This window comes from Peromyscus leucopus, chromosome 9 (assembly GCF_004664715.2).
Source record: "Peromyscus leucopus breed LL Stock chromosome 9, UCI_PerLeu_2.1, whole genome shotgun sequence".
NCBI lineage: Eukaryota > Metazoa > Chordata > Mammalia > Rodentia > Cricetidae > Peromyscus > Peromyscus leucopus.
The window spans coordinates 60186234-60461427 of NC_051070.1; the positions used below are offsets into that span (position 1 = coordinate 60186234).

The 275194-nt window shown below is 43.3% G+C and overlaps 2 protein-coding genes and 1 long non-coding RNA gene across 4 annotated transcripts; 2 read left to right on the forward strand and 1 right to left on the reverse strand.

Annotated features, from left to right (window-relative positions):
* The first annotated feature begins 19513 nt into the window (after window positions 1–19513).
* LOC114703340 (beta-defensin 109-like) lies at window positions 19514–26032 on the forward strand. The gene is made up of 2 exons (XM_028884125.2): window positions 19514–19647; window positions 25699–26032. Exons 1-2 carry the CDS (start codon window positions 19590–19592, stop codon window positions 25902–25904), a joined length of 264 nt encoding a protein of 87 aa, XP_028739958.1. The 5' UTR covers window positions 19514–19589; the 3' UTR covers window positions 25905–26032.
* A 28375-nt stretch (window positions 26033–54407) lies between these two features.
* On the reverse strand, window positions 54408–198752 carry Wdfy2 (WD repeat and FYVE domain containing 2). 2 transcript variants are annotated; one of them, XM_028884167.2, is made up of 12 exons: window positions 198387–198752; window positions 140005–140072; window positions 121369–121442; window positions 96599–96653; window positions 88858–89008; window positions 81469–81581; window positions 71851–71977; window positions 63752–63857; window positions 60501–60602; window positions 59275–59405; window positions 57306–57414; window positions 54408–56243 (listed from the first exon to the last, which is right to left on the reverse strand). In XM_028884167.2, exons 1-12 carry the CDS (start codon window positions 198521–198523, stop codon window positions 56214–56216), a joined length of 1203 nt encoding a protein of 400 aa, XP_028740000.1. In that variant the 5' UTR covers window positions 198524–198752; the 3' UTR covers window positions 54408–56213. The 2 variants fall into 2 exon arrangements, with proteins under 2 accessions (XP_028740000.1, XP_037064365.1); XM_037208470.1 differs by lacking the exon at window positions 140005–140072 and having other exon boundaries at window positions 198387–198406.
* A 5612-nt stretch (window positions 198753–204364) lies between these two features.
* LOC119088577 lies at window positions 204365–206221 on the forward strand. The gene is made up of 4 exons (XR_005092248.1): window positions 204365–204438; window positions 204906–204982; window positions 205551–205766; window positions 206011–206221. It is a non-coding gene; the product is annotated as an uncharacterized LOC119088577 (long non-coding RNA).
* Window positions 206222–275194: the final 68973 nt, after the last annotated feature.

Here is a 275194-nt window from a genome sequence, read left to right on the forward strand (position 1 = left end):
TAAGCTTCTACTAGTGAGTGAGAACACACTATTTGCATTTCTGGGCTTGGTTGATTTTACTTCATACATTTTCCGATTCTACCCATGTTGTCGCAGATGAAAACAATGTTCAGACACCTTTCAAAAGCTTCATGAGAGAAGAGCTCACTAGAGAGTTGCCAGTTCGGGGGAAGTGTCTATGTCCCAGAGAGAACAGGGTAGAATGGAATAATGTGGTGTTGGTCTTCCTGTGGTTGGCGTCACAGAACACTGTATTTAATCTCCAGCTCTACCCACATTCCTGACAATGGTAGGATTTTGTCCCTTTTAAATGATGGGGTGCTATTTTATTGCATTCATGATACGGATATCACATTTTCTTTATCCCTCCAAAGACAGGGAGTTAGGTGTGTTCTGTTTCTTTGCTGATGTGACTCTTGTTGCAGTAAACACCGGAGTGCAGACAGATGGCTCCTGAAAATAGTGTTGCAGTTCTGTCCAGCTGTGCCAGCTGTGCCAGCTGTGCCAGCTGGATCCCGTGGCTCTGCTTGTAACTCTGAGCAGCCTCCACTCTGCTCCCTTTCCTGGTTCTATCCCCATTGGCATTGTGTGAGTCATTCTCCCTCACGATCTCATTGGCTTTTGTGATTTTTTTCTTTTTGATGATAGCCATCCCAACTGGGGTGATGGGACACCCTATTATGCACACAACTTGCGTTTCCTGGGCACTCACAATTTTTTTATATACTTTTTGAACACACTATTTGTGTGTTCTCTTTTGAGAAAGGTCTATTCAAATAACTTTCCCTTTTAAAAAACATCAGGTTTTCTCACTGTGTATTGAGTTCCTGGGATATTCTGGATATGACTTCCTCGTCAGATAAATGGAGTGCAAACATTTTCTCCCCGTGAGCAGTTTGTCCCTTGATTCTGCTGGTTGTTTTCTTTGAAGCAAAGATGCTTTAGAGTTTGAGATTATTCCATTTGCATAGTTTCACGTTGTTGCCTTTGCTTTTGGGGTGTAATTAAAAAAAATAATAAACCCACGCTGTCTACCCAACTTGTTAAATTCTCCACCATTCTCTTCTAGCAGTTTATCGTTTCCAAGTTAACACTTAGGTTGCTGGTCCATTTTCAGTGAGGGATGGAGGCCCCTTGCATCCTTGTGGGGATGTGCCATCGCTCGCTGGCACCACTCTGTGAAAGGTGACATGTATTCCCTTTACGAGAGGGTGACCCCGAAAGCTTGCATGGGAGGGTGTGCATTTTTCCTATGGGAGAAGGGAGTCGACTCAGAAACAGGGTGAAGGAGGACTGAGATGCTGGACAAAGGCAGTGGCTATGATACCCGTTTTCCTACTCCACAGGGGACATTGGAGACCAGGAGCTCACCTAGACCAGGTAGGAGGATGGAATACACTGGAAACCCAACCACAGTAGAAGATGGGGTAGAACACAAACTTTAATATTTTATGTCTTTTTATCTTATTTGTATGGGTGTTTTGCCTGCATGTCTATCTGTGTACCACATGCATTCAGTGTCCACACAGGCTAGAAGATAGCATCAGATCCTCTGGAACTAGAATTACAGACAGTTGTGAGCTGCCATATGGGTGCTGGGAACTGAACCCGGGTCTTCTGGAAGAGCAGCCAGTGTTCTTAACCACTGAGCCGTCTCTCCCCGAGAAGGCTGCTTTTTAAAGTTTATGTTCTGGGACTGGAGAGATGGCTCAATGGTTAAGACCACTGGCTGCTCTTTCAGAGGACCCAGGTTCAATTCCTAGCACCCACATGACAGTTTGCAACTGTCTGTAACTCCGGTTCCAAGGAATCCAACACCTTCTTTGGCCATACCTGCACCTGTAACACTTGTGGTACATAGACATACATAGAGCCCAAACACCCATACACATAAAATAATAATTAAAAAACACAGCCTTCTCTTTGCTATTTTTCTTTATTATTTATTGAGGGATGAACAAGAATTTATAATAAAATACAGAAGAGGAAAAAGAGAGGAAGGGGTGGCAAGGGCAAACAGACTATGAAGGATCCAAGTGAAAGACTTCAGCTCTTGGTTATAGCATTCTCACCTCTGGGTTGATGCCCCATGGACAGGCAGCAAGGTCCTTTATTTAAACACATCCCAATGTACACTTCTGTTTCAATGCAGTGTGATTGGCAGACCCCATTTGGATGTTAACCGATTTCCCTGAACTTGCCCCTGACTATGTCCAGAGAGGGTTATTGTAACTATTTACTTGACTTGATGAATTTTTACTTAGTACACAGATTGGGAGGGGGGGTCACATCTGGAAATAACTTTGTACATATGTTCATTGTTACTTGATTTTTTACACCAATACTTAAAAACCTGATTGTAATGATATTGCTCTGCCCATGACCTTGGTCTATAGGGCCAGAAGGAGGCAGTGCTTCTTGCCATTGTACATGACCTCTTAAAAGGAAAGGGAGAGAGATCATGAGTCCCTTCTCACTGCTGCCTGCTTCCTGATGTGGATTCGCTCCCAGTCAGATCAAAGGACAACTTCAGCTGTCTACTCCATTCTATATTGTGAGTGTATTTCCTCACTCTAATAAATTTCCCTAATATTCCTTAAACAGACTCCAGTAGATTTATCACATTACATGGCACCCAACATGGGGCATGAACCAACGATCCTGAGATTTAGAGTCTCATGCTCTACCAGCTGAAAGAAGGGACCACATGACCCCTCTCTCCTCTCCAAAAAAAGAGGAGAGAGACAGAGAGAAGAGAGATGGCTCAGTGGTTAAAAGCGCTGACTGATGTTCTAGAGGACCTGGGTTCAATTCCCTGGCCATCCAGTGTCCAATTACATCAGGAAGCAGGAACCAGGAAGGGAAACCTTGTGAACCCTCTCTTGTTGCCAGCCACAGGAATATATCACAAGAACTGGTTATGGCAAAGTCACTACCTAGAGGGATCAAGTAATTCCTCCAGAGGAAGCCAAATTCCAAGGAGCTTTTGGTGTTATTTGGCTTGTTATATATCAGCTGTATTCTTTTATGAAAGTCATATGTGCCTTCATAGTTTTCTCAATTGACTTTTCCCTAAGAAAGGCTAACAATGTGGACTGATCACTCTCTGGACACACACATTCAAGGTATTTGGAGAACAGCCTCAGGAAAGGCTTCCTCTGGAATCAGATATCTCCCTTAGCCACTTTCAAGGACTAGCAATAATAACAGTCCACATGTAAGTCTCCTGATTCAAGGTAAATTCCACAAGGAGACACCACCTAGGTCAGCTTTACACAATTTAGCTCAGACCCTCCTTTCTTACAGCCTTACTAACTTTAGAGACCTCTAACTCATTACCTAACCACTTCTAGGAATATTTGGATAACCTTCTGAGCTAATAGCTATGCTCAGCCCGAAACCCAGTTCAAGCCTCCCTGTAATTATCATCATTGGCAGCATCCGACCAGGTCCATCCCCAGATGGAGGAAAGTACCTTATCAGAGATACCTCTGTACTCTCTAAGAACAGACTTAAAGATCCAGGCTGTTTGAGAAGGCCTGGTGGATGTGCCAATTAAACTTAACCTCCTCCTTTTCCAAATCTTACCTCTACTTCCAGATCTCCCTTTGACTATCACCAGAGGCATCTAGCTGTACATAGGTTGCCTAGCAACCAAGCACACTTTCTCCCACCCTAGAGAAAAACAGCATATAGCTTGGACAGATAGGAGCCACAGGAAAAAAGAAGGCAATTTTTTTTTTCTCCCATTGACCTAGCAACTTATAGATTCTTAACATTTTCTACCAATCACATTTAAGACTATTAGTTGAGCACATAAGATCCCTCTTTTTAGATATTACCCGAATTTAGGCTTTAGTTAATTCATTTCCCCATTGGTCACTTCCCCTTGGGGTTGCAAATGATAATTAATGGTTATTGCCTCTCTATGTGATTCTTATCACCCCTCCATTTGATCCTGGAACCTCGCTTTGCACTGCCAAGGGATTACTCCTTGTAAGTGCATATATACCGGGACTTCCAGGACACAGGGAGACGGAGAAAAGAGAATGGAAGAACTAGATGGGTAAGAACTTGAGGGACAAACTGAGATGAGGAAGAACTAGACTGAAGGGCTAGAAGAGAGTACTAGAGGAACAAGATGGAAGATGAGGAAGAGCCAGATGGGGAAGAACAAGATGAGAAAGAACAAGATGAGAGAGAAGGAGATGGGAGAGGAGCTGATATGGAAAAGACCTAGATGGATGAGAACCTAGAAGGGGCAGAACTAGATGAAGGAATTAAGATAGAACCTGGAGGGGACAAAAGATAAATATAAAGAGAAATTGGGCAAGAAATGAGCTAAAAATGAGAGCAGAGTATAAGCTTGTAGAGAGAGAACTGACAGAGTAATAAAATGTATGGACTAAGGAATTTTGTGTACATAGATTCATTTCTTTTCTTCAAAGATTAATTATCAGCTGGTTGTAGATTCTTCCTGGACCCTGGAAGGGGGCTCTCGAGAGCCTGGATCCCCTTAGTCCCAAATACTCTCTCTTCTCTTTTTAAGAGGTCACGTACAACAGCAAGAAGCACCGCCTCCTTCGGGCCTTATTGCCCAAGGTCATGTGCGGAGCAAATGCCACTACACCTAATGTCACAAAACATTTGGAAATTTTTTCTTGAGAAATCTGGCAACATTGGGCATATCTGAGTTAACAGAAGGCTGAGGCTGAGTAGTGTTCTCTACTTCATGACTTCTAGGCACGCACACAGTACTTTATTCTTTCTCTTTCCTATCTTCTAACAAAAATGGCAAGAAAGAGACAGGTTTTTAATACCATTTCTTCACTGCTGATTCTTCTAGAAGGTTTTTAGATAACTCTCTAGATATTATATGCTATCTATCCATCATCTATCTATGTACCTGTGTATGTATTAGCATGCATGCATGTATGTATGTATGTATCTATCTATCTATCTATCTATCTCCCATATTTACATATTTATCTTTCAGAAGTAGAACTAAAATATTGACCTAAAAGAAAATATACCTCAAGGTCATTGCTAGAGAGATGATGTTCTCCTGGGGAAAGAGAACCATATGTCTACACAGCTCATGGACACATACATTCTCACTGTTATCTGTCACACCTTGGTATCGCATCATTCATTCTTTGCTCTCAGATTCTAGTTGTGGTCACATCTCTGCTTTAGAAACCATTGCATTAAGAGTGAATCATTCAATTTCTGAAAAAGATAGCCAGATTCACTTGTTTGAAACACTGAATAGTATTTGTTGTATGGCCTAAGATCTGACTGTCCCAGACGTTGGTCACATGCACTCATATGCTTTCAGAAGTGGCTTTATTCTGAGCAACAAAACCTGTGTTTTCTTTGACAATTTCTTAAGCTATTTATTAAGAGTTAAAGAAGCTGGGGCTGAAGAGATAGCTCAGCGGTTAAGAGCACTGGCTGTTCTTCCAGAGGTCCTGAGTTCAATTCCCAGCAACCACAGGTGGCTCACAACCATCTGTAATGAGATCTAGTGCCCTCTTCTGGCCTGAAGGGACACATGCAGGCAGAACACTGTATATGTAATAAATAAATAAATCTTTAATAAATAAATAAATCTTTAAAAAAAAGAGTTAAAGAAGCATCAAAGCATTTTTTTGGGAATTCTGGAATACAAAGGTCAATGCTTTGTTTTTCTTCATTCTGTATCAGTAAACATCTTATTTATTTTTATTCCTTGAGAATTTTATACATATATATAATGTGTTTTCATCAAACACACCCTCATTTCTTCCCTTCAGCTGACCAACACTAATTCTTGAATCCCTTCAAATCAGCGTGGGCTATTAAATTGAAGTGAGCTGACATTCAAATGCATTAAATTGCCTTTGTGGTTCATACAGAAAATACTTAATGGATGAGAAGATAAAACATGCAGGCAATAGGCCATTTTTATTTAGAATGTAAATTGGGAAATAATTTTAAGGGTATAGCTTTGTCTTGTTTTAAGCCAATGGGCCTTTTAAGTGTTGAGTGCTAGGCAGAAGCCAAATGAAATCTGAATTGATTGATTCTTGGGCTTTGCATCTTTTCATTAGCTAATTACTGCAAATACAGGTTCCCTTTCTATTAGGCTGTCCCATAGTAACAACAAGGTTCACCCTAGCTTAGAAGACTGGGGAGGATGAGCACTGTACTGAATCACTGAGCATCTCTCCATCTCAGTATCTCTTGCTTCCTACCATGGCTGTGCCCTCCTCTGACGTCACTCTCTGGTGATGAATTGCTCAAGGGCAGAAATCTCAGAACACTCTGTGCACCCAAGAGCCAGGCTCGAATCTTGGCACACACAGGGAATTCAGGAAATGACTGTGGAACAATGGCTTGAGTTGCTGATATTTCCACTCTATAGCAAATAGGTGAAGGAATTTGCTGTCACCCTAGTTCACATGCTTTATGCTGCTTTGTACAGCTGAAGATATCAAACATTAAGTCCGCATGTGACAAGTCATGTGGACTCCTAAGAATTGAAGTGACATTAGGGGCTTTTGTAAAATGAACTTCTTGGCTACTAAACCTTGTCCATTTCACAGTGTGGACTCCTGTCCTTTCTATCTACTTGGAATGTGAACAGAATCTAGGCTCAGAACAGAGCCACGGATCCTCCTGGCAAAGCACTGGTGGAGAAGGAAATGGGACCGAGGGAAAGGATTAGATCGTCTAGGGACCCAGTGTTGGAGGTATGAGGACAGAGTTGCAACTTATGTCCTCAGCCTTTTCTGTTTCCCACCTGCTTTCTCTCTTCCTCTCTCCTAACCAAAGCTGCAGTTGGACTGCAGATATCTATCTAAGGACCATGGGAGAAGACCCACCTTCCTATGACTTCTTAAACATTGTTTCTCATTCTATTTTGGTGACAAGAAATGGCCTTCCCTCTGTTCGTTTTGTGACATCACACGTCCTGTATTTTGTTTGAATGGCAATGAGAGGGTGAGTAAGGGGGGTGGTGAGGACTTGGTTCAGTCACCAGAGTACTTGCCTAGCGTGCAGGAGGGTTTGAGGGGAAGCACCACAGGCATGTGGCAGTGCATGCCTGGAATTCCAGCACTTGGGAGGTGGACGCGGAAGGATCAGCAACTCAAGGTCAGCCCTGATTATGTAGCCAGTCCAAGGGCTGCAAGAAACCGTGTCATATTCCTAAAAGCAAACCAGACCAAAATGATAAACACACACACACACACACACACACACACACACACACACACACACACACACACAGAGAGAGAGAGAGAGAGAGAGAGAGGGAGAGAGAGAGAGAACAGGTTTTCCAAATTTCAAGGTTTTTTTGGAGACAGAGTCTTGTGTAGCAACCAAAGTTGAGTGGTGTATGACTTTCTGTGAATCAGAGGTCATGGTATGATTTTGCTCTTTGTGTGCCTGCTTTCCAGCGGGGGGGGGGGGGGGGGGGGCAGTGCATAGTAAATATCTACAGTGCTAAACTGGTTTTTGATCCCCGTTTTCTTCCCACTTTCATCTCTGTCTTTTCCACTTTGTATTTCCTGAATCGGAATTGTGCTCTAAGGCATCCCTCCCTCCCCCAGGATGGAGCACGGTGAACTAGCTAGCTGTAAGCAGTCTTTAAGTGCACATACTTAGCAAAGAAACTCGATTTATCAAGATAATCATACCTCCATGACATTTCTGCTGGACACTTTTAGCAGTGACTCTTTGCACATATAAAGCACGCAGCCGAAGTAAGCGAGATGAAAGACCACTTTCTGACTCTACCCCATCCATCCCTGAATGTCCGGCAGGCACCAGAGAAGAAGAGACTGGATTACTTCTGCTGTAAAGGAATGTGTTGCTTAGGCTCTCTTGCTCTACATCTTTAGGAAGGAGATTTTTCTAATTTGTTTTCATTGGCAGGTTAAAGCCAGGAGCCTGTACCCATGACTCCAAGCAAAGTGCTGCTTCTTATGGTTCATGCTGAACGCCAGACACACTCTCTGATTTCCTTATCTCAGTTCTACTTTAACAGGGTAGGTGTTGAAAAGGAAAGGAAAACCAGGGCTGGACTGAAGCCTTCAGGTGTAGCGGTCAAGGCCGAGGAAGCAGGCTTTTGCTGGGATGGATTAGGGATTTTGTAGGCCACAGGAATCTCTCAAGGTCACAACTCCCACAATCCCTTCTGCTGGGCCCTACAGAGCAGTAACTTTTCCGAAGAGAAAAGAGAGCTCTGAAGATAAAGATTTACTAGAATTGTCCCAATTTTTTAACTTATCCTGATCCAGAAACTGCTAGTAACTTTGTCCAATTAAATTCACACTTATAACGGAGTAAAGAGCGTTGCAAGCCCTTGAAACAGCCTTGATGTCATTTTCCCTAACCCACAGTTGTAGAGAAAAACGCATGAGTCAGCTGACTGCAGGCCTCTCCACCAATGGGTCTTCTGGATTTCTTGTGAGAATGCCTTTTGGACCTCGGGTGAGCATTATTTTCCCTGCAGAGTTTATTTTGTTACCTGGTAGAACCTGAGTCGTGAAGAGAGAAGGAAAGCAGAGTGATCTTCATGGTGGAAGAAGAAAGCCGGGCCTCGCTTCCGGGAGGCAGTGAAGACCTCTACCTGTGGCTTGATGGCCTCGCTTCCGGGAGGCAGTGAAGACCATCGGCGGGATGCCTTTGTCTGGACCATGAGTGTCCCTCTGTACCTCATTAGGGCTGTTTATGGATGGCAGCGTTCTGTAGAGTGATCTCTAAGGGAAGACTGGAGTCCTTGTTTTGTGGGTCCCTAGACTCATCAAGGATGTGGTTGCATGCACAGTTTTGATCAGAAAACCTTGCTAAATAGGAACATGGTCTCCAAATATTTTGGCTACAAATGAAAGTTTGTGATCACACAACCATCTATACTAAGTTACAGTGAGTTAGGCTCTGCTAGGTGTCTTCTGGCTCACTAAGTGACTAGATATTTCACTAGTGACTATTTCCCAGAATAATTGGGCTTACTAATAATTAATCACCCACTGAATTCTTGGTTTGAATTTCCATAGTGTTTTGGTTATTGAGGACAGCTTACCGTATTGCATGGATATTTGTTTCCAACGCTATGCTGTGAACCTTTTGCTTTGAGGGAGATGTTGAATGATATGGTCATTTAGTCTCAAGGTTTTTTATCATCGGTGGAACAACACCAGGTAGTAAAATGCTGCTGTGGGGGGCGGGGAGGGGGATAGCAAGAGGCCTGGATTTGAGTTCTAAGCCTCTGGATTAGCTAATGTCTTGAGATATGGGTTAGGCAGGAAAAATGCCTTCTTTAAATGCCAACACCACCTCCATAGCTCCTGAGGTCTTGATTCTGCATCAGGTGATTCCTAGTCACAGCTGTGCACAAAATTAGTTGAGAGGGTTCTTTTAAAAGACACTTAACCCCATTCCAAGAAGCTTTATCATTTTAGAAATTGATCAGGAATTCCGGAGGCCAGTGAGATGGCTCAGTACAGACATGCTGGGGGAGTCCTCTGTTCTGTTGAGGGATGTAGCATTGCATATGCAGACACTCAGTTATTTTATTTTTTAACTATTTGTAACCTGTAAAATCTGCCTAAGCAGAAAAAAGTACATGTTGAATCTGAAACCCGGAAAGACACCCCCACACAGTGCAATAATCCCAGGACAGGATGTGTGGGGTCTTTATATCTGAATAATGAAATGTCCCTGATTCATTATTATGTGGTCAAGCAGAGGGTGAAAAGATCCATGGGACTGCCTTTACCGACAGGATGTTCTCCAGTCTGAATGGAATTAAATAGGAAAGAAAGAGGGGGAGGAGATGAAGGAGTGCAGCAAATGTCTGAAAACCAAAACAGCATGTTTCTAAATAATAGACGAAGGAAACAAAGGAGAAACGTACACTGGGAATTAGTATTTTGAATGTAAATGAAATCAAAGCATATAGCCTTACAGAACCTTGAGTCAGTGTGAAGAGGGGTGTGTATAGCCTCAGGTGCCTATTGAGTCAGTGTGAAGAGGGGTGTGTATAGCCCCAGGTGCCTATTGAGTCAGTGTGAAGAGGGGTGTGTATAGCCTCAGGTGCCTATTGAGTCAGTGTGAAGAGGGGTGTGTATAGCCCCAGATGCCTATTGAGTCGGTGTGAAGAGGGGTGTGTATAACCCCCAGGTGCCTATTGAGTCAGTGTGAAGAGGGGTGTGTATAGCCCCAGGTGCCTATTGAGTCAGTGTGAAGAGGGGTGTGTATAGCCTCAGGTGCCTATTGAGTCAGTGTGAAGAGGGGTGTGTATAGCCCCGGGTGCCTATTGAGTCAGTGTGAAGAGGGGTGTGTATAGCCCCGGGTGCCTATTGAGTCAGTGTGAAGAGGGGTGTGTACAGTCCCAAATACTTGTGTTACACAACAAGGAAGCACAGGCTAAGCTGTCCTCAAGAATACTGAGGAAAACAGTAAGCCATGTTCAGAGCAAGGGAAACAGAGAAGGAAACGATGAAGAAAAGAATGAGAGTCGACGGAATACGAAGCAGAAAGGATGAAGCCAAAAGTTGATTCTTTCAAAAGTCCAACAACGGATAAAACTAAATACACTGACAAGAAACCTAAAGAGGAGACTCAAATTACTAAAATCTGGAATAAAATGGAGCACAGGGCTACAGACTTTGAGAAATGAGAATTCTGAGGGAATGCTAAGGACAACAGTGGCCCATATAGAAGCAAATGGACACATCCCTATGATGCAAATGAATAGAAAAACATAGGTAGACCTACAAAAGTAGAGTAAATAATAGTACGAGCAGTGTTTTTGAAGCACCTGTGGAGCTTATGAAGACATTTTAATATGTATTTTTAAAGCCCAGGATGAAGCGAAAGCACAGTGTTCAGGAAGAGCATCTGGGAGCATTCCGAACATTAGACCTACAACCTCTTTAGAGATGCGTGGCCCTTCTCACAACATGGAAAAGAAGCTGTTGTGTTCTCACGGGCAGGAAGCTCAGGTGTCTGGGCTCCTGCTCTTTGTTGACCCCCAGCCACAGCCTGCCTACACTGATGACCTTCAGTCTCCATCAGCTGCTTGAGGTTTGGGCTAACTGTCGAGTCTCTAGTTTTTCCGGATGTGAGCACTGAACACAATGTTCCCAAATCTTATCCTAAAACACACAGACTATCTTTTATTAAGGCCCCAGAAAAAGAAAGATACTCCTCTCAGTGGGAACATTCCAGAATTCCTCTAGTAACCCAGGGCAAAGCCACACTTCTCTTTGGGTAAAGCTTATTCTTTCAGAAGATTTTGTTGTTTTGTTTCTAAAGTACATTTTAGCTGTACAGAATAATGGTGAGAAATCCATGCAAAAACATACTTTGTTCATATTCACTGCCCCCACTTTCTCTCTCACCACTCCAGCTCTCTTTCTTTTTCATAACAGGACTTTTGGTATCTCCAAGTCTTATCTATTTATTTAATTTAATTTATTTGTGCTTTAAATGACTTTATTATTATTATTATTATTAGTGTGTGTGTGTGTGTGTGTGTGTGTGTGTGTGTGTGTGTGTGCATGTGGGTGCCAGAGGATGTCAGATCACCTGAAGTTGGAGTTACAGGCGGTTATGAACCATTTGATAAAAGTTCTGGGAACTAAGCTGGGGTTCTTTGCAAGAGTGGTAAGTATTCCTAAGGTGGAGCCACCTCTCCACTTCTAACTTAGCCTTTAGAAGCCATGTGAAAGAATACATGGGATCATTATCTTCCTGAGCTTGGCTTGGCTCCTCCAACACGAGCATCTCAAGTTCCATCATTTGCCTTTAAATGACATGACTTCATTCTTCTTTATGGCTGGTAGTACACCATTGTATCTCTAAATTACATTTTCTTTATACATTCATCCACTGAGAGACATTGTACTAGTTACTTCTCTTTGCTTCGATGTTACACCATAAGCAGAAGTGACTTATCTATAGACAGAAGAGAGCTGGAGACACAAAAATACATCACTGCAGGGAGGCATAGCAGCAAGCCTCATGGCAGGAGCAAGAATCTGAGTGCTCACATCTTCAATTGCAAGCACTGGGAGCAGGGAGAGTGAACTGGAAGCGGCCCAAGGCTTTAAAACTCTCAAAGTTCGCTCCCCAGTGGAATACTTATTCAAGTAGGGCTATACTTCCTACCCTCTCCCCAATCAGCACCACCAACTAGGGACAAAGTATTCCAGCACCTAGGCCAAAGGGGAACTTTCTCATTCAAACCATCACAGACACCTAGGCTGGTTCCTTGGCCAGTATGAGGAGTGTATGATAGACAGACGCATTCAGGCATCAACAGCATATGCCGATGTTGATTCCTCTTGGCACATATTCAGGGATGCTACAGCTGGGTCATGTGGCAATTCTATTTTTGGCTTTTTGAGGACCCTCTCTGCTGGCATCCATGACAACCACACTAATTTCAGTTCCCAGCACTAGTCTAGGAACACTCATCCCTGCCCCACCCCTGAACCCCCTCAAGCACTGCTTTGCTGTTGTGGTTGTTTTGCTGTTGGCGACGTCGTGACTGGGTTAAAAAGAACATCAATGTAGTTTCAATTTGTATTTTCCTGATGCCTAAAGATGTTGAATGTTTCCTCATGGAATGATTGGGCATAGACAACTATTTGGAGACATGTCTGCTCAGTACTTGGGTCCATTTTTAGTGGTTGGATTGTTTCTCCTTCTGGTGTTACCTTCTGGCATTCTTTATATACTCTGATTATTAATCTTCTGATGGATGAATTGCTGGTGAGGATTATTGCCCATCCTGCATATTGTTTCTTTTTTTTAATTGAAAATAAGTTTTAAACTATTATTTTTTTTGGCAGAAGTTGGTTCTTTTCTTCCACCATGTGGGTCTTGGGGGTTAAACTCAGGTTGCCAGGCTTGGTGACAAGCACCTTTACTTTCTGAGATATCTCGACAGCCTCAAGGCTTTCTCTTGATCCCGGGAAATGGATTCCTTTGCTATGCAGAAGGTTTTGAATTTGATGCAAGTCCATTTGTCAATTCCTGTTATTTCCTTACTGGTGTCCTGTTTAGAAGTATGCCTTTTCCTGGACCAATATCACGAGTATTTATCCACACTTTGTTTTAGAAATGTCATGTGTGACATTGAGGTCTTTGAGCCACTTACGAGTTGACTTTGTACAGGAGAGGCAAGCATCTTGTTTTGCTCTTCAGTATGTTCAGAACCTGTCTTCCCAGGTAGCTGTGTGTGACCTTGTTTATGGGCCTTCTATTTTAATATCCGTTTCATTTGTCTATATGTCTTCTTTGTTCAGTGTTTTGTAATTTTCTTTGCATTGATCGCTCATCTCCCTGGTTAGGTTTACTCATAAGTCCTTTTTTTTGGGCAGGAGGGTTAGAGTTGTGGCCCTTATTGTTAATGTGATTGATAGTCATCTCGATTCTTTCCCAGAAGATTCATGTGCAGTAAAAAAGCTATTGATTTTGTTATCCTGCTATTTTCTAAATTATTATTTCTATTATGCTGATTTACTTATTTATCTAGTGTAAGTGTCTGTGTGCACATGTAGGTTCCAGGGTGTGGTGGTATTGTGTATTCTAATAAATTTATCTGGGGTCAGAGAACAGACAGTCACTAGATACAAAGGCTAGAAAATGGTGGCACTCACACCTTTAATCCTAGCATTCCAGAGATAGAAATCCCTCTGGATCTCTGAGTTCAAGGCCACATTGGAAATAGCCAAGCATGGTGACACGCCTTTAATCCCAGAAAGCCAGCCTTTAATCCCAGGGAGTGGTGGTAGAAAGCAGGAAGATATATAAGGCGTGAGGGCAAGAAACTAGAAGCATTTTTGGCCTGGTTAAGATTTTGGCTGGTTAAGCATTCAGGCTTTTGAGCAGTAATTCAGCTGAGACCCATTCTGGATGAGGACTCAGAGGCCTCCAGTGTGAGGAGACAAGACCAGCTGAGGATCCGGCGAGGTGAGATAGCTGTGTCCTGTTCTGTCTCTCTGATCTACCAGCATGGACCCCAATAACTCGCCTCAGGTTTGATTTTATTAATAAGAACTTTTAAGATTCCTGCTACACCAGGGTGCCACAGTGATGTGTGAAGGTCAGCAGACAACTTACAGCAAGTAGTCTGTTTTCTCTTTCCGCCACCTGTGACCCAGGGATTCAAGTCGCGTTATCAGGCTTGGCAGCAGGCACCTTTATTTGCTGAACCATTTCATTGGCTCCTCTTTTTTTTCCTTTTATTTTATTTTACAATACCATTCAGTTCTACATATCAGCCACGGGTTCCCCTGTTCTCCCCCCTCCCACTCCCTCCCCTTACCCCCAGCCTACCCCTCATTCCCACCTCCTCCAGGGCAAAGCCTCCCCCAGGACTGCGATCAACCTGGTAGACTCAGTCCAGGCAGGTCCAGTCCCCTCCTCCCAGACTGAGCCAAGCATTTCATTGGCTCTTTTCCTAAGATCTTGAGGGAAACAATAGGTTATTAATTTGATATCTCTCTGTCTTATAAATTCAAACACTGACATCTATAAGCCTTCATCTTAGGAATGTTTTCACTGTATCTCTCAGGTTTGTGGTATATTGCATTTCCATTTTCCTTTGATCCTGGGAACTTCTCATTTCTCTCTTTTTTCTCCAGTGACACTGTTCAAGGAGATTTGTAATTGTAATTCTCTTGCGTTAAAAGATTCTGTAAGTTTCTCTTGCTCTTTATTTTTAGTTTAATTCAGTTATGACTCAATAAAGTGCAAAAAATTATGGCTTTTATTGGGGGGTATTTATTTAGATCTGATTCATGGTTGAAGACATGATCTGTTTTGGAAAAAAAAGTTCCATGAGCTGATGACTAACTGGGACTATTGGAGGGGTATTTTGTGGATGTCTGTGAAGTCCTTTTAATAGTGTGTTTAACCTCAGGGTTTCCTTGCTATATTCTTTTTTTGTTTGGTTATCCATCTGTTAATGAAAGAGGAGCATTAAAATCACTCACTAGTAGGAAGAGAAAACTGTGGTTGGTATGTAAAATAAAGTTTAAAAATGTAATAGTAAAAGAACGCAAAAAAAAAAAAATCACTCCACTAGTATTGTATTGAGCCTATTTCTTGATTTATGCCCAGTATTATATTTTTATAAAGTTGTGTAGTCTGACATCAGTTGCATATATGATGTTGTAGATGTACACACACACACACACACACACACACACACACCTTCTTGGCCTATTCTTCTATCTACCAATATGTAATGACTGTCTTTGTCTCTTCGGACTGATCTTTTGCCTTCATGCCTGCTGTATTAGTTATGAATATGCTTCCTTCTGCTTACTTTCTGCCTTCTGTTTACCTGGATACAATTTTCTATTCTTTCCATATTCAGTCTGAGAATATCTTGATCAGTCAGGTGAGTTTCTTACAAGCAGCAAGTTGTTGAGATTTATTTATTTAGAAAAATCAAATCAATCATTTTATAATTTTTAATTAGAGAATTAAAACCATTTATAATCAAAGTTATTATTAAAAGATATTTACTAGGTTCTGCTGTTTTTAAGTCTTTCTTCTTTTTTTTTAGTTATGTCTAGCAGAAATCTTAAAAGGTCTTATTAATAAAAACAAACCCAGGAGCTAGATATTGGGATGAATGCTGAAAGACCAGAGAAACAGAACAAGCCACATCCAACCTCACCTCGCCAATTCCTCAGCTGATCTTGTTTCCTCAAACTGAAAGCTTCTGAGTCCTCACCTGAATGGATCTCAACTGAACTGCTGTTCAAAAGCCTAAAAGATTAAAAAGCCTCTAGTTTCTGGTCTTCACACTTTATATACCTTTCTGCTTCTTGCCATCACTTTCTGGGATTAAAGGCATGTGTCTTTCCCAAGCAAAGACATGTGATCTCAAGTGCTGGTATGAAAGGTGTGTGCCTCTCAGCCATTGCCAGCAGTCTTTTGTGGAGGTATCTTTGTGGATTTCTGTGGGCCTCTTTAGCACTTTGTTTCTTCCTTTTCTCATGTGGTCTTCATTTACCATGGTCTCCTATTCCTTGTTCTCCCTCTCTGTTCTTGATCCAGGTGGGATCTCCCGCCCTCTTTCCCTCGACCCTCACCCTTTATTGCTCCCACTCATGTCCAGGTTGTTCATATAGATCTCAGCTATTTCTCTGTCATTGGGTGATTCCCGTGTCTTTCTTGGGGTCCTGTTTTCCAGGTAGCCTCACTGGTGATGTGAGTAGCAGTCCAGTCATCCTTGTTCCACATCTAGTATCCTCCTATGAGTGAGTACATACCATATTTGTCTTTCTGAGTCTGGGTTACCTCACTCAGGATGATTTTTTCTAGATCCATCCATTTGCCTGCAAATCTCATGATGTCATTGCTTTTCTCTGCTGAGTAGTATTCCACTGTGTATATGTGCCACAATTTATTTATTCATTCTTCAGTTGAAGTGCATCTAAGTTGTTTCCAGGTTTTGGCTATTACAAACAATGCTAATATAAACATAGCTGAGCAAGTGCTCTTGTGGTATGATTGAGAATTTCTTGGGTATATGCCCAAGAGTGGTATAGCTGGATCTTGGGGGAGATTGATTCCCAATTTTCTAAGAAAGTGCCATATTGATTTCCAAGGTGGTTGTACAAGCTTGCATTCCCACCAGCAGTGGAAGAGAGTTCCCCTAGTTCCACATCCTCTCCAGCATAAAGTGTCTTCAGTGTTTTTGATCTTAGCCATTCTGACAGGTGTAAGGTGGTATCTCAGAGTTGTTTTGGGGATGGCCAAACACCCTAATAGTTGTGCCATAAACCCCATCCAAGGACTGAGGAATCTGGATGCAGACATCCACGGCTAGGCCCCGGGGTGGGGGGAGCGCTGGGAGTCTAATTAGTGAGAAAGAGGAGGGTTTATATGAGCAAGAATTGTTGAAACCAAGGTTGGATAAAGCACAGGGACAAATAGCCAAACGAATGGAAACACATGAACTATGAACCAAAGGCTGAGGGGCCCCCAACTGGATCATGCCCTCTGAATAGTTGAGACAGTTGATTGGCTTGATCTGTTTGGGAGGCATCTAGGCAGTGGTACCAGGTCCTGGGCTCATTGCATGAGTTAGCTGTTTGAAACCTGGGACTTATGCAGGGATGCTTGGTTCAATCTGGGAGGAGGGAACTGGACCTGCCTGGACTGAGTCTATCAGGTCGATCTCAGTCTTAGGGGGAGGCCTTGCTCTGGAGGAGATGGGAATGGGGGTGGGCTGGGGGGAAGGGGAGGCGGGCAGGAAGGGGGAGAACAAGGGAATCTGTGGCTGTTATGTAGAACTGAATAGTAGTATAAAATAAAATAAAATAATAATAATAATAAAAGAAAGAAAGAAAAAAAAGGTGTGTGCCACCACACCTGGCTCTGTTCCTAGTGTGGCCTTGAACTCACAGAGATCTACAGGGATCTCTGCCTCCCATGTGATAGGATTAAAGGTGTGTGCCACCATTTTCTGCCCTCTATGTCTATCTAGTGTCTGTTCTGTTCTTTGACCCCAGATAAGTTTATTAGGGTATACAATATATTGGGGAACACATTATCACCACATTCTTACAAGCAACAAGTTGTTGAGATTTATTAATTTAAAAAATCAAATCAATCATTTTACATATTTTAATTAGAGAATTAAGACCATTTATATTCAAAGTTATTATTAAAAGATATGTACTAGGTTCTGCTATTTTTAAGTCTTTCTTCTTCTTCTTCTTCTTCTTCTTCTTCTTCTTCTTCTTCTTCTTCTTCTTCTTCTTCTTCTTCTTCTTCTTCTTCTTCTTTAGTATGTTCATTTCTTTTTCCTTCATTCATCTTGGAGGTTTGGCGTTTTACTCAGTCATTTGTGGCTTCTTCCCAATTCTCATTTGCTTGACTAGTCTTCTAGTGATACTCTCTCTTGAACTCATGGTGGTGTTCATCTTACTTTTCTTTTGGGTCTAGATTTCTCCCAGTATTTTATGCGATGCTAGTCTAGTGCTTAAGAATGTCTTCGTTTGTGTGTCTTTTGGAAAGTCTTTACTTCTCCTTCAGTTTTGAAGGCTGTAGTATTTTAGCTTGGCTGTCATCTTCTAGCAGAGCTTGAAGCACATCATTTCACATCCTCTGGAGTTTTAAAGCTTCCGGTGAGAAACTGGGTTTTGTTTATGATCAGTTTGTCTTTATCTGTGACTTGGATTTTCTTCTTCAAACCTTTAAATTTCTCCTTTGTCTTGAATTTTTGTTATTTTAATTATAATGTGTCCTGGAGTGGTTCTTTTTTAGTCATGTCTCACTGGACTCTAAATGCTTCCTGATTTAGATCAGGATGTATATTAGAAAATACCTTGTTAGCTTTTTAAATTTTGAACAGTTATAAAAAGTTGCTATTTATTATAGTTCATGTGCAGGTTTTGTATGGGTATAAAACTTCCTATTTAGGTAGATTCCAAGGATTAACATGGTAAAAATAAATTTTGCTAATCACTTTTACTTAATGGCAAAGTTGTACTGGTGTCCTATAATGAGTGAAAATTCCTCTTTCTTCACACCATTTCTGATAGGGCTAGTGTTACAGGTTTGGGGCATTTGGTGTGTAATGGGATTCTTCTTTAATAACCCAATTGCAATAAAGTATGATGCTGAGTGAGTTTTCTTTCCCTTTTCTTTTTGCAGATTTACCTACTGCCCATCTCTGGCAAGACTCCTCTTCATTCTTTTGATCTGATTTTGTGTCGCCTGCTTTCTTACCAGTTTGTAGACATTGTTTGTATAGTTTGGATACCAGAATTGTATTAGGTATTTTATAAAGGCTTTCTTCCCAGTATCCTTTCTCCTCACATCTTCCTAAGAATGTCTTTTACATAAGAAAAGTTGTTAATTTTAATGAAGTCTTAGATGTCAATTTTATCTTTTATAAGTCATGCTTTTGAGATTTTATCTTTTAAAAAGTCAGCATTAAATTGTAGGTCACCTAGATACTTTCCAACATTATTTTCCAGGCACCACACCACTCTGTGTTTTATGTTGCAAAATGCCATTTATCTTAACTTAATTTTTGTGACAGTTATAAGGTATGTATTAGATACATAGTTCTAAACGTGGGTTTCAGGTTTTGCTGTAGCACTATTTGTTGAGAAATGTATTTTTTTCCCACTGAGTTACCTTTGGTTTCTGTCAAAAAAAAGCAACCATTTTTTTCTAAGTCTAATTCTGGGACTTTCATCTTCTTCTATTGATGCATTGATGTACTATTTTGTGATACATCTGGATTATTGTGAATTTATATTACAGAAAGTATTGAAGTTAGGTATTGTCTGTTTTTTGACTTTGTTCTTTCCCTCAGTGACTACATTGGCTATCTTGGGTCTACTGTTTTCTCACTCATCAAGTTATTGCCACATTTATGTCCTTTTGTGTGCCTGGAGATTTGGTGTGGGAGAATGAGTTATTCTCTTTTGGTTAGGCTCTGCTAGTCAAGAACAAACCACAGACCTAGGGCCATCATAAAAGCTCTGCATCTGCCATACTCCAAGACCTCAGACTCCACCAGATCGCTACATCATCACATTACAGACCTTTCAGCCATGAGATTCCATCTGCTCCTCCACACTCTCCTCTTCCTTTTGGCCCTCTTACCTCCAGGTAAGTTGATGGCTAATTATAGAGGGGAAGGTCTTCAGTTTAAAAGTCTCTCTGGTAGGTCAGAAATTAATTAATTTCACAGGTTCAGAAAACAATATCAACAGCTCCACTAAGATTATGTCAGAGTAAACTAGACATCCATTGCCATTAACCCAAATGCCAAATGCGATCACATTGTACTATATCCTTTCTTTGTGTCTCCAGGTTCCTTACAAGGCATGGGGAGTTCTCTGTAGATGCCTAAATCTTCTAGGACACTGGCAGGAACATCCATGATGACATCTACTCTGTCAGAAGAGAAGGATGGAATCTCATCAGGGAGACGGTCACAAAGACCTAGAAATTTGATGGAGGTGGGGGGTTGGGGAGTGGGGGAGACAAACCTACCAAGTGATTATTTCCAAACAAGTGAAAAGTCTGAGAGTCCCTGTTGGCCAATAGGAAGTTATCGAGGGAGCTTATTGGCTTTGTAAAATGGGTCAAAATATAAACCAACAACTCCCTAAGTAATACGCTTTGTGAAAGTTGTTATCCATGAAAAATGCTTTGCAAAATAGACCATGGGATGAGAAGGGGACAACTACAGACTAATAATAAGCAAAGACACAACGTTGCAATGGCTTAGTGTGGAATGGGTTCATGTGCAATAATTGAAAACGTAAGGATGGATGTAAAGAATGGCAAACAACTTCAAAAATTTAGTAGGCTGAACATGCATTAGAGGGATGTTAGAAGAGATATCACGATAAATCCAAAGAATAAATCAGAAAGGAGCTAACAAATACAAGAAAGGAACCAAAAGATCAACAAGACAGAAAAGGTGTTTATTGAAAGAATAGCATACTTCATAGTAATCTGGTAATATGGATCGAGAAAAGATTAGAACATACTTAAAATAGCTATTTCACAATAAGTGTTTCCAACACTCAAAGAAAAGCTGGAAGATTTATTATAAATGTGTGTAATATATCCACCTCCTCTTGTGAATTTGGGGATCTTTCTGCTGCAGTTCATTATATCAGTGATTTTACATTAATCATATTCCTACTGGTTTATCACCATTAAGATACAAATACTTGAATGTTTATCTGGTCTTAAAAACAAAACTGTCTTTGCTTTTCCTGTTCCATTTTGTGGAAAAACGCCTTAAAATCATGATCTGTACTCTTGCTCTTGAAATCATCTCCTTTCATTCTCTTAAATCTATCCCCATCAAACATTCCCCCTAAGCCTCCCACTCTGCTATTGAAATTGCTTTTGTCTTTACCCACTCATTTAAAAAAAAAAAAAAAAGCTTCCTCTTCCTCCCCACAGAAGGCATTAATAATCACCTTGCTGTTGGCCCAACCGGCCATTTATCATTGTTAACAGACTTTTCCAAAGTCAGCCCCTTCCCTCTTTATAATATTCAACCGAATATTCCAGAAGGGAAGCTTCACTTGATTCTCAGTCTACCTCATGAATGGCTCCTCCTCAGTTTCTGTCGCTGCTTCCTCATCTTTTCCGGTGATTCTTCCTGGAGGGGAGCCCCAGGGCTCAGTGCCTGGTCCTCTCCTCTAGTCCACAGCCATTCACTTGTTAAAGGACTTAGCTAGTCTCCCTTGGACTTTTCTTTAGAACTTGGAATGAACTTTAGTCTTGGAATGAACGATCCAATGGCACTCTCTATTTAGATGTTTGATTTCAAAATTAATATGTCTAAAATAGAACTCATATTTTTTTTCATATTCCTCTATGAGTGGTTTCTGCCACTGGAGTGCTGTGGCCACCATGCCAGGGGGGGCCTCTTGGATCTCCACTTATCATCAGGGATTCTCTGTTGCTGTACCTCAAAGGGACTCTGTTGGAGTTCCTGTCTCTCAGGCTATTTCGGGTACCAGGTGCCTCATACCCACAGTGTGTCCTGTCTTCTGCTCTCATCAAATCTTACCAGTCTGTCTATGTGCCTGTTTGTAACTAAAGAGAGAGGAACTTTTTCTCTCAGCCCCCATGTTCCCTTTACAGGGGTGGAGGTTGTGATCTGTGACTCCAAGTAAGGTCTTAATAGTCTCCCATTAAGACCTCAAATTGGAATAGCCCCTGCACGCCCACCACATGGAGTTGCCCTATGTATCTTATAAACAGTGGTTCTCAACCTTCCTAATGCTGCAACCCTTTAATACAGTTCTTCATGTTGTAGTGACTCCCCCCAGCCACAAAATTAGTTTTGTAGCAAGGTGGTTGTAGCACATGTCTTTAATCCCAGCACTTGGGAGGCAGAGGCAGGCAGATCTCTGTGAGTTTGAGGCCAGCCTGGTCTACAGAGCCAGTTCCAGGACAGTCAAGGCTGTTACATAGAGAAACCCTGTATTGGAAAAAAAAAAAAAAAGCCAAACAAAAACAAAACAACAACAAAAAACACATCGCCCTCTACCTTCAGATGTTCGTTTGAAATCTAGGACTCTCTTCTCATTCCTGCCAACGGGAGCTGCTTCTTTCTCCTGCCAATCAACCACACATGAAAACATCTGCCAGTCTCTTCCCTTTAGCTGGACAAACCTCAGTTAGTTTCCACTAAGTCCTCAGCTCCTGCAGTGAGCTCTAAACCCCAGGATCTATTTTAAAAGCACTGTCCAACTTGTGCTCTTTCTTAGGAAGAGAACAATTGCTTTTGTAACTTTTTATATCCCAAACTGAGTAGCATTTATTTCTGCTCTTTCTGGATCTACAAATGTTGGAGAACACTTGTTAATATAATCAATTTAGTGGTATTAACACAGAATTTGAACTCAGCTCTGAAAACGGTCTACATTACATTGTTTCCTCCATGATCATTCTTTAGTGTTTTCTTTCTTGCATATGACTTGGTAAAGCATTTCAATTTTATTAAAAGATGTATTTATTTTTATTTTATATGTCTGAGGGTTTGCCTGAATTTGTCGGAACACCACATGCATGCAGTACCCATGGAGGCCAGAGGAGGACATTGAATCCTCTGGAACTGGAGTTACAGATGGCTATGAGCTACCATGTGGGTGCTGGGAACCTAATCCAGGTCTTTGGGAGGAGCAGTCAATGCTTTTAATGTTGACCTACCTTTTTAGGCCCCTACTTAATTTTTTTCTTGGAAGGTGGAACTCCTGAGAACCCAATTCTACAACAATAGATAGATACTTTTTTGACATTTCTTTTACGAGCACACTTATATTTACCTTCATTTTTGCTGGGCCCGTGTTATAAATTATGTCTCAGAGTATTTGCTACCTTATATTTCTTTTTTCATGTTTATAATTAATTGGCATTTATAGAGTATCTCCTAAAGTTCTGCCTTGATTGACTGGGGTTGTGTTTCTACATGACTTCTTATTGAAACCCCCTGGAAATGTTGACCCTCTTATGCTTTCCTTTTGTGATTTGCCATAGTTATATCAGTCTCTGGTTTCAGTGCTGCTGTCTGGGTAAATAATTTAAATATGTCTCTTTTTTCACAAATTCTCCTGTCACCATTATATAATCTGTCATTAACATTTTGTTTGCTTTTTCAACATTTTCTGTCTATAGTTTATATTCTTCATGCTTGCCTATTCTTTCTCTCATCTATAGTATTTTCATGTTTTTTCTATGCCACCCCTGACACACGACAGGCACAGAAAACTGGTAGTCTATGACTAAGATACACTTAACCTCTGAAGTAGATGGTTCAGGACAAAACATGGAGAGAAAAAGCAACTCCTGCTTCCTTCCAAGTCGAACAAAACATGAAGAAAGACCAGAATTTCAGCTTGGAGCAGTGATTCCATGAAGATGGAGAGCAGGAGATACTGGCTTCCATCCCACTCTCACACACGTGATACTTATAACAATTGTTTAACCAAAGTATCCTGTGAGGGCCCCAGGGCCATTTAAGGATGCCCAGGAGCACAGTGGAGAAAAAAGGAAAGGAAAATCTTATTATTCACACAGAACGGGTTTCTGTGAGATTGGCACCCAAAGACTGCAAGAGATGGCCATGAGCGAAAATGAAAAGCAGACATCACCATTATTAGCGACACTCGTGGTCCTCAAGCAGCCTGCTCTGCAAAGGACACTGGTATCTTCTGCCATTGGGGTAACCGGTAACCAATTCTCCCAGGGATATGGAAACAGAGAGATGATGCTCACCTTAGCCACCTCTACAAAGAAGTAGGCACCATTGTTTCACTCCAAGACTGGAGCTACCAACTCTCCTACCAGGATCATGTCTTTGATCATCAGTGTTGCAAACATTCCAACTGGGCCCAATACCAGAACCCAGCTCTTTTTCTTATTACCTATACTCACTCACTCCTCAAATACTGAGCCATTCATATATTGAGCTTCTTCACAAGCAGAGTTCATGAACTAACAGCTCTCTGCACATGCCTGTGTGTAGTCAGAAGTTTTCCTGTGCCCCGCCTGGTCCTGCAGCCACTCAGACCCAAGTAAACACACAGAGGCTTATATTAATTATGAACTGGATGGCCTATGGCTCAAGCTTCTTGCTAGCTAGCTCTTATATCTTAAATTAACCCATTTCTATTAATCTATGTTTTGCAACATGTTCCATGGCCTTACTGATCTGTTGGCATGTTGTTCCTTGGGTGGCAGTCTGGCATCTCTCTCCTCTCTTTTCTTCTTCCTGTCTATCTGCCTATATTTCCTGTCTGCCTCTAAGCTACCTTGCCATAGGCCAATATAGCTTTATTAATCAACCAATCAGAGCAACACATATTCACATCATACAGAAAGACATCCCACAGCACCTCTGCACCAGTTACTAAATCAGTCACCATAGTGAACTCACTCATGCACCAGATTTTAAAGCCACTGTGGTGAGTGTCAAATGTACACCAGTGGTCAAAGTCTACCTGAAATGTAAAATTTATAGTCACTGCTATAAGGAGTTAACTTTCTCCCAGTGTATATCGGTACCACAGACACCAGCTCCAACACACAGACAGCCCCACCCAATGGAAACAGTGATTCCACAATATGGACTAATAATATACAACCTCATGCTGTATAGCATTATATGTATATATCAATTAAAAATAATAAAATAGGAATATTAGCTTAGCATAGACTAGCACCACAACTGACTACCTTACACTGTTTTCCTATGAAACCTCGATTCTGCCCTCTCAAAAGGGAGAGAGGGAAAGAAGGCAAGAAAAAGTGAGAACAGTAAACGTTGAGACAACTGCCATAAGTGTCATGAAGGGAGATCAAGATCAGGTCAGGCAACCACACATTAGAGGTGTGAATCTTCACCCTTACCGTGGTCCACAAGCCTGGTACAAGCTTAATCCTGTGTTTAATCTCACCTGACTTATTCTGATCTGCTCCATCCATCCAAGTCTTAGTCTGGGTCTTAGACAGTTCTCGCTGTCCTGTGTGTTCTTTGTACTTTGACTGGGATAATTGCTTATTGTTTTCATGACCTCAGAAAGTGGTCTATGTCCATCTTACCAATTCTATCCCCCAGGCTATATCTGATTCATTACTGTATTATTTTGTCTGAAACATTTGCCACGTTTTGAATTACCTCATTACTCCATGGTTTGTTTGTTTGTTTTTGTTTTTTGTATGGTTAGATTTCCCAATCAATTGTAACCACTGTATAAATAAGGGACTCTTTATGTCATTTGTACTGTTCTATTATTATAAAGAAAAGTGTTTGGTGAGTGAATAGCAAGAATGTGTTGACATTTTATATAAAGGAGTAAAGCCATGAAGACATCAGTATACTTAGGGCATCTATTTTGTCTCTGTCCTCATTTCAGTCTGATATTTAACAAAGTAACGTCTGAAGCTTTATCTAGACTTTCCACATATTTGTAAGGAAATCAAGGAGAAAGCTGTGGATAAGTGAGCTGTTAGGAGAAGGGAGAGAGGGTCAATGTGGAGGAGCTGCAAAGGGGATCTTTGATCTGGCTTCCTTTCCTCACAGAAAGAGGTACTCAGCCCAGAATTATGATGTCCTCCCATGCAAGGTCATTGATGCTTTGGCATTTACACACTGGGCTAACTGCTTCCCTGGTTTCTTCTCTGCAGTTAGAAGTGGCTTTGGTGCTTCCGAGAGACACTGTCTCTATCTGGAGGGCATTTGCAGACGAGACGTTTGCAAAGTCATAGAAGATGAAATCGGTGCTTGCCGAAGAAAATGGAAATGCTGCAGGATGTGGTGGGTTCTCGTACCAATCCCGACACCAGTTATCTTTTCAGACTACCAAGAACCCCTCAAGAGCAAGATCAAATAAAGCCATGGTGAACACCACGCAGAGAGGCTTGTGCCCCCAAAGCAATAGAATCTTCACACTGAATGCTTCCAGCTCTTTAACCAGATTCTAGTCAGCTTGCCAATAAAACTAAATATAGGTTTCAAATATGCTCGGATATCCTTTCTTTATGACATTTCCAAATTTAAGCAAAATATTTAAATATGAGAACCTCCCTTTGAGCTGGAGAAATGGTTACTCTCCTGGAGAACCTGTGTTCAGTTTCCTAGCACCCACAGGTTGGCTCATAACCATCTCTAACTCCAGTTCCAGGGGATCCAACACTCTCTTCTGACTTCACAGGTACCAGACATACACAAGTTACACATACATAAATACATGCAGGCTAAATACAAATAACCATAAAATAAAACTAAGAACAATTTTTAAAATCCTATTTCCAGGCTGGGCAGTTGTGGCACACGTCTTTAATCCCAGCACTCAGGAGGCAGAGGCAGGCAGATCTCTGTGAATTTGAGGCCAGCCTGATCTACAGAGGGAGATCCAGGATACCTGGGACTATGCTGAAAAACCTTATCTGGAAAAACCAATACTTTTTTTTTAAATTAAAAATGTTTTTCCAACTATAATCGAAACTCAATAGATTAACAACTGGCAACAATGAAGATAGAAGTCATCGTTAAATCTGCACAAATGGAACAAATAAATTAAAAAACAGGACATGGAGGGTTTCCAGATCATATCAGAGTGGAGAGAAGAGATCACTAGGGAGAGGGGAGAGGACTGGCGTAAGGCCAGGAGAAAATGATTTGGCATAATACATGAAGACGTCAAGTGTATGAAATGAATCAGAAACATGGGAAAGTAGAAAGGAAAACGGAGAGGATGGAGAGAGGAGAAGGAAGGAGAGAGAGGGAGAGAGACAGAGACAGAGACAGAGAGAGACATAGAGAGACAGAGACAGAGAGAGAGAGAGAGGCTGAAAATGAATGGAAGAGGCTAAAAAAACCTTCCAGCTTCATTAATCAATAGAAATAGAAATTTTAAATTAATCAATAGAAAAATAAAATTTTTATTGATTAATTTAAATTTTTTAACCCATTTTTTGTTTTAAATTTAAAAATTTTAAATTTTTACTTTTTAAATCCTTCAAAAGTAGAAGTTCAAAGCTAACAGTTTGACGTTTTGCTCCTCTGAACACACGGCGTGGTCATTTACAGATTATGTACGCCTTACACTTACCCAGACAAACAATATTCCCACCCAAGAACTAACACTTTACTGTAAATCTGGTAAAGTGCTGTAGGCACAGGCTGTCGGTGCCCCTTCCTGATACAGCCTCCTCCCTCTGACTGTGTCTCTCCACAGGTCTCATTTACCTTAGCTGAATGTAGCAATACCTCCCCTCTGGCTCAGGCCTCAACGCAGAAGTGGATTTGTAAAGGATTGTCTCCGACTATTAATTCATTGATTGATTGATTGATTGATTGATTTTTATGTGTGGGGGTTATTGTCTGTGTGTATGTCCATGCATCATGTGTGTCCAGTGCCTGCAGAGGTCAGAAGAGGTAGTTGATCCCCTGGAACTGGAGTTACAGAAAGTTGTGAGGGGCAGTGTGGGTGCTGAGAATCAGATCTGGGTCCTTTTTCTTTTACATTTATGTTATGTGTTTTTAACATCACGTATCTTGATCCCATTCATTCCTTGTCCCTTCGCATCTGCTCTCTGCCACTGCACATCAATCCCCCCCCCCCAATAAAAAAAATTCAAGTGAAAAAAGGGAAGAGAATAAAATGAGAAAATTTTTAAAAGGGAAGGAATTAAAACTTTCGTTATGGAAGCTGCAGTGTGACCCAACAAGTCACTCCATATACCCCTTTGACCACACATCTCTACCTGCAAGCGTTCATTGCAAAGAGTCATTGGTCTGGTTCGAGGCCCCCTGGTCAACATTACGTGTTCGATGCTGGGACCACACTAGGACTCTTCCTGGACATCCAGCTGCCGCCCTGTGTTGTGGAGATCCTGTAACTTCGGGTCTGCGAGTCATAACCCTGGGCCTGGGCATCTGTAGGGTTGGTCTGCCAGATGGGAAATGGGGACAGTTTTCCCATGGTCACAGTTTCAGGACTGGCTCACCTGCACCTGCGCTAACTGTGTTGGCTCTCTCGTGTGGTCAGTACGCTTAATCTCAGAGCTGTCTCTCTAGCTGCCGCCTCACGGCCAGCATCTTCAAACACCCTTCCTCTTTCCTCTCCTACACCTACACTTTTCCCCACTTCTGCTTCATAGCATCAGAGTGCCTGTGCCCTGCTATTCCAAGACAGACATTCTTTAAAGTAAAACTCGAATCCTCTTGTTTTTCTTCACATTATTTCTAACAGGTAAACTTTTCACTCATTGTAATTCATGTCTCAGAAATATACCTATCTAAAGAAAACCATGGGAAAACATCTATGAGGCCAGGATCAGTTTGCATTCACTGCAAAATCTAAGACTGGCAGTGTCAAGTAGTGGAATTTATTTGGTCAAAAGAATTGCATTTCAAGTACAATGAATCAAAAAAATCCCTATAATGTGTTCCACACAGCAAATTCAAGAGAAAATTTTTACAGGAAATATTTATCAAACCTGGATTTGGCAAATGCATCACTGGCTGAATCGAAATCCTCAATCAAAAGCTCGTGGGCAGTAAATCTACCCTGCTCAAAGCCGATGAACTCCAGCAGAGGGCGCTGCAGACTGCTCCCAAGAATCCTGGAGCTTTCTAGGGTTTAACTTTTATCAAGACCCTGAATAGTTTCTTCTACATTCAAATCTGTCATTCTTGGGGCTCAGCGGGGAGCAGGCAAGTCCACAGCAGACGAATGGAGACCACCTGAAGGGTGAGACAGTCTGTCCTGCCTGATGGGCGAATCCATTCCTGATCCAAGGGTCTCCCCTCTGTTTCTCTGGGTGTCAGCTAGAGGAATGAGAGCTAGTGAACAGCCAGGCCCCCTGCCCTTGTTCTTAGTCTCCCTCCCTTACCCCACCCTCCAGCCCGCAGCAGACAGGAGCCTGGAGGAATGGCAACAAGGGTAATTCTCCTTGTCAGGACCGCTCTTCCCCCGGTGCCCTCTGTGTCTGCACTGGTGAATCTGCGTTGGCTGGCAGAGCGGTTTCAGTGCGATTCAGCACAGGCTTCGAGCTGCTGTGTTCCTGGAGGGCTTTCCAGCGGTCCGGGGAGATTTCTTCGGTTGCTGTATTCTCCCGGTGTCCCTGTGGCTCTGCAGTTTCCATGTGAGAGCCTCCGTTGATCTTTCTCTGCTGGGTTTTCTCAACCTGATATTCAGGGGCCAAGAGCCTTATTTACTCTGCCTACCGGCGCAGTGACACTGTCCTTTTTGAGATCAGTCTGCTGGATGTCGAAGAGCACACAGGCAGCCTCCCTCAGGACAGAAGTCACATCACACCTTGCCACCTTAGAATCATCCGTCTTATACCACCGGCCATTGCCAGCTTTGACAAAACGGAAGTAACGTCCTCTGAGACAAGTCACACCGACATGGACCATCACAGCGTAGAGGGTATACACCAATGGTCTTCTATTCGGTTCTGACATGAATGGCTGCAGGTCAAGGTACTCAAGGTACCCCACTCCCCCGACACTTTGTCACCCGTGAAGTCTAAGAAGCCTTTCAACATCAACAGGAGGCACGTTGCACAGACAGGGTCTTGGAAGCGACATCATTTTCCTGACAACTGTCTCAAAGACAGGCATTTTCTGCACACAGCTCTTCAGCCTGCGCTAAAGTCTCCAAGGCTTCGTTCACACTCGGAGCCGTTTTGATATCCAAGCGGAGATTTAGGAAGGAGTCGAAGGTGCTTGAAGGCAGAGAAGACCTCTGGGATCTGAGATCTCTAGGAGCCTCCAAATGTTTCGCGGACCAGTGTGCTGCCCTTAGAGGCCCGGTCCCCAGTGCTTGCTCCCTCGAGGCAGGAGGTGCGCATGGCATTCAAGCTGAATATCAGAAACACCCGAGCATCCTTCTTGTGAAGGAAGGCAGGCAACTTGAGTGAGTGCCGGATGACATCCCTGGAGTGGAGGAGACTCTGGTCACACGAGTGTCCATACCACACACCATGCAGCCTCCCTGATGTCAGTAGATCTGAGAGTGCTCCTGGGACTGCAAGTAGTTAGCAAGAGATGCTATGTGTCCTATAATATCAAACTTTCAGCCAAGATCTAATTCTTCTTGTAAAAATAAATGAACACATCCATCTCAGTATATAAATTTGCTTTGTCATTAATAAATGGTAATATATTATATATGTATGTACATAAAGAATTGCTTTTAAATAAATTTCTTTTTTAAAATGTTCTGGTTGGGTTTTGTCAACTTCACACAATCTAGAATCATTGTGGAAGAAGAATGTCAATTGAGAGATCGAGGCCATCGCATTTCCTGTGCGGTTTGTTAAATATTGATTGATATGGGAGGGCCAAGGCCACTGAGGGCCATGTCATAGTGTACTGGGAAGATGATCCTGTGTGGCATTAAAATGGTGAGCAAGTCCAGGCTAGCCAGCCAGCAAACAGTGTTCCTCCACGGCCTCTGCTTCAGTTTCTATGCCCAGGTTCCTCTTTATGAGAGTCTGTAACCTGTGAGCGGGGATGATAGACTCTTTCCTCCCTGGCAAAGTTGCTTTTAGTCATGATCTTTATCACAACCACAGAAAGTTATACTAGGACAGAAATTGGTACCAGAGAGTAAATTAATGCCATGGCAGACCTGACCAAGTTGTCATGGGAGGATCGTGAAGGATTTTAGAACTCTGCGCTTGAAAAGCTGCTATGTGTTCAGAGCTTAATGAGCTCTTGTGGGAATTTGTAAGATTAAAGCTGGGAGCAGAGCAGACGATGGAGGCCTGGCTGTGAAGTTTCAGAGGGAGATTCGAGAGGCCCTTAAAGACTCTACTGGGGCCTCTCATGTGATATTTTGAATTAAGGATCTGTCTTCTGGTCACTGAGGCTGAAGAGTCAGCTGTGATTAAGAGCCCAGCATCATAAGAGTGAAATCTTCTGGGAGTTAATTCCTCACAGTCGGCATGCAGAAGTCATGGTCCAAAGTGGGCCAAGGTTGTCTCTGGCTGGCATCTGAAATTAGTAACATGTGAGAGTTCCCCAGGTGGTACTGATTTTGAAGGCATGAAGGGGTCATGGAGATCAGCTAAGGCTTGGCACTGTGAGAGGCCATTAGTGAAAGTGCAGCCTCAGTTGGAAGCCCAGGATTGCAGGGAACATAGAGAAAAATTGAGACTTAGTGCCACCTGGCCGGGTCAGAGTCCCTGAAGAGAGCGCAGGAGAAGTTACTGGTTAAGGCCGCAGGGAAAACCCCAGCATTTTGGAGATGCCAGTACCATTGAAGAGCCACAAAGAACAGCGGCAGCTGTGGTATGGGGATGCCCTAAGCCTATGCGATGAGTTATATGTGCTGTGGATGGGAGAGCCAGAGAGGTGGAGCTGTCCAAGACCTCTGGCTCCCAGAGGACGATGCATGGATTCCGGAAGTGGGCCATTGAGCTACAGTAATTAGTATTGTAGGAGTTCTGTTTTGCTTTGCTTTGATTGTAGCTGTGCCTTGGTTCTTCCATCTTGGCATAAGAAGTGTGTAATTTATTTCTTATTTCATAGGAGCCCACAGTTAAGAGACTTTGAATTTTTAGAGACATTTTGGATTCTTTAAAGAGACTGGATTTTTAAAGCATTTCAATTTTTAAAGACAGTGGTGACTCTTCAAAGTTGGATTTTTAAAAAAAAATTTTTATTAAAAGATTTTCTATTCATTTTATGTATCAACCACAGATTTCCTTGTCCTCCCTTCTCCTACCTCCCAGCCTTCCCCCCTAAGGCATCCCCCATTCCCACCCCCTCCAAGGCAAGGTCTCCCCTGGGGAGTCAGCAGAGCCTGGTACATTCAGTGGGGGCAGGTCCAAGACCCTCCTCCCTGCACCCAAGGCTGTGCAAAGTGTCTCATCATAGGCACTAGGCTCCAAAAAGCTGGCTCATGCACTAGGGACAGGTCCCGGCTCCACTGGGGGCCTCCTAAACAGTTCAAGCTAAACAACTGTCTCACTTATCCAGAGGGCCTAGTCCAGTACCATGGGGGCTCCTCAGCTATTTGGTCCACAGTTCATGTGTTTCCGCTAGTTTGGCTAGTTGTCTCTGTACTTTTTCCAGTCATGGTCTCGATATCTCTTGCTCATAGAATCCCTCCTCTCTCTCATTGATTGAACTCCTGGAGCTCTGCCTGGGACCCAGCCGTGAATCTCTGCATTTGCTTCCATCAGTCACTAGATGAGAGTTCTATCATGACAGTTAGGGTGTTCGGCCATCTGATCACCAGAGAAGGTCAGCTCAGGCACCCTCTTGACCATTGCCAGTAGTCTATGGTGGAGTCATCATTGTGGATTCTGGGGACCTTCCCAGCACTCTGCTTCTTCCTATTCCCATGGTGTCTTCATTTATCATGGTATCTCTTTCCTTGTTCTCCCACTCTGTTCCTGATCCAGCTAGAACCTCCTGCTCCCCTAAGCTCTCCCCACCCCACCCCGACCCTTGTCCTCCCTGGAATGGTTTTACATTGTGGATATTGGCATTAACATGAAACCCTGAGGATAGACAAGAGAGGAAAGGTTGATGTGATGGTGATGGACTGGGTATGTTAAGTTGACAAGGGGGTTGTCCTGGTTGGTTTTTAACACAAGGAAACGTCAGCTGGGGAAATAAACCTCAATAGAGAGAATGCCTTCACCAGACTGATGACATTGTGATCAGGACTGATGGGGGAGGACCCAGTTCACACTGGGAAGTGCCACCCCTGGGAAGGTGGTACTGAGTGGTATGGGGAGGCAGGCTGAGCAAGCCATGGGGAGCAAGCCAGTTGGCAGCACACCTCCACGGTCTCTGCTTCAGCTCTTGCCTTGAGATCCTGCCTTGACTTCCCTCCATGATGGACTACTAGCTGTAAAGTGAGACAGACCTTTTCATCCCCAAGTCACATTTGTTTATGGTATTTAACAGAGCAACAGAAAGCAAACTAGGCCAAAAATGAATACTTATTTTTGTGTGTGGCACATGCACAGATGTGTACATGTTCATGCATGTGCACATGTATATGCAGGTAGACATGCACATGGAGGTTGATATGTACATGTTCATGCATGTGCACATGTATATGCAGGTAGACATGCACATGGAGGTTGATATTAGGTGTCTACCTTATAAAATACATTTCTTTATGACTTATTATCAATACATGTGTGACTTGCATACCTACTTTTTTATACCTCTGAAGCCATGTACAGATTTCTAATGTGAAAAGGGTCATGAGTGGGCAAGTTTAAGAAGCCATGCCCTAGGTGACGGCTTCTCTTCATGAGGCCTGCAGAGATCAGATTCCCCCAGCCCTATCCCGTTCTCTCCTCTGCCTCTTCTCCCACACTATCATGTGTCCTGGGGCCTCTGCCCAGCCCAGATTTCTTCTCTGAACTTCAAGTCTAGATCTCAAATACCCCAAACTCAGCATGGCCAACACTGGCCTTCGTCACCCCTCTGAGACCTGCTCCTTAACTCGCCCCGTGGTGGGAGCTGGCCTGACCCTTGTGTGCACTGCTCACTCATCCCTGATAGTCCCCGTCCTGGCCTCACCCACTCCATCCGCAGTGCCTTCCAGACACCTCTGAAACTTGCCTTCAATCTTCAGCTCCGATGCTGCCACTCTGGTCTCAAGACCTTGGCCGCTGTGTGCTCTTGGAGGACTCTCTTCCCACTGACTCTCACCAAAGGCTTCTTTAACAAAGCTGGCAGAGGGACCTCAGATGAACACATCTGCGTGACTGCTTCAGTTGGCCTCCGCTTGTGTCATGCAAGTTGATAGTGTTTGCTGGCACTGACCCTGGAACTTCCGGTTTGCTCACTAACCGGCACTCTCTGGGTGAACCCCCCCCCCCCCCGCCCCACACTCCTTCCTCTTTCTGGCCTTCCATCTGCTTATCCTTGCCTCTCTCCTATGACTTGGCCGAACCGTCCCTTCACGGTTGCACGAGCCACCCTGCCCCACCCCACGTCTTCCTAGCAGCCTGCACTATTTCAGCTTGGCCATGCCTCCCGTGGAGGTGGGGGTTGTCTGCTGCTGCCTGGTGCGCACTGGGCAGCAAGGAGCCCTTTTGCTGGCCCTTGAGAAGTATTTGTGAAATGAATGGAACTGGATAAGGGAGTGTTGGAGCTGAGGGTAAGATGGAAGGACCCCAATTCTTCCTTGACCACGCCAACCCTATGGCCAGAACCCCAGTGACAAGCTGGTATCTCTGGATAGACTTTCTAGGGAGGCTCCACCCCACTGGCTTTGAAATCCCCTGAGTATAATTTGTAAGGTTAGCACGTGGGTGCCCGGGCTCACCAGATGGTGTCAGCCTGTGCAGCAGCCTCTGTCTGTCTTTCAACACCAGGATCTGCCCAGGAACAGAACAACAGTGTTCCCTGGTACACAGTACAAGGGGCAGAGAATTCAACCCATTGGCCAATAACCAAATTGATCTTTAAAAGTTAAGCTAAATTTTTAAATTTTTACTTAAACAATTTTAATTTTAATACACATGCGCGCGCACACACACAGGAGAGAGAGAGAGAGAGAGAGAGAGAGAGAGAGAGAGAGAGAGACAGAAAATACAAGTACATGCATGGAGATCAGAGGACAATGTTTTGGAGTTTGTCCTCTTCTTCTCTTGTGAGATATGGGGATCAAACTCAGGTCCTCAGGCTTAGGAAGCCTCTTCACGTGCTGAGCCATCTTGCCAGCCCCAATTTTAGTTTTAAGTCAAGATGGCTTTAACGGTTTTATTTTTTGGTTTTTTTAAATTGGTTTATTTTATTGGTGTTTTGCTTGCATGTATATCTATGTGAGTGTGGGATCTCCTGGAACTAGAGTTACAGACAGTTGTGAGCCACCCTATGGGTGCCGGGAATTGAACACGGGTCCTCTGAAAGAGCAGCTAGTGCTTTTAACTGCTGAGTCATCTCTCCAGCCCTAAAGGTTTGTTTTTTTTTAAATCAAAAATTTCAAACCAATTTATTTATTTGTTTATTAGTTAATTTATTTGTGTGTGCCTGTTGTGTGGAAGGCCAGAGGACAACTTTTGGGAGTCATTCACTCCTTCCACTTTGTGGGCCCCAGGGATGAAACTCAGGTCCCTAGGCAAGTGTTTTTATCCCCGGAGTCATCTCACTGTCTTTTTAAATGCATGCTCTTCATTTTTCTATACTGGGAATTGAACTCAAGGTTTTGTGAGAGTTAGAAAGGTGATTTCTACCCCTGAGCTACATCCCAGGTTCCTGTAGGTCCCATTTCCCATCTTAAGGGAAATGTCAGTCAGTTTTCCTATGCTATATTTAAGAACTGTCAGGTCTTAATTATGGTTGCTATTGCTGTGATGAAACACCATGACCAAAGCAGGTTGAGGAGGAAAGGATTTATTTGACTTACACTTCCACATCACTGTTCATCATCAAACAAAGTCAGGACAGGAACTCAAGCAGGGCAGGAACCTGGAGGCAGGAGCTGATGCAGAGGCCATGGAGGAGTGCTGCTTACTGGCTTCTTCAGCCTGCTTTCTTATAGAACCCAGGACCACCAGCCCAGGGATGGCACCACCCACAATGAGCTAGGCCCTCCCCCATCAATCACTAATTAAGAAAACATCCTACAGCAGGATCTTACAGAGGAGGCATTTTCTCAGTTGAGGTTCCTTCCTTTCAGATGACTCTAGCTTGTGTCAAGTTGACACAAAATTAGCCAGTACCAAGTGCAATTTGTACTTCTCATCAGACAGTTGCCTTTAATGCTGTTACAGTTGATCACATCTGAGACATTGCATAGTTTAAGCATCTTTAGGATCTTCTATTTTAGTGATACTTTAAGAACATGGCATCTCTCTGTTACCATTCCCAGAGCATGGTTTTATATCCTTTCTTAATTAGTTTATTGAGAGAGATTTGCTCCAAGTCATGTACCCATGTAATAAAAATCCTTGCTGTTGTATTTAGAAGACTGTGTCCAACATAAATTCCACTCCCAAATCTCCTCATAATGAGCCTCCATTGAGATAATGAGTTTCTTGGGAGGACTTGTATACATTATAAATACTGATGAGTATTTTTATAATATACACAATGCTGATGAACTATTTTCCCTGTTACTAGGAGCGAGAGGAATCTTGGGCAGATTTTCCAATAGCCAACAGTACCTTCCCCACCCCAGGCCTGCCTCCCCTGGGAGTCTAAGCCCTCATCATTGCTCCATCCCCCACCCCATCAAATTCTTGACTGTCCCCAATATTGGATAAAAGTCTTAGTGGAAAGAAGCTCCTGGATTGGATCATGCTGACCTATGATGACTGAAACCACTCATTATTATGCTGGCCCACGTCTTTCCAGAGAAATGTTCTTTTTTTTTTCTCTTGAGACAGGGTTTCTCTGTGTAATAGTCTTGGATGTCCTGGAACTTGCTTTGTAGACCTGACTGGCTTTGAACTCACAGAGATCCACCTGCACCTCTGCCTCCTGAGTGCTGGATTAAAGCCATGTGCCACCACACCAGGCTCCCCAGTGAAAGATTCTTATTTTGAAAGTTAGTTGACTATCCCAGGAAGACCTCTGGATTTCCTATAACTTGTGAGTGTCCTAGAGATTGTTTATGAAGAACAGAAACCTACTCAAGGATGCTATCAGCATGAGGTAAGCAGGTAGCCTTGGAGGATACAGAGGCAGAGCTGGGCCAGGCCAGCAGAGAAGGGCTGTCACTGGGGTCAACTCTGCCCGTGACTGCTGTCCATTGACTCTTATCAGCTGCTCAACTTTCCTTCCATGCACAGGGCCAAATGCAGCTGTTGGTGTGCCCATCCAACGGTCTCATTTCTACCCTTAGGGGAGGGTTTCATTGGCACAGTTCAGATCAGGTGGCATCCTGGGCTCACTCCATTCTGCCTGTGGTGGACAAGGCTACATGGGACAGACACAGTCCCTGGTCCAGAGTAAAGACTCAGGTGTGTGTCTGTTGCTATAAAATGGATCTGGGGAGAAGATTGGGAATGTCTTCAGAAATGGGGCTGAAGAGTTCCCTTGCTTAACTAATCAGGGAACTCAGCATGTTGAAGGACCCTGGGGAAAGGAGAGCGGACACTGACTCCTATGTCAATGGCTGGCCCGTGGGTGCACCTCACGAACTGGGCAGGGAGCAGTTGGCACCATGCTTTCTCTCTAAGGGAATAAAATCCCTTCTCACAGCATCGGCTCGGACTCATCTGGTGACTGACTCAAGAAAAAGGAGACTTCCCGTCTGTTGTCCACTCTGTGGGAACTTGGATAAGTGATAGAACCTCTTTGAGATGCTATATGAGGACTGTTAGGTGGACACACATGTCCGTGGTATGTATTATAATCTTCTGTTGTGCTGCCATTTGCTGGTGTGCAAAGTCTCTGAGGACACACGGGAAGAACCTCCGAAGGTGGAGGCTCTGAAGTCACGTGAAGTAGCCGGAAGCTGCTCCCTGTCTTCAGGGCGGTCCTGCTGCAGACAATGGGAGCCACCTAAATCTGCCTTTCGGTAGGCAAAGGCAGAGAGAATCATGCCATCTCAGGCTGCCATGCAGTTTCATGACAGCGCCCACCCTGGGTTCCTTCCCTGGCACCAAAATCACAACACTAATAATTCAAAAGAGAAGCATGCCACCATGGCTCTAAAGGGTGGGAAGGGCCCTTGTGGACTTTGGATTAAATTTTTTTAATTCAAAAAGTATTTTTGAAGATGGGATTTCCCTATGTGTCCCAGGCTGTCCTGGAACCCACAGCACACGGGCTTCCGCTTCCTGAGTACTGAGATTATGAGCCAATAACGGCTGGTCTGCATTTTGGGGAAAGAGGGACTTTAAAAGCTCCAGAAGGCCTGTTGCCAGCAGCAACGCCGTTTCTAGATCGCCCTCGTGGAATGTCCTTCGGGAAGAACAACCCAACCAATCCTCCTTCCGGCCTCTGTAAGCATCTGAACTAAGACAGGCATGTTTCCACAGAGGAGGCAGCGAACAACTTGGGAACACCCACCCCCAAGAAGGGAGGGGAGGGACTGTGAACTCAAACTAGCTTTGCCTGCTCTCATAAATAGGGGTGCCCAGCAGGGCGAGCCAGCCTTTCCACAGGCTTCATTTCCTTTCTTTTAAGGTGTCCTTCATGGCGTTCCCTCACAGCAGGCAGAAAAGGCAGCGCAAGTCCCTTCTTATTCTCCCACACGTAGCCACAGAGGAAGCAACCAGTAGCAAACACGAAAATGCTTGCAAAGCAGCCATCAGAGACCAAGGCTGAAAACCCCTAAGTATGAAGAAGGCAGGTGCCTCCCAAACTCACCTGGACCTAGGCAGGTAAGCACTGGGTCTCGACCCCTTTGGGGGTTGAACGACCCTTTCACAGGGGCCACCTAAGATCATCGGAAAACACAGACATTAACATTACAGTTCATAACAGTAGCAAATTACAGTTATGGGGTAGTCACGAAAATAATGTTATGGTTAGGGGTCCCCACGACATGAGAAACTGTATTAAAGGGTTGCAGCATTTGGAAGGTTGAGAACCACCGGTTTAGGTGGAGGGCATACCTCCAATGACAGATGAGAAAACAGCAATGCAAGGACAACTGACTGGCCCAGTGAATTCTCCAGGCATTGTAGGACATGTAGCATGTCTTCATTTCAGCAACCATGTGGTATTCTGGCTGGCTATGAGTTCTCCTCCATAAGTAACTTAGGCCAAAGTGCTTGCTGTGTGAGGGGCTGAAGGTGTAGCTTGGTAGCGGGGCACTTGCCTAGCATGCATTCAGCCCCGGCTTCAATCCACAGCACTGGAAAAAAGAAAAAAAAGCAGCGTCAGTTGCCTATAGTGACTCTGTTTCCAGGTCCCAGAGCCAGGTCTCAAATCAGGCCCTGCCCCACCTCCAGCACTGAGCTGGGTACAGATGTGGTAACAGGAGGCACATGAAGCTGTGGCGGGGGAGGGGTTTGATGAAGACATCCCATTCAGGTCTGGGAACTCCAAAGTCTCTCACTCTCTGCACATTGTCCATTTGTAGGTCTCTGAGTTAGCTGCCATCTTCTACAGCAAGAAGAAGCTCCTCTGATGAGGGCTGGAAGATGCACTGACCTGTGCAGAATGGCATTAGCTCATTTATCACTGTGTTCCTCTAGCAGAAGAAGAGTATTAGGTTTTCTCCTAGGGTCATGACTTACCTAGTCTCAGGGATTGGGGCCACATTAGCAGTGTCAGATGTGAGTTCTACCTCAAGGAGTGAGCCTACTCAGAAAGTGGATGGAGATTCCATAACGTCTGCGCCGCGATTGCACAAGTATATCTTGTAGGCAGGTGGCTGTTGTGGGTCAGAGTTGGTAGTTGGGTGATGTTGATTACCTTTCTCCTGTAGTAACGTGTAGAGAAATTTACAGCATCCCCACTAGTCAGTGGGGATGAAGCCGCTGGTGGGGCACCCGCTTGACTTTGACATGTTCAATGACGTTAAGTATGTGTTGTCTTCCACAGAAGGATCCTGCCACTAACTGCCACCAGATTGTGGAGAGTAACCAATAACCTTGGCAATGGCCTATGGTGTTTGTGGGTGTGAATATATATGATACAGTGATAGGATGAATATGAACATATATTTATATTCATTGTATATTCAATGAATATTCATATTCATATAAGATGTTGAATTCCTGTTCATAGAATATATATTCAATTAACATTCATACTCATAGAATGTTACATTCATATTCATATTCAATATTTGATGAATATGAATAAATATTAATTTTATCAGTACATTCATTCATCAGTTCTGTTCCTCTAGAGAGTCCTGACTACTGCAGGAAGCATCTATTCAAGACCTTTAGTGGTGTTTTCCTCCCCACATCCCTCCTTTAACCTGCCCCATCCTTCTCCTCTATTAATCCTCCTATTCTAGTTCCCCTTTATCTTTTATAACACTATCCTCTATTTCCCTTCCCTTGGAAGATCCTCCACCCCCTCCAACCCCTTACTAGGTACCTAACCTCTGTGGTTAATTGGATAAGCTTAAAAGGAAGCATCCATATATAAGAGAAACCACACACTATTTGTCTTTTGAGTATGGGTTACTTCACTCGTGATGATTCTGTTTTTACATAATATCATCATGTAAACATACACCATGTTCATTATCCATTCATCAGTTGATACACATCTAGATTGTTTCAAATTCCTATGATGAATACAGCAGCAACCAACACGGATAAGCAAGTGTGTCTGTAGTAAGCTGTAGAGTCCTTGGAGCGTATGCCCAGGAGTGGTAGAGCTGGATCTGGTGGGAGATTGACTCTCAGCTTTCTGAGGACCCTCCATAGCAGCTGTGCGAGTTTGCACGCGCACCAGCAATGAATAATTGTTCTTACCCTGCGTCCTCGCCAGCATGACCTGGCTATCATTTGTTTTATTGATCCTGGCCATTCTGACTGGGATAAAATAAAGTCTCAAAGTAGTTTTAATTTGCCTTTCTCGGATGGCTAAGGATGTTGAACATTTTTTAAAAAGGGTTTCTCAGCCATTTGTATTTAATCTTTGGAGAACTCTATTTTTAGTTGCGTATCCCCCTTTTTTTGGTTTTTGGAGACAGGGTTTCTCCATGTAGTTTTGGCTCCTGTCCTGGATCTCATTCTGTAGACCAGGCTGGCCTCAAAATCATAGAGATCCCCCTGGCTCTGCCTCCCGAGTGCTGGGATTAAAGGCGTGTGCCACCACCGCTCAGCGTGTATCCCATTTTTAATTGGCTTATTTGTTTTCTTAATGTTCAGGTTTTTAATTTTTTTTAGTTCCTTATATATTCTAAATAATAATTCTCTATCAGACATATAACTGGCAGCGTTTGTCCCGTTCCATTTGTCCATTTCAATGACGGTTTCCTTTGCTATACAGTATTTCAGCTTTATGAGGTCTCATTTATTAATTGTTGGTTTTAATGTGTTCATTTCATTCATTCTGCTGTATTTTAATTGTTGTTTATTTCCATTTCATTGATTTTGACCCTAGATTTTATTATTTTGGGTATTATTTCTTCTTGTTTTTCTAGAATTTCCAGGTATGCCATTAAGTTATCAATATGAGATCTCTCCAATTTTTTTTTTTTTATGTAGTGCTATGAACTTGCCTCTTAGGCTGGCCTTCACAATGTCCCATCAGTTTGAAAATGTTGTTTTTTCATTTTAATTCAACTCTAAAAAAGTTTTAAATTTCCTTCTTGATTCCTGACCGAATTTTCATCCAGTGGGGAGTTGCTCGGCTTCCGTGGGTTTGTCCACTCTGCTGTTTCTACTGCTGATGTCCAGCTTTTCTCAAGGGTGGTCAGAGAGGACACCGGCATTATTTCAACTTTCTTCTCTGAGGCTTGTTTGTGTCCTAACGTGTGCTCAGCTTTGGGTGTTTGTGTGGAATGTCCTGCAGTTGTCTGTTAGGTTCCTTTGATTCATGACATTAACTCCAGCACTTCTTTGTTTAGGTTTTGTCTGTGTGCTGGTGAGAATGATGTGCTGATATCACCGACAGCACTGTGGTAGGGTCAACATGGGATTTTAGCTGTAGTAGTGTTTCTTTTATGAACACGGGTGCTCTCATGTTCGGTACATAAAGGTTAAGAATTGTAATGTCCTCTTGGTGGATTTTTCCTTTGATGAGTATGTAGTATCCTTCTCTGTCTCTTCTGATTACTTTTGGTTTGAAGTTTTTTTTAGTCAGATATTGAAATAGCTATGCCTGCCCGCTTTGTGGGTCCAGTTGCTTGGAATATCTTTTCCCATTTTTTTCCCCTGATGCGATGTCTGACCTTGATGGTGAAGTTTATTTCTTAGAGAGCAAAAAGATGGGTCCTGTTTTATAATCTAACCTGTTAGTTTGTGTCTCTTTATTGAGAAATGGAGAGCATTTGATTCTGATATTTTATTTTGTGGTACTCTTTTGATGTACTGTTCTGGGATTGTTTATCCCTTGTGTTCTCTTGGATGCAGTTAACCTTTTCTGCAGACTGAAACTTTTCTTCTACTGCCTTCTGAAGAGCTGAATTGAGGGACAGAAATTGTGCAGTTTGTTTTTATTGTGGGATGTTTTTATCTGTCGATTGTGACTCATGGCTTTGCGAGGTATAGTAGTCGGGGCTGGCATTTTTGCTCTCTCAGAGATGTAGAACATATATCCAGGCCCTTCTGACTTTCAGACTCCGTTGAAAAGTCAGGGTTTTTTTTTTTTTTTTTTTTTAATGGGCCTGCCTTCATATGCTATTGGCCTTTTACCCTTGCAGGTCTTCTAATCCTTTCTCTGTTCTGTAACTTTAGTGTTTTGATTATTTTGTGCTGTGGGGATATTTTTCTGGTTCTGTCTAGTTGGTGTCATGCATGCTTCTGTATCTTGGTAGACACAGCCTTCTTCAGATTGAGGAAATTTTCTTCTGTAATTTTGTTTAAAAATATTTGCAGTACAGCTGATTGTGGTGACTCACACCAGTAGGATTTGTTGAAGGAAGCAGAGGCAGGAGGATCAGGAGTTCGAGGCCAGCTTGGGCTACATATTTTTAAAAGATTGCTGTGCCTCTGACCTTGGTTTCTTCTATACCTATTATTTGTAGGTTTGGTCTTTTCATAATGTCCCAGATTTCCTGGATGTTTTGTGCCCGGAATGTTTTAGATTTAGCATTGTCTTTAACGGAGCTAGCTATCCATCCACTTCTACCTTTTCTTTGAGACCTGACATTCTCTCTTCCGTGCCTTTCAATCTGTTGGTGAGACGTACTTCTGTGGCCTTTGTTCGACACACTGAACTTTTCATTTCTAGTTACATTTAAGTTTGGCTTTTCTTTAGGGATTCTAGTTCTTTGTTAAGTTCTACTTTCACACCTTAAATTGTTTTCATTATTTCTTTCAACTCTTTGTTTTTATGGTCTCTGTTAAAGCATTTATTCATATCCTCTTTGAGGTCCTTGAACATACTCATAATTGATACTTTGAAATCCTTATCTCATGCTTCAGCTAAATTGCTTTTTCTCAGGACCTATCACAATGTGGTTGCTACCTTCTGGAAGAAGCATCTTGTCTTGGCTTTTCATGTATGTTTTGCCCTGGGATCTAGGCATCTGGAGTTATGATATTTGAAGTTATGATGTTTTTGGCATAGATATCTGTTGTCTTCTTTGTTGGGTAGGTGTTCTGTTCCTTGGTTGCTGTTAACCACTCTGGGTCCTATCCTAGTGTGGCCGTGGGGTCCCTGATAGGGAGTGTTTCTGTGGGTGACCAGTTGTCACAAAGGACTGGAGTTGGGATAGAAGGAAAGCCTGGAAGGGGTGACAGGAAAGAACTAGGGGGACCCTGGGTCTGGATCAAGAGGCAGAGTCCCTAGGGAAAGGAGGAGAGCTGGACATAGGGGCTTCTGTGGGCAGGCTACAGCAGGACCGAGAGAATGAGTGGAGGGGCCAGAATGGAGGTCAAGAAGGGCAGTAATGGTTGCCTCCCAGAGTCCAGCCTAGAGTGGCCACTGGTGTCCCTTGCAGAGAGTGTGACCACTGGAGTCCCTTGTAGAGAGTGTGGCCACCGGAGTCCCTTGTAGAGAGTGTGACCACTGGAGTCCCTTGTAGAGAGTGTGACCACTGGAGTCCCTTGTAGAGAGTGTGGCTACTGGTGTCCCTTGTAGGGAGTGTGGCCACTGGAGTCCTTTGTAGAGAGTGGTTCTGCAGGTCAGTCAGTATCACAAGTGAATGAAGATGGGCTAGATGGGCTGAGAGCTACAGTGAGAAAGAACTTGGGGGACCCTATGTTCACTAAAACTGAACACTTAGACAAACCTTGATTGGATATATGTTTTTTTATTATTTAAGCCAGTCTTTGTAACCACTACCAAATGTAGATTGATTTAAGTAGAAGTTTGGTGTTGCTGAATTGGACTTCAACCTCAGAGATTCTACTGTGTATTAATTAAATATAATAGCTACCTCTGATTTCTTATATTACAGACTAAGAACTTTCTAACTTGCTCATGTGGACAGAGGCATTTACAGGAATAATGTTTTGTCAGTGCCTTCTAAGGTCCACTATGTCCCAGGGCTCTGTGGGGCTTCTCTCAAGAATGTCCAATAACTGTGACAAGGCACTTGTTCCCTTGTTCAGGGGCCATGGAAACCTTACCTGGCAGACTCTAGCCTGTGTCTAGTCTATAAAGAGGAGGAGCATCACAGAAAAAATTTTCTTCCATGTTTCCAAGTGAAGCCACAATTAAGCAAGGTCCTTAATTTATCCTCACACAGATGAAACAGCCAATAAGAGGGTAGAGGGAACAGGGATTCTTTCCAAGCCCAAGTGACCCTTGAGGACCAGATGCTCAGTTGGCTTTGACAGTAAAAAAAACAAACAAAAAAATAATAATTCTGGCTACCTGCATGGTCTGAAATACCTACCAGGAAAATATAACCAAAGACTACAGTGATTAGTAGTTTTTTTTTTTTTTTTTTTTTTTTTTTTTTTTTTTTTTTTTTTTTTTTAACAGTTCAGGGGAATCATACTTACATATGAGGTGCAGTTTAGAAACCTGTTTCTCTCTAGTGATTTTCTTCTTGGTAAGGGAACTGTTTCCCAGACCTTGGCTCCATGCAATGCTGCAGGGCTTACTTGTAGCCAAGAGAGACAAGCCCACCATCGATTTAGCCTAAATATCAAATGATGGTTAAATGTCTTCTCTTTTTCTAGCAGCCATCTGGAAGGGACCTCACACTGTAGTTCCAGCCACTCTGACAGTTACCACAATGCTTGAAACAAGATACAGGGTTTGTCACTCTAGAGTCTAGTTTTTGGGACCAAGAGCAACAAAGAGAAACTCACAGAAGCCCTGTAGCCCATCAAGAGATTTTAATGGGCTTTTATTTGGACATTTATGTGGTGATATTGTGTTCCCCAAAATATTGTGCACCCTAATAAACTTATGTGGGGTCAGAGAACAGAACAGCTGCTAGATATAGAGGCCAGAAAATAGTGGCACTCACACCTTTAATCCCAGAAAGTGAGCCTTTAATCCCAGGGAGTGAGGCAGAAAGCAGAAAGATACATAAGGCGTGAGGACCAGAAACTAGAAGCTTTTAGCTGGTTAAGCTTTTAGGCTTCTAGCAGCAGTTCAGCTGAGAGCCATTGGGATGAGGACACAGAAGCTTCCACTCTAAGTTGTGGCTGGTTCTGCTTCTCTCATCTTCCAGTATTCACCCCAATAACTGGCCTCAGGCTTGATTTTATTAATAAGACCTGTTAAGATTGCTGCTACACATTTCTTTCTTTCTTTTTCTTTCTTTCTTTCTTTCTTTCTTTCTTTCTTTCTTTCTTTCTTTCTTTCTTTCTTTCTTTCTTTCTTTCTTTCTTTTCTTTCTTTCTTTATTTATTTATTATGTTTATTTTATGTATATGAGTGCTTTGTTTTCATCCATACCAGAGGAGGGCACCAGATCTCATTACAGGTGGTTGTGAGCTACCAACCATGTGGTTGCTAGGAATTGAACTCAGGACCTCTGGAAGAGGAGTCAGTGCTCTTAACCTCTGAGCCACTTTTCTAGCTCCTATTTGGACATTTAAATAATGTACTCTGGAGGCTGGAGAGATGACTCCATGGTTAAGGGTACATACAGGCTGCTTCTCCAGAGGCTCTGGGTTTAATTCCCAGGACCCACATGACAGATCATAACTGTCCACAACTCCTAGGTGAAGGGATGTACTTCAGTGCTTCGAGGCTGGAATAAAAGGCTATATTCATTCTTAAGATGCCTCTGAGTCTTCTTTCCATGGAGTCTCTTGAACCCACACACAGTTACACCCACACACACACACACACACACTCCGTTCTCCTCTGGGTGACATCTAGGATTCACAGCTTGCCTGCCCCAGGCCTCTCCTTTAAGTTCTAATAAATTGTCCAGAATGTAAACCAGACCTTACTCCTGTCACGCTAAGCTGTCCCACATTTGCTCACTGACTCTACCCTCTCCTATCAGGCAGATTATGTCTCAACTTCAGATCTGAAAGGCTGTATTTCTTTAGTTTCCTGGAGGACACGCCGTGCACTAACAATCACACCTCAGGCCCAGAGTTAAGCTTCTTTGTAGAGCATGGTCAGTCAGCCGGGGCAGGACAACAGCCTGACTATAGCTGAGGTTTCATGAAGGAGGTGGGGAGTGTCTGATGATGTTTGTCACTGACATCTCCAGGCACTGGGGTGGGGTGGGGGGAGGCTGTTTATTCTACTCAACAGCAGAAGCAAATTTCCATATTAGCTGCCTGCCTGTTCCATGCCAGCCTGTCCTGGGGCCACTTTTCCTCAGTACCCTCTGGCTGAGTGACACTTAGGGATGCTGTAGCCTTTCATGGCTGAGCCACTTAGGTTTCATTTTAAAACACCTGCACAGCCACAGGCTTGAATCTCCCTGGGATCACCTAAAACCAGCGGAACCAGGACTGATGAGCTGTTTCCTCCCCATGGAGTAGGGGCCTGGATCCGGAAGGGAGAACCTCACCCTCAAAAGCAGAGCTTTGCTCTCAAGTCTGCCTCGTGCACAGCCAAGAGCAGGCACATGGGGTGTCCCTGTGTCCTGGTGAGCATGGTTATTTTTAGGGTAGATTGCATACGGCCTGAGATGATGGCGGGCACGTCCAAATCATCTGGGTCACCTCAACACCACCCAGGACTTGGGAAATTATGAGTGCACAGGGGAAATGAGAGCCCTGGAATTATCTGGAAGCATCTGGAAGGCTGGTGAAGCAGAAGTGAAGGACAGCATAGCTCTCTTCTGGATCTGCCACCAGCTATGACGTCATATAACTGTGACCCCAGGCAGCTCGTGGGGGCTCTCTGCACCTCCCCAAAGTGGGAAACGGAAACCATCGGCAGGCATGTGACTATACCATACATCCAGACACTTTGTCATCACACTGTTGGCAAATGAGGGAACTGAGGCACAAGAGGCCATGCCCTCCGAGATGCTCTTGCTGCAGCTCTGGAGAGCCAGGCTCTCTCCAACACACTACAGGTGCCTTGTCCGTCAATGTGTGTTAGCAGATTTAGCGCCTGTATAGACAGACACTCCAGGATTCACCCCAAGGGATGGAGACATGGAAAATAATGCTGTTCATCACAGTACTGGTAAATGGAGATGGGATTATTAATCACAGAGCACCAGCACAGAAGACATCTGTTTGCCCCCACTCTGCTTCCACTGATAAATGTGCATGGCAAAACAAAGCTGTCTGTACCATCCCATCAAATGAAGACACCTGAGGCCATTTTACTTTTTGAGGTGGGGGTCCATAGGTAGCCAGGCTGGCCACAGATCTATGAGCCTTCTGCTGCAGACTTCTCTGAGTGCTGGGGTTAATATAGGTGAGAGGTGCCAGGCCCAGGCAGGTATCACATTCTAAACAGTACGCACAGGTCCTAGGATCTCCTTTCTGCTCCAACCACATTCCTCTAGGAGAAGGTATGTATTGGTGCTGGCTGCATCCCAGGGACACGGTGTTGTGGCTTTTCCTGGGGAGGGACATCCGTTCACCTCAGATGGGGCACCAGCAGCCCAAAGAAATGAGTCTATGGAATTATTCACGGGGGCGTGGGTGACTCAAACACAGAGACATGACCCAAAGCCCACCCTAGCCTGGGTGAAGACACAAGACAGAGAAACTGTCATGGAGCTCCTGCATGCCTTGCAAGCAGCTCAGCTGGCAGGCAGGAATCTTCTCTCTCCAGCGCTTCCTGCTGCCTTTATAACCTTGGGGCCAGGTCTTGTGACTCTGGGGACTTACATGACTTTCTCCTCCTTTCAGGAAGGGTGTCAATTGGGAGAAAATGGTTCCACAACTAGCTTAGGGGGTTGCCAGTCTAGGATATTGACAGCTTCCTGTCATATGCACAAGAAAGACATTCTTGGCTGTCTGGGAGACTAGGTGTGGAGCTCTGTCCTCTGGGTATGAAATGAAATTGATCAGGTGTGATTACTTCCATGACTCTCCTAAGATGGTTCCATTAACATCACCTTATGGGGGAGGAAGGGGTTCTGAGCTTCCCCCAGCCTCCATGATACATGAGTCAACAGTTACTGGGGTGGGGGGGTGTCTCTGTGGTATAACTGCCAGTAAGTTCTCACGCTCCTGTAAGTAATACCCACAAACTCACTGGTTCACTGGGTTTGGAGGGCTCCTTTCTCTGGTGGGCCATTACCCTCTTTATATGGGGTGAACAGAAGTGGATTTTCTAGAGAAAGTCACATGATGCTGAAACTAAGTGGAGGGATTGGGACTCTGAGTTTCTCAATTCTTCTTTCTTTGTGTAAAATACTTGGTTCCTCCTCAGCCGGACCCTGCTTCCTCAACTGCAAGTTTACCACCCTGAAAATGCCAACGGTAACTCGTGTCTACACATTCTGTATCTATGAAGGCCACTGTTGGATCTGACATCTGAGTCATTGGGCATGTGGCCATGTGTTGTCCCCATGTGAGAGGAAGCACAGATCACTGCTGGTGCCTGTCTGGCCAGGGGTCCTAGAGGACCGAGTGGACCCCAGTAGTGGTCACCTGTGGTCTGAGAAGCCCAGTAGAAAGTTTCAGATTTCTTTTTAAAAGCTCAATACAGCTTACGTTTTCCATAACAAATGTTCTTCTTTTATCTGTAATGTAGAAAATGAGGCCTGTCTTGGATTAGATGAACTTTCTCTAAAATCCTAAAATCCTGAGAACTCTATGCCCCCCCCCCCCCCCCCGCCGGCTTCTCTTCTGCTCCTTGGCTTCTTGAGGGATCTGTTTTGTTCCCCAATACCTTCTACTTGGAGACACCGCTCTGGGGTCTGATGGGGACAGTGCTGGCAGAGTGCTGTGGGATCCCTTGTGCATCTAGAGTGCTAAGGGTACCAGTGGGCCAGGGACAGGCAGGGCAGACACCAGGTGGGCGCTGCCTCTAGCTTCGGAGCTAGGTATGCTGAGATGCAGGGGAGATGGAGTCCTTTCTAAAAAGAAGCAAATACCAACAGTTCACGAAGTCCACAGCTAGGATCTGAGAGGCTAGGACATTAGGGAAGGATGTTAATGTAGGAGCCTAGGGTGGGAAGCCGATGAGTTTATTGGAGTTACTTGGAGAGCATGGGCAAGTCACTGGCAGCTGCAGAAATGGGGCGATCTTTCGGGCATGGGCTGGTCCAGGTGCAGGTGCCCAGAAACCTGGGGGACACGGGGACCCAACACACTCCCAGCCCTGACATTCAGCATTTTCAGCTCAGCCACACTTAAGGCCTTCAGAGAAAGGCTTTCTGGAATCAGTTCTGAACCGTTTAGATATATGCTTTTTTGAAACAGAGGACACTTTACGGTCCCACTTTATTTACTTGGTATTTTTGGCATTAAGAAGTCAAACCATACAAAATCCCTTCCTTTGCAGACACACACTCTAGCCCACCTCCTCCCCTCAGGTGAAATGTCAGGGTTCCCAGCCAGGCTGAGGGACACACTCCCACAGCCCAAAACTTGTAGGAACCTCACTGCTCAGTGGTTGATTTCTTCACTGTGTCTTCCTTCTTGGTAATGAAGCAGGCTGACACAGCAACTTGGCCTCAATGGTGTGCCCTCCCGACCATGACACCTGGCGATGGAACTTTCTCCTCTGTTCTGATTGTACCTAGGACCCCTAGTGAGGCGATTCCTTCAGCTGTTCTGGCTGAGTTTTTGGAAGTGATTGAGCCTTAATCTTAATCCCTTTCTTATTTATCTTGATGAACTTGATGCGTCCTCTGAACACGTGAGCTGCCCCTGGTCCTACCTTGGTGGTGGATGTCTGGGAAGCTTACCAAGTCCTGTGGGAGCAGCACCTGGCCAAAACAGGAGCTCAAGGGCAGTAACTGACCTTGTTCCTGTTCAGAAGCTCTCATTGTTCAGGTTTTATGTTCCTACTGCGGCAGGGTGGAGATCCCCCCCCCCCAAGAGAACATGGCCTCAGGCACAAGCCAGTCTCTTTTCTTTGGTGTCCTCTGGGCTCTAGGTCAATGGAACTGTCTCCAAATGTCCCTCTCATACCACCCGGCCCCAGCTGCTGGTCCCTAAACCTACCTTGTTCTGGCCGATGGAAGAGGAGCTCACGGAAATTGTCAAATGGGACTGAACTAGGCCAGGCCACACCAATGGGACCAAGAGCAACCAAGGAAACGCCAGCGCTGTGGACTAGAGGCCTGAAAAAGAGGCTCCTTTCCCAGGGGTGCCACCAAAGCACTGAGGCCCCAGGGCCTTTCATGTTTCTCGTTTATTTGATTTTCTAAGATATCGAAGTGTAAGACTCACTAACCCCGAGTGTGAGGGGGCTCCCGAGCCCACAGGCTAACCCCTGGACAGCTGCTTCTGTGCCCGGACAGAAGGCTGTATACTGTTTGGCTGTGCAGGTCTCTGGAAGACAATCCACATTTTTCAGCGGCAATTTAAATAAGGCCTGGCTGTAAAGCTTTGAGGACTACCTGCTCTTTGGGTGATACACTTAAAAAAACAAAAATAACAACAACCCAAACCTCTGCATTTCAGCTTCTCTTGGAATCTGCTTATACGTGTTCTTGGTGGTCAAGGTAAATTGAACAAGCCTCTACATTCAGCTACGTTCCTCCACGCAGCTGGACATTCCCATGCTGATTGACTGCTAGGGAACACCGAGGAAGGGACTTCTCTGTATGAACCTGCTTGGAGGGTATGTGCCAGACTAGCAGGAGGGGTGCAGCTGAAACCATATGTCTACTGCCTCATTCCTCCCGTGGGAGGAAACCTGTGCTTCCTGCTGGGCTGGGCTTGGGTGGCACTGTCAGGAAGGACAGGGACAGGGGCTTTGGAGTACTCAGGTCACCCTGCCACACCCCTCCCTAGCTCTTCCTCACAGGGGTCCCTTATTTCTTAGTATCTACTTTCTTCTCCATAAAATGAACCTCAAGAGTTTTCGTTGAGGTTCCTAAGTCTATTTACCTCAAGGGTTTTCAATGAGGCTCCTGACTCTGTTTACCTCAAGGGTCAGTGAGGTTCCTGACTCTATTTCCCCTCAAGTTCTTGGTCTTTACTTGGAAACTCTACTGTGAACAGAAAATGCACCCTACATTAAAGAGAAACACACAGCTGCAGCCCACATGCTGAGCTCAGACTGGCCAACAACGGCTAACCTAAGACGGTAACTCTTCTTGAGGTCTACACATAGCCAGGTGTAGAGTGATCTGGAAACTTCCCCATCCCTCCTTGATGGGTCAGAACCATCAACAGTTGCTAGGTGTATAGTTACACTTGACAATGATGGGACCAAGATGGTAGGCAGGTGTTCGGCATTTATTCTAAGCCACAGAGGCCACTGCTCTGGGAGCCGTACATTGGAATAGGCTGCACATACATGAGAGGCTGGGGGCAGGACAGGGTAAACAAGGCGAGAGAAACATTCACAGTGCCGAGCAGCATTTGCACCGGATACAGTCATCTTAATGTCACAGAACAGTCTCACTCAGGACCACCTCATCACATTCAGGAGGTCAGGATCAAGAGTGGTGGGTCTGGTTGGTGGAATCCAGTGGCACAGAGCCCAGCAATTGCCAGAGGGAGTTGGCTAGAACCACTATGGAGAGACCCGGTCTAGCTTCTAGCTTCAGGCTCTAGAGCATGCTTAGCTGAGCCCTTGCCTAACCTAATTCCTGATTTTTCTGGAAAAAAAAAAGATAACCATAAAGTAACAGACCTATGGCAGCCACATCCAGATGTGGGCCCAGGTGGCAGCTGTGCAGCGGGAAGAAGCCAAGCCCTGGTTACGGTGCAGCATTGGGCAGGCCCGGCTGAGGGGTTAGTATCTTCCCAGCTGTTCAGTTAGTAACAGTTTCTTACACTTGTCACGGAAGACTTTTCCCTCCCCAAATGACAACACCTTGAAAACACCACTTGAAATGCAAGGCAATGGCATAAATCTCAGGCACACACACAACAGTGGCAATGGTGACGGGGGTGTTTTGGTCCATACTTCACACTGGCATATGCTCTGAACGAAAAGGCTGCATACCCATCGAAATGATAACAAGTACAGAAGCAAAGAGCTCAAAATGATTTCCCTTTAAAAAAAATCACCCTCTCATGGATCCCAAAAAAAACAATAAAAAACAAAACAAAACAAAACCAAAAACCGTAAATATTTAAATCAAATTTGAAACCTTTTGACCAATCTGAATTTCCTAAATCCTTTGTCTCCCTAGTCAGATCCTCTCAACTCCTAAAGGTGGACCCTTGGAGGTATCTTTTAAATGAGATAGAAGTTCACCATTTTTCTAAAACCACACCGACTAGGTCCTGGGTGGCAAAGGCCAGAAAGCAACCGCCCTGGTCTGACAGTGTTTTCATATGCCCGAGTGAGGCTGCCTCTGGGACTGGTGACAGTCAGGGTTAGTCCCGGGATAAGCAACGCTCGGAGTCAGAGTCAAGTCTAGAAGGGACCGAAAGCACTCCAGCAGCATTCATGCCTCACTCCGAGATCTGATCTCCTTTGACGACAGGCTCTGGCCTGGGAGGTCCAACAGCACACACGGCTGTCTGTGTTAGCCTCCAGGGAACCCGGGGTGGGAACCCGGGGTCAAAAGGTGAAAATGCAGACCCAAACCCCGCAAGGCTGCTGTGTAGTTCTCGGCTGTCCAGCTGAGCTACAGTTTACAGGAGCACACGGGCATTCCTGGTAGGACCTCACAGCCTGAAAAAGCGGCAAACCGATGAACTTGAGCGTCATTTCATCAAGGTATTGAGTATCTACCTTTATAACAGCAAAAATTTAACCTAACATTATTTTAAAGGAAAAAAAATAGAGCACTTTGGAAAAATGCTTTTTTTTTGCTTTAAAATATAAATCTTAGTGAACAAGCTCACTTATATACAAATACATATATATATATTTAAATCTATGAAAAAGCAAAACCAAAGGCCCCATTAAGTGAATATTTCTGTGTACTAGCTGTGACACATAGTTCAGAGCTATTCTTTTGCTTTAAAGTTAAAATTCAAGCTTTTAAAGGATTGATGTTAAACAAAAATACAGTATACTTTTAAAATATGACTCTGAGATGCTAAGAAGGTGGTGTCTCACAAGGACGGATGCTGTAGGCCTGGACTCAGTGGAGCAGCCCTTAGCCAGCAGGGCAGTGGGAAGTCTAGGGCCCTGAATGTGTGACTCAACTTTGTCCCTGGGGTGGTTGGTGTGGTATGACACACAGGGCTTGTTGACAAACAGATAAATGGGACTACCCACCTTTGGGAGAACATGCACCGCTCAGAACCACAGGGAGGCACCGAGAGTTACGTCACATGTGCTCGAAACAGTATCAAACCTGACTCCAGAGACTTCCTGCCCCAGGCAAGGGGGCTGCCCCTTGTGCCTACTCACTGTGCTATTGGTAATATCAAAAGCCACTGTTCTTGAATGTTCTTGGAGATTCTCTTGTTTACACCTCGGCTCTATCTAACTGCCTGGTGTGACAACCTAGGAGATCTCAAGATTCTCTTTCAATGTTGTAATTTCATGAATAATTCAAACAATTAAACGAGAAACACATTATGTTGACTGGGCTTTCATAAAATGACACAAAATCCCAAATAGTTATTTCCAAAACCATTTCTTGCTAAGGTGGAGACCCAGGTGGCTCTGTTAAATGCTTTCCTTTGGAGAAGCTAGCCGGGAGATGTTTTTCATCCACCAACTAGGAGCAAACTCCGTGCACACATGGTCTCCCTGCTTCCGAGCATGGCTGTACTCACTACCATCACCAGAGCTGAGGTTCCCACAGCAGAGGGGGGGAAAAAAAAAAAAAAGCAAAGTGCAAAGCGAACAGGATGACAGATCTGTGATTTTTGACTCAGAGGAGAGACAAGCCAAGCGCTGAGCCAGCGCGCATGCCTGGTGGATGAAGCCTTCTTTTTCAGAGGATGCTGGGAAATCTATCAGCACCAGCAAGCCTTTCTCTATGGGTTAAGAACACCAGGCAAACCCAGGCATCCACAGTGCATTATTATGTGCACACATAGTTGTTCTGATACACTCTTCTCAACGAATTCAGCAGCCACCTACCTAAGAGGAAAGAAAGGACAGAGCTGTGGAAACCTTGGTTACCTGGGATGTACAACCATGATTTTCATCACTGTGAAGTTTCAACCTCTGGGGACTCTTCGGGATGGGCTGTAGCTGGAGGTGACTAGAGAGGTGTGGAGGGCCATCCAGCAGTGTAAAAAGTGTTCTAACGAAGGTAACCCATTTCCCAGGAGTCTGAATTCATCTATACATAAGTGGGAATCCACACAGGTTTGCTGGGTGCCCTCGCCTCGCTTTCCTAATACTGTATTCCCTCTCCATATGCAGTCAGGCTCCAGTTCCGGGAGACTCACTTCTTACTTATTTTATTACTGATTTCCAATATACAGTTCTCTACAACTTGCCAAGTGGCTGTAGACTCCAGCAATCAACTCTTCCATCAATATTTGAGTATTTTAGCTCTGACTCCCTTTGCAAAGCTCTGTGATGGAGTGATCATGCAGAGAAGACCCAAACCAGTTATGGTGGCCTGACTGAACCTAGGTGGCATTTCACAGAACAGACGGTTGAACCACAGTGGCGATGACTTCCTGGAGCGTGTGCAGAGTTCTGCTCTCACATCACAGCTGCAAGGGGCATGGCTCTGGGAGGTGTACACCAGCCCTGCTTCCCAGTGCCAGCCAGCAGAAGTGGTTCTGGACGCCCTGTCCTAGGAAGCACTCTGGGTTGTTAGTGCTAAGGGTGGTACCCAAGAATGGTTACTACTGCCTCCTCCAGAAAGAGAAGCAAGAATGACAATGGAGAAATTGCCTTTCTAGAACAGGACTGTAATGTCATTCAAGTACTTCCTGCCAGGAAACACCTGTTAAGTCAGAAGTGAAGAAGATACCGTGACATGGAGAGTCAGGGCATGCAATCAGGCTGTTTACCCACGAGCCTTGGACCTGGCAACCTCACTGGTATTCCTGACGGGTGAGCATGTGTGACGACGTGACGTGCTTGGATGGGCCAGTTTCCAGGCACAGGCTCGCTACTATTTTAATGTACCTTGACATTCCAAAGTGAGTCCCCACTGCATCTTAGCAAGATGGGCTGATTTCCTTAGGAGAATACTGTTTGCTTCTTAGTACCTCTGTTTAGATCACATGCTGGCTTCATAGAAAGTATACATTATCATAAAGATGCTTAAATACCTGGTTTTAAAAGGGAAACTAAATATGGATGGTGAAGAGAGCAGGATTCTAATCTTAAAGTAATAAACGTTCACATTCAGAGGCAACACCATGTAGAAAGATGCACCTTCATGACACTTAATTCTGGAGCATGGACATTTCTGTTTGTCTTTCATGTCATGAATAAAGGGAAGCTACAAAAAAAAAAAAATCAAAAAACCCAAATCCCCAAAGTCCAAAATGCAAAAGGCTCAAGCAGCCCTCATTGAATTCAGAAAGACACAGGCACTGCAGGGCGAGGCTGAGTCACGTGACCGGTGTGTGTCGGGGGGCTGACAGTGGACAGCAGTTTCTGGAAGCCCTCCCTAAGGGGGCGACGCTGAAGCGGAAGCTCAGGCACTTCTGACAGCACGGCTCCCCACAGGTGACTCAGGAGGCCCGCATCAGACGGTTTTCCAACTCCTGTCTGGCCACCAAAGCAGAACACCGGAACAAACCGGAACCGTCCACTCTGGCGAGAGGCAAGTGTGGCCGGCGAAGGAGGAGCAGAGAAAGGCTCTCTCTGGGACACGCTGAGGTGAAGAAAATGTCTTACACGACACAATACCTTCAACAGACAGTTCTCTCTCTTGTTTTTTGTTTTTTTTGGACACAAAAAGCAATGAGAACAATGGAGGCTGAAACACAGAAGCTTAAACATCCCACACAGATTTTCCAATAGACTCAAAACAATGCAGCACAGCCAGGCTGTATAAACCATTTGATAAAAAAATATCTTCTTTTATGTTGTAAGGGCAACTGAAGAGTCCTGGGTGTGCTCTCCCACCGGTTCACTGCGACAGGCCGGGGAGGCACACATCCACTGTGAGCCGCCTTCAGTCTCTCTTCCTGCTCATATGTGTACTTTGCTTCTCCTGTAATGATTTTGGGCTCAAACAAGTGTCTCTTTAATAAAAACTATTTTCTCGTCCCTTGGAGAGACATCAGGACACTACTGGGGTCATATCCCACAACTGAAAAAAAAGAGAAAAATGCCAAGGATGAATTACGATCAAACAGTACTGAGGATGAACAATGTTTAGAACAACCTCAATTCAAAGTGGGCTTTTGTCTTTTCCCAGTTAGCACACAGCACACAGCATACAGCATACAGCATTAGCCTGACTTCTACATGAGGGCAGCTACATGTCACTCCAGCTAAGGCAGATCAGATCCACTAAGGAGAGGAGCCAGCACACCCCGGGTATCTTTCCACAAATTCCCAGATAGCCTTCCAAACGATTCTCTAAGACATCAAAAGGGAAAGGCCAAGGCCTCAGAGCTTGAAGTTACTTCTAACAACTTCATTCTGTTGCTGCTGCCCCTGAAGTAGGACAGGATGACGGAGTTGGCCTTCTGTCCTGGGCCTCTGCTATGGCTGTGAATCCATGTGGCTTCTGAGTCTTGGATAAACACTCTTGGAGTAATTCATCTCAGCAGGAAAAAAGCTTCTGTATGACTTGGTAACTGATTCCAGGTCTGCCTTCCAACCTACATTCAGTTCAAGACCACCTGCTTCTTAGAGCTTTCCAAGCAGCTCCCCTCCCTCTGGGAATCCTGGTTATTGTCACTCATGTTACATTTGTGACTTTTGCACATGCGACTTATTGTCTAGTGTGTGTGAAAGTTACAGGACAACTTCAATCACCGCTCCTCAGGAGCCATCCACCTTGTCTTTTGAGATAGCGTCTCTCACTGAGACCATGGCTCCTTGACTAAGCTAGGCTGCTAGGCTAGTCCTCTGGGGGACACCTGATTCCGACTCCCCAGCTCTGTGATTAAAAGCATTGTCATCATGCCTACATTTTTTTTTTTTAAATGCTCAGGTCCTTGCAACTGAACAATCTCCATAGGTTCCTAGTATTGGTTTTTAAAGATCATATCCTAAGGAAATTATGCTGCAAATCAGAGTGATGAGTGCCGTGGGCTCTTGACAATGCTCACTTCCGTGGATAACCCGAACACAGACAGCCTCACAGATCCTCCTGTCTGTATACAAGGCCGGCAATAGGAAGCTTAACAGGAGGGCATCTTACCTTAATCACTTTGTCAGTTCCAGAAGTCAGTAACCATCCCCTGGTTGCATCAAAATGCACGTGCACAATGTTGTGCTTACTGTCATGGAAGGTAGCTGTGGGCGCACGTCTGGAAGGAGCAATACCAGAGTAAGAGGGGGACATGAATGAGAGGGATCCGGGATGACTTAGATCCTCCTTTTTAGCCTCCTGGCTAACACTGCTTCACTGTTAGGAATGCTCCTGCTCTCACTCCTGGGTGATCTGTTACACGGTTTTAGTACTCTGTGTGTGTGTGTGTGTGTGTGTGTGTGTGTGTGTGTGTGTGTGTGTGTGTGTGTGTATACACGCACGCACACATGTCCAGATCAGAGGACAACTCTCAGGAACTGGTTCTCTCCTGTCAGCGTGCGGGATCCAGGGACTGAACTGAGGCTGTCAGGTCTAGGCGTGAGCGCCTCCATCCACCGAGCCGTCTCATTAGCCGTGACATGATTTAACAAGGAAACAAGGGAAAATGATTCTTCTGGTCTCCAGAATAGGGAAGATGAATGCCCCCAAAGGCCTTCAGGAAAGCGTTCTGTTGTGATGGCATCCATGCAGATCTCTACCTGTGCCTTAAAGAACTCTTTCAAAGACCACAGCACCTTTGCCAAGTCTGTGTTTAGGAGGAGGGAATATACTCTAGCTTGGCCTATTGTTTTTTAAAGGTGTGGCTGTTAAAATGCCCAAGACACCATTGTCTGTCAAACTGAAAACCACCTATATTTTCTTTCCTTTCCCACTGCTGTAAATGCGAATACTAGTTTTTAAAATGATATTAGAAAATTCCACTAAGTAATATATATGAATGTGTGTGTGTGTGTGTACATGGCCAAGCAACATAAATAATATCTTAACACATACACACACAGACCACTGCTTATCCTGTGTCCTTGGGCCTGTGGCTTTGCTGCTGATTTTAGTGATGAGGCCCATTGGCTGCCTCGGCACTCTATAGGCAGGTCTAGAGTGCTTGCCAGATGAAGCAGAAGAGCCAGAGGTGGAGCTGGGCAGGCCAAGTAGACCTCCTCATCATGGTTCAGGGTCTCTACACTACTGTGAACACTCAGAAGATGACTGTCTCTTAGCTTTAGTTGAATCTACAGGAAAGACTTTAAGTAGTAAAATGATCACTGTAAATGATTTCAGCTTAACTTGGAATTTCTTAGACTCAACTTAGAATGGAAAATTGGATTCAACCATCTTTAAGGGCCCCCCTCAGTTCTCTTCAATGATTAGAACTCTCATTAATCTCATCATGTGCTTGAGTGGGCAAAATCATCAGTGCACATGAACAAGTACTTGAGCAAGGCCATCTTGATGTGCATTTGACAGGGTGACGTGACCTGGCTGTACCACAGAGTGCTGGGAGGACTGGAGACAGTTATCCTTCTGAACCCATGGGGGCCAAAACTTGTTTCTGTGCATCTCGATACTGTCTGGGGGGAGTTTTCAATGTTTAGAGTTGCTGATTCCAATTAGGGCTAAGGTCTCAGGACACCAGGCAGAATGCACCAGCTGAGTGGCGGGCACCTGGAACTACTGCCAGCCTGGAAAAATGGGTTTAGCTCTTCCCAGAACCTAACAACTGCCGGAGCCCTTGAGACCCAACATCCGTAAAGACAGCGGCCTGGGCACCAAGGCAAGTCCTGGCCTTAGCTCCCCGGGGCAATTCTGTGGGTGAGCAGGCAGCTTTACTTGAGAGTATCTGCAATGGATACATGCCCCAAGATTACTGAGAGCCCAGTGGGTGGTTCTTTGAGCCTATGACCTCTTCACCTGTCTCTCTCTCACGATCACAGAAACCTCTTGGAGTTGCAGGGCTTTTCCTGCATGTTTCTGTCTGTACTACACCCCAGGCAGACTAGGCAGGTAGACTAGCTCTGGAGTGGGACGCTTAGGCTGGGCTTTGTCCATGACCCGGCAGGGCGCAGGGCGTGGGACTTACTCTTCATCTGTGATGGCCTCGTGGCAGCTGTCGCAGACCCGAACTTCGAACTCAAAGCCCATGAGGGGGATGGAAGAGCGCTTGGAGCTACACTTGCCGCACACGGCCTTCCCACATTTCCGGCAGTGGTGCTGGAGGAAAAGGAGAGAGGCTGCCGTGGCTCTGGCTGCAGCCCTGGCCCACCGGCAAAGCAGCTGCTCTCGGGTGAGGACACCAGGCCAGAGTGCCCAGAGCTGGCCACAGCAGCAGAGCCTTACAATCCCAGCACTGGGGAGGCTGACACCCGGCGGCTAGGCGGGGACCTATTTGTGTCTTAGGTAAAAGGGCTTAATTTATATTTGATGAAGGTAAACCAGAATACTTAACATGATTTGACTGTGCTATAAAGTGCTAAAAGGATTAGAAAAACAGTGTTCCCCCAGTAACTCACCGAATACATGATATACATGATATCACATCATACTACCCTACATACCACACACATAAACACACTCACACAACACACAACATACCACAGCACAACAGCGTCCTGAAACCCACCAAGGGAATATCAGATTTCTATTCCTTTTAATTTTGGTCTCAGGTCAGAGTAAGGGCTTCTGGGAAGCGTGCCTCCCTCTTCCATTTCCTACTCTCCATCCTCTTCACCTACCATTGCTGTTGGCTGCACGCAGCGGAAGTACCCAGTGGCCAGATCTTAAAGCTGGCTGAACTGAGGAAGGCTACCTTGAGAGATTATAAATCTGCATGACCTCTGACCAGCCCATTTGTCCTTGACTCTGGCAGTGCTCAACCCAGGGAACCTAACATTTGATTTCCACGGGGAAGAACTACCCAAACCATAGAATCAGACTTTGAAAATGTTGTTACAAACAGGTCTAAACAACTCAAACCAAGTCAGAAGGAGGGAAAGCGAATAATTAAGAAGTAAACATCCTCACGTATTTCATGGTTTGGAGCCAATATGAACTACTGTGACACCTCTAATATTAAGGCATACCTCAAGAGACGCCATTAGAGCTTTAAAGCTGTACCACTCAAGCACTCAGATCAAACCACTAGGAAGCCCAGCCTTAGGGAGGGGCTGTGCTGCAGTAGACATTAGGTGTCACGGCTATAAAATCACTGGGTCCACTACAGCTCCCACCCAGGGGCTACTACTTATATGATTATGTGGTTAAGTAACTTCCAGATAACCGCACCTTAAGACAGCACATGTCACTCACCTGTCTTAGGCCAATTTTCTTACTGTCCCACATTTGCTTGAAGTTCCAGAAGAAAGGCTGGTCACATTTTTGGCAGGAGTCACTGTCCAACCACTCAGGGGTCTTGTCAAATAAAGCAAGAGCAGCCACAGTGAGAAGCGGTATGACAAAGGACCGTGGACACTGGTTAGACTTCCAGAACCAGGACTTATGTGTCAGAGACAGCTGATCCTCAGTCACAAAGGTAGTTACAGAAGGGTTGCTAACTGTCAGGCCCTGAGGATGGGATACAGTGCTGAATAAAGAGAACCTAAAATCACAGAGATGATCATTTATTAGGGAAGATGTCACGAGGATATTGTTAGTAATCAAAATGTCTGAGAGTTTGAAGGCCTAAGGGAAGCAGTGTTCTGGGAGGAAACAGAAGCTCTGGCAGGCCAGGGCCGGTGAGCTAGACCAGAGGCTCTGACGTAGGCTGGGATCTCTGTAGAAGGAAGTCGGCTGAGACCCAAAGCAGGAAGGGAGGAGAAGAGGTGGAGGGGGCTGAGTGCGACTTCAGGATGGCAGAGGGAAGCTGGAGGAGTGACACATGTCATTCTTCGCAGGCTCCTGAGCATCTTGCTGAGAACTTCAGTCCCAATTCTCTAATGACATACCCGGATGTCTAATTGCAATCTCTCTCTCTCTATATATATATATATACGAGAGAGAGAGAGAGAGAGAGAGAGAGAGAGAGAGAGAGAGAGATATACACACACGCACACACACATATATGTATATATGTGTGTGTGTATGTATGTATGTATGTATGTATGTATGTATGTGTCCCTGCCATAAGTAGTCTAAATTAAGTCAGACAGGTTTCAATAGTATGTTCTGCTTAAAGGTATTCTTTAGCAGATCTTTTGTGTGTGTGCTGTGTACATGTTACATGCATACATGTAAGTTTAAGTGTTGTATTGGGGATTGAACCTAGGACCTCATGCATGTTAATAAGCACTGTATCACTGAGCTAGAGCAGGATGGGAAGAGCTCCAAATGGTTCCGGGACAGAAGGTAGAGAGAGAATTAGACTTGTAGTACAGTACTATTTGTGCATACACCACACACACTCATATGCACCTACACATTTACACATTCTTCTCACACATACACCACACACAACCATATACATGCACGCACATATATACCATACACAAACATATACTCATACATACACATACCACAAACATATACCTCACACACTCACACATAGACACCATACACACTCATATACAGACATACACGCATCTTACACATATACTACACACTGATACACACACTCAGACATCTCACAATACACTAATACATGCACATCTCATACATACACACACACTCATATACATACATACATACACACACCATACGTATATACCATCCTCCCTCCATCCACCATATATCACACACATACAAACACACACATACTTTCATATATACATTCACACACATCTGGGTGTGAAATGCATCATAGTAGGTGTCCATGTTGAAGGTATTCAGAGGGGAAAAATTAATACATTTAATAGGATTCCATTTTTTGTGTAAAGAATTTTTGTTATTGTAGAGAAAACAGAAGGATGGCTGTTTGCCAACATGGAGAGTCTTTGTTAAGTCACAGATTCTGTAAACATAGTATTTCTGGATGGTGGTATCATGATTAACAAACCTGTTTTCTATTTGTTAATGAGTATTTTCCAACTTTTCTACAGAGTATGTACTCTACCTAACAATATGTAAGCAAATTGATTTCATTAGCCGTATAGACAAACACGTTTAGCACCTGCATCCGGCTGACGTCATGGTGATCTGCATGCAGCCATGCAGAGTACTCCCTCACCTGCCCCACACTGTCTTCCATCTGCAACTCCTATGCCTGACTGCTGCTAACTTCCCATCAGCACCGACACACCCCGGCAGCCTTTCACACCCACCCTGCTTACTCCTTGTCTTTCTTAGTGCTGGCCCACTGAATCCTTCTTTGACAGCCAGTCCTAACATCCCTTCCCAATACCCAGCATGGTCTTACTAGTGTTAACTGTAATTTCATTACTTATACCAGTTAATAGACTCTGAACTTTATAGAGAGTCTGTCAGCACTTCAGGTTAGAACAAACTTCATTATTGTGAGCATCCCACAGCCTCTGTCATAACTAGGAAGCAGTTCCCAGATGCTTACGAAGTGTGGTATTTGTAAAAGATGGATGGAATCATTCCCACTGCTCATCAGAGCTTCTAATTAACAAGATCTTAACCCCCTCAGCGAGTACTGAATGTTCATATATATGCATGTCAGAATGGCTCAAAGCTGGCTCCCAAACGCCCACTTTCATCTTTGGAAACAACACTTTTATGTTCCTTTGGGCTGTCCTTCCACTGAAAACAAAACAAAACAAAACAAGGCCCACAAAAGCCAGGCCTGAATCGGGCCTGATTGTCCCTAACCCAAAGCAAGCCAGGACACAATCCCCAGCTCTAGGGAAGCCTACTTCACATGGCCAGCATGGGCTGAAATGGTCCCCTGCCAGTACATGGACGGTGCCAAGTGTTACTTTTCAAAAACAATATTCTACATTTCCCCGCTTCTTCCTACCACGAAGGAGCACTTTAATTAGTTACTAATAGAACTCCTGTGGATTTATGGTTCCACAAACTACAGCTGTGATCTTCCTAAGCATTTAATTACTGGCATCTGAAGGCATTGCATTGTGGGTAATACCAGTGACTCTCTTGGGGTGAGACTGGGGTGAGGGGATGGAAAAAACTGGGCAAGTTTTGTCTTTATAAAGTGTGCTTTTCTATTTAATTCTCACACCCTTCAAGAAATAAATGACAAGAATGCCGACTGTCAAAGGGAAAGCTGACCTAGAATAATTCCACGCCAACAGGAAATGGTAATTGCAAAATACTTGTCCAGGGAATGTCCAGTCAACATATTAATTGCTAAAATGCTTATAGATTAAAAAGCAAAATTAGTTTCGATAGTGGTATGGTAAGATTTAAATCTGTGATTAAGAAGACAAGGCATGGTGTTTGGGGACTAGATAGAAGACGACAATCACAAGAATATCGGTTCCTGCATTTCCATTAAAACCAAACAGAGTGCTCTTACTCCTCAGGAGTTTTCTACCCTGTGACATACTGCATCCTAGTTCGTGGTTCAGTCATCACAGAAATAAGCAGGAAGGGGCAGAGACAGCGCTGTAGGACTCACCCAGAGTAAGTACTGTGCCGCTTACCTCCTGCCTTTCCACATCCATGTTCCAGACGACAATGCCACCGTCCCCGCCGCATGAGATGAGCTGCCTTGTGTGCTGTGCATAGGAGAGGGCTTGGACTTTGTCACTGTGGAAGAAACCAAGGGTTGGGGCCAGTTCGGGGCAAACAACATGCTCCACAGCGGAAGCCCATCAGAGCCGGGCAATACTCAGGTTTAACAGAGCTCCAGCGAGTAGCTGGAATCTTTACAGACTCTTCAACACACAACGGTCAGACCTAACACGAGTTTAAACGTTGTTTTAGCCTTCTCAGGCCCACGGGAAAGTACTTTTGGTCAGTTACCAACACTCAAATAAGAGATGATTGCTGAACTGACTGTAACATCTTGTTAATTCTCCCTTAAGGGAGTTTATATGCCATAGTGGAAACTCTGGTGCACTTGCTTGCTAGTCTCTAAAATGCTTGTATAAGGCAGTTCTCAACTGTCTCTATCCTCCCTCTTCCCGGTTTTCTCAATGAAATATCAGCTAGTTACTTTGGTAATTATTACCATTAAAGTGAGTAATTAAGACTCTGTCAGCGGGGGGCCGGTTGTGGCCATGCAGACTTGTAACCTCAGCACTTGGGAGGAGATGTACTAGGATCAAGTCTATTGTCCTGGAGCCTCCCTTTACTTTTAAAACTCACTGGAGGAAACCATAGAATCTTGGTTTAAAACACGGATAAAATATTTACTGTATTTTTAGATTAAACTGAGAATAAAACAGATTCATTTCAAATTTGCAATGATGAATACATTCCACTTGGACATTATGCATATTAAATGGAAAAATAATTTTCCAAAACAGAAAATGTGATGAGAAAAATCCAATGTTTGATGTTCTTGAGATTCATCCTACTTAAAGGCTTAGTAAAAGTCAGATACTCACAGTTTCCTTCCTGCATTTATTAAGACCACTCAGCATCTAGCTCAAGGAAACCCCACTGTACAAATGGTCCCAGGATGGGGTGGGGGTGGGGAGCTGGAAGGAAGGGGTGGGTTCTGTTTTACAGTATCTGAAGAAGTCCATTACAGGGCTGGGCACGTTGCTCAGCTGCAGCTGCTTCTCTGATGTGCTGATTACTGCCCTTACCAGTGTGAAAGGGTACTCTTGACCTCTGGGAAACTGCCTAGATGCAGTCTGTTTTCAGAATTATGTCTGGAGCTTTGTATTTCCGTGACAAGAAAGGAGGGAGATACTTTACTTAGATAACCAGTGTTCCTATCTTAGCCTAGGACCCCAGACTCAGCAGGTTGATTTTGACTTTTCACGCTGAGTCACTACTCAGAAAAAGTAAAATCTTCAAGATATGTCAAAGCTTTCCCAAAAGACTTCCCGTGATCAGAGAAGAGGCAGAGAAGCCATCAGTGATCTCCTATGTCTTCCATTCCTTCAGCCAAAAGCCTGAGATCCTCTCTAAGCCCAGCCTTACTACTTCCTGTCTCTCTATCTGTCCTCAGTCCTCCAAAACCTCTATGGTTAATTTTGGTCAGCTAGCAGCTAGCTCCGCCCTCTGATTCAAAGAAAGCTTTATTGTCAGAATGTGATCAAAACAGCACACAACAGTCCTGGAAAACCATAAAGATCTGATCCTTCACCTTAAAATGAGATACTATGTACACCTGCACTAAACATTACTAACACACGACTGCATTATATGTGTTACTACTTATTTGTAGAATCAAGGTCTGGGCTGAGACTAATAGCAGAATGCTGCTGGTATGGGTGAGGCTCTACATTCAAAATCTAACATCACAAAAAGAAAAACCAAAATAGGATTCAGGCATAGTGCCTCATACTGGTAATCCTAGCACTGAGAGGCTGAGGCAGAATGGCTACGAATCTGTGGGTGGGATGGGCTATACCAAGTTCCAAGGCAGTCTAGGCTATCTTGTGACATAGTAATCATTAAGTCCTTAAGTCTCTAGAGGTTACAGATATCCTTTGTAGTACTCTGATGTTTGTCTGAAGGAAGTCAGACTTCCAAAAAGGATGGCTACAGTACTTCAAGAAAAAGAACACATCCATCAGTCTTTGAAAACACTGACATTGTGAAGAACAGATCCCATACAGGCTACTGGGTGTCATCACATTGACTGACAGTGTTTAAACTGTGCAGCGGATTCTCTAATCAGGATTCTCTTATATTACGGAGCTCACTTTGTTCTGGTGACAGACGGCATCGTGAACAGGCACCACTAACCCAGGATCCAGCAGAGTAAGAATTACAGCTTACTCACAGAACAAAATGAACACCAATTGTGGATGTGTTGTCTAGAATCCCATCGGTGTTTTAATATTTTATTTTCTGGATATATAAGGATGTCTTTGCTCTTCCTTTAAGCCATGTCTAATTTGCAGTCTAGTAAATTCTACTTTTATAATCTAAATCAAAACATTGATGAACAGCCCATCTTACACTGTCCACAACTCAAACTGTTCAGACTTCCCTTAATGTTCACGGTAACACAGCCATTTCATGGGTTCTACAACAATTAATCCACAGGGAATGGGGGGATTTCCGTGAAGTACTTAGCTCACAAACATGAGGACCTGAGTTCAGGCCCCAGCACCCACATAAAAAGCTAAGGAGGCAGAGATAGGAGGACCCCCAGGACTCTCTGGCCAGCCAGCCCAGCTGGATCAGTGAGCTCTAGGTTCAGTGAGAGACTCTGTCTTAAAAAAATAAAGTAAGAAGCAATTGAGGATGACACCCAGTATCAAACCTTTGTCTCCACATACATTGCCTCCCATGAACATGCACACACCCACACCCACCCCTTCATACAACAAACCAACAGCACAACCAAGCCTCTTTCACATTTGAGAATGATGTCCACTGAATCAAAAGTACCTTGACACTTTAAGACTGTATGAGGCCAAGGTCTACAGAGCCCTCCTAGGAACTGGTCAGGACCATACAGTACAAAGCTATGTAGTTGACCAGGAACTGGGATGCTGGACACCAGGAATTTACCAATGAAGGAGTCTTAGGTGAGGAGTTTCCAGGGTGGCTTCTCAGCCTTGGAAAAGCAAGGAATAGAGGAAAGCTCAGGGAAAAAAAAAAAAAAAAAATCCATCTAACAAGTTTGTAACAATAACCAGGCCGAAGTTAGTATTTTGTGTGTGAACAGAATGCTGTGTGGATCTAGGCAGGCAGAGCATGCCTAAAAAGGAATGTATGGTTCACTGGTACTCACTGCAAAACTAGAAATAATTAGGCCACACTTTATGAGGACAGCCTGCCTTTCTTCCTATCTTTCTTGTCATCAAAAGTAACCCTTCAGAACCAGGGGTTGTGGCAACACCTGTAATCCCAGCACTAGAGAGACTGACGTAAGATCATCTGAGTTCAAGACCGACCTGGGCTCCACAGCAAGACTTTCTAAAAGTAAGCAAGTAAAAACAATTAAAAAAAAAACGAGCAAACCAGCCAAATCTCTGTGAGCTTTATAAATTATTCTGGCCACAGAGTTGGGGAAGACGAGCTGTCAAGTAGATCGACAAGCTTGGAATAGGCAAAATGAGATGATGGCCGTCTATTTTCACACTGTGTCAGCTGTGAGCTCGCACACTTTTCTGGACTATTGGATTCCCTGCATTATACAAAAACGACAGTACCAAAACCTTGCCCAGCGAAGATGGCACTATCCCCAGTCCCCACCCAGCCCATGAAAAAGCCAGCTGTGTCTCCACACAGATGAACTTGGGCATTCCGTGTGTACACAGCTGTGGGAAGGATGTGACATGCATGTGGAGGTCAGAGGTCAACTTCAGGGATCACTCCTAAGAAGCCTGCCATCTTTTGTTGTTGTTTTGTTTATGGCCACACTGGCCGGGCAGCGATGCCCATCCATCTCTCTCTGCTTCGCCAGCACCATGATTACAAGAACACATTACCGCGCCCAGCTCTTTAGCTGGGTCCTAGTGACCAAACTCCGGCCTGTAAGTCTGTGTGGCCAGTACTTGACAGACTCAGCCTGGCCCCAGCCTTCACCTTAGCATTTTCTTTTTTTTTTTTTTTTTCCTTTTTTTTGGTTTTTCGAGACAGGGTTTCTCCTGTGTAGCTTTGTGCCTTTCCTGGAACTCACTTGGTAGCCCAGGCTGGCCTCGAACTCACAGAGATCCGCCTGGCTCTGCCTCTCGAGTGCTGGGATTAAAGGCGTGCGCCACCACCGCCCGGCAACCTTAGCATTTTCTACTGCTTATGGATGGGTTTCCCTTCAGATCAGTTGTTACATCAAAGCACCCTCTCAGTAACTAATGGCTAATATCAAATAACTCACATTCATTCATTTCAAAAGTCAGGATTTTAAAAGTAGGGAGCACCTCCATTCTGATTTTCAAGGGCAAGAGGGGAATCCATCCTCTACCTGGCCGAACAGGTACATTTCATTTGTTAAGGCAATGCTTCTCAACCTTCCTAACACTGTGACCTTTTAATACAGTTGTGGTGACCTCAACCATAAAATTATTTTGTTGCTACTGCATAACTGTAATTTTGCTGCTGTTATGAATCGTAATATAAATATCTGATATGCAGGATATTTGATATGTGACCCACAGGTTGAGAACCACTTTGTTAAGGCATTCTGAGACATATATCAATGATCTTGCAATGCCAAAAGGTCCTTCAGAAGGAGTGCTTCACCATTCACAAATGGCAGCATTCAGCAACAAATGTGTTATGAGGCTCCAGGGCTGTTAATCTTCCAGCCCAGGAGAGTAGAACCCAGTGATGAACGGCAGGCCTCAAGCTTTATAATAATCTGCTTGGGGATTTGCTGATTTAAGGATTGACAATTCAACTACCTCACAATTAAAAACTAGGGGAGGGAATGAAAAGAAACCTTCTTCTCTTCATGTTTCATCTGCTACCACCGGAGCGCTTATACCAGAAAGCATTTCAAAGCTGATTATTATTTTGTGGATGAGGGCCTCCACATACACACCGCATGTGTTCTGATGAGTACATGAAAACCCTGCTTCCCCGAGCACGGAGATCCGCCTCCTAGAAACACTGTACTCAGCGGGACAGTCTCATGCTCCTTAGCAGTCCTAAGGAAACATGGCCCTCCAGACCCTGCGATGTAACATGACTGCATCAGTGCAAAAGGAAACTAGAGGGTTGGCCCCTTGTCAAAATTCATAAAGAATGAGAAGGCAGCAACAGCAGAACATGAAAACGGAAGTGGGCCTTTCAAAGAATGAGGCATTCTGGAACGTTAATTCTTTAAACTATTTGTTCAACTTCATTTTATGTCTGTGTACTCCTTGTGTGCCTGGTACTTGCAAAGGCCAGACGAGAACATCAACTATGGAACTAAAGTTACAGACTGGTTGGGCCACCAAGTGGGTGCTGGCACCAGGTCCTCCAGAAGAGCAGCTAGTGCTCCTAACCTTAGCCTGAATGCTAACTATGCTAACTGATAAACACAGTCCTGCCGCCAGGGGGCGGTGGTGCACACCTTTAATCCCAGCACTTGGGAGGCAGAGGCAGGTGGATCTCTGTGAGTTCTAAGCCATCTATAAAGCAAGTTCCAGGACAGCTGCTAAACAGAGAAATCTTGTCTCAAAAAACAAAACAAAACAAAAGATAAAGGAAAACACACGCACAAACAAAAACCACAGCTCTGCCTTCTACGACAGGATTCTACCCTCCATGAAAGCTCTAAGGCATACTATTTTAGCCTGTTACACGTTTAGTGAAATAATCAGAAAGGAAAGACTGCTCCTTCTCCTAATGTTCCCTAGCACTGCAGTGAGAGGCTGCCCTTACATCCCAGGGACCAAAAAGGAAGCAGCTGTGCATGCTGACCTCACCCTCACTGGCTCCTCCAACGCAGAGGGCAAGTTGAGAACGCTTCTCTTTTCATAGCCTCAGGTGCAATTTACTTGATACCAGGGGGTAAACTGAAATCCTCCCCATGCATATTTATTTATGGATAGGTCATTTCTTTATCAAAAGATTTTCTTCATTTCCTTTTTTTTTTTTTTTGAGTAGCCCAGGCTGGCTGAGGATGACCCTGAACGCCTTTTCCTCCTGCCTGTCTCCCATGAGCTGGGATTATCGGTAAATCCCACCATGTCCCACCACACTGGCTAAGGGTGCTCTTCAGGGAAATCTTACACATGGTCAGAGAAACAGGAAGGAAAGTAAGAGTCAGAATTATGGAAAGGGGAAGAACATGAGTTGTGTGTACCAAAGAATCCTGGCTGTGATTGGCCTCACGAACCCTCCTGCTCAAGTCCATCGTGGGTCCCAACATATTAGGGCAATACAAGCTCTCCACTGCTTGAAACCAGAGTACATGGACTCTCCCGGAAGTTTTAGGTCTAAGAAAACACTACTAGCAAAAATACAGTCATAAGGCTGGTCAGGAAACAATAGGTATTATCCTAAGAATAAGTAAAGATCTAAGCAAAAGGTACCAGTAGGTGTGGCAGCACATACTGTAACCTGAGCACTCATGAGTCTGAGGACAGTCTGGGTTACATAGTGAATACCATGCCAGTCAGAGGTACATAGCAAAACCCTGCCTCAAAAAACAACCCAAAAGGTGGCACTGCTGTATACGATATGTTGGGCATGGCACAACACACCTCCAGGTTATGTGTCTGCAGTATGTGTGAAACTAACAGCTGACCCTTAGGAATCCGATCTGCCTCCCAAACTGGAGCCTCGTCCTTTGTCTTCCCCTGCACAGAGCTAGTCCTGGAAGTGGACTGCATTCCACTTGCCACGGAGACTAAAAACTCCAAAAGCCTGAAATGCAGGTCACATTACGGGAATGTATTTTCTAAGCTTTCTTCCTTTGGACATGAAAACTCTTCAATGTCAACAGTCACTTGCTCTGTTTTGACAAGACCTTTATAAAGTTTGTCTTAATGATGGAGACAGGTGGCTGGGCGGTGGTGGCGCACACCTTTAATCCCAGCACTCGGGAGGCAGAGGCAGGTGGATCTCTGTGAGTTCGAGGCCAGCCTGGTCTCCAAAGCGAGTTCCCAGAAAGGCGTAAAGCTACACAGAGAAACCCTGTCTCGAAAAACAAAAAAACAAAAAAACAAAAAAGAAAAAAGAAAAAAGAAAAAAAAAATGATGGAGACAGGCTTTTGAAAACAGGTGTGTCGGGTGATTCCATCAGTGAGTGTACAGACCCAGAGGGTACAGCCCAGGTTTATACTTTGGCTACCTAGGACACAAACCTGTGCGGCATTGTGTGTTTAACACAGGGACACGTCAGAAAGGCACAGTGGAGGGACTATGCCTGGGATTTTGGCAGCCCCATTACGACCTTCCAGGAACAATGTTTAGCTGCTGCAAGAGGTGGTGAAAAGTGTAACACAAAAGACGTGTGGCACTATCTTGATATCCTGACTGGACAGACCCATGCCAGTTTGCCCAGTCCCTAAAGTCAACGGCATCCCTGATTTGCATCAACACTGACCCAGTCATCCTGGGGCAAGGAAGGAAAACCAGGAATCGTTAAGAGAGGAAGAAGAAAAAGGCAGTCTTGAGTCTAAGCAGAAAAGAAACAAGACATCGCCAGAGCTCATCAGCTGCCACAGGCTGGCCTAAGTTCACCTCACAGTTGTAGTGTCTAGCTAGCGCCTGCTGGTCAACAGAGGACAGATTAGCTACCGGTCTAACCCAAGCACACAGGAACCAGGGCCAACTGGACTAAAGTACTGGGCGAGGTACTAAGTATGGAAGGACATCAATTCTGCCCTCCTCATGCTGCCAGCAGCCTGCACTGTACCGAGACTTCACAGGCTTCCAACTCGTATTTCACAATGTTTTGTCTCACTCTCAACATTCACTTATATTCTTTATGGCTTTAATTTTTGCTCTGAATTTATTTACAGCTGTTATTTCACTGTGTGCATTCAGAAGCACGCTTGGGTCCTCAGTGGCTAGAGGCAGCCTTTGTACACACAAGTCAAATTGGCTGATACGGTGTCCCTGACATGCACCTTCTGGAGCAAAGGTCCCGCAGCAGCCTGCCCTGTGCCTTTGTCCACCTCATCCAGGAGCCTGCTGGGAGATGTTTATGGAAGACCCGCCGCAGCAGCCTTACTTGTGTCCTTGGAGCTCGATGGCTGTCCCTTTTCTCCCACCGATGTCCCACATGATGACGGAGTGATCGGAACTCCCTGAGAACAGCACGCGCTGCACTGGGTCCCAGCAGAGCGCTGTCACCCCTCCTAAGGGAACAGATACGCCAGGGTTAGTCACAGAACAGCAGCCTCACCAAGGAAGGGGGTCTTGACGCGATCAGGACCCACACAGTCCCTGAATTAAGTGTCTGTTAAATGAGTGGGTAAGTAAGCCCCAGAAAAGAAAAACTGCTCCAAAAATAAAAAACTCGGCCTGAAAACAGCACATCTATTGTAATATAGCATAAAATCAACTACTATAAACAACAGAGGGCAATTCATTGGTAATTCTAAGGGAAATATTGCATTATTTGGAAGTATTAACTACATTTTCTTAGCTACTACCTACTCCTCATCCTGACAATAACGAATGAGAAGAAAATGAGAATTAAAATGCTCAATTAGATCTCTTCCTTTCTTGACACATAATAACTATACACATTTGTGGGGTTCAATGTGATGTTTTAATTTAGGTATACATCATATAACAAGCAAACCAAAGGAGTAATTAGCATATTCATCTCATCAAACATTCATCAGTAGGAGTATTCAAAATCCTTCCCAGCTACTTTGAGATATACAATACCATTCTGTTTTCTGTGGAACCAAACATCAGAGTTTACTCTTTCTAACTACAATTTGGTATATACTGACCAACTGGGGACCACTGACCTATCCACTACTTCTATGAGGCCAACTTCTTAAAATTCCATGTGATATCATGTGGTACTTCTTTCTGTGTCTGGCTTATTTCATTTAACATAATGTCCTCTAACCCATCCAATCTGGTTGACAAATTTCATCCATTTTATGGCGTGATAGTATTCAATCATATGTGTAGGCATATAATGTTTTCTTTATCCATTCATACTACATTAGGCTGTCTGTCCCCATCCCTTAGTTATGTCAGAAATTCTTCAATGGGGGCAGCTATCTCGGGGATACCGACTCCATTTTCTGGGACTATAACCTTAGTAGCTAGATCATGTGCGATTTTATTCGTTGTTCATTTGTTTTTTAGACAGGGTGTTACTGTGTAGCCTAGCCTGGCCTTGATCTTTTGATGAACCTCCTGGCTTTGTCTCCTGCATTCTAGGATGACAGGCATGTACCACCATGCCTAGAAGTAAGTTTGGTTTTAGTTTTCTGAAGACTCTCCACAATACTTTCTATAAAGGCTGAAATAATTTACAATTCTCCCACCAGTGTGCAGTACCCTCCCCCATGCTTTGCTCCACTTGCTACTGTTTATCAATACCTCTTGTCTTAGCTAGGGTTTCTACTGCTGGGACAGCACCAGGACCAGGACCTACAGCAGCATGGGAAGGGGAGGGTTTCTGTCATCTTCCTCTGTCTTCAGTTCATCACTGGGGGAAGCTAGGGCAGGAACTCAAGCAAGGCAGGGACCTGGAAACAGAACCTGAAGCAGAAACCCTGGAGGAGTGCTGCTTACTGGCTTGCTCCTCATGGCTTGCTCCGTCAGTCCGCTTTCTTAAAGCACACAAGGCCACCAGCCCAGGGAGGCATTGCTCACGATGGGCTGGGACTTCTCTCATCAGTCATCCATCAAGAAAATGCACCCTGGCTTGCCCACAGGCCAGTCTGGTGTGGGCATTTTCTCAACTGAGGGCTTCTCTTTCAAAATGGCTCTAGTTTTTGTGACGCTGACATAAAACTAGCAAGCATATCATTTTACCTGCAGAGAGAGGACACTAACCTGTGGTTTTGATTTCTCCGGTGATTAGTGACATTTAACATTTTCCCTTATAACTGCTGGTTATTTGCATGTCTTTATTTGAGAATACTGTGATATGCTTTTATATTTGGATATTAGGTATAATCAGGGACAACATTAGAGGCAGAAATTGTTTTTTTTGGGAACTTGAGTTTACAAATCCTGTATAAATCAATTATTTCCTAAGTGCTAGTATCCTGGTTCTACTTAGCTTTAATTGTCAACTTGACAGAGTCCAGAGTCAGCTGAGAGGAGATGCCTCAACTGAAGACTGTCTGGACTGAACTGCCCATGGGCATGCCTGTGGAGGATTCTCTTGTTTGTTAACGCAGGGGATCTAGCCCATGGTGAGTGACACCATCTCCAGGCAGGTGGTGCTGAGAAGTATACAACAGCTGGCTGATCACGAGCCAGTGAGCAAGCCAGCAAGCCGTGTTACTCCAGTTTCTGCTTCAGATTTATGCCTGGGTTCCTGCCCTGACGTCCCTCAATGATGGACTGTGATCTGGAAGCATAAGCCAAATAAACACTTTCCTCCCATAAGTCAGAATGTTTTATAGGGCAGCAGAGAGGAAACCAAAACAACACTCCCCTACGAAGTGAGGAAGGTGGTACTACTCTGATCACTACCACTACTCACTACCTACTGGGTGAGAACTGACTGGACCAATCACATAGGACTAAGCCAGCCATTCTCAACCTGTGGGTCAACTGACCCTTTCATAGGGATTGCCTAAGACCATTGGAAAACACAGATATTTACCTTACAGTTTATAATAGTAGCAAAATTACAGTTCTGAAGTAGCAATGAAATAATCTTATGGTTGGGGGTCAGCACAACATGAGAAACTGTATTAAAGGGTCGCAGTATTAGGAAGTATTGAGAACCACTGCCTAAGCTTCAGGTGCTGTAGTGAATAGCCACCCAATATTATGACAGTTTTTTTCTCCAGCAATCCTTTTATAAATCAAATTCTTTGAATACTGAAGAATAGAAACAAATTTTCTATATAAAATGAACACACAGCCAGCAAATACCAAGGAACGTCAGAGACACTAATTTTTTAATATTATTGAAAAATATTCTGAGGATATTAAGTAGCTTATATTTACTTATTGGAACCTGACATTTCAAAAATGATCAATTTGCTTTAATAAAGTCTTATACCTTGGAGACTTTTAGGGAAGTTTCTCTCCTAACTGTCCCAGCAGACTCTTAAGATCACAGGGGCCCCCTCGTTCCCACTGCTGTGGATTTGCTAACCAGCCTCTTCCGCTCTCTGCATTGCATTTTGCTTGCACACACTCCTGTTCACAATGAACCTCACTTCCCCTAGCAATGTGTGGTTAACCCGGCCCTCACCCTTACCACACTCCACCTTCCCCCAACAGCAGGCAAGCACAGCACCAGGGCAGAACGAGGGGCAGATGAATGAACATTTGAAACCTTTTTTCTCCACCTCAAGCCAAACCTTACCTAAATCCCATGTTTTGAGAGGCGACCCCACTACTGCCCTCATTACTCACAGACCTCTTCCCCCAGAGTGGCTGTCACTTCACAGACAAGAGGTTCTGGAGGCCGGAGCTGTGGCTCATTCATCGGCACCTCTGCCTGGCTTTTGGCAGATACCCAGTCTGCATAGGCAGATGAGCCAGCAGCTGTGTGAGGAGGAGGAGGAATGAATGCCCTTGGCCTTCCTCCTAGCAGATGACGCTGGGCTGAGACACCTCTTTCCTGGGTAAGCAGTGTTGCTGATGTGACGCCTTCACCTAGCTGACCTTTTCATCATGGGATGCTTGGGAATCTGAAGTGAAGCCATTTGTTTCTCAATCAGGGAAACAGATAAAGCAAGGTGGCAGATGTGACTTTCTCTATAAAACATGTAAAATGGATAGTTCGATTTTTTTTAAAGAAGCACATCAAATTTAAACAACTGTGGGCACTGTGAAAAACCATGGTTGGAAAAGATCCATCAACTCAGAGACTTAATGGATGATGGGCTCTGTTATAAAGTTAGGTCATTACAGAAATATTTCCTTGAACTACTGTACACTGAAAATTGGATGAAATGGCCAGGGATGCAATCAGTGGTAGAGCTCCTACCCTGTATGCACAAGGCCCACAGTGCAAAACAAACCCAAAACCAGCACAAGAGTGGAAATGTAAAATCTATGCTGTATATATTTTATGAATGTAATTGTTACTGGTGGGGTAATATCCTACAACATGTATGCATCCTGAGTTACTTTTACTTACTAGATTCCTCAACTTTTAACTGAATATAATATATTTGCAGAGATAAGCATTTCAATAAAAACTATTCCCATTTCTTTCACTATTAGTTTCAGCTTTGAAAATTGATGTGCATGGGAATCTATGTGTATATTCATGCGGGTTTCTGTGGAGGCCACAAGGAGGAGTCAGAGCCCCTGAGGTGGAATCACAGGTGGCTGTGGGCGTCAGCCTCCTAACATGGGCACTGGGAATCAACTCCAGTCCTCTACACGAGCAGCAAGCACTGCTAACCGCTGCAGACATCTTTCTGGCCTCTCTTTACTATTATTTTTGAACAACAAGGACTTGGTTGCTCATGCTGGCCTCTAGCTGGCTAAGTGATTCCCTTGCCTTAGCCTGCTGGGTAGCTGTGTGACTCCACCCCCTTGTTCCACATTTTTTTATTTCACACAGACAAGAATATCAAATGTGGAACTGGGTCAGAGTCTAAATGTTTTTAGAAATTTAATACTTGTTACCAAAATGCTTAGTGAACTATTTTTAAATTAATTAATTTTTTTGAGACATGTACAAAAGCCTTGCAAAACTGAACTGGAGTTAGAAACTGCTGGGTCTGCCCTAGTGTGATGAAGAACTTTCTCAGAATCTGGCATCACACTCTCCACAGTAAATTGGGCAGGCTAGTAACTGGCTAACAGAGGGCCTGCCCAGACCACTGTGCTTCTTACATAAAACGTCACCAAAGTCACTACTCCAGGTCTAAGTGATGAGGACTTGTGAGCTCCCCCTGTGAGCTCTTCCCTTTCTCTTTTTTCCCCTGTATAACTTATTTATTCATTTTATGTGTGGGTGTTTTGTCTGCATAAACATCATGTGCAGGCCTGGTGCCTGCAAAGGCTAGAAGAGAGCACTGGATCTGCTGGAAGTGGAGTTACTGATGGCTGTGAGCTGCCAAATGGGTGCTGGGAATTGAACCTGGGTCCCTGGAAGAACAGCCAATGCTCTTAACTGCTGAGCCATCTCTCCAGCTGCACAAAAGAGGCTCTCTTACTGCTTCCAAGCAGCCCATCAGGGCTTCACAGCACTTCTGCCTACAGAGCATCTTGAAGAATCACCTGCAATTATCGGTCTGATGTGTTTGCAGGCTACACTGTAGGTGAGTGGAGGCAAGGACTACATTTGCTTTACTGACCCCCACACACTGGCACCATTCACACGGAGAACGAGCCAATGCTGATCAACTCAGGGGCAGTCTCCACACACTGAGTCAGTCCTCACAGAGAGATCTGGGTGCAAGTGTCCATTTAACAAGGTAAAGTTCTCAATGTAAATGTTTGAAGATGCAAATGTGCACAGGACTTCCTTGGTTTTCTCTGTTGCTTTTGTAACAGCCACACTATTCCTTTTGGTTCTCCTAAACAGTGAATGAATAAGGTGATGTTTAATTATTTGTGAATCAGACGACTTTGACAGATTACATTCAGACCCTCCTGTTTCTCATATGTTCATGTTAATTCAAACAATTCTTGGACTGGGCATGGTACATTACTCACACTAGCAATTCCAGCATACTTGGGAGGTTGAGGCAGGAACATCGCTATGAATTTGAGACCAGTCTGAGCTACACGGCAAGACCTTACCATATAAAACAAAAATCATACAAATAAAGATGTTACTGATGCTATTAACTTACAGTGGTCAAAATAGGTTTTCCTGATTTGTTCAGCTCAATTTAGAGCTTTTTAGTAGAAACGTATATGAAGAAATTACTTCAGAAAAGAATCATGGTACTTGACATTTAGTTCCAGAAAGAAATCCAGCAGAGGGAGCTAAGAACACAGAATTAGTTTCCTAAATCTCCACTGATGAGAAACTGCAGCTATTGGCAGGTTCCATCACTGCTCCACATTTCTGTATGACTTTCTACACCGTAAGAGAGAATGATGGGGCAGATGCCACAGCTCCCTATGAAGGAGAACAACAGGACCAATGGCCAGGGCTCCCCATGATAAAACAATGGGACCAGTAGCCTTGGCTCCCCATGAAAGAGAACAATGAGACCAATGGCCATGTCTCCCCGAGAAAGGAAAGAGAATGATGGGGAGAAGGACCATGGACCCATGCACAAACATTGAAGACCTCTATGTGTGAGTCAGGTCTCAACTGATGAGACACCTCCCTCCTCTAATGGATCTGGCTTTGGTCTTTGTTTGGTCTTTATAAAAACCCCTTTCCAAGACTTGGACTGCCTGAGGCACAGAAGAGGCCTCCTACATAGGGAGAGCTTAACACTGTGAACTGTGTGTTCAGTGTAGCTGAGCAAACTGTGCTGCAGCCAGCTGATGAGGCTCCTCTCCGCATTCTCCATCTCAATGACTGACTACCTTTGCCCTCATGTGAGCTAGAACCTTCCTGAGCCATGCCATCTGCCTCAAAGACGCTGCATCATAAAAATGAGATGAGAACGCTTTACACTATGGGAATGATTAAGACCCAATACCTAAGTAACACTTTACATTACAGCAAGCATGCAGAAAACACAAAACTCCTGTCCACATCCAGCCAACAACACGGAGGAGGGCAGAAACATTTTCTCACACCTGCTGACTTGGTGATAACAACAAAGAACTCAGGGGACCCCTGACTGACTTCTAAAGAGTCAAGAGGCCACTCTGCCTATTCCAATCTGGTTAGTCAGCAGGCACACTCTCCCCACAAACCCCTGCTCCCAGCAAACCCAGGCCTCACTAGTACTAGTAAGTACTCTACCACTGAGCTACACTCTAGCCCCCACTGAGATGATCTTCAACTTCCTATACTTTATCCTGAATCTACCCATTCCTCCCTGCCCCCCATCAGCACCCCATTTTAAGAGACAGTTTCTGGAGTTGGGGAGATGGCTTTGCAGTTAGGAGTGCAAGCTGCTTTTACAGGAGACCAGAATGTTGCAACTCCAGCTCCAGGGAATCGGATACCTCTGTTTCTTGGCTTCAAACTCATTCACGGTTTCTCAAGGATGCCAAAGTAAGTCGGGAGGGTGAGCCTTAGGGATCTGAAGTGACTGTGGCTTTCTTTCTTGCCACAACTGCCTCCACTCCCGCTTCAGACAGAGACGTGCAGCCTTGGAGGGTGAGCAGCCGTGGCAGTGCTCAGAGAGGCTCTTGGAGATCTGTGCTCTCTGTGCTGGCATTCTCCCAGACATCCTCTGGGTGCTCGCTAAGAATCAACACTCACTCATTCCCTAGGATTTCAGGTCAAGCAACAGCTTGCCTAAATGCTCCCTCCCCCATCAACCCCCCCACCCCCCGGCCCCCCAAGTGAGCTGCCTGTGCTCGACTTCTGGAAGTCCCTGGTGCTTTTTTCCCAGGCCTCTGTTACCAGGCAGGCACCATTACAGCACAGCTTGGCTCTCACTGGGCTCTGAGGAATCTGAGAACAACAACTGGGCTTTTCTTTCTGACTGAGAGAATCCATTGAGATCCACACCATGGAGCAAAGGGTCAGGAGAGGAGGACCCAAGGCAGATGTGCAGATTCTGAGACCAGCCAGAGGCAGAAGGAAGGTGGGAGAGGCGCGTTCACAGATATGAAAGGAGGCAGCCACAGCAGAGAGGCACAGTCGCCATGGAAAACGCTGCCAAATGTTAAACACAACACGGTCTTCAACACATCCCAGAAGACCAGGGGCCACCTCAGGGAGAGCAATTCAAATGAGATAACAGAGACAAACCAGATGTTTGCCTCCAGGCTGGAAGGGAACTAGAGGCGAAGGCCCGGGAGCAGCCAGGGAATGGCATTCTTGTAAGAACCGAGCTGCTACGGTCTGCATGCAAACAAGCCCTTTGCAAGTGGAGAAGTACTAAATGATCCCACTTCCGTGACACACTAGGAGTAGTCACTTTCACAGAAAGAACCAGGGGTGATGGGGAGGGGCTGCCATCTAAGGGTGGAGGGGTGCAGCTTCACAAGATGAAGTGTTCTGTGATGGATGGTGATGACAGCACAATGTCCACCAAACAAGACGGTTAAGATGGTAGCTGCAAGTCTTGTAACTTAAGGGCAGAATTGGAACAGTAACGGGAACGGCTACAGGAGGGTACGGATTGAGAGGGTTCCACTGTTTCCTCAACAGAGAAGGAAGAAACTTAGGTGGAACAATAACTGGAGAGGAACTGTTGTCCAAAGGGAGTCCATGTTGGTCCGAGGATCCTGAGAATCAGCCTGGGCCCACAGGAAGGCTGCTCCCATACAGAAGAGAGAAGAAACAAAAGACAAGTCTGTTTCAGTTTCTAGCAGAGGACAGAACAGGCAAGAAATAAACCACTGAAAAGCTACGGCAGCTTTTGAAGAAGGTGGCTGGAGGGGGATGAAAAGAAAAGGGGAGGGAGGTCATGAGACTGGGAGGAGAAGCACTGAGCACAGGCGGAGGGAAAAGTGGGCAACTCTGCACCCAGCTGGCAATCACGCCCTTGCAACGGCATCGATGGTCTCAATCTCAAGAGTGACTTGTAGATGGGGCTCCTGGTTCTCGAAGCAAAAAAGGTAGACAGTCAGCCTGAATCTTAACACTCCAGATCACCAAGAAGGAGGGATGCTATCAGCTGAAGACGTGGTACACTGGGAAGCAGTGGACGGAGCTACTGGAGTCTAGACACACAGGTCAGATCCCTGGAGCTGGAGTTAAGGGCAGCTGGGAGACACCCAATGTGGATGCTGGGAACTGAACTCGAGGCCTCTGCAAGAGCAGCAAGCACTCTAAACTGCTGAGCATCTCTCTGGCCCCCTTACCACCTGCAAATCCCTTAGGACTAAATGGACACTATTCAATTAAGCATCCTTTCCCATCTACTTTCATTTTTCTATGACATCCAGATGGAGTATTATCTTTACACTAAAGCATGAGTTATTTACAAAAAAACTGAAAAAAAACTACACCAAAGTCCACTAGCAACCATAAACCAGGCAGTGGCACATTTCCCCCCAAATCAACATTTTCTGGAGCCAATGCAATTCAAAAAAAAAAAAAGCCTGTAAGCCTGTAACCATTACTGCCATCAATTTATTCAGGCCTTTCCAGAATTACGGATGATTATTTTTTTATCTTATGTAGATAATCCTGAGCACACCAGTGCTGTAAGGGGTTAAAGGGGTTACACACTTAAGGCCCACTAGGAAAGACCAATCTGTCCCCTTTCGTGTAGTCTGGCTTTCCTTTTCCTGTCTGGGATGGGGGAATCGTTCTTGCACACTGTCTTCTTACTTCAAGTGTGCAAAGGACAAGTGTCCTAGCAGTCTCCTGGGGTTTGAACCGTTGCCACATGGTCACAAGCACCCCTTCAACACACGCCAGCACTGGCTTTCTCCACAGCAACGGGAAAGGCTGGTTTCTCTTCTGTTTGAATTGCGGGGAAGATTGTCTTGGTGTTGTCTCTTACTGAAGCATTTCACAATCAACTAATGCACCTGTATCATCTGTGGTTTTACCCAAGCCCAGGCTGTTCTCGGCCACCTTCAAACATGTAAGGACCAGACTAAGCTGAGCTGATGGCAGCCTTTTCTCAGATCTTACCTGTGTGCCCTCTGAAGGATGTGAGCAGTGTGCAGTTTTCTTGTTCCAGTTTGAGGATGGTGACTTGGCCCGAGTGATCACCAATAAACACGTGACGGGTTTCAACATCAAATCTATCATGTAATCATTAAGGAGTATAAAGCAGGGATTTATGAGAGTAAAAGCAGAACACTCTACGTTAGTTTAACCAGGAATATGCAGTGCCATGCTAGCAGAACTTGAAGACAGGTCCTGGAAGACATGAAAGGGGACTCAAGATAATGAAGGATGTACAATATTGCTAGACAGACGCAACATGACTTATCATATTAATTTATAGATTTAATATAACCGCAATAAAAACATCAACATTCTCTGGAGCTCGGTATGTTCTTTCCAAAGTCTATACAGAAAAATAAATAAGCAAGAACATACGGTAATACTTTGAAAATAAAAATAACATGCAATAGGAGACCAATGCTACCAGATATTAAAATATACTAGAAAGGTTTTTTGTTTTGTTTTTTTTGAGAGGGGTGTTAAAACATGCTTTAATGAAAACAACTTCTCAGCACCTTGAAGTTTCAAGGCCTCCATGTTCCCACCTGCTGTTGCTGTAATGTCAGGGCTGCCTCCTGCTGCTCGGCCCTAGGTGCTGCTGACTGCGAACTCCTCAGTGCTGGGCACGTGGCAGGAGCTCTGTGCTGCAGCCCTATAGTAGCCTGACCAGCCTCTGCTCAGCCATCTTCAGCTGTACCTGCCTGAAGGCAGTCTGGTGAGTGAGGCGTGCACCTTTCCTGATTCAGGCATGCAGACTGCATCTCTCCCCCGTAACCCTGTGTGGTGTATGTGGCTGAGGTGGACCCTCACCATACTTTTCATGATCTGTAAATGAAGGTGAGACATTTCATCTAGATTTGTGGTTGTTGTTCTGATTTTTTTAAAATTTTTATTATTATTTTTATATAATTTATTTTGATCAGTCTTTCCCCTTATTGATGTGATAAATTTGCGAGGAATGTACAGATGAGATGCTGTGACTTGGTCACAGCATGTAGTCTGCCCAGGAGGGCTGCTGAGCTACTGAGTGAAAAATTCCTGTCTTTTATATGGTGACTGCTCTCGTTAGAGGCAGCACCTGCTATATATCTGGCTTATAAAATTTCTTTAAAGTGTGAGTACTGACAGAGACAAATGGTCTATGATAGGAGTCTACAATCAGATACTCAAGACACACAGAAACCTAGCATTCATCCACTTGGTTTTGTTTTCATTTTGGAGGGTTTTTATCTTCTAATACTATGTATTTTTCATTATTTCAGTGTGTGTAACACACACACACACACACACAGAGGCATGTGCACCTGTGGAGACCACAGTAAGTCATCAGATCACTTGGAGCTGCAGTTACAAGCATCTCTGAGTCCTCCCCTTGGCAGCTGGTATTGAGATCTGAACTCCGTCCACGTGGATGAACGGCAAAGCACTCTTCACTGGTGAACCATTTCTCCAGGACTGCAGACTTCAGAAAGAAAGCAGCCATTTGGCATAAACCCTCTCATTTGTGTGGTTCCAGCACAGTAGGCCACTCTTACTGGTTAATGATGGGAATTCTTACCAGCCCAAGTCCCTGAGACTCTTATCTAGCAAAGGAGACTTGCAGAGATACACAGGCAGGCCTCGACAGCACAGTGGACTGAACTGGGAGAGCTAAGATAACCCTTCTGCCCGAACCTGCTTTTGTCAGAGTCCTTCACCACAGCAACAGGAAACAAAACGAATGTAAGGAGGGGGCTCCCAGAGTAAGAACACAGTCCCTTCGGTATTGCAGAACACTAAAGGAATTTTAGGGCCGTGAAACCACTCTGTAGGACAACACAGTGGTGGCCACCTTTGTGCAGATCCACACTCCACACACTACAACAGCAAACGAGAACCCTGAAGAAAGCTAGGGATTCTGGGTGATAATGACACACATTAGCTATTTGTCCCACCTCATCTGTAACAAAGTATCTGACAAAAGCAACCTAGGAAGGCTTTACTGTGACCCCAGGTCCAGGGGATACAGTCCACAAGGACAGGGGCAGGAGGCAGCTGGCCACACTGCATGCAGTCCGTAAGCAGACAGCTATGACGTGCAAAGCTCACTTTCTCCTTTTCATTTAGTGTATATGTGTGTGTGGGGGGGGGGAGGATGAAGTGGTACCACTCGAATTTAGGGTGTATCTTTTCATAGCAATTAACCTACTCTAGAATCCTTCACAGGTATGCTGTTGTGTAACCGTTCTGAAATCTGAGAAGACCTTCCACGTTTGCAGGGAAATTCCTTACGACAGAGATGCTGTAAAGAAGGTGAAATATTCCATCCCTCTGGGATGTTTAAATGTTTAAAGTCTTGGGAAGTGAAGATCCTGGAAGAATCTGGAAGACCAGATTCACTCAGTCCCTCCTTCCCCTAGCATACAGAAGCTGAGAGGACTTCTGAGCGACACTTCCAGACCAGCTGCATGATAACACGATGGACACAATTGTGTCCTAAAAGACGTCCAGACCTCTGAACTGCCCCAGGAGAAACAGGAACTAGCTAAGCCACCTATAAGAAGCAGCGACCCGTGAGCCACCCAGAAGAAAGAGGCTCGTCCTGAGCTGCCTGAGACAGCCTCCGACCTGCTGAGCTGCCCGCAGGTTGCGCAGTGTGCTCCAGGTTTCCAACTTTCAGGAGATGTCATCTGGCTGGAATGGATTTTTGGTACGCAGCAGTCTTTGAATGATTTCTGCTCCTGTAAATAATCCCTGGCCCAAGAAAACTCACTGATTCACCAAACTGAACTCTGGAGATATCCTCACTTTGGTCTATCTTTTGCTCCCTACCTGGATCGAGGAGACAATTGCTCACATCTCACCATGAATGATGTCACATAACACATGATTACATATTTGTTTCCATGGTGCTTTTAAAGTCCACCAAGTCGATACAAGTTGCACATGCCAATATAGGTTTATTAATTGTAACAAATGGGGAATACCAGAAATCTCAATATTTAATTTTTTTCTATGAATCTAAAAACTGCAATAAAATATCCTAGAAAAATAAAAACTGTGAAGTGACATGGAGAGAGTCAGGAATGTAGCTCAATGGCACTGCTTGTCTATCATTTGTGAAACCCTGGGTTTAGCCATCAGCAATACACATAGACATAGATACACACACACACACACATGCACGCACGCACGCACGCACGCACACGCACGCACACACTCCAGTATATGACTCCTACTAGCCAAAGATGGGACAGTTTTAATATTTAAAATGACATTTATTAAAATATGCTAAATATATTACTTTAAAAAACCTAAACAACAAAAACCCCTAAGAGTTCCTAAGAGTACAAAAAAAAAAAAAGGAAAAATCTGCTCTGCAGTATATGAACCCTCTACCTACATTAGCAGCTAAGGAAAAGGAATTGGTCAGGTGTGGTGGTATAGGCCTGTAGCCCCCAAATACTCAGGAGGCTGAGGCAGGAGGATGGAGATTTGGGCCAAGCTCAACTATACAGTGAGTTCCTGAACAGCCTGGGCTATGTATGAAGATCTGTCTCAAACAAACACCAGAGCAGGAAACGAAAATTAAAATGATAAGAATGAAGACACCTGTTTTCCATAACATGTCATCCAAGAGTAGACAGGTGGCACTGGATGGTAAGGAAGTCTTCTGTTTTCAAATACTTCAACCAGCACACATGGGGAAAACACGAGAGGATTAGAAAATGGCCACTCTGCACCTCCATGAAGCAAATGACTCAGCTAAAGCTTGGCCACTGGACAGAACTGGTAACAGAAATGCTGGCAGGGCGTTAGGAGCTAACTGACCCAAGTCACTGACTGTTTCTGGGACAGAAGAAGCAAGAAACCCATTCACTAAAGTCACTGGACAGTCCCCAGAGTCAGGAACTGTGTTCAGACTGAATGGAGGATGACGACCCAGTTCCCCGGGCTCCTAACGGGCGGGCAGCAGGGTGAAGGACTCAGAACCATCTCCATGAGGAAGGACAAACGTACACAGAATGGAGGGAGCAGGGAGATGAACAAAATATGTGATGTCAGTGGAAGCAGGGGGTCAGTGTCAAATGAGGACTGTCTAGAGAGCAAGTTCAGAAACTTCCAGAGACAGTGGGAACTGCTCCAGAGGAGGAACCGGAACACGTGACAACGTCTGGACAAGGTGCAGTGTGTCTACATCCAATTTCAAACAATTCTATTACAAAAAGTGACTTGTAAAACAAGCATTATAAACTGAGAATAGAGGATTTAGAAGTATGAAGCAGTTTTAATTTCCAGACATAACTATATCTTCATGATTATGAATAAATATTTAGTTTTAGAGGTTCACAATAAAATGTTGAGATAAAATGACATTAAGGTCTAGAATTTGCTTCAGAATACTGTGGCAAAAAGGGACAGAAGTATCAACAGTGGATGTGAGTTATGGATAAGTGTCATTAAAATGTTTTTTTTCTAGGGGCAGTGCACACCTTTAATCCCAGCACTTGGGAGGCAGAGGCAGGTGGATATCTGAGTTTGAGGTCAGCCAGAGAGCAAGGTCCAGGACAGCCAGGGCTATAGAGAGAGATCCTGTGTCCAAAAGTAAAAAACAACAATATCAAAAACAAAAACCCAAACCAAACCATGGTCCCAACAGGGACTTAGAAAGGAGTTTAAATAAAATGGTAGTACAACTGGATGCTGGAGTGCTCAATATTGACATTAAGTGTTCCATTAAGAGACTAAGATAATATTGGGGCTGGAAAGATGGTTCAGAGGTTAAGAGCACTGGCTGTTCTTCCAGAGGTCCTGAGTTCAATTCCCAGCACCCACATGGTGGCTCACAACCATCTGTAATGAGATCTGGTGCCTTCTTCTGGCCTGCAGGGACACATGCAGACAGAACACTGTATACATACTAAAGAAATAAATCTTTAACAAAGAGAGAGAGAGAGAGAGAGAGAGAGAGAGAGAGAGAGAGAGAGAGAGAGAGGGAGGGAGGGAGGGAGGGAGGGAGGGAGGGAGGGAGGGAGAGAAAGAGAGAGAGAGAAAGCTAATCTTATCAGCTTTTCAGAGCTCTTGACCTGACTGGGAATATACCTAAGCGATGACACTTGTAGGGTGACATCTCACTACACAGGGTGACATTTTAGAAATACCTCCAATGCTCTTGAAGAAAAAGCTAAAACATGAAGAGTCTTGAATTATTTTGTGGAAGCATAAAAAAAGGTTAAAATATGGTCAAATGGTAAGATTATGAGAGGGTAAGGTGGGTGAGATATCTCTTGAACTAAAGACTAGCAAGTACAGCCCAAGGAAAATACTCCCACTTCCTCTGCCCTGCCTTGGGACCTTCGGGAAAGAGCTCACCCTGGACTGGGTGGATGTGCAAAGGACAGCTGAGAAATCTTAGTTCCCAAGTTCTAGCATCCTGCTATGCCAGGACCCTGAACAAATAAATCAATCCCTTGGCCTTTCTGGGCCTCTAAGTCCTTGCTGCTCCATAGGAACTGAGCATATAGTTTTACTGGTGCATGGTACAGCGAGTGCAGGAGCACTCCGAGTTCTGAGGGAAGGCTGGGCTCACACCTTCTTCCTTTTCCTCTCCTTCTGCATACCACTGTTACTATGACCGGTCACTTAATACCTGACATTTCATGTATACAGCAAAATAATCTAACACTTTCATACTGCTTGGGAACTCATAGCTCCACAAGTATGGTTAGTCTCTTTGTCTCCTTGGTTTCTTGGCTTGAGTTTCAGTTATTGTCACCACTATTCTCTACTGAGAGGCCTGGAGGAAGAGGACATTCGAATGTGGTCTGAGATGTCTGTCACTCGTTAACTTGGATAAATGACAGGTGGAGACAGGACAGTATTGTGTCAGCCATCTGTGGAGACCTCTATGTATCAGCAGCTGTCCTCTGCAAAGTCAGTGGGAATGACTTCCCTGTCCGCATTGATGTTGCTTCCTGAGATCTTCTTCCATCCCTTTGTCACACACACACACACACACACACACACACACACACACACACACACACACACAACTCTCTTAAGAGTGGACAATGGCAGGAGGAAGGCAAGGACCCTAAGAGTGCAGTCATCTGCCTAACAATCTACCTATTCACCAGGTGGTTCCAGGGAGTGGCTGGGGGTGGAGGCTCTGGCTTTAGAAGAACCACACACTTCTTGGCTTAGTCCACCTCCCTTGGCAAAGCACAGGACTGTCAAGCCATCAGTTTAGCACTAAAGATCAGGGGTAAGGGTTGGTATCATAGCTTGAAAACAAGAGCTGTTAAGATGAATTTGGTGGGGCATGCACCTACTGGAAGAGGCTGTCCAAACACAGACACACACACACACACACTTGTAGCACGAATTGTTAGAAGGTCTTATTAGTAAAAACAAACCCAGAGCCAGGTATTGGGGTGAACGCTGGAATATCAGAGAAGCAGAACTAGCCACAGCTGATCTCGCAATTCCTCAGCTGATCTCATTTCCTCAAACTGGAAGCCTCTGAGTCCTCATCCAATGGATTTCTCAGCTAAACTGCTGCTCGAAGCCTAAAAGCTTAACCAGGCTTAGTTCCTGGTCCTCATGCCTCATGCAGCAAGAAGTGAGGCTTCTTTGGTATTCTTTGGTCCTCACCACAAGTAAATAGGCTGCAACTTGGGAGACAAGATCACACTATGGATTCTGAGAAAGTTTCGTGCCTGGAACAAAGTTTGCAGGATACCACCTAGAGACAGCTAGCTCACTGGTCCTTGGCATGGCAGCCTGCCAAGAAATACTTAAAATTTAATTTCTTGTTACTAGTGTGTAGCACAGTGTGCACGTCGACATGTGAGGACAACTTCCAGCAGCCATGTGTTTCCTTCCAGCATGAATTCTTGGGACTGAACTCAGGTTCCAAACTGTGCAGCAAACACTTTGACCTGCTAAGCCATCCCAATGGCCCCCCAAATCTGTCTATATGAACAGGAAACTCATGGCCCACTCTCTAAGCACCAATGTGGTATTTATAATGTTAGGGGGGACTTCCTGTAAGGGAAACGACTGGTCCATTAAACCAAATGTGTTTTGTTGATGATTGTATGCCCAGGGACTGCAGTCCTAACCGCGGAGGATCACACCGTGTCCTGTCTCGGTGTCAGAACTATGTCACAGCAGTCAGCAAGCCTGCCGCTTGAAAGGTGTCGCCTCACTCCGCTCCATTCACACGGGAACCCCCAATAACTTGTACCTTAAGAAGGTCTCTGAGCATCTTTTCACACAGGAAAAAACATAAATCAAAACTAGGAAACAAAACCTATATACCAAATGTTCATGCACCAAAGAGGAAGGGACTTGTCCCGCAAAGGATACTGCAGGCCCGAGGCCACAGCACTGGTACGGTAACATCCCAGGCGCTGCCCACTCTCAGAGCAGTGCCAGGCGAACTGCTTGTCTTGCCCTGTGCTCAGCACCCACTCCAGTTCCAGAACAAACAGGACCATCGTCACTCTGCTCTGATGTGCTGGAAAAAAAAAAAATCAAGAGATGAGAAAATGACCAATAAGGAAGCATCCTGAGGGAAATGGAAAAATGTAGCCCACCATTACATCCTTCTCCCTATCCCAGAAGAGGGAGAAGGACAAAGCCATCAGGAAAGCCATCAGGGCTGGGGCAGAACAACAGCTCTCCTTGGACACTCGTTTTGTTTTTTGTTGTTGTTGTTCTTTTTTTTTTTTTTTTTTATCATCTATCTCTTTACACCCTTGCTTGTGTCCATCCAAGATTTACTGCCTTGGAGAGCTCCCTACCCCAAGGCCTAGCCAAGCATACTTGGGCTACTGACTGGATCAGTGTGACCACAAGGCACAGTAGGAATAATATTTGCAACATAGTCACTGTGGTCACTTTATACTCAAAGGAAAGATATATTGTTCTTTGTTGTTGTTGTTGTTGAAATCCGATTTTTAAACTCATAACAAAATTTCTGACAGTTTCCTGTCAGAACCCAAAAGCTTGCAGAATAATTACAAAACAGGAATGGTGGATGTTTGAAAGAGAATCTCCACTCCCCCCCCTCCCCCATAGTCTCATATATTTGAATGCTTGGTCTTCAGTTGGTGGAACTGTTTGGGAAGGATTTAGAGGTGTGGCCTTGTTGGAGGAGCTGTGTCACTGGGGATGGGCTTTGATGTTTCCAAAGACACATGCCATTCCCAGTGTGGAATCTCTCTGCTTCCTGCCTGTGAATCAAGACATGATCTCTCAAGCTGGTCCTGCCTCCATGTCTCTACTTTGCCATTACGGACTTTCCCTCTGGAACTACAAGTCCAAATAAATGCTTTCTTTTATAAGTTGACTTGGTCATAGTGTTTTACCACTGCAATAGAGAAAGTAACTAAGGTAAGACTGAAACACCTGCTATGCAGAAGCAAGTACACATGAGGGAAGGGGGAGAGTTCCTGGGGTTACTCACATACAAGGGCAACCCTACTAGAGGAATTTTTGCATCATACAACTTCAGAGAAAGGAGAGACTGCTCATACCCTCTAGCTATCTCTCTGTCGCTCACCTGGGCAAACTGAGGTGCAGGGAAGTTGCTGAGTGGATTGGTTAAGGGCCTGTGACTTCTCAGTTAATAAACTCAGGCAGCAAGAGTTTTGCCTTCTTACTATGTGATGCCAGGCAATGAACACAGGGTAACAGGATGAACAAGACACACTGTGCTCCGGGCAGTGGTCTGGTGGGCCAGGAGTATACTCTTGAGTATGGTGAGGTGGAGATTTTCCACCTTGATTACTGAGCAGCGTTAGACAGTGTGGGTGGCTGTCTGCAGCCTCACTGCGGAAAACCATCTGCCAATTTCAGGGTGTTTAACACATTCAACACATTCTCTTAGTCATTGTGGAGACTGAGAGTGGGATGTCTCTCTCTCTCTCTCTCTCTCTCTCTCTCTCTCTCTCTCTCTCTCTCTCTCTCTCTCTCACACACACACACACACACACACACACACACACACACACACACACACACCAGCAAAGCAAACCTTGGTTTCTATGGCAGTCAGTTCTCTTAATGTCTGGTTGTTAATGGGAAAACAAAACAAAACAAAATCTCAAAACTCAAAACAGTCCAAGGAGAAGGAACTCTCTTACTCAGAAGAAAACTCTTTGAAGGCAGACACTTATCATTACACTTTAGAAACTCACAGGAAAGCCTGGGCTTGATGTCTGGCTTTGTGACTAGGAACCAGGGGGAGAGGGACGCTCGTCTTATCAGGGGAACGTGCTTTCTCACCATGGTGCCCTCGGCCACAGGAGCTGCAAGCATTCCTCACCCTGAAGTGCTTTTCTCCTCCCTGGTTTCTGAGTTGTGATCATGCTTTACCTGTGGTGCCTTTTCCCACCCTGGTGGTGGTGTTGGGGATGTAGAAGAGCCCTGTGCATGCCAGGAAAGCTACTACTGAACTACATCCCTACCCCTTTTTGCACTGACTTATGAGAGAATTTTTCTTCTTTGGCTTGTTGATGTGACGGCTATGTTGATTTTTGGTTGAACAGCTCTGCAGAGCTGTAATAACTCTCGCTTGGTCATGCTGTGTAACTCATTTATGGATCGGTGCATTTGGACTACTAAGTTTTAGGGGAGATTACATATTCTCTAAACTTGTCCTTTTTTGTAAGATCCAAAGGAATTAAAATCTTTGGTATTGATATCAGGTATCATTGGTTGATTTTTAAAAACAAATTTATTGAGATAAAACTCACTATACTTCTGACCTTTTTAGAGATCAAGAATTCATTGGCTGATAGCATATTCATGTTACATGATCATTGCCACCATTTACTTCCAGAGTATTTCCTCACCCCAAAACAATTCAATTCTCCCTTCCCCTAACTTTGGTCAATATACTTTCTGTCTCTATTGAATCTCCTATTCTTGACATTTCATATAAATGTTGTTCATATGATGCGGCCTTCTGTGTCTGGCTTCTTCCACTTAGCATGTTTTTAAGTTCACATGTTACATCATGTATTATTACCACTCCATTCTCTTATACAAACACACACACACACACACACACACACACACACACACACACACACACACACACGTCCATTCATCCACTAATAAGAGATCAGGATTATTTCCCTTTCTTGGCTATTGTAAACAATGTTTCTAAGAATCTGTTTATACATTCTGTGTGAATATAATTTTTCAATACTAGCTATACAGGGATGAGTAAAAATGCTGTGTCACAAGATAACTATTTTAACTCTTTGAAAAATTGATGGAATATTTTTCAAAGAGGCTATGTCATCAGCAACTCTAGTTTATCCATACTGCTTTCAAAACTGGTTTATTTGATTTTTGTTTTATTCTTTTAGATAGGTTTTCCTTATATAACCCAGACTGGCCTTGAACTCACAGTTCTCCTGCCCTAGGTATGTGTCATCAAGAATGGAGCAATTTTTCCAAAGGAATTAATAATTATTGACATATTGAACTATGCTTCAGGTATTTCATCAAGCAATTTATACATAAAATCTCTCTAATTTTTTTATAGAAAATGTGACATATAATTTACCATTTTAACCACTTTCAAATATACATTCTGTAGAATTAAGAACATTCAAATTAATATATGATAGTCATCACCTCTCTAGAACTTGTACATCTTTTCACATAAGTCCCTTCCTCCCCAGCTCAGGGTAATTACCATTCCATTTTCTGTCTCTACAGATTTGATGTAGTGAATACCATATGTATGTGGACATAACATGTTCTTTTGTGATGGGCATTCACTATGCTGGAGTGTGCTGAAGTTACGTCCTTCTGAAGGTTCTGTGATATGCCTTCATATATACATATATATATACACACACATATGTACATGTGAATACACACACACACACACACACATATTCACTCCATTCATTCTTATTCCATTCCATTCATGATGCACACCTAGTGGCTTTCATCCCGGGCTTCCTGTGATTACACTGCCATGACCATGGGCACACAACTATTTGTCTGAGCGTTACTTCTCTTATTTGGGGAACACAGCACTGAGTTTTTGTGGTTTCGTTTTATTTGTTTGTTGAGACAAGGTCTCTATCTAGCTGTGACTGTCCTGGAACTTTCTATGTAGATCAGGCAGGCCTCAAACTCAAGAAATCCTACTGCTTCTGCCTCCCACGTGCTGGGATTAAAGGCATGCGCCACCACTGCCCGGCCACCTTTTAGTTTTTAATGTGAATCCAACACTACGTTCCTGAGATAAACCTCACCTGACCCTAATGTATTCTGGATTTGGTGAAATTTAGGTTTGTAGCATTCTGTATGGAGAACGGCATCCTAGTTTTCTCATATTGATTTGCAGCGCATTATTATCAGGAAATACTGATTTCCTACAATGGGTTGGGAAGTCTTCATTCCTCAATTTCCAAAAGAGTTCCTGTAGTTTTACATATTTTCTTCCTTAATGTTTCATAAAATAGAACCAGCAGAATCATCTGGTCTAGGAGTCTAAAGGGAATGAAGAAGGGAGCTTTCGCTCTTGGCCTGCTTGCTCTTTCTTGCTGGCCAGTCCATTCCTTACGGCCACTACAGCCTACTTCTCTAGGATTCTGTCACACTGAAGACCAGATGAGACATCAAACATCATGGACTGAACATCTACTGCATTCTTGGACCTTCCATTGGTAGAGCCATTGTTGGACAAGCTAGACTAAAGCCTGTAAGTCATTCTAATAAATACCCTTCTCTCTCTCTCTCTCTCTCTCTCTCTCTCTCTCTCTCTCTCTCTCTCTCTCTCTCTCTCTCACACACACACACACACACACACACACACACACATTCCCTTTTCTTTCCAATGGCATAAACCAAGGTCACTGATTTGAGACCCTGATTCTTTTATAATGCCAATGTTTGAGCTGTCTATATTAGAGAGAGATTCATTCTCTCAATGCTGGTCTTCTAGAGCATCTGTTCTCAACCTGTGGGTCATGACCCCTTTGAAGGGCAAATGACCCTTTCACAGGGGCCACCTAAGACTGCCAGAAAACACAGATATTTACATTACAACTCATAACAGTAACAAAATTACAGTCATGAAGTGCCAACAAAAATAATTTTATATTTAGGGGTCACCACATGAGCAACTGTATTAAAGAGTCTCAGCTTTAGAAAAGTTGACAACCACTACTGTAGAGAATCCTGACTAACACAAGCTTTCTTTAAGGGAAGGTTTTAAACTAAAAAGTTGGCTTCTCTGGACACATATAGAGCTATTAGGACCATCTATTTCTCTTGAGTGATCTGCAGCTTGTGACTTTGAAAGATCTGTTGACTTCATTTGTTCTATATACCAACACATAACAATACAGTATTCACACATGGAGCTTCTGGAAGAGCGTCAGGCTACTCTTTCCTGATACTGATAATTTCCAATGTTTTCCCCCTTGCTAGTCTAGCTAGAAGTTTATCACTCAGAAAACAGCCTTTGATGGCACTGACTTCTCTGCACTATCCGGTTTATACTTCATGAACTGCTGTAATAAACTGTCTTCCCTTCCCTCTGGGTAGCTTAGCTTTCTTTATTCCTTTCCCTTTTTATTTTCCCCCAATGGCATAAACCAAGGTCACTGAATTGAGACCTTGCTTCTTTCAGGACATCAATGTTGAGCTGTCCATCTCCCCTTAGACGCTGCTGCAGATGTATCCTATAAATATTGGTATCCTTGTTTTCACTTTTATTCTCTTCAGAATGCTTTATGATTCCTTCTTTAACCCATAGATTATTCAGAAGTGTATTACTTGCCTTCCAAATATTTTAGGATTTCCCAACGGTCTATTCATCATCAAATTTTACTTTAATTCCATTCTTAGAACATATTTCTAAGTCCTTCAAAACTTATCGAGACTTGCTTTATGGTTTTAATCATAGCAGAATCATTTCAGTTCTGTGTGCACTTGAAAATTGGGCATAATCCCATTTCCGCGGAATGGAATTTCTACAGGTGACCATTGGGAAGCCTTGAATTGTTCTTGACAACTTTCTGCATGCCTGTTCTATCAGCTAGCAGGAAGAGAATGTTAATTTCTGACTACAACTGTGTATGCGGCCATTTGTCCCTAACATTTCATTGTTAACCTTATTTCAAAGCTACACCAGTAGCGTACAAAAAGGCTCATTATGGCCTTCTGCTGGACTGGCCCTTTATTTTTGCTCTGAAATCTGCTTCCATATTAATAACGTTAGCTGAGCTTCATTTTGGTTAGTGTTCTCATGGTGTGACTCTACCCTTCTGCCATCAACTTGCTTCTCAAATGACAGCGTCTGTGTACCGGTATATTTGAATCTCAAATCCTCACTCAACGGACTTAATTAAAAGTTGCCGGCTTCTATCAGTTTTACTTTATTAATATTTAATGTGTCATTGATATTTTCAGTTTCAACCCCTTCCTAAGTGTTCTCTTTTCTCCATTTTTTTTTCTCCATTTTCCTCTTGCTTTGGCCTTCATTTTTACTCCTGAAAATCATTTCCCGTTTCTATTTCATTTCATCGGTTAGAAGCTGTGTTTGTCACAGTTAACAGTTGTTTATGGTGAACAGTATGTACCTCTAATTTACCAGTTCACATGTTTAGCATAACAACTTCACAACAGCATATTCCTATTTTTTCCCTACCTCCTACTTTTATAAATATCATCATTACACATTTTAATTCTATATCTTATACCACTTCTATGTTGTTGAGTTAAACACCCAAGGATCCTTTAAAGAGACTGTATTGCAGTTACTATTTTGTTCTTCTTCACTCTTTGAGTAGATGCACATTTCCCATTGGCATAACTTTCTTCCTGAAGATTTTCCTTTGATGTTTCCTCTAATGGAGGTCTATAAGAAATGAGTTTTTTTGGGTTATGACTGAAAAAGTTTTAATTTAATTTTAATTTTTGAAAGATGTCCTCTCAGAGTATAGAATGTTTAGGCATTCCTTCATCACTTTAAACATACTGTTCCATTGATATCAAATCTATCACTAGCTTAATAATTTATGGTCTAATCTACTTACCCATTGTGTTTTAGAATTTCAATAATATTTTTCATCTTTTTAAAAGTTTGACTTTTTAAAAATATGTTTATTTACAGTGCTTTTGTTTGTTAGCCCCTAGTTTCTATAGCTTTTTAAAAATATTATTTTATTTTATGTGTTTTGGTGTTTTATCTGCATGTAGGAGCACCGTGTGGGTCAAGGCCTATGGAGGCCAGAGAGGGCTTTGTATTCCCAAAAACTGGAGTCACAGACAGCTGTGTGTCACCACACAGGTGCTGGGAACCAAACCTGGGTCTTCTCCAAGCACAGCAGGTGCTCTTAACCACTTAGCCATTGCTCCAGCTCCCACTTTGACTTTTTGTTTGTTTGTTCTGTTTTGGTTTTTAGAAAGGCTTTCCTATGCAGCCTAGGTTGGCTGCAACCCTTAGCCTTAGTTTTCAGGCAGATGGTGGCACACACTTTTAATTCCAGTACTTGGGAATCACACGCCTTTTAATCCAAACACTTGATAGCATAGTGTCTTTGGAGGTCATGGACAGGATGCTGGGTAACCACAAAGAATGAGTGAGATCAAGATATCTGGATAAAATGACATTCGGGTCTTAAAGATCTAACACCTGATTACATGATACTATTGGTCTGAATACAGGTCCCTTCCAGACACTACTTCTGATTGACAGAATGAATTTGGCCAATAAGCCAATGTTGAAGATGCACATCAAAGCAGTTCACCAAACATGGAATGAGGCTCATCTGAGGCAACCTGAGGCTGACTCCACTTTTCCTGAGCCTACTGTACCATTCCAGGAAGCACGGTGTAGAAAGACAAAGCTGTGGGCTTGGCAGTCACCCCAACTTAGTCTGGGTCGTACTTGACCTTACAAGTAACCCAGGTTCTTCTGGCCTCAGCAACTTAATTCACAACTGGGATAATACTGACCTCACAGGGTTTCTCTTTTTGTTCCCCCATGTAATTTAAGTGTTCTTAGTGAGAATGAAAACTACCAAAAAATAGTTTTAGAGGCAGTTAACACCAGTCCTTTGACTCCTACCTTGATAGTTTTTCACAGGTGTCATCTTGTTATAATCTTCAGACAAAATAAATTCCTACAAGACAGAAGAAAAGCATTAAGTAAAAGGAATTTTTTTCTTGAGATTTTATTTATTTTTATTTTATGTGTATCGGTGTTTAGCTTGCATGCATGTCTGTGCACCATGTGTGTGCAGTGCCCACAGAGGCCAGAAGGGGGTGTCAGGTCCTCTGGAAATAGTTACAGACAGTTGTTTGCTGCCAAGTGGGTGCTGGAAATTGAACCCGGTCCTCTGGGAGGACAGCCAGTGCTCCTAACAGTGGAGTCATCTTCCAGTCCTCAAGCAAAAGTAAAGTTTTTAATAAACAATTATGCTCTGGTAAACAGACTGCATAACAAAATTACATGGAACATCAGCGGCTTGTCAATCAACTCTGCATGTGTGATCATCTCCAACAGTAATCCAAACTCTGATCCATCACAAGGGCAGAAATTTTACCTCACAGCTCTCAAGCTGGCTTTTCTTATATGAGGAGAATCATATGAGATCATTTTCCAAGTCAGGGTTCTGATCAATGCCAATCCTAACTGGATTCAAAATCTCACTGGTGCCACAGCAAACACTGAAAGACTTTAGCAGTGAGCAAATACTGTTAGGCATTTGGAGTCTGCTGTTAACATTAGCAATTCATTTTCCTTACCACAAGCTCCCTGCCACTGCTCATGCTCAGTTCCTGTATTTCTAGGACCATGGCACAGTTCCCTGGCAGAGTGAATTGTCAACATGTCTGTTAGCTGTGTTGACAAATCTAGACAACAAAGGCACAGAAGACATTAGTTTCTACATAGCACACCTTGGGGGGGGCACACAAAAGGGTCTCACCTAAGCACTCATGCAGTTAGTGATGCCCATGTAGACACCAACCAGGTATTTACAAGGCCTGGCCAAGGGTTGAGCTCCTCCACTTCCTCAAATGCAAATCCCCACATATCTTTGAAGGTGAATTGCGGAGCAGGGGTGAAGGAACAACATGAGATAAAGCCATGCTTTCATCTGGGCTTACAACAGAACAATAGGGCTTTTCACAACAGCTGGAAGCAGCCAGAATTTTTCTCTGGTGACTTACAAAGTGGGTGGGAGGACAGACATGGACATTCCTTTTTGCTAGTAGGTGCTTACTGAGTTCACATGGATTATGTAACTTTTTAAAGTGAAAATAGTGTGTTATTTTTGTGACAGATATCACAAAGGTAAAATAGGGCAGCATGACAGAATACACTTGTTTCTTGGGTTCTGTGTTTCGGTCACAGGCCCCATAAGAAGCTTACCTACAAAGGGATTTTCTTTAGAATGTTTTTCTTGGGAAAAACATTATTCAGCTTGCCAGTTTAAACTCATATCGTGAGTCCTTCAAGGAGTGGCACCATATCTACTCATTTCTGAAGAGTTCAACTCAAAACGTGACAGATAAAGTTGAAAAGAAGCATACAGCTCCCCTCTGAAGAACTGACAGACATGTCTGGCTGACTGACCGTGGAAGCCTCACACAAGACTATCTCTCCAGAGCCTCCGACACAGACAGAGAAAACATGTCTGCTGTAAACACAACTGATAACGGGCAAATTTGTTTAGTTCATGTTGAATATACTAAAATGGTTCATTGACCTAATAAAAAAGACCTGAATTCCTCTTGGAAAAAGGCAAGGCATACGATAAAACAATTCGATGCAGGTTTTCACTTAGGATTTAAGACATGCATACAAAATAGAAAATTACCAGCTCACTTTGTACTAGTAAACTAATTTTTAAAAATACTTTCTTCCCATTGATAATAAAAACACATAGACAAGGAAAATTTTGGGGAGATCTTGTCACTTTTTATTGATGTGCGTATATGTAACAATGGAAACCACATGCTAGTGTAAGTATACCAAACATAAATATTTAAAGGTCCTTTTGCGATATCTATCATACTGTTATTATACAGTGTAGTAATATGATTTATGATAAAATGAAATGTGAAAACTAATTGGTGATGCTTTTTTAATATCAACAAATCCGGCAGTCATCCTTTATTCACCAATTTTATTCTTTTTTTTTTAAATGAATTCACAGGATGCTGTAATGTTCAGAAGGTATGTTACATGACAGTGTATGCCTAATGAAGAAATGATAGATACTGACTGGTCAGAATTTTATATATATCGAATATATTACTACTCACAAAAATCTAATGTGAAATTCTGGCTAAAGTTTAAATTTATTTCCTTAGAAGTGACCTATCAAAATCGGATTACACATATTTTAAATTATTTTAGAAAAAAACTATCCTCTTATTTTTTCCATCCTACTGTCTACCTATTACCTAATTAATTTTAATGCATATTATAGTACATTAAACATACAAGGGAAACACAGGGGCAAGTTAGTAACTGTCTGCACATTCAATCTTACTTTTTAAGCAAATAGACTATTTGGTGTATCCTTGTGTATCTTGTTTAAAAATGAAAACACTTTTGTAAACATACACAGAGGGAAACACACATTTAGGGTTTTGTTTAGTTAGGTTGTATAAAACTAGGTTAATGGTTATTTCCCTTAAAATATATCAGAGCTATCTTTCCAGGATTCACTTAGTTTAACTTACTCTTTCTAAGGAAGGAGTAAGGTATTCTATAAAATGGGTGTACCATTTATTTTTCAAGTCCCGCCCTTTTTAAATGGTCACTCTGTCTGCTAATTTGCGCTATTATAAAACAGCATGTAGACCCATATGACCTGACACATAGAGGAGATTGTTGACTGAGACTGAACACTGCCACATCACTCTTCAGCAGCATAAAGGCACTCAGTCTCCACCTTCACATGACAGTGATTTACTCAATTTCAGCAACAGACTTGTTCATCTTTTCACTTTTGCCAAACTAATGTGCAAGAAAATGGCATCTCAGTGTAATTTAATGTGTACTAATGTTTATATATATCGGTTCTTTCTTTCTTTTTTTTTTGGCACTTTCATTTTGCTTTAGATTTGTGCCACCACCACCACCACCACCACCACCACCACCACCACCCCACAAAACGAAAACAAACAAACAAACAAAACAAACAAACAAACAAACAAAAACCTGACTCTGAGGTAGTCTTCAGTTGAACACTAGATCTGGGCGTGAAGTTCCAGCAGCATAAGCAAAGGACCAACAGAGAGAAACCAAGAGATGCTGGCACATCCCCACCAAGTTGGCCTGAGTCTCAGAGAAGGCCAGCCAGATCTCCAGCACACAGGAGGTTGTTGGCTGGACAGACAGAAGTAAGGACAGGGGAGGGAAGGAAGGGGAGGGGATTTCCCTGGAGCTTTCTCCGTGTTCCTTTGGACTGTGATACTCGTTCAGAGGATTTTGGAATTTCCTTCCGTCTGGGAAATGGCTTCACCTAGCCCCATTTGCAGCCTGGCGAAGTCAGATCTCGGGGGCTAGCAGAGCAGTAGTTCTAGAAGTGAGAAAGCGGCCAAGGAACCAGGCACTCTGGGCTGTGGTTAAGAGTGTACCGATAAACCCCAAGGCATCTGGGTAACAGTAACTCCCGAGGCCGTGGATACAGTGGCCCATGCCATTTTGTATTCTGTAATTTTCTTACTGAAGTATAGAAAGGTTTTGACTACTAGACTTTGTAACCCACTGTCTAATAATTACAATCTTTCTCTCTCTCAATATCCTGCCTTTGTATTTACTTATCGGATCTTCTGTATTGAAAAACTCAGTGATAAACAAATAAGCAATTGTGGCATCCTGAGCTGAAATTGCAGTTTGGGGAAGTTTTTGAGTGGGGTTGCAAGTAGTCCAGCGTGCTGGGACTGCAGGCTTGCACCACCATGCCATTTATGAAGTGCTGCAGACAGAAGCCAGGCCTGCATGCATGCATGCATGCATGCATGCGAGGTGAGAACACTCTGCCAGCTGGGTTACATCCTCAGCCTCGGCGCGGTAATTTTAAAGTTTTTCTTTATAAAAAATACTTCAATTGAAATGTCTTCCATGGAGAATACACTCAGATCTTTCTGAACTCTTTAACTGGCTGGACATCTGCAGCCACTGTTTTGCTTTTCTTTGTCTCTCAATTCCTCTGAAAACCAAGCCTAGCAGAATCAGTCAATCAGATGGTAAAATTACTTTAATTGGGCTGTATTACTATTTTTTTTTTTTAAGTTGCTAACATGTCCTGTCATTTTAAAAAGTTCTAGAAAGTCCATGCTTGGCTAAACACATGCCAATCACAACACTCTGGAACACTTCACAAGAACTGTTACCACTTTCTGTTTGCACTTGACATACATCTGTCAAATAGACACCATCGCTTTTGTTCGGTAATATCGAGTTCCCTCAACTAATCCCATTTGTTAGTGAAGTTTTGTCAGCCTAAGAAGGATGCCAGTAGGTGGTATAATGTGTTTTTCCCACTGGAATGAAACATACCATTTTGTTTTCTGGTCATCCTTAGACCCCTACACATCACAAGTTCTTGGTCCTGGAGTCATTCTGTCTCTCTGTTCTGGTGTGATCAATTAGTCACGGAATATTACACAGTTCTAAGCATGGTCCACCACCTCTCCTGTTTTGTAAGGATCAATAAAACAGATCCATAAGAATCCTGATGATGAAGCCACAGCACCTGACACGTTAAAAAAACCTACTGGGCAGCAAGATGGCTCAGCAGCTAAAGCCTCTGCCATGCACGCCTGACGATCTTAGTTCAATACACAGAATCCATGGTAAATAAAAAGGAGAAAGTCAATTCCACAAAATTATCCTCAGCATGTATGTACCCCTCCCCCCAAACATACATCAGAAGCACAATAATAGTTTTTTAATCTACACTTTAAATTTCTTGCTTTATTTGAAAGCCTGCCAACAACCTCTCACTCTTTTTAAAATCTAACACTACTTCAGATTAAACACAGAATCTAAAATTAGATTATTAGCTACCAACTGTTTGTGGTGTACCAAAGACATATGCTGACTAGAATGCATGATAAGTCTACTTTTATCAAGAAAACAAAACTATAGTTACATTCCCTAAAAGGGCTTTCTTCTCAGAAAAAGGAACAAAAACAATCACCAAGGTCACACCCAAATAAAGACTCAGCCCAAATTATAAAGAATGAAGGGAGAAATAAAGGCATATGCTTCATTACCTAGCAAAAGGTCACAAAGATCCCCAGACTCAAAGCACTATGTGTGCTTCACAAAGCCATCCCTGAACAGGAGAGGCACACATTAAGAGTTTGCAGCGGGGCGGTGGTGGCGCACGCCTTTAATCCCAGCACTCGGGAGGCAGAGGCAGGCGGATCTCTGTGAGTTCGAGGCCAGCCTGGTCTCCAAAGTGAGTTCTAGGAAAGGCGCAAAGCTACACAGAGAAACCCTGTCTCGAAAAACCAAAAAAAAAAAAAAAAAGAAAAGAGTTTGCTAAGCTGGTCCACGCCGCCACTGACTTGGGAGTCAGCTCCCTCATCTACGCCTCTAATGTGAAGGTTTGATTTGTTCATGGTCTCCCACATTTCTTTATGTTCCTTCCCTGTGATTTTAGGTCTGATATATATCAATGTTCCTTGATTATTTCGTCTAGCTCCTCTACTTCATCTTTGAGTCCTAACATTCTGTCTTCTGTGTGATTCACTTCACTTGTCGCTTTCCTTGAAGTTTCCAATGGAGCCATTGGGTTTTTCAATTTCAATTCCATCTTTGTTCAGCTGGAGTCCTCTTCAATGTTTATCTCATTATTGAATTCCATCTCAAGTCCTGGGCTGCCTCTGTCCTTTCCATCAGCCTTGTGCTCATGTTTTCTTAGGTATCACTTGGTGTTAATTGTCCTTAAGTTCTTCCTCTTTAATGTCATTGAGCTGTTTGTGCTTTCTTTAAATTTCTTGACTTTTTTTTTTTGATGAGGTTTATGATGGTTCTTTTAAATTCTGTATCCTGGGTTCATCTGGGTAATTCTCATTGGCAACTATTTTTACAGAAGAGTGGATTTTGGAGGTGAAATACTGGCTTGACCTTTCATGTTGTTTTTAGTTTTGCAATGAGACCTGAGTATATGGACTTCTTTTGTTAGTTCTATGGAATAACTATGGACAGAGTAGTTGGGGCATAAGAGAGGATGTATGGGCAGGTTAAGCCTAGAAGCTGGAAGTGGCTTAGGTGGAATGAAGTCAGGGGGACAGAGGAGACTAGGCTGGTGTGCAGGATGAATGCCCTTATCCAAGCTTGGAGTAAAGAGTTAGATCTGGCTGGGTGGAGAAGTTGGATGTAGTATGGGATGGGCCTGTAAGGAAGCCTGGAAGCTGGTTGTGGCAGAGGCAGGGATGGCTATTTAGGCTGAAGCAATGGATATGAGCACCATGCAACCTCCAAAAGAGGGAAGCGATCAACAGTCCTACCCAGTACACCTATGTACCACAATGACCAGCATGGCATGATAGCCCTAAGGGTGCAGCAGTGATACATATAACTTGACAGTAGCCAACAACTCTCTAGATGGACTTAAGACCTGCTCAACAAGAAGGAAATTTGCCTGGTACTGGGCTCGTGAAGTCATGGATCTTAGAGGGAGAACCTATAACTGCTCTTTTACTAAACTAGCAGACTCCCTAACTATAGTATAAATGATTTATTCTTATACCCACAGGTAAGTATAATCCTCAACCCCACATCAAGGAAACTTTGCAACAGATAAGAGACCGTTACAAAAAATCATAACCAATCAAAATGCAGAGTTATGGAGCCTAGTCCCAATGGATATATAGAATACAACTACTCTACCTCAGGCTCGGGGATCATTGTGAAAGATGGGGTGGAAGACTGTAAAGCTAGAGGAACAGGGAGTTCTATGTGAGCCTATGCCTGCTAGTAATGTCAGAAGTCACCAACATGACTGCCTAACATGAGCCGAACAATGACACCAACAATAGGCATGTTAATGTGGCCTGGAGAAAGCCCTCAAGACCTCCACCCTACACAGAGAACCACAGGGAACTAAGGAACACTGAGAGTGGGAGAAATAAATCTTCCTCAGAGAAAAGCACACCAGATGTTACCCAATACCAAAGGTCAGCCCTGAAAACATACATACAAATACCATTATACAGACTGAACGACTCATACAACTAACATTATACAGACTGAACGGTTACATATATGTTACATACAGGTAGTACATAACAACTAATAGAAAATGAGGGCATGAATTTGAAAGAGAGCAAGTGTGGGTATATGGGAGGTGTAGAGAGAGAGGCGGGAAGAAGAAACAACAATGCAATTATATTATAATCTCAAAAAATGAAAGAAATGAAACATTAAAAAGATTAATGTCCATAATATGAACTTACAATTTTAATTTAAAGAAAACAAGTGATTTAATTTCTATTGTTTCCAATATATTTCCTCAGATAATAACGCAAGTTAGGTAGTGAACTCTTATCCTTAAAAGCAGCTCACCCCAATTCTGTAATAGGGAAATGACACGGTAACTCTTCTTCACAATTATAAAGGCTGTCCTTCCGTGGGAATCATTTCTCTGTCAGGGATCTAAGTGAGTCAGCAGTTATTTCCTGGAGACTTTTTTCTTTCCATAACACCTGCTGAACACACACACACAGGTCTGATGGCCAGAGAGAGACTGTTTCTATGGAGACAGAGGAGTGCCGCTCTACAACTCCACTCATTAGGTATTTACAGACGAAGTCCAGTTGGGAATGTGATATTAGTAAACTTCTTATTTTATAGTAGCTGAGTCTGTTTACAGAAGTGTCCAAAACACTGTCAAATACATACTTAATGTTTTGATTACAACTGAAGGTGAACGGGTACGCACGTGTGAGCATGAGTGTGAATATATTCTACACTCCACCTAGGTCCTGCTTCTCCCTTCCCCCAGCTCTTGGAGGCACCCTTCTATTTCCCTTACATTAAATATTCAGTTCTTACTTAGATTTTGGGTTAAACTTAGCATTAAATTTAACAGTAGGAAAACAAAACCTTTCAACTCCCTAATCACTCAATGTACTCCATTATTGTTGAGTTTAATGAAATATACAGGTGGCTTTTAGAGTTATTTAACCAGAGATTAGTACTACTGAAAGCAGAGTGCATCCTTTCCCACCCTGGAAGAACATGCTTACATACTGTATTTTACTTTTCTAAAAAGGAACTTATATTCAAGATTTCAAGGTGTAAATCAAACATGGATGTTGAATGCTTGGGATTCTTTACAAGGAAGAATGTAATACAAGGAGAGAGCTGAGAGCAAGACAGTATGTGTTCATACGGGTCCTTCATGCAAATGTTTCTTCTCTCTGACTATGATTTCCTGAGATGTCTATGCAAGTGAACTGAACAGTGCTGTTTGGTTTGCAATTGCAGAACTGTGCTTATTTTACTGAACATAATGTCCTTGGGTTTACTGATACTTGTCACATGAAACAGGATTTTCTTCTTACTTTTAAGGATGCAAAATATTCCATCATATGTACACATTGCATTTTCTTTATTCATCTCTTGACAGACACTTAGCTTATTGCTGCCTCTGGGCTACCATGAATTCTGCAAATATCTGCTTTCAATTCCACTAGACAGGCGCCCCAAAGTAGGACTGCTGGACCACATGGTAATTCTAGTTTTAATAATCTGAGGAACTCCTACATGAGTTTGACTGAAAATCAGTGTCACAGAAGTATTACCACCTTTAAAACTGCCTTCATTTTTATCACATACCTTCCGAATTAGTGGTGTCGACTTTTTGCCTCTGTTTTCAGGGATTTCAGAATCAAATTTACATTGTGACCCATGCAAATTGTGCTGTTCCTAACAATCTGCACATATAGGTATTCTAGGTTTCATACACGCCCTTTTGGTTGCAAGGGAGGATGTTCCAAGACGAGTCAGAGCCAAGTGTGAGCAGAGGCCTTGCAAGGAAGCTGGGCGGGCCAACCTGTTTCATACGTCCCTTGGGATGTCTGCTGCTCTCAGTAAGGGAACCCAATGAATGCAAAACAACTCAGCTTCCATTCTCTCATCACTGGAGCATCCATGAAGTCATCGCAGAGCACAGAGGGCTTGCAGGGCGATGGCACTACTCTGTACGATACAGTGTTGGCTGCACGTCATTGACACTTGTCTGTACCCAGAGAATGCACAGCGTCAAGAATGAACCCTGAACCATGGACTGTGGGTGATAATGTGTCCACAAGAGATCATTACTGATCATAAACACACCACTCTGGTGGGAAATGTTGATGGCAATTGGGGGTGGGAGGCAGCGGCAGGGAGCTGGGGCGGGGGCAAGGTGAAACCTCTACACCTTCATCTCTACATCAGAACAGTACTCAAGATGCCTACAAATAAACTTCAAATCCTAGAATATTAATGCTAAAAATGACCTTCTAAGATTGTTTGGTTTTTGCTTTTTTCCCCAAACTTGAGAATCTTTTTACTACAGCTTGATAGAAAAGCAATAAGGCAGGTAAGCTGAAAATCCCAACACCTGCTGAGAGGAGAGGGAGAGAAAAGAAAAAAGACCTTCCAGTTAGGCAAGTAGGTGTTAGAAAGGGAGGTCTTTGGAGAAACTAGGAGGAAGCCCAAGGTGTCAGGGAAAGCATGTGGAGGCTTTTGGCAGGTATCCAAAAAAGACTGAACTAAGAAAAAGTTAGACTTTTTGAATTAGAAATCAGACAAGCGGGCGGGCTTGGCGTGAGGTATGCAGTCTACAGGCTTCACAACAGTGTCCTGGAACTTGCATGCTGCTGAAAAGTACTCGGGACTCTAAAGGACATTCGTTTATTTAGGTTCTATGAATTGATACCTATTAACCTGATGAAGTTATAAAAATTAAGCCAATATAACAAATTTATATTGGTTAATAAAGGTCATGAAAAGTGGAACTTTTTATAAACAAAACTTAGTTACAAGAGTTGTACTGTTTTCCATTTTAACAAGTCTCGTTAATGTCTGGCTGACGAGAAGACAATTGGAGTCTCATGCTGCTTCTGCATTCGATATGTCCATCATCAGGAAGTGGGAGTGGAAAGACCAGGTCTCAGAGTTGTGACAACTGACCTGGCTTTGGGAGCGGCTGGCTTCAGTGACTCGGCAGGCCTGAGGTTTGCTCCCCTCGACTTCAGATCCTGGGGCTTGCCTGCACTGCTCCCGATGTCTGTAATGGTGAAAAGGGGCTTTGCTGCCTATCACGTATCTCGCACCCAGGAATTGAGAGGCCAGGTGCCCTTTTCTGCCTCTGTGGAAGACCAGGGACCCTCCTGACCAGGGGTAGTGGAGGGAAGGAAAAGCTTTAGCTTCAAGCCCCTCTCAGCTGTGTAGGAAACCTCTAAGCACATTTCTGACTGATATGCATGGCACACAGAAGCACGTGGAACAAGGGAAGGAAAGAAAGTTGGGGTGTGTGCAGTAACAACAGTCAACTGTCTTTCCATATTGAAAGTATCATCTACAAGAAACGGCTAGTTTGGAGTTTTACTGTTGCCCAAGGCCCAAGTGTTGAAGTCTTCTTGGTCATAGGGTGCCACTACTGAATCTTTGGGGGATGAGCCTAGTGGGAGGAAGTCATCGCAGTGTGCCCTGGAAGTACTGGAGGTTCAATGCTTCCCAATGCTTCCCACAGTCCAATTACACAAAAATGGGTGCAATTAACAGACAGTTTAATAATTTAAGAAGGAACAGAGCCCATTACTATGATGTTGCTTCTCCTAGTCAGTCTGAGAATTAGAACAATAAATGCTTTTGACTCAAACCTCAAAACTAACTAATGTTCACTTCCTGGGTCATTTAAAACCACCATATCCTGCATCTCACAGTATTCATAGCCAAGGTGTCCATTCATACTTGCTTTTTTAAGCCCACAGTTCTTTCAGTCCTGAACACTACTTAAGAAGTAAATATGGCCGGGTAGCAGTGGTGCATACCTTTAATCCCAGCACCAGGGAGGCAGAGGCAGGTGGATCTTTGTGAGTTCGAGGCCAGCCTGGTCTACAGAGCTAGTTCCAGGACAGCTAGGGATGTTACACAGAGAAACCCTGTCTTGGACTCCCCTCCCCTCTCCCCCCCCCCAAAAAAGGGGAAAGTTAACCTACTGTTGAAATGAAAACCATTTCTGCCATATAAGGACTTCTTACTGACATGTAACTGGGAGCCAAGGCCTTTATGCTGCTCATTGGCTTGTCTGTGTAGCCTAGGCAGTCCTTGAACTCGAGATCATCCTTCCTCGGCCTACTGCATGCTGGGATTTGAGGCTGTACCTGGCTTGGTTAGGTTTTTATTCACTCAAAAAGTATTTCCCAGAATCCAATTTCACAATGTTCTCTACAGAGTATGGGAAATGCCACTACATAAATTTCCTGCCTTGAAGCTACTCATGCTAAGAGAAAATAAAGGGACACCACATATTAAATTCCTCTGATTCCACAGACACTCTCAGTGACTTCATGTGTCATTTTATTAAATAAAAAGGATATAAATGGAATATACAGAAATGTTAAGGTAGAAATGTGAACTAAGAACCTTCCAACAAAGCTGTGCAGATGGCCTCTCAGTGGGAGGACTCTGGTCTCCAGGTCTAGTCTTAAAAGCAGGGTAAGTTCTGGGGAGGTCTGCGAACAGGGTCAGGTGTGAGGGCTAGCATCTGATTTTAGTAATGTGGCTCCTCATTCCTGGTGTGGATGTGAACCACACATCTGATATTTGGTAGTAGAACTCTGATAGGTAGGTTGACAAGTTGGGGCAAAAAAAGTGCTTTGAACTTTATTCTTCCTGAAGTTGCTGAGAACTTATACCCTAAGGAGGGGTAAAATTAAACTTTAAGGTTGAATATGAGGGAAAAGAAGGAATAGGAGACAACAGACAGTAGGGGCAGTCTAGTGGGTTACTGCAATGGGCCACAGTCAAAACTGTAAGGGACAGAACATTTTTTAAATCTAGTGAACAGACTGTAGACAGTTCTGGGGTTGAGGGAAGATGTGGCTTATGTTTCTGGATGGGGCTCTGCATGATGCCATTTACTAAAGGAACAAGGGACAATGGGCTAAATCTAAAGTGTCTTTGAGACATCCAGGTTGAAGGCACAGTCAGTTTCTGCAGCCTGAGTCCGGGGCTCAGGACAGGGCTTCAGCAGCCTGAAGTACAGTCCCGAGAAGTGGAGGAGCAGGACAGTGAAGCTACAGGGCAGATTAACAGGAAAGAGTGGGCAGGAGGGAAGGAAGTTCCAGGGAATATCATGCCAGAGTGTCAAATGGAAGAATCAGGAGGGGGATCCAGAGGAAATGCAGAGACTTAGAAAACTATACCAAGTACTAACCATGACTCCACTTAGTACCCTGGAAGGCATCCTTCCTGTCCAACCAAACAGAAAGCTCAAGGTTAAAGGACCAGCTCCACTGTAGCATGAATCTTAAAAGTTCGTATTAATAAAATCAAACCCGAGGCCAGTTATTGGGGTCAATGCTGGTAGATCAGAGAGACAGAACAAGCCACAGCTACCTCACCTCGCCGGATCCTCAGCTGGTCTTGTCTCCTCAGACTGGAGGCCTCTGAGTCTTCATCCAGAATGGGTCTCAGCTGAATTGCTGCTCAAAAGCCTGAATGCTTAACCAGCCAAATGCTTAACCAGTCAAATGCTTAACCAGGCCAAATGCTTAACCAGCCAAATGCTTCTAGTTTCTGGTCCTCATGCCTTATATACCTTTCTGCTTTCCTCCCACTCCCTGGGATTAAAGGCTTGCTTTCTGAGATTAAAGGCGCAATGAGTCACCATGCCTGTCTGTATCCTTGAACACATGGATTTCTGCCTCTGGAATGCTAGGATTAAAGGCGTGTGCTACCACTGCCTATCCTTTATGTTTAATATTGTGGCTGATCTGTCTCTGACCCCCGATAAGTTTATTAGCATGCACAGTATTTGGGGGAATACAATACCACACTCCACCCCTTTTTTGAGGTGTGAGGGTCTCACTAAGTAGTCCACGCTGGCCTTGAATTGAGAATCCTCCCATTTCAGCTCCAAAGTAGCTGGAATTACAGGCATGTGCCACTACGCCTGGCTTGCTCTAAAGTTTTTGACTTCTCTCTAATCTAGGAAACCAATTAGACCCATGTGATGGCTGCTGATGGGAAAGTCATGCTGGTCTTTGTGTCAATGTAGTAAGCAGTCCCTCTTCAATCTTCTCTGAGATTAAGGTCTAATATTGATAGTATATGAAAATGTACAGTCGTTCCCTGGTAACTGGGAGAACAGCTGTTCCTGCATCTGCAATGGGGAGAAGCTGGAGATGAGTGGTGTGGAGCATGGATCCAAATTGTAGTGTGTGTGTGTGTGTGTGTGTGTGTGTGTGTGTGTGTGTGTGTGTGTGTGTGTGTGTGTTGGGGTTGGGTGGGTACATAAAGGGCAAGAAGCACATGACTTGGAAAGAAAACCTACCTTTAGTTACAACACCCTAGATCACTGCACAGCTCAGCACCGAACCCCAGAGACCAGGGCAGACAAGACACCACACCCTTCTCTGATGACGTAAGCCTCATGACTGCCTGGGATCAAAAGCGGCTGACAGCCACTCCGCAATGACAGAATGGCTGCCCCGCCCCACACTCTGGCTCTGTGAGTTCTGAAGCCTTACAGCACAGACACAAGCTTCAGAGGGCTCTTTGGGGACACCTGACCCGACCCGTGGCTCTGCTGCTGTCAAGGTACTAGAGAGAGGAAGACTTCACCAGTGATTAATATGGGCTCTGAACAGGACTGGAGAAACCGGCATGACTAACTTCTCCAAGAGATGAAGTCCATATGGAAACTAGCAAAGTATCCTATGTCTACAGAGAATATTCTTTTATTTGATGGGTATAGTAAAGAAAATTGATTCCTATTGCTGAAAAATATTGTAGGAGCCTGGGGAGACGGCTCAGCGGGTAATCCACCTGTTGTTACCCCAGAATCCGTGTAAAAGCCAGTGGCTGTAGTAGCTGACCTGTAACCCCAGCACAGGATGTAGAGACAGAAAACACATTCACCCCTGCCAACAAGTTAGTCAGTCAGACAGGTCCAAAACACTTGCAGGACAATTGAGGAAGATACCCAACATTGATCTCCGTCTTCGGATTCACAAGTGAATACATATCCATTCACACACACAAATACATACGCACATATACACTACACCCACCCACCTTGACCTTGGGTCACTCGCTGAACCTGGAGTTCACCAATTTGGCAGTAATAGCTACCCAGCAATCTCCAAAGATGCTCCTATCGCTGCCTTCCCTACACTAGGATCACAGGGGCATGCCACTACATCTGGCTTTTTATCTAGGTACTTGGGATTCTAAGTCAGTTCCTTGGGCAAGCAATGGACCAACTGAGCCATCTGTCCAGTCCCTCTACCCTCTTTTTAAGAGTGATGAAGATGAAATGGCATTACCTTAAACTTGTCTACAGAAAAATACAGCTTTGGTGCTCTACATTTTGAAAATTACTGGAGATTTACTGCGATGATTCAGCAAAGACAAAAGATGCTTCCACTAGGGCATTTCTTCCCCTGGACATGGCCTACTAAATCCACTGGACATGGGTTTGGAAGATTCATGGATACTGGCTACAGAGCCTGCTGCCGCCGCCAGAGACATTGGCAGGAGCTAATATTTATCTGTGCTATGCACAGGCTGTTCTAGGAGTTTTCCGTGTGTCATCCTGACACAAACTATATAAAATGAATTCAATTATCATCCTCACCGATGACTGAGACAGAGAGCAAAGAACCTTGTGTAGCGTGACAGAGTAGGAGGCGGAAGTGCTGTGACTCAATTCAGGCAGTGAGACTCCAGAGCCTGGGTTCCTAGCCACTATATGTCAGCTCCACAGATCTTACAGTCATCCAATCACTTACTCATTCATTCATTCATTCACTTGTTGATTCTGAGTGTTTACAAAGCATTTAAAACTGAAGAGTCCTGGGTGCTAGAGACCTGAAAAACAACCAGACTTAGTCCCTGCCCTGTGAAAAAACATGGTGAGCAGAGAAAAGAGACCTAGGCTGCTAAGGTGAACTACTGAGCAAAGTGGCACAGTACAAACCAAGGCTGTAGTTGTGGGTAGGGTGAGACCTTCAGGGTCCCATTGGCTATCTAGAAACGTTTACCCTGTTTCCTAAGCATCAGGGGAAGCCACTAAAGGTTCCAATGGTAGACAAAATTACAAACTCATCTCTATAAAGCTCCTTTGAGGCCTAATATGGAAGACAACTTGGTCAGAATAACTATGAGATGGCAGTGAAGGGACAACTGAGGACGGTAAGGAGGAGAAAAGTAAAGGGATGGGGTGTGGGGGATAAGAAGGGGCGAAGAAGAGTAAAGGGATGGGGGTGGGAGATGGAAGGGCGAAGGGAGTAGGGGAGGGAAAGGATGTTGACAAACAGGTAAAATGAGTTAAGTGATAGACTAGAGAAAGACCAAGTCATTAGAGAGCCGAGACCCTTCGCTTGTGCAACACGACACAGGGGCCTCAGTCACTGTAATGGGAGCCCTGGGGAGAGGCACGAGGAGGAATGAGTTTATGTTAGACCTGCTAAGTTTGGGGTTCACTTGGAACATTCAATGAGAAACATTAGGAAGGAAGTCAGAACCCCAGAGTACAGTCTAGATAGAAACACAAAGCTCATCTTGTCACACGCATAGCAAATGAAGTCATGGTGTAGATGAGGCTGTACAGAGAGAACTGAACCAAGGCCTAGAGCAAATGTGGACTGACTCCAGCACTGGACCAGAGAACAACCAAGGACAGAAGAGCTGGAGGACAGAAGAAAGGCAGCACAATCGTATGCTAAGGGTGCATGCACAAAGAGGCCATTGCTGAAACCATGAGTGATGCTACATACTGCAGGGAGCTCAAGCATGGGGAGGCAGGACCCAACAGAGGCGGTTCCAGAGAGCCGCAGCCAGCGCTGCTGCAAAGGTCAGACCCACCGTGGATAAGCCCACACGGGCCTTCCTACTCAGCCAGGAACCTGAGCAGGCTGATGGTCCTAGAAGGCTGACTGCAATGGTTGGAGTTTTGTGCTGGATGGTTTTTTATCAACTTGACACAAGCTAAAGTCAGCTGAGAGGAAGGAACCTCAATTATGAAAATGCTTCCTTAAGAGCAGGCTGTAGAAAAGCCAGTAGGGCATTTTAATTAGCGATCAATAGGGGAGGGCTCAGTCCACTGTGGGTGGTGCCATCCCTGGGCTGGTGGTCCTGGTTCTATAAGAAAGCAGGCTGAGCAAGCCATGGGGAGCAAGCCAGTAAGCAGCACTCCTCCATGGTCTCTGCATCAGCTCCTGCCTCCAGGTTCCTGCCTGGTTGAGTTCCTATCCTAACTTCCTTCAGTGATGGAATACAATGCCAAATAAATCCTTTCCTTCCCAACTTGGTTTTTGGTCATGGTGTTTCATCACAGTAATAGAAACCTTAACTAAGACAAGTTCCAAGGGAAGAACTATGCTATGGTGACTGTAAAGAACTCTTTTGAGAAGTGAGATCATAAAGAGGGAAGGGGCTGAGAGTTACAATGTTTCAGTTCTTGTTTTAAGAAGCCTGAGACTCTCCAAGCCAATGGGAAGGAACCAGGGGAGGAAGAATCATTAGGGTACAGTCCTAAGATGAAGAGGAGAAAGTACCTGACCATGTATTTATCATTTCCTCGCCATTGCCTTTCTGAAACACAGCTATGGTGACTGGCCAACCTAACTGCATATACTATGTAAATGATTTTAACCCATCCTGAACAGCACAGCCTCCTTCTAACCTAATTTATGTGACAATCTGGGTATCCCTGTAAGTATTGATGTTACAGAATCAGTCTTAAAATTTGCATCAAGAAGGTCAGCTAAGCCAGGTGTTGGTCATACATGCCTGTAATCCTGGTACTCAGGAGACAGACACAGGAGAAGTTAAAGCCATCTTTAAACGCAGAGCAAGTTCAAGGCCAACCTGGGCTACATGAGAACCTGTCTCAAATAAAGGTCTTCTAAAAATTCACAGCTACAGAATGGAATGGAGGCCCAATGTTTAGGAGTTTGAGGCAGGAGGATCAAGACTTTGAGGCCAACATGGTCCTATCTTGTTCCCCCCAAAACCCAAACAGATAAAAGCCCACAATTACAATGCAAGTTCTAGAAAAGAATCTCAGCTCAAAGAATATGGTTGGTACTGAAGGCACACACTACTGCTCCACCAATATTCACAACAACACACAGTCACAGTCACTAAATACAAGGTGAACAACTAGACAGGTAATGACATTAGGGAAGACAGGTTTGGTCTTGAGAAGTTCCAGAAAAGTCCACCACCCCCACAAATGCCAAAGGTACAGTAACCGCCAGTTTTCTTTATAAAAATCCCCCGTGGGGAATTAACTGTGTCAATGAACAGAAAGCCACTGGTGTGTCGGTCCTTAGAACTACTTCCTCCTGAGCACAGCTCCAACACCTGGGTTAAGTTCACTGTAACTCAGCACAAGGGCAGGAGAACATGGTTGCCTCTATGTTAGAAAGAGCTCACATCGACGAAAGTCCATTGACTCTAAATGTTTAAAAAAACAAAGCTCAGAAATGGTGTTTATTTATCTATTTATGGGGGGGGCACATGTGCACGTGCATGCATGGATGCATGTGTGTGCCATGTTTGAAGGTCAGAGACAACTTGTGGGTGTCAGTTTTCTTCTTCTCCCATGTGGGTCTCAGGAGTCAAGCCCAGGTCGTCATGAGAGGTGACAAAGAGTCTTTAGCAGCTGAGCCATCTCACCAGCCCTGACAATGGCTTGTAGTGGGAGGAGCTGTGATGATGTCATCACCATCTGGTAGTGTCGGTAACTGAAGGTAGGCCCTGAAGATCCCAGCTCCACATTTCTGTGAATACAAGACCTTTGGGAACTTCCTTTAAGACCATCTTAGGCTCTCACAATTAAAGTTTTATTCCTAGATGGAGTCAAACTAGAAATCCCAGAAAGCAACCTCAGTTCTAGAAGTACAAAACCTGCCAGCTAGAGAGCAGTGCTGTGGCTAAGCTAGGAGAAGAATTAAAGGACTTCCGTCAGCAGTCATGGACTGACTGTAGACTTGACTTGGACACAGCTGAAACGCCTTCCTCCCAGGCTGCCAGTCATTACTGCACAGCATGACCTCACCACATAGGTGTGGTGGTGTGGGGTGTAGTCCATGTAGGCTCATAGCAATCCATGGCAAGCACTAATAATAAAAATCTACTCAAAGCCTCTTGTTAGGATGAATGTTTAAATTCTTCCCTCCTCTCTTAAAAACAATGACTAAACATACAAGTTTTGGCCAAATGCTCCCAATACCCTAATAAACACTGTACACAGCTCCTAGTAGTTGGACTGCCCTTATGGTAAGAAGAAGTCCACCTGGAACAATACTCAGAAAAATCTACCCAAGGTCAAGGAGGCCAGCTCAGCCACCACTGTCATGATCTACCCAAAGCACCTACCCAATATAACCACCCAATGCGCCACTTAACCAGAGGAGGACTGCACTAGCTACAGAATGTTCTTTTCAAGTCTAATCTTTCTCCCTCCCAAGAGGAATTTTGGCTCATCCTCTAACATCTTTGGATATTTCTTCCTAAATCACACCTCATGTCAAGCGACCTTGTAAGAACACTGTAAGAGTTCACTGCAGATAGAGTAGGTGAGCTGAGTTGAGTAATATCCTCCAAATTCACAACTATCTGGAAGCTCAAAGTATGTCCTTATTTAGAAACAGAGTGAGTTAAGATGCGATAGGCTAAGATTTGAAGATGTGACAAGTTAAGATGGGGCCACACTGATTAGTGCTGACTGACTAAGCTCAATGACTGGCATCCTGTAAGGTAATACAGATGGGAAATGACGTAAGGATACAGGTTAGTGCAAGTGTGGTGAAGGTTCAAGCCACAGAACACGGAGCACTGCCAGCTAGTCCTAGAGGCTAGGAAACAGCAAGGAAGGAGGCTCCCCTGCCAGCGTCAGAATGAGTGCAGCCTTGCTAACATCTTCATTTCTGTGTCTAGTTTCTGAAACTGAGAAAATGAATCCCGTCGTTTTAAGCCATCCAATTTGCGAGGCTTTGTTGTGCAGTCCTAGGAAAGTAACAGGCTAGGTATTAATACCCGGAGTATTACTACTGGTAATGACCCATCTTGCTCCTCTTTCACATCTATAAGGGATGCCTTCCAAGTCCACCAATGGATGCCTATGAGATTGTTTTGTTTTGTTCCCTACACACACTTATGAGAGAATTTAGTTTCTAAATTAAGCACAATAAGAGATTAACAATTACAACTAAGATAAATGATTACTTAAACTTAGGAGTCATTTATTTCTGGAACTTCTGCTTACTGTTTCAGACCACAGCTGTCGGTGGGTAACTGAAACGGCAGAAACAGATGCAGACAAGGGAGAGAAAGTTGCACATACGGATTCACTACAAACAGTGCCCTGTCCTGCACATTCTCCGTACAGGGAGACGCTGGCCGTGGGGATGACATCTCTAAAGATGCCCAGATTCCTTTTTAAAGGATGCAAAAACTTATTTTCAAAGGCACAATTTTTCTCTTTTACTGGAAAAAGAAATACCCTTTCCTAAGGTAACTACATTCTTTTCCCTTGAAGCCTCTGAAGGCTCAGGAGAGTCCACCTGGGTATCTCCTGTTACCAGGAAAACAAACTCTGTCCCTGGGGGTTTCCGTGAAAACACACAACACTGTGAGCTCCACCATGCGACACAACATCAAGCTCGGCCACCTGAAGAACACCACTAACGAAACAGAAGCAAGCAGTGACTTTTCCATGAAGCTGTTCATTTAACTTGCAAATATGAATCCTACAGAACACTATCTGCAAGAAGACAAAGTTTATAAGACTTAAATCTGGGTCACACCTTCTGATGGCAGTCTATATAAAGAACATGAAACAGTGATTCTCAACATGTGGGTTGTGACCCCAAAAGACTGAAAGAAAAAAAAAAACAGACATTTACATTATAAATCATAACAGTAGCAAAAACACAGTTATGAAGTAACAAGGAAAATAATTTTATGGTTGGGGGTCACCACAACATAAGGAACTGTATTAAAGTTTGAGAACCACTGACCTGGAAGAAGAGCTTGCTCTTTGCTTGCCCTTGCTCTTGCTGGCAAGTCCATGCCTTCACTGCCATTACAGCCTACTTCTTCAGGATTCCAGCGTATACTGAAGACCAACTAAGACACCCAGCCTTGTGGACTGAACAACTACTAGATTCTTGGACCTTCCACTGGGAGACAGCCATCATTGGAACAGTTGGGATTATAACTTATAAGTCACTTTAATAAATCCATATATATGTGAATATATGAGTATATATTAATTTTACCAGTATATTCATTCATCAGTTCTGTTCCTCTAGAGAGTCCTGACTACTATAGGAAGCATCTATTCAAGACCTTTAGTAGTGTTTTCCTCCCCGGATCCCTCCTTTAACCTGCCTCATCCTTCTCCTCTATTAATCCTCCTATTCCAGTTCCCCTTTATCTTTTATAATACTATCCTCTATTTCCCTTCCCTTGGAAGATCCTCCACCCCCTCCAACCCCTTACTAGGTACCTAACCTCTGTGGTTAATTGGATTGAAACACATTTACAATTAAAAACTAACAGTGTGTGTGTGTGTGTGTGTGTGTGTGTGTGTGTGTGTGTGTGTGTGTTTGTGTAGCAGTGTAGTAGTGGTGATTCTGATGTTGACAGGCAGCAAGGTCACAGAAGAGTGGGAGGAGTGGACTGAGGTCATGGTAATAGAGACTTGGTGGGAGCTGGATGTTTAAGTAGCTAAAGGTAGGAAGGCAAGTATTTAGGCACACAACTAATAGAAAACAAGCAAGGAGGTAACCAAGTACCAAAAAAAAAAAAAAAAAAGGATTTAGAAAGAAATCAACCATTGAGGAGAGAGGACTGGTGAATATTGTGCAAGCCTTGGACTGAGGCTGAATAGTTAGTTAGCCTATGTCAAGAAGCTAGATCCCTAATATGGAAGAAGATTCCCTCTCCCTACCCAAATACTTTCCACCATATTTGGAGGGGTATCTTAGTCAAGGTTCTCTAGAGAAACAGAACTGACAGAATGAATAGATATAAGAATACATATTCTCACATATATATATGGAGGGAAGGTGGCATGATGTCCCATTCCCTAGCTGAGGACCTACTGACATTTGATTGCTGCTGGGAGAGGGGAGGCCAGTTTTCTTTAATGGTGTCACACCCAGTATCTTAAGCACATTCGAGGGCAGACCCCATGCTCAGGAACAGTCTGTCCACACAAACTGAACTTATCGATTGGGGTGGGGAGGGGGTGAAGCTGGGTAGACGGGGAAGTGGAGGAGGATCTGGGACCAGTAGGGGACAGGGGATGAATAAGATCAAAATACATTGTATGATGTTGTCAAAAGATAAAAACATCTTTAAAAGACTGGTCAAGGCCTTTAATACTCAATTCTTTGATAGAAGAGACAGATTTTTTAAAAAATCATTTAATGAAACAAAAACGAAGTAGGCATCAACACAGCAAGCTTCCTAAGCATTACAGGTGATTCATTCTAATTATTGAGGTCCAGAAACAATCTGCATGAAATAACATATAAAATAGATGTAAAAATATAACATCTGAACAACATCTTAAAAGACGGTTAGAGCTTTGCAGCCCACGGTGGTGAACAGGGTTCGGGCTATTTGAAAAGGAAGAGTGAAAGGGACAGGTGAAGACAGCCTCCCCACCTGCAGCTTCTCTGTGGTTGTCACCTCAGGAGAAAGAACCCAAGGCTTTCCTCGCCTCCCTCCCACAACCAAGGGATGCGTCTGTCTTTCCCTCCGCTCCGGAACTGCCCCAATCCTCCCTCTGCGCGTCTCCCAAGCGTCCTGCTTCTCTTGCTGCGGTCCACACTTGGTCCGGTGGTCAAACAGCATCTGACCTTCCTTCTCCATCTCTGACCCACTGTGCAGCGACAACGGGACCGGTTCAGTAGAACAAGGATCTACTTTCTGACTTTAGCCTTCCCTGGATTTAGAATTTAATCATTATTCGGACACATAGTCTCAGAAAAGGATTTCTTGTGTCTAGAGAGTACACTACTGAACTGACAAGATTCTAAGCATTTTCTGTAGCAAGGAATCTATTATTACAGTGATGAGAAGCCAGAACCTTAAACATTCTGGTCTCTCAATATATCTTTCCCTAGTATCTGAGAATTTTATAAGGCTTCAGACGTGACTCAGTAGTATGAGCAGTTAATTCTCCTCAGTGAGACAAAGGAGGTACTTTTAAGGAAGTTCTCACACGAGCCAGCCCTCAGTCCTTTAGAGGAAGGTAGTCTGGCATCTTGACACTGTAGTAAATAACCAGAGAAGCAGAAGAGCCCTGTCCCTGACTGATGCTCCCATTACCTGGAAGTTCCATTTAATAAGAGGACTAATGGTTCTGTGGTTTCCCTTCTTCTATAGAATAAACAGCTACATCTGTCCATAACTTGTCCATGCCAATTAACCATCTGCACTGATTTCAAATGGACAAAGAACCACTATATGTAACACAGATCCAAGACTTTGCAGAGACAGTGAATGTTCTGTATATAATTCAATGAGCTGGTGGGCAACACATGGATCTCAGCTCATCTTTTCTTTTCCTTTATAATGAACCCTCCCAGTTCACTAAGCAGTCCAGTTATTTCTTATATCTTTTAAAAATAACTGACATTAGAGAGACGGTTTAGCAGTCAAGATCTCTTGTAGTACTTGTTGCTCTTGAAGATGGCCCGGGATCAGTTCCCAGCATGCACACAGCAGCCCACAACCTCCTATAAGTAATCTAATGCTCTCTTCTGGCCTCTTGCAGGCATCAGGCACACATGGGACAAACATACATACATGTAAGAAAAATACTTTTACGCATAAGATAAAAATAACAAACAGTAAAATAAACCTATCCTATACACACCCCTCCTTTAAAAAGTGGCTCTCGCCGGGCGGTGGTGGCGCACGCCTTTAATCACAGCACTCGGGAGGCAGAGGCAGGCGGATCTCTGTGAGTTCGAGGCCAGCCTGGTCTACCAAGTGAGTTCCAGGAAAGGCACAAAGCTACACAAAGAAACCCTGTCTCGAAAAACCAAAAAAAAAAAAAAAAAAAAAAAAAAAAAAATGGCTCTCCTTAAAGTGAACAAGGATCAGTATATAATCTCTGCTTTCCTAAGGAGAAGCTTATAGAACTACAAATGCAATCTCAAAATCCTACTAAGTAATGGGCATTAGAGAAGTCCCATAAATACTGCTGATAAGCTGATTATGTTTAGTAATACTATTAATATTTCCTAAAGGCCATTAAACAACTACTTTGAGATTAGGAAGTATCCAAACACACCTCTAATGCTCGTAAGGGCTGAGGTAAGACTGTAGGCAGAGGCTTATCTTCTATTATGTATACATTTTAAGTCAAGCTATTTAATAAAATATGATTGTATAGTCTGATATGGACCTTCAACTACCTAGAAGAACAGGTTCTTAGATTCTTTGATGTCCCATACCATAGTGTGGTTGCCTACAGAACAAGTCTACACCTTCTCTTCCTATGCCCAGTTCTGTCAACATCTCTGCTCCCCTTCCTCCTCATCTCCCTCCTCCTCACCCCCTTCTCGAGCATATCTTGCTCTGTCACCCATGCTGGGCTTGATCACAGTATCTTCCAACTTTTAGGCTTTGCCTGGACTACCACCACCTGCCTAGTACCAGGGGTTACAAGGTTCACAGCATTTCAATGTAGGACCTTTCAGTTCACGAGTACCAAAGCAGAGCTTCTCTTGCTCAGGACACTGGATAATTTTTTGTTTTGTTTTGTTTTGTTCTAAACAAGGTTTCCCTATGTAGCCCTTGCCGTCCTGGAACTTGTTCTGTGGACCAGGCCGGTTTTGAACTCAGAGATCCACCCACCTCTGTCTCCTGAGTGCTGGGATTGAGGGTATGTGCCACCACACTCGGCTTAGATAACTTATTCAATGAAGAAATGGACAGATCACACTTGCTAGCAGTCAATATACTAGATCAAAGTCAGTAAGTAAGACGATAAAGATAAAACCTAAACTTCCAAGCCCTAAGCACTTCAGTTCTCTCAAGACCTATAACCAACGGCTCTAATATTTATCTGGATCTAGATCTAAAATCTTGGTCTGTACTTCCTAAACAAACCCATTCAAGTTTACAGCATTCTGTTCCTATTATTATTCCCATTACAAGAGAGCTGAAACAACAAGAAAAAGCCAAGAGAACAGAGAGTAACAAAACACAAGATCAGCCGTGCAGATGGAAGAAAAAGCATTTCCCTTATGTGACTGTTGCTAACACTCAGATGGTGCAGCGGTCCAAGTTCAGTATCACAGTACAGCAAGTTCGGGATCTCTGTTCTCTCTCACTGATGCAGATGCACACAGCTACAGTGTTTGCCTGCTGAGGGCCATAGCCTAGCAACCAGCAAAGCGGCAGGGCACGCTGAGCCACAGCACATAAGTAAAGACAGCCTCGCCCTACACAGCACCTCCCCTTCACCATAACTTACTGAGGTCCATGCACTCGCTTTGCCAGGAAATGACCGTTTACTTGAAAAAGCTATTAGATAACTTGTTAGCGCAGTTCATAACACTCCACAAAGAGGGCAAGTATTTCAACTGGAAATCTTACTTATTTGTACTTACTGAGATTGTACCATTGTCTAGACCTATGGACAGTCTTCTTGTTTCCGGGTTAAAAGACATGCATGAACATGGAGCTGAAAGAAATGAACATGTTGATGAAATTAACAAAACAATGATTCTCATCGATTCAGGGGTGTCTAATGAGCTAAGTGTGTGGCTAGGTTCACCCCACTGCCTCCTGAAACAGCTCATTTAAACCATACCCGTAACAAAGTAAAAACAGCAATTTTTGCACCTAAATGCCTAGCTTTTAAGTTGCCCTTTTAATGAATATACAAATAAGACATTCTCAAACGTGGCAAGTCCTAAAGGCTGGAGTCTTGGCTTGTGCTGGCCATACTGGATCTAAATTTGCTTATCTAGAAGACTGACTCTACTTTGTGCTGTGCAAACTTTGAACCTTACTCTCTTAATCCCACTCAAATCCCAATTTAAACAGGAGCAAACAATGTTTTCTGAGCTGGAGAGAAAATAGAAAGATTTTACCCTCCACTGCCAGACATTCAAATACACACACCAATGCAAAAAATGTGTTGGTTCAGAATTTATGTGAGGCAAATGAACTAGCAGGGGGATTTTACCCTGAGTGTTCAAGAGATTACTGGAACTCACTAGTTGAAAATAACTGTGGAGTCATTTTCTTCTGTGTGAAGTTAACAGAGACCTCAGTTTAAATGCAAATAAACCATATGGGTCTATGGTGGTAAGAATCCGGTGGTTTTATTTGTGGGTGAGTTGTAGTTTAATAGCATAGATGCAACACACTGAAGTAGGGAGAAGCCCTTCTTCAGCATCACTGATGTCTTTGGAAGAGCAGAATTCAGACACAGACACACACACACAAGAACAGCATGTGAGGTGCAGCCAGAGCTAAGGGTGAGACCTGGAAGCCACCAGAAGCCGGAGAGCAGCAAAGCTCAGGCTCCCTCACAGCCCTCAGAAGCCACCAAAGTTGTGCAGGACCCCCTGAGATCTCAGCCTCTAGAACTGGGAGACAATACAGACAGTCCTGCTGTTGAAGGAAGTCACTTTGTAGTACTTTCTTACAGCCCCAGAAAACTAACATAGGAGTTATTTCATTGTGTGGTGGTATTAAGAATAAAAAGAACCCTTTTAAAGTCTCTCACTCTCTGCATGTTGTCCACTTCTGGGTCTCTGTATTAACTACCATCTATTGCAAGAAGAAGCTTCTCTAATGGAGGCTGAGAGATGCACTGACCTATGGCTATAGCAATATGTCATCAGGAGTCATTAAACTGCTATGTTCCTTCAGCAGAATGACAGTATTTTCTCCACTCCCTTATAAAAAACAGAACTGCCAAATTCTCCATTTTATTTATCTTATTAGAGTGTGTGCATGTGTGTGTTACAGGTGTGCAGGTGGGTGTGCTTGTGTTCACACATCCAGAGGTCATTTGGCATGTCCAATTCAAATGTCCAGTTGTCATCCTCTACTTCTCTGCATCATCCATTGTCTTGACAGGGGTCTCTCCCTGCAGAACAGGAAGTCTGCAGTGGAGCAGCCATTTCAGTGATTTCTTACTGCACCCCTTGTATACAGCACTAACAACTTGTCAAACCACCTCACAGGATGAGAGTAAAAAGAAAGAAAGACTCATCAGACGACAGTGGGCGTGGCCGCACTCTGACCATGACTGCTTGGGGAGTGTGTACATCCTTGGCCCTCTAGTTAAGCTCTGATCTTACCTGAAGGACCCTAAAGATGGAGCCCAGGGCTTTGCTGGATCTATTTGCTTCCCCCAACACCTTCTCAATGTGACCACATAAATCTCCTTTTTCTGTTTCCCAGTTTTGACTCTTTTAACTGGCTTGTTAAGGAAGGGTGGCCAGACATGACTTGGCACAGGTTTTGACCACCAAGTTAACTCCTAGAATGCAGGTGGGGTACAGTAAAATAACAGTCCCTCAGCCATCTAGAGACAGGGAGAACCTTAATATGACTAACTTTACCTTTGATCCTTTGTATTGAGCCTTTCTCTTATCTTAAAAAAAAGAGAGATAAATTTTCTACCCTTTTCTTTTCTAAACTGAGTACACCTAATTTCATGTTGTGTCAGAAAGATTTTTTTTTAACAAACTATGGCCACTTCAGTTCCTTTTTTAAAAATTCATGTTAGTTGTATTATAAAATTATTATTATTAGTTTTTTGGTATATCCAATCAAAGTATGTGTACAGATTTAAATTTCAATATTGTGATCATATTTTAAGGCCTAATGAATACATAATACTTTATACATCTGGGCACCCTAAACATCTTAAAATCTATTACATAATATCTTTAAATGCTAATTATTTATATAAAACAACATTCGTTAAAGTCATAAGATTTTATTAAGCTATAAAATTGAATGTTATATTCATAAATTTAGATGAGGATTTCCTTCTAAAACAGATTCTAAATATATAGTTAAATAAATTTTTATCCTGTTATATAATGAGTGATATAAAATTTGAGTGATTTCTTCAAAATACTCTTAATATAAATATATATGTGTGTGTATATATGTATATATATGTGTGTATATATATATATTTATTTATATTATATAAAATGTTTAACGTAAGACTTTCATACAATATAATCTGGCGATGGTTTCCCCTTCCTGAGCTCCTTTCAGAGCCTCCCTACTTTATCTATGAAAACTAAAGTTCAAAGGATAAAACACCAGATGATTTCATCAACCGAAAGAAAAGAACATCACCTCAGAGACTCCTTTCTGATTTAAAGCTCACAATTGTCCAGGCACTTCTAACTCACTCCTGGGAGGCAGAAAATGTCTCACATTATCTAAGAATAAACTCATGTGGATGCAGAAAATTCTGGATGTACTCATCCTCAATGCCACTGATAATGGAGTATCCTGAGGAACTAAACACTTATCTGTTTATGCTTCTTAAATATTTTGTAATTAGATTTGAAAAACTACTTATGATATCTAGTATTCTATCTGGTATATTTCAAATGACAAAATAATACTAATCTTGGTTTTAATGAAGCTACAAATGAAGATATTATGTCCTTTCATTTCATCTTGCCTTTCTGTTAGGACTGTTTGCTTACCCTAAGCCCCAAATTATTTAAAACTAATGTTTGAGCCGGGTGGTGGTAGTGCACACCTTCATTCCCTGAAGGCATAGGCAGGTGGATCTCTGTGAGTTTGAGGTCAGCCTGGTCTTGAGTTCCTGGCCAGTCAAGGATACACACACACACACACACAAAAAAAAAAAAAAAAAAAAAAAAACCCTGTCTCAAAAACAAAACAAAAAACAAAACAACAAAAAACTAATGCTTGAAAGAGTCAAGATTTTTCTGTCTTTACACACACACACACACACACACACACACACACACACACACACACACACATTCTTATTATCCAGTGTGATTTAGCTAAAAAAAAAAGTTTCTAATTTAAATTTTAATTCCTTTATTCTAACTAGGAATACTCAAAGATTTGAGTTTACTCTTCTTATGCAAATTATACAAAGGACATCAGTCTCCAGTAACAATATCCATTATGGTTTATACCTTAAGTACTGGTGTTTCTTGACTTAATTAGCATCTAAAATGTTCTATAGTATAATTTTAATTCTATAGTATAATTTAGTACAAATTTAAAAATGTGTGTGGGCGGGTTGACAACAGTACAGTGACTCCTTATCTTGGGCTAGTTCTAGCCCCTGGGACAGCCATTCCTTGCCCGTGTGTGTCAGAACTAACACCCCGTGACTAATAGATAAGTCTTTTGGACTCTACTAACTTAGCAGACCACTAGCTTCAGCTAGCATCTTGGGCCTACAGAAAAGCTTCCCCCATTTCACTGTACCTGTCTCTCTGATGTACCCACCAATGGGTAAACTTGGCTTGATTTGTGACTTTGTTCTGTAAAACTACAAACCTTCATCAAACTGCTTCCACAATAGAACATGGAGTTTGGGGTAACCTAAATCTACGTTCCTGGGCCATGGTCACTCAAAATGGCTCCAAAATAAACTGTCTCTTATTCCCTTAAAAAAAAAAATAGCCACTGAGAATTTCACATTGATGTCCATGTAAGCATAAGATGAGGCATTTATGTAGAATTTATGTAGAATGAAGGCGGTTATGTAGAGCGGATACAAGTGTACAGTTCAGAATTTAGGTGAGGCCGCAAGCCACCCACTACAATCAGGCTCGCTCTCAACTTGGCCTTAAATAGATCTGGGAAAACAGATGGTTCAAAATCAGTGTTTCAATAAGGGCTCAAGTTCCCACATCTGTTAACTGAGCAGATGGTTCAGTGGCTGTACCTGTGTAAAATCTGCGTGGCCTGGTCACAACCTCACACCCAAGAGCCAACGCAAGAGCTGGGACAGACAACAAAACAAGTCATCTCAGTGATTTGGGTTTTTTTTGGTTTTTGGTTTTTGGTTTTTGGTTTTTGGTTTGTTTTGTGTGTGTGTGTGTGTGTGTGTGTGTGTGTGTGTGTGTGTGTGTGTGTGTGTGTGTGTTTTCAAGACAGGGTTTCTCTGTGTAGCTTTGGTGCCTGTCCTGGATCTCACTCTGTAGACCATGCTGGCCTCGAACTCATAGAGATCCACCTGGCTCTGCCTCCCGAGTGCTGGGATTAAAGGCGTGCGCCACCACTGCCCGGCTAATCTCAGTGATTTGTAAACTGTGCCTATCTTTGTATTTGTAATTATCTTTTGGGGGAAAAAACAGTCTCCAGTTTTGTTTTGGGGACAAAGTCATAAATGCTCAGGAGCTAACGTAAATTCCACCTGTCTGGTCTGAAAAGAGACCCCACTGTGGCCCTGCCTGAGGCTTTCACCCCTCAACCTTCTAGTTACTCTACCTCTGGCAGCCCAGGGAGTTCACTCTCTTCCCAAAGGAGAAGTTGGCACCAAGGGCCCAACTGTGACACCCAATCCTCTCACACAACCATCTCCACCACCTGCCGCCCCGGATGACACTTCAGTTTCCTCCCTGCCTCTCTTCTGTCTTAAGCCCACGAGTGACAAATCTAGTCAGTAAAGTAAATCTAAAGCATGTCAACCATGGACAGCCGTGACTTTCACGTGCTATTTTGTCTGCAGTATAATGAGAATGTGGTGGTTGAAACAGTAGCCATTAGACACATGGATGGGGGCAATGAACTCTCAGTCCTGGGCCCTGAGGAAGGTCCCTCTGCAGTTAACAAACCTAGGGGGAAGGTCCCAGCTTAGAAGCCTGTAAGCTGACTGTGCCACAGCAGTCAGCAGCAATACATGGAGACGCCGGGAAGAGTGAAAGAATATTTGTTCCAATTTCTCTTTTGCCCACAATATCCGCTGGTTTACGGGAAACTTCAAACAAGGCAACAGTCACCCTCCACTCTCTGCAGAGGCACTGGGACAGAGTTCAGTAACAGAGTGTGTTTAGTAGGCAGGCTCATGGCCCTGGATCCGATTCCCAGCACAGATCTATGCGAAAATTCTGCTGCGAAGAGTTTAAGCAGACTTTCTTCAGGGACCGCCAGAGACAAGGTCCTTATCGCTTTATTTCTCAAGATGTCATCCTCAATGAATTGTGGGCAGTGCCCATCTAGTGCCTGCCTTCTTCACTCCGTGTGAGCATCAGGAGGGCGGGAAACAAATGCCATATTTACCACCACATCCTCTGGCCATTGCACGTAGCTGAACAAGCTGTCTGAAGAAACTAAAGAAAGGAGGATTCCCTGTTTCCATGGCTTCACTCCTCCGAGACCACGTTCAGCTTAACAGTACAGTGACACCAACAGGGACCCTAAGTCAGCCCTTCTCTTTAAAGGTCACAGAGATCCAGGAGGCTGTGACAGGTAGGCTAGCCACATACTTGTGGCTACAGCCAGGGAACTAAAAGCACATGTGGTGCACCTGGTAAAGAGGTGGCAAAGAGGACTTCTCACAGGCAGAACCCTGCCAGGACTCTGAGTGGACTAGGAGGATGAGGATGGCAGCCTTCCAGCATCACCACCTGGGCTTCTGTCCCCTCAGGAGCCAGAGCGTCCCCTGCCTGGCTCATCCTTCCTTCTCTGCCATCAGCTCCTACTGCATCTCCATGCACAAATGCCTAGAAGCTCTTGGCTTTAATGTTGCCAGTTCTAGGGGCCTGCCAGGACCAAGACCAGCACTTCTTAGTCAAAGCGCCAACCTGGGAAAGCCAGATGGATTCAGGAAAAGCAACCTTAATTACACACGGCTGGATTCTCTTGGCTTCCTTCCTCCAGGTGAAGGAACAGCTTAGAGAAGAGAATGAGGACAGCAGCTGGGACAGCAGCTGGGATTACATGATGCACCTGCTGTTCATCACTCCCCTGCCTGTCACTCCCCTAGGTCACTCAGCATGTCACACACTGCCTTGCTAGCTGTCAGCATCAAAGTCAGCCTCCACCACTCTTCTCACTCACTACCTCCTGCCCCCTTTCTGGAGCTGAACTTCCACTTCTTACTAAAGATACAGAACATCTACTCTCCTGCCAAACACAACATTTACTCTATTTTGAAAGTAGTCTGAAGGACAAAGTCAAGAAGCTGCCTTCTGCATTTGGAATATTACTTATTATGTACTAGCATAAACCCACAACATGGTCACAGCTGCCTTGTAGCATACATTCACTTATTTTGTAAACAATACCACTTCAACATTAATTAGGGATAATACTAAGTAATTCTCTCTCTCTCTCTCTCTCTCTCTCTCTCTCTCTCTCTCTCTCTCTCTCTCTCTCTCCTCAAAAGGTAAGTTTGCAGAACAATTCATTAGAAGGACCATTTCAGGTACTCTATAATCAATTGTAGTTTATTTCCTTATGTGAAATAACGCTTACTCAAGTTGAACAAAGCTGAAATACTTGCTAAGCAGTTAGTTCCTATGTGCCCTGAATTTGTAAGATTCTGAGAACATAAAAGCCAAATTCTGGGTTTTTTTTTTTCACTTATTTTAAAGTGATTATATAATGTAATGGGTTTCATTATGACAATAAAAGCTAATTACTGATGACTATGGAGACTATATACATGGTCCTTTCACCCCCCTTTCACCTGGGTGTGATACTGAAAGCATACAAGAATGAAAAATTTCAGAGATCGCCTTGCTCTATTAACCTTCTTCATCTAGAAATCCCTGGCACCCATCATTGGCCTATATACAGTAGATAGGTTATAAATGTTTGACTAGCGTGATTTACATATTTATAAATCAATACTGTATATGCACGAGTCTTCATCTGGGTTCATTTAAACATATACATACTGCTCAGTAACACATAAGCTATAATGTTACAAGATCATAGACTCAGCTTTAATACACACTGAAATCACCTAGAGATTTTACTACAATGCAGATTCTAAGCCGGCCGCTTGGGGTAGAACCTGATAGCATAATTCCAATAATTGGTCAGGTGACGCTGAAAACCATCTAAGGATCAAAGGAGGCCGGTTTTAATTCCCTTTAGAAGACTGTACAAATATCTAAAGTCTTACTTCTCAAAGCCAACATACCACTACTAGAGAAGCAGAGCTCATGCCTTTGGGAAATCACATCTATTATTAGACGCCATCATTCCACGGGTGTTTACTTAGTACCCGTGTCATAGTGCCCAGGGGTTTCTGCTGCCTGTTCTGCACAACACAGGGAGCTGTAACTCCCTGTTCGGTTACAGCCACCCCTTGCCTCTTCTTAGTAACTATATGTCAAGTCTGATGAACAGAGAAAAGACTGGTTCTTTTACTTCAAGTGGGGGGGTGGGGAATCAGAATTTTCCCTTTTTCCCCATGCTCCTAAAATATCATTCCTACCACAGCTTAATAGTTAATGCTAGTAGGGGAGGGAGCTAAAATGGCAGGCCTATAACCTATAATTGTGTCTGCTAGAACCAAAACAGGTAAAGCACAGAACCCCAAAAAGTTTCCTCTTCATAGAAAATGGTTGAAAATCAGGTCAGCTTTGTGGCTGCCACCTACCTAACAGAAAATTCTAGAGTCATTTTGACAGCTTCTAAGCTAATTTGACAATCAGTGAAAACCACTGTATCCTTAATGATGCGTTTGTTGCCCGTCCAGCATTTCTAGCCCATTTCCACTCCTTTGAAACACCTGCTGACCAGCAGAACCACTCTCTACAAGGGACTCCAGTGGCCACTCTAGGATGGACTCTGGGAGGCAACCATTACTGCCCTTCTTGACCTCCATTCTGGTCCCTCCACTCATTCTCTGGTCCTGGTGTAGCCTGCCCACAGAAGCCCCTATGTCCAGCTCTCCTCCTTCCCCTAGGGACTCTGCCTCTTGATCCAGACCCAGGGTCCCCCTAGTTCTTTCCTGTCACCCCTTCCAGCCTTTCCATCTATCCCAACTCCAGTCCTTTGTGACAACTGGTCACCCACAGAAACACTCCCTATCAGGGACCCCACGGCCACACTAGGATAGGACCCAGAGTGGTTAACAGCAACCAAGGAACAGAACACCCACCCAACAAAGAAGACAACAGATATCTATGCCAAGAACATCATAACTTCAAATATCATAACTCCAGATGCCTAGATCCCAGGGCAAAACATACATGAAAAGCCAAGACAATATGCCTCTTCCAGAAGGTAGCAACCACATTGTGATAGGTCCTGAGAAAGCAATTTAGCTGAAGCACGAGATAAGGACTTCAAAGTATCAGTTATGAGTATGTTCAAGGACCTCAAAGAGGATATGAATAAATGCTTTAACGGAGACCATAAAAACAAAGAGTTGAAAGAAATAATGAAAACAATTCAAGGTGTGAAGACATAATTTAACAAAGAAGAAATAAAATTATTAAGGAAACCCAAATTGAAAATGAAAACTTACACAAGTGAAACAAAACCTCAGAGATAAGTCTCAACAAGAGATTACAAAACACTGAAGAGACAACTTGTCTTGAAGACAAGGTAGAAGACATGGATAGCTCAGACAAAGAAAGTGTTGAATCAAAACAAAAACAAAATATAGACACAAAACATACAGGAAATCAAGGACACTATAGAAAGACCATAGGTACAGAAGAAGAAGAAGAAACCCAAGTCAAAAGCACAGTAATTTTTTTTAATCATATACTTAACAGCTAACGTAATATAAAAGTGAATACATACCATGTATGTCTTCCTGGGTCTCGGATAACTCACTCAGGATTTTTTTTTTTCTAGCTCTGTCCATTTACCTACAAATTTCATGGTTTTCTTTTTTTTCCTTAAGAGCTGAGTAACACTCCATTGTGTAAATGTACCAAATTTCTTTAGCCATTCTTCTGTTGAGGGACATCTAGGTTGTTTCCAGTTCCCAGCCATTATGCACAGAGCAGCAATGAACATGGTTGGGCAAGTGTCCTTGAGGTAGGATGAAGCATGCTTTGGGTATATGCCCAAGAGTGGTAGAGCTGGGTCTTGAGGTAGATCGATTCCTATCTTCATGAGGAACCATCACTGATTTCTATAGTGGCTGCACAAGTTTGTATGCCCACCAGCAATGGATGAGTGTTCCCCTTACTCCATATCTTCACCAGCATGAGTTGTCACTTGTTTTATTAATCTTAGCCATTCTGACTGGGATAAGATAAAATCTCAAAGTAGTTTTGATTTGTGTTTCCCTGATGGCTAAGGATACTAAACATTTCTTTAAGTGTTTCTCACACTTTGAATTTCCTCTATTGAGAATTCTGTTTAGATCTGTACCTCATTTTTTAATTGGGTTATTTGCTTTCTTGATAGCTAGTTTTTGTTCTTTATATATTTTGAATAATTGCTCTATATCGATGTGTAGTTAGTAAAAATCTTTTCTCATTCTGTAGACTGCCACTTTGTCTGAATGATGGTGTCCTTTGCCATGCAGAAACTTCTCAATTTCATGAAGATCTATTTATTAATTGTTGATCTTACTGCCTGTGCTAACAGTTTTCTCTTCAGAAAGCATTTTCTGTGCCGAAGAGTTCAAGGCTATTTCCTACTTTTTCTTCTATCAGGTTAAGTGTATCTCCACTTTTTCTTCTTTCAGGTTAAGTGTATCTGGTTTTGTGTTGAGACTTTTGGTCTATTTTGAGTTGAGTTATATACAATGTGGTAAGTATAGATCTACTTTCATTCTTCTACATGTAGCCATTCAGTTTGATCAGCACCATTTGTTGAAGATGCTATCTTTTTTTCCAGTGTGCATTTCTGGTTTATATATATATCAGGTTTCCATAGGTATGTGGATTTATGTCTGGGTCTTCAATTCCATTGATCAATGTGTCTGCTTTTGTGCCAATACCATACTGTGTGATTATATGTGAATATTAACTGTTAAGTCAATGATAATCAGGCTACAATCTGTAGAACCATATGATAGGTGTAAAGTAAGGAACTAGAAGGTACAGATAGGTCTTATTAGGAAAGAAAAACAGAATCAATAGTTATGGATGGAGGGAGGGGCTGGAACCAAAGTGGGGAGTAGAAGAGAAGGGAGGATGATAAAGGGAATATAGGGAAAGACAGCTAAAATTAAGAACCATTTGAGGGGTAGTATGGAAAGCTTATACAGTAAAAGTTTCCTAAAATATATACATAAGTGAAGGCAATCTAAATGAAATCGTCAAATAATGGGGGAGACTCAGTCCCAACTGGCCATCTCTTGTCACTAAATGAAGCTCCCAGTTCCAGGACTGGGTTACATCTAATTGGATTGTTGGCCAATGGGGTCCCATGAGAAACCACAAACAACCCAAGGCTATGGCCAAGGCAAATAGGTTACTCTCCACAAAAAGACAGCAAGGCCCAGTTGGTATGCACAATACTGACACAACTCATTTAACATGGAGAAGTCAAGCTGGTGCCTACATAGAGCCTTCACTCCTCTGTGTCAGCATTGGTACAGGAAAGTACTAGGCATGATAGCAAAAGAAAAACTTAAACACCGAGCCAGTCACAAACCCTTTGCTCTACAATGGTGTCCTGCCTGTAAGACACACCAGGACAATGGTGGCACAAAGCTTATGGGAACCAACCAATGTCTGATTAGACTTTAAGGCCCACTCCATGAAATGGAACTAATATCCAACACTGGATGGGTAACCAAGAACCAGAGACTAGATAGTCTGGGAACCTAGGGTAAAACCAATACTACTGGTCTTAAAAAAACAAAACAAAATAGTGATAAAAATGACTCCTAATGACACTGTGCTATACTCATAGATCAGTGCCTTGCTAAGCCATCATCAGAAAAGCTTCCTCCTGCAGCAGATGGGAATTATAGAAGCCAACAGCCAGATTGCAGAGTGAGAGACCTTGGAACACTCAACTCTAAATGGGATGGCTCCATCAAATCTCTCCACTTGGGGCTCAGAGAACCCTGATGAACTGGAGGCAGAAAGAGTGTAAGAGTCAGAGGGGATGGAGAACGCCAAGAGAACAAAGCCCTCTAAATCAACAGAATCAAAGCTCACGTGAACTCAGAGACTGAGGCAGCATGCACAGTGCCTGCACAGGCCTGCACCAGGTCCTCTGCATACATATCATGGCTTCTAGTTTACTGTTTTTATGGGATTCTTGAGTGTATAGACAAGTACGTTTCTGAATCTTGCTCCTTCTCTTGGGCTTTTTCTTCTGCTTGTTTGTCTTGTCCAATTCTGGTATGACAGTTTTTGTTTTATGATATTAGATTTTATTGTTTTATTATTATCTCTTAGAAGCCTGTTCTTTTCTAAGGAGAGACAGAAAGGGAGTAGATCCAGATGGGAGGGGAGATGGAGAGGAACTGGGAGGAGTAGAGGGAGGGGAAACTGTAATCAGGATATATTATGTGAGAAAAGAATCTATTTTCAATAAAAGGAAAAAAATCATAGAAGTACCCCAACCTAAAGTAAGAGATGCCTATTAAGGTACAAGAATCATACAGAACACCAAACAGGCAGGCAAAAAAAAAAAAGAAAAAAGAAAAAAGAAAGAAAAGAAAAAGAAAAAAATTCTCCACAGCACATATTAGAAACATTAAATGCACAGAACAAAGAAAGGATATTAAAAGCTACAAGGGGTAAAAACCAAGTAACATATAAAGGCAAGCTCATTAGAATAACCAACTTTTCAATAGAGACTCTATAAGCCAGAAGGGCCTACAAATTCTAAGAGACAACAAATGGAGCTCAGACTATTATATCTTGCAAAACTCTCAATCACAATCAAGGCAGAGATAGAGATAGATAGATAGATAGATAGATAGATAGATAGATAGATAGATAGATAGATAGATAGAACTATTTCATGATAAAACCGCATTTAACAAATTTCTATACACCAATCCAGCTCTACTGAAGTCAACAGAAGAAAGTTTCAGACTGAACAGAAGGTTAATAACACCAAAGAGGACACAAGGATTATTTAATCCCAGAACAGTACATCAAGGGAGACTGAGGGAGGACACACCATCATCACATCAAATAACAGGAACCAATAAACACTGATGACTTTCGATATTAGTAGCCTCAATTCCCCCAATAAAAAGACACACACTAACAGATTGGATTAGAAAACAGAATCAGTTTTTCTGTTGCATCCAAGAAATCTACCTCACCATCAAAGACATACAGTACCTTAGGTAAAGGATGGAAATGGTATTCCAAGCAACTGGAACCAAGCAGCAAGCACATGTAGCTATTTTAACACCTGACCAAATAAACATCCAATCAAAAGTAATCAGAAGAGATAGAGAAGGACACTCCATACTCATTAAAGGAAAAATCCACCAAGAGCACATTACAATTCTAAATATTTATGCATCAACCCATAGTACCCAAGTTCATAAAAGAAACACTTCTACAGCCAAAAAAAAAAAAAATCACATACTGACCCTAACATAGTGATAGTGGGTAACTTCAATACCCCATTCTCACCAATAGACAGACTATGCAAACAAAAACTAAACAGAAAAAAAATGCTGGGGTTAAATAGCATCATAAATTAAAAACCTAATAGACATCTACAGAACATTCCCCCCAAATATTAAAGAAACCATTTTATTAGAAACTTGTGGAACTTCCTCCAAAACTAACCACATAGTAGTAAACAAACAAGCCCCAACCGATAGAGGAGAAGTGAAAGAATACCCTGCCTCCTGTAAGAACACCCTCAATTAAAGCGGGATATCAACCACAAGAGAGATAGCAGAAAGTATACAAACTCATGGAAAATTAATAACTCACTAGTGAATGAAAAATGGGCCAAGACAGAAATCAGGAAGGAAATATAAAAATTTTTAGAAGTGAATGAAATGAAAACACAACATACCCAAACCTATGGGACAAAAGAAGGTGGTTCCAAGAGGCAAGTTTTTCCACCAAAATCTGGAACAAGACACGGTTGTCCACTCTTTCCATACCTATTCAATATGGTACTTGAAGTCTTACCTAGAGCAATAAGACAACTAAAGGAGATCAAGAGGATATAAATAGGAAAAGAAGTCAAAGTATCTTTATTTGCAGGTGATATGATTTTATAAAAAATAAAAAAAAAAGACCCTAAAAATTCCTCCAGGAAACTTCTACATCTGATAAACATTTTCAGCAAAGTATCAGAGTAGAAATTTAACACATAAAATTAAGTAGCCTTCCTTGATACAAATGAAAAACATACTGAGAAAAAAATCAAGGAAACAGTGCCTTTCACAATAGCTGCATATGTGTGGATAACTCTAACCAAGCAAATGAAAGACTTGTATAATAAAAACTTTAAGACACTGAAGAAATTGAGTAAGACACCAGAAGATGTAAAGATCTCCCATGCTCATGGATTAGTAGAATTAATGCTTTTAAAATGGCCATTCTACCAAAGCAATCTACAGATTCAATGCAATTCTCATCAAAATTCCATTTCATAATTCTTCACAGAAACGAAAATGACAATCTTCAACTTCACATGGAAAACATAATATACATAAATATATATGTATGTAATATATATATATATATATATATATATATATATATATATATATCAGCTAAAACAATCTCAGCGTTTTTGATCCCAGCACTCAGGAGGCAGAAGGCAGGCAGATCTCTGAGTTTGAGGCCAGTCTGGTCTCCAGAGTGAGTTCCATCCAGGACAGACAGGGCTGTTACACAGAGAAAACCTGTCTCGAAAAAACAAAACAAAACAAAAACTCAAATAATAAAATAACTGCTGGAGGTGTCATCACTCCTGATTTCAAGATGTACCACAGAACTATAGTAATAAAAATAGCACGATATTGGCATAAAAATAGACACAGTGATCAATGGAATTGAATCAAAGACCCAAACATAAAACCACACACCTGATTTTTGACAAAGACGACAAACATACACACTGGAAAAAAGACAGCATCTTCAACAAATGATGCTAGGTAGTCAAGTTGGGTGGCTGCATGTAGAAGAATGCAAAGAGATCCATATTTATCACTCAGAACAAAACTCAACTCCAAAATCAAGGACATCACCATAACACCAGATACCCTGAATTTGGTAGAAGAGAAAGCAGGAATAGGCTTGATCTCATTATTATCACAGGAATGGACTTTCTGATCAGGACATCAATACTGTAGGTATTAAGATCAACAATTAATAATTGATACCTCATGAAAGTGAATAGGTTCTTATGGCAAAGGACACCATCATTTGGACAAAGCAGCAGTTCATTGGACAAATGAACATACTTGCTCATCCATGCTCATTGCTGCTATACTCATAATAGCCAGAAACTGAAAACAGCTAGATGTCCATCAACGGACAAACAAATGTGGTGCATTTATTCAATAGAATACTATTTAGCTATTAAGAAAAATAAAATTTGCAAATTATACACCTAATAGAGGGCTATTATCTACAATATATAAAGAACTAAAACAACTGGACATCAAGAAAACAAGCCAATGGGGTACAGAACTGTCTTAGTTAAGGGCTCCTCTTGCTGTCAAGAGACACCATGACCACAACAGCTCTCTTTAAGCCAGCTCTCTCTGGCTTAAAGGTTCAGAGGTTTGGTCCATTATCGTCATGGCTGAAAGCATGGCAGCCTCTTTAAGCCAGCTCTCTCTGGCTTAAAGGTTCAGAGGTTTGGTCCATTATCGTCATGGCTGAAAGCATGGCAGCACTCAGGCAGACATGGTGCTGGAGAGGACTACATCTGAATCAGCAGTCAGCAGGACGAGAGTAAGCAACTGTGCCTGGCTTGAGATTCTGAAACCTCAAAGCCAACCCCCTGTGACACACTTCCTCCAACAAGGCCACACCTCCAAATCGTGCCCCTCCCTGTGAGCCTATGGAGGCCATTTTCATTCAAATCATCACAAGAACTAAACAGAGTTCTCAAAAGATGAAATGTTTAGTGGCTGAGAAATATTTAAAGTAATGTTTGACATCTTTAGCCATCAGAGGAATGCAAATTAAAACTATTTTGACATTTCATCTTACCCTGAACTCAGAATGGCCAAGAAAAATGAAGCAAATGACAGCTCATGCTGGTAAGGATTTGGGGAAAAGGGAACACTTATTGCTAGTGAGAATGCAAATTTGTACAACCACCATGGAAATCAGTGTGGAGGTTCCTTAAAAAGCTGACAATCAATCTTCCACAAGAACCAGCTATATCATTCTTGGACATATTCTTAAAGGTCTCTACATCCTACTCCTGGCATATTTGCTCATCCATGTTCATTGCTGCTATACTCATAATAGCCAGAAACTGAAAACAGCTAGATGCCCATCAACTGACAAACAAATGTGGTGCATTTATACAATAGAATACTATTTAGCTGTTAAGAAAAATGAAATTTGCAAAAAAAAAAAAAAAAAAAAAAATGATGCAGGTAGAAACAATCTTCCTGAGTGAGGTAACCCAGACCCCCCAAAAATCATATATTGCATTACTTCTTTTATACATAGATGTTAGCTTTTAACCTTTAGATATGTGTTTCAATCCAAATAACCACAGATGTTAGGTACCTAGCAAGGCACTAGGGAGGAACAGAAGTAGATCTTCCAGTGAAGGGAAAACAGAGTACAGTGTTACAAAGAGATAGAGGGGAAACTAGAAAAGAAGAACCAAGTGGAGAGTAGGATGGGAGAGCAGGGGAAAGAAAGGAATATGGGGAAAGATAATTCACAATAAAGGCTTTTTGAAAAACCACACAGAAACCTACAACCATATATATGTGAATGGGAAAAAATTCAAATGGTGTCATCTTATAACGGAGGAGGCAATTGTCCTAACTAGACATTTTATGCCACTAAATAAAACCTCCCATACCAGGCATCTTGTTGAGTTACTGGGTAAAGTGGTATCATGAACCCCACCCCACCCCCGCCCCCCACATCACAGGCTACTACCAGGTCTAATGGTTGTTCTCCACAACCTGATCAAGGCCTATTGCAGAAAATAACACTTAAGTCATAGAACATAGAGAAGTTGAGGTGTTACCCAACTAGAAGCTTTTCCCCTACTGACTAGTACTCATGGTATTAAAAGGTACTCTGCACACTACCAGAGGAAAAAGTAATCATCAATATCACTGACTATAACAGCAACAAGCCTGCAATATATACTGGTACAAGCACAGCATGAATATTATGAGAGTAACCAACAACTTTTTTAATTGGGTAGAAGGCCCACTCATGAGATGGAACCCATACCTGACACTGCTAATGTAGCCAAACACTGAGACTGGACAGGTCATGGGCCCAAGGGAAATCCTACTACTATTATTCTAAAAAAGGAACATAACATAAAATATCTCCAAATGACATATTGGTATGCCCATAGAAGCTTTTTCTTGCAGTAGATGGTAATTAACTGGGATCTACAACTGGACACTGTGCCTAGTGTGAGAGACTTTGGAGCACTCAGTCCTAAACGGGATGTGCTCATCAGCCCCTACCCTCAGTTCTCAGATATCTCTGCAGAAGAGGAAGTGGAAAGAGACAGAGGTGATGGGTGACCGAAGAAACAGTGGCTTGCTGACACAACAGGACCATTCACTTATGAACTCAAAGAGACTAGCAGCACAAACAAGCCCTGCACAGATTCAAGCCAGCCAAATCCCAGAAGGCAAGAAGACGGAAGTCCCACCACTCACCAGGAAGCTATTTACAATCAATACCTGAGAGGAAAAGGAAAATCGGGTTTTTCCAATGGATTTGTCACGGCATATATCAACTCTAGGGCAGGCCCATGTCCAGCAGTAGTTGGCCAACACAATGAACTCCATGAGTTTAGTTTTGTTTTATGTGTGGATAAGTGGGGAGGGGGATATTTGTTTTCTTTTGGGTCTTAGTGGGGTTTGTTTGTTTTGATTTTCATTTGGGGGGTTGTTTTGGTTCTGTTTCTTGAAACAGAGAAAACATGAATTTGGGTCAGTTGGAAGGTGGGGAGGATCTAGGATGAGTTGTGGGGAACACAATCAAAATATACTATATAAAAATTACAAAAAATAAATCATTCGGTCATGAACAGGCAAACTCTTCTGCTAGAGGCATAGACAAAAATCACCTAAAACCTACTTTGGCTTGGCACAGTGTCATGTACTTCTGAAGGTGGGATACCTCTGAAGGAATGAGACACACACTACAGATAGCCAAAGATCATATGAGTCCTAACAAACCAGGGAGATTTTTCTACAATGCCAACTTTAACTAAGAATAAATGGATGCCAGGCATGGTTGCACAGGCCTTTAACACCAGTACTCTACCCCCCAACAGTGGGGATATAGGGGGAGACAGAAGCAGATGGACCTCTGTGAGTTCAATGCCAACCTGGTCTACACAACAAGTTCTAGACCAGACAAGGCACACAGTGAGACTTAACAGAAAAGAAAAGAAAAAAATGTTTACTATAATAAATTCAAACAATTATTTTACACCAAAACAAACAGAATAAACCTCATTAATTTTAAAGAATGAAATCTCTGGAGGGACGATCTGGGAAGTTCTCTTCTTTCCCGTCCTCTCCTCCCCTTTCTCTTTCAGCTCTATGGTCTCCCAGAGGGGAGAACTGGCTGTAGCCCATGATTTGAGTCCACTACTGCCTTGACGGCTTATGCTGATGATGGCTTATGCCAGTGACGGCATGGCTGGTCCAACTCTTGTACCCATCAGTACAAGGACATATTTCTTTAGAAAGATCTTGGCAAAATGAGACCCACTTCTAAATAGAATGTTTCAAGCCTAAGTAAGTCCTTGAGAACTGAATGCTCAATGCTGAATGTCTTGAATTTTGAAAAGATGGTTTAACAATAATATAAGGACAAATTCACTCCATAAATGTAACCACCTGACAGAACTCTGAATTGTCTAAGGACACAAATTCCAAATAGTTAAAGCGAAGTGAGAAAGAGGAGGGAGACTGCTGTCATCAGAGAGGCTGTGTCTTTTTCCATTCCTCTCATTCTGAACCTATGAATCTATAGTCAATTTCCACACCATATCTTACTTTTCACAGTGAGAGCCTAGAAAACTACAGAATTATTCAATCTGGGACTTTTTGGTTTAATGAGATCCCCAACCTTTAGTCTTAGTTACTCAAGAAAAATATACAAAAAAGGTAAACAGGGAAGGAAGGGCCACTGGGGTAAAGATCTGGAGACCAAGATACTTACAAGGCATTGCATGGTATATGCTTGGCCAGTACTGTCCACTGTCCCTCTTTAACCAAACACGAACTGTCCTATAACAAAGGAAAATGTATACATGAAATCACAGCACTTGGAGTCATGCAAAGATAGTAATACACAGAAATCAAACTTTTTTTTTTTCTTTTTTCTGAGACAGGGTTTCTCTGTGTAGTTTTGGTGCCTGTCCTAGATCTCGCTTTGTAGACCAGGCTGACCTTGAACTCAGAGATCCACCTGGCTCTGCCTCCCGAGTGCTGGGATTAAAGGCGTGTGCCACTACTGCCCGGCTCAAACTTTTTAACATTATATATGTACAGATTCATGATAGGTATAATAGACAGAGATGCATACTACATGAACCTATCTAAAAACCCTATATTCCTTACATTTTAGATAATAGTTTTATAGATTCTGAGGAATCCATACAATGTATTTGCAGTCCTTAATTTTAAGGGTGCTGTACACTCACTCACAATTACATAACCCTCGAAATGCCACCCTCACGTATGAATGCATACATCTACCATGAAAGTTTTTGAAAATTTTTTCACTTTATTGTTTTGTCTTTCAAAGTAACTGGCCTTTGCACTAGTGACCTGGAAGCATCCACTGTTCTAGGGAACCATAGGTCTTTACTAGTGAACACAGAGAAACTGCTCTGCAAAGAAAGTACAGATATCACATAAAATAATATTTAACATGTGACAGGAAGAGGATACAACAGTTACATTCACATCTTGCAAGCCAGGCCTTTATCTCAAGAAACAGGTTTTCCAGGTACACAGGCATGTACACACACACACATACACACACAAATAAAACACCTTTTAAATTAACGCAATCAATACAGGAGTGATATCCTAGAAGATGTTGGGATAAAACACTGAAAAATCAGTCCCTCAACCAAATCAACTACTGAGTTGACAAGAACTGTTAAAATCAATTATTTCAAATTCTGAGGTCTACTACATAATGTTTTCAGCACCTGGAGAAATACTGAACTAGGAACAAAAGTGGGAGAGGGTGGCACTGAATTCTACCATTCAGTAACTTCCAACATCTGTGGTGATATATTGTGTACCTTAATAAACTTGCCTGAGGATCAGAGGACAGAGCCAGCCACTAGATTAGACATAGAGGTCAGGCCGTGGTGGCACACACCTTTAATGCCAGCACTTGAGATCTTATGCCTTTGCTTGGAAAGCACACACACCTTTAATCCCAGGAAGTAATATGGCAGGTAGAGAAAGGTATATAAGGCGTGAGGAAACAGGAATTCACTCTATTTAGGCTGCAGATTTTGTAGAGGTAAGAACTAGTGGCTGGCTGCTCTGCTTCTCTGATCTTTCAGCTTTCACCTTGATATCTGGCTCTGAGTTTTTTATTAAAAGACCATTAAAGATTCGAACATCAAACATCCAGGCTCCATCTGGCAGGTAGCCATGGAGAATGGCTTGTTTCCTAGAGTAGCCTGCTGGAGCGAGGGTGGAGACAAGTCCTCTACAATGTGAAGACACGTGTTCCGATTTACCTGACTGTTCAGTGAGTGACCAGGACAGAGGCTGACCATCAGCTCAACCCTCTCAGGGCTGAAGAGCTTCCCATGCAGATTCCTTAAAGAAATGAATGACAGCAACATTCCTTTCTCTTACTGGACCCAGATAGTTAGCTGACCTCAGAGACATCAGAAAGAATTTTCAATGATTATACACAGGGAATACAGTCCTTGTAAAAAAAATCACACAGTAAGAAAGACAGCTACACTCCAGAGAACCTGACTTCAGGATTACTACATTCTTATCTGCTCTCAACAGGAAACTGTGAAGTACACAATGAAACAGAAGATATGGATCACCTCAAGGAGGGAAATGAAATTGATAGAACTATCCAGAAGAAGTGCAAGCATTGGGCTTACTGGCAGACTGCCTAAAAACTCACAGACAACAAAATAAAACCAGGATGAGAATGTACGACTGGACCGGGAACCTCACTTCTGATGACCGTTCTGTAAGGAAACTGGGTAGAAATACTGCAAAGCACAGGGACGGGAACTAAACACCTGGGAAGCGCCTGCAGGAGGTCTGAGCACAAAAGAGAAGAGGCAAGCCTGAAGCTAGGACGACTGAGTCCAAATGAGAAGCTGAACTGAAAAGAATAACAAACCAGATAAAATAAGCAACAACGGCAGCTTAGGAGAGCCGTGCGGCATCATTTACGTTATCAACACACAAATATGGGAGTCCTGCAAGAAGAGAAAGGGAGAGAAAAGTATTTCAGGAAAAACAGACAGAAATTTACCAAATTTGATGAAAGACATACACATCCAAGCAGCTCAAAGAAATCTAAGAAGATAGACTGAACCAGATTTAACAGACAGATTAAAATCAAATCATCAAATGCAAATGGGGAAAATCTTAAAGGCAGCGAGAGAAAAACAACTTATTTCACACAACAGGGCATCAGTAACCAAATTCTCATAGAAGCAGCGGGCAGAAAGGTGAGGGGCTAAATGAAATAACTACCATCCAAGAACTACCCACTGACCCACCATGCAGAAATGAAAGAAAGTCTAAGTGGGGACTCCATATCAATGCATCGCTGAACCCCAACTGAAGCTCCTCCCATTTGCAGTAGATGGTGGTTAACACAGGGCCCAAAGCTGACCAACATGTCAGGAGTAAGCGACTTCTCAGCCCCAGTGGGAAGTTATATCCTTGGCACACACAAACACCCCAAGGCTCCGGGATCACTGCAGAAAAGGGAGCAGTGTCAGAGCCAGAAGACGTGGATGACCACAGAGAAACATCTTCAGGACACAGCACAACAGCTGCACTATGAACTCACAACGACTGTAACAGCATGTATAGAACCTGTGCCAGATCGAAGCCCGGCATACAGGGGAAAGTTGGACACGCAATGTCGCCCCTAGCAAATGAAGCAAATGGCAGCTGTTAGGTACTGAAGAGGAGGAGCTGGTCTTCTAAGAGTACATCTCCTGGAAAGTTGACTGTGCTCCAGGGGAAGACCACACAGCCAAGAACATCTGGGCAGCACAAACTGGTCTTCAAGGGGGTTGTTTTACTTCCTTTAAAAAAGAGAGGGCATGAAGTCAGTGGGTAGACAAAGTGGAGTGGATTTGGGAAGAGGTGGGGGAGGGCAAATATGATATACCATTTGTATAAAACCAAAAACTCTCAAAGAACTAATAAAATAAGTTTAAGACCTTAAAATCCAAACCCTCCCATAAATGAAGGGGGAAATTAAGATTATCCTAGATAAACAAAAGCTAATAAAAATGAATCGTGTACAACTTTCAATTACAGATAAAGCATCTAGACCAGTGGTTCTCAACCTTCCTAATGCTGTGACCCTTAAATACAGTTCCTCATGTTGTGGTGACCTCTAACCATAAAATTATTTTCATTGCTACCTCATAACTGTATTTTTGCTACTGTTATGAGTTGTAATGTAAATATCTGATATGCAGGTTATCTGATATTCGACACCTGTGAAAGGGCCGTTCAACTCCCCAAAGGGGTCGCAACCCATATGTTGAGAACGCTGATCTAGACAGAGGATCAACAAGAAAGTCAAAGGTCTGAGTCACACAATCAATGAGATCTCCAGGCACATGATATCCCAATGGCAGAACATACAACTGACATGTACAATACATAACCCATTCTCTAGCCAGGATGGAATGAAGCTAAAATCAGCAACAGAAGGAACAGTAGGGGAAAGCCACAATGAGTTGAAAGAAAAAAAAATTACGAAAATTAGAAAACACTGTAAGATAAACTGAAACGAAAGCAAAACACAACAAAATCTAAGAGGTAAAGTAAAAGTTTAGATGAAAATTTATGGCAGTCAATGTCTATGTTAAACAAGATCACAAGGCAACAACCTAACTATATACTTAAGGCACCAGAAACAGAGCAAACCAAACCCAATGCTAAGAGAAGGATGGGGAATAGTAGACTAGATCAAGGAAGGGGGAAAAAAAAAAAAACACCAAACACTAACAATAGAGTCAATGAAACTAAGTCAAATTTAACAAACTGAGAGGCAACTGAATTAAATTGGAAATGATGGTGTTTGAAGGGCTCTAGGAGGCCCAAGACTGGCAGGCATGGCTCTGGCAGGTCTTGCCCTCCCGCTTCCTCTCCCTTGCTGACTGTTAGATTACAGTCTAAAGCGAGCCACCAAGTCCATTCCCTTATTTGCCTACTTCCTCCTCCTGAGGATGACCACAAGGTCCAGCTGTCAAAGTATTTGTCAAAGTCCAGCAATCAAAAGCCCCCTTTTGGTTACCCTAGTTAAAACCAAGTCATCCTAACATGGGTGTGTGTGTGGGGGGGGGTCCCCTTTTCCCTTTATAAACTGCCATTTGCTTATGGTCCAAGTCTGTCTCCTCTCCATCCAGAGGCAAACATCCACCTGTCCCTCTGGGGCAAACATCCCTCCCCCTCTCCCTTGTTCCCTTTCCCTTCTCCCTCTTCCTCTGTCTCCTGTCATTGTCTCTTATTCCCTGCCCTCTGTTCCTCTAGGGCACATAAATATCCTTTGTGCTGAGAACTTGATCTTTGGGGTGTCCTGTGCTGACTCAGATCCTTTCACAGTTACAAAAGAAAATTTGAATATTCTAAGATAGTTCTTATATGCTTGTAAATAAGATAATCTGGAATAAACAGTCACATTTCTGAGACATACTAGCTACAGGACAGACTGCAAAAGAAATAGATAGCCTCAGCAATACTAATGCCAGCAGAAAGTTAATCTATAATCAAAAACTTCAAAATAAAGTTCAAGACCAAAGTGGCTTCACTAGCGAGGTCAACCAAATATCTGAGGGAAAACTGACAAGGATTCTATTCAAATTTCCAGAAAGAAGAGAGAATACTTTATAAGATACTCTAGTGGCTGGTTTTTTTGTTACCAAAACCAGGCAAATATATCATTAAAAAACTCATGTTCATATTTCTTGTGAATATAGATACCAAGTTTCTCAACAAAACACTAGCAAATCAAACTCAAGAGCATAACAGAAGGACTGTATTTATGAACCAGTGGGACATATTCCAAAATGCAAGGGTCATTTAGAATAAGAAAATCAATTCATATAGCACAGTTTATCAGTAAAATAGAGCATCTATGACCATCTAACTCAACCTTCTAATTTTGTGACCCTTTAATACAGTTCCTCATGTTGTTCATGAAATTATTTTCATTGCTACTTCATAACTGTAATTTTGCTACCATTACGAATTGTAATGTAAATCTCTGTGTTTTCTGATGGTCTTAGTCGACCCCACCAGCCACAGGTTGAGAGCAGCTGATCTAACTGGAATGCACTTGACAAAATTCAGGTTTTCATGATAAAGAGTACACCTCGAGCAGAAGAAGTCTTCCTTAACTTAATGCAGAGCATCTATTAGTTGCTTTCTTGTCTCTACAAATGAAATACTTAAAGAAGCAACTCAAGGATGATTTTATTTTGGCTTACAGTTTGAAGATACAGTCCATCATAGCAAGGAAGGCATGGTGCCTAGTCACATGAGTGCAAAGCACAGAACAAAGAGACAAACGCTGGTGTCGGTCCCCATAAGGCCCGGGTGTGAGGCCCAGTGTAACTTCTTGAACCTAGCTCAAGTTTGGCGACCTGTCTTTGGACATGACTTCCGCATAAGAGAGACTCAGCTCTACACGACCTAGAATCACCTCTGCCTAGTAACTGCTGAGATGGCATAATCTCATTGGCCTGCTACCCTCACCCCATCCCCTCCACACCCCCCAAACTATATAAGTCCACACCTGATGCAAAAAAAACGAGTTCCTGCTTTGAAAAGACTTCCAGCTCAGTGTGCTTCTCTCCAGTGGAATGGGGACGTCTGGGCCATCAACACTCACCATCCTGCTCAGCCCCAGCTGGACCAGTCCTGCCTCCGCCCTACCTGTGGGTCAGCCCGACATGCTAGTAAGCAGCTGGCTTTCCCCTCCTCCCCGTGTTATCCAATCCAACTCAGAACCCCATCTACAGGATGCAATCACTCACATTCGGAGTGAGTCTTCCTCTCTGAAATTCTCCTTGTAAATGTTGGTACAGATATGCCCAATGTCTCATAGATGATTCCAAATCCAGTCAAGCTGACAATGAAGATGAACCACACTGGGTAGTCATGGAAAAGTCACACTAACAGCATACTCACTGATTAAAGAATGAAAGCTTCCCCTAAAAACTAAGAAGAAGGAAGGTATGCTCCCTATTTTTTTGAACCACTGCCAGCACAACTTGAATAACTAGTCAAATAAATAAAGGGTGCAATGGTTAATCTTAATTGTCAAGTTGACTGGTACCATCACATGGGCTCAGGTCCTACACTGAATGAAAGCAGAAAATAGCATTCATCTCTGTTTCCTAGTTGCAGACAATGTGACCAGCTAGCTCATGCCCCTTGCCTCCATGTCCTCCACACCTTGATAGACTGTATCACCTCAAACTGTAAGCCAAACTCCCCCCTAAACTGCTTCTTGTCAAACATTTACTCACAACAAAAGTCACTAGTAAAGTCATCTAAATTGGAAAAGGAGTAAAGTAACTCTATCTGTACTAGGGATGGGAAGGGAGGGGAGGGCAGAGGAGAGGAGAGAAGGTTCCTGTTCCAAGGGCTTTGACACCCTCTTCTGACAGGCATACACATGGTATGTACACAAAATACTCATACCCATAAAATAAACATCAAAAAATGTAGCATGAATCTTAAAGAGTCTTGTTAATAAAATCAAACCTGAGGTCAGTTATTGGGGTGAATGCTGGAAGATCAGAGAGACAGAACAGGCCACAGCTACCTCACCTCGCCAATTCCTCAGGTGATCCTGTTTCCTCAGACTGGAAGCCTCTGAGTCCTCATCCAGAATGAATCTCAGCTGAACTGCTGCTCCAAAGCCTGAAAGCTTAACCAGCCAAATGCTTCTAGTTTCTGGTCTTCACACCTTATATATCTTTCCTTTCTACCATCACTCCCTGGGATTAAAGGCTCATTTTCTGGGAGTAAAGGCGTGAGTCACCATGCCTGGCTGTTTCCAATGTGGCCTTGAACTCACAGAGATCCAGAGGGATTTCTACCTCTGGAGTTCTAGGATTAAAGGTGTGAGTGCCACCATTTTCTAGCCTTTGTATCTAGTGGCTGTTCTGTCTCTGACCCCAGAAAAGTTTATTAGGGTGCACAATATTTTGGGGAACATAATACCACCACAGAGGTGGTGGTAGAGGAAGGAAGGGAAGAAAAGAAGAAAAGAAAAGAACTGTAATTCAGAGACAAGTTAAGACAGTAGAGGTCAGTGTGCTGGGGAAGGAAACTGTAAGCTGCTGAACCCCTGCCCTCTTTCACTGGGTTGGGGTGGGTAGGGGGAAGCTGCACACATTCACAGGGATAGATGGCATAGACAGAACTATAGTAAAGGGAGGTAAGGACTAAGACTATGGGAGCATGTGGAGGTTCTGGACACTGAGTACACGACTCAAGTTAGGCAGAGAACAACTGGGGAGGAATGGAGGGCGTTCTTGATATGGGAGCAGATGGCCAGCCAGGGAGACTGCCCTAGTGAGCAGCAATGGTGAGAAAAGGACCAGTCAGAAGGCCATGGAAGGCTGAGGAGGCCACTTAAAATAAGGAGCCAGAGACAGAATCCCATTTGTTTGTGAGAAGCCAGGGCAAGTCCTGGTTACCCTGAAGTAGCTGGTTTGCCCACTCCTCAAAGGAACAAGAGGTCATTTATTCTGAGCCAATTATGACAGGCCATGGTCTGGGGACAGGAATTTGGGTTATAGCAAATACCATGTTCTACACTGACAGTAAATACAAGAGCTTTTATTAGTTAAAGAGAAACAAAGCCATAAGCCAGGCCAAATACAGTGCACAGGTAGGGACCACAGGCTGGTGACATTCTTTGTTTAATAGTCAGAAGCTATTAAGCTACTAAGAAGATGTAGGCAGGGACAAGAGATAGTAATATACATTATGCACATGTATGAAAATGATACAATGATACCCATTATATATTAGTAGTATATGCTAATAAAAACATAAAGAAAAAATACATGTCAAAGGTTTAAGAGGTAGTCAAAAGAATTCAGGCCAGATACTGAAGTGGGCAACAGGCTTTCAAAGAGACTAAAAAGCAGTCCCAGATAACTGGTTCAGTGAAGGGTTAATGACCTAAAACAATGAACCTGAGACAGCTGAGAAACTCCAGACCTAAGAACACCTGCCTGACAAGAAAGCAACATCCAGAACATCTGCTGAACTCATTCAGCCTTGGAACTATAAGGAGCACATCCACTGAGAAAACTTTCCTCCCCAATGGTTCCCTCCTATGAAGGGAAGTCCTTATGAAGCCCCAAGTCCCCCGCACCTGGGTGCAGACTCCACTACCAGGGACAGACTGGTGTCCTTCAATCGCTCTGCTTCTGTTAAGGTTGCCTTACTCTTTCTCTTATTTCCACATTGCCTTGATCAACCCTGACCTAACAAAGAGCAAGGGGGTGATTGTACAAAGGGGTAGAGAGAGAGAATGCCAAGGGTCTAACCCATGAGGACTGATTATTAGTGGTTGGGATTCGACCTGGCAGGCTTGGATGTGGGTATCAGTGAACAGTGGTGCTTTTCATTAGCAAGGGATTGTTTTTTTGTGGGAGGCAGTTGTTTATGTTGGAACCCGCTGAGTTTGGGAATAGTTCACTCAGGGCTGTCACAGCAGGAAACTGCCTACCTGGTATTCAGTGTAAGGTGTGAGCTGGGAGTCACAGCACACAGGAGCTGAGATCGGTAAATAAGAAGGGAAGGCTGCACACAGCCCACTGAATAGCACCAATGCCAAGGAGCGAGGAAGAAAAACAAGTGCCAAGATCTCTCAGGTAGGTGACTGAAGAGCAAAGAACTGCCCTTTAGACACAGAGTGTGCCCTGATTTCAGACCTAGAAAGTAAGGTCATTGTCATCGAGATACCTACGAACTACACAGTGAACACACAATTAAATACTATCTTCAGAGCTCATTTTTCTGAGGAGAAAAGGGAGGGTTCGGGTTGTCAACAAACATTGCACCACAGGTTGCTAAGCTACTAGGAAAAAAAAGGAAAAAAAAGACAATCTACCCATGTTGAAATCTAGGCTTTTAAAAATGTGCCTGAGAATGAGGCAACTTTCATTAGTTACCATGGCAACGAGCTTCAATTCCCTGAGGACAACTGTTTTTGCATTACTGAAGTAACTTGGGGTGAGGGGTAGAGAGCAAATTCCACTGTGTGTGGTAAATCTGGATTTCCAGGGAATGCCTCTCCAATAGATGACTCATACTGCAGCAGCAATACCCAAGCAAGGAACATGCCCCCGGCAATCTGTTAACAGGAAAAGTTTGAGCCATGGGCTGTCAGTCAGTGTCTTTTGGTAGTTTTTACAGTAATTGGTTTAAAGGCTACAAAATGTTCCAAACACAAAGACAACTGCAGAGATTCTGAGACAGTGTATGTGAAAGATTAACTTAAAGAAAAAAGCTCTCTCTTTGATTACTAGATTTCTGATTACTGTGTTGTTCCTAATACTGCATTCCACTCACACAGTAAAAAAACTAAATCTAATCTTCATCAATGATGCCCTGTGTATTTTTGGTGTCCAGAAGCTGCCAGTGCATAACGACAGTTAAAGCTGGGTGCCATCCAGTCCCTGGTCATTTCTGCCACAGAGTTCAGTTCCTCAAATCAAGGACCCCACTATGAAAGACCTACACCACTTTGCTGACTCACAGACACCAGTCATGTTCTTCGATGCAGCAACCCTTAACCAGCGCCATCTGTCGGTAGCTGGAGAAGAGGTGTAGAATGCTACAGCCCAACACCTTGAGTGAATTACTGCTCAACAAACATTACCAGCCTTTGGTCATTTGAAGTCACACAGGAGCCAGTAAGGTGTGCCCACGACAGCCACCTTCCCTGGGCATTTCACCATTGGAGGCCTGTCTCTTTTACTCCAAAGTCTGGGAGTAAAAAATAAACCTCCACAGTTTACATTGATTACAAAAATCACAAGCAAGAGGCATGATTGTCAGGTTTGAAACTACTTTTAAGTGGGTAAAATGGAGCCTAAAAAGGAAGATAAAGGGACCCACGTGACAGGTGCACATAACGAAGATGATAGCCACAACTGCACTATCATCCATCACCACTCATGTATGAGGTCACATGGATTAGGAGGCCTACGGGAAATACCATGCTGGGAATGGGAACAAACTCTGAGTCCAGCTCTGGTAACCAGATCACAGTTAACATGCCCAGCACTTCTGAGCTTCCTGCCACCTTGTTTGTAAACTCTAATAGTGCTGGGGACAAAGGAGAGACAGACTAAGACTTTTCTCTCCCCAGTTTCAGGTAAAACTACAAGTAAATTCGTTTTTCTGTTTCTCTCTATTGTGTGTAGTTTTAATGTGAGCAAGGACTGGGACCCAGAAGCAGGTTTTCTGGCCACGGTCTCAGGTCGCAGTCCGGGCCCTGGAGGAAGTCCCACAGGCTTTCCTGAGTAGCTGTACTCATATCTGCAAATTGTGTCCTGGCACCGTGGTCTGGCCTTTGTGCGTTGTGTTCCCTCAAGCTGTGGTCTGTGTTTTAGTGCGGGTGTGCTGCACTTTGTCCTTCAACACCGTGGGCTTCTGTCTTCCGGGACACCCTCCTGCTTGCAGTATTTCTGCACATTACTTCTCTTTAAACAAGAGCCCCTCGTGAGGCCTGTGGGGCTCCTCAGACACGACGAAGCTCCAGGATCACCCTGCACTTGTGTCTTTGTGAGGACACGTGACATTAGCTGTCTGCACTAGTCAGCAAGGCTGTTCACCCAGGAGACAGGAGTCCTCTTGACAACTCTGCAAGTTTTTCTTGAGTATTTTTATATTTTGTATTTTCTTGCGTATTTTTATATTAAACTCTTAAGACTACCTCGGGGTTTACATGTTGTGATGCTGATAATTTTATCACCTACAGTATTTAATACAGAGGAGCTGCTTTCAAAAGGTTAAGTGAATAAATAAAGGGAAAGAGGACAAAACATAAAGGAGTGACGCAATGGTGGGTCGGAGGCTGGCAGAGGCCCAGTTGTCAGCAATGTCGTCTGTTCTCACAGGAGCCCTCACAGCAGTGGAAATGGGAGCAGAAACCTCGAACCTAAGTGACTCGCTCATGCTTATCAGCACCGCCCAGAAGGAAGAATCTGGATGTCACTGGAGGAATGGTCTAGATCTAAAGGTTGGTCCTGGCTCCATCCACTCTGGGGAGTTGGGGAGGAGAGGGTCTGTTCCACCATACCAGTATATTCCTGTCACCTGTGACAGTGGCAGGCATGGGAGGAAGGCTCCAGTGGAACTTCATAAAACACTGAGAAGCAAGAGAAGCCACTCAGAGAAAGTCCTGACGGACAGTATCCACTGTCAGTCAGTGGAACCAACTGCTCTTCTGTCACCTTAAGTCACAGCAGGGCTCCAGGGAGAGGGGAAGGACAGCTTCTGTTGATGATGAAATGTTCCGGAAGTAAACAGTGTTAATGGCCTTACAATACTGGGTGTATATGTGACCTAAAGCATACACTTAAAATTGCAGATGGCTATTGTAAAAAAAATAAGCAAATGGAACACAGCTGTAGTCCCTGCATTCAGGAGGTAGAGGCAGGAGGATCGCTGTAAGTACAGAGCCAGCTAACAGCCAGCTTTGTCTATGTAACAAATTGCAGGCCAGCTAGGGTTACACAGAAAGAACCTGTCTTTAAAAATAAATAAATAAATACAACTCAGAATTTCTAAAATTGTCATTTTTGTAGAGTTGTCAGTAACACAGCAATTAGAATACACCAGCAAATGACCCAAAGTGACCCAGGAGTGACCCAAAGCCATCCTGGCTATCATTTGGTAATAGAATCCATTTGGCCACTCCAGGGCAGGGCTGTTAGTTATTTAGTGGCGCTCTTACCCTGCGAGGAAAGGTCATGAAACATGACAGAATCCACTAACAAGAGTTTTATTAAGATGAAAGGGACAGACGAGTGCTCAGGCCTTCGGAGAGACACATGCGTGGAGAAGAGGAAGAAGAGGAAGCTGGGAATATGGCGCCGGCTTATAAAGGCTGGGTGGCACACATGCGTACACAGGTCGACATAGCTACTCCATGCATGCGCAGATCACATGGTTGCGTTGCGCAACCATGCAAAGCCACGGGGTCCTGGTCACTCGGAATGCCTTGACCCGGAAATGGCTATTTTGACCTGGAACTGGCTAGGTGGAAGTGTCTAGGTCCACCAGGCATGTGCAAACATTCCCAACCGTGGGGGCATGTTGTGAATCCATCAAGGGCAGCATTTAAATCCAAATGAAACTCAGGCATGACACCCTAAGAGAGAAAAAGAGTTTCTGAACCATGTTTGCATGGTGAGAAGAAATGTCTCCAAACACTGACTGTGACAGCAGTAACAAGTGAGGTATGGGAAGGAAGAAGGACTCGAAGGACGAAGGAGCCAAAATGGCTGCCATTGTTCTAGTCTGGAAGCTTATCACAACAGATGTATTAACCCATATTTTTAAAAAAATGAGAAAACACAAAAAAGCCTCACGAAGTCCAATCACTCTTCTAAGAAAGAAAAATTAGGAAACTCAACGAGCTGCAGTAGTGTGCCAGAGGAAGACCTGGACTAAACCATCAAATTACCAGTGAAATTGGAGGAGTGTGTGTTTAAAAATCAAACAAAACCAAAACCACTGCCAACTCGACCGTAAGTCAGTAACCTGAAGATCCCCAAATCCAAGGGAATAGGAAGGATTTTAACAAAGTTTACCTCCAAGTTTTAGTTTGAAGAGCCCCTTCTGAGCTCTGAAGGCCCATATAATGCCACATTGGGCTTAGAACATAGAAGCAATTCTGGTCAAAGCACTTGGAGATCTCAAGAGTGACACGCTGAGGTATGACAGTGAATGACAATAAATCCCACCCTGCAAAAAGGTGACAGCAAAGGAAATTTGTCTGGATAAAAAGAAGATATCTAAACAACAAGGCTACCAGGGCCAAATCTAATTGTACCACCAAAAAAAGTCTCAAGTGGTCCAATCTAACACTGTCCTCGGACAACACAGGGGCAAAGCAAACCAGGCAAAGAGGCACCCAGCTTTAAAGAGGCCGCCAAGAATGTCTCCAGACAAAAGAAACCTAGACAAAAATGTATGACTTATAATTGGCCACACATAGGTGACATTGAATAATCGTATTTATTTCAAGAATAAAACCTTTTAAAATATGAATAAGGTAAGTAAACTGTATTTTAAAAATGAAGAAAACTAACATGAGGAATAGGCACCAGGTGTGGTAATATACACCTATAATCCCAGCATTTGAGAAGTAAGGACAAGATCAATGTCATTCAAAGACAGCCACACATGGAGACCCTGTCTCAAAAAAAACTTCCAAAAAATGAAACATAAAATTACATAAGAATCTTAGTGGGCAAATGAAATTTTAGACACAAATCTGTCAGTTTTTAATTAAAACTTTGTTAGAAAGAGCTTGCAAATTAAAAGCCTCACACACCTTGAAATTAACCCAAGTCTACACATTTCAATGAACTACTGCCGTACTGCTGGTTAGAACAGCTCCATTAATAAGATGGACCTAAGTGGAACAGATCTTGGGTTTGAGAAATATTTTTTCTATTAGCAAAATTAAATAAAGCAAGTAGGAAACAAGAAGACCACCATCCATTCTGCTTGTCCTCCTCTCTTCTCTAAATCCTTTTACAAATCACCTTCAAATGAGCCAAACAAAGGCATAATCACACCCCATGGCTGTAGGAAGGAACTAGAACTCTAGAGGAATTGAATGCTTTGATGGAAGTTGCACAGGTAGATGGGGCAAGGTCACGTCCCAGTCACTGTCTTGGATACAGTGTGAGCTTTGATTAGATACTGCCCCAGACTTCGACATATTAAGACATTATTGTAGCCAGGCGGTGGTGGCACATGCCTTTAATCCCAGCACTCGGGAGGCAGAGACAGGTGGATCTCTGTGAGTTTGAGGCCAGCCTGGGCTACAGAGCAAGTTCCAGGACAGGCACCAAAACTACACAGAGAAACCTTGTCTTGAAAAAAACCAAAAAAAAAAAAAAAAAAAAAGACATTATTGTTACCTTAATTCCGTATGACAGTGGGATACAGAACAAGCTGTCCTTTCCTGGCACATGCTGTAGGTTATCAGATGAAATGTGTGTGCACACACCAGAGAAGGAGCACACCCGCAGCACTGAGCTACACCCCAGCCCTAGGGTCTGTTTAAGAGAGCCTCACTACTCCTTCCCAGCGAGGGGTGAGGACAGCAGCTGCAGGAACAAGAATGACAGAGGCTGATGACTGAAGCCGGGGAGTGATGTCTCACTATATTTATTCCTTGTATATGTAGATTATTTCAGCTCCTGATTTCTATCAACAACTATATGTGTATATTCTATCAACAACAGCCTCCTCTGTGATCATAAACAGGGAAACTGTAGTGGATATTAATCTGAGTGATACTAAGCACTTGTCATCCACTTAACATTTGAATTGGTTTAATATCCTTTGTTGATATTAATAAATAGCCCACAGATAAAATACCTTTTACTATTAGGTAACAGGTTCTATGCTTCTAAACAGAATGAAGACTGTCCCATAGGTTATATTTTTAAAACTGACCAGTTAGTTTTTATGCTAATTATCTAACATGTGTACCTAAATGTTAAAAAAAAAAATTGTACATAGTGCCAAATCCTCCCACCAGAAAAAAAAAAATTTAAGTTCTCACATCAAAATGTCTCAAGATATTTCACAGCCAACAGTGGAGAGAAAGCAGAACCAGTGGAGCATCAGCTTCCTGGAAGCTCGGGGAACTGGAAATGGGTTCCGCAGTGCTGTCCATAATTTCTTAGGAAAAAACTTCTCCCAACAGAAAAAACAAAAGAATTCCACTGTAAATAATTTCATCATTCTGAACATGTGCCTGCTCTCTTCTATGACAGAGAGACAAATACTGGGTTTGGGGTGGAGTCATGGAAGCCCTTACAGTTCAGTCTAGTTCAGAAGTAACTGGAGCAGGTGGGGAGATGGTTAGCAGTGAACGGAGCTCAGATCCCAGCACCCATGTCACATGGCTCACCCATGTCACACGGCTCACAAACACCTGCAACTCCACCTCCAACGACTTGCCTGCCACCCACTTCTGGACTTTGGCAGCACCTGAACAAATTTGTTAAGTAAATATTAAACTAAATTAAGTATTAAACTAAAACTAATCATATTTCTGACAAATTTAATACAAATCTGATGTTCTGTACAAAGGAAGCATAAAGCATGAGAATCAGAGGCAATGATACTACATCTTTACTCTGCCTAGTCAAACGAATATACAAGAGTGGCCACTGCCCTCTCCAAGGTTGTTTGATATGAAGTGATGAATTAGAATGAATGGTTGAAAACAAAAAAACTCTTGCTGTCTTGAAAAACCAAGTCGGGCATAGTTAGAGCACAACATTAATCTCAGCACTTGGGAGACAGAAGCAGGAGGATGTGAGTTCAAGGCCAGCCTAGCCAACACAGTTCCAGATAGCCATGGCTACACAAGAAGCAGGAGGATGTGAGTTCAAGGCCAGCCTAGCCAACACAGTTCCAGACAGCCATGGCTACTCATTGAGACCATTTCTTAAAAGAGGGGGTGAGAAGAGGGAGAAAAAGAAAGGGAGGGGAGGAGGGAGGGAGGGAAGACCAAAGCATCAAAGCATACAGATTTCTCTCTGTAATCAATCTCTTGCTGTGTTTTTTTTCGGGTTTTTGTTTGTTTGTAGTTTTGGGGTTTTTTATTGTTGTTTTCTTTTTCAAGACATGGTTTCTCTGTGTAGCCCTGGCTGTCCTGGAACTCATTCTGTAGACCAGCCTGGTGTCAAATTCAAGACATCCTCCTGCTTCTGCCTCCTGAGTGCTGGGATTAAAGGTATGTGCCACCACCTACTGACCTTACTGTGGGCTTTTAAAATAATATATATTCATGAATGTTAACACACCTCAGTGTCAAATCACATTAACTTTTTTTTCACATTGAACCTTTCCTATTATTTGCAAAGAATTATTCATCAACATTCCCTGATGTGTCAAATGCACAGTACAAAGGAAACAGAGACGGATCTACAACAGTAAAATTTCTCTATACATTGGCTGGAGAAGTAACTATTAGCAGAAAGAATTGATTACTTCTTGATGCCCTTGATTTCAAGTTGTACTTACCAAAAGGCATAAAAGTAAACTGGTTAAATGAACCAAGAAGCTGGAGAAACGGGGCCTTCATTTATTAGTGAATCTATGCTTCTTGGGGTGGGGGTGGGGATCAAAGGAGCAGCTACAGTTTAATTCCTCAAACTCCCAAGAATTCACTAAACTACAAAAAGATGTGAATGCCTAAGACCCTTGAGTGAAAGTTACACAATCCCACGGTACTAAATGCCATTCTATATAATGCAAGCTGGTTGGGAAATCCTGCTCTATGTAGTATGGAGAGAAGCCCTGTGGAGACGGAAGTGAGGGCAGCTTAGCAGTCCCAGTGTTACTGTCAGCCAGCCCTGTTCAAGGAGTGATGTATGTAAAACAATGAATGAAATCTGCATTTTCTGAGTTACACAGCATAGCTTTTCATGAATGGGTACTTAATGGGAAGATGGATTAACTCTCTGATAACACTTTAATGAGTTTCTCTTTGTCTTTGAGAGACTACACTGCACAGAGCTCAATCACTCCAGTTATTTCAATCCATTGCTAAGTTTTGACTTGCACTCATTCAAGCATATTAAATTAACCAAAAATTAAAGTCAAGGGATAATTTGAATAATAACACCGTCTCTACCATCCAATAAATTACTAACCTCTGTCAGTTCTACCTCCATCCCTAATCTGAGATCAGTCCTGTCTGCAATCTACATTGCCTCATTACACTTTTATTGTTATCTGTGATATGCTCCTAGCTGGATTCCTAGCTCCTAGTTCACCCTTCGCCGGTCCTTTGCACAAGCCACTGAAATAAGCTGATTACATTAGTCATTCAACATTGTCAGGATGAGTACAATCCCATGGTTTGCCTGGTCTTCCAGCACCTCACCGATGTGTGCTGCTCCTGCCCTGCACAGCCCAGCTCCCAATATGCCCTGTACTCTGCTAAACTACTCTTAGTTCTCTTACTCAGCAGTTGTCAGTTTTTAGTTTCATACATCAGGAGGAACAATAACAAAAACTGCCGATAAGGTAAGTTACACAGAAGGCCACCACCAAATAAAAAATATTTCAAATAAGAACAAACTGTATATATTTTTAAAAGCTATGAAAACTATAATCCTTGAGTTTTAGAACTTGCACAGATTAAATTTTAAGAATTAAAATCCTGCCGGGCGTTGGTGGCGCACGCCTTTAATCCCAGCACCCGGGAGGCAGAGCCAGGCGGATCTCTGTGAGTTCGAGGCCAGCTTGGTCTACCAAGTGAGTTCCAGGAAAGGCGCAAAGCTACACAGAGAAACCCTGTCTCAAAAAACAAAAAAACAAAAAAACAAAAAAACAAAAAAAAAAAAAAAAAAAAAAAGAATTAAAATCCTGACTGCATTATTTTCTGTGTCACTGAATGCACACTTGCAAACCTTCTGTATAGACCATCCACCAGCTGGCTGCCCTGACTCCTCATTCCTTTGGGTCCTGTGCACACTGGCCTGCTGCTGAAACATCGTGTCCTCCCCAGCATCCCCTATCAGCTTAGCCAGTGCATCTCAATACTCACCTTACAGTGGACCTTCCAATTTTAACACTTAGAAAGACAACCTGAGCATCTTAATAAAATGCAAATTCCAGCAATGTGTGTATGCATATGTATGTTGGCACACTGTGTGCAGTGTTAGCAATCCAACTCAGGAGTGAGGGTAGTGATTTTGTACTTGACAGGATTTAGAATCACCATGGAAATGCATCTCTAGGTGTGTCCATGGGGTGGGGGGTTGAACAAAGATTTAACTTAGGAGGAAAGACTCACACTGAATGTGGGCCATACCACCTCAAAGATGAGGGTCCTTGATTGAATAAAAATGAGGAAGTGAATAGAGTGCCAGCATTCCCATATGATCCTGCTCTCATGACTTCCCCACCATGAAAGACTATACCTTCAAACTGGGCCAAAGTAAACCCAGCCAGCCAGCCAGCCAGCCTGCCAGCCCGCCAGCACCCTCCCTCCCCCATCCCTTCCTCCCTTCCTTCTGTTGCTTTGATCCAGTATTTGTAAGTAACTAACACACTAGAGCTATACATAATGCTAGGTGAGTATTTCCCCACTGAACTGAAACTCTAGCCCTTGTTCTTTTAAGAAAGGCTTGGTTGGCCTTGAACTCCTCATACAGTCAAGGCAAGTTCAAAAACATCCTCTACCTAAGCCTTCTGGAGTGCTGGGGTCACAGGCATGTGCCACTGCATGGAGTTCATATCACAAATATTTCAGCCTGTGCTTCCTCTAGAAGTTTTACATTTGAGTCTGTAACTTGTTCCATGTCCATTTCTGTATGTGGACGGAGTATAGACTGGCTTCAAGTCATTTTTCTCACAGGTGGCTATCCAACTGTTCCAGAACCATGTCTAAAAGAATATGCTCTCTCCACTGAGTTGCCCTTGTTCTTTTTCCAAAACTCAAATTGACCATGTGTATGTGGGTCTCTTTCTGAACTGTAGTCTGTCCTTCACCTGTCTGTTTATGCCAAGCTCACATCTCTGCATGTCTCCTGATGCAAGGACAAACGTATTCTGCAATTGAAAGAAGACCTGGATGGGGTCCTCTGTACTTCCTCCTCTACCTCTGTCTGTCTGACATGAATACACTCCACAAAGTCTTTTGAATCCTTCCAGATTTTGCTTTCCATGTTTAAAAAGATCTTCCTTGGCACAAAGCACAAGTACTAGCTGGTTTCTATCATACCAAAAGATGTCAAGATCAATTCCCTCTCTGCCCTCTCTGGTAGAAACAGGTGTGGTAACGGCAGGCAAAATATCTTGCTTGATGTGGAATAATCCTTTTGTTCACTGTGAATATGTATTACTCTCATTGGTTAATAAAGAACTGACTGGCCAATAGCTAGGCAGGAAAACGTTAGATGGGACTTGTAGACAAAAAGAGAGTACAGGGAAGAAAGAGGGCAGAGTTGCCATCAAGAAGCTGAGAGAAGCAAGATGAGCATGCTGTGCTGAAAAAAAAAGTACTGCCACATGGTAGAGCATATATAAGAAATATGGGTTAATTTAAGTTGAAAAAGCTAGTTAGTAACAAGCCTAAGCTAATGGCTGAGCATTTATGATTAATAATTAGTCTCTGTGTGGTTATTGGGGAGCCAGTGGTCCCAACAAAAAAACTCTGCCTACACTTGCTAACTATAAAAGAGAGACCTTTTAGTCTAAAACATGTTTATAAGTCAGAGTATGTGAACATACCATGTATGGATGTGAAAAATGAGCAAAACTCAGGAAAAGACAAACTTCTATCCCTTCCATTAGGAGCTAAAAGACTAATGAGGGTGTATGAGGCACTTCCATTTAAAGGGGAACTTAGTCTGTCCCACCCAGATACGGGAAGAGAAGCGGAGCGTGGTGACGTGATCAAAGCTGCCACTTCTCCTTCAGCTTGTGATTAAATATTTGAGATAATCAGTTTAAAGGAGGAAAGGCTGATTTGGGTGCCGTCTCCATCCTTGGCTACTTGGCCCTGTGCTTTTTGGCCACTAGAGGCACCATACATTAAAGTGGAAGTATGTGGCAGAGACAACCTATTCATCTCTTGGAGCCAAGAAGCAAAGAGGGAAAATCAAAAGGCTAGGCCCCAGTGGTCCCTTCAATGGCTAGTGTCCCTCCTTCTAGACCCACCTCTTTTTTCTTTCCATCAACTTTTATTGATTCTCTGGATTTCACACTTACCTCCCAGCCCCCCAATTCTACCCTCTGCCCATATAACTCTCCCTCTAAACCAAAACAAAATTTAAAAGAAAAACCAAAAACCAAACAAACAAAAAACAAAAAGAAGGAGAAGAATCTCATCTCGGAAGCTGTAGTGTAGCTTCCGAGTGACTGGTAAGTCACACAGTTCACTCTTTAGTCTATTCATCTTTTCTTGCAAATTTCATTGCCGTGAGTCATTGATCTGGCTCGAGGCCTCTGGCTTCTGCTACACCATCGATAACGGGCTTTCTCTGGGGCTCCTCTTGGATAACCTGTTGTCCTGTGTCATGAAGATACTGCAGTTCTGGATCTGTAGGTTCAGCCAGCCCCTTCACATGTTTCAACATTGAAGATGAGGTGGATGCTGGGGTCAGGCTAACTCATAGCCCTGGTTTGGGACCTGGGTGGTAGCTGGGCTGGTCAGCCCGCCAGCTTTCTCTCATGGTCACTACCCAGGCGAACTCTCTAGCACTGCCCAGGCTATCTGACCCAATGCAGCAAACAGCAAGGAGCAGGACCAGTTCTGTTCTCATGTCCCCAGATCCGGCCCACTCACACACACTCACACCACTAGGGCCAGTTCTACTGTTTTGCCCAGGTAAGGTGCAGAGCCCCCCCACCTCTCTCTCTCTCTCTCTCTCTCTCTCTCTCTCTCTCTCTCTCTCTCTCTCTCTCCTGCTGCTGCTGCTGCTGCAGGGGGTATATGGGTGTGGGTGTTGGGGAGATCAGCTCTCCTGCTCTCACGCCCTGAGGTCTGGCTCACCTGTGTCCCCAACAACAGGGTCAGCTCTAGTGCGCTGTCCGGGTAAGGTGCAGAGGCCAGGCCGCTCTCCTGTGTGCGGCAGCAGGTGAGGGGCAGCGCTAACCCTCTCACTCTCACGACCCCGGGGCCAGCTCTCTCACCTGCTGCAGGTGGCAATGGGTGAGCAGGGCGAGGGCATCTTTCTCTCATCCATGCCACAGCATGGCAGATGCGGGGAGGGGGGCAGGGTCAGCTCTCTCGCTCTCACACCCTCAGAGTCAGCTCACCTGTGTCCTCGACAACAGGTTTGGCTCTAGTGTGCTGCCCTGATGAGTTTCACACCTGTGGTGAGGAGTGAGGCCAGAGTGGAGGGTAAGGGGAGTTGGGGAGTAAGGGAGAGCAGCTCTCCCCTGAGAGGCGGGGCCAGCTCTCCTGCCACAGGATCTAGCAAGGGGCAGGGCCATCCACCCCAAGGCTAGCTACTGAAGGGCAGGGCTCGCTCAGCACAGCCCTTGGATTTCCACACCTATGGTTCCAATGACCCACCCCCCTCCCGGTACTAATACTGGTCATGGGCATGATCACAGATCCCAGCTGCAGTAGGACCACAGACCCAGACATGGCCCTTGGCAGCAGCTCAAGCCAAGAACTCACCATGGCTGAGGTTGCATCACAGGCCACTTAGATCAGTATGGCCCTGGTGGCAGCATGGCCCTCAGACAACATGGTCCCAGGCGGCTGACCAGACCCAGGCATCCATAGAGCTCTTGGTGGTAAGAGGAGCTATGGACATCACCCCAGACCCCCACTACTGCAGGGCCAGGGACCCAGACATGGCCCTAGGCTGCAGCCCTGGCCTGGATGACATCATGGCCCCAGGTAAGAGTGCAGGCCACTCCAAACAGCATGGCCCTGGCAGCAGCCCAGTCAGTCATCAGACACCCTTCTGGCCACAGGTTGCAGCCCAGACCCGGGGCATCCATGTGTAAACCCCCACATCTTAAACACTATCTCCCAATGGCAACACACGCTCCTTGCCTACCACTTCCAAACCACAGTATTCTAATAGAGGGAGTTACATAAAATAGAAAAATAAAACAAAAGGGTGACAATGACAAAAGGTTGTCATTTAGGACACACAGTGATTTCCCTGGTTTAATTAATCATTTAATCTTCACATAAGTTCTAGGATGGAGAGCCTGTTTATAGTCCCATTTCAGAAACAATGTGGAACAGGAAAGACCAACTCTTACAGACTGAAAGTCTCTTACCAGAATGGTTAAAGCTGGGAGTGACGCCCAGTTACTAGAGCACTTGCCTGGCATGAATGAAGAAGTCCTCGGGTTTGATGCTGAGCACCACATAAAACAAGGTATGGTTGGTGTATGCCAACACTTGGGAGGTAGAAGCAAAATCAGAAAGTTCAAAGTCATCCTCAGCTTAAGAGTGAATTTGAGGCTAGCCTGGGCTACATGATAATCTGTTTTAAAGGGGAAAAAAAGAGATGTGTAGGACCAGAAGTGTTTCATATTTTAGAATGCCTATGTATATATAATGAACTAGCTTAGGATCACAACTCAAGTCCACACATAAACCTCATTGCTTTACACACACAGCCTGAGGTGACATTATCTACAGTCTCAGTGCATTTGTGTTTTGACCATGACTCACCACATGAGATCAGTGATGGAATTTTCCACTTGTAGCCTTACTTGGTCCTCAAATGTCCTAACTTAGAGCACTGCCAATTTCAGATTCTGAAGATCTTCAACCTGTGCCATGAAATTGTTTCTGAAGTTGTTTAATACTCAGAGAAGAAAAAATCAGACAAAGAGGACAAAGGTGGGAACAGAAGCATGGCAGCAGGTTTGCTGCTGAGAAGCCACCGTGGAAAAGCTCCTGGGCTTCAGGGCACCTGGCCCCACACATCCTAACCCAAGCTTTCAGGTACAGGAGAGAATGCATAACAAAGCCCATGCTGCTCTGTGGCTGTTACAGAGCTGTGTTCTTCACGGGTTGACAAAGAAAATGATGCTCACTTCATAATCCATGTCAACCCCTTGTAAGTCACTCAAAACCTTCAGGATGTATCTCTGGGGTCAGATCTCTAGAGGACAGTCCTCAACTACGCTGTCCTCCAGTTTTCATTCATTGTGGAGGAGATTCGTATAATCCAGATAATGTAATCAGCTGGTCAGCACATAAATGTTTCAGCAAAGGAATCTTCCTTGAGCTAGTATTTATTTCTCGGTAGTGAATGTATGAGGAAAAAAAGTCTTTCCCAGTCAATGTAACAGGTAATATATTTACACTAGCTCAATTAACTCTTGCCTGGATTCGTGATATTTTAAAACCTTGAATGTTGCTTTTTCTTCTTCCTTCCTTCCTCTTTCTCCTCCTCCTCCTCTTTTTTTTTTTTTTTCTTTAAAGCCTACAGAACCCTGAATCTCCAGGGAGTCTCCCATCCAAGTAAGTACTGACCATGCCTGACCCTGTCTAACTTCCAAGATCCAGAAAGATGGGGCACATTTAAGGGTAGTATGGCTATAGACTTACTGCTCATTTTCAAAAGCACATATTAAAGCGGGTCTGGTAGTTCAATCCTATAATCCCAGCAACCCAGCTTCCATGCCTTCCCTGCGGACTGGACTTCCTCTCCGACCGTTCTTCTCTAAGTTACTGTGGTCAGGTGTGGCTTCAGTGACAATACAACAGGCATTGTTACTTACACACAAAATCAGCTATTGGTGTTATTAAAGTCTTTTAATGGTTGCTGCTTAGAAATGAGAAGGAAAGACAATCATGAAATTCAAGAATCGACATTCTGCTGCTCTTTAGTTCTGAAAGCTAGATCCAAAACAGAAAGTCCACGATGAACAGGGTAGCAAATCTTAAAATGTAACGGCAAACTTTATTAAGCCCTTACACTAAGCTAAGCGCAGTTATAATTACTTTAAAAGAATTACCTGTTTTAATCATTATTACAGTTCTATAAGCCACCATTATCACCATGCCCCTTTTAAAGATGATAAATGGCAAAGAGAAATAAGTAATTTATTAAACCTCTTAGGAATTAAAAGGAAGCCTGAAGGATCTACACCCAAATGGCCTGCCTCTAACTGTTAACTCCTGTCCTCTCCTGCCACCGTAAGACACCGCAAGCATACTGAAAACATACTAAAAATAATGAATGGAATGTGAATTTAATGATAGCGACATAATAATTATGGACCCTTTACTCACTTCAGGTGATTCAAAAAATGGACTTCAGGTAGTTTTAAAAAATTACACATGAACATTTGGAACCAAGACACTTAAAACTCTACTCCTCACAACTTCATGGAAAGGTATATCCCTAATTTAGTAGGGAAATTTCTCTACCAACAAGTAACGACTTAATGAGTTCCTGTCCACAAACCTAAAGTCTCAGAAAAGCCAGTAAGAAACGGTTTCAAAAGGGCCGGCAAGATTGCTCAGGGGTAAAGGCATCTGCCAGCATGCCTGAGTTCCATCCCCAAGGACATACATGGTGGAAAAGAACTAATCCCCACAAGTTGTCCTCCTGTGTGTATTTTTGGTTGTGAGCCTAGCCTTTAACGGCTGAGCCATCTCTCCAGCCCCCGATACATGTGTATACACACACACACACACACACACACACACACACTATATATATATATATATTATATATATATATAATATATATATAATATATATATAATTTATATAATAATTTCAAATCATTTTTAAAAAATAGATGAAGAAAGGGCATGGTTCACTCAGCAGCCAGAACTGACGGTAAAACTCCCATTTATCAGTTATGAGAGCCAGACACCCTACTAAGTACCTTAAGAAGCTATTGCAAATTTCAAATTACCACACACATGAGGAAACTGTTGCTGAGTCAGCAGACAGTCCATGCCACACACTAATAAGAAACAAAAGTAGAACAGGAACACAGTGGCCACTGGAGTCAAGCTTAAACTCTCCATCACGCCACCAGCCACAGAGTGCCCAACTCCACCACGATCCTCCCTGCGGTGCCTTCCGATTGCTCCTGTATTGTAGGAGGGCTGGGGAATGAACCAGCTGTGTAGGCACTTCTGCCTAGATGTCAAGGCCAGGCCTCAGCAGGCCTCAAGGGGCCAAGGGGACACAAAAGAACACTGTTTCTGAACAAAGGTCCACTCTGTCCTGCAGCTGTCTCCCACTACTTGCAGTCCCATCCCTGTCCCATACAAACTATTAGAATTCCAAGATCCACCCCCGCCAATAGAGACGATAAATCATAACTCTTCTTCCTATTTGTGCCTGGAGAACTAACAACAACCTACACAATCTCTGACAATGCAATATCAACTACTATACTGAAACAAATACCACTCACTTGGCAGAAGAGAACCTAGCAGGTCAGACAGGGGAAAAGACTAATTAAGAGAAGTGGAAAAATCTGAATAATTAGGGTAACTGTAAGGACTGCTTTTTAAAACATACATCCTCTGTGAACACTCTGTGATCCATAAAGATACTGCAATCACTGATACAAAAGTTACTGCAAGAAAAGATGAAAACCAAGCAACAGAAAACAATATTTGAAGGCAAAATGCAGAACTGCTGGCCCAAAGAACCGTGGCAATAAGGTGCAGGCTTGCTAGTGCAGAAAACCTGACCTGCTGCTGCCTCTGGAGACCAGTTCAACCTAATCTTGAATGCACAAGAAAACAAGAAATTACATAGTGAGAAGAGCTGACTGTTGTATGATACTCTGATCACATTCTGACAATAAAGTTTGCTTTGAATCAGAGCTGACCAAAATTAATCATAGAGGTTTTAGAGGGCTGAGAACAGATAGAGAGACAGGAACACGTTTCATACACTACACTGTCCTGTTGGATACAGATAATGGTCTATGAGAGCTCTATCTTCGGTTTGAATGAGTGAGTTTAGTAAGTGTGATACTAATCTTGATTGTCAACCTGACATACCTGGGAAGCCTCCACTGAAGAAGTGCCTCCATCAAACTGGCCCATGGGAGTGTCTTGGGCATTTTCTTGATTGCTAATTGATGTAGGCGGCCCCAGCCCACTATGGACGCTGCCATTGCTAGGCAAGTGGACCCGCACTGTATAAGAAAGACAGCAGAATGCGAGCCTAGGACCAGTGTTCTTCCTTGGTTTCTGCTTCAGTTCCTGCCTTGGATTCTTGTTCTGGCTTCCTTTGATGATGGACTCACGGGTAAGCTGGAATAAAACCCTTTCCTTCTCAAGGTGCTTTCGGTAAGAACGTTTTATCAAACCAATAGCAACCAAACTAGGACATTAAGTATACAGCAAACCAAAGCAAAAGAATGAATAGCAAGGGTTGAAGGAAACAGTCATCAAACGAGGTGCTCAAAACATCCAGCAGAAGTCCTCTGTGGAAGCCTCCCTCGGGCAGCGGCTTGAGTTTCCCATAGAGAGAAGGAGTCTCAGGTAGAGAAGCGTGTCCTGTTGGGTGAGGCTTCCAAGTGAAAGAACAAACAGCAGCTGACGATGTTATCAATCTGGATGTTCACAACATCCAACAGCCACCAGCTGAGTAAGCAGAGGCAAACAGCTGGAGTTCTGGCTGAGCTTTCTCTACACTGCACTTCCAGCTTCTCTTTTCCCTGCAGGCACTTGTAAACAACAGTAGCCTCGGCTGAGGACGGTTTAACCACCATCGGTTTTCAAGGGCACAATGTTTTACTCTTAGGCATTTTTTACTATTCTCTCTTTCATGAAGCCAAATCATCCCCAAAGCCCTGGAAGACACTTTAAGACAAACATGCTTAAATCTGAAATGGAGGAAGAGGCAACCCTGCTTCCAGAGCTAGCTTCTAGATGAGCTCAAATAAAATATGACAATTTGCCAACATAATATACATCACATAGACACAGAGGAGTAAGAGAGACTTTGAGAGGTTTTATTTTAATTTATTTTATAAAGTTTATTATTAAAAAAAACTGCAAATAAAAAATCACACCAAAATTAACCAGTCCCAAAGTCTCTCTCTGTCTCTCTCTGTCTCTGTCTCTGTCTCTGTCTCTCTCTCTCTCTCTCTCTCTCTCTCTCTCTCTATATATATATATATATATATATGAATGTCTATTGAGTTTGAATAGCAATTCTGAAGCTGTAGAGCTTCACAGTGGATTTTACACTTTCACTACTAACATATACTTATGCACTTATCCACCATCAAAAAATCAAACAAAAAATCCATAATAGAATTAGCACTAGAGCCGGGCGGTGGTGGCGCACGCCTTTAATCCCAGCACTCGGGAGGCAGAGCCAGGCGGATCTCTGTGAGTTCGAGGCCCGCCTGGGCTACCAAGTGAGTTCCAGGAAAGGCGCAAAGCTACACAGAGAAACCCTGTCTCGAAAAACCAAAAAAAAAAAAAAAAAAAAAAAAAAAAAAAAAAAAAAAAAAAAAAAAGAATTAGCACTAGAAAAACAATTAGCTTTATATTCTCTTTTATAATTTTTGTTTATTACCTGCATTCAGAGATAGTTTTTTTTAAAAGATTTATTTTATTCTAATTATGTGTATGTGAGGGAGGAGGTAGTGTGCACAGCCAGAAGAGGAAGTCTGGTCCTCTGAAACTGAAGTTACAGCAGCTGTAAGCCACCTGACAGGGTGTGAGGAACCAACCTGGAAGTGCAGTTTGTACTCTTAACCACTGAGCCATCTCTCCAGTCCAACCTTAGGTTTTTCATTTATCCATACAAAGTGCTAAGAGACAACGGAGTAGGACTTACTCCATCACTCCTGTAAGAATTCAAGGCTTGCACTGGGGAGAACAGGCCCTGCACCTCACCTGGACAGCACACCTGAGCCACCCTGTTGGTGAAGTGTAGGGGAGCCAGCCCCAAAGCTGGGAGCGTGGGAGAGCTGTCCTCACTACTACTCTGTCATGCAGCAGTGTGGGTGGGGGAGAGGTGACCCTCCCTTATCCTTCACCCCTCACCGCCTTGGACAGGTGAAGGAGCTGACCCTCCCATTACCAGCTACAGCACTCACAAAAGGAGGCCCTGCTCCTCACCTGGGCAGCACAGGAGGGCTGACCCTGGTGGCAGAGGCACAGGTGAGCTGGTCCTGAGGGTGTGAGAGTGGGACAGCTAGCCACCTCCCCCTTGTCTGACAAGTGGTGGTGAGGCCGAGGGAAAGATGCCCTCCTCCTCATGCCCTGGCCACCTGTGGTGGGGAGGGAGCTGACCCTCCCCGTTACCAGCTGAAGCACTCAGGAAAGCGGACTCTACACCTCATCTGGGCAGCACAGTAGGGCTGACAACCCTATTGGCAGGGGTGCTGGTGAACCACCCAGAGAACATGAGCATGGTAAATCTGGCCCTGCCCCTCATCTGCCACATGGGGGGGGGGTGCCATCCCATCCCTACTGGTCAAAAGAGCTGGAGAGCTAGCTGTCCCTGCCCCTCACCAGCTGCAGCACTTGGGAGAGTGGCCCTACACCTCACCTAGGTTACACAGTAGAGCTAGCTAGCCTTGATGGTGTAGGTGTGTGTGAGCTGACTCTGAGGATGTAAAAGAAGGAGAACTGGCCCCACCCCTTGCTCAGTGCTGCAAGGGGTGAACTAGCCAGGGCAATGCTGGAGCGCTCACCCTGGTGGTGAGGACAGGGGAGAACTGGCAGGCTGACCAACCCTGCAGCTACCCAGGCCCAGAACCAGGATTATGGAGTTGACCCACCCCAGCATCCACCCCATCTATGATCTCCACCACACAGGGCAGGCATCTGAGAGGAGTCCCAGTGAGAGCCCAGCATTGATTGTGTAGCAGAGACCAGAGGCTTCAAATTAGACCAATGCTCCTTGCAATGAATACTTGCAAATAAAGATGCATGCTCACTATGTCACGCTAAAGCTTCCAGGATGAGATCTTTTTCCTTTTTTTTTTTTTCCTCTTAAATTTATCTTATTTTGCGGGGAGGTTGCAAGGGCAGAGGGCAGATATAAAGGGACGGGAAATGAATGGGATCGAGATGCATGATGTGAAAGACAAAGAATAAATAAAAAGAAAGTTAAAAAAAAGAATTCAAAGTTTGACTAAATCATCAGTTCTGTAATTATCATTAGTATAAAGAAAAATTATAACAGCAAAAAAGACTCAAAAATATGCTTTCTGTCTATTCTCTCTGGAAAAATGTTCTAATGGAAGATACATAATCAAGTGGAAAACAGACTGAAGAACCAAGAAGTAGGAGACACACAGACGTACAAAGAAATAACAGTTAGCAACAACACTCAAAAGCTGCGTTGTCTACACAATGGGCTCAGGGCCGGAAGTCACAATGCAAACATTCAAAAAGGGCGTACTTTGTTAAAAAGCATAGGGTAAAATATCTCTTATTCTTTTAACAAAACTTAGGGGATGAAAGAAAGGCAGGAAGAAAATAACATTCTAATGCTCATACGGCTTGGAGAAACCCCATAGACACTGTTAAAATGATAAGTTCAAATTCGAAATGTACCTACAATAAGATCAAAAACTAAAACCCCCCAACTCATAACAAACATTTTTCTTCTTTAAAAAGGCAAAACTTATTAAAACAAACAAACAAAAAAAAAAAAAAAACAGGCATGGTACCACATGTCTTTAATCCCAGCATCTGGAGACAGAAGCGGGCAGATCTCTGAATTCAAGGCCAGCCTGGTCTACAAAGAAAGTTCAGGACCTGTCTTGAAAGACAAAAAAAAAAAAACAGAAAAAGAAAAAGAAAGACCAGAAAAAAAAAAAAAGAAATCCTGTTTAAACAAAAAAATTTGCTAAACTAAAAGAAAAGTATTGCTGGATGCCAAGGGAGGAGCACACATTGTCTTGAGTCATGTACCCACTGCTGAGCCTACCAGGCTAACCCGGATACCTCCAAATCCATGCTTACACAGACAGCCTGGTTAAACTCAGGGTGTCACAAACAAAATAGAGATATAAATGGGGGGAGGAGGGGAAATATGTAGGGATTAAGGGAGGGGGTAAAAAGGATTGTGGGGGTCCAGAGAAGGTGGGTGAATAATCATTAATTAGAATGCACTATATACATGTATAAAATGCAAGATCAAATTCAAAAAAAGTTATAAAAACCAAAGTAAAAGTCTCAAAATAAGCTGGCAAGACAAGAAGTTCTACTTGTCTATTTATTCTACTGTCGACTGTTGTGAAAGTAAGAAATCAGGGCCAGGGAGATGGCTCCACTGGTTACCCACAAGAAGGTCAGGCACATGCCTGTTCATCTCAGTGCTGGGCAGCAAAGATAAGAGGATCCCTGGGCCTGCTGGAAGCCAGTCTAGCTAAACCAGTGAACTGCAGAGCCAAGAAAGTCACTGTCTCAAAGAAAAATAAAGCAGAACCCTACTGAAGTGATGCCAACATCAACCTCTGGCATACACAAGCAAAGGCACCACATGCACATGCACCCTCAAACACGTATGTACACACACACACATACACACACACACACACACACACACACACACACACACACGTAAGAATTTCATACATGGGAGTCATTAATGAATTCAACAGTTTTCTCTGTTTAGAGTACTATTTAGCTGCCACTAACAGAAGATTGGATTAAAATGATTTCAAGAAAAAAGAACTGAAAAAAGAACAAAAGAATGTAAAGATGTGTGGTTCCAGGTTGAGAGAACAAACTTAATTCCTTCATAATGGTAGACGCTATATTTCTACTCTATTACCTTCAAATTTATAGAGAACATCATGTTAAGCAACTATAAACTTTTTGTAAATTTGGTTTTTGTCTTGCAAGACAAGGTTTCTCTGTATAGCCTTGGATGTCCTGGAACTCACTGCAGCCCGGGCTGGTGTCGAACTCACAGAGATCCACCTGCTTGCCTCCTGAGTGCTGGCATGTGCAACCACTGCCTGGCAGCTTTTTGTAATTTTTTAAATACACATATACTAATTTTTTAAGTACACATATACATGAATTCTAGGCATTATGGCTCGTGCCTGTAATCTCAGGCTGGCCAGCTGAGACAGGAGGATTGCTATGAGTCTAAGGCCAACCCAAGCTACATTCAGTACTGCAGTGTGAGACAAAGACTGTGCATTGTGTGTGTATAGATACACAGATATGAAAGTTTATGGAAACATCATGGTTGCACACAATGGTTACATCATGGATAGTTTGTTATCTTTTGATTCTTATTTTTTTTTTTTTACTTCTCATATTTTTCCTAAGAATACGTGTATAAGCAAAAAAAAGGAAAAATGTGTATAAATCAAAGAAATAAAAGAGAAGTGATACTGAAGGAAAGAGGAAGATCAACTTCCTTGGCCATCTCTCATGGGTTTCTTGAGAAACCTCTGCTTCTCAGGTAAGGCTTCCAATTCTCTACCACCCATAACAAAAGGAAGTTCATGATGATGCTGAGGTTACATGAGTGTGGAGTGTTACACATGTACAAATGCACAGTTACATGTACAAATGCATAGTTCACAGGGCACTGCACATGCCTTGATTTATTATCCCCCTCACTGAAAACAGGGCCGGCAGTTAATCTTCTGTGTCAATGTGTGACTAGATTTAGAATTACCTAGGACACAAGCCTCTGGACACCATGAGGATGTTTCTGGAGGGGCTCAACTGAAGGAAGACTCATTTGGAATGTGGGTGGGCACCATCCTATGGGCTGGGAACTCATAGAGAATAAAAGGTGGGCAGAAGCAACCAAGCTGAGCACCAGCATTCAGCTCCTTCCTGACTGCAGACACCATGACCTCCAGCCTCTTGTTCTTACTGCCGTGCTTTGCTTGCCATGATGGAACACACTCTCAGATCCTGAGCCAAGAATAAACCCTCCTCCCTCAGACGGCTGCTTGTCAGTTTATTTGATCACTAAAAGAAGAGAAGTAATTAATACTCGATGAAAATAAAAATAGTAACCAGACAACTTTGTAATGAGAAACTTAGAAATTGCTACCATCCCAGAGCCTCTTCCCCAGCTGCATTACATCAGGACACTTACCCACAACTGCCCCGAACAGCACCCTCTCCATTCACTTACCCACAACTGCCCCGAACAGCACCCTCTCCATTCACAGAGTAACACTGCAACAGTCCACAGTCACCCTGCCGCTATTCCAAGGAGCCCCTGTTTTTTAGCTATAAAATATCAGGAACCACCTGTGATTCTGAGTCAACTGTAAACATAATAAATGTTCAGATGGTAGGGCAGGCTAAAAGAGGCCCATACTATCCATTTAGGGTATGTGGTGTGTGTCAGTAACTTCCTTCTATAAATATCCTCCACATATAAACCAGAAAAGCCTAATGCCTTCCTTCAGACAGACAGTCATTTACCCATTGCCTTATAGACAGCTTCCCAGAACTTTCATTCCCATACCTTAAAACTAAAAATCTCACATTCTCAATTTCAAAGCAAGACAAAGAAAGAATAGATTCAACTTTCTTATTTCAGACATAAGGAAACTGTCAATGTGCACTTTGAAAACATCAAGATGGATGCCAGGCGGTGGTGGCACATGCCTTTAATCCCAGCACTCAGGAGGCACAGGCAGGCAGATTGTGAGTTCAAGGCTAGCCTGGTCTAGTTCCAGGACAGGCTCCAAAGCTACACAGAGAAACCCTGTCTCAAAAAAAAAACAAAAAGAAAAAGAAAACATCAAGATACGTCACATTCATACACAAATATTTAATGACATGTACAAATATGTACTCAAGAAAGGTCTACAGGAAGGCTCTGTGCTGCTCAATCTTACAGTTATTGTATTATTTTTAACACATTGTCAGTTTCTAAGTATAGCTGGAAGTTTTCCTGTGTCCTACCTGGCCCTGAGGTCCCACAGCTGCTTATAAAATAATCATTCAGAGGCTTATATTAATTACCAACTGTATGGTCTACAGCTCAGACTTCTTACTAGCTAGCTCTTATAATTTAACTCAACCCATAGCTATTAATCTATGTATCTCTCCACGTGTTCCGTGGCTTTACCTGCATCCCATAACATGTTGCTCCTTGGACAGCAGGCTGGCATCTCCCCGACTCTCCTTTCTCCTCTCACTATCTCTCTTGGATTTTCCCAACTGGCTCCATCCTGCCCTGCCATAGGCCAATGCAGCTTTATTTATCAACCAGTCAGAGCAACACATATTCATAGCATACAGAAAGACATCCCACAGCATCTAAGGCCGTTTTTTTGATATTACAAATCCTCCCTTAAGAAAATTCTGAATATGCAGTACAGTGGTAGAGCACTTGCCAAATATACATGAACAAAGGCCTGGAGTTCCTGTCCCAGGACCAATGAATGAATGAATGAATGAATGAATGAATGAATGAATAAATAAATAAATAAATAAATAAATAAATAAATAAATAAATAATCTGAGTGCACCAGAACAAAGCTGCTAAGAGCATCTGTGATATACCAAGAGCCCTATTAGGTCATCCTGTCTCTTCCTCACCTCTTATGAAGACTATCACTGTGGCTGTCTTTACTAAAGACTAAACACATGTGATAAGAGCATTAGACACAAGTGTTTATAAACACCAAATTATAAACAAAAGATTGAATAAAATAAAATTTACTAAATTTTCTTTAAGACCTGTCACACATTAGCTATATATAACATATTAAATGAAATACACTTCATTTGCAAAATTAAACCATCAATAGCTAAGGTGTTAAGCACCAATCAAAATAAACCATCTGTGTCTCACTGGTGAAGACAGGGAAAAGAGTCCTTGACTACATCTTATAGCATGGAAGATGCTCCTGTACTTCCTGCATGATGTCTTGTATAACCTTCATCATTGGTCTTTTACAGAGAAGCCAGCTAACACTTACAGGCTTATTCTAGATGCCAAAGCCTCCTAGATAAATAGAGTTAATTTAACCAAGCCAGTCTCACTTCAAAAGACCGACTCTGGAGCCTGAGAGATGACTCAGCAACTGAAGGGGCTTATTCCAAGCCTGATGACCTGAGCTGGATCAAGAGGACCTACCTAAAGGTGGAAGAAGTAAACTGGTTCCCATAATAAATAGTCCTATGACCCCCTGTCTTGTCAGGGTTTTTAATTACTGTGATAAAACATCCTGACTAAAAACAACTTGGGGAGGAAAGGGTTCCTTTCATCTTACAGCTTGTATGGTACATATCCAGGAAAGTCAGGCAGGAACTCAAGGCAAGAACAAGAGGCAGGAACTGATAGAGGCCATGGGGGAGTGCTGCTTATGAGCCTGCTCCTCCTACCTTGCCCCCCACCCACAGATGGGGTTTCTGTGCAGCCCTGACCGTCCTGGAACTCATTCTGTAGACCATGCTTACCTCGAACTCAGAGATCTGCCTGTCTCTGCCTCCTGAGTGCTGGGATCAAAGGCGTGCGCCATTACCTCCTGGCTTCATTTTGTTTTCTTATACACCTCAGGACCACCTTCCCAGGGGTAACACCACCCACCACAGTGGGCTGGACCCTTCCATATCAATCACCAAGAAAAAGCACCTCAGGCTTGCCTACAGGCCGATCTTATGGAGGCATTTTCTCAACTGATGCTTCTACTTCTCAGATTATTCTGGGATTCCTGTACCTTCATTAAGAATAGTCCGCAAAAAAAGAATACGAACTGTTCCCAATCCCACCAATATATATCTCATTAAAGACAGAAGAATATGGCCTTAGTTGAATAGACTTCTGTCCTAAGTTGCTGTTCTGCTGTTGTAAAGAGACACTATGAACAAGGCAGCTTGTTGTCAAATGTCTGTTTAACTAGGTAAAGATGTGTTGCATTTGTTTAATTATGTAGAGATGTGTTGCTGTTTTACCTTGACTACCTAAGGCACCTGACTGGTCTAATAAAAAGCTAACTGGCCAATAGGGAGGGAGGTGGTATAGGTGGGATTTCCAAGCAGGGAGAATAAGTAGGAGGAGGATGGGGGAGGGGTGGAGAAATGGGAAGAAAGAAAAGAAGGCACCAGGGAGATGCCAGGGGCCAGACAGACATGGAAGCAGGAAAGTAGAACATGCAGAATGAAAGAAGGTAAAAAGCCCCAAGGCAAAATGTAGAGGAACAGAAACAGGTTAAGTTAAGTTAAAAGAGCTAGTGGGACAAGCCTACACTGAGGCTAAGCATTCAAAATTAATATTACGTCTCTGTGTCTTTATTTGGGAACTGGTTGGTGGCCCAAAGAAAATTCCAACTACAGCAGCTCACTGAAGAAAGCCTTTTTTACCGTTTCAGAAGGTTAGTCCATGACCATCATGGTAGGAAGCATGGCAGGCAATCAAGAAAGCCTGGCACTGGAGCAGAAGCTAAGAGCTCACATCTGACCCACAAGCACATGACAGGAAGAAAGAACAAGACTCCCTGGGGGGTGCTTTGGAAAAAAATCAAAGCCCACTGCCAGTGACACTCCTCCTCCAACAAGGCCACGCCTCCTAATTCTTCCTAAACAGTTCACCAGCTGGGACCAAAAAAATATATGAACCTATGGGGGTCATTCTCATTCAAACTGCCACAACTTCCATTACGGAATGATGTCTTCCTATTGGGCTAAGTCAGTGGTTAAGGGTGCTTGCCACCCAGCCTAATGACCTGAGTTCAAAGCCTGGAACCCACATAGTAGAAGGAGAGAACCAACTCCTGCAAGTTGTCCTCCGACCTCCACACCCACCCCTACACAAAGCAACTAAATAAATGTAAACATATATATATATTAGTAACTATATATATATATATATAGTAACTATATATATTAGTAAATATATATATATAAAGTAACTAGTACATATATCAATAAATTTAAATGTGTTTTTCCCTATTTAAACTTTGTCAGTTTATTTTGATAAAACCTGAGAGGCCTCAAGGGAAATTGCCCTTCATCATTGTGTCTGAGAGAACCAGAACAATTCAGTATGCCCTTTACAACTGTCAATCAGAGTGCTGAGACATTTCTACTTCATTACTCAAAACTGCTTAAAATTTTTAGAGCATTTACGACTCTTCAAATCAAAATAGTCCTTCAGTGTGTCTAAGTCTGTTTTCCCAGGTAATCAATCCCCCTTTAGTTCTGCATCTAATGAACTTATTTTTAAAAGCTATGTTCTAAATACAAATAACTCTCAATCTGTTAGGTCCTCTGGACAAAACTTCTAGCCAGTGGGACCTGGGGACTGTAAGAAAGTCATGAGCAAGAGAGAAAGTACATGAACATGTGTGTCCACTCTTCCCTCTTACAAGGGATGCTCGCTCACAGGATAAGAGAAACCTAGAGGGCACATGGGATTCTGGGTGAAGATTGACTCACAAGCTGTACCACACCATCCCCTGCCTAAGGCAGCCCTATCAAAAAATCCAAAGCAAATGATGGCTGTAGTTTATCTTCCCCCTAACACCCTGGCTTTTGTTCCCACAAGACTTAGAAAGCCTGACTAGGTGAAAGACACAAGCCAGAAGAGTCTGTGAATCAGAGCTGGCCAGAAACACTGACAAGCATGACCTGGCCAAGATGAACAAGAACCACCTGAGTCTCCAATAGGGGACATCAAGGAGGGAATCAGTCTTTACCACTCTTCAGCTCAGGCCAGAGGCCACAGCTGTTCCCCTGTTGAGCTAAAAGGGACCCATAGGTGACTAGTGCACCTGCCAGTCCATCTACCGGCAGAGCCTCTCAGCCCACCCACATCCCCCTCTCCAGACATCATCTAATGAGACAAATGAGAGATGACGAATCAGCATCGGGGCACAGTGTTTCAAAACAGCATTTATCCAAAAGCTACTGAAATACCTGCATCAGACTCATTTTTCTGGACTGAACAGTAATGTGAATGAGAACTCCTAGAGAGAAGCTGTGTCTACAGAGACCAAATGACTAACTAGAGGAGCAATACTGTAGAGAGACTGGAACAGGGCAGGTCCGAAGTCTCACTGCCTTACCTTGGACCAGTTCGACCCTTCCAGAACAGCCATTCCTTGACTGCCTCCATGCCAGAATAACCTGTGACTAACAGATAAGACCTTTTTGGAATCTATTACATAGCAGGCCACTGGCTTTCACCAACCCAAGCTAAGAATGTCATCGGAGAGCATCTTGGGCCCACCTTGCTGTCACTGCTTCTCTGCTGTATCCGCCAATGCACTGTCAACCTCACAAGACTTATGACTTGGTTACGTAAAACTGTAACATGTCATGGAACTGCTTTCACATTGGAACATGGAGTATCAGGTAATCTAAATCTGTGTCCCCGGGCCATGATCACTCAAAATGGCTCCAGAATACATTTTACTCCCTTTCGAATGAAAGCTGTTGTTTTGTGTTGAGAATATTCCTCTGTGTGTGAGTGTTTCTATATACCGAAGGAACCTGTGAGAAAGACCAGCCCCGATTATAGAAGATAAAAGAGCATCTGCTCTGTCTACATCAGTAAACAAGGAAATGCTTCTTCTAACTAGAGGGAGACTGACCATACATGAAGCAGCATTAGGGAAGTCATCCCCAATCTTATTTGAAGGACCTCACTTCTACCGTCTAATTTTGGAAGGGATGGGAGAATCACTACAGAAATCGGTCTAGACTCTATTTACCTGTATGGGCAGAAATCCTGTGACAAAAGTCACAGCTCAGAGAAGGGACCATCAAAGAGAGGGAGGCTTGGCCTTTTTCCTCCTTGGAGCTCTGCAGTTCACCATTATCTACCATGGCACAGCAGCTAAGTGACGACTTCTAGAGGAAAGGTATGTGGCACGCCTAGCCCTCTTCAACAATTCCCTCCTCCAGGATTCACACACAGGGAGGAGGCGTGCCAAGCCCTCACTGTTTTGCACTGGCAAGTGTCCATCTTCTAGAACTGTACTGCTCTGTGTTCAAGGAGATTCCAACAGCATTCCCTGAGAATCTGAGTCAGTTCCCCGGGGACGAATGCTCACACTAAGAATGGCATTGGGGAGGGCAGGAACAGACAGGCTCACTTTACACGGGACAGACAGGGTACGCTGTCCTCTCCCAGTTAGGAAATGCTTCCAGCATTCATCAGTCCTTTTCAAGATCCAGTAACTATCTCTAAGTCATAAAACCCTCCAGATTGAGGACCGACCGGGTTGTTTTTCCATGAGTTCACTCATTTACCCATCCCTCCATCTATTCACAAGCATTCATCTAACTACAGAGGACCCCAGGCTTGCAGTTTCTGACTTGTTCACCTTTCATGGTGTAAAAGTGAATGTGGATCTGTTCACAGGATAGCGATTTGTAGCCCAGCCTTCTCTCTGGATGCTGGGTGGCAGCGACTGCAGCCCCCAGTCAAAAGCATGAGGGTCAACAGCTGATGCCACATGCAGGGTTGTTGAATTAGGATGGTAGGCAGCTCAGGGGGAAAAGTTGATGCATTTGACTATTATTTTCTATTAATGATGGAAACCAGGAAGTTCTCTTTCCTTTTTTCTTTTCTTCCTTTCTCCATAATCCTGTTTTTTAATCCTTTCTGTTCTTCAGGATCTCAGCTCTTAGGCAGATCAAATTTCTCCAGCTTTCCCATAAGCAAGCAGATACAACCCCATTGTAAGTCAGGGAGGATCTATAACTTGCTGGTCACACATCACGTACCACCACTGTGACTCATAGTGACACAGGAGACAATCCCTGCCCTCAATAAGCTCAGAAGCTATTAACAGACCAAGAAACCTCCATCTTGATTCTTAATTTATCACCAGTACCACTGCCAGCCATGTGAGGAAAGCTGGACACTGCCCTAACTTCTTGAAGTAATGAGCTAGCACATAAGCAGTGCTCAAGTATGTGTGTGGGGGGGTGCATATACTAATTCTCTTTCCTGTCCACTCTCCTGATCTGATATGCCTAAAGAAATGCGGCCAAAATATAGCAGTAAATATGTGGGGGGAGAGGTTTCTTTTGACTCAACATTCGGTAGAATTCGGACAATGCTTGTAGTTTCTCCTTACAAAGCATTCCACATTTGAACAATAAAGTACATATCTACATCAATAAAGATGTAGCTGCTTTCATTATAGGATTTTCTTCTATGGTCAGACCAAGACAGCTGAACAATGGTGGGTAAATTAGCAATAAAGAGGAGCACAATGCAGCTCCTTATTTTATAAACCAGTTTACAATATAGTAAAGACCTTTTAAAAGCTTTTTCCTGTTTGATGATAGCTAAAGAACAAAAATTAAACCAGTAAGTCAAAGAATTTAGCATGGAAAATTCAGGGCTCAGAGAGCTCAACTGCATATCTCAAGAGAGGATTGTGGGAAACCAGCCCCTACTTTTATGACCAGGGTACTCTGGGACAGGGAGAAGTGGGAAATATTTAGATAGAAAGAGAGACCTAGATGACAAGAGGAAAGACAGAACTTACCAGCTCAGAACTTTATTCAAAAGGGCTTTTTATAACAGTGCCAAGGGGCGAGGCAAAAAAAAACCTTCTCCTGTTGATACAACCAAGTGTTGACCCTTCCAAACACCTGGTACCCAGGCCTGTGGCCCAATCATCCTCTTACGCAGTCCTGAGTAAAGGCACTAGAAAACCTCGGTGGGCCTCCACAGAGGATGTCTATGGACATAATTCATGATATTTCTTGAGACTTGGCCCTCTGTTTTCAAGCGGTAATTGAGATTCTTCTACGTCTTCTTGGATTCTAGGGAAAGACCTATTGGGTACATGTTCCATGGTGAGGAGTGGGAAGTCCTCAAATGCCTTTTCATTTATGAGAAAGCAGGAGTGAAAGGAAGACACACAAGAGCAGGGTTCATTTGGAAAATGAAAGGTCAGAACAGAAAGAGAACTTCAGGATGCCACAAAGAGAACAGCTTCCTTCTCAACATCAGAGAAAGTACAGAACCTTGCACGGACTGACCTGCACTCGTACAGCAACTGTCCAAACACATTTCCTTTCTCCTAAGTGAGCATCATGGTCAGCCACATCCTACAGGGGTTCCTGCTGGCAAATGCAGGTGCTCCCAAACCCTCACACTGCTCAAGTATCTTATGGCTTGTTTGCCTATCAGGTTCTATCATGGACCATCACTGAGAAGACCCCAGGATCTGGCAATGGTCTGTTAACTGCCTTTCAAGGCCACCCCAGCCTCCAGTTGAAATGAATACTCGGCAGTGAACTGAAAGAAGATGGCCTTACTCTGAGAATTTAAGTCGGTCACTACCACACCCATCATTTTCTCCCCTCACACCTCCCTGAAGGCAAGTCCTAAACATCACTTTCTGAATTCTAGCATTTGAGGAATCAAGCTTAGATGTCCTCTTATTTTCAAATGTTCTTCCTTTAGAAAGGTGATTACTAATTAAAGAATCGATGATTCATTCTTGCAAAATACACATGTCAATTTACCCTTGCAAAAATTTCAAATATGGGGTTGGAGCGATGGCTCAGTGGTTAAAAGCACTGGCTGTTCTTCCAGAGTTACCAGCACCCATATGGCTCAGAACCATCCATAACTCCAGTCCCAGGGAATCTGGTGCCTTTTTCTAACCGTTTTTGGGGACCAGGCACACACATGGCACATAAACACATGCAGGTCAAACATTTGTACACATAAAGTAAAACTTTTAAAATTTAAAAACATAAGCATCAAAAATGAACAATCACAACTGGAAGTAGTGGCATATACCTGTAATCCCATCACTAAGAAACAGGCAGATCTCTATGAGTTCAAGGCCAGCCTGGTCCAAATAGTGAGTTCTAGGCCAGCCATAACTACACAATGAGATCTTGTCTCAAAACAAAAACCATTAACAAGATTTCTTACTATGAGTTTTACAACATACATGGAATTTAAGAGTTTACGCAAAAACAGCTTACACATTATTTTGCAATCTAATAGCCCATAGACAATGTTGTTAATAACTTCATTGTATGGACCAAACTTAGATATACATGTCTTCACAGATACACAGCTTATATCACATTTTTCTTACTCACAATGTGAAACGATGTGGAGATCAGAGGACACCTTGCAGGAAGGAACCCGCTCTCTCCTTCCACATCTCCTTTCCCCATGTGGGTCCTGGGATTGAACTCAGGTCCTCAGGCTTGGTGGCAAATGCCTTTACCCACTGAGCCACCTTGTAGGCCTCTTAACACTGGCTTTCTAAAATGAATGTGGTTTACATTTGCCAAAATTTCCTGTTATAATCTCAAGATTTCAAGACATCATCCTTTAAATTAACTACAAGTTTCTGTCAGTTAAGTGAATGTTTTCACAAATAATACAACTAATTCTCCCTTTTCAGCTCTTTAGGTCTTCACTAAGCCCACTTATTCTTGCATGGAAATGCATATATGGCCTCTCAGAGTGCTGTCACTCAAAAGAAACCAGCACTTCATCCAGTATTTAGCAGGGTTTGTTTTTTTTTTAATGTGTTTGGACATTCTATTCTCCCCAAGTCCCACTAGCTTACAGACAACAATGGTATAAATTCTTTACAGAACGTTTTCCCACCAAATTACATTGGGCATGCCAATGGGCTAGCCTTGTGTGAATGAGGGGCGGCAGTGCGACACACTTCTGGTTAAGGAGCTGTGCGCAGGAGTCACCAAGCTTCCAGGAAGCTCCAAATGAGAATGGTGCAGCTGGTGGAAACCTTTGCCATCTGCTTTCTTCCTCCTTCCTGTCCCAAAGGCAGACCCAGCGACGACTGGGGAGCAGCCACAGACAGGGTCACCACAATGGCGGCATGACCAGGCATAAGCAGCTTGGCCTTTGATGGCTGCTTTGAGCCTCCTACCACTCCTGGACAACCTACCAACTTATTTAGAATATGCTAGTGAGCTGAGATTTCTGGTCCCTCCAGTAGAATTTAGTATTTAAACTCCACGGCAAGACACTCTTTCCAATTTCATGACTTGAGAGGATTTCTTGAAGAAAATCTCTGCTGGTTTAAAAGGCAAGTTCTGCATTCACAACCACATTTAACTCTAAAAAGAGGAACCAATCATTAAGCACTCAACCAGAAATCAAAAGTTGTCTTTACAGAGAAGTCAGGAACTGGGAACATACGGCATCACCTGTGGTACTCTTGGTGTTAAAGCACCCTCACCAGGACACTACAAGGGGAAAAACAGCTGGAGAATTTTTAACAGTAACAAAAGACTGAATGGGGGTTTGTTGTTGTTGTTGTTGTTGTTGTTAATCAATCTGCATTTTAAAGAAATATTCCAGAAGATGCCCCAAATCCTACCACCATCAATCATATTCCTCGGTGTTTCTGCAGATGAGGCGGACAAGCAGAGGAAGTACTAAACCACTCTGCTACCAGGAAGAACCTTCCCCAGAACATCTTTTGTTTCAGCCCCCACCTCAGGTAAAGAAAAGTAGAAAATAAAAAAGAAGTAAGAATTGATGTTTGTTGTTCGCTTGTGGTTTGAGATAGGTTCTGTTTCCATACATAACTCTGCTGACTTGAAACTCACTATGGAAACCAGGCTGGCCTAGAATTCATAGTATCCTCCTGTTTCTGCCTCCTGAATGCTGGGATTGTGGCAGATGCCTTGCAGCAGTAAGAATTTCAGAGCAGCGTTTGTCAGAGGTGATCTATCGTCAAATAATTAGGAACCATCTAAAACTATTTCAAACATAACATAAACACTTGCCCTTGTCATTCCAGTTCCTCTCAAAACCAAGCAGCGAGGCTGTTTAAAGAAATGCTATCCACTACAACAGGGGCCACCAGAGCAGGAATCAGTAACCACATTACAGTTATGACTTCAAGAGTGAATTCATCGGGCTGGAGAGATGGCTCAGAGGTTAAGAGCACCGACTGCTCTTCCAGAGGTCCTGAGTTCAATTCCCAGCAACCACATGGTGGCTCACAACCATCTGTAATGAGATCTGGCACCCCTCTTCTGTATACATAATAAATAAATCTTTAAAAAAAGAAAAGAGTGAATTCATCAGCACTGGTGGTCTCTCCATTTAGAGCTCTCTGGGTCTCCATTCCTTTCCTGTAAAGTGACAGTGTCTATCTAGGAGTCATGAAGTAAGTCAGCTCCAAAGGTGGTGACGTGGCGATTGGGTCTCTCCATCTTTTTCTTCAGCTATATGCAACATATCCACACATTTTCAGGCTCCCTCTCCTTGCTGCTATACCAGCTCCAGATGGTGACAACCAGCCAAGACAACAGGCACAGGGGAAACACAAGGAAGGGCTCCTTCCTTCCCTGAGAACCCCTTTCAAGCAAAGAGGAAGCTTGTGCTTCCCTGCCTCACCTCCATCAGTCTGCCTTCCTTGTATCTCTGAGCACATACCTAGACCTAAACCAATCCTGGTAAAGCCTGGCAAAGGCTGGAACGAAACAGAATTCAGTCTAGAGTCATGGGAGGCAGGGTGGACACCTGAACAAAACTTGTAAAAAAAAAAAAAATAGAAGATTCTAGTTACCTTACCAGCCAGCAAGAATCAAGAAGGTAACTAGAGAGACGGCGCAGCAGTTAAGAGCACTGGCTGTTCTTACAGAGGACCCAGGTTCAGTACGCAGCACCCATATGGCAGCTTTAAACTGCCCGCACCCAGTTCCCAGGGACCCAATGCCCTCTTCTGACCTCTGAGGGCACCAGGCATACACATGATGCACATACATACATGCAGGCACTCATATATACAGATAAAATAAAAAGTAAATCTTAACAGATGAAGCAGATAATCAAGAGTGTTGAGGAACTAGACTTCACAGTACTATAGTAAGAATCAAATGCTAAAGCATGAAAACAAACTGTCAATTATAAAAATGCTCTATAAAAGTGAAAGACCTTGGAACACTCAACCCTAAACAGGATTTCTCCATCAAATCTCTCCCCTCAGGGCTCAGGGAAACCTGATGAAGAGAAGGCAGAAAGAATGTAAGAGCCAGAGGGGATGGAGGACACCAAGAAAACCAATCAACATGAGCAAAGCTCACATAAACTCCGAGACTGAAGCAGCATGCACAGGGCCTGCACCGGGCTCTCTGTATATAGTATGGCTTCCAGTGTTTTCATAGGATTCCTGAGTGGGCGAACAAGTGGGTGTCTGATTCTTGTGCCTTCTCCCGGGCTCTTTTCCTTCTGTTTGTCTTGTCCAACTCTGATGTATTAGTTTTGTTTTCTCTTATTGTGTTTTATTTTGTGATGTTTTATTATTATCTCTTAGAAGCCTATTCTTTCTAAGGAGAGACAGAAAGGGAGTGGATTCATATGGGAGGGGATGGAAGGAGGAACTAGGAAGAGTAGAGAGAGGGGAAACCGAAATCAGAATATATTATGTGAGAAATAATCTATTTTCAATAAAACAAAATAAACAAATGAAAATTATCTATAGATATAAGGTTATCTTTCAGTTAGGGAGACATTTCATGTCTCAGTGAAGAAAATCTCAGCCAGGCAGTGGTAGTGCACACCTTTGATCCCAGCAGAAGCAGGTGGATCTCTGGGGTCGAGACCAACCTGGTCTACAGAGTAAGTTCCAGGACAGCCAGGGCTACACAGAGAAACCCTGTTGAAAGGAAGAAAGGGGAGGGAGGAAGGAAAGAAAGGGAAACAGAGAGAGAGAGAGAGAGAGAGAGAGAGAGAGAGAGAGAGAGAGAGAGAGAGAGAGAGAAGAAGGAGGAGGAGGAGGAGGAGGAGGAGGAGGAGGAGGAGGAGGAGGAGGAGAAGGAAGGAAGGGAGGGAGGGAGGGACGGAGGGAGGGAGGGGGGAAGAAGGGAGGGAGAGAGAAGAGATTCTCTGAAAACAGAAGATACCACTTTATAAAAATCACAGAATTAAAAACTATAATGGCCATCACTCACTTATAAAATGTGAAATGTTGAACTACTGTGAAAACATGTATTCTTCAAATACTATACATGCAAACTGACTAAATAAAGCACCAGCAACAGTTTTAGTGGTTAGAAACCTCCAGTCTACATTCAGTAAATAATTTCTGAGTACCTGCTGTGTATCCGGCATGGTACTAAGCACACAGAACAGAGCTAAGTCCCTACTTGTTGGTGCTTGCATTGAATATTTACCTACACAACTGTTTTACGACTAGCATTCTTAGTGACACAGGTTAAATCCAGTCAAAAATGGGAGTTTTTAAGAGTAACACATCAATGATTAGACAGTGAAAACCCCCAGTAACCTAGGCATGCTGGCACACCTGTAGCCCGAGAGGCTGAGGCAAGAGGCTCATTTGAGCCCAAGGATTTGAAACCAGTTTGGGAAATAAAAGATAGAAAAGCCCTCCTTTCTTTTTGTTTTCTGTTTGTTTGTTTGTGGGTTTTTTTTTGTTTGTTTTTGTGGTTTTTTTGTTTTTTGTTTTTGTTTTTTTCTTATGACGGGCTTCTTTGTGTAGCCCTGGTTTTCCTGAAACTATCTCTATAGACCATGCTAGCCTGGAACTCACAGAGATCTGCCTGCCCCTGCCTCTGAATGCTGGAATTAAAAGTGTGTACCGCCACATCCTGGCTAAGATCCCCCTTTCAAAAACTTACTAAATTTGCCACCACGGAAATGAATTAGATAGTTGGCCATTAACATAAAGAAGGACAAATAAGCTTTGGACAGACAGCAACAAATGACATAACTCTGAGTCTACTTGAGGCTGTGGCTAGCTCTCGGCTAGTGAGATGTTGGGGGCCCATGCACTTACCACCTATGATGGTTAATCCTTATGTTATCCTGGCTGGATTCAGAATCGACACGGAAACACACCTCTGGGATGTCTGGGAGGATGTTTTCTAAGAGATTTAACTGAGGAGGTAAGACCCCTCTGGTTGTGGGCAGCACCATCCCCTGGGTTTAGGTCCTGAGCTGAACAGAAAGTGAGGAAAGGAAACAGAGTTGAACACAAGCATTCACCTCCGCTTTGGACTGCAGATGTGATGTGGTCAGCTCATGTTCACTGCAGATGTGACGTGGCTATCAGTTCATGCTCACTGCAGATGTGATGTGGCTATCAGCTCATGCTCACTGCAGATGTGATGTGGCCAGCTCATGCTCACTGCTGATGTGACATGGCTATCAGTTCATGCTCACTGCAGATGTGATGTGGCTATCAGCTCATGCTCACTGCAGATGTGATGTGGCTATCAGCTAATGCTCACTGCAGATGTGATGTGGCTATCAGCTCATGCTCACTGCAGATGTGATGTGGCTATCAGCTCATGCTCATTGCAGATGTGATATGGCTATCAGTTCATGCTCATTGCAGATGTGATGTGGCTATCAGCTCATGTTCACTGCAGATGTGATGTGGCTATCAGCTCATGCTCACTGCAGATGTGATGTGACCAGCTCATGCTCACTGCAGATGTGATGTGGCTATCAGTTCATGCTCACTGCAGATGTGATGTGGCTATCAGCTCATGCTCACTGCAGATGTGATGTGGCCAGCTCATTTTCCTGACACCATGCCTTCTTCATCTTAACAGACTGTGGTTTTTCTTCAGCCGCAAGGCAAACAAAGCCTCTCTCCTTTGGCTTTTTGTCAGGCATTTTATCGCAGCCATGAGTAAATAACACATACCCCACCTCAAAAGCCAGCCAACTTTTTACACCACCTCAAAAGCCAGCCAACCATTCACAGAGGAGAATTTATCTTTGCCATTTTTGGACCCTCTGGGCTTGGTGGGGGTGGGCAGGAAGAAAATGTGAAGAACTATATGCACCCACAATTCACATCCATCTCTGATTCCTCAGCAGTAGTCCAGAAAGACTTTTCCTGGGGAGTTAACAAAACAGTGTGCACTCCGAGTTAGACCTAGAATGCAGCTCCAACTCAAACGTCCCAGGAGCTTCCCACAGAATCTGTTGTTCCATGAAGACTGGACTGTCCAATTCACCACACACTGAATGTCTGCATCTGACACCAAAGTGCACTGAGGCAATCTTAAGGGACTTTCATTTTTCTTTATTAATAAAATACCTCTTATTTATTCTATGGCAATTCCATACATTTAAACAACATTGAAAAACAAACACTGTATCTTACTGGGCATGGTGGCACAGGCCTTTAATCCCAGCCCTTGGGAGGCAGAGACAGGGGATCTGAGTAGAGGATACCCTGGTCTACAAAGTGAGCTCCAGTACAGCCAGGGCTACACAGAAAAACCCTGTCTCAAAAAAATAACATACTGTATCTTAAACATGTCCATTCCCAACTCTCGAACCCTACTGCATGTCACCACCCCTCCCCACCTCGCTGTAATCCACCCAGTCTCAATTAGCTGCCTGATTGAACACGGACTGCTCTGGTCCACTTGATCATGTTCAGGTCACCCCAGCTGCAGTGAGTCCATGAGTGCGACAACCGTGTGTCACATCCAGAAGACATACTGCACAGCACCCTTCCCACCCTCTGCTTCTTCTTACACTCTTTCTGCCCTCCTCTGTGCTGTGCCTGGCCAGGGACGGGGACATGTGTGAAATGCAGAACAGCTAGGCAACAGTCGCTTCTTCTCAGCACTCTGACTAGCTCCAGAGTCTCTGCATTAACCACCGAGCACTACAGGGAGAAGCTTCTCCTGCCAAGGCAGAGGGCAGCCACTATCTGTATGTAAACACCAACGTTTGGAAGGCAGTTTGACAACATGCTCATTGAGCAAGACCACAGTAGTGTGTCCTCCTCGAGGGTCTCTGACCAGACTTACAGTACCAGGTAAGAATTCTTTCCTGTGGAGTAGATCTCAAATCCAATACAAAATTGGTTGGTTAACCACCACCCCCACTCTCACAGCAAGGCCACTATTGCCCCAGTGGACATATCTTGCTCTAGCAGGAAGTTCACCAATGGGTAATGTCACTAATAGCTCTTCTCCTCAGGTGGCCGGACAGCACCTTCCAGCACTATGAAAGCTGGCCAAGAGAAAAGAAATTTTCTGATCGGTTCCAGCTTGGTCTCTCCGTCCTACAGTGTGTTGTGTCTTCAGCAGGAGGATCTTCCCATCTAGTTATGGTGGGCATTAAAGAGCAACACCAATAGGCTGTGTTGTTTGTGGGGACTTCTGGGGCTTCCCTGACCAGTAGCTTGTGTAGGCAGGTAGCCTACACATGGCATCTCAATGAATCTTCAAGGTAACTAGCAGATGGCCTCTTTTAACACTGCACCTCTTACCCAAAGAATTGAAAATAGGGACACGCATAGATTTGCAGAAGCAGCAAGGTAACATTATTTGGAACAAAACAATTGTGCGGATTGAAGAAGGACACACTGTCAAGATTGGTAGCAGGCCACAGGAGTAAGGCTATTCTAGGCCCCAGGCCACAGCCCGGGGTCTCTTTTTATGGGGTCTAAAGAAAGAGGAGCTGGTTATACTAACGGACATAGTTTGAGTGATTTCCATTTTGACTGTTTGCTTAGGTTATATAGTCACTGTGCATGCCCCTTCCTATAACGCATCTTGACTTTAACAACAAAGACCTACAATCAAAAAATCTGAGGGAATCTCAAGTTAGTAATTTAATAATACACCCAAAGGCCCTGGAAAAACAAGAACAAAGAACTCCAGAGAACAGTAGCCTGGAAGAGGTCACCAAAATTAGGGCTGAACTTACTGAAATAGAAACAAAAAAACAATACAAGGAATCAATGAAACAGAGTTTTTTCTTTGAAAAGCTTAAAATTGCTAGAAAATATTTAGCAAAATTAACCAAAAGAAAGAAGTTGGGGATCCAAATGAATAAATTAGAGATGAAAAGGAGACAACACAACCAACACTGAGGAAATTCAGAGACTCATAAAGACGTATTTTAAAAGTCTGTATTCCAGAACTAGAAAATCTTCACGAAATGGATGGATTTCTTGAGTATATGGCCTATCAAAGCTAAAATAAGATGAAATAAATTACTTAAATACCCATAACATCCAATAAGATAGAAGCAGAAATTAAAAATCTCCCAAATGAAGAAAGTAGAGGCTGGATGAATTCAGCACTAATTCAACCAGACCTTCAAAAAAAACCACCAATACTATTCAAATTATTCTGCAGACAGCAGAAGCATTCCCAGTCTTTTTACAAAGCCAGTACTACCCTGATATCAAAAACAGACAAGGACCCAACAAAAAAGAAATAATTTAGGCCAGTATCTTTGACGAATATGGACACAAAAATTCTCAGTAAAACACTTTCCAAGTGAACTCAAGAACACATCAAAAAGATCATCCACCATGATCAAGTCAGCTTCATCCCAGAGATGCAGGGATGTCCAATATAAGTAAATCAATAAATTGAATTCATCACATAAATAGACTCAAGGACACAAACCACATGATCGTCTCATTAAATGAAGAAAAAAATCTGACATCCTTTCATGATAAACATCCTAGAGAATCTAGGAACAGAGGGAACATACCTCAACATAATAAAGGCAATATACAACAAGCCTAGAGTGAACATCCTGCTGAACAGGAAAAAAAAACTCAAAGCACTTCCACTAAAATCAGGAATAAGATAAGGATTTCTACTACACCACCCATTCTCAATCCTGTTAAACACAGTACTTGAAAATCAGCTGTAAGTAAGACAAGGGAAGAAGATAAAGGGCCCAGCACATGCAGGCCATTGCAGTTAGTATACCGGTGAATATTGCAGGAAAGAAAACCATATCCCCACTCAAAAGAACAGTTCAAGACTAGCTAACTCCTGGTATAGTATTAAGTAGAGGTAATTATACAGATGCATGATTAAAATCATACTCCTGAAGCTTGCTTCAGGACATCTGCTAGAAGGTAATATAAGACAACAGTCAGTATGCTAAGGTTTATGGGCAGCCATTCTTTACTGTAGTGATAATGTCTTTATTTAAGATGTAAGAATATTCCAGAAGAATTATTATGATTGCTTAAAATTATGGGGGTCATTAGAAATTAGAGAAAAGATATTGTTTTCTTAAGAGAAAGAAAAGGCCTGGATGGAGTTGGAAGGGTGGGGAAGTGGATAGGATCTGGGAGGAGATGAGGAAGGAGAAACTGTGATCAGAATATACTATATGAAAATAACTTTATTTTCAATTCAAAAAATAAAAACGAAAAGATGTAGTTACAAGAAAATGCACTGAAATCTTTAAGTTAGCATCATATTACAGGTGTATCTGTCCAGCTATAAAGGAAAGTTTCCTCATATAGACGTCAGCAATGACATTCACAAGTAGGTGAGATGCATCATTTTTCAAGTACTAAATCAGTAATAAGGGAACACACCACAGGAAGCCAAAAGGCCACTCAAGCAACTACCCAGCTTTTTGTGATCTCTATTTCCATTCAAACTGGATTGATTCCAGAACTACAGTGGGAATTTCAAAAAAGGGGAAGACCAGGCATAGGGTAGTCTAATAGGGTTTTGGTCCCTGAGGAAGACCAGAGATAGGGGCCGGCTCATTAGGGAACAGGCCTCCAACTTGAACTGCATATTTTGTTTTGTTTTGAGACAGGGTCTCTCTACATAGCCCTGGCTGTCCTGGAACTCCCTATGTAGACCAGGCTGGCCTCAAATTCACAGAGATCCACCTGCCTCTGCCTCCAGGGCACACACCACCACACCCAATTGTGTTTCATATTCTGAAAAAACACAAAACTAAAACTATAAAGGCAGAGAAAAGACCTGAGCAGCCCCCCTCTAGAGAGATGACTGAATTCTGAACTCTGGTTCCCAGCCCATTTGTGGGTCAGGACATCAATCAGGAGGGAGATGACCAGGACTTAAGAAGAACCAAGAGAGCAGAAGTCAGTGTGCTTGTCACATGAGAAGGCTGCCATCTCATGGCACAGAAAACCCAGGAAATGCCAAGGTCAGAGCAGAGCTGGCTGGGATCTCATTCCCTGCTCCAGTTCATTTGGAAGGGGTGAGATGGGGGAGGGAGGTGCTAAATACTATGATTTGTGGTCAAAAAGCTTCCAAAACATTACTCTGTACACCCAGGCCATGACTGGATGCTAGCAAGCTACCCAGAGCTAAATGTTCACTACTTGAAACTTAAGGATTCATCTAGAAGGAGAAATGTAGTAAATCTTGTTCAACTGGGTATTAGGCACCAAAACAAAACAAATACATCTGGAAGATTTCTGCCAGGAATAAATAGCCACTTTAAAAGTGGCTCTCTAAAAGCTCCAAAAAGCATTGCTTCCCAGTTGCTCCATGAAATGGGGACAACTTCACACAAGCACGCTGCTTTCTCCCCACTGTATTCTTTTGCACTTGTAATTTCGGGGTGAGGCGGTTGCATGGACTTTCTGTTCACCCAGTCACCCCAAGGGCACAAAGGAGTTCTGAGACACAAACTCTCTCCTTTTCCAGATGAAGAGACTCAAGCTGAGCAGGAGGGAAAACAGATTTGGCTGGGGTCTCAGCTTCTGCCCCAGGTCTCTTCCAAGAATTGAAAATTAAAAACAGAAGAGCACAGAGCAGCATCCCTGGCGAGGACAAGTAGGCCACCTCCTTTGCTCTTTTGGCCTTATTGGCTATTTCTTAAAACCCTGGATTAATTTTTACTAATGGTTAACCCCGGAGGCCTCCTGCTTGGGGGAAAGGGAGGGGGGTTCCCTCCTTCAGCACCCTGATACTCCGTTCTAACAGTGTAATTGAGCAGAAAAGATGGCTTCGTGGCCTTTATGTCTCAGGTAAATAAGTATATACTATACACCATTCAGTTTAATGCTACAGGTATCAGCAGATTAATACTCCTGTCTTAAATCACAATTTACCAACTTCTAAATGCCATAAAGTGGCTTCATTTCCTCCAAACTCCAAACTAATTTTTTTCCAGTGTATCCCATGCTGACCTCAACTCCATATTTAGAAAGCCAAGGCTGACCTTGAGCTTCTGCTCCTCTGGCCTCATCTCCCAAGTGCACGGACTATAGGTCCCTGCATGTTCGATATAAGGGATATAAGGACTATAAGGACTATAGGTGCCCCACCATGTTCCCTTTATTTGGTCCTGGAGTGGATCCAGGGCTTCCTCCATGCTCAGCAAGCTCTCCACCAACTGAACTACATTCCCACTCTTCCAAACTCTTTTAATGACATCAAGATGATTCTCAGTAACAAACAACAAAAAAATGTCCCTCTCTCTTTGCCAAAAGGCAAAGCAAAAACAGCAATGAAAAGACACAGTGTAAGTAAAAAGGATTGCTTTTCAAAGTTTTGATCTCCTTTGCTTGGACAGGATTATCGCTCTCAAGTGTCTTCTGGATTTTTTCCTTCTCTTCTGTACTAGGGGTATGTATCATAGGCTCAAAATCATTCATGTCAAGAGTGTCAGAACTGCCAGCCTGGCACTTTCCAATGTTGCAATCCAAGTGATTAAGATCTGTACAGTCCTGCAGAAAATCCGGTTCCACAATATAAAAGAAATTCAGAGCTGCCAGCAGCCTTGAGGCCTCCTTAGTAAGCTGATACGCGCTTTCCCACTAAGATCTTAGACTCAGCCTGCTCCTGACCTCAGGGCCACACAGGCAGCCCCCTGCAGGTTCCTGGGCACCCACGAAGCTTGAATGCAGAGTAAAGCCCTCATTTTCAACAATCCCATGGAGTAAACTCCTTCTTTGGGACTTGAAAAAGGGAACATTAGTGCCAAGTGATGGCTCTCTAGTGCACAGGTGAAAGTTTACGCATTTTATGCCATTAAATAAAGTTCACATAGTCAAAAATTAGTTTGGGCTTCAATCCATTACTCTAAGAAGTTCTCGGCTTTCATAACTAGGCTTTAATTGTAGGAAAAACCTTGATTTGCCCTTCTTTCAAAAAGTATATGCAAGTGTTATAAAATCCATGGTACAAAAACTCCATCATGAGCCTAGCTGTATGGTGATATTTTATTTGTGCTGAAATGTGATTTTATTTGTATGTTAATAAATAAAGTTGCCTGGGGGTCAGAGCTAAGAGCAAGCCATAGCAGAAGTCTGGTTGTGGTAGCACACACCCTTAATCCGATCACATGGTAGGCAGAGTCTGTGTGTTCAAGGACATAGCCAGCTTGGAGACACACGCCTTTAATCCAAGTACCAACCATAGAGACCTGGAGGTCTGTATAGACAGGCAGTGATGAGGAAGTCATGTGGTTGGGTTTAGAGCCAATGAGAAGGGAGAACAGAAAGTCAATAAAAATACAGACACACAGGAAATAGGTCTCTTTCTGAGAGGAAGGAGAGCAGTGACAGCAAGTGGTAAGATAAGGTGGTCTTAGCTCTTGGCTACTGCTCGATCTCTGGGCTTTTAACTCTGCATTTGGCTCTGTGTTTCTTATTTAATAAGACTGTTTAGAATTTCATCTACATAGCTGAGCTGGACTGTGGTCTAAGTATTAGTGCAATTTCACTTCACAACGAAAGAATTAGTAGCAAATTAACCAACACTATGATGATTTGTAAGAAATAAAAGTCTAACATATTTTTTTCAAAATAAAATTAAGTAATGAAGGCCATTTAGAAACACAACAGTTGAGAGACTTAGGGGTGTAAAGCTTTAAAGATAGAAATCCAAGCCCTCTCTAGTCCAGCTCATTGCCACCTCCACCCCAGGGAGAATGGTTCTCCCTGCCTAAAGCAAGCTGCTTCCCTGAGTTTCCCTGAGGTTCTGCTTTAAGTATCTGCCAAGGGAAACAGCCCATTACAGCTCAAAATCAGGTTCACTTAAGGAGTTGACAATCTCCTTTGTGCTAGCCATTGGGCACCAGATTTCCTTTTTCTGAGATGTAAACATGTCCCTCATTATTCATGAGTTCTATCCTGAAGGAAGCTGCTGAAAGGGCTGATTGTGAATAGTCAAAGTATATGGGAGGAGGAAACCTCAGCTGAGGAACTGCTTCCATTACACTGGCCTATAGGCACGTCTATGTGGCATCTTCCGAATTAATGATTGATGGGGGAGGGCCCAGCCACTAGGCAGATGGTCCTGGGTTGTATCAGAAAAGTTGAGCAAGCCATGGAGAGCAAACCAGCAGTAAGCACCCCTCCTCCTAGTCTCTGCCTCAGCTCCGACCTGGAGCTCCTGCCCTGACTTCCCAAATGATGGTCTGTGACTGGACCAGTAAGCCAAGCAAATGCAAACAGCAACAGAAATCAAACCAGGCCGCCCTCCCTCGGGTTCCCTCTCATCCTACCATCCCCATCCCCAGCCTCCACAAGTCATTTTCTCCAGAAAAGAATCCCAAATGCTTGCACCCAGGTGTTTCAGTAATTTTTTTTTTCTTTTTGGATTTAGTTATTCCTCTGGAGACACTCATTTTCCAGACTCCTTGAGGTACAGCAACTCTCGGAGCTGCTTGTGACTAGTATAGGCTGGCTCCACAGTCTTACCTGGATCCTTAGGGCTTGTCCACAGGTACTGGTTTCTCTTACCCCACTCTCTAGAATGCCCTTTCCTCCACCACAGCTCTTGTTCTTACTTCTGGTAGTACTAGGGATTGAACCCAGGGCTTTGTGCATACTAGGCAAGGGCTGTCTACCACTGACATACCCTTACCCATTTTTCGCTACTTTATTTTGAGGCTAGGTCTCCCTAAATTGCTGCAGTGGTTTTGAACATGTAATCCTACTAACTCAACCCCTGAGTAGCCTCTGGAGTAGCTGCACCATCAGGCTTGGCATACCCCACTTTCTTCCTCCTAACAACACCCATCTGAGGGAGAGACTGCTGCACTTCTCTGACCACCCAGCAGAGGAGAATGTCAGCTTCCAATAACTAAGGAAAACTACTAACTACAGAGACTCTGTATGGTAAGATGGCTGCCCTGAGTTAAAGTATGTATAGAACGAACTTAGGAAGCTGGGCTGGTTAGTTTGTCAACTTGACACGCGCTAGAATCATCTGGGAAGAGGGAACCTCAACTGAGAAGACACCTCCCCCAGACTGGCAAGTCTGGGAGGGCATTTTCCTAATTAATGGTTGATGTGGGAGGGCCCAGCCCACTGTAGGTGTGGTATCCCTGGGCAGGTCCTGGCCTGTATAAGAAAGCAGGATGAGCAAGCTTTGCAGAGAGCAAGCCAGTAAGCAGCACTCCTCCGTGGTCTCTGTTTCCATTGCTGCCTCCAGGTTTCTGCCCTGACTTCCCTCCAGGCTTGAAATAGACCCACTCCTTCTCAAGTTGCTTTGGGTTAAGGTCTTTATTACAGCAATAAAAACCTAACTAAGACCAAGATAAGGATCCGAACAGGGCTGGGTCACACATGGACAGAGGTCTCGCCTGGCTTTCTTCACCTTAGGCTCTACTAAAACAGAGCACAGAGGCCTGAAATGATGCTCTTCTTTCAAACGTCTTTCCCTCTTTTTTAATTTTTATTTTGTATGTATGTATTAGTGTTTTGTCTGCATGTATGTATGTGCACCACGTGAATGCCTGGAGCCCTTGGAAACCAGAAAAGGGCATCGCATCCAGTTCTCCACTGGAACAGGAATTATAGGAAGTAGTGAGCCACCACTTGGGTGCTGAAAACCAAACCAGGGTCTGCTGCAAGAGCCGCAAGGGCCCTTAACCCCTGAGCCCCCTCTTCAGCCCCTGAATGAAGAAGCTCTTACACAAGGACCACTGAAACGCCATTAGCCCAGAAAGGGCAGCCTGAAAAGAAGCAGGGCAATGAGGGACCCTGGATCCCGGCGTTTGGTGGAGCCTTTGTGAACAGAACCTAGCTACCACCAAAGCATCTGCAGGGCCAGTGAGCTCTGGGAGCAGGGCCTGCCTTAGAGCAGAGAGCTTGACTGGTGACTCAGTTGTTCCTCTATTTCTTATTTTCCCAACATTTCCTCCTTTGATATCATGTACAGTTCCAAGCTGTCCCAGCTGTGCCACAGTGAACTTGAAAGCGGAGATTTCTTTGACCTACTCTTCAGCATGAAGATTTGAGAACCATCAGCTTCCTAAGGAGAGAAGACTGAGAACGAGAATGTACTTCAAGTGTGACAATCCCCGGAAGGGAGAGAGATTGAGAGGGCAAGAGGGGCTGTGGAGCTCAGCCCTTCCTCCCCATCTGAAAGTTCTCTTTTCAATACTGCATCTTAAATGTAGTGCTTTTGTCCTATTACATAATCTTCTTGGCTTGGGAGTGTGACTCCGTGGTAGATGCTTGTCTAGAACGCACAAGGCTTAGATAAGTTCCATCCCCAGCACCACATATATACACAAAACAAAACCTATACTCTAAAGTTTCTGCTCCTCAACTGTGAGCGTCACTGCCATACACACACACACACACACACACACACACACACACACACACAATGAGAACACATCAGTAACTCAACTGTCTAACAGGATGAATGAAGCAATGCTTGGACTTCCCAGTTTTAAAGTATCTAAGGCCACCTAGTCCAATATTTCCCCCACAAATGCGTATTTGTCTACATAAGGTTCTCGGTCATTGAAATATTCACTCAACAAATATCAACTAAATCTAGTAGTTAAGATCCTGTGCTTCCAGAAACAGAGTGGAGGGAGGGCCTATAACAGTCACTGATAGAACAAATATTGAGGGACTCCTGCCGGCCAGGCACTATGTAGATCACTACAATCCATGAGACACACAAAGCTCCCTAGCTAATTCAAAGAACACAAAACAGACTATATATATATATAACTATTTCAAACAAAGACTGTTAAGCGTTCCCGAAGGCATACATACAGGCTATAATGAGTCAGACTGGAAAAAGGAAAATGGGGATCTCCTAAGAACAATGCTATGTGACATTATTTGTAGCTGACCCTCGTGGTTCAATAATGAATTGGCAAAGCAGCTAATGGTAATGTCTTTATAAGTGCTGGTGAAAAATCAATATTCTGTCTTCCTATCTTTATATCAAGAGGCACTAACATTGATTCTGAAAAGCAAGAACACAACAGATCGATTCTCTTTTAGTGAAAACCATAACTAAAAATGCCCCCAACACAGTTACTTCCATGGTTGAGTGGCCCAAAGAAGCATAGACTTGCCAACTGGAATGATAAATTGTATGGAGCCAAGGACCCCGGATTTCTGTAGGGGTCTATTTAACAGTAACTCCACAATTAGATAAACTCTGTTATGTACCCTGCAAACTAGGAAAGCGAAAGATAACTAAACACTGCGCTTCCTTTGTCCTGTGATGAAATGAAACTTACTCTTCTCTGGACACTGAACTATTTCCTCCACTGCCATTGTCTCCTTGGAGGAAAAGCCATTGGAATGGGAACCGGGTGCTTCCAAACTAATCTACAGGAGCGGAGGTCTGACGAGCTTTCTCCTCCTCTAACTTGATTCAGTGAACTTATGAATTGCTTACAAATTGGGAATCAATTTCATCTCTAGTGATGGAAAAGGACATTTATCAATATAGTTCTCCAATATATTTTATGGGAACTATTCCAAGAAGATAATTCTTTGACAAAAAAAAAAATAAGCCCAGAAACAGTCTGATGCAGTCTAGGCATGTGACACCAAAGGAAAAAATTAAACACTGTCATAAGACTTCTTTATGAATTTCAAAAGGCTCCCACATCCACTTCACTCAGTTTCTTCTGTTCTTCCCGGACTGACTGCCATTTAACATACATTGGCAATGTTTCCCCATGGATCTACATAGGAAAGGAAGCAGGCGCCATTTATATGAAGCATGATGCAGAGGGGGATGTGTAATGTACACATGTAATACACTCTCCCTAGCTATATTCAAGAACCTAAGAAACAAATCAAGTAAAAATGTTTGCGTTTACATTACAGAAAGTGCTGAAACGATTATTAAAAAAAGAAGTGAACACTTCTGCTCTACGTTTGCAGTTTTAAGAGTCATTATGGAAGAAAACTACCTCAGCATGGTACCAACTTCTATTAAGAAAACCTAACTATGTGGTTGAAGCTAAAAACCCAGATAGTCATATGCCTCTACCGTGTTACAATTGCTTTTTAGAATGCTTGTAGATATTACCCAAGTAGTAATGTCATATCTATTACCCCAGTTCCTACATTCAAGCAGCATTCCTCTGGAAATCAAGCACGCAGTGCAAGGGAAAATACTGAAGACAGAACGACTAGAGGTACTTCTGCTAACTAAGCAAACGGAAAGGAAGCAGGGAATGGGAAGGAACTCAAGTAGTCCTCTGCAAAAGTGATGGCTTGCAAGTTCCAGACACTTCCCCTTGAACTCCAAGACCTAAGGTTTTAGGAAAGGAAGGCACCACAGGGCAGAAGCCCAAAGTTACTCTCTTCACAATGTAACAGTCCTTGAGTTCTGTGAAAGATGTCCTGGAGATACACAGATCGGTGGACTGTATAGAAGAAAGCAGTGGCGCTCCCTTTCTCTTTGGGGAGCTAAGAACTGGAAGAACTAGCGTCCCCAAATCATGCGGGTGCAGCGGGCTTCTTCCAAGCTAACTCACCTGCAAGGCCGGGCGGCTCCTCCCTCTGCCCCTCCCATCTCCAAAGCTAGACCCTGGTCTGGTGTCCCGTGCACCGTTAGCCCAAGGGCCACTGGACTATGCCAGGAGCCAGTCCCCGCAGCCGAGGCCGTCGCGATCAGAACCGAACCAGTAGGCGCGGTCTCCACTCCCACCAAACCCCGGCCAGACCTCTGCGTGGCGGAGGGGCAAGCAGTCCATACCTGTCTTCCGAGACGCTGATGACACCCTCCTCCTTAGGCACGATCACCGCCATGTTCACCACCTCCTGCGACCCCTCGACCCGTTGCAGAAGGATCGGCTTGCGGGTCAGGGGCTGGGGATGAATCTCCGCCGCCATCGGAGGGGGCGCGCCCGGGGAGCAGCCGACCGCGCCGGGGGGCTGGGCTGAGGAGACAGTTCAGGCTCGCGCTCAGGATCGGACTGAGATGCGAAGCGGGCCTTCGGGAGCTGGCGACCATAGCCCTGCCGCCCGCCCAGGGAACGTGCCCGCTCCGGCTTCTAGAAGCAACACCACCGCCACACCGGCCGCAAGCCGGCGCCACCTAAGAGAGCAGGGGGCGGGGAGCGGGGGCGGGGCCAAGGCGGGGCCTGCCGTAGGGCGGCCGCTCCACTTCCGGAGGATGGGCCCTGACGGCCGATGCGCGTGCGTCAATCCAGCAGCCACTTCCGCCCCGTGTCCCGTCCCTCCCTCGCCCTCCCGTAAACTCTCGGAGCCTTGCAGCTCCGCTGGGACGCATGCGCTCTGTTCCCGAGGTCCCCTAGCCTACCCCCCCCCCCCCCGGAAAATCTGTGAACGCGCTTGCCCAATGCCCCATCCTCTCCAGACTCCAGAGAATGGGGCGGGGAAAAGCCTGCGTCATCTCGGCCGGAAAGGAACCTGTAAGAAGGGTAGAAGCTAAACTAATTGAGGAGAGACTGTGCATGCGCGCAGATGACTCGCTTCTAGGCTTTAACAATAACGCACCGGGGAGGGCGCTGTGCTATCGGCCAGAATTAAGCACCAGCTCCTGCCAGCACCGCGTGGACTCCTGGGTGTTGTAGTTTTCTCCATCCTCCCCGTCCTTGTTCCAGAAGGGCCGTAACTCCCTCCCACTTCTCAGCCCTGGAGGAGAGGTCTAGGTAAAGGAAGCCCAGCGGCTTCTGTAGGTTATTGCCCTACAAGTCATTGTCTGAACTACTATCTAAGGGGGAGAACTAAAGAGCAGGCCCTGCTGAGCAAGACTTCCCCGTGTCACAGTGCCACCCCTATGTAGTGGGGTATGGGGGTAAGGAAAGAAGAGACTCTCATACAGGCTTTTTTGAGGGGTTTGGGGACCATGATGTCAATCTTCTCTTTGTGTTATATGACTAAAGGACCCACACTTGAACCTAGGCCTTTTTGTCCGATCTTGTTTCCAAAACCCAGCAAATAAATATTTTTGCTTTCTCCGGTGACAATGGACAGTTAATATAATAACAATAAAATATAGAGTGACTATAATAAAAAAAAGGATAAAAGCTGACTGGGCTGTGGAAAAATTGAAACTCCTTCATCCACTGCAGGTGGGAATGTAAAATGGCTCAGTCTCTTTGAGAAAAAAAAAAAAAAAAAAAGTAGCGTTGCTTCGAGGGATAAACACTGTGCTACCGTCAGATCCGAAAGAAACTCCTGACAACTAGGTATCTGTGGTGCTTATTAGCATACCAAAGAGCGGGCTAGCCTCCAGGCTCACCCAGTACCTACAGCTCTTCTCAGCTCTTCTCACCACGCTGCCCCTACCTGAAACCTCTCAAGTTCACTGGCCCCAGCTTCTCATTCCTATATAACCCTGACATTTATGCCTTCCTCTCCCTCTCTCCCTCCCTCCCCCTTTCTCTCTCTCTCTCTCTCTCTCTCTCTCTCTCTCTCTCTCTCTCTCTCTCTCTCTCTCTCCTTCCTCTCTTAGTCCTCCTCTATCGCTCTCCCCCTCTCCCTCCTCTCATGGCCTGGTTCAGTCTACTGGCCATGTTGAGCCTACTGCTTTCTCTGCCTGCTCTAGGCTCTTCCAGATGCCTCTGGCTGTAACTCTCCTTCATATCTACAATGAAAACCTCTCCTCAGCTGTACGTTGGAGTGCTTATGTCACTGCTTGAGACAACCACCATGTGACCTGGCAATTCCGCTTCTGCATATAGACCAAAGAAGAATGAAAACGGTCTCATACAAAACTGAAGATGCTCCTTGTGCCGGGTAGTTTCTGTCAACTTGACACCAACTAGCATCACCCGGGGAAGAGAAACTTCAACTGATGATTTTGTTGATAAATAATTGGTATGTGAGGGCCAACCCTCTGCAGGCAGTGCCACCCTTTGCATAAAAGGGGAGCCCTCTTGCAAGCAGTGTCCCTCTGTGGTTTCTGCTCTGGTTCCTGCCTCAAAATCCCGCTTTGGTTGTCCAAGGGGAAGGATGGTAAGTTGTAAGATGAAATAAGCCCTTTCTTCCCCCAAGTTGTTCTTGATCAACACTATGTCTTGGACAGTTCTGTGGGAGAAAGGTAGAGAATTGAAGATCTTTCTGCTAGAAAAGTCATTGAGTGTCCAAGAGCTAATGTGTGGACTGGGAAGGTAATGCCTAGAGAATAATGTAATCGCCAAGAAGTGCTTATAACCTCAACATCTACTTATGGATAAAATGCTACAAACAGTGACACATTATTTAGCAATAAGAAATGAAATACAGATACATGTTATACACAGGAGAGCCTTGAAAGCAAAATAAAAGGAACCAGTCATAAAGGGTCACTTGTTTTATTTTAAGATTTCACTTCCATAAAATGTCCAGAGGAGGCAAATCTATAGGACAAAAATCAAATTTGTGGCCGCACAGAATTGGGAAAGGCAGGATTAAAGCAGTCTGAGGGCTGTTTTGTGTTTGTGTGTGTCCATGTGCTATGTGTGTGCCTGATGCCCAGGGAGGCCAGAAGTGGGTTTTGGATCCCCTGGAACTGGAGTTACAGACAGTTGTGAGTTCCTAGTGGGTGTTCTGAATCAAATATGGTTCCTCTGGAAGAGTAGCCAATGCTCCTAACTGCTGAGCCATCTCTCCAGGACTATTTTTTTTTAACTTATTTTATATTATGTGTGTGTGCGTGTGCCTGAGTGAACGTATGTGTACCACGTGTATGCAGGAGCCCACCAAAGTCAGAGGAGGTGGACCCCCTGGAACTGGATTTGCAAGTTATTGTGAGCCACAATATGGATGCTTGGATTTAAATCCAGGTCCTCTAACAAGTGCTCTTAATCGCTGAGCCATCTCCCTAACCCACTACCAAGGCTATTTTTGATAACTGGATTAAAATGACTTATATTAGATTAACTTCTCACTCTTGGATGGCCAATTATGGAAGACTGTCAGACAAAGAAAGCAAGGGTCATAGCAGACTCCACAGCCCATTTCAGTAACAAACAACTAAGTGTATTTTTTTTTCTGGCACATTCAGCAACCAAAACCGGTGATGGAAGGGTGGGTGGGGACCTGGGACCCTGAAGTCATCTGAAGAGATAAATACACAGGAATCCAGGTACATACAGCAGTCTGAGACCCATGGAGGGCGTGGGTCAGTCATAAATGGACATTAACTAATAGGTAGCTATGCAAGCTGCAGGTAGGAATTCAAGAGCAAGAGTCAAATCCATGGCAACAGAGGAAAGACACAAAGGACTGTGAAGGTGGAGGAACTGTGTTTCAAACCAAAGGGGTGAGATAAGAGAGGAGTGCTTCACAGGGTGTCCTGAAGCAAATGGCTTAAACCTTTTAAGCCCTATCTTCCCCATCTGTAAGTTACGGGTGGCTATTCCTAGTGCCAACTTTACACCGTGGTTATACAAGAAGAGGAGGAGGAAGAGGAGATGGAGAGCCTTCATTTGGAGGAATAATCCCTGTATCTTACAAGGAACTGCTATAAAGGACAAGGGCAAGACATAAGGACTTGAAAGAAGTTCAGGAGAAGAAAGGAGGTAGAAGAGACACCTTTGTCTCAAGACAAAGGAATGTAATGGTGAGGAATGGATTACTAGTAAGGGGCAAAGGTCACCAGTCAGAGTCAGACTATTTCGCAGGAGCAAAAGTCTCAGCTTTTCAAATGTCAAAAATCTGAGGATAAGAAGTCACGGGGAACTTCTCTCTCATTGTGTAAGTCAGTTTAGAATTCAGTGTGGGACTTGAGTGAGTTTTCTTACTGAGTCAGTTTTATATTGGTGACTGGAAGACTGTACAGGGTACAGGCACTGTGACAATCGTGCTTCCCCACAGGGATAGCTTGTATCCCAGTCAGGAGCACTAGAAAACATGCCTTCTGCTGCCTTCTTTGCCCTTCCTCTCAGCAGCCACGAGAGCTCTTCCTTTTGGCAGGAAGGTTTGGTGGAGACTGGGCATGTAGGTCAGTGGTAGAGTACTAGCCTAGCATACTGGAAGCATAAAAATAAATAAATGAATGAATAAACAAACAAATGAACAAACAAACAAAATAATAAATAAATAAATAAATAAATAAATAAATAAATAAATAAATAAATAAATACCCTAAAGTCTAATGGTTCTGAAGTCTGCTCCACCAGAATACCTGGGAATTTTTTAAAATGTGAATCCCTAGATCTTCTCCCTTAACTACTGAATCTGCTTCTTTTTTGGTGCATGGCTTGAGTACTGTAGGAAGTATTTCCCAGTACTTTTAATATGTGGGAGCACTCCACATCTAGTTTAAAATTCCCATTGAAGAGCTCATGGGAAGACTGAAGGCAGTGTGGAAGTGGGGCCCACAGTGGGAGGAATATCTCTGATCTTTTTTTTCTTCCTCAAGGAAAGACCATGTAGGCTGCTGGATTTTCCACTGTTGTTAGTGCATACTTATGTTTAGGTAGGTGTCTTTGCTATTGCCCAGTGAGTAAGAGAACAAGAGAACAGCTCATCTTCCCATACTCAGTTGTTCTGGGAACTGTGTGTGTGTGTGTGTGTGTGTGTGTGTGTGTGTGTGTGTGTGTGCCAGTGGAAGCCAGGAGAGGGTGTCAGATCCTGTGGAGCTGGAGTTAAAGGAGGTTGTGAGCCACTTGAGTCCTCTGCAAGGGCAGCCCACAGTCTTCACTGAGGAGCCATCTCTCCAGCTCCCACTTGTTTGATTTTGAGACCATGTCTCGTTGTGGACCCGAGCTGGCAGCCATCCTCCTGTGCTGAGATTACAGCTTTATGCCTCAGTGCCTGGCTGAACACAATAAATACAAGGTTTTTTATTTTTAATATTTTTGCCATGTTTTGTCTTAATCTTCTTCTCCATTCCCCTGCTCTAACCCAGACAGTATAAGCCAAGGGTAAGGCATGAAGCTAAATCTACCTGCCTACCATGTACCTATTATCTACCTATCTCTGTCTGTCTATCTATCTACCTACCTACTATCATTTTTTTCTTTAGTTACCCACCTTAAAACTTTTTTTGAATTTATATTAGAGGGGGGAATGCATGCAACAGCGGAAATGTGGAAATTAAAGGACAATTTGCAGAAATTGGTACTTACCCTCCACTCTGTGGGTGTCAGAGGTCAAACTCAGGTCACCAGGCTTGGTAGCTGGTGCCTTCTGGGCTGAGCCATCTTGGCAGCCCAACTCTTATCTTTTTAAAACAGACTTTATTTTGTACCAACATAGTCACAGTAAAATTGAGCCAAAGGTGCAGTAAATTCTCATGTACTCCCTGCCCTAAGAGTCATAGTGTTTCAATTCCTCCACATCTCCCACCAGTGTGCAATATTTGTTATAATTAGAGAGCTTACAATGGCTGTCACAGTCACCCAGAATGCAGAGTTTCCACTAGGATTCATTCTTGAAATTGTGCATTCTACAGTTCTGGACAAACACAGACGGATGACAACCACTGTACAATCACACAACACAGTTTTATTTCTCCCCAAATCCTCGGTGTGCCAATTGTTCATCCCTCTTTCTCCTCAACTTCTATCAACCATTGGTCTTTTTACTGTCTCCACAACAATGTTTTGTTTTTGCAGGTCTGGGGATTGAACACAGGGCCTTGTAGGATATTTGTGCACTGTGTGAAGATGTATTGTTGTGATTGGTGTGATAAGAAGCTGAACAGCAAATAGCTAGGTAGGAAGATATTAGTCGGGACTTCTGAGCTGAGAGAGAGAGAGAGAGAGAGAGAGAGAGAGAGAGAGAGAGAGAGAGAGAGAGAGAGAAACTGGGAGGAGGAATCTAGGCACACACATTTCACCAACAGACTCAAAGTAAGTCAGATGTACCGTACTAAGAAGAGGCAAACTGAGCCATGTGACAGAATATAGATTTTTAAATATGGGTTAATTAAGTTATAAGAGCTAGTTGAGGGGAAAGCCTAAGCTAAGGCCAAGCTTTCATAATTAATAAGAAGACTCTGTGTCATTATTTGGGAGCTGGCTGGCAGGACAGAGAAAGCCTTGCCACAGGGCCTGGAGTGCCCAGGGAAAGGACTTTACCACTCTATGTCCCCAGGCCAGCTATGCATTTTTTTTCCTGAATGTTTTATAGTTGTAATCTTACAATATGTAATCTCTTCAGGCATTCTTTCACTTGCTAACCTGGGTTTAAGGTTCCTCTATGTTGTCTCATGTCCTAATAACTCATTTCTTGTTAATGTTGAGGAATATTCCATTTTCTTAGATGTACCACACTTTACTTCTCTATTTACTGACTGAGGCATCTTCTTTGTTACCAGGGTTCAGCAACTGTGATCAAAGTAACTGCAAATATCAGTGTGTTCGCTTTAGTGTACACATAATTCAGCCAACTTGAGTAAGTATGAAGAAGCAGGATTTCTGGATTTTATGGTAAAACTGTTTAGGTTTGTAAGAAACTGGCAGGCTATCTTCCAGAGTAGCGGTACTGTTCTGTTCTCACCAGCAATGCATGTCAGTTAGATTACCTAAACTTCGGAGGAAAATCAACACTTGGAATTCCCTACAGAGGAGCTGGGAGAACAGAGGAAAACAAAATGATAATAGAATCCAGTCTTAGGGAAATGATGATGGAGAAAGTGAATGGGAAGTTAAGGAAAGGTGTTTTGCATAATGTCCATGCCACTACAAACACACTCACCAGCCCACTGGCTCTGGACTGGCTGAAGAGTCAGAGACCGCAGCTGAGGACGTATGCTTCTTAGAAGACCCAGAGCTTGGAAACCCCAAGGGCACTTGGTCAGGAAAAGCGAGGGCAGGGCAGCTCTCCAAAACTGTTGGTTAACCAAAGCAAGAACAGAAACCTCAGGGGCCCAATAACCACAAAAACCCTTGGTTTAGCTCCGGAATCTCAGCCTACCTCACCATTCACTAGACATTATCTCCACTCATTCTTTTTTTCCCAGAAAATATTTATTCAGTGGCCGCTGGCTGTGTGCCAGGTACTGAGCTGGATCCTGGACGTGATCAACTGTCTTATGAAATCCAGGGCAGAGCTCAAAGCTGCGCTTACCTTGACTTTATCATCAGAAGGCCTCTGGCTCTGGGACACAAGGAACAAGTAAACAAGAGGAATTGATGTGACAAGAATTTAGTAAGTACAAGTCAGGCTTCAACTGAAGGTAAGTGTTTGGGGAGAGCTACTGTAAATGTTCTGCACCAAAGAGTATTTAGTAGAACGTACAAATAGAGCACAGAGACAGTCCCTCTGGATGGCCAAAAGGGGGAGGGATGTGGGTGTGACATATATTGTGATAGGCAAAATGCTTAGTAACTTGGAAGCACAAATATAATCAGAGTTCCTTGGGTAAGGAATGAACAATTTATATTTCGTGACCAATCTGGCAATAACATATCTTTCAACAGGTGCCTGCTTCGTGTTCAGTTTTCCACTGCAAAGTGTACAAATGAGAAAGAAAAATGGTTCTGTTGACAAAGAATGAGCTTGTCTTTCTCCTCTAGGACATTTGTTGAAGTCCACTGGTTAAATGACAAAAAATTTGTATGTTGTCCATAGAATCTGTGGTGATATATTGTGTACCCTAATAAACTTTGCCTGAAGATCAGAGAACAGAACAAGCCACTAGATTAAACATAGAGGTCAGGCAGTGGTAGCACACACCTTTAATCCCAATACTTGTGAGTCACACTCCTTTAATCTCAGCACTAGGAAAGTTGAGACAGGAAATGATATGGGTGGATGGAGAAAGGTATATAAGGCATTAGGAGACAGGAACTAAAGTCTTTCGGCTGAGGAAAGCCTTTTCAGGCTGAGGAGCCCTAGAGGTAAGAGGTGGCTTGTTCCTTTGTCTCTCTGATCTTTCAACTTTCACCCTAATATCAGGCTCCAGGTTTTTATTAAAAGACCATTTTGAATTCGTGTTACAAGAATCCTGGCAGAAATGGCATCTGACAGTCTTTGGATATATCTGACAAGACTTTTAAATACTTTTCATACGCTTCAAGGGCCAGTAAAACATGCATAGCTCACTTTAGATGGAGCTGCTGCTGTCATACATGCCTCTGTCTCATCAACATGGTCTCCTACAAATCACTCCCCACCCTTGACTCCACATTGTAAACTCCTTTTAAGCAGACACTCCCCTGACCTCCCTCCCCGGGCATGGAGTGCAAGGCCTCACAAGGGAAAACAATAATGACAGTCTCAGTAGAAAGGCCGACCCTTTGGATCTTTTCACAAGAGTTTCCAGTGAAGTGGCAAGGAGATGTCACCGTGCCTATGCTTCTCATATCAACAGAGTTGACTTGGTGATTTATCCTAGAGCTCAAAGAGATCAGGACGAAGGTGTGTTACCCACGAGCCTTCTGAAGACATCGGTTAGGCTCAGGTGGATGTCCCTGAAGGGCAGCCAATGTCCAGGGAAAGGGGCTCTTGTACTGAAGGATTCAACGTTATTCTTTTATTGACCCTGCTATTATGTCTCTAGCAGAAAACAAACAAAAGCAAGACCAAACAAAATCTTTAAAATGAAGAAAGCACTGTATTGATAGGTTAAAAAAAAAAGTTCATAAAAGAACAAGAAATCCTAAAGCAAAATGGAGACCAAGATGTTCCTAATCTCCAAATAGTATTTCCCTACATTGAGCTCCTCTCACAGAAAGTTCTGTGGCTTTTTGTGAACATATACTATACACTCACAAATAAAGTATTTTTGAATTTGTAAGGATTAATTTTATGCATACGAGTGTTTTTCCTGAAGGTGTGTGTGTACACAACATATATGTCTGGTGCCATTGGAGATCAGAAAAAGACATGAGATCCCCTGGAACTGGAGTCATGAACCACTTTGTGCTTGCTGGGAACTAAACCCAGGTCCTCTACAAGAGCAATAAGTACTCTTAACCTCTGAGCCATCTCTCCAGCCCTGAGTTAGGTTTTGTTATTGTTTCTGAGAAAGGGTCTCACTATGTAACTCTGTCTAGCTTAGAACTCTGATTTCCTCCTGCCTCTGCCTCCTGAGTGCTAGGATTAAGGTGTGTGCTCCCACACTTGGCTGAATTTAAAACCCTAGTTTTTAAGACAGGGTTTCTCTGTATAGCCCTGATTGTCCTGGAACTAGCTCTGTAGACCAGGCTGACCTTGAATTCAGAGATCCACCTGCCTCTGCCTCCCAAATGTTGGGATTAAAGACATGCACCACCACCAGGCTGAGTTTAAAAAATTTTTTTTCAAGACAGGGTTTCTCTGTGTAGCTTTGGAACCTGTCCTGGAACTAGCTCTGTAGACCAGGCTGACTTCGAACTCACAGAAATCCCCCTGCCTCTGCCTCCCGAGTGCTGGGATTAAAGGCGTGTGCCGCCGCCGCCGCTGCCGCCGCCGCCGCCGCCGCCGCCGCCGCCCAGCAAATTAAATTTTTTTTTTTTTTTTTTTTTTTTTCGAGACAGGGTTTCTCTGTGTAGCTTTGCGCCTTTCCTGGAACTCTATTTGTAGACCAGGCTGGCCTCAAACTCACAGAGATCTGCCTGCCTCTGCCTCCCGAGTGCTGGGATTAAAGGCGCGCGCCACCACCGCCCAGCCTAATTAAATATTTTTTAAAAATAATTCCTTTCTAAGATTGGTGGGGAAAGGATCTGAAAGTGACACTTTTGGATGGAATAGTAAAAGAAGAGGAAACATGACTTGGATTCCTCACCGGTCCAGCTCTGTTCTCTCCAAGCCATCCACACTGCAGCTACAGTAAGTAGTCTTTTTAAAGTCGTATTAGGGGCTGGAAGGATGGCTCAGCCCTTAAAGGCTAAGCTCACAACCAAAAAGTCTTATCAGGTAATGTCACTCCGTAGTGTGACCAAACGCCTTAAGAGCTCTCTGTGTCTCTAGAGCAGACCCTGTTCTCCTCCCTGTTCTCCATCCCCTGTCAGCCCAATCCAGCAATACCTCAGAGTCAAATGGTTCCAGTGAGAACCACTCTGTTTAAACACTGCAAACAAGACCTGCAGCCGCTTCATCAAAGCACGGTCAAGTCGCGGGCTCCATTTCTTTGCGTTTTCCTCTTGTTGACTTTTCTCATCCTAACAAAATAAGAAACAGCAATCTTAGGTTTGCATGCTTCTTCCATGTCCAATAGCAACGAGTGTGTCTCTGTCCCCTGAGAAAGCCATGGCTAATTTGCTTAGGCCTGGAGGACATGCTTTTTGAGCAGCAGCTGTGGCAAGAGAATGGATTGTGGTGACTGGGGCCCACCCAGGAGCTAGGAATGAGGTCAGTTTTCTTAACTCTGTGACTAAGACATCTGAATGGCATGAGAACAGATGCTGAATACGGAGCTCCAGAGTCTGAACTGCCTTCCATTCCTAAGCTCTGGTACACCTCCCCACCTGCCTCCTCCAGTGCCGTGACCTCTGCTGCTGGTACACCTCCCCACCTGCCTCCTCGTGTGCCGTGACCTCAGCTGCTGGTACACCTCCCCACCTGCATCCTCGGGTGCCGAGCTCCACTTCAGCTATCTGGTAAACTCTTACTCTCTCAACCTCTGATCCACTTTCTCATCTTTCATAAAGCAACCCTACTCCTCCCTTCTCTGCGTGATTCTGCACGCCTCATCAAACCCAGGGCCTCTCTCTCACATCTAAACAATACTCCAGCACCGCCTAAGCCTCAGCCCCTCCACACGCTCACTGTGTGTCACAGCAGACTTGAGATCTTGCCTCTACTGGCACATGGTCTCCCCAGATAGAAGGCTAAGTCCCTGGGGAGAATGTCTGTCTGTCTGTCTTGTCTTTTTTTTAAAGATTTATTTATTTATTATGTATACAGTGTTCTGCCTGCATGTTTGCATGCAGGCCAGAAGAGGGCACCACCATGTGGTTGCTGGGAACTGAACCCAGGTCCTCTGGAAGAGCAGCCAGTGCTCTTAACCGCTGAGTCATCTCTCCAGCCCCCATCTCTCTTCTCTTTTTTCTTTCTTTCTTTTCTTTCTTTCTTTCTTTCTTTCTTTCTTTCTTTCTTTCTTTCTTTCTTTCTTTCTTTCTTTCTTTCTTTCTTTCTCTTCCTTCCTTCTCTCTCTCTCTCTTTCTTTCTTTCTTTTTCTTGGTGTTTTTTTGGTTTTGGTTTTGGTTTTTTGGTTTTTCAAGACAGGGTTTCTCTGAGTAGTTTTGGTGCCTGTCCTGGATCTCACTCTGTAGACCAGGCTAGCCTGGAACTCACAGACATACGCCTGCCTCTGCCTCCCAAGTGCTGGGATTAAAGGCATGTACCACCACTGCCCAGTCTTTCTTCTATTTTCTCCTCCTCCTCCTCCTCATCATCCTCCTCTTTCTTCTTTTTCTTCTTCAAACTCTTTGGTACTATGAAATGACCCGAATGTACATAAGCATCCCCTTGTATAAATTCTGGGGTTAATTAATTTGCTGAAAGTCCTTTTTACCAAACTGTGCTCTCCCTGTTACAGGTGTGGCCTTCCCTGGTGTCATGAACTGAAGAGAAAGCCCTCACAGCTTTCACTGGAGCCTGTGGCACCAGCACGTGGGAGAAGAAGTAGCAGTCCCCTATCTACACCTATGTTTCCTTTATTGTCCCTAGTCAAAAGCGGGGAGCATGTCCCAGCATCACTTTCTCCACTTTTATCTCTGCTTTCCCTCAGTTAACAGGATCTGAAGCTGAGGACTCAGTGGCAAGTGCTCAGCTAATTTGTACAGGGCCCTGGGTTCCAGCCCCAGAACTTTAAATAAATAAATAAGTTCAGTAGTAGTAGAGGTAAGGAATCACGTATTTCAAAAATAAGATAATTATTACTGTTAGTAGTCTTTTAGTACATTTACCTCTGGTTAGGTATGGGATCTGCAGCCAAGAAATGTAGGAAGCAATTGGGGATTTCAGACAAACCAATAATGAGGTAGCGAATGCGCTTCACTCTGAAAATACTAATGTTGATGATGATAATTCATGTATTCTAAAGCAGTGGTTCTCAACTTCCCTGATGCTGTGACCCTTTAATATACTTCTTCATGTTTCGGTGATTCTCAACATAAAATTATTTTCGTTGCTATTTCATAACTGTAATTTTGCTATGTTATATTATAAATTATAATGTAAATAGCTGTATTTTCTGATGGTTTGGGGGGTCACACTCCACAGGTTGAGAACAGCTGCTCTAAAGAGTCTTGGGACTTGGCGATGAAACATGTCTCATTATAGATGCTTCCGTCTCATTCAAATTATAAAGTCGGCAGAGGACAGCTCTGTGTCTTCGGTAAGTCACTTACAAATGTAACTGCTAATCTGGAGCTCGGATGGTACACTGTAGATAATGAATGTGTCTTCCAGGCCAGCCACAGCATCATTTGACTGATTATGAAGGGAATGATCAGTATGAGACGGTGTTAGTCAGGGAAGGCTCTTGAAGGGGCCAAGTCACTGATTTTTGAATAAGAGACTGACATGAAATAGATCATACTTTTAAAAATGTTATCCTAGCAACAGGCTAGAAAATGAAGTGAAGTGAGGGAGCACAGGGCGAGAGGGTCAGGCAGGAGACAGCACTATAAACAGAATGATGGGAGCCATCCTACTGTGGGCTTGCGGGATACAGCGGAAACGGTTTAGCCAGAGCAACATGGCCTATGGCATAACAGCACAGGCTTTGCAGCTAACCTGGCTTGGACTCCAGGTCCGGCCCTACCACCTCTCTACTCAAGTTACCTGGGTAACCGTCAGCCTACTCCAAGTCTACTGTCTCATCCACACACACAATCAAGAGATGCCAGCATACTGTGAGTGCTCATCGAGTCACTGTGTGAATATCCTTCCCAACTGGAATGAAGCAAGCTACTCTTTCTGCTCCTGGCAGTCAGTCCACAGGAACATGCTTGTGCGAGAGGCACTTGGATGGAGAGCTCCAGATTAGCCTGGGTCACATCACAAGTTCAAGGCCAGGCTGTGCTATATTGGTAAACTGTCTCAAAAAACAAAGCCACTGAAATAAAAATAATAAATTGTCACTGAAATAGGGTCAGGACTTTATGCTCTGCCTCCTATTTTGGCCCCTACCTGTTTCTAGCCATCTACTTTCCTATGGATGCTCAGAGTTGCCTAAGCACTTTTTAGTTCCAAGTAAGTTACTGTTAGGTCCCAAGAAATTCCTTTCCCCGAAGTTTAGACGAAAGCCAACATTCCCTCAGGAACTTAAGAAGACAGTTCATTCTCTTATCTCTAGCAAAAGGGACATATGGCTCTTCAATTAGCCTGTGCCTGTGGTACCTATTAGCACATCAAGGTCTATGCTAGCCTCTAGGCTCTCTCAGTCCCTACTTAACACCTGTACCTGTTACAGAGTCTTCCTGGAAAGCATACCCTGCCCCCTACCTCTCCATCCCTGAGCTTCCCTTCCCTTCCCCCCAGCTTCTCTTTTCTCCTATATAACCTAGCCATTTTGCCTACATACTTTCGTGGCTCCTTGTTCCTTTTTTGGCTTCTTGGTCTATGGCTCCTCTCTTTTAGCCCCCCTTTTTCCTCTCTCCCCTCTTCCCCTCTCCCTCCACATTCCTCTTGGCCCACGTTCCAGATGCCTCTGGCTGTCCTCTCCTTCATATCTACAATAAACCTTCACAACCATACCTTGGAGCAATCATGTCCTGTTTTTTTTTCATTCAGTTACCTACTGTTAACAAGAATCTGGAATAGAACATAATCTCCAGGGGTGGGGGGTTGGGGGAGGTGGTTTGGGGAAAGAATAAGTATATGAAGTTCTGACTTCAGTTCTTGCCATAGGGAAATGCTGCTAAATGGTTTGTCTAAGGAAAAATAGTATGTGACAGAATGTCAGCTTTTGATTGCTAGATTCAGGAAAGAATAAAAGAAGAAGTAGGGCAGGAGGCCATACATGCCACATACAGTATGAATGGAGCATGGTGGTGCTCACTTACAATCTTTGCACTCAGATGGAAGCAGGAAGATCAGAAATTCAAGGCTGCACAGTTAGTTCGAGACCATCATGGGAGGCATGAGACCCTCAAAACCAACCAACCAGCCAGAGGAAGAATGGGGATAACAGCAAGTTTGCATCTTTTCTAACTTACATAACAAGGCCAGGGGAGCCGGTAGAAGGACAGACTGCTTGGAAAGTGGTTTGGGAATAGAAATGGTAGAGCTCTTCATGTATCCACTGAGAAGACAGTCTTGCAGACAAGGCAAAGTCCAAACTTGTTAGGCAGTCACATAGATACTTCATAATCTGTCCCAACCTGCTTCCTGAGACTGAGTCTTGTCAATTCATGAAAGAACTCCTGCCGAAGGTGTCAGCCCAGGCTGTCTAATATGTCATTCTGTGCCTCACTGCCTTTGGACACAGAGTCCTCTTTGTCTTTTATTCTTTCGTTCTTTTTGTACTGAAGGTCAAACCCAGGGCTTCATGCATGCAAGGCAAGCTTTCTACCACAAAGCTACACCTCTGGGTGGAATGTCCTACTTACCCACTCGCAGCTTAAGCTCCTCATTTAAGATATGGTTTACACTGGTTTACATACTTTCTTCTCCATGAAGCATTCTAATATGAGAGTTACTCCCTGCCTTCTCTGGATTATCACAAAATTCCATTGATGTCTCTATAATGAATCACATTCTATTTTCTCTCTCTCTCTCTCTCTCTCTCTCTCTCTCTCTCTCTCTCTCTCTCTCTCTCTCTCTCTCTCTGTTGTGTTATGTGTACAGGTGTGAGCATCTAGAGGCCAGAGGCTGACTTCAGGTGTTGTTTCTCAAGTACTGGCTCCTTTCTCTCTCTCTCTCTCTCTCTCTCTCTCTCTCTCTCTCTCTCTCTTAGACAGGGTCTTTCACTGGCCTGAATCTCCCTAAGTAGCTAGGCTGGTTTACCAGAAAACCCCAGGATTCTGCCTGTCTCAGTCCCCGCAGCGCAATCGCCAGCTTTTAAAACTTGAATTCTGCAGATCCAGCTCAAGTCCTTCTGCTTGCGAGGCAAACATTTTACTGACTGAGCCATCTCTCAGCCTCCCGGTTGATTCTAGTTTTCTCTTTATAGCTGTCATTTGACAATAGAGACAATGATTTAGTCTTCCCTGGCTTGATACTATCTGGCCTATCACAACAACACTTCACAGGTTCAGTTCTGAACAACACCCAGAATACTGTTTTTGGAAAAAAAAAGAGGCGTGACTATAAGATGATGGATTTAATTCAACAATCCACAACAAAAGCCACTTTGCTTATTTGTTAATCTGTAATATAATAATTAGTGTGTTTGAATTTCCTAGATCCTTCAGGGAGGACATAAACTCACCTTATACCCATAGGCTTTTGCTCACCAGATGCAATAAAGTGATTAGAATTCTTTATGAGGTGTTGCTTCTCTGTAACCAAAGCAGTGTGGCTGCTATGGCAGAGGGAGTGCCTAGGGCTTGTTATCACAGACCAACGAGCAGGCCTGGTTGTGGGTGTGCACATGTGTGCGTGTCCTCAGTTTTCTCTGAAGACATTTTTCTATTCTAGTTCCCATGGTTCAACCAACTCACCTTACCCTGACAGGAGCCCCTGATGAAAATAAATATCTCCCTTAATTTCTTTCCAGTTTAGGCTTAAGCATATGATTTCAAAGGAACACAGCCAGGAGGTCAAATTTTGATTATTTCACTCCCAATACCCCTAGTCATTATTCTTTTAAATATGTTACTTCCCACTATCCCCATATTATTCTTTTAAGTATTTTAACCCAAAGATTTTAGAGAATTCCTTTGCAATAGTTTAGCTGGGATTATAGGTATGTTAGGGTGGGATTATATGTAAATTAGGATTCTGTGCTGATTCAAAAGTCTACACAGTATAGTCTCCCAAGCCCTCCTTCCTCAGTCCCAGAACTTCTCCACCATGGGCCCCAAGCAGTCACTTTCCTATGCACCCTGCCAGAGAGGCCTTACACATATAAGGAAACAGTGATTTCTCTCTTGTGGTTTTTATGTAAAATGTAGCTTAGCATATACAGTCCTGCTTCTTACTTGTTTCTACTAAATAATTTCTGTCTTCCTTTTTTTTGTTTTTTTATTTGTTTATTTTGTTTTTTGTTTTTGTTTTTGTTTTTGTTTGAAACAGAGCTTCTCTGTGTAGCCCTGGCTGTCCTGGAACTCACTCTGTAGACCAGGCTGGCCTTATACTTAGAGACCCACCTGCTTCTACAACAATTTCTGTTTGTTTGTTTGTTTGTTTTCTTGAGACAGGGTCTCACTATGTAGCTCTAACTGTCCTGAAATTCACTATGCAGACCAACTGGCCTCAAACTCACAGATCCCCTCCTGCCTCTGCTTTCTGAGTGCTGGGATTATAGGCGTGTGCCACGGGGCTGGAAAGATGGCTCAGTGGTTAGGAGGACCAGTGGCTCTTCCAGAGGACCCTGGTTCAAGTCCCAGCACCCACATGGCTGCTCATAACTGTCTGACTCCAGTTCCAGGGGCTCTGAAATCCTCGCACAGACATATATGCAGGTAAAACACCAATGCACACAAAAAAATTAATAAGTCATAAAAAAAAGGTGTGTGCCACTACACCCAGCAATAATTTCTGTCTTTAGAATTTTCCATGCCTTTTGGTCTTTTATGTAGGGGACTGTAATCTGTTCAACCAGTCTCCCGTAAAGGGGCCTTTCTCAGATTTGCCCCATTCCTCACGTTATAAGCATTTCAGCAGCTCATCTAAGCCTCAAATTTCCTACCTAGCCTGTGCCGCCTGCATTCTGAAAAAACGCTATCTTATCTCACAAAGAAAACAGACACCATTGGCTGGAAATTCCGGCAATTTCCTGCCTACCGTGTACCTTGTACATTGTGTTCTTTCACTACCAAACAGCATATAGCTCCCGGACTGTGCCTGGCTCTGTCTGGCCCCCGTCCGGGGCCTCTCAGATACCATTTTCTCTCCCCTCGCTTTGCCTGTGAAACGTTTCTTATCCTTTCAAACCCAAACCAGGATATCGTCCTGGAAGGGAGTCCACCAGTCTCTTCTGTGTATTATATGTGCACCCCATGTGCTTAATGGCCCTTTCCCACCATTGCACTTCATATGCTGATCTGAAAATTATCTATGAGGCTATGTTCCTACAAGTCTTATAAGTGCCGGAGAGCTAATTTACATCAGAATGACCAGCACTTGCCGGTGTCGGGGAACAGAAGCTACTCAATAAATAGTTGTTGAATAGATAGTGCGAGAGATGTAAGTATACGTTGTCACGACAGGGACTGCAGAAGTAGAAATGGATCGTCTGCTTTGCCTGTGCAGAGAAAACATTGTTGACCATCAATGGAGACCCAATTCCAGTCCGTGGGAACAGAAGCCTCCGACCTCACTGCAGCCTCCTTGGTGCCTAGAGGAAGGACTGGCTTCACTGATGCTGAAAAATAGTGAGGCCTCCCATTGTATCTGAATCTACAAAGGATACCTCTCCACAGTCTACAAGGAAATCGAGAATGAGAGAATCTGCTGCCTTCCCACTAACTTGCTAATACCCAGTCACGGGTCAAATCTCATAGTGCTCATGGTGCCAGCAAACTTGTTCCTAGCTTAACTCAAATGCTTCCGAAAGTTGGCTTCTGTGTATGAGTGGTATATGCACATGCTTGTGGACCAGTACTGAGCCGTCTCCCCAGCACTCTAAAATTAGCTTTTTAAAAATGTTGCTGTATTTTTAAGAGCAAGATATAGACTCAGTTGCAATGTTCAGGCATCTGGTTCAAGAAATAATAATATATGGTGTGCAGTTATAAAACTGAGCAAGGAAGATTGTAGTAACTTTCTCATCAGGACCGCCAGCCCATAAATAATGACATTGAGACTTATTATTAATTATGAAAGCTTGATCTTAGCTTAGTCTTTTTTCTAACTAGCTTGCATAACTTAATCTGTTTCTATTACATTCCATCGCTCAGTTACCTCTCCTCTGTCCTGTATGTCCAACTTGTTCCACATCCTGCTGGTATCTCCTTCACATGCCTAGATTCATCCTGGGTTCCTCTGTTTGCCCAGAAGTTCCACCTAGTCTCTCCCACCTAACTATTGGCCATTCAGCTCTTTATTAAACCAGTTAGAAGGCACCTTGGCAAAGACACATCTTCACAGTATATATAAGCACAACAGAAGATCTCCATGTTAATGCACATAGAGCTTTATAATATACCAATGATTGAAAAAAGCAGATATATGAGCCAGGCGGTGGTGGTGCATGCCTTTAATCCCAGCATTCGGGAGGCAGAGGCAGGTGGATCTCTGTGAGTTCAAGGCCAGCCTGGGCTACAGAGTGAGTTCCAGGAAAGGCGCAAAGTTACACAGAGAAACCCCGTCTCGAAAAAACAAAAGAGCAGATATAGAACAATATACATCGTAGGCTACATTCTATGTCATAAGGTGAAAGAAAATATAAATTGCATATGCTCATGTTTGCCTTCATAATCCTAGAAGCAGAGGTTAGCCAGATGGCTCAGTGGTTAAGAGCACACAGTGCTCTTTTGGAGGACCTGCCTCACAACTGCCGGTAACTCCAGCTCCAGGGGATCTGATATCCTCTTCTAAATTCCATAGGCACAACCACGCACTCTCTCTCTCTCTCTCTCTCTCTCTCTCTCTCTCACACACACACACACACACACACACACACACACACACACACACACACACACCAGTTAGTATAAACTTTAAAACAAACAAACCCTAGAAGCAGAATATCAAAGATGAAAAAGAGGAAAGAATGTAAGAACCTGAAAATTTCAGGAGAGTGACATAGAATTTAGGCCAGTTTGGGTTTTTGTTGTTTGTTTTGTTTTTTAAAGTTCAAACAAAGCAATATGAAACAAAAAAAAAAAATCTCCAAAAATACTACTGAGTGAGTTTTGTGTTGGCCATATACTGCTGGGCATGGGGTCTGCCTTTAAATGTGATTTGTATACCCTGAGATTCCATTGGGAAAAACCAGTTTTTCCTTTGTGGGCAGTTGTGAATTGGAGTTAGCTTCTTAGGAAGGGATGGGAGCTTATGTCCACTTCTCCCTCTCAGTTCTGGGAGCTCATCTGGCTTGGACCTATACAGGCCATGTGCATGCTGCCATAGTCTCTGTGAGTTCATATGTACATCAGTCCGTAAGTGTCTGAAAGACACCATTTCCTGGTCCTGTCTGTCCCCTGTGACTCATAGAATCTTTCTGCTTACTCCTGCATAATTCCCTGAGTCCCAAGGAGAGGAGTTCAATGAAGATATCCCATTTAAAATGGCGTGTCCCAAGATCTCTCACTTTCTGCACATTGTACAGTTGTGGGTCTTTGTATTTGTTCCCATTCACTACAGAAGAAAGCTCCTCTCGTGCTATTGAGCAAGACCCAGATCTACGGGTATAGCAGAATGTCATTATGAACCATTTGGTTGTTACACTCCTTTAGCAGAACACTAGTATTGGCTTTCCCCTGGGCCCATGGCCTATCTAGTCCCACAGTCTTGACCACCTGAGCTGTCAGGCCTGGGTCCCATCTCATGGAGTGGACCGTGAATCAGATCAGATAGTGGTTGGTTACTCCCACAACATTTGTACCACAATTGCATCAGCATATCTTGCAGGCACTCACCATTGTAGTTGGGACTGTTTGTAGCTGGATTGGTGACTGCCTTTCTCCTCTAGTAGTATGCAGAGTACCTTCCAGTACCATAAATGCTAGTCAGTGGGGGTGAAGGCTTTAGGAAGGTACCAACTCAGCTTCTCTATGTTCAATGAAATATGTAAATGTTGCCTTCAGCAGCAGGGCCTTACCATCAGTTATATAGATCAACCACTAGGCTTGGCAACAGCCCCAGCTGTTTGAGGGTTTCCACGGAGCCTCTTTGGCCAACAACTCCATTAGATACAACCTATTCCTAGCAATGGAGGTTTTACTTGGTGGAAAGAGATGTGCAGTTGGGGCTTTGTCTCTCCTGTTCTTTGGTGATTCCAATTAGATGTCTTCCATATGTGTATATATTTTAAGAAGCTTTTACTGTAGTAGTTTTCCATAAGACCCCTCAAGTGGCCCTTAGTGTTAGCTATTCCTCCCTTTATTCCCTCCCTTACCGTTTCTTCCCTATGTTATTGCATTTAACCCTCCCATTCAATTCCTGCCTCTATCCCTCCATAACTATATATTCTATTTTCCCTTCCTTGGGAGATCCTCCCTTCCGCCCCCCCCCACAGTCCCTTATTCTGTACTAAGCAATGGTTATTTGCATCATGCCAAGGGAAGAATTAACAGTTAACATCTACATATAAGAAAATTCATACCATACTTGTCTTTTGGGGTCTGGGTTGCCTCACCCGGGATGATTGTTTTCCTAGCTCCATCCATTTACCTGTAAATTTCATGGTTTTTTAAACATCTAAATAATATTCCATCTTGTAAATGTATCACATTTTCATTATCCATTCATCTGTTGATGGACATCTAGGACAATATGTTTTCAATTTCTGGCTATTATGAATAGAGCAGCAATAAACATGGTTGAGCAAGTGTCTCTGTGTGAAATGAAGTGTCATTTAGGCACCTGCCCAAGAGTGGCATCACTGGATCTTGAGGAATATTGATTCCCAGTTTCTTAAAGAACAGGGACTGGGAACTGCCACACTGATTTCCACAGTGGCTGTACAAGTTTGCACTCCCACCAGCAGTAGATGAGTGTTCCCCTTACTCCACATTCCCATCAGCATGAGCTGCCACTTGTTTTATTGATCTTAGCCATTCTGACAGGTATAAGACAAAATAAGTAGTTTGGGTTTGCATTTCCCTGGTGATTAAAGATGTTGAACATTTTGCCAGGAGGTGGTGGTGTATTCCTTTGATCTGAGCACTTGGGATGCAGAGGCAAGTGGATCTCTCTGAGTTCAAGGCCAGCCTGGTCTCTACAAATTGTGTGCCAGGACAGCCAGGGCTACACAGAGAACCCCTGTCTCAGAAAAAAAAGGTGTTGAACATTTTTTAAGTGTTTCTCAGCCATTTGTGTTTTATCTTTGAGAATTCTGTGTTTAGGTCAGTATCCCATTTTTAAAATTGGGTTGTTTCTTGACATCCAGAATTTTTAGTTCTTTGCATATTTTAGATATTAACTCTCTATTAGATGTGTAATTGATAAAGATCTTTTCCTATTCGCTAGTTTGCCACTTTGTCTGAATGATGCTATCCTTTACATTTAGCTTTTCAGTTTCATGAGATCCCATATTATTTGTTGGTCTTAGTGCCTGTGCTTTTGGTGTCCTGTTCAAGAAGTCTTTTCCTGTATGAATGAGTTCAAGACTGTTGCTCACTTTCTCCTCTCTCAGATTCGGTATCTGGGGATTATGGTGAGGCCCTTGATCCATCTGGAGTTTTCTTCAGGGTGATATATATGGATCTTGTTGTATTCTTCTGCATGCAGCCATCCATTTTGGCCAGCGGTATTTGTTGAAGATGCTCTCTCTTTTTTTCTACTGTATATTTCTGACTTGTTTATAAAAACATAACAAAACAAGTGTTCATAAGTGTGTAGATTTATTTCTGGATCTTTAATTCCATTACAATGATCAATATGTCTACTTTTATGCTGATACCATGCTTTTTTAAAAAATCACTATAGCTCTGTAGTACAGTTTGAGATTGGGCATGGCGATACCTCCAGCAGTTCTTTTATTATTCAGGATTGTTTTAGCTGTCGTGGGTTTTTTGTGTTTCCATGTGAAGCTGAAAATTTTCCTTTCACCTTCTGTGAAGAATTGTATTGGAATTTTGATGGAGATTGCATTGAATCTGTTGATTGCTTTGGGTAGGGTGGCCATTTTCATGATATTAATCTATTGATTCACAAGCATGGAAGTTCTTTCCGTCTTTTGATATCTTCTTCAATTTCTTTCTTCAATGTCTTCAGGTTTTTTTTTGTTTTTTTTTTTTTTTTTTGCCATATAGTTCTTTCACTTGCATGATTAGTTATCCCCAAGATATTTTATATTATCGGAAGCACTATTTTTTACTTTTTTGATTACTACACCAAAGTACCTAAGATTGAGTAGTTTATAACTTATAAAATCAGCTTTACAGTCTGAGAAGTACCAGCAGATTTGGTATCTGATTAAAGCTGGCTCTCCATGAAGGAGAACTTCTATCTGTGTTCTTGTATTTATTCTTTTTCTGGGAACTGCCACAAAATACCAGACAGAAGTCTTTCAGGAAGAACAGGGTTATTTTGGCTCGTGGATTCAACACATACAATCCATGACTGTACGAAAGGCTCAGAGGCAGGAGCTTGTAACTTCTCCTTGACCAATACTTATATTGATTATGTTGTTTCCTGAGATATTACAAGAAATGGTGTTATCACAGCATCAAGGTATTTTCCCTCACTTTTTGAGAATGTTGCAGAGCTTTGTAACCATTAAGTAGAATCCTTTATTATTTAGTAATATGCCTTTTAGTGTTTATTACTTTTTACTGAAATTGCCTTTATTGCTTTATTTATATTTACTACAATTGGTATATTATAAAAACATGGCATTATTGTAAAATCTCTTTAAAGATGTATTTTACAAATGTGTTGCCATAGCTGAGGGCGGTGGCACACACTTGTAATCTCAGCACTTCGGAGGCAGGAGGATTGCTTCATGTTTGAGGCCAACTTGGTTCATGTAATCATTCCATGACATCCAGGCCATGTCGCAAGAACCTGTCTTAAAAACCACAAAGTAGGGCTTTGGTAAAAGTACTTGCCACCAATCCTGACAACCTGAGTTCAATTCCTGGAACCCCTGTGGTGGAAAGAGAGAATTAATCTAGGATCTACATGACAGAAAATGTGATAATAGTCTTTCTGAATCTGGATAATTTCACTTAATATGATCTTCATTTACACCCATTTTCCAACAATCGCATAATTACATTCTTCCTTATGGTTTTTAATTCTACTAAATAGTTCTTCACTGGGCAGTGGTGATGCATGCCTATAGTCACAGCACTTGAGAGGTAGAGGCAGGTGGAGCTCTGAGTTCAAGACCAGCCTGGTCTACAGAGTTCCAGGGCAGTCAGGGCTACATAGAGAAACTCCGTCTCAAAAAAACAAAACAAAAAAAACCCAAATAGTTCTTCATAAATGATATGGTGCTTTTGATCCCATATAAGGAGGAGCTAATTTCTTGCTATTTGAAAAAGCTTGCCGGGCGGTGGTGGCGCACGCCTTTAATCCCAGCACTCGGGAGGCAGAGCCAGGCGGATCTCTGTGAGTTCGAGGCCAGTCTGGGCTACCAAGTGAGTTCCAGGAAAAGGCGCAAAGCTACACAGAGAAACCCTGTCTCGAAAAACCAAAAAAAAAAAAAAAAAAAAAAGAAAAAGCTTATTTTTAATATAGTAGTCTATAAGTATTGTCAATTTCCAACAGTAAGAATGGTGCACAATGGTATGAACTCTCTTCCTTGAGGCATCTACCAGTAGGTTCTTCTTCCTAGAACATCTATATCCCATTGGAGAATAGAGACAATGAAAATTGAGGGGGGCCTGGAGAGATGGCTCAGTGGTTAAGAGTCCACACTGCTCTTGTGGAAGACTAGAGTTTGGTTCTGAGCTCCCACACATGGCAGTACACAACCTCCTGAAACTCCAATTCCAGGAGTCTTTTCTCTTTTGATTATTAAACTCCCTCTTCCCACCCCACCCTCAATTTTTCTACCTTTTAAAATCCTTATTTTACATTATTTGCTTATTCTCCATGTATTTGAGGTTGTCTTATATTCACGTTTGAAAATAGTACAATTGCATTTTTTTTTTTTTTTTTTTTTTTTGGTTTTTTGAGACAGGGTTTCTCTGTGTAGCTTTGCACCTTTCCTGGGACTCACTTGGTAGCCCAGGCTGGCCTCGAACTCACAGAGATTCGCCTGGCTCTGCCTCCCGAGTGCTGGGATTAAAGGCGTGCGCCGCCACCACCGCCTGGCGTACAATTGCATTTTTAAAAAAATGTTGGGGGTGCTGGGAGATGGATCAGCAGGTAAGACCATTTGCTATGGAAACATGAGAACTTGGGTTCAGTTTCCCAGCACCAACTTAGAAAACCAGTTACATGTGTCTGTAACCCTAGAGTTTGATGTAAAGCGCAAGCTGGGCTGTAGGAGATTTGTGAGGTGAGGGGGGATGGGAGGGGCAGGAGGCTTCAGTGACAGGCACAAGAGGACGATTTATCCAACACTGCCCAGACATTGAAAACGGTATCTGTTGTCCTCATCACCATCATTAACTCTTGTGGAATATTCCTTTACACTGTGTGAACATATGCCACTGTGACTGGTTTAATCAAAAAGCTAAACAGCCAGTAGATAGGCAGGATTTTCAGGGCAGAGAGAGTGCTAGGGAGAAGAAGGGCAGAGTCTCAGGAGCTGCCAGCCAGACATGGTAGAAACAGCATGAAAAGGGTTAATGGGTTAATTTAAGCTATAAGAGCTAGCTAAAAACAAGCCCAAGCTATTGGCTGGGCTTTTATAATTAATAAGAAGTCTCCATATGGTTATTTGAGAACTGGATGGCAGGACAGAAAAGTCCACCTACAAGTCTAGTCTGTCATGAGACTGTATGTAGTAGGGTGAAAACACCTCACTAACCTTAAACTGGCTGATGAAGAAATGGCATGTCTATGTGTAAATCTGCTCTTTATTTATTTATTTATTTATTTATTTATTTATTTATTTATTTATTGGTTTTTCGAGACAGGGTTTCTGTGTGTAGCTTTGCGCCTTTCCTGGGACTCACTTGGTAGCCCAGGCTGGCCTCGAACTCACAGAGATCCGCCTGGCTCTGCCTCCCGAGTGCTGGGATTAAAGGCGTGCGCCACCACCGCCCGGCTGTAAATCTGCTCTTTATGAGCTTGATTTGCTTAAATCAGCATCTCTGTCTCCCCTCTGTTGCCCCCAGATTGTTCCATCTGCCTCCACTGCTGCCAGCTTTAACATCATGACCCATCCCCACCCCTCTGCACTGGCTCTAGGCACAGTCCAGCTGCCTGCCTTGCCTGCTGAGGTCCATGTGACTGTTCTAAGTTGTTTACAGCATGGTATATGTTTTAGTTAGGGTTTCTATTGCTGTGAAGAGACACCATGACCACAGCAATTCTTAGAGAGGAAAACATTTCATGGAAACTGGCTTACAGTTCAGAGGTTTAGTCCATTATCATCATGGTGGGACATGGTGGTGAACAGGCAGACATGGTGCTGGAGCTGAGAGTCCTGCATCTTGATTGGCAGGCGACAGGAAGTGAACTGGGACACTGGGCATTGCTTGAGCATATCTGAGACCTCAAAGCCCAACCCTACAGTGACACACGTCTTCCAACAAGACCATAACTCCTCCCACAAAGCTACACCTCCTCATAGTGCCATGCCCTATGAGCTTATGGGGACCAGTTACATTCAAACTACCACAGTGCACCTTTATTCGAGGAAAGTCTTTTAAGTTATTTTTGTGCCATGATTTTGATTTATTTAGTCTTCTCTCATCTAACCGAAGAACGTAAATATTTAGGTGTAAAGATCTGATTTGTTGTTGCACTTCTGGCCTGCTATCTCAGGCATGTGAGGAGATGACATTCTCATTTACCTCTCAAGCAGGGGAAACTGAGGTAGTGGGTATTTATGCTTTATGCATTTGTGTGGTATGGATTTTAGGTGTATCTCTTGCTGTAACTTGTTAAGTTGGAGTTTAGATGGATAACCGACTCTCCTGGAAAAGTACAAGGAAGTTAAACTTGGCTTAGCCACTTCTCTCATAGCTTTCCACTCCTAACTTCTGGGGTCTTGGATTTCCTTGCACTGGACCACTTGACATCATTTTATCACATAAACATCTGATGTTTTATATGAAATATATTCATAAAGCATTTACTCTCTTATATAAAGACTTATTTTTAAATGTTTTTTTCTATAATTTTAAAGTGTGTGTGTGTGTGTGTGTGTGTACCATATTGTATGCAATAGACTTTCCATAGGACAGGGCTGGGATTTGTTTTGTTTGCTGCTGCATCTCTGACTCCTGCCCAAGGATGGAGTGACAGCAGTGTTGAATAAATCCAAGAAGGTGCTGGGTTCTCCATCTCCCATCTCATGTGTGTCTTCTGACAAAGGTTTGATTTTCATTGTTTTTGTTTTGTTTGTTTTGGGTTTTTTGTTTGTTTGTTTGTTTTGTTTTGTTTTGTTTTGTTTTGAGACAGGGTTTCTCTGTGTAGCTTTGGAGCCTTTCCTGGAACTCACTCTGTAGACCAGGCAGACTGGCTTCAAACTCACAGAGATCTGCCTGCCTCTGCCTCCCGAGTGCTATGATTAAAGGCATGTGCCACCACCGCCAGGCTTGATTTTCACTGTTGTACATTACCAACAGTGGACACTATGAGAGATGATGTTTTTATGTTCGACATTGTTGTTCCCCGAAATTAAAACTAAACCAAAGCACCTTTAATGTCTTCAAGGTGGAATTTGGACAGCGCTGTTTGTTTCACACGTGGATATCCTTTACAGGCACCCGAGATAGTCGAAGATTAAAAGAAGTTGTTTGTCGCCTTTTTCTCAGCATGGTGACATTTACTGCTTCCGAATGAAAATAAATGATAGATTCTCACCTAAGTTCGAATTGACCTTTCCTATTTTAGCCTGACTTCTTCAGCCCTAATAACTCATTTTAAACTTTGTTCCAATGGTGTGGCCTCACTCTCCACCATTGCCTGGCTGGAAATTAGGCCCGCCCACTGAGTCTCTGCTTCCCACAGGCAGATGCCTTACAGAAGGCAGAGTCATTTAATAGTTCTTGAAGGAAAGTTGATGACTCACTCTACAGCCCCTGGGGAGGGAGGAGGTGATTGCAAACAATTTAGGATGGGGCAAGAAAGCCTAGCACGAATGCCTGGCAGCAATCAAACACCTACCAAAAAATGTCTTGTCTAAACTTGATTGAATGCTGATTTTATTTTTCCAGAAAGATGTTAGCTGAGCAGTCTACTGGGCTCAACACTATTTCCCTTACTGTGACATAGTGCAAGTTTTAACCGTACTAAGTTTCATAGCTTCAGATAATATGTATTCGGAAAAAAAAAATATCACCCTAAAGATTTTTAATTTTTTTCTCTCAAAACATGTGATTCTCATTTTATAGGAGGTGGGGGTGTCACAGTTTTAATTGAATTTTTATGAGAGAAGCATTTTTGTTTTTGCTTTTGCTTTTGAAAATAGAAGCCTGGGGGCTGGAGAGATGGCTCAGAGGTTAAGAGCACCGACTGCTCTTCAAGAGGTCCTGAGTTCAATTCCCAGCACCCACATGGTGGCTCACAACCATCTGTAATGAGATCTGGTGCCCTCTTCTATGTACATAATAAATAAATAAGTATTTTAAAACAAAAAAGAAAGAAAGAAGAAAATAGAAGCCAAGATCTAATACACATCAGCCATCTAAGTGGGTACAGGGGACAGCTGCCAGGGGCCAGACCCCCTCAACCCTCCCCGTCAACTTGCTTCTTGACACCTGAAACCTTGAAGAGTGGGGATGCCTTTGCTTATATCAAGACTTCATTTGTGGGGCTTGGAGTGTAGCTCATGGGTAGAGTGCTTACTAAGACCTACAAGACCTGGGCTGGATCCCATAGCGTGGAAAATGAAATCCATCTCTTCATGGATTGGAGAGGTGGCTCAGCTGTTAAAAGCATACTGCTTGTCTTCATTTGCTGTCTGTTGCTGTGATAAACACAATGACCCAAGGTGGAGAAAGGGCTTTACTTCAGCTTATAACTTCCAGACCATACTCCACCACTGAGAGAAACCAAGGCAAGAACTCAGGCAGGAGCTGATGCAGAGGCTGTGTGGAGGGTGATCCTTACTGGCTTATTCCTCATGGATTGTTCAGCCTGCTTTCTGATACCTCCCAGGGAGGACCTCCTACATGTGATGGCACCATGCATAGTGGGCTGGGCCCTCCCACATCAATCATTAATCAAGAAATTGCAAGACAGGCTTGCTTTCGGGTCAATCTAATGGAGCATCTTCTCAATTAATATTCCATCTTCTGACCCATGTTGCCACTGAAGGCCAGTCAGATTTCTGTGGTCTATGTTGCATCCTTGAAGAACATGTTGATGTCCTTGACCCCAGGTACATCGGAGGCCTTTGTCTGGGTCAGTGGCCACACTAACAACTGGGAGCTCTGTTGGTGGTCTTTGCTGACGCCAGAAACCATGTGGAAACCCATGATCCAATCTCCCACAGACTATAAGGAACAAATAAGCTAATGTGGCAGTGATAGCGATGACTGCAGACACACAGTTGAGAAAGAGGGACATGGAAGACTTCTGTGACAACACCTACCTTCACCCACATGCCCCCATCCCCTCCCAAAATAGAAACATCTTAACAAGAAGTCATGTAAGAGAACTCTTAAAAACTGTGATGGGATGCCGCAGTGTTGCTTTCCACAATAGTTTCCACCAGGGTTACAGAGGGGAAGAACTCAGTCCTATTTAAGGGGTAGGCCACTGACAGTTTGTCCGTGTTCGGTGAATATATTGATAACATAAATTGGACATTTTATTATTTTTTTTTTTGCTGGGGGACAGGAGGTCACAAGGGCTTCAGAGATGAGGGGAAGGTGGACAGGGAAGGATGGGGAAGCGAATGTGATAGGGGAATATGATGTGAAATCCCCCCCAAAAAAATCAATAAAAATGTTATGTTGGGAAAACTATATTCCATCTTCCCAGGTGAGCCTACCTTGTGTCAACCTGACAACTGACCAGCACACTGCTTTTTCAGAGGACCGAAGTCTGAGTCCCATCACCCATATCTCTGACTCACGGCCACCTATAACTCCAGTTTCGGGGGATCTCACACCTGTGTCCTCTACGGGCACCTGCACACATATTAACCCCCCCCAATATACAAATAATTAAAAGTAACAAAATTGAATATTTTAAAAATCATCTATTAAAATATTAATGGGCCCAGCTTGTCAAGTTGACATCCAAGGCTAGCTGTCACAGGAGGAGATGCTCTTAATCACCGAGCCACCTCTTCATCCCCTGGGAATAAGACCATTGAGTAGATTTACCTGATTTCTGCCTATGAGCATAGAGAAGGGGCTGAAATATGGGAGGGTGAGGGGGTGTAAAACCCAGAACACAAACAATTCAGAAGAGCTTCTCCTTTTTAAAAGGAGACACCAGGAGAGTCTATTTCTTATTACAAAGCAAGTTAGTAATTGATACAGGAAATAGTCCAGTTCACTGAGTTGTTCTTTTTTCTTTCATTTTTCTTTATTAAGACATTTTCTACTCACTCCACATACTATCCACAGATCCCCCCTCCTCCTCCCTTCCACCCTCCCAGCCCTCTTTCCCAAGCTACCCCGCACCCCCACATTCCCCCAAATCGAGGTCTCCCATGGGGAGTCAGCAGAGCCCAGCACACTGAGCCTAGGCAGGTCCAAGCCCCTTCCCACTGCACCAAGGCTGTGCAAGATGTCACACCACAGGCACCCGGTTCCAGAAGCCTACCCATAGAACAAGGACAGATCCTGATCTCCCTGTCTGCGTGTCCCCCAAACAGTTCAATCCAAACAACTGTCTTCTGTATCCAGAGGGCCTAGTCCAGTCCCATGGGGGCTCCACAGCCACCAGTCCACAGTTCATGGGCTTTCACTAGTGTGGCCAGTCATCTCTGTATATCCTCCCATCATGATCTCGATGTCCCTTACCTGTAGTATCGCTCCTCTCTCTCATCAATTGGATTCCCGGAGCTCAGCCTTGTGCCTGACTGTGGGTCTCTGTATCTGCCTCTATCAGTCACTGGACAAAGGCTCTATGATGACAGCTAGGCTGTCATTTGCTAGGCTGGTCACCAGAGTAGACCGGTTCAGGCACCCTCTGGACCACTGCCAGCAGACCAAGGTGGGGTCAACCTTGTGGATTCCTGAGAGCCTCCCCAGCACCCTGCCTCTTCCTATTCCCATGATGTCCTCATCTATCATGGTATCTTCCTCCCTGCCCTTCCATTCCAGTTCACTGAGTTTTAACACTACTTTTTTCAGTTGATAGTATTAATATTTAAAAGAACAATGATTGCCAGGAGGTGGTGGCACACACCTTTAATCCCAGCACTCAGGAGGCAGAGGCAGGGGGATCTCTATGAGTTGGAGGCCAGCTTGGTGTACTATAGTTGGAATTTTCTTTGGGCAGCCAACCAACTCCCAAATAAAGACATGGAGACTTATTATTAATTATGAATGCTCAGCCTTTGCTTAGGCTAGTCCCACAAGCTCTTTTAACATAATTTAACCTGTTTCTATTCATCTATGTTTTGCCTCTGGGGCTTTTTACCTTTCTTACATTCTTTATGTCCTACTTTCCTGCTTCCTCTATGTCTGTCTGTCTGGCCCCTGGCGTCTCCCTGGCGTCTCTTCTTTCTTAACCGGAAACCTAACTAAATTCCTTCTCCTACTTATTCTCCCTGACCAGAAGTCCTACCTATACCTCCTCCCTCACTATTGGCTTTTTTTTTTTAAGATTTATTATACACACAATGTTCTGCCTGCATGTATGTCTGCAGGCCAGAAGAGGGCGCCAGGTCTCATTACTCATTACAGATGGTTGTGAGCCACCATGTGGTTGCTGGGAATTGAACTCAGGACCTCTGGAAGAGCAGTCAGTGCTCTTAACCTCTGAGCCATCTCTCCAGGCTTTTTTTTTTTTTTTTAATTTTTATTTACTTTTGGTGTTTTGCCTGCAGGTCAGATCTTTGAGTTACAGACAGTTGTTAGCTGCCATGTGGGTGCTGGGATTTGAACCTGGGTCCTTTGGGAGAGCAAGTCAGAGCCCTTAACCACTGAGCCATCTTTACAGCCCCCTCAACTTTTTATTAGACCAATCAGATGCCTTAGGCTGGCACGGTAAAACAGCAACACATCTTTACATAATTAAACAAATGCAACACATCTTTTACATAGTTAAACAAACATCCTGCAACAGTCTTCAGAGTGAGTTCCAGGACAGCCATGGCAACAAGGTTTTTGAAACCTTGTCTCAAAAAACCAGAGGAGAAGAGGAGGAGGAGGAGGAGGAGCAATGGTTGCGTGCTTATGGTTTCTATCAGTCTTTCCGGGACATGGGTTGCTTTGGAGGGCTAGTCCAACCCTCCTAAAGGCAGTTGAGAAATGTGACACAACATGGTAACAGTAACAAGGACAAGACTTGTATCTCTTGGATTTATTATTACTGAGACAGGGTCTTGTATGTATCCTAGGCTGGCCTCAGACTTAACGTCCATCTTCCTGCTCCAGTCTCCATCACACCCAGCAGGCTTTTACTCCAGAAGCATTTGGTGTTATTTCATCTGGGTTCCCACAGAAATCTGTCTTCAGGAAATATATTCTAAAGGTTCTGTGGTCATATTTACAGGAGCATGAGGCCTGTGGGCTGGGGAGAGCGGGAAATGAAACTGGGATAGTTGTAATAAAGGTCAAGTGTCCCCACAGGGTGCTGCAGGGATGGGAGGTTCTGTCTGAGTTAGCCTGCTTCAAGTCAGGGACTTTAGGCCTCAGTTACCCTGCGGTCTTTAATGAATCATTGGAGATATCCTGCTTTCAGGGAGACAGCACCGACCTAAGGAAGGCAGCTGTTGAGTGAGGACAATTCTGGTTGGATTTGGCTGAAAGTTGTTAAGGCCACCACTGCCAGCAGCTGGAGAAGTGAGTGTCAGTTCTGAAGATCTTTATTCCACAGCCTGCACTACAGTCCTCAACATAGCTTGGGAATGATGTTCTCATATGTACACTTGAATTCTTGTGTTCATTAATGTGATCCTTGTTGGCAGATACTCAGTTCTATTGTATCTCAAAAGAAGTATGGGGATAACTAGGAGACTCAGTGGTGGAGTATTTTCCTAGTGTAAATGAGGCCCTGGGTAAGAGCCCTAGCATGCTCCCCACATGTATACAATGTAGTTTATACCAAGACCTTATCAGGAGATACATTTATGGATATTACTGGTGGTTTAAAAAGAGTAATCTGTGGGACTGGAGAGATGACTCAGCAGCTAAGCAAACTAGCTGCTCTTCCAGAGGACCCAGGTTTGAGTCCCAGCATCCATGTGAGCACTCACAACCTTATATAACTCCAGTTCCCAGGGATCTGACGCCCTCTGTGGCCTCCATAGGCACCAGGCACTCACATGGTGCACAGATATACATGTAGGCAAAGCATTCATGCACATGAAATAAAAATAAATAAATAAAAAGAAGAACTTGTATGACATACCCTTCCTCCTTAGCTAAAGCTATAATTTGAAATTAGGAACATTATTTGTAGGGTTAGATACATCATAATCTTTTTTAAAAAGATTTATTTTTATTATTTTTAACTGTGCTTGTTTGTATACACACACACACAAGTGCAGTAGTTAGAGTTGGAAGAAGTTGTGAACCACCCATCACGGCTGGTAGGAGTGAACCTGGGTCCTCTGGAAGAGCAGTAAGTGCTCTGAACCACTGAACCATTTCCCCATCTCCTGTATCATAATCTGAACATTGAGAAACATATTTGCTTTCTGATTGGCAATAACCAATCAAAATATATATCCTTGGATAGGAGGAGGTTAGAAACCAACAACTTATGCTAAGATAAAAGAATATGAGGGTAATCTCAAAGATACACTTTCTATGAAAGGTTTCATGTCCTCTTCACTTATTGAACAGGAATCCGAGAGGGAAACGGATACTAACTCAGTGTGATGTCTTTCATTTGGGTTACCCAGGGGTACAGAGCAAGTAAATCAATATCCTTAAGCCTACACTAAAAAAAAAGAAAAAAGAAAAGAAAAGAAAAGAAAAAAATCATTATTTAAAAATCTCCCTATATTTCTTTTTCTTTAAGAAATAGATTAAAGAAACCTCTAAATCTGAAGCAATATGAAGACTTGGTATCAGAAAGATGACAAAATTTGACACCTTTTAAAAATGTGAATTGGGGGACTGGAGAGATGACTCAGCGGTTAAGAGCACTGGCTGCTCTTCCAGGTTCAATTTCCAGCATCCCTGTGGCAGCTTATAACTGCCTGTAACTCCGGTTTCAGGGGCTCCGACACCTACACACAGACATACGTGCAGGCAAAACATGAATGCCCGTTAAATAAAAATAAATAATTTAAGAAAATGGGACTTGGGCGCTGGGGAGATGGCTCCCACGTGAAATGACTGCCTTGCAAGCATGGGGACCTGCATTGTATCCTTGGAGCCCGTATTTTCAAATGTCAGGTGTGGTGGTGCATGCTTGTAATGATACCATTGCAGGGGAAGCAGAGATAGGTGACTCCCTGGGCACATTGGTTAGCCAGCCTAGCCCCCTTGGTTAGCTACGGGTGAGAGAGTCTGTTTCAAAATTCGGGGTGGGAAGCTACTGAGGAACAACATTTGAGGTTGTCTGTCCTCTGCCTTCCATGTGCTTGTGCATACGTGAGTGCACACATATGCGTGAGCTCACATAATAATTTTCACACACAAATAATTTTGACGTATGATGAATAGCTCAGATATTCTTCTTTCACCTAGAAAATCATTTGTTCCATAACCGTGTTTGTCATACTTATATATTACTATGTGCTCAAAGTAATTAAAATCTAAGGAAAAGACATTCTCCAATTTGTGTTTTGTTTTTTGTCATACTGGAGATCAAGCCCAGTACTTCATGCATGCTGGGTGTCTTAGTTAGGGTTCTATGGCTGTGAAGAGACACCATAACCATGGTAACTCTTATAAAGGAAAATATTTAATTGGAGCTGGCTTACAGTTTCAGAGGTTTAGTCCATTCTCATCATGACTGGAAGCAAGGCAGCATGTAGTCATGGTGCTGGAGAGGTAGCTGAGAATGCCACATCTTGATCCGCAGGCAGCAGGAAGTGAACTGTGTATCACACTGGGCATAGCTTGAGCATATAAGACCTCAAAACCCACCTCCACAGTGACACACTTCCTCCAACAAGGCCACGCCTCCTGATAGTGCCATTCCCTACGGGCCAAGCATTCAAACACCTGAGTGTATGGGGGCCATTCCTATTCAAACCACCACACTAGGTGAGCGTTGTACCACTTACCCACCTCTCTATTCCAATCCCCAAGTCCTAACGAGTGCTTCCAACAGGAAGCAAGCTTCAGTGGCCGTGGTAAGAGCAGAAGAGCCCACCCGTCATGGCAATGGCCATGGAGAACTGTAAAGAAAGATTTCCTGTGTCACTAAAGCACAGTCTGGCAGACCTGACTGCAGCTGTTCACATTTCAGAGTATTCAACAATAGCACATGTGCCAAGGCCCGGCTGTGCCATTTCGGAGGCCAGGACGTGGTGTCTCAGGCAAGGGTCTGAAGGAGTGGGAGAAGACCTCTCCCAGGGAAGCAGCCATGGCTCTTTAGGGCTCATGAATGAAAGAAGGGTCTCCCCCATCAATTCTGTGCTTTCTCAAGTGCCAAACAAACAGGGGGATGAAGTCTCTGCCAGGCACTGCTTTGGCAGGATACCATACAGTAAAGTGATACTTATTTTAAAATAGTCATTCAGAGCTCAAGACAAAAATCCATGGAATTTTATCATTTCTGGGTTTTGTGAATTGTTTGTGGAATCATGTATGATGTAAATAGGAGGTGGGGTCACCCCAAACACCACTGAGGAGCTGAGTCTGAGAGGACATGGTGCTTGTGGGGGAGGGGGTCTGTGCTGGGAACAGTCTACAGCCTGTGTGTATGTGTGTGTTGTATGCATGTGTGTACAGAGATGCTCAGCCATGCAAAGAGGCCAGAGGTCAATGTTGGATATCTTCCTCTATCATTCTCTATCTTATTTTTTGAGACAGGGTCTCTCATTTAATCCAAAACTCACTGTTTTATATAAACTGGGGGGCCAGTGAGGCCCCCAAACCCACCTGTCTTTATCCCCAAGCATCGGGGTGACACGTCTGGCTTTTCTGTGGGTGTTGAAGATCTGAACTCAGGTCCTCATTCATGGACAGTAAGAGTTTTACCTTCTGAGCCAACTCCCCACCTCCTCTATATCTCTTCCTCATCAGGACTAGGTGGACTAGGAGAAGGAATTATTCATGTTTTTTTTTGTACTATAGAGATAATCACCAAGTGATTTTCTTGTCTAGACATTATCATGATGGATGTAGAGACATACATAAGTGCATATCCAGAACAACAAAGTGCCATTAAAAAACTTGAGAAAGAATTTTGAGAAATTTTACTCTGGAAATACAAACTCATAAATTTTTCTTTGGTATAGGGGATTTAATCCTAGGGCCTCACACATGCTAAGCAGCCATTCTGTTACTCAGCTAGATCTCCAGCCCTGAAAACAGATCTTAACTCAAATATATACCTCCCACCTTGACCACATAGGTAATAATAACAATATGCCAGAAGTTTATCTACTTGTAATTTTATAAAGACCACAGGACGATTTTATTGACAATAAAGTTGCACTCTAGAATTAGAAGTGGATGAAGAAATTCACAGTTTGGTTTGTATTGTTTCTCCTCCAAACAAATGAAAAGGTTTTAGTGCCATTCTCCAGATTCTTCCAGTGAGATCTCTGCACCCCAACCCAGATCACAAAGGCTTCTCCATTTGCCACAGAGGTGTCCCCAATGAACAAATGAATATGTAAGTGTTTGGCTTACTGCTTATTTTAATATGATAAAAGGTACAGCATTGTCTGCTTTACTAACAAAAATAAAAAGAATTCATGTACTTTAAACTACTATAGTCCAGTCACCACCGTTTTCTAGTCTTCATTGCTTAGTGTCACTGTTTTATAGGTGATGGGACCTGGGAAAATGGAGCCCATAAATGAGGCAGACTAAAGTCTTGTGCAATAGCCAACTTTACGCAGACATCAGACAATTGGTACTCTGAGGGTTAAGAGGAGCCACCTGAGTAAAGTGTACAACCCCAAGGACAAGCTGCATGTGGCAAAAACATGTTTATCTAAGAGGCATATAAGCAAATAACAATAGGCAGTTATAATGAATAATCTGAAGTCAACTCACTCTTACCCACTACACCTGGGAGGAAAACAAAACACATTCCAAGAACAATTCTGTGTTTTGAAGAAACTGAGGTCACAAGACTCTTGTCTTGTTTTGGGGGTGCTTTCTCACAAGAACTCAGAATTCTCCTTACTCCATTCTTGGACTGTGTTCTGACATTTAGCTTAACAATAATACAGTGACAAATATATGATACATGTCAGGTTGACAATAACCAAATGCTTAAAAATTAAAAAATAAAACAAACTGGCAGTGATGGTGCACACCTTTAATCTCAGCACTCAGGAGACAGAGGCAGGTGAATCTCTTTGAGTTCAAGTTCATCCTGGTCTACAGAGTGAGTTCCAGGACAGCCAGAGTTACACAGAGAAACTCTGTCTCAAAAAACAAACAAAATTTTTAAAAAAATATTTTTTAGTCCTACCCCCACAGGTTTACATAGCCCTCCCACAGACTAAACTGATGATGAAAACAGGCTAGCTCTATGCATCAGTTGTCATTTCTTTTGAAGTTTCAATTATTTTAGTCTTTTGGATTTATATAATCAAAAATTTAAGATCTATTCCAAAACATATGTCTTTCAGTTTTTTGCTTTTTAATTAATTAATTAATTAATTTTGGTTTTTCGAGACAGGATTTCTCTGTGTAGTTTTGGTGCCTGTCCTGGATCTCTCTCTGTAGACCAGGCTGGCCTCAAACTCAGAGATCTGCCTGGTTCTGCCTCCTGAGCGCTGGGATTAAAGGCGTGCGCCACCACCGTCCAGCCTCTTTTTGCTGTTTAAAATGTACATTTTCCCTCTCACTTTCCTGAATTCTCATTCTCTAGGATAACAAAACTGTGTGTAATAGAAGGAACTACCTACTCACTGGGCAATAGTGGCATTAAGGTATGGGAGTAACCAATCACTTTTGGGTTGTAACCAATCACTTCTCTATAGGAAAGAATTCCTGCCTGATACTGTAAACTTTGACAAAGGCCCTTGGGTCAGGAGATCAAAGACCCTCGAGGGGAACCTGCTACTGTTGTCCTGCTGAATGACATGTTGTCCCAACTGCCTTCAAAATATTTATATTTATACACATAGATTATTGACTGCCCTCAGTGGTGGCCAGAGAACTGAAGTGGTCAGCATTTCCTGTGAAGAATAATCATAACTGGTCAAAATGCTGAGAATACGTGACTACTGAGTGCTCAGCCATAAATGGGTCATCGTCATAATCATAAAAAAAAAAAAAAAAAAAAAAAAAAAAAGATTTTAACCTGCAATGCCTGAAGGGAAAGTAAGTTTCATATGGGAGAGGAAGGCTGAAGTAACAGACAATACTCAGCAGAGCCTTGCTCCTTGGCACTGCGTGATGAAGTCCACACACACACACACACACACACACACACACACACACACACACACACGCTTGTTTTTATTAACAATAAAAATAAATTTATTATTTATTGTGTCTGTCTTTATGTGTGTGGGCATGCATGTTCCACTGGGTATGTATGGAGGTCAGGAGAAATCCTTGGGAGTCAGTTCTTTGTTTCCACCATGTGGGATCTAAGGATCAAACTCCTTTCCTCAGGCTTGGAAGCAAGTGCCTTTACCGCTCAGCCATCTTACTGTCCCTAAATATTTAGAATGTATGTTCAATATCCTTTTTTCACCGCTAGGAACTGAACGCAGGGCCTCACATATGTCTGCAAACACTCTGCCTTTGCACTCCATATACCCCAGTCATGAATTTTAAATGTTTAAGTAAATAAATGAATATTTTTGATTTGGGGTCAGAACATTATACCTTTGTATATCGCTTGAGTATAAAACATGGATTTTTAATTAGCTCTTATCTGACTAATACCGCTCTCAATTGGGAAATTTAGTTTCCAAGAATTCATCCCAGAGGTATGATGGTTAGTGTCGGTTATTATTGTTGCTGGGTTTGTTTTGGTTTGAGTTTTAGAGAGAAGTTTCTTGTAGATTCATAGATAGGATTTAAGAGAGGGAGCCATGCTGCTTGAGTCAGGCATAGAGGCCATCTACATGTTGGACAAGCAACTGCATGGCAAACATGGATGGGAGACTTCGTAGAAAGAATAAGGAATCTCAGAGCACCAGAAAAAGGATGCTTAAGCTCTGGCCAGCAGCCAATAGAAAGAAGAGACCAGGCAGACTCAACAGAATGCATGGTGGCTCTTGGGAACTGTGTAAGGATGTGGGAATTCTGGGAAGGAAAAGTACAGTGTCTCATTAAAAGGCTAATTATTCCTCCCATCTCTTTAGCGTTGGCTTATGGTGAAACTGCCTTACTGAGGGTTGTTTGCTTGGACCAGCCCAACCTAACTAATTCTTAAGGGAGGAGACAGAGGCGTGTCTCAGCCCAGAGGCAGATTCCAGTCTTTTGGGTGGGAGGTGATAGTTTTCCCTTAGTGAGCCTTCAATGCTACTCTAGCATTTCCCCTTCTGAAGAGACAGTTCTAAACTCCTTTAGGAACCTGTTGCAGGCTATTGGTTTACACTGTGTGTAGATGTATCTATGATTTACCTCACCTGCCCAAGACACCTGATTGGTTTGACAAAAAGCTGAACAGCTAATAAATAGCTAGGCAGGAGAGGTTAGGTGGGACTTCCAGGCAGAGAGAGGAACTCAGGGAATTTCACCAGTGGAGCAAGTCTGATGCCTGGTGCTGAGGAGAGGTAAATGGTCAGGTGGCAGAATGCAGATCAATAAAAATGGGTTAATTTAGGTTATAAGAGCTAGTTGGAAACAAGCCTAAGCTAAGGCCAAACTTTCAGAATTAATCAAGTCCCCTTGTCATTATTTTGGTGCTGGCGGTCCAAAGAAAGGCTGATAAAGAACAACCTGCTACAGGAACCAGAGCAGGGATCAGAGCCCCTAAACTCTTATGGTATTTCTATCTTCCAGCCATTAATGGTTAGTTTTATGTGTCAGTTGGTTAGACCATGAGGTGCCCAGGCATTTGGTCAATCCTTATTCTGGGTATGTCTGTGAAGATGCTTGACAGACTAGATCAGTGGTTCTCAACCTTCCTAGTGCTGAGACCCTTTAACACAATTCCTCACGTTATGATGACCCCAAGCATAAAATTATTTTCATTGCTACTGTAATTTTACTACTTTTATTAATCGTAATGTAAATATCTGTGCTTTCTGATGGTCTTAGGCGACCCCTGTGAAAGGGTTGTTCTAGCCCCAAAGGATCGCAACCCACAGGTTGAGAACTGCTGGACTAGAGACAGTATATTGTTTACCCTAATGCTGGTATCTCTGTCACATCAACTAAAGACCCCAGCAGAACAAAAAGACCAAGTGAAAATTCGTCCTGCATGATTGGTTAGTTGGTGCCATTGGTCTTTTCCTGCCCTAGACTCAAATTAAAAAATCAGCTTTTCCTGCATTTCATATCAGCTGGTTTCTTGATTGAATTAACACCGCTGGCTCTTTGAGATTCACATCCCTAAGTGGCTGAAGAGATGAGTGATTAAGAACACCAGCTATTCTTCCAGAAGACCTGGGTTTGATTCTAATCACCCAGATAGTGCCACATCACAACGATCTGTAACTCTAGTTCCAGGGGATTTGATGCCCTCTCTGTCCTCTACAGGTAACAGGCACAGACATGGTGCACAGACATACATGTAGGCAACACCCCCCTCAACATATACACAAACAAAGATTCACAGGTCTAAACAGCCATAGACAATGTGGGGATGCACTTCAGTGGAAGACTACTTGCCTAGTATGTGTGCAACCTTGAGCTTGATCCCCAAAACTAACTCTTTTGGACTCGTTGGGCACCCGACACCACCCCCCAATGCACATACACACACACATGTGCATGTGTGCAAGAGAGAGAGAGCACAAGCAAATATACACAATTCTAAAAATATATCTTTAAAAATGGAATGGAAAGTGGCTTTGCCAATTTAATGAAAGACAGCTACAAAACCAACACAAATGAAGATATTAAGGCTAAAGTAATTCTTAAAGTTGAAATACTGAAAGTTTCCTCCTGAGTTCTGGGAATATAGCAAGCTTTTCCTGGTGTCAGCATTTCTATTCAGTCTCATGCTAGAGATCCTGGAAGGATGTCAGAGGGGGAGAGGGAAGAGACAAGCAGACATAAAAATCTGAATGAAGGAATAAAACTGACTTTATTCACAGCGAAAGTTATTGCATTCATAGAAAATCCTGAAGGACCAAGAAAAAGATCCTTGGACTGGGTGATTCCCGAGATATAATGTTAATATACAAAGTCAACTGGGTTTTTATACAATGAGATGAGCAATGTAATGAAGAATGAAGAGACAGACAATGGACTTAAGACTGTATATAATAACACAAGACATGAAATATTCATGGAATTTAGGCATGTGCAAAGCCTGCAGACTGAAAAATACAAGACACTGCTGAGAGAATTTAAAAGTCTAAATACACGGTACGATATTCCATGTTTCAGAGTAAAACTGGTCAAAAATGGATTCCCAAAAGACGAAAATAGGAAACATTATGAAAAATTGGAGTACGTAACCCATCTTAAGATTTAATATAAAGTCACAGAAGACTGGCTAATTACATTGAAATACTAAATTGAGTAACACATTGAAATAACACTAAAAATGCATAGTCTTCCAATGTTTTCAGCCAAGCAGGTGAATCCCTGAGATGCTAAAGTCAGCCGTAGTGAGCTCATTTCCAAAGGTGCCTGGAGCCAGCTCGGGTCCAGATATAAACGAACAGAAAACTCTAGACCCTTGAAATGCTTGCTAGTCAAGCTGTTCCCTTCTACCCAAACTCTGCTAAGCTGTCCTCCTCACTCAAACTACCAGCTTAGAGAAGAAAATTAGTAAGAGCCAAGCTTGCCTGCAAGGTCATGTATCTGAGAAGTTTTAAAATAAACAGGATGTAAAATGTGGAGATGAACCCACACACAGTTTTGTTCAGAAAAAAAAAGACCAATGTAGAGATAAGATCTAGATGGCTTCTGAGACTGTACCTTCCTCATGACTCAGTGATGAGGAAGGGGGAGGCAGGCTCACCCACAAGGCTTTATAAACTGTTCTTGGTGCTCAATCAGTGAGCCTGCAATTCTAGCCTGACCCCTGCTCATAAATCAAACTGCTTCTCCAGAAGTCTCCAGGGCTCTTATTATGAAGTGAGGATCGTTGTTTCTCACACCTGCAAGAGCAGGCTGAATGGCCTCAGCCCCAGTGCCAGCTGATCTTGAAGGTCCCTAAGTACCCGTGTGTGCACCAGGTGCATGCAGTACCCTCAGAGGCTAGAGGAGGGTGGCTGGTCCCCTGAGACTGGAATTACAGACAGTGCGCTCCCGTGTGGGTGGAGGATGGGAATTGAACCCTGGTCCTCTGGAACAGCAGACAGTGTTCTTAACTACTAAACCAACTCTCCAGCACTACCCTCCTGCCAGCAGGATTTCTTGTTTACCCTTAAAATACTAATTCAGCACATAATTGTACACACTTACATGATACGGTGTGATAATTTGATACATTTGAACAATGCAAAAGGGTCACATCCAGAAGACTGACATTTCTGACTCCTGAAATAGCTACCATTTTTATGTAGCTGGGGAAATCTTATTCTTGCCCTTCAGTTATTTATAAAATGAGTAATGAATTATTGCCAACTGTTGTCACCCTGCTGTGAGATGGGTACTTGAGCTTAGTCCTCCTCCCTACTTGTTTCTTGGGATCCGTCGCCAGACTTCCTCCTGTCTCCCCTAGAGCGTGTCCTTCCGCTGTGGTTTGAATGTGAACTGTTTCCAACAGGCTCATGCGTTTGAACTCAGTCGCTAGGTAGTGGTGCTTTCTAGGGAGGTTGTGGAACCTTCTGGTAATAGTTGGTGGGCCCAGGGCTCCGGGAATGCAGCTTGATGTTTGCAGGCTAGCTCTGCTTCTTCCTGAAGGCTGAATGCTCTGATTGCTGGCCCACAGGGATACAAGAGGCCACACACCACGGATGGAGCCCCAGCTGTCTCGCCTTCCCCATTGTGATGAACTCTGTACCCCCAGAGCCAAAATGACCCTTCCTACCCTTCTGCCCTTAAGTTGTCATTGTCTCATTGATGAGAAAAGAAACAAAGAGACCTTCTTGGTATGGAATGGCTACTATTGTGCCCTCTTTTGGTGTCTACATATGAGAGTGTTGTATTTGTCTTTCTGTGCCTGGTTCTTTTCAGTTAACATAAGGTCCTCTACTCCCATTCATGTGATCAATAAAAGGATTCGGTTCTTTGTGATGACACAATAATATTCCATTGCATATATGCACTGCATTGTCCTTAGTCGCTGTAAATGGACACCTTAGACACTTCCATTTCTTGGCTATTATGATAGTTTGACACTAATTCAAATTTTAATTACATTTGTTTAGTTATTGATTTGGGGTGGTACATGCTATGGTGTGTGTGTGTGTGTGTGTGTGTGTGTGTGTGTGTGTGTGTGTGTATAGGTAACAGAGCAGCTTTCAGGAGTTGGTCCTCTCCTCTCTTCATGCGGAGCTTGGAGATCTAACTCAGGTTGCCAGGCTTGGCAGCCAGCACCTTTACCAACCGGGTAATCTCGTCAGTGACTAGGACGAAACTTTTGGTCTCCTCTGTATGTAGACTCACCGAACAATGAAGGGAGCACGCTTGTTTTGAGTTTCTATATTGAATTCCTAAAACACACAGTAACTATTTTTGGGTTTGCCTGGCAAGACCGGAGTAGTAGGGCTGGGGATGTAGGTCAGGCGTTAGAGTGCTTGCCGACCACGTATGAAACTTTGGGGTTTGAGCCTCCACGCGGCATAAAACAGGTGTGGTTTACCATATACCTGCGATCCCAGCATTGAGGAGGGGAAAGTGGGAGGATTGGGAGTTTAGGGTCTTTACTGGCTACATAGTAAGTTCAAGGTTATTGGGCCATATGAGACCCATCGCCCCCTTCTCCCCCCAAAAATTAAAACATCACACACCAAACTTTTTTAAATTTTATAACTCTTTTAACAATAAAGTTAAAAATTAAAAGACAAAAAAGTAAGTGTGGGGACTGGAGAGATGGCTCGGTGGTTAAGAACATCGGCCATTCTTCCAAAGGGCCCGGGTTTAATTCCCAGCACCCACATGGCCACTCACAGCTGTCTGTAACTCCAGTTTCAGGGGACTGGCATCCTCACACAGACATATATGCAGGCAAAAACCCAATGTACATAAAAAAATAAATAAATCTTTTTAAAAAAAAAATTAAAGTGTGTGTGTGTGTGTGTGTGTGTGTGTGTGTGTGTGTGTGTGTGTGTGTTTTGCCAGAGAAAACTGAAGGCCAGTGAGAAGGCCAGTGGGTGAGGCACTGGCTGCGAACCTGATGACCTGAGTTCAATACTGGAACCCATGTAAAGGTGGAAGGAGGGAGAGGAGTCCACAAAGCTGTCCCCTGGCCTCCACATGTATGCAGTGGCATGAGCACACCCTCCTCATACACACATGCACACAACACACAATAATGGTAAAATCATAAAACATGAATTGATAGCGACATCGAAGAAAGAATTCTTCCGTTGGAAGCAGAGGCCTGTGCTCTTGATGGGGAAACTGAGGAAAGCGTGTAAGCAGCAGAAGGAAGCAAAGGGAATGAACAAATGGGAAAGAGCGGCCATCCACGCGAACACTTTATCACCATTTAAATTACTTTTCTGGTGCACATTAGTGGCTGCAAAAGTTAACTATACTTATTTCCCTTGCAAGGTTCTGTTCATATACAAGTATTGCTTATAATGGTTAAAGCGGCAGACCTGAGAAAAAATGCACTGGACAGGGCGTCTCCCTAGCTTCTTCTCTGAAAGAACACGTGGCCTGGTTAGCCCCATCCTAAGAGGAAGGTGCTGTGTGCATATCTACCCTCTCCATTTCAAAGACATAGTCTGTTCTGAATCTGGAAGCACAGCTGTCCCCATGGTCTTGGACAGGGAATGAGGACTGGTAATACCCAACCTGCTGGATTATGGTCAGGGCTAAATGAGACAGCACATGGGGAAGTCCTGCTCAGTTCATTCTCTCTCCCTCCCACTCCCTCTAATTGTACCTTCAATGATTTATTTGAGGGGGGCATGGCAGGCGTGTGGAGGTCAGAGGGCACCTTGCATGAGTCAGTTCTCTCTTTCCATCATATAGGTTTCTGAGAAAAAACGCAAGTGGTCTGACTAAGTGGCAGTGCCTTTACCCAGTCTACTGGCTCAACTATTATGTTGGCCCCCTATTTAGTTCTTTACAATGGATAATTATTATTGCTAGGAAAAATGATTCATTTTGATTGGTAATACTTGCAAGGTGAGGAAGACGATGTGAGAACACACAAGACAAAGGGAACAGATGCTGCAAAATTCATTGTTGGACAGTGACGGATATGTTCTGGGAATGTGAAATGAGAGAGAGGCATTGGAGCCATGGTGGCCTGTAACCCCAGCACTTGGGAGGTAGAGGAAGATAATTTTCTATGGGTTCGATGCAGCATGGTCTACATAGCGAGTACCAGACCAGCCAAGGATGCCTAGCAAGACTTTGTCTCAAAAACAAACCAACCAACAAATACATAAGTAAATAAATAAAGTAGTATTGGGACTGGAAAGATGACTCGGTGGTTAAGAGAGCTTGCTGCTCTCTCACAGGACTTGAGTTCGGTTCCTAGAATGTGTGCCAGGCAGCTCACCACTGCCTCTAACTCCCAGCTCCAGAGGATCTGACCTCTCAGGGCTCCGGCACTCACCTTCACATACCTACACCCAGACACAAATGCATACACACAATTCAAATGAAAGAATGAATGGACGGATAAATAAATGCACATTTACAGGTGGTGTTGAGAGGAGGCTAGAAAGTTAGGTCAGGGCTATGGATTGTAGGTGACTTGGCTTGTTTATATGTCATAGTGAGGTAACTCTAAGGTTTGGCAAGATCTTATCAGTTGGGAGAAGAGTTCTGGTGACCACAGTGGATGAGTCAAGGTGTGTGTTGGGGGGGGGGGAGTGGAGCTCATGGTGTGGGGAGTAGAGCTGCTGATATGGGGGATGGGGAGACTTACCAGCATGTTCTGGCAGGGCCTGAGTTGAGATTTTTTGTTGTTGTTGTTTTATTTTTTGTTTTTGTTTTTTGACAGGCTCTGTCTATGCAGCCCTGGCTGGCCTGGAACTCAGAGATCTGCCTGCCTGCCTGAGAGAGAGCAGGTTTTTTAAAGTTACAGTGTCTGGGTGCGGAGTCACTAGGACTGGGAAGGCAGGAGTAGGTGAGTGTCCATTCGGCCTGCTGGCCAGCAAATCCAGTTTAATTGGTGAGGCCCAGGCCAATGAGAAACCTTGTTTCAGAAACAAAACTGGAGCAACTAAAGAATGATAGCTGAGGTTGCATGTACACACACACACACACACACACACACACACACACACACACACACGGACACACACACACGGACACACGGACACAGACACACACACGGACATGGACACGGACACACACACACACACACACACGGACACACACACACACGGACACACACACACATACAGTTGCAGTAAACTTCCAACATCCAGCTTGTCATTATTAGGGACTGTGCTTTCCATACTCTTGGAATCGTAGAGAGATAGCAAGAAGGCTGGGTGTAGTGGCCCATGCCTTTAATCCCAGCATTTGGGAGGCAGAGACAGCTAGATCTCAGTGAGTTCGAGGCCAGCCTCATCTTCAGAGAGAATTCCAGGACAGCCAGGGCTACACAGAAAAACCCTGTCTTGGGGATAATAATAATAAACAAACAAACAAACAAAAAACAGAGAAGAAAAAAAGAAAGATGGCAAGAAGCCGAGAGGACATTTGAGAAGTAACAAGCTCCTGGCCTAAGCAGGAAGCTCTGCTTGGTTATGACGTAGGTTGGATTTTGCAGACTGGTTCAGAGATAAGACAGGTGAGCTAAATGTTGACAGGTAGGCAGTAGAACTTGGTGGAAAGCCATGGAACAGTGCAGGCCGGTGAAATGATGTTGTTAAAGCCCAGATGCTTTTCCTTACCGACATTGCAAGTTTCCCGTAAACTGGAAAGGCTTGTAGCCCAGCTCGGTCTTCACTCCAGGTTCCCCACTTTGCCCTGATGCTGCTGGAACATTCCTTTGTGGTCATCAAAAAAAAAAAAAAAAAAAAAAAAAACGTGAAAAACGGTGGGCATGTGCAGTCTTTCTTTTAAACATCAGCACACCAGCTTTCCCTTCTGTCTCCTACCTATTTTAGTGTCAATATTTACTACATACCTTTGGGGACTTTTGTTTGTCTTTGGAGATAGCCAAGGCTAGCCTTGACTTTCTGTGTAGCAACAGCCTGGATTCCTGACCCTGCTGCTGCCACCTCCCCGATGCTGGGATCACAGGACCGTACCACTGTGCTTGACTCATACCTTCGTTTTTTTTAAACACCAATTCCCCTCGTGACAAACAGCCTGGCATTTTAAGCTAGTAACATCATGCCTAGAGATGCTGAAAGACCGGTGGATTCCACAAGGCTGGCCTAAAAGCCACCTCCCTCCTTCCACAAAGCAAAAGGAACCCTGGAGCAAGATCACGGCTCAGACTATGCTGGGTATTTGCTGTTCCCTGGCTTCTTAGCACCCAGCCCTCCTCGGTTCTTAGGAACACTCTGCATTCCTTGTTGGTAATTGTTTTGACCCTCCCGGCAGCCGTCAGGATAGTCTGTTAATTAATGAGGCCTGCCTTGTTTTATTCTGGGCCAGTGCATCTTGAACCAGGTAACTCGAGTGCTGTCGAAGAAAACTGGAGCAGGATTTATTTTGACAATGGTGTCTGAGCTCCTAGATGACTGTCTGTCCCTGGGGAAATCTGGGGTTGTTCTTCCTGAACCTTGTTTTTCAGATGACTTGTTCCGTATCTTTCAAATACATTCTTTCTGGTCTTAGCCAGAGTTGGTTTCTCCTGTTAAAAACAAAACAAAACAAAACAAAAACAAACAAAATTAAAAGCTGCGGCTGGTCAGATGGCTTAGTGGTGAAGTGTTTGTTGCTCTCCCAAAAGACCAGCACCCATATTGGTAGGCTCATAACCTCCTTTAACTCTAGCCCCAAAGGATCATATGGCTTCGTCAGTCCTCTATAGATACAGCCCCCCCCCCACAATCTCTATAAATAAATAAAGACAACTCAGTTTCTGACACAATCTGAAAATATTTACAATTGTCTGGCAAATTTATCTGCATTGACTGGAGAAATCAAGACTGAGAAAGACGGATTGAGAGCGTCCAAGGAGGGGGCTGGGGGTGTGACTCAGGAGTAGAGTCTATGCCTTCTGTGCGTGAGTGTCAGGGCCTGAGCTTGGTCTCCAGCATGGTCTTCCTCCTGAGAAAGAGGAAAGAAGAAAGGAGGGGAAGAAGAAGAGAAAAAGAAAAGAAAACATGCACACTTACGAGCTACCGGAACCAGGTATGGTGTGCATACCTGTAATTTTGCCTTCAGAAGTCTGAGGCAGGAGAATACGAGTTCAGAGCTACCTTGAGATAAATAGAAAGTGAGAAATCAGTCTGTGCAATATCATAATGAATCTGGACTCCGAATAAATGATAGTTTATTGGTTGTCCTTACGTTTAATCAAATCGCCACCCACATAGCGGCTCACATCAGGCCCTGGAGAGTCACCCTTGATATGTAGCCTTATTATACTAGATCTGCTTTCTAGCTGGATCCTGCTCCACTCCATTCTCTGTGCCCAAGAAACCGTTTATAGAGACCATGTGGAGGAGGCTACTGTGTTTTCTGGCTTTCTTTTGTGCTTGGTCTTACCTAACTCTTAGGAGTTAGGCCTGGGTAGAAGTCCTCTTTCTTAGTCTCTGGCAGCATTTGCCTCAGCAAGACTGTGCTTAGTGTTTTGCTGGTGAATGTGTACCATCTGGCTCTGAAAGCCAGAGAACATTCTGATGTATAGTATTTGGTTCCTACAATACCGAAGGGCACAATATTCCCAACATGCCTGATTGATGCCTACACCCATGACCTCACTAGACACAGAGTGGCAAACAATGTTAATGCTCACCTGTGTGGCAGGCAGTGAGCTGGTTCCTGAATCTGACTGGCTGTGCGTCTCCTGTATGACTCCTCTCATGATCTGTTCTCCAAGCTTCTCTCTTTCAAAGTTTCAGAAACTCAGAGTATCCCACGGTGGTCTTCATTACCCTACACATACTGTTTTGTAAATTGCCCATGGTCATTAACTTCCACAGCAGCCTTCAGTGATGCTTTCCTCCCTCCTAGTATTTCTGTTCCTTATATTGTATCAGATTTGATCAGTGTGATCTATAGAATATGGCAGAAGTGATGGCATGTCCCTTCTGATACTAACTAGGTCAGTAACAATCTTGATTGGATTGAGAAATACCTAGGAGTTAGTAAAGTCATACTTCTGGGAGAGCTCATTTTCAGAAATGGTAAACTAAGGTAGAGAAGATCTGTCCTGAATGTGGGGGTCATCATCCCATAGACTGGTAACTGGAAATAAAACATGAAAGAAAGAGAAAGCCCATGAGTACAGGAATCCTCTCTTCCTGACTGTCCTGATGTAAGTCCTTTAACTTTGCAATATCTCCATGATGACTGAAATCTCTGAAACTGTGAGCCAAAATGAGCCCATCTTGTTTTCTCAGGTATTCTGTCCCAGTGACAAAAGTGGTTACCACAGAAAATTGTTAAGTAAGGTCATTACTGTTAGTGTTCCTGACCAGTGGGTCAGCAATGTTATAACTGGTTTGTGTGGGGAGTTTAGAATAATTTGGAGTCCTACAAGCAGAACTTAACAGAAGAAAGGCCATAGAGGTTGGAAATGGTGGTGGGGCTTCCAAAGACCTCTAGGGCTCCTATCTTACAGCCACGGTGAACCCCGGATGCCAGACATGGGCCTGTGGGACTTGGTGTTTGCTTTGCTGGGTTTTGGCCTTGCTTTGCTCTTCTCTGCTCTGCCCTGTCCTGCTCTGCCCTGTCTTGCTCTTCCTTCCTTCCTTCCTTCCTTCCTTCCTTCCTTCCTTCCTTCCTTCCTTCCTTCCTTCCTTCCTTCCTTCCCTCCCTCCCTCCCTCCCTCCCTCCCTCCCTCCCTCCCTCCCTCCCTCTGTTCCTCCTACCCTTCCTTTCTGTAAGTACATGTATGTGTGTGTGCATGTGTATTCTCTTTTTAAAAAATTATTTATTTGTGTGTGTGTGTGTGTGTGTGTGTGTGTGTGTAGAGGTATGTGTATATGAATGTAGGTGCTCACAGAAGCCAGAAAAGGGCATCACATCCTCTACCACTGGAGTTACAGGTTATTTGTAAGCTACTTGATAGAGATTCCATGAACCAAATTTTGTTTCTCTGGAAGAGTAGAAAGCACTCTTAACCACTGAGCCATTGGTCCTCTCTTGTAACTCAACTCTCTCCTTTTGAAATGGAAACATTAACTCTATGCTATTTTATATTGGAGGTGTATAATTTTCTTGCTTTTTCCACAAGGATTCACAAGCTAAATGTTGGCCTTGAGTCTTGAAGGGAACTTTGAACTTAGGGTTTGAACAACTTTGAGACTGTGAAGACTATGGAGACCCCTGGAGGTGAGCTAGATGAATCTTGATTTCTGAGGGGGACATGAGCCCTTTAGGGTCTAGGGGTGAAATATTGTGGTATAAAAAGATGTATTGGGGTGACAAGTTAACCATGGATGAATTTCTGACGATTAATCTTGGTTGTCAGCTTCATTGGATTGAGACATGCCTAGGGATTTAAGTAAAATTCTTCTCTAGCCCGGTGGCAGCGGCTTCGGCAGCGGTGGCGGCGGCGGCGGCGGCGGCGGCGGCGGCGGCGCTCGCCTTTAATCCTAGCACTCAGGAAGCAGAGGCAGGTGGATCTCTGTGAGTTCAAGGCCAGCCTGGTCTACAGAGTGAGACCCAGGACAGCCAGGGCTACACAGAGAAACCCTGTCTCGAAAAACCAAAAAAGAAAAAACAAATAAAAATCTCTGTGAAGACTTTCTAGAGAATATTAACTAAGAAGGAAAGAGTTCTCCGGTGTGGGAGACATCATAGCATAGGTTTAGCATAGGCTAGGGCCTGGATGAAATCCATACACAGGTTCTCTCTCTCTCTCTCTCTCTCTCTCTCTCTCTCTCTCTCTCTCTCTCTCTCTCTCTCTCTCTCTCTCTCTCTCCTGGACACCCTGTGTAAGCTGCTTTAAACTCTGCCATGCCTTCCTCACCATGATGGACCAAAACCTCTGAACTCATGAGCAGAATAGACCCCTCTTCCGTAAGCTCCTTCCCTAGGCATTGATTAGAATGACAAGAATCTCACAGGTGTCCCTAAGCCACATTGCAGCCCCTCCCACTCATTCTTTCATGGACTCACATCGAAGGAATCCAGTTTCCATGGCAAGCAGCCACACAGTGAGGACCTGGGAGGCCTGTGAACAAAAATGTGAAACTGGAAGCATGTCCTCCAGCTCCAGCCCATGTTTAGAAGACCCTGCACCTACCAATAGCTTAGTTCGTGAGAGACTGGAACAGAACTAGGTAAGCTCCTGTGTCCAGAGATTTTTTCTTGACACAGAGTCTCACTTAGCTATGTAGTCACAGCTATGGGGCCTGGAACTCGCTGTGTAGACCAGGCTGGTCTTGAACTCACGGTGATACTTTTGTCTCTGCTCCCAAATGCTGGGACTGTAGGTGTGCCCTCATATGCACAACTATAATTATTGTTCAAAGTCAATACATTTGGGGGTAACATTTTTATCAATAATAATGAAATCAACCATCCTAACTGATACTCCACTTCCCTTGTACTATAAATCCAAGCAGTTACTTCCTAAGCATGACTCACCTGTCCACTCTGTCCCTTCTCAAATGCCAACACCATTGCCCAAGTCTGGACCACTACAATAGATAATTGAGTGGCCTTGCTGACTACCTTGCTGGGATGATCCATGAAGGCTGTGGTTAACATTTTTACTAAAATCCTTTCCTGGAGATTCATGTTTCATAGTGTCAATAGAAAACTGAGACAGGACCTCATTATGCAGCCCTGGCTGGGTTTGGATCTCAAAAGCGTACAGATCAGGCTAGACTTTAGCTCACAGAGATCTATCTACCTCTGCCTCCTGAGTGCTAGGATTGAGGGTGTGCGCTGCCATATCCAGCCTTAAGAAAAAAATCTTCATACGGCTTTTAAAACCTGGACCATCACCAGCCTTCTCTACCACTAATTTGTCCCCGGCCACTCTCATGCTTAGCCAACTTCCAGGTTCTACTTTCATTCACTTACTTTCTTTTTCTGAAAAAAAAAAAAAAGATCTATTTTATTTTAATTATGTGACTATACGTGTGTATGTCACATGTGTATGGGTACCCAAGGAGGCCAGAGGCATCAGATCCCTTGAAGCTGGAGTTGCAGGTACTTTCTGAGTTGACATTCTCTCTTCCCAGATGATCTGAATTTGTGTCAAGTTGACAAAAAACTAACCAGCTCAGGAACTTAAAAATATCTTTGTGAAGTACACAGTATTAGTTCTATAGTAAATGTAAACTTAAGGAAGGTTGTAAGAGACATACTTAGGAAAAGCTTCTAATATGGACTAAGAAATGTTCTAAAAGACAGGATAAAATAACAGCACTGAAAACTATTTTTAGGGATTTGAAGGGAAAGATCATATTTGAGAGAAATCCAGAAAGGCTTTTGTAGAGAAATCTGTTAAGGTATTTAGAAGGAGGAGTGCGGAAGCATATACTTTGATGGGTGGATAGCTTTGAAGAAGAATTGAGAAAAAATATTTGTGAAGCAATCAATAGTAACAATCACAAACTGCATTGCAGAATGCTGACTTTAGGTAGAGGATTGTTCCCAGATAGCTAGGATGCTTTCAGGACAAAAGGCCTAAGGTGGTGGGAACTTGGGAAAATGGTCTACAACAGTGAGTTGCTGTGGTTATTGTTGTGCCTGCATATCAAGACCTCCCCTGCCAAGCAAGACCACCACAGAGCTGCTATCTGATGCAAAACACACAGGGGTTTATTGATAACAAGCAAGCCCAGGCCTGGTCCGTGTTCAAAACTCTGACACAATGGGTGGAGGAGGATGGCCCTGAGATCTCAGGGTGAGGGGTTTTTAAAGGGAAAAAAGGCAAGCAGGGCGGTATAAGCTTTGGCATCAAATGATTGGGTGAGGGTATGTAACCTTTGAATTTACTGGTTGGGGGTTACAGTTGTCACTTTTGGGCAGGCATGGACAAGTCCCAGGCTCTGTCCTTGAGCTGCCATGGAGACTGGCTGGCCTCACACATTCACACTGATCCATGCATGTAGCTCTCAGTTGGTGAGGGGTCCCAGACAGTAAACAATTGACTGAACCTTGAGCAGTCAGAGTACGTGCAGAAAGGGAGCTACTGCAAGGACTATGTCTTTTGTTCATGGCCCTCCCGGAAACTACTTGCTCAAGTCTCAGGAAACTGAAATTGAGGCCTTATCTCTGAGAGAAGACTGAGCAGCCTGTTATGGCGTCTGCTCAGTCCTTTCAGTTATCAAAGTTATTACCAAAGTACTGGGGTTCATTTATTATGTGGACCCTCTAGGACTGTATGCTAAATCCTTTTCTCTTCATAATTATCTCAGGTCTTTTGTTATAGTGATAGCAGAGTGATGGCCTAGTAGAAGGTGATGTTTCAGAACACCCTCGAGAAACAGCGAGGGATTGATTGGTCCGCTGGGTAAGGAGAAGGAGAGCCTCCCGTGTCTTGGGAATCCAGAGGTACCAGCTTGCTCTGAGATGCACTCTCCACCCTTCTCCACTGAGCTCTCAGTCTGATGCTGACCTGGATTGTCCTACACTCCTTGGCTTCCTAAGATGAGTTTAGTTAGAAGGGATTTAAAGGAGAGGAGAGCCTGAGAGCTTGCCAAGGGCTGGCTGGGACACTTCTCACTCATCAGTCCTGTCAGGGGACCTACTATTCATGATTTTCCTTATAGGCTCTGTGAGCTCTCTTTCATCTTCCCTTTGGGTTCAAGAGATGTAAGCACTCAGCTTCTGAGTCCATCCTACCTTTGGTCTTTTCCCTTAACCAGATGTTTTGATCAGCTTCCCACTATATGACAGATACTGCAAGCTTATTTTGGCCCACATCTTTAGACATCTCCAAGTGTGACCACTTGGCTCTATCATTTGGCAACCAATAGCCCTGCATCTCTATGAACCATGCGGCATAGCAAAGCTACTCACTTCGTGGCCAGCAAGCAAAAGAGAGGAAAAGGAGGAGGCTGGAGTACCATAACGGTTTTGATTGTCCTGTCCCTAGTAACCTAAAGGCCCTTCACACAGAGTAGGATCCACCTCTTCAAGGCTTCACCATATCCCAATGGTGCTGAGGTGAATACCAAGCCTTTAACACAAGGGCCTTGAGTGAGATCCAGATCTAAACTATAGTGCCTGTCTGAGATCAGTCCCCATTAAACTCCACTAACTTACCCTAATACTATACAGTTCATCTTACTTCCTGTTGGGACACTGAGGTCACCTTTTACACATGGCAAAGCCATTGCATGGATTGTTAAATGCTGACCTGGCATATAACTCTAAGCACCAAGGTTGTTCTGGTTTTGAGATAAAGTTCACTGTATAGTCCAAACTGGCCTCTAACTCACAATAGTCCTGCTGTAGCCTTCAAATGCTACATTGGATACCATCATGCCTAACAACCAGGGCTATTCTATCACCAACCAACAGCTTTTGTGTATTGGAATCTATAGCAAAATATAATTTCAACTATAATTCTTTCTAGTCTTCAAACTCCTGCCCAGATTGACTAAGTAGAGACCTTTGTAATCAAAGTAAACTTCTTAATGCTGATCCCACACTTTTTTTTTTTAAGATTTATTTACATGTTTGTTTATTTATTATGTATACAGCATGTGTCCCTGCAGGCCAGAAGAGGGCACCAGATCCCATTACAGATGGTTGTGAGCCACCATGTGCTTGCTGGGAATTGAACTCAGGACCTCTGGAAGAGCAGTCAGTGCTCTTAACCTCTGAGCCATCTCTCCAGCCCGATCCCACACTTTTTGATAGAGATGCTAATCTCTGCACAGAGAAAGCTTTACTCCTACACAAAAAGGAAAGCATCTCTGAGACTTGATTCTCTTAAGATGCTTTTACAGAGGTCTTCTGGGCATTGCTGTCTCTCTGCTGCCAAGGGTTTAATCAGCAGAAGTTTTTGTAGCTGTCACCTGGAATTGGCCTTGTCCCCAGAACATTTCTGGAGCCAGACTGGTCATCGTAATGTTCACTGATTTCACACTGACTATAACTTCTGTTCCTAAGCTGAGGTGAGAAACCCAGTCTCTGGGACCAGGAATGTGCCTTGGATTGCATAGCCATATTCTCATTTCTTACTGTTGGAAGTTCCTGTTCTGAGCATTCCACTTGCCTAAAGCATAAGAACTGTTTTACTCTCCCAAAGCCAATGGATTCCCTGGTCTTGAATGTTGACTCTACTTAGCTGCCTCCATCGTGGTCTGACTTTTTGGTTTGTATCTGCCATGCACACTTGCATCCTTGTGTGTGTGCCCATCCTTACAGTCACAGATCAACAGTGCTCCAATTCTTTCTTAACCAACTAACCCACAGAGCTGTCTCCATTCTTCATTGTTCAGCTTGACTGAACACAGTATGGCTCATTTCATTGTCACAGAAGCTTCACAGGGGATTAGTGGAATGAAACACATTTTTTAACACTATGGTATGTGTTTCACAATGCTGTGAGAATGTGGATTCCCTATACATCGATTTATTTAGAGAGTTAGTCCATGGTTTTACAATGTAGCAATAAAGGCTGAAGGATATTAGACAACTTTCCCTAGTTTCTAAGGAACAAAAGTAGAAAAGTATACACCCTTGTGGGGAAATTATCATATCAACACAAAGAGGAATGTTTGGTAAGTTCAGGAAATTATGAATGAAAAACCAACTACTATTGGCTGAAGAGGTTATAGATTAGAAGAAGGGCCATCAGAAATTGACAAAGTTCTAATGGCTGGCTGGCTGGCATGACTAGTGTCACTGGGAACCAACTGTATGTGTGTGTGTGAGAGAGAGAGAGACAGAGACAGACAGACAGACAGACAGACACACACACACACACACACACACACACACACACACACACTCACACACACAGATTTTTAGAAGAAATTGATACATGGGATAATGGGGCAGAGTGGTCAAATGTGAAGGTAGAGAGGTAACAGGCCAGCAATCTGGAACACAATTCCTTCTTTCTGAGGAGTTACCATCCTGCTCTTATATTGTACCAAGAACAGAAGGCAGGTCTTTACCCAAGCTAGGAAACGAGCTCTATACTGTGGTATGTCTCTAATCCAGCTTTTCTCTGAGAGTCCTATTCAACTGACTGGATAATACTCCTGCACATTGTGGAGGGTAATCTGCTTTACACAAAGTCTACTGACTTCATGTAATGTTGGCTAAAAAAAAATAATTTCATTGAGTAACAGTCAGTACTGTAGTCAACTCAATTTGACCCATAAATTAACGCTCACATCTAGGAAAAAGGGAGGCGCTAACTGGGGTAGGAAATGAACTCTAGGTGAATGTTCTGGTGTTGTTAGAGTTTATAGTGTGAAGACCACATATGTGGCACAGTAGGCAGACGACTTACAGTTCTACAGTTCTATTTATTTGTGGGAACGTTTTGAAGGTTGTTAGGTCACTCAGCTGCAATATTTAGGAGATGTTGGGTATTTTTGTTTGGTTGTTTTTGTTTCTTTTGCTAGTAGCGGTATGATACACAGATGCTCTTCCCCTTATGATGCATTACATCCCAGCAAACCTCTCTTGAGTTGAAAAATGTGTAAGCACAAAATACACTTAATTCACCCAGCCTCCTTGACATCATAGTTCACAATAGCTTATTGTAGATGTATGCAAACCACTTACTTTGCCCACCATAGAGCAAAAGGAATCCGACATGAAGCCTAGTCTGTGCTGAAGTACTATGACCACAGAGTTTGGTACTGTACATTGCTAGCTTGGAAAAAGTTCAAAAATCAAAGTGTGACACCTGGATTCTCATCAGCATGTGTTGCTTTGGCACCGTTAACAATCTTAAGTCAAATCATTTTCTGCCACAGTTACAAAAGACAGGGCAAGGATGAGCGACACAAATCTATTGTTATGCAGACGTGAAAAAATAAAGCCAATCATTTACTATGTATCAGGTATTACCCCAGCTTTCGGTACATTATCTTCTTGAATATTCATAACCATCCTGCATATAGATACTTCTTGATCAATGGGGGCCTGTGACCTCCTCTACCCCTCCCAAAGAACTTGTCCAAGATCTCATAACTAGTTAGCAGAGGAGAGAGGATGCAAACACAAGTCTGATTCCAACCTAAGCCACCAATAACAAAGCTGACAGCAGTAGATCTCAGAGGGGGTAGACTCTAATAACACTGTAACATTGAAAGAAATTAGTAGCAAATCAGATATCCTGGAGCCAGAGACAATGATCACTGTCACAGTTTAAATCTGGATACATATTATAGCAAGAGAAAACTACGGATGTTCAGGGAAAATAGAGCAGTCTGCCTTAGGAGCTGCTTTCAGACAATTCAGAGGCAAATCTGGATTCGTTCAAGAAATGCTTATTGAGGCAAATGTACAAAGTGAGGCTCAGTGATCCTGCAGTGGACAAAGCTGACTGACCTCATCACGCTTTCTGTAGAGAGACAAAAGCAGACAGAACATATGTAAATTGCAGCTTATGTCAATGACAGATATTGTGAACAAGAATAAAGCAAGGAAGAGAAATAAAGAACATTTAGAGGCAGTCAGGGGAGCCCTTGCAGAGAAGCCATGAATTGAGGACCTCGGGGAGGAGAAAAAGCCGGTCTTGCAAATGTCTGGAGGTGGGCACATTTTAGCTTTTAACTTTCATACTTGTACACAGTGTACTGTGGTCCTCCTCATCCCCCTGCTACCTTCTCTTACACCCCAACTCCTGGAGACCACCCTTCTTCTTCACAGCTAGTCTCCTCTTTCTTTCCTGTCATGTACATACACAAGAGCTCCTTTCTGGGTTGTTGTAGGTTTTTTTGAGACAAGGTTTCTCTCTGTAGCCCTGGCTATCCTGGAACTCCCTCTGCAGACCAGGCTGGCCTCGAACTCACAGAGATCCTCCTGCCTTTGCCTCCCAAGTACTGGGATTAAAGGTGTGTGCCATCACCACCTGGCTTACGTGAGCTCCTTTTGAAGTTTCTTTCTTTCTTTCTTTCTTTCTTTCTTTCTTTCTTTCTTTCTTTCTTTCTTTCTTTCTTTCTTTTTTTTTTTTTTTTGGTTTTTTCGAGACAAGGTTTCTCTGTGTAGCTTTGCGCCTTTCCTGGAACTCACTTGGTAGCCCAGGCTGCCCTCGAACTCACAGAGATCCGCCTAGCTCTGCCTCCCAAGTACTGGGATTAAAGGCGTGCGCCACCACCGCCCGGCTCATTTTATTTTTTTAGTAATGTGTGCTTGTGTATGTATTTATGTGGGCCTGTGGAGGCCAGAGGTATTAGATTTCCTAGAGCTAGAATTACAGGCATTTGTGTGATGCCCAACACGGGTGTTGTGAACCCAACTCAGGTCCTCTGGAAGGGTAGTACATACTCTGAACCACTGAACTGTCTCTCTCCTGCCCTACTTAGTAATTTGTCGATAATTTCATACAATGCATTTGGACCATATTTACCTCCGCTCCTTCCACTTCATCCCAAATCCACTCCTCGTATCTTTACCTAGCCTAACTTCGTGTTTTTGTCATTAAAAAGAAAAAAGAAAAAATTACTCAGTGACTTCAGTTTGAGCCACCCACTGAAGTACAGTTGCCTAACTGGGAATTACATCCTTAAAGAAAACTGGCTCCTTCTTCCAGAGGCCATCGACTGTCCACAGATCCTCAGGGATTTGGGCCAGTGAACCTTTCCCTCGCTCTGTGCTAGAATGTTAACTGGCTTGATTTTTCAGGTCTCCTGCAGGCAACTACAGCTGCTGTGAGTGCAAGGATGCAGTGGCCATACCTTGTTCAGAAGATGGTTTTTTCTTGGGTCTTCCCTGATTTCTAGCTCTTTTTTCCTACCTCCTCTTCTGTGATGGTCCCCGAGTCTTGGGGGAAGTCAGTGTGATAGAAATGTTCTGTCTGTGGCTGAACCCTTTATTCTCTTCACTTTGATGAGTTGTGAGTTTTCGCATTAATAACTGCACACTGCACAAAGACACTTCTCTGATGAGGACTGAGAGGATCTATGGGTAGAGGGATATGACTTTATAAGGCAGTTTGATACTATGTCCATTTACAGAATAATAGTACTAGGTTGATATCTGGGACCTGTGAGCTCCCCAACTATGGGTTCTTGGCCAGATTTACAGTATCAGGCATGTGTTTCTTCCTGTGGCACAGGCCTTAAATCCATAACATTCATGCCACAATTGCATCACTGTATGTATCTTATCTTGCTGATCATTGTTGCAGTTCACATGGTTCACACCTGGGACAGACTCTTGATGATTTCCCTAACCCCAGCAATCTGCATAGTACTTCCCAGTACTATAAAAGCTAGTCATCAGAGATGACGCTTTCTGCTCAGTACCAACTTGGTTTCTCCATGTTCTATGACCAATGTATGTCTTGTCTTCAACAATAAGGTCTTACTATTAAGTCTGATGGGCAACCAAAAGCAAAGGCAATAGCCTGCATTGTTAGGGGTATCTCCAGGACACCTCTGATTAAAAAAAAAATTCAAGGGGAAGTATCCCACAGCAGACAGTGGGCTTTTGATTTGGCAACCTATGGGTTCTTGGATGAGCATAATCCCCTATGAAGGTTAAATCCAATTAGACTCTTTTGTATGTATATATGAATGTATATATTATCTTTACTGATGAATAAAATCTAATAGTAGGCTTCCTATCTCTCTAGCTCATACAAACTTTCTGTCCCCTCTTCCAGGATGTTGGGTGCAGGAGTTGTGTTGTGGATGTTATCAACTGAGACTAGGTACTCCATGGTTGCTTGTTCCCTGTGGATCTCTGTCTGCTGCAAAGAGAAGCTTCTTTGAGGAGGTTTAAGAGTTACACCTATCAGGCAAAGGTGGATAGTGAACAAAGATGGTTTGCGGGCTGTGTGTCAGGAGCAAGGCTTAAGGGTGTGGAGATCCATTTTTCTTTATAGCTGAATAAAGTTCCATTGTATAGAAGCACCCTATATTCATTATCCATTCACCAATTGATGAAAATAGGCTATTTGCATGCCTTAATATTGTGAATAGCACAGCTATAAACATGGATGACCACATGTTTCTGTAATAGGAAACAGAGTTCTTTGGTTATATATACAGGAATAGACTAGAAGGGTCACACGGGAAATCTATTTCTAGTTTTCTGAGGAAGCTCCACACCGTAGTAGAATATTTTAAGGTGTGTTACTTTTGTTTATGTTGCATTTGTTTAACTCGGTTAAGCTGTGTTACTGTGCCTGTTAGGCTAATAAAGAACTGGCCAATAGCAAAGCAGGAGAAAGGATAGGTAGAGCTGGCAGGCAGAGAGAATATATAGAAGGAGAAATCTGGGAGAAAAGGATTGGAAATATAGGATGAAGTAGCCAGAGAAGGAGGAGGACTCCAGGGGCCAGCCACCCAGCTACACAACAGCAAGCCACGGAGTAAGAGTAAGCTTTACAGAAGAGAATGGGAAAAGCCCATAGGTAAAAGGTAGATGGGATAAGTTAAGGAAAACTGGCTAGAAACTAAGCCAAGCTAAGGCCAGGCATTCGCAATTAAAAATAAGCCTCTGTGTGTGATTTATTTGGGAGCTGGGTGGCGGGCCCTCTAAAAAGACCAAAGAGCAATGTACCAACAACACCACACTGGTTTCCATAGTGGCTGTACCAATCTGCAATCCCACTAACAGTGCATTAGGCTTCCCTTTCCCCCTGTCCACACCAGCATTTCAGTCTTTTGTTTTCTTGGCTATTCTGACTGAAGTAAGATGAACTCTCAAAGTATTTTAATTTGTATTTCCCTGAGGGATAGAGATTGTAAACTTTAAAAATATTTTTTAGCTATTTGTATTTCTTCTGAGAACTCTCCTAGTTCCACAGCTCATTTTTTGAATTTGGTTGTTTTCTTGGTGTTCAGTTTTTGAGTTCCTTGTGTATTCTGGACACTACTCCTCTGTCAGATGTGAGGCGTTTTTCCTCATTCTGTAGACAGCCTCTTCAACTGACTAACAGTTTCTTTTGCAGTACTAATTTCATGAAGTCCCACTTGTTGATTGCTGGTCTTGTTTCCTGTGCCATTAGAGTTCTGTTTACAAAGTCCTTATTTGAGCCTATATCCTGAAATGTACTTCCTACTCTTCCTTCTAGAAGGTTTAGAATTTCAGCTTTAGCATTGAGATCTTTGACCCATTTGCAATTGACTTGAGTATAGTATGAGAAAGAAGGATCATGTTTCATTCTTCTACATGTAGATATCCATTTTCCCCAGTACCATTTGTTAAAGATGCTGTCAGGTCTCCAATATGTGTTTGGCATCTGTGTCAAAAATCAGGTGGCCATAGATGCAAGGACTTATATATGAGTCCTCGATCCTATTCCACGGATCACTGTGTCTGTCTTTGTACCAGTGCTGTGCTGTTTTGACTACTACGGCTCTACAGTAGAACTTGAAATCAAGTATAATGGTGCCTCCAGCAATATTTTTGTTGTTCTACATTGTTTTGACTAGCTTAGGTCTTTTGCAATTCCATAATTATTTTAAGATTGTTTTTTTCAATTCCTGTGAAGCTTTGCATTGGAAGGTTGATGGAAATTGCATTGAATCTGTAGACTGCTTTTTTTTTTTTTTTTTTTGGCAGGAAGATCACGTTCACACATTAATTGTACCAATCCATGTGCATGGGCAGTCTTTCCATCTTCTGCTGTTGTCTTTAATGTCTATTGTCAGTGGTTTAGTTTTCATTGTATAGGTATTTCAATTCCCTGGTTAGGTTTCTTCCAAGGATTTTGTTGTTGCTTCTAGCTATTGTGAATGAGATGCATTCTCTGATTCCTTTCTTAGTCTGTTTTGGGTATATACAAAGGCTACTGATTGAGTATTATTTTGTAACTGACACATCCTCGCTGAAAGTGTTTAGCTTGAAGAGTTTCCTGGTAGAGTCCTCGGGGTCTCTCATTTACAGAATCAGGTAATATGCAAACACAAATACTTTGCCTTCCTCCTTTCTTTGTGTACTCCCTCTGCTTTCTTCTCCTGTCTTACCGCTCTAAGCAGGACTTTAAGTCTGTTGACACCGCTCTATCGTGACAGTGAAAGTGAGCATCCTTGTCTTGTTCCTGATCTTAGTGGGAATGCTTCAGAGTTGTTTTGTTTTCCATTTGATATGATGGTGGCTATTGGTTTGTCATAGATGTTGAAACATGTTCCCTTCATCCTTAGTCTCTACAGGATTTTTTAAAATTATGTTAGATTCTATCAAAGTCTTTTTCCTCTCAACTGAAATGAGCAAGTGATTTCTGCCTTCGAGTCTGTTTTATGTGATGAATTATATTTATTGATTTACCTATGTTGAATCATAACTCTATGCATGGAATGGCATTAACTTGATCATGGTGAATGATCCTTTGGGTGTGTTCTTGAATACTATTTCCAAGTATTTTATTGAAAATTTGTGTCTGTCTACAGATACAGAGAGATTGGCTTATAATTCTCTCTCTCTCTCTCTCTCTCTCTCTCTCTCTCTCTCTCTCTCTCTCTCTCCCTCTCTCTCTCTGTTGTTGCTAGATCTTTTTTTCAATATTTTGAAAATTTCTGTAATTTCTGTCCTGATCTTAATAATTTTTCTCCATCTAGTACTTTTGAGATTGGTTTGCTTTTGTTTATCCAGTGCCTTAAGAATCATTGTGAGCTTATTGAATTCCCTCTATATTCAAGTAAGCACTTAGAGCCATGAACTTCCCTCTTAGGACTGCACTGTATCTCATAGATTTGGATATGTTGTGTTTTGATTATCATTTAATTCTAGAAACTTTTAAGTCTTCCTTCTTGATTTCTGCAATGATCTGCTAGTCATCATTCAGTAACTGTTTAATTCCAATGAATTTGTATTTGCTTTGGTTTTCTTTCTATTGATTGCCAGCTTTATCTCATGTGGTCAGATAGAGAATGTTGTTTCATTTTCTCTATGTGTTGAGACTTGCTTTGTTTCCTAATATGTGATATATTTTAGAGAAGATTTCATGGGGTGTTGTGATGAGTGTATTGTTTGGTATTTGGGTAGATTGTCTTTTTTAATGTGTAGATCTTGTGCAGGCAGTCACTGCTGCTGTGTGCTTTTGATTATAATGCCATGCCATATCCAGAAGACCGCATTGTATAGTACTCCTCATCCTCTGCTTCTAGTTTCTCTCCTCCCTCTTCCATGAGGTTCCCTGAGCCTCCAAGTGGGCGATATAGATGTCTACTTAGGGCTTCACACTCAACAGTCTCTTATTCTCAGCGTTTTGATCAGTTAGTTACCAGTTTTGGATTTGGCCAATGTCCACTGTCAAAATAGGCTTCCCTAAGACTGGGAGCTGCACCAGTCTGTGGGGCATAAACAAAAATATTTAGGGCAGTTAGACTACATGTCCGTTTAGCAAAACATCAACAGTAGATTCCTCCCTAGACCTTGTGACCTCTCCAGACACAGGCTTTCACCAGGTGTCTCTGTTCCTTTTCTATTGCTCTTACAAAACACCACAACCAAGGCAACTTATAAGGGAAATAAATCATTTGATTGGGCTTCTGGTTTCAGAGGGTCAGAGTCCATGATAGTGGAGCAAAAGCATGGCAGCAGGAACAGCTGAGAGCTCACATCTTGATCCAAATGTAAGAGGCAGAGAGCAGAATACTGGGGATGGTGAGAGTCTTTAGAAACCTCCAAGCCTGTCCCCAATGACACACTACTGCAACAAGGCCACACCTCATAATTCTTCCCAAACAGTTCCACCCACTGGGGACCAAGTATTCACCATATTAGTTTATAGGAGTCATTCTCATTCAAACTACTATACCAGGATTACAGGACCAGGTATAGATTGCCTCCCATGGAGTATGATCCAATCAAGAAGTAGTTGGTTACTCCTGGAACAGTCAAGCTGCTATTACTTGGCTGATAGCTTGTTGAGAGCATTGATGACTTTCTTTCCAATAACATGAATAGCATCTTCTGACATGATGAAAGTTAATCAGCAGAGAGGAAGCTTCCTATTGGAGGATTTCGTGCAAGTTGTTGTGAGGTGACTTCTGCTTTTAAAGCATCATTTTGGATGCAGAGTTCACAAGAGTGTGCAGTAGGATAAAGATGAAAAAGCCTAGAGACTGGGAAGAAGATTACAATAGCAATCCAGAAAGAGTTAATGGTGCCCAGAAAGAGGACGTAAAAGTCGTGCTCTGCATGTTTTAAAACTAGCAGAACAGATATGTGGATATCTGGATGAGTAGACCGGCAGAAAGCTATTTGGAGCACGAAGGAGAGAACAATGATGGAGACAGAGATGGAGAAACACTCACAGTAGTGCCAACCATGCCAGACAACTTTCGGGTCTCCAAAGAAAGGTGAGTGGTGAACTCCGGGAAGCGCAGATTGTGAGAAGATAACAGAGTATAGAAACCTATAATAGTGCAAACGGTTGAGAGTGTAGGAAGAGGAAGCAGCAGTGACTGAGGAAGAAGAGAGACCGCCATCAATTATATGGAACTTTGTGCTTTGTGATAGTCTTTGGAAGAGAATGAATCAGTATAACCCAGTACTGTTGTTTTGGAAAGCCCAATGGTGATAATATCTAGTCCTATTTGTGACAGAAGCATTTGCCACTGACTCATCATATTAATACACCTGACAGATGACAGAACTTTAATTTGGGATATCAGAATGATCACTTATATTCTTCTACCATCTTAGTGCTCTTGTGTCAGGCTGCTTACTCTGTACTTATGAATAATGTGTGACTCAGCCATGATGAGCAAGTCTATTCTTCCCATGGAGAGTAACCTCACTTTTGTTTGGGTTGTTATTTTTTTTTTAATGTATAAAACTCTAGAATTAATTTCCTGTTCACTTTTGTGCTTTTAAATCCTTGAAAGGAGTAAAAGCTAACGTCATTGGACTTTTCTTTACATGCTCCAAGGCTATGTGAAAATGAGTGACATAAGGAAGGTCCCCTGCACCTAACAGCAAGGCCTAGATTCAGCTGCAGAATGAGAGGTCTTCTCTGTCTCAGTTCCCATTAAACTGTTCAGAATTTTCCATGTGTACATCCCAGGCTCGGGGACGTGTCCCACAAATGCCCTCCACCTTGACTGATTTGAGTCTGGGTTTTCCTTCTAATCCCAGGTCATCAATGAACTCCCCACAGCTGCATCTCATCAGCTACAATCAGCTGTGTGGTTCTATTTCCACCTCCTTTGCTTCGCCTCACCCAGGAAGAGCCTCCTTCTGTTCCTGTTACAGACTACCTGAATTTTCTTCTGGTAGACTATTCCTCCACCCCTTGGTCCTTTCCTGTTGCTTTATCAGAACACACAAAGAACAACGTACATTATGATGGCCAACCTCCGAGATTTTTCTAGCACACAATAGATTCCAGCCTGAAGATTTTTAAATTTAGAAGCTTTTTCAAAAAAACGTGTTTGTACATTTTCTTACCTATACTCATTAGCATAGGAAGAACTTGCATGAATTTGTAGTTGCAATAGCCAACCCTGGGGGCATACCATATGCCAAGCACTGTTTTATATTGTATTTACTGCTTACAGCAATATTTCCATGTTCAAGTGTTGCTGTCATGTTCTTATAGCTGGGACAACTGAATTTCAGATCACAGCCAGAAACGGACGTCAAGTCAAGCTGTCTCGCTCCATAGCCCACGCGGAGTGCCCTACACTCCCCTGCTTCTGTGGTTGCTCAAAATGAGAGTTCCACTGATTTTGTTGCGGAAGTTCCTTGGTTTTTCTTCAGGGTGGCAGTATCACTGGCATGAGGGTGGGATAAGTCATAGCTGTGTGGGACAGTGGGTCAGGTGTTTATACTTGGTGACTGTCCCTGAGTGTAAAGCTCGGTCCTTACTGCCCTTTACCATTGAGACACAGGAAATGCTCATTCACTCCTTGACATGTCTCCCAGCTGAATGTCTCCAGGTGAGAACCAAGGGAGAAGTTTGTATCAAGAAGGAAAAAAAAAGATGTAAAAATACGCGCATCATCTCCCAATCTATCCATCCACTTACTTGGCTTTCTCAACGTTTTGTACATTTTAAATAAATTTATAACTTTTACAAATGTCTCAACTTTAAAGCACATCATTGAAATTCGGTAGTTTTCAGGTGTGCCTGTGATGCTCTTTCTCATGTGTGAGGCTAAATGATCTTGGATAGTCTAATGCTCACTACAAAGAATACAAACTCTACTGTTTACCCAGAGCCCAGCAGATTTTCTTTTTTTTTTATAGTGCAAAGGTAAACTTGGATCCAGCCTGTGCCAATCCTCAAAGTCATAATCGGAAAGTCATGAGGTTTTTCCTGTTTATTTTTGGCTCTCATACTTGAGAACATTACACAAATGCCCAGCGTCCTTTCCCAAGGAGACCGGATAGACCAAGAATGAATCCTCCCATCATGCTTTCTAGGCTGAGCTAGCCCCCTTCAGTAGACTGTCGACTTGAAGCTGAATCTCCAAGGTCGTCACATAATGCTATCACCTCATGAGGCCGAAATATGGGCTTCCATGGCTCTATTTTAAGTGACTGCTCCCTCAAGAGTTCTGCAGCTACGCAGGGAGCTCGGCACTAGAAGGGATGCAGTCACTCAGGGAGGAAAAATGGGCAATTACAAGACATATCCTGAAATAGAAACATCTAGAAACTGTTCTCCTGTTTTTGTTCACTTATTAAAATTGTCTGCCAGTCTTAAACATCCAGATAATTTTACAATGTCTTAGGAGTTATCAGCACCGAGGTAACAGTAGGCTCTGTCCTCTAGTGCCTATAATAACACATCTGTTCTACAGTGTCCTGCCAGGGCTGGGATAATACAGCAGATGAGGTCCCTTGATGTCCCCAAGTACTTCAAATTTAGGTCTCTTATTATTAGAACAATTTAAGGGCATAGAGTTTTTTTTTAAAAAAAGAATTTCCTTTGAGTGTCACACACCTCGCAGCATAACTAACAAAATGTTTGAAATACACATTACATACACATCAGACAGCGGAAAGTAACTCACGCAAAAAAAAAAAAGTTTTAATAGTTTCTTAAGAATTGACGAATTGAAACGGCTGTGATACAGTTTTAGAGCTGAGAAAATAAGGTAAGACCTGTTTTAGAAAGGACTACCCGTATTGTATGTACATGTTATTGTTTCAATTTTGCATTGCCCGCCCCCAGGCTACACATTTTACCTATCCTTTCCTTGGGTAAGGGTTAAGGATGACTAAGCAAAATGGCATTACTAGCACTTTCCAGGCTCTTTGTGAGAAGAAATATGGCAGGAATGTGCAGCTAGATTTGTGGTGGCTTCCTGCCAGTGTAGTTTGTCTCCTCTGCTCTGTGGAAAGAAGAAAACCATGGATCTGAGTAGATACAAGGTCTCCTTTGTGTTGCTGCTGCTGGTTTCGGTTTTTGGTTTATTTTTTTTCGAGGCAGGGTCTCTGTGTATAGCCTGGAACTCACTCTGTAGACCAGGGTGGCCTCAAACTCAGAGATCCACCTGGCTCTGCCTCTCAAGTGCTGGGATTAAAGGTGTGTGCCACCACACCTGGATAGGTTTCATATTCATTATGAAAGTGAAAATGGTATTCCTTAAAGCATAAAAGATTCTTGCAGAATGCCCTAGAAGAAAACTGAAAAGCAGTTTAACTTAATTTTTTTTTTAATCTGCAAAAGATTGAATATTTAAAGGGAGATGATGAGTAACAGCAAAGAATGAAATGTTTGGCCCAGGGTGGTGGCACACGTCTTTAATCCCAATACTTGGGAAGCAAGGGCAGGTGGATCTCTGTGAGTTTGGGGCCAGCCTGGTCTACATAGTGAGTTCCAGGGCAGCCTTGGCTATATAATGAAATACTATCTTTGAAAAAAAAAAGTGAAATATTCAGGAAAAGCTCAATGTGTGTGTGTGTGTGTGTGTGTGTGTGTGTGTGTGTGTGTGTGTGTGTATGTGTGTGTGTGTATTGCAAAATGAAGGTACTACTCGAGAAAGTATAGATGAACAGGAGCAGGTTTGTGAAATAATTCATATGATCTAGCCATCAGCAAGTGTCTGTGCAGATATTATAACAACAATCTAGTTGGTATTGGAATTAAGATTTAATCAAGTGCTCCTCTTATGTGGTTTTCCGATCAGGTCTTGAGCGAGAAGAGTTTAGTTGACAAGGAGGATGCCGAGGATGGCAAGTGAGAAGTGGGGGGTGGGGAGGATGCAGAAAGGTCGGGTGGGTGCACATTTCAGTGAGGTTGTGGAAGATGCACAGTCCTTAGAAGCTACCACTCCGTCACACTCAGCGACATGAGTACACTTCTGTTCATTTGCCTGTGTTGGTCGGAAGGAGAAATGTTCCTCCTAGGCAGACATATTTGAACACTCAGTCCCTGGTGGGTGATGCTGTTGGTGTGGGTGATGGAACCTTTAGGAGATGGAGCCTTTCCAGAGGAACTATGTCACTGGAGGTGGGCTTTAGGAGAGTGTAACCTCATCCCATTCCCGACTCACTCCCTACCTCCTGCTTCCTGTGCATGGACGAAAGTGTGATCAGCCAGCTCCTGCCTCCATGCCTTTCCCACCATGATAAACTCCATCCCTCTGCAACCATAATCCAAAATAAACTTTCCCCGACCAAATTGTTTTTGGTCCTGGTATTTTATCACAGCATCAGAAAAAGTAACATGCAAAAAAAAGCAGGGTTGCTGCTGTGAGGAACCTGGCCGTGTTTTTCCTGAGGAATGTGCTTTGGAACTTTGGACTAGAAAAGCTGTAAGTAGACCTTAATAGGCCATCCTAGTTGGTGTCTATAAGGCAGTAGTGTTAAGGGTAAAGGGGGGTGGGGTGGGGCTTGGAGGCCTAGCTCATGATGTTTCAGAGGGAGACAAGACTCTTAGCAATTCAGCAAGAGGCCGTTCATGTGCTATTTTAGCAGGAATACAGCTGCAGTCTGCCCATGTCCTGAGGCTTTTTGTGAGGGCCACAGTAATTCCTTTGGTTGAGGAAATGTCAAGGTTACTGAACACTGAGACTGAGGCACGGTCATTACTGATCACTCTTATTCAGATCTATGGTGAAAAAAAGCAACCCATGAGGCAGATAGAAATGGAAAAAAATGTCCAGTTTAGAGAGGAAAAGAACATTAGCCAGATTAAGATCGCAGTAAATCGTACGCAAAAAAAAGAGGCTGTAATCATTAAAGAGATTAGCAGCATTAAAGGGGAGCTTCCTGTCCTGCCCTGAATAGAACAGGTTATAAGGAATAGAAAAGGTTCCCTGATGGCAAGCCTCCAACTTTTTAAACCAACTGAAGCAAACAAAAGCTGCTGTAACTGTGGTCCAAGGGGCCAGGGGCCAACCCAGGCTGGCGACCAACTTGGCAGTCTTGTCCCTGAAGTACTGGTTTTGGAGAGAAAGAGGACACAAGATGGAGGAGGACACATGCTCTTTCCCTGTGGTTTCAGAGTCACTGAGGCCTGGTAATGTGTGGCAGGGGAGATCCTGAGAAGTTACTGTGTGAAGCTCTGATAATGAAGGCTAAGTGTCAATAGAGACTCCAAGACGTTAGAGGTGCCAGAGCATGAGACACGTGCCTAGGAGAGCTGCACAGAGCGGGAACCGGCCTGTCAGAGCTCTGTGTTGCTGGCAGAGAAGCTGGAGAGCCAGAGCTAGCTCAGTCCCTGGAAAGCGAAGCTCCAGACACCAACACATGGAGCTACAGAATTCAGGGTTTGCCCTGCTGGATTTTCTTCGGTCATCTTTCCTCACTACGCCCCATTGTTTCCTTTGGGAGTAGTCGTGTACGTCCTGTGCCACTCCATGTTGGAAGTATGGAATTTGGTTGTTTGTTTTTTAAATTTTATTTTATAGGAAATCACAGTTTAAAAGATTGCCTTGAGTCTCAGAAGTTACTTGTATACTTTTGAATATTGTTGAGATGGTTAAGACCATAGAGAATTGTTTTTGAATTACTTCTTTTTTTTAACCAGTTTTTTGAGACAGGGTTTCTCTGTGTACCCCTCCCTGGCTGTACTAGAACTCACTCTGTAGACAAGGTTGGTCTCGAACTCATAGATCCACCTCCCTCTGCCTCTCAAGCGTCAGAACTGAAGGTGTGAGCCACCACCGCGCAGCCAAAGATTTACTTTTGTTTGCACGTCTTTCCCGATGAAGCTGTCCGCATGCTGTAAGTTCTAGTTCCGTCCATTTCTTCTAGGGTGACTCTCTTGTGTCACCTCTTCTTCTGGCTTTGGAACAGTTCATTCCTTCTCAGCGATGACCATCTCAGTGTCACAGGGGGAGCACATGCATGCATTGATCCAGCCATGAGCTCTGCAAATTTGACAGCACATCTTAGGTGCGTTGTTCAGCTGGACGAAAGACTAGACAATCTACATCTACATCCTGAAGTTCAGCATCACTCTTTCCATTGTGAAGCATGTGCAGCAAAAAATCAGCACTTGGGGGGAGGGGGGCCCAAGCACTGACCCTGTGCCCATCCCCACTGTTTGTCCTGTCATACCTACCAACTCCACTATTGTGCCACTGGAATGACACACATTGCTTCTTTAAAGTGATGTCTCTCTGATGCTTGGTGGCTTTTTGTATATGTATACCCTAGATGGCCTGGGCAATGTTATAGGTGTTCCTGAAGTGAATATGAAGATTTGAAACTCTTGATTTGTATGATTTTGTTGGATTTTCTGGGTCAAGAGAAGAAGATCAAAGAATTCTCAAAGGTCACTTTAGGCTGCTTACCGGAAGAGGTACTATGGGGACCTTTGAAGCAGGACTGAATGGATTCTACATCATAAGATGTAGGCTTATTGTGGAGGCAAAGAGTGGAAAGTTGTGGTTTGGATGAGAAATGACCCCATAGCTCATGTATTTAAACTTGGGCCCCAGTTGGTGGGCTGTTTGTGGAGGTTATGGACCTTCAAGAACTGGAGCTTGGTTGGTAGATGTGTGTCACTGGGGGTGGGCATTGAGGGTTTATAGTCTCCCCTCACTTCTTCCTTGCATGCATGGGTGTTTCTCTCTCTCTCTCTCTCTCTCTCTCTCTCTCTCTCTCTCTCTCTCTCTCTCTCTCTCTCTCCTGTATGTGGATGAAATGTGATCAGTCAGCTGCTGCTGCTGCCTCGGTGTCTTTCTGATCACTGTCATACCTGCTTTGCCATAATGGACTCTATCCCTCTTGAATCATGAGCCAAAATAGACCCTTTCTTCCACAAGTTGCTTTGGTTATAGTATTTTATCACAGCAACATAAAAGTGGGAATAGAAAAAGATAATGCGTAGTACTATAAAAATTTTGGAAGAAAATCGTAGGAAACATAGGATATAAGTGTGAAAGGAATATTGGAAAGAAGTCCTTACCTGGATTGTAAGGAATTTGTAGAAAAGTGGATAAAATCAAAGACGTGTATTTTATTTCAGTTATCTTAAATGGCTACCTAAATGAATTCTTCCTTATGAGTACGCCTGACTTCAAAAGTGAGGGTGACAATGGTTAATGCTGATCCAGGTCCTCTGGGCCAGAACAGGATGCATGCTGACTTACAGGGTGGCAGAGGGGTTGAGGGGTGGGGCTTAAATAGCTGACATGAATTAATTAAAAACAATATTCTTCTTCTTGAGACAGGGTCTTGCTAGCTAGCCCAGGATGACCTCTAACTCTGGATCCTCCTGCCTCAGCTTCCTGAGTGTGGGGATTACAGGTGTGAACCACAATGCTTGGCTTAAATGAAATAATTTAAAGACGGTCAAAGGTTATCTAAAAAAGGCTTAACTATAGATGATGGAGTAAATCTAGGTTAAGGAAAACTAAGCATGAACAAGTTCAAAAGAAAAAAATATACATGACTTTCCAGGGGGACTGAGGTCTCTAAAATTGCAATTTGAATATGTATAATTATATCCATGCAATTTGAATATACATGATTATATTCATTGGCTAATGAATCAAGTGTTTCCATCATTGTAGAGAGAAAAAAAAGATAAACCTTATTCAAATGGAAAAATTTGGGATTGAACTTTGTAAACTGAAATCAATTATTCTTTCTTATTTATATTGACGAGGTTGTCTTGGGAAAGCAAATGTCAATCAAAATCACATCACATGGTTGGGAACACTAAAACTACAATGTATCTGCTGGCAGCATCAGAGGCCCAAACTGCTGCAGGAAATGCTAAGACATCAGCCACTTCCACCACACACTCTTGGCAATATGAGTCACAGCTCTGCAGCCCTTGAGGGGAACACAGCTCTTCTGAATGCATCCTTTCTGTGAGCTTTCCTTTACTGGGTTACTGACTACTCAGAATTAGAGTAAAGATTAAGCATAATGATTTCTGTGTAGAAGGATTGCTTTCAATACCTAGATTATTTTGCCACACACACAGATACACATATGTACACAAACACATACACATAAACACACACAAACAACACACACAAACATGCACACACACTCCTTTTATACTGAGTTTACTTGAAAGATGATGGGTAAAGGTTTTACATTAACTAATTCTCTAATTATATTCTAGGATAAAGAGATTAGGCCTTTTGTTTTAACCTAAGATTGACTCACATTTGTTAACACTTATATGAGACAGATACTAGTTCTAGGTGTGTTTCACTAATTTTTTTTTTTTTTTTTTTTGGTTTTTTGAGACAGGATTTTTCTGTGTAGTTTTGGTGCCTGTCCTGGATCTTGCTCTGTAGACCAGGCTGGCCTCAAACTCACAGAGATCCTCCTGGCTCTGCCTCCCGAGTGCTGGGATTAAAGGTGTGCACCACCACCACCACCACCACCACCACCACCACCACCACCACCACCACCACCACGCTGCTGCTGCCACCATCCAGCCACTATTGATTTTTTTTTTTAGTGCAGCGATCCAATCAGGGTCCCCAACGTGTTAGGAAGGCATTCTGCCACTGAGTCACATGCCTAACCACAGGTGCTTAAAAATATCATGATCAGAATGTATTGTATGAACACAAACTCATTTAATAAAAAGATTTTTTATTTACGTGTATAAGTGTGTGTCTGTGGGTGTGCACATGTGTGAGGATGCCCTTGGGGGCATCTTGCCAGTGATTTTAGATCCATTAAGTTGTTTTATTTCTATAAAATAGTTCAAAGTTGTTACTTTTCTTATAAAATGCATATTTGTCCTTTCATTCATTTTATGAAATTAAGTACATTTTTGTAAAATTTCTGTCATTGTAGCCGGGCGGTGGTGGCGCACGCCTTTAATCCCAGCACTCGCCTTTAATCCCAGCACTCGGGAGGTAGAGGCAGGCGGATCTCTGTGAGTTCAAGGCCAGCCTGGGCTACCAAGTGAGTTCCAGGAAAAGGTGCAAAGCTACACAGAGAAACCCTGTCTCGAAAAACCAAAAAAAAAAAAAAATTCTGTCATTGTCACACTAGGCAGTAACACATTACATATTATTTCTTTTGACTCACAAAAACCCAGGGTCCCCACAGAGACAGTATGTGAAGGGTCTTTATTTAACAATATATAAATAACAGAAATAAATGTCACCAGCCAGAATATACCCTACTTAGGATAAAACACACAATTCAGTGACAATTAAAACAACAAATATTAGCAGTGGTGGCGCACGCCTTTAATCCCAGCATTCGGGAGGCAGAGGCAGGCATGATCTCTGTGAGTTCAAGGCTAGCCTGGTCTATATAATTAGTTCCAGGACAACCAGAGCTACATAGTAAATCCCTGTCTTAAAAACGAAAACAAAAACCACAACAATTTTTCCAAATCATGAAACAGAGAAATAGGGCATTTGTATTGTACAAATTCAAGACAACACTCTTTCCCCATTCTTTGTTTTGGAAATAGGGCCTCATGTTTCCTATGCTGGGCCCCAGCTCACTGTGTAGCAGAGGATGATCTTCAACATCTGATCCTCCCACCTTGACCACCACATCTGGTTTCTGGGGTGCAGGGAGTCCAAACCAGGGCTTTGCGCATTCTAGGCAAGCACAGATAGTCTTACCTCCAATACCCTTTTATTGTTACCTAAATAATAATAATAAAATGAAGTTTTAAAAAATTCTGCACCAATAATTAAAAGCCAACATTTTTAAAGCTTAGTAAAAATTTGTTTTCTTACTAAATTATTTTATTACCATATTGAATTTATTATCCATATGAAAACATTTCTTCATAATTATTAGAAAAGGAATCTGGGGTTGGTGAGATGGATCAGTGAGTGTAGTCAGCTACACCCTGCTAAACTGACAACCTTAATCTGTTCCCTGGGACCAATATGGTGGAAGGAGAGAACTGACTTGCAAGTATTCTGACCTCCATGTGCGCATGTCCCCTCCCCCCATAATAAATACTAAATAAATGTAAAAAGAGAAGAAATCTAGAGATCTCGCCATTTGTTTAGTTCTCCAGCCACTATTTTGGACCTAGGATGTTCCTGGTACGGCACATGATTCCTCTGTGACTTCAGTTAGTAACTGCCTGCTTCGTGCTCTCCCAGGCTCTTTGTCTTCCTCAGCCAAAAACTACCCTTCCCAGACTCCCTTGCAAGTGGAAGAAGCCATGGGACACAGCTGGCGCCCAGACCCAACAGGAAATTAACAGGGGAAGGTCCAGAAACTTAATTTTAGGGAGGTAGCTTGACTGGCTTGCATCTTTTTAGTCTTTCCATCACTTTTACCAAAGCAAACTTAGAGAACTAACTGGCTAACTGTGGACAGAGAAGCCCATGTGGAGACTAGCTGAACAAGAAAGAAGAGGATGAATGCTCCTGATGACGTCATGGAACAGAGTGGATGCGTGGAGCGCTGACCGCTGGCCTCCCTTCTGACACACATTAGAAAAATAACCCGTTTTTCAGGTTTCTTGTTTATCAGTGAACTCTCAACTGCTTCGCCTGGGAGAAAATGTTGACCTTTAGTGTCTGGCAGGAGACAGGCAGGACAGGATAATTGATACATAGATACCAGAATAGCTTCTGATATGAGTTCTTATGGCTTCCCAAACAAGCTAAAGAGCTTTATAAACATTTTTTAAATTTTTTTTTTTTGTGTGTGTTTTCGAGACAGGGTTTCTCTGTGTGGTTTTGGTGCCTATCCTGGATCTCACTCTGTAGACCAGGCTGGCCTCAAACTCACAGAGATCCGCCTGCCTCTGCCTCCCGAATGCTGGGATTAAAGGCGTGTGCCACCACCACCCAGCCACATTTTTTTTTAATTATTATTTCTTTAAAAAAATTTTTTTTTAGATACTGTCTCATTGTGTTGTATCCCTAGCTGGCCTAGACGATCGGGCTAACCTTGAATTTAGTGATCCATCTGCTTCTGCCTTTCAAGTGCTGGGATTAAACATGTACACCACCACACCTCTCCATTTCTCTCAATTTTATTTCAGTACATTTTTATTTTAGGCGAGTTTCTTTAAATCTAGTTAATCTTCAGTTTACTCATCTGTTTAGATTTTTCAAATTCATTTATTTCTTTTGGTTCTGGGGCTGGAACCTAGGGAACTGCATGTACTAAGCAAGTATTCTGACACCAGATCCCACTTCTAGCCCTAAATCATCTTTGGTATTCTAGATAATTCCTAAGATTCTTTATAGAGATTATTAAGATATTATATACATTGGCATATAGTAAAACAACAACAGTGATGATGGCCTGGCCCTCAAATGTTTAATTCCTGATGACTTAGGAATATTTGTGACCCAAAAGTATCCATGAGACGGGTTATTACGTAAGAACATCAGAACTCCCAAGACCCAGAGCAACAGTCTAAGCAGACAGTTTCACATGAAAGGGACAGAGCCACAGGAGGATGTGAGCTCCAGCTTTTCATTTTGCTTTTTGAGACAGGTTGTGCAGTTATAGGAAGAGTGCCGCAAAGTGCTCTTCACAGTCGCTGAGCATCATAAAAGCTCTCCTATCCAATACTGGTAGGTGATGGTTGTAAGGGAAAGGGGCCACCTAAAGAAACCCACCCTGATCCTGGAGTTCAGAACCAGTGAAAGAAACCCAGCCTAGATCTGGGACCCGAGCCAGGGAAAGAAACACTCTATCCCTGAACCCAGAACCAAAGAAACATGCCCTGACTCTGAAACCAGTGCCAAAGAAACACACTTTGTCCCTGGAATCAGAGCCAGTAAAAGAAATATGCCCTGGCCTTAGAATTGGAGCCAAAAAGCTAAGGAAGGACAGTGAAAGAAACACAGTTTGGCTCTGATGTCAGAGCCATCTCTGCCCCTGACCAAGGAGAACTAATCAATCCTTGAACAGAAAATCTTCTCCCTGGGGAAACTCTGCCCCTAAGAAATCCTGTATGAACCACCTTGCCTGTTCAGTTGTGGCCTGTTCTCTCCCATCCTGGTAGAGGCAGCCACTCTCCTGGACTCCTCCTTCCCAAATAAATCTCTTTCTCAAGAGTCTTGGGTGTGAAGATCTTCATTCACCAGCGCAGAGAAGATGAACCTTGCTAAGACATCCCTTAGGGGACTGAGCAGAAAAACCTTGCAGAGATGTTCCCTTAGGGGGCTGAGTAAGGCGGAGCTGTACAGAAAAACCTTGCTGAGACATCCCTACAGGATGGAACAAGATGGGAGCAGAAAAAGTAACAACTTCTTGCTGGAGCCAGAGGAGATGGCTACATTTCTGTAGGGGTTTCCCTTTTTACCAAAGTGAAGCAAAAGAAGAAACATCTTGGGCCGGAGAAGAAGCAGAGCTCTGCTGGGAAGCCCCCTTCCGGGGTTGGGGAGCTGAGTATAGCTCAGCTATAACATCTCTCCAGAAGAGGAGCAGGATTGCTGTATCATGTAGAGAGACCATTCCCTACTGCACCCCAACTCCAGGTATAGCCTGACTCCCCTGAACAAGCAGCATACCTTTTCCTCCAGAGCTGAGCTGTTCCATTGCAGCTCCAGCTGCCAGAGCTGTCCTAGCAGCTCAAGGTGTCACCTGACTCCCTGAACAGTCAGGAAACCTTTCCTCCAGAGTTGCAACACTCGCTTACAATAGTGGACGGGAAAAGTTAAAACAGAAAATTTAAAATGATAAATGGTCAGCAGACTAGTTCAGTGCAGAGCATGTGCTTAGCATTGGCAACATTTCTAACTCCAGCACAAGCAGATAAGTATTTTAAACTTAACCGCAAATGTATTTCATTTACCAGTAAAAT

Bases quoted from the DNA above. Each gene is read 5' to 3' on its own strand.
- Wdfy2 (XM_028884167.2), bottom strand. From the start codon at position 198,523: ATGGCGGCGGAGATTCATCCCCAGCCCCTGACCCGCAAGCCGATCCTT. The intron at 140,073-198,386 runs GTATGGACTGCT...CCTTTGTTATAG, and splicing joins ATCAGCGTCTCGGAAGACAG to GACAGTTCGTGTTTGGTTAA. The intron at 60,603-63,751 runs GTAAGCGGCACA...TTATTTGACAAG, and splicing joins TGGATGTGGAAAGGCAGGAG to ACCCCTGAGTGGTTGGACAG.
- LOC114703340 (XM_028884125.2), top strand. From the start codon at position 19,590: ATGAGATTCCATCTGCTCCTCCACACTCTCCTCTTCCTTTTGGCCCTC. The intron at 19,648-25,698 runs GTAAGTTGATGG...TCTTCTCTGCAG, and splicing joins TTTGGCCCTCTTACCTCCAG to TTAGAAGTGGCTTTGGTGCT.